General features: G+C 36.6%; 6 protein-coding genes and 1 non-coding gene across 30 annotated transcripts; 2 read left to right on the forward strand and 5 right to left on the reverse strand.

Annotated features, from left to right (window-relative positions):
- Nucleotides 1-18,957: 18,957 nt before the first annotated feature.
- Nucleotides 18,958-20,529, forward strand: LOC128012164 (gamma-glutamylaminecyclotransferase C-like). The gene is made up of 2 exons (XM_052595266.1): nucleotides 18,958-19,249; nucleotides 19,829-20,529. Exons 1-2 carry the CDS (start codon nucleotides 19,125-19,127, stop codon nucleotides 20,316-20,318), a joined length of 615 nt encoding a protein of 204 aa, XP_052451226.1. The 5' UTR covers nucleotides 18,958-19,124; the 3' UTR covers nucleotides 20,319-20,529.
- A 138-nt stretch (nucleotides 20,530-20,667) lies between these two features.
- On the reverse strand, nucleotides 20,668-114,004 carry LOC128010551 (FERM, ARHGEF and pleckstrin domain-containing protein 1-like). 3 transcript variants are annotated; one of them, XM_052593041.1, is made up of 27 exons: nucleotides 113,775-114,004; nucleotides 100,549-100,737; nucleotides 62,001-62,105; nucleotides 61,373-61,415; nucleotides 61,212-61,290; nucleotides 55,316-55,413; nucleotides 53,635-53,749; nucleotides 52,989-53,136; nucleotides 52,773-52,868; nucleotides 52,418-52,584; nucleotides 52,255-52,323; nucleotides 49,163-49,238; nucleotides 48,624-48,822; nucleotides 43,927-44,114; nucleotides 43,168-43,257; nucleotides 35,298-35,431; nucleotides 33,618-33,699; nucleotides 33,031-33,268; nucleotides 32,819-32,949; nucleotides 32,646-32,714; nucleotides 31,854-31,943; nucleotides 31,248-31,330; nucleotides 29,685-29,797; nucleotides 28,047-28,210; nucleotides 24,852-24,959; nucleotides 24,541-24,692; nucleotides 20,668-23,913 (listed from the first exon to the last, which is right to left on the reverse strand). In XM_052593041.1, the coding sequence occupies exons 2-27, from the start codon at nucleotides 100,720-100,722 to the stop codon at nucleotides 23,832-23,834; spliced, it is 3,093 nt and encodes a 1,030-aa protein (XP_052449001.1). In that variant the 5' UTR covers nucleotides 100,723-100,737; nucleotides 113,775-114,004; the 3' UTR covers nucleotides 20,668-23,831. The 3 variants fall into 3 exon arrangements, with proteins under 3 accessions (XP_052449001.1, XP_052448994.1, XP_052448988.1); XM_052593034.1 differs by having other exon boundaries at nucleotides 43,939-44,114; nucleotides 48,600-48,822; nucleotides 113,775-113,979; XM_052593028.1 differs by having other exon boundaries at nucleotides 48,600-48,822; nucleotides 113,775-113,979.
- A 1,537-nt stretch (nucleotides 114,005-115,541) lies between these two features.
- Nucleotides 115,542-136,336, reverse strand: LOC128010394 (importin-5). The gene is made up of 26 exons (XM_052593017.1): nucleotides 136,172-136,336; nucleotides 133,364-133,444; nucleotides 129,969-130,161; nucleotides 129,780-129,882; nucleotides 129,566-129,662; nucleotides 128,651-128,755; nucleotides 128,333-128,455; nucleotides 127,746-127,866; nucleotides 127,388-127,475; nucleotides 126,357-126,463; nucleotides 126,142-126,266; nucleotides 125,961-126,050; nucleotides 124,658-124,831; nucleotides 124,057-124,275; nucleotides 122,468-122,551; nucleotides 122,242-122,374; nucleotides 121,223-121,344; nucleotides 120,958-121,054; nucleotides 120,353-120,525; nucleotides 120,114-120,225; nucleotides 119,468-119,523; nucleotides 119,263-119,385; nucleotides 118,964-119,183; nucleotides 117,381-117,609; nucleotides 117,158-117,299; nucleotides 115,542-116,511 (listed from the first exon to the last, which is right to left on the reverse strand). Exons 1-26 carry the CDS (start codon nucleotides 136,247-136,249, stop codon nucleotides 116,425-116,427), a joined length of 3,282 nt encoding a protein of 1,093 aa, XP_052448977.1. The 5' UTR covers nucleotides 136,250-136,336; the 3' UTR covers nucleotides 115,542-116,424.
- Nucleotides 128,021-128,158, reverse strand: LOC128021312 (small nucleolar RNA SNORA84). Its single transcript, XR_008185524.1, has one exon. It is a non-coding gene; the product is annotated as a small nucleolar RNA SNORA84 (small nucleolar RNA).
- Nucleotides 136,337-144,366: 8,030 nt separating the features above from the next.
- Nucleotides 144,367-158,306, reverse strand: LOC128012269 (ras-related protein Rap-2a). The gene is made up of 2 exons (XM_052595304.1): nucleotides 157,525-158,306; nucleotides 144,367-147,724 (listed from the first exon to the last, which is right to left on the reverse strand). Exons 1-2 carry the CDS (start codon nucleotides 157,836-157,838, stop codon nucleotides 147,487-147,489), a joined length of 552 nt encoding a protein of 183 aa, XP_052451264.1. The 5' UTR covers nucleotides 157,839-158,306; the 3' UTR covers nucleotides 144,367-147,486.
- Nucleotides 158,307-159,840: 1,534 nt separating this feature from the next.
- LOC128011112 (muscleblind-like protein 2a) lies at nucleotides 159,841-242,419 on the reverse strand. Of its 22 annotated transcripts, none has more exons than XM_052593698.1 (10): nucleotides 242,154-242,401; nucleotides 219,701-220,380; nucleotides 181,428-181,592; nucleotides 180,699-180,899; nucleotides 179,901-180,155; nucleotides 174,697-174,750; nucleotides 174,189-174,345; nucleotides 172,754-172,789; nucleotides 171,320-171,414; nucleotides 159,841-164,075 (listed from the first exon to the last, which is right to left on the reverse strand). In XM_052593698.1, exons 2-10 carry the CDS (start codon nucleotides 219,872-219,874, stop codon nucleotides 164,061-164,063), a joined length of 1,152 nt encoding a protein of 383 aa, XP_052449658.1. In that variant the 5' UTR covers nucleotides 219,875-220,380; nucleotides 242,154-242,401; the 3' UTR covers nucleotides 159,841-164,060. The 22 variants fall into 22 exon arrangements, with proteins under 22 accessions (XP_052449658.1, XP_052449891.1, XP_052449428.1 ...); XM_052593931.1 differs by having other exon boundaries at nucleotides 171,320-171,372; nucleotides 180,699-180,923; XM_052593468.1 differs by having other exon boundaries at nucleotides 180,699-180,923.
- Nucleotides 242,420-283,714: 41,295 nt separating this feature from the next.
- LOC128012103 (2-oxoglutarate receptor 1-like) lies at nucleotides 283,715-284,905 on the forward strand. The gene has a single exon (XM_052595135.1). The coding sequence runs from the start codon at nucleotides 283,715-283,717 to the stop codon at nucleotides 284,735-284,737; it is 1,023 nt and encodes a 340-aa protein (XP_052451095.1). The 3' UTR covers nucleotides 284,738-284,905.
- The last annotated feature ends 2,443 nt before the right edge of the window (nucleotides 284,906-287,348 follow it).

Here is a 287,348-nt window from a genome sequence, read left to right on the forward strand (position 1 = left end):
AAAAGTGTGTGTTAATGTAAGATAAAAAAGCATATATTACTGCAACGGCCACGGGAGCGAACCAACCCTGTGACGTCACACGCAGTGGTATTGCAAGATGGCAGCGCCCTTGCTCCTAAAGCTATAACAAAACATCTCTTTTACTTTAAAATGGTTACATGAATCATTTTTTGATTTTATATATTTTTTTATTGAAATTAAAGTTGATTTCCTAAATAGTGCAAACTTGAATGACTGTTTCATTTCTGTCATTAATTACTCATGTCGTTCTAAACCCATAAGACCTACGTTCATCTACTTGTTCTTTTTATGAAATCCGAGAGCTTTCTGACCTTGCATAGACAGCAACGCAACTGACAGGTTCAAGGCCCAGAAATGTAGTAAAGACATCATTAAAATAGTCCACGTGACATCAGTGGTTAAACCATAATGATATGAAGCTACAAAAATACTTTCTATCTTTTGCTGTACTGTGTCAGTAGAAAATACCAGTTTACCTTTCCAGACATTCTATTTGCCATTAATTCCTTAATGCCATGTAACAATCCATGTAGTGAGATTTTGCACGCTTAAGGAGTCTGACTTATATACATCATAGTTAAAAACATAAATTGGTGTAGTTTTATGGTTAATACCACATAAACCATCAAATTATATTGTTTAATTAGGTACCAAATAAAAATTAATATTAGTACTCTTAGTACTCATGCCGTTCAAATAGCTCTGGATCCTGCATAGCAGCGCTGCACAGGATTGAATCGTACACGCCTCTCAGGCTTCTCATCGTCCCACTCCATACATGCTTCATGTTCTTCTGCTTTCGTTTCCAGTTCAGTTTGCCACCGAAGCATATATTCATCTCCTGGAGATGAGTTTCAAATCCACCTGCCTCCTCCTATGTACAGGCCTTTCTGATACACACTTTGCTGTTGGCAAAACATCTTTATTCAATAACATGGAGCTGTGTACATGAATGAATGTGTACATGTATGTCTGTGTTTGCTTTGCTACAAAACCTCCTTTCAATCTCCTTCACAGGCTTTTTGTTACATCATAATTCTTAGAAAGTGGAGAGATGGCAGGAATATAAGAAACATAATTAGGGTGAAATATTGAGTATTTACATGTTATATGTGCTTTTTTAATTCTTATTAGTCTTTATATATATATATATATATATATATATATATATATATATATATATATATATATAAAAGCTTCCTGTGCTTGTGAATCTTTAGCTCCGCCCACGACACGCCTCCAGGAGCTTGAGTTTTCAGAAAGAAACGTAATGCTGTCTCTGCCTTTTATAAATCTGATCAAATTAAAGACTTTTCGAAGATATGAAGGATGCAATACTACTCTATAGTTCTTCAAGATTAACATGAGATTAGCAGAATATGTGTGTTATGTCCACTTTAAATGTAAAATGATGCTCTCAGTCTAAACAGGTAAAAATAACAAAAACAGATGAAACACACAGTGCCTGCTGTTACGCTAATTTCGTCTCACTCTCACGGGGAATCGTTAATTAAGTTAGGAAGCAGTCAGTCTTTGCTTAAGGATAAGAACAAACACACAACAGCCTGTTTCTATTGACATTACATAATATTCTAATATTCACAGGCAAAGGTGATTTGTTTGACAGTATATTTTTTGAAGAAAATGTGTGTGCTACGTGTGAATGGTTGCCAGACTGTTGCTACATGGTTGCCAAGGTGGTTTCTAGCACATAGGTATGTGTTGCTAGATTTCTAGCTTTAAATATTCAAACATCCAACTCAAACCAACAAGACCAAGAAAATGCCAGTTCTGCTCTAATCCGCTCACTTCTGGCATTAGACTCTGATAATATGTTATCTGCAGTGTTTAAAAAAATGAAAATAAATTTAATTTAACTGTCTAAAATTAACATTCCCAAAGCTGACAATGTTCAGCAGCTAAAAAAGGAATAACAGTGGTGGTAAGTAACGAAGTAAAAATACATTACTTAAGTATTTTTTCGGGGATCTGTACTTTACTTGAGTATGTTTTATTTGCATCTACTTTCACTTTTACTCCACTACTTTATTAAAGACAAAGTTTACTTTTTACTCCGATACATTTCCCCATGCCCGCTTCAAGTATTTATTACACTGATTTTACAAACCAATGAAAAATTTTTTCTTTTGAAAAAAAGAACGCGCGACTTCGCGAGTTCTTTGCCAACATACGCTCACGCAGCAGTAAGTTCGAGGTGGAAGATGACCGCTAAAATAGGTGATAGTGCAGCTCTTGCTGCCCGCAATGATCCCGAGATTCCCGACAGGGATCACCCATGGCCATATCTCAAGGATATGTTTGAATTCACTGAAGTCAAGGGAGATTCTTAGTGGCTGAGATGTCTTCTTTGCCTGCCACGGGTGAATGAAATTTCAGTAGGGCTGTGTCGAATGCGATTTTCATGCTCATCTCATCAGTAATGCTCCTGTAATTAGTAGTATATATTTCCAGCACATGCGTTCAGATCAGGGTTGCCAGGTTTTCACAACAAATCCTGACCAGTTGCTTCTCAAAACTAGTCCAAAATTAGCCAAAAACGCGTTTCCAGGAGGTTCCCCGATAAAAATTGCTTCCCGGGGTTAAAATATATGTTTATTGGAAGGGTTGCCTTGGTAAAAGTCACATTTTAGGCGCTAAATATCAAGATATTGGGATTGGGGTTTCTTCGACTGGCGGACATGAAAAACAACCATGGACTTGGCAACACTGGTTCAGGTGGAGCGGCAGTTACTACACAGAGCCGTAGTCCACTGACAACTAACACAAAATCACTTTCAAAATCGAGAAAAAAAATCTATTTTGTGTAGATTGTTAGTGAATTACGGCTCTGTGTAGTATATGCCAACCAGTGTTGCCAAGTCTGTGGTTGTTTTTCATGTCCGCAGGTCCAAGCGACAATACCAATAACGTGATATTTACCCCCTAAAATGCGAATGACAGAATTTTCATTTTTGGGAGAACTAACTCTTTAAAGAGGTGGTTTTCCTCATTGATATTCTGAAACAGTCTTACCTTGTATCTTGCACATCTTCTGTTTGATGCAGCTATGATGTTATGGAACATTTCTATTTGAAAGTTAAATCCCTATACTGCGATAAGGTTCTTCATTGTCTCTTTTGATTGAAAAGCTAACAAATTCTTAAGTATCTAATCTCATCATATGTTCAATTAAAACACTGCATATCACTCACAACTGATCTGCTTAATTATTGATATTTACAGTTAATTTGAATATTTACTTTTTACTTCCGGTATTTAAGTATGTTTTAAATCGGATACTTTTGTACTTTTACTCAAGTATTATTTGAATGGAGGACTTTCTACTTTTACTGGAGTCATTTTTTTATTTAGATACATCTACTTTTACTTGAGTATAACTTTTGAGTACTTTTACCACCCCTGCGAATAAATAATACTACAATAACACTAGACAGGATGAGACAATTTGATTGACAAGTAAAGCGACCAATCACAGTTTTGTTGCCCTGACAAATCAGCAGACTGAGACACATAACACATTTATGAATTAATACAGCTGCTGTAAAGATAATAGTGTGGTCGTAAGGTTTTAAGCGCTACACACGCTAATAGTTATAGCACAGGAGGAGGGCTGGGGATTATGTACAACATGGGTTCAAAAATTATGAAAATCTGCATTGGCTTTGATGCAGTAGGAATAACGTGCTCTAATTGATTTGGATATTCTAATTACATTTCTGTAGTCTCATGTCTCATTAGCAAACGTAAAAATAGAGGGCGAGTAAGCTGACATTAATTCAAGCAACCTGCCCAAGGGATTGACGAATAAAACACACACACATAATGGAAGAGCTCATTACATGCACGCTATCACGCACGCACTGCGTTTTTACAGGCTGACTCAGCTTTATTCTGTTTACATCAGTTGTGTTCGTATACTCTCCTCTCTCCTCCAGTCACCCCGGGGGACTCTGGGTCTACAGTGGCACGGCCCATCTGTCAGTGACCGCGACCTGCGCAAAAACTGATTTTAATTGGAATTGTTCAACCAAAAATAATGTGAAGCACCGAAGGAGAATTTTAGGGAGTCCTGGACACTCTTTTCCACCGTGAATGAGGACTGGGAATGTCAAGCTCAAAAATGACAAATGACAATATAACATGACTCATTTGTTATATTTTGCTGAGTAATGAGTAAGCTTTGTATGAGGATCAAGTCAAAATTTGGCCAGACCATTGATTCTTGCCCCCAGTTTTTGAAAAACTCCGCCCCACATATATCTACACGGTGAGCGTGATTTCACCAAGTACAGCACGATCTACACAACCCTGATCAGGCGGAATCTGCTATGACCGCCGGCCCCAGGATATTCAAGCAAAAGCCAACACAGAATAGTTCTGTGAAAAACCAAATTCAATGTAACTCACCTCTCAAGAAGAAATAAAGCAACCTAGGCATCCGATTCCAGGCCTTCCCGCTCCTTGAGTTCTTGAGTTCAAAGACAATAAATGAATTAAAATGAAAATGATAAAAATTATACTTTTTATAAGTTTTAATTTGTCATTAAAATCATTTATTTTAAAATATGAAATGTAAATTTGACAAATGTACGTAATGTAACTAAAATTACAATTTTGTCACCTTTTAATTATTTATAAATATCTTATAAAATAATCATATATTATCATATATAATGCACTTAATATATATTTTTATTTATCATAAAAATTATAATACATTATAAAAAAATGATTTTAATTTACAATTGTGCATTTTGGGTGAACAATTCTTATAATTATATATAAATCTACTTTTTCTACTTTTTTTTATAAAAAAAATAAAAATAAAAAAAAATAAAAATAAAAAGATTATCAGCGAACACTGAATGCATTAAATTCCAATTTTTTATTTTTATTTTGCCTGTGCAAAAGTCATCAGCAAGGAGATCATGAGAGGTTGGCAGGGCATTGCTCAACAGTCACAGGTGATTGCTTAGCAACTGGCCCAAGTCTCGGTGGTCTTCTGCTCTCTAGATACGGCTCAGGAGTTTTTCACCTGTTTTCCAGTTCAACAGGTGAAAATGGTGCATTGGATGCCTTTGTAAAGCAGAAGCACACTCTCCTCAAGACAGATGAAGAGCTGGAGGCTTTAATATAGACCTGAACGGATGTGCAGCTCTGTTAATGTCAGCTTTTTTCCAGCAGCTTTGAATGTGGCTCATCCAATCCGACTGTACAGCCTTTAAATATCTGTATTATAATAGACTTAAATCTATCATGTGGTCATTTAGTGCTTGTGTTAGCAGCTCAGCTGAAATGAGAAGTGGCCTCAGATAAAAAGCACACAGTGATCAAGGGCCGGCCCTTTATAAGCACCCTTTGCTCAATTGCTATTGATTTCTGCAGCTTTTATATTAATCATGACCTATCCTGCAGCCTGGCCCTATTCACGCAATCTAATAATTTCATGCTGCTGAAATGCTCTTGCTCTCATGCCCAATCTAAATTCAATTTGTGCAATTGTACAAATATCTTTGTTGTTGATAATGATGCTATCAGCATAGTTCCAGAAGCTCCCAAACCTTGTTACAAATGCAGAGGCTGGATTTTTTTTTTTTTTTTTTTTTTTTTTCAGTCTTAGGGGAGGGTTTTGGATTTAATTAATAATTTGGTCAGATTTTGAGTAAGCAGAAACCTCTCTTGCTCGCCATCATTTTTCGACAACGACTTCTCAACAAGGATTTCTAGCGCCATCTAGTGCTTGAATCGATAAGAGCAGCCTCGCGTTAATATATGCAATGTTTGTGCCTGATGCTGTTTAGATATTCATAGAAATTCACATCAAGGCGGAGCAACAACTCGAAGCATAAGAAAACAAATTGCATTTACACTGCCTGTGATGTGAGCTTTCTACCGCTCTCACATACAGTGTCTCATAAAGCAAATTCATTTCGTTTTTGGGGTGTAATTAATGTCTGCTTTTAAACATTAATAGTTTATAGTTTATACATTTTCTGTGCTTAGTATAAATATTTTCAGTATGAATATTGAATACTAGCATGATCGAATTCATCTGTCAGAATGTGTAGTAAGGTGCAACTGTACGTGGAATACTGTATCCCACAATGCAATGCACTTGACTTTTTTTATAATTGAAAACTTTTTTTTACCATAAATGTGCAAAATAAAATCATTTTAATCATTTCATATTGCATGCTGTTTCATACTTCAAAAAGTATTCACTATACAGGATGTACTGTGTAGTATCCCTTACGAAAGGAAAATATATTTACCAATATATTCCTTAAAATATATTGTAATATATTGTAATATATTATTTTCCCTCTTTATTTTCTAATATTTTATATATTTGAATACATTTAATAATATATTGATGATACATATATTATATAATATATTGCAAAATATACAAATGATTGCTGCTTTCAATATATTGCAATATATTGGAAAAAAATAAATATATATAAGAATATATGCCTAATATATTACATGATATTTTCCAATATACTGCAATATATTTTTGTTTCATAAGGGATTCACTAAAATTATATGCATTATTTCACTGATCAGATGCTGATATATATTTTCTAGAGTATCTGACTTAAATTTTACAAGCATAAATGTTTGCATTTACTTAATATTAATGTTCAGCTACTTCTTTTTACTTGGGTTTAGCAATCTGTCATCACGAAAATACCAATTCTGCTCAAAGATCATCTTGTGCATCTTGTCAAATAACAAAACTAAAAAATAAGACATATACAGTATATATATATATATATATATATATATATATATATATATATATATATATATATATATATATATATATATATATATATATATATATATATATATAGTTAGATTAAAATATTAATAATAAAAGTATATAAATAATATAAACAGTATGGTATAGAATAGTAAAATAACCTGCCAGGCCATCGTTGTAAGTAAGAAAAGAAAGACATTTGCTGTTGAGTTTGTTGTGGTGTCTGTACATGCAGATAAATGAGTGCTCTGCTGTTTATATCTGACAGCCTACTGATGTGACCACTGACCTCATCTAATCTCTGCTCTGTAAAGCTCAAGTGCAGATGATAATTATCAGTGTGTTTGTCTTGTGGAGTGTGGCGCACTTCATTAATAAAATCAATTAGCGTGCTCTCATAACTGCATATTGATTTACATCAGGCCATTCATCACTCAAGTCTTCATTCGGTCTCTATGGAAACGGCACGTCCCAATTTGACTTACTGTCAGCTGTTATGACGACAACTATTCTGAATTAGTTCGGTTTTGATTGTATGTTTGATTGTGTTGATTGCATTTACACTTGAACACAATTCTGGATCATCCCATTTCTCCATTTTTCACAGTCCAGATGCAATGCATTTTCCTCCAAATCAGAAGTTTGTGTGTTCAAATGCCATAGCTTTTATATGGAAGCCTGTTTCTGCCAGAGGATTCAAAAATAAAAATAAATAAAAAAAGGTAATTGCCTTTTCGTTTCTTTTTTGCCCTTTTTTTAACTAAAATGTTGGCCTTTTTTGCCAGAATTTGTGTTTATATCTTGAAATTCTGACTGAATAACACACAAGTGCGAGTTACAAAGTCAGAATTGTGTGCTGTAAACTTGGATTAGACCAATTTGGAGTAGACATCCCAGTTACATCACCTGCAATCACTTGCAGCACTATTGTGGTGGCAGAAAAACACTGGTAACAAGTGAAGGGAATAAGATAATTTTTATAGAATACTGTCATCAAAGAAGCCATTTGAAGCAAAAAGCAGACGTTTAAACTGACAGACTATGGATGAAACCTGCTATGATTACCAAACTTTTAAAGTATAAATCTGATTTAAACAATATTCATATATTCAGTTCATAAGGGACATATTCTATTAGACCTACAGTTACATCATGAAATACTATTTACCTATAAACATGACCTAGTCTATCTCACATTTCAGACTTTTTTCTCAGAAATTCAAGTTTATATTTCCTAGTTCGACTTTAAAACTCATTTTAGATCAACAATTGTGAGTTTTTCCATTCTGAAGGGGACATATAAACTCATGATTCTGAGCTGAGGGGGAAAAAATATTATTATTATTTTTGTATTTATTTATTTTACAGAATTGTGAGCTGCAATTTTTCTGCCACCAGATAGACTCAAAGAATTTCATCACTGTTTGCAAACACAGATATTGATCTATTGTAAGAAAATGTCAGAATTGTGGGCTGACTTTTCCCTTCAGAAAAGAAGTCAGAATCATTGGATATAAACTCGCAGTTGCAAGTAAAAAAAAAAAAAAGAAGAAGAATTTTGAGATAAAAATAAATACCTTTGTTATTTTTTGGCCCATGAAAAAAAGGGGGGGCTTCCATAGTTTTTCTCTTTATGCACGAACAATAAAAGAGGCAAACAAAGCTCTTGCTCTTTCACACGTTCCCTTGTGGTCTGAATTCTAGCAAAGAAATACTAATTGCTTTTATAGACAAACCGCCCTGTAAATGAGCCCTAATTTCCCATCGTTTTAAACCGGGCAGGAAAATGAGCTCCTGCTCTCACTGAATCAATTATTCCGTCTCTCCTCAGAGGATTGACTGAAATCATGTGCAATCCAACATGCATTAAACATCTTTAAGGCTTGATTGAAGCTTTTTGTGTGTTTGGAGGAGGAGCGGATGAAAACAGAATGAATCAAACTAGCGAGATTCAAGTAATGTGGTTCATTAGACATGCAAATACATTATCATAACTTTAAAACCTTATGAGTTCATTAGTGAAATCAGGCAGCATAAGCGTACAATAAATGCCCTGACAGTTCAGTCAAAACAAGATCAAGAAAAGATGAGTAGATGCTGTGCAAAACTCCTTTCACGTCACCTTAGCAACCATATAGCAGACCCTAGCAACCAGGGTGTTGAGGGTGGATGCTAGGAGTTTTCTATATGGTCGCTAAGGTGTTCTGAATGGTTTAAAGGTAATGATACACAGGCAACTTTTGCTGCAATGTTGCTGGTCAGTGTTGCCGACAACAAACAACCAGGTGAGTCACAGAGCCCACGGCCAATCTAAAGTATGCGGATAGAAATTTGTTGCCCATTCTCAATGGGAAAGTGCACCAGCAACATGGCTTGGCAACATTGCCACGTTTATCATCACTCAATGTGTAGCTGTGAGGTTGCCAGGATGTTGTGGGTGGTTGCTAGGTGGTCTCAAGTCAAAATATCCCAGAACACCCTAGCAACCATACAGCAACACACTCATAACACCTTCGCATTGTAGAAGTGAGTTTTGCACGGTCAAACCCTAGTTTGTTTTTTTCAGTAAATATAAAAATAGTTTGAAGGCTATCGCTGCAGGATAGAGGTCATGAATAAATGATTATGTGATGGTCAGTGTACCTGATGGTACAGCCATGTCCTTGTTGCTTTGACTTTTAAACATCTGCTTGTGTGTTTGTAATAATGAGTTTAACATCACGGCAAAGCGACCGTCTCACCTTTCACAGCCCTGAGCGACACATCAGCAGATGTTTCAATACGAGCTGGTATTTTTATTATTATTTTACTCTGTTTTGTGATGGTATAACATCTGATTTCATGTTGGAGATCATGAGCACCTATAATCATCAAGCACACATCAACAAGTAATTGGTTTTTACTTTCTTCATGCTTTATTGGTGGTTTGATATGCGGCAGGTGTTTTCTTCTTTTCTGGGTCTCATTACAGATTTCCTGGTGCAATTTCTTTGCATGAAGTTAGTAATGTAGTAGTAATGTTACACAATTTCTACTTATAAATTAAAAAGTAAAATAAACTGCTGTGATATGTAGTTTGACCTAGTGTTGTTTTAGATGGATTCATTTTATATGCTAGTATTTATTAATGTTTAACATTAGTTTTTATATTTTTTTTTTCATTTTAATTTTAGTTATTAAATGTGTCTATTAAATGTTTTTATTTCAGTTCTAGTTTAAGTATTTTCAGTATTAATGATTTAGTAAAATACATTTTTATTGTTATACTGTTATGCCATAGCATTTTAAGTGTTCTTTGGGAATACGGTAGGGGTTTTGGTGAGAAACAAACTCAAATTGAACACATTATTTAACGAATATCCTAACATGGCCATTGGTCTCTGTGTACGACTGCGTGTTCATGAGACTCTATTAGCGCTACACTTCACCCCAACTCGCCCAGGAAAAGCATACGACTTGTGAAAAATCAAGATTAATAAAATGTGACATGAAAAAAAAGTGATTCCGCCCATGAGTATTTCTTACCCAATAGTATTTCGACAGCCATGGTTTCCATTTAGTGGAAAACAGAGCATTGCATCCATGGAAGCCAGCGAATCAACTGGATCAGAGATTCTACCCGACCTAATTAGTGTCAGCATCCATCAAAAATGTTATATGACCAGAGAAATATTAAAACATGGATAAATCAACTCTACAACTTACACTGTGTAAGGCTTGTTGTATTCCATTGTCAATTGTGCTGGTTCCTCTTGCGTGCCCTCAAGCTGGCAACCCGTGTGAACGCCGAGTCTGAGAAGGAGGGAATGGGAGAAACAATATTTTGTATTTGGACTCCAGTATCTATTTCAACCTCTAGCTGTCAATATTACACACTGCACCTTTAATCTCTCACTACTACAATCCACAGTTCCCACCTGGGCTGCAGTGGTTCAGTGGTTCATGTAGGTTGTCTACAAATTGGAAGGTTGGTGGTTCCATCTGACCAAGTGTTTTTTATTTTTTTATTTTTTATTTTTGCTAAGCCCCAACGAGCTGGATGGCACCTTGCATGGCTGACATGTGATGCAACTTGTAAAGCGCTTTGGATGGCCATGGGTCTGTTGAAAGCGCTATATAAATGCAGTCCATTTAACATTTAATTGCCTCAAGTCAACTGGAAGTATCCCAGTTCCAAAGAAAATGGCTTGCCTTAACCCCCGTCATCACTAAATACATTTAATACAGTCACCCCCCATAGACTGCTTCAAAAACTGTACAACCTGGGTTCAGGCTGCTCACTGTGCACATGGATACTAGATTTTCTGAGCAATATACCACAGCTCATACATCATCCACTCTCATCCTGAACCCTGGCACACCGCAGGGAAATGTTCTCATTCATTCTCCCCATTCATCCTAGCAATACCATCATCAAACCTGCCGTTGGTACCACCATCGTAGTTCTGATTACAGACCACACTGAGACAGCATACGCGGATGAGGTTCAGCATTTCAAAGAATGGTGCTATTACAATAATCTGGACCTAAACATCACTAAACCCAAGGAAATGAGTGTGGACTTTAGGAAATTTAAGTGCACTGAGCACTCTGCTCTCTGCATACACCAGAAGGAGGCAGAGAGCTTTAAAGTTCTTGGTCTGCACATCTTGGCTGACCTCACCTGGTCCAAAAACATCTCCCACCAGGTGGAGAAGGCCCAACAGAGACGTATACTTTCTTAGGAAATTGAAACATGCCCACCAACCTCAAAACCTGCTGACCAACTTCTATCAGTCAGCGATAAAGAGCTTTCTAACCTATTGCTGCACAGTGTGGTTCAAAAGCTGCACAGAAGAGCACAGCAGCGGGTATACAGTGAGGGCAGCTGAGCCTGTCGTTGGTTTGTCACTTTCCCATACTGAGTGACATCTAACTAGCAATCTTCAGAAGAAGGCCAACTACATCTTAAAAGAACCCACTCACCCTGGACATCATCTGTTAACCCCCGTACCCTCCAGGAGAAGATACAGATTAATAAAATCCAAAACAATCAGACTGAAGAATAGCTTCTTCCCCCAGGCAGTTAAATGCTTAGATGCATAAGACCTCCTAAATTCTGTGAATTCTGAAGGTTATCCACCACTTTTCAGGTCATATTTTGTATCCCATTTCCCTGTAGAGGAAGTAAATTGTCGTAGTTGATGATAATTCTTTGTTAAATGAGTCGTGTGGCTGATGTACTCTGATGTTGAACAGAAGCGTCAGTGTCTCTGGAATAGTGGGACATGTTCATCGCTCTGGGACAATAATGCATCTGTCTGTTCTGATTAGGCATTAAAGCTCCACATCTGCTCTTATTGCTTCTCCGATGCACCCTACCATCCTCATAAAAATATAATATTCCCACACCGCATCATCACTGCTCGTGTCCAACAAACCACAAACTCATAATGTCCCCAATCGCACTCAGAGCACAGATAGAGAATCACACACTGAAGGGTTCAATCTGTTTCTTCATTTAATTTTTATTTTTTTCTTGAGGTCCATTTTCAAGGTTATATATATATATATATATATATATATATATATATATATATATATATATATATATATATATATATATATATATATATATATATATATATATATATATATATATATATATATATTCACTATGAAGTGGGATATGTGGGTGATCACCATTGTGTAAATAAAATAATACTATTATTGCAATACTATTCTGTTCTCTCATCTGCGCTGCTGGGGTGTGAGGTGTGAACGTGTGTTTTCGGGTCACAGTGATGTACGTCACAACAGCGTCTCTGTCTGGCAGACAGCTGAATGTGCTCAAAAATTCCTGTTTCTGCAGTGTGACTGACACATCTGTGTTCCAGCTGTCTACAACCACAACTAACACTATATCAGTTTAAAAAGAAGTCTCTTCTGCTCACCAGGGCTGCATCTATTTGATCAAAAATACAGTAAAATCTGTTTTATACACACACACATATATATATTGTTTCAAAATAATCAAAATCCTAAAACATTATTTACAGGTTTTAAAAAAAATCTCAATAAATTAGAATGTTGTGGAAAAGTAAATAACCTCAAATTGTGAAATGGAGGGAATTTGGATGGATGAATTTAGTAAGATTTTTTTTTTTTACTCCCAAATTAACAGCACTTCATACTAATTCATAGCTAATCACTATCATATTTTCTGGGCATGCCCAAAAATAAAATAATTTTGGCAAGGAGTAGTGGCAGAGATTGGGAAAATATTGGGAGTAGATTTTTCGTTCACTACTATATATTTAGGTGAAATACCAGGAAATATTGTAGACAAGGATAAATATTTATTAAAAAATATTGCTAGCAAGCGGTAGGAAAGCAATAACCCATAAATGGTTGCAGATTGACCCTCCAATGAAGGATCAATGGCTAGGGATCGTAAAAGAAATATACAGTATGGAGAGTCTTACATTTATATTAAGGCTCAGATTCGACAAATGTAACACGTTTTAGGAAAAATGGATTATATATGTAAACCATTGAGGAAACTGTGATATTGTATATCAAAATGTTGGAATTATTTTGTGATACTGTCTGATATTGTAGCATCCGTGATAACCTTGTGTTCTTTGTTCCAATAATTTTTTTTTTTTTTTTTAAATCAGTGCACACAGACTGAAGTAGTTTAAGTCTTTGGTTCTTTTAATTGTAATGATTTTGGCTCACATTTAACAAAATTCTCAACAAATTATATGATGACATGCCAGTCAGCTAATCAACTCAAAACACCTGCAAAGGTTTCCTGAGCCTCCAAAATAGTCTCAGTTTGTTTCAACACAATCATGGGGAAGACTGCTGATCTGACAGTTGTCCAGAAGACAATCACTGACACCCTTCACAAGGAGGGGAAGCCACAAACATTCATTACCAAAGAAACTGGCTGTTCACAGAGTGCTGTATCAAAGCATGTTAACAGAACGTTTAATGGAAGGAAAAAATGTGGAAGAAAAAGATGCACAACCAACCGAGAGAATCGCAGCCTTATGAGGATTGTCAAGTAAAACTGGATTCAAGAATTTGAGTGAACTTCATGAGGAATGGACTGAGGCTGGGGTCAATGCATCAAGAGCCACCACACACAGACGTGTCAAGAAATTTGGAAAGAACCAAATACTTAAACTACTTCAGTCTGTGTGCATTGAATTTATTTAATACACGAGTTTCACAATTTGAGTTGAGTTACTGAAATAAATGAACTTTTCCTCGACATTCTAATTTATTGAGATGCACCTGTACATGCATTATGATAAAAAATATGTAAGTATCATGTATGTATGTCAAAATCCTGAAACTTTCTTTATGAGGTGACTCAGATTGTGATTGTGTTCATCAGTGAGATGATGCTTTTGAGAGACACACACGTTTCACAAGCAAAATCATAGTGGGGCATTTACATTCATAAATCCCTGGATGGATGATGTGCAGATATACAGTAAATGGCTCATTGAACTCCTGTGATGTTTTGCACTGTCAGCCATTTCATCATGTAATATGCTCCATCCATCTTTTTCAAGCCCTAAGATTTTTATTCAAATAAGCAAATCTAAATTTTATTTCCTGCTGCGTTTCTCCCATACGACATCCCAGAAGCTTAAATGTTCTGCAGACGGTGGCATAATTAGAGTTTTCTATTATTTATTCGTTCGGCCCAATTTTCCAAACCCTTCGTTCAGTTTTCCAAACAAGACACATTGATCAAAACATTTAACACACTGACCTGTTTTCACACACGTTCCAATTTGCTTAGTGTTTTCTGCAAAAGTCTACACAAAACATGCTCTCATTTTGCACAGGTTTATAGATTTTCTTATTGAGAAATCACAAACACACTATATAATTATCGCAAGAATCACAAAATATTCATATAAATAATATTTTACTCCTATTTATATTACTCAAATAGCACATTTATCCACGTGCAAATATTAAGTAGAAAAACTGATGACACAGCAGTCAGAAAATTAATCTTTGTAAAAGGAATCCAAAGCGGAAGAGGGGATGATGATATATCTGATGATATACAGAACACTATTATAGATCATATTCTTGTGCATGAGGACAGCTAGCTACAGGCTCATCTATAGGGTTTCAATGCACTTACACATACAGTATGATTACAGTACACAGTAGTACTACTTTACTTTTCTATGTACAGTAAGTACTATAGCACAAGTTGTACATCCTCAAACTCTTAATTGTTGAATTGATTTGTAGCCAGCACTTCTTACATGTACTGTATTTTTGCAGAACTGAGAGATGAATTAGTGGAGGTAGAGAAAGTCTGACAAATAATACATATTGCTGTACATCAACTGATAGTATGTTCTATTGTGTGTCCATATTCAATTATTTGCTATTTCTTTTCTTTTCTAGTGCTTTACTGTAAGATCTATTTACAGCAGTGTAATGAATTTCAACTTTTCTTAAAACTTCTTGCTGAATTGTTTTTGTGTTTGCACCCCTCTGTACTGCATACTGTAACAGACTTGCCAAATGATTCTCAAAAGCCAAAGATCTGACTGAAATATTTGATTTTAATCTTAAAGTCTGAAGTTTGTACAAGTTGGTGTGTAGTTTTGAAATTGTGTCTGTAGTTGTGAGAAAATGGTTATTGTTTCATGAATTGTGTTTTAGCAATCAAGAAAAAAAAAACTGTAATAAGGAAAAAAAATTCACATTTCAACATCTCAAAACATTTCACAGAAAAACTACAGCTGGGAAGTTATTTAAAATGCTTTCTATATCTGCTTGGAGTGGAGATGTTTTTATCATTATCAAAAGTGTTTGTACACGTATAACTTAAAGTTTCTTTTATCATTTAAAAAAATAGATGCATTATGAATAATTCAAAACAAAACAAGAACTAAATTTAATAGTTTTATTATTATTTAAGCCATTAGAAAATGTGTAATACACACACACACACACACATATATATATAATATAAAGCTTTATTTGTCAACTATAGTCACAATAACAGTAAATCAACTTCAATCTCAAAGGCCTTTTACTCAGATACACAGACTAACCACTAGATGGTGCCATTTCACCACTATAACAGTTACAGTTTTTTTTTCAACTGCTTACACACAAAATTATTACTTGTCACACAATTTCTAAAACCTGACACTCAAACACCAGAACCACACAATAAATCTGCAAAACCATACACAAATTTTTGCCCTTTAACTCAGTTTTCAATTTCGTTAAACACTTTTTGTAAAACACAACACACAATTTTCTATGCAACACACAAAAATCTGACAGGAAGTTTCTTGATTTCCTTTTATAAACACAACCAATCAAAATGCCACACTAATTCATCAGTGTCTCACACTAACTCCTCACATGTGCAAACACTTGTTGCTTTACTTAACAACAACCAATCATAACTTTAGTAGTGGCCTATAAATAGGCCAAAGGTCAAGTAATAGGTTTTGGACAATGGATGCAAACAATGCAGACAGAGTAAGAGGAGTTGGAGGGAGAGCCAGAGGACGAGTTCGACTAAGAGGAGTTGGAAGGGGAGCAAGGACGAGTCAGAAATGGAGGAGGACAAGGAACAAAAAGAGTGGTCTCAAATGAGATTAGGGCTACAGTAGTCGATCATGTGATAAACCATGGTTTAACAATAAGAGAGGTTGGACTGAGAGTCCAGCCTAATTTGAGTAGATTTACTGTGGAAGGTATAATTCGAACCTTTAGAAATGAGAACCGGTATGTAACAATCTAATGTAATGTACACATGTTCTAATGTTCACACAATGGCTTTTTTACCATAACCAACAATATGCCTATACTATAATACATATATTTTACTGTAGTACCCTTGCATTCATTTACTACAGTGCATTGCATTGGTCACAGTTTGGTAAGGTATCAAGAGAGAATATAGCATGTGACGTGGGTGTCGTATGTTGGCCGGACCCAGCCCGGAGGAGAGATGGAGCCTAGATACACCCAACCATCTCCACACACATTATGTTTGGTTTTACACTACATGCTACAACACTACATATTTTTGATGTTTTTTTTTTTCTTTTCAAACTGTGTACTAATACTACATTTACAACCACAAAGAGCAAAAAAAATAAATAAAGTTTGGTTTCAATTTTGCTTTTGTTTTTACTTTATATATTCAACAGCTCTCTCCCAATTACATTCAATCATGTACATGTGAACTTTTAAAAGAAACGCTGTAGGTTTTGAATAACAGTGTGTATATGACATAATCAAAAATATAACATTATGGTAAAGGTGTTTACAACGTAAGACAAATGTTTGCGATATTTTGACTGTGGTGTTTCATTTTGAAAGAGATGTGAGGCATTTTGCATCTTGTGTGTGCAATTCTTGAATTTGTGTGTTAAGTTTTGAAAAAAAGAGGAAAACTTTGGAAAATGTGTGTAAGGAGTTGAAAAAAACTGTAACAGCACAGCTTCTGGAACTGATCTTCGTGTATCGTGTAAATGTCGGGAGACTTTTAAATAGTCTACTAACATTTTTAAGATTAGTGCCATTTAAAGTTTTTTGTATTTATTGCTTAAACACATTAATTGAAACCGTCGCTCATTTTCTCAAAAAAAATAAAAATAATAATAATATAATAATTCCAAATATTCAAATTAAATTCACAGAACCCCCTGATTCTTCTGAAAAAAATCTAACTATCACTTCAAAACCTTTTCACCTGTACTTAAAATCAAAACGAATCTTTCAAATCACACACACACACATTAGTCAGTAATATACAAGCTAAAGATTATTCATGAGACATTACATCAAAAAATGGAGAACCCACTGTCCACAGTGTCCAGTGCAGTTACAAAAACAAACAAATTTTTTTTTTGTAAATACTTTGCAGTAAACACACACAAAAAAAACACAGAGTCCTATGCACTATCCTTGTTGGGACTTCTCATAAGCATAATGGTTTTTATACTGTACAAACTGTATTTTCTATCGCCTTACACCAACCCTACACCTAAACCTATCCCTCACAAAACACTTTATGCATTTTTACAATCTCAAAAAAAAATAATAAAAAAAAAAAAATAATAATAATAATTTTAGGTCCCCAAAGTGATGCAAGTTCCCATTAGTTAGTGTGAATTCAGGTTTAAGTCCCCACCAGAAAAACCTAAAGACACACAAAAACAAAAGAAATCACACCTAAGATTGGTTAATATACACACATACATGCATATATGTAAAAAATAATCAGGACTTCATCTACGTTGCAGGCAGAAAAACAATGAAAAATACCCTCTGGTGTGATACATGTAGTCTTGACAAGACAGCACACTGATGTTACCACAGGCCAGTTTTTCGACCTTTCAGTAACGTGGTAGTCTTGAAATTCTTCACAGGACTCTTCCACTCTCCCTTATCTGTTCTTTTGAACTTTCCAACTCATTATGGTGGCCACAGAGAATTAGTTTAGCTCAAATTGGGTTGAACTCTTTGTCCTGCCTCTGTCAGTCCACACACAGAACATGGTCGATCACGGTTGCTCTGCTTTCATCTGAAATGTTCTTGCTCTTCCTCGTCCTCTTCTTCCTCCACTCTTCTGTAGCCTACCTCTCAAACTGATGGATGCACCCACACCATCTGTGCACATTAAACTGGCTTATATTTTGTACAATCACATATTTAGACACACAAGTGTGAACAGTATTGATATATTGTGTACGATGACAACCGTGCTGCAGTTGTGCTTTCTTGTGTTTAGGGTTTTGCATCACAAGTTTATCACAGCGCAAACTGTGTTTTAGTGAGTGAGAATGTGTTTAGAGTTTTTAATAAGTGTATGAGATCTGCAAACAGTGTCTAAACTTCCCGAACTTGTTTAAGGTTTTGCAGAAAGAGTGATTTATTTGACAAATGGGTTTAGGCTATTGAGAATTTGGTTCAGAGAATGGGGTGTAGAGTCTTAGCAAATGTGAAAAAATCTGTAATTAGTGTGTGTAGTTTGACAAGCCTTAAAACTGTACATTACTTTATCTTGTTTCCTGTCTGTATGCATTAACAGAATTAGAATTTACAATTTTTTAAACATTCTTTTAAACTTGCCGAGAAGGTCAACTAAAATTCTCAGTTCCACGCGCATGTCCGGTGAACTCATGAATATTCATGTTTGCTCCGCCCACTAAAGCCGAAAATCTCGTAGCAACGGCAAACATTCAGAAGGCGGGACCAGCGATGAAACGGTAACTTTAATTGGTTAAACTCCAGGTGAGTGACAACTCAACTATATCCAATGAACAATGAAATGAGGCTGCCTGTCTTGACCATAGACGGTCTTGACTGGTGGACTTGGACCATAGACAGTAAAATAAAGACTAGTGTACAGTGGATGTTGTTGGGGATTCATTATATTATTTGGTAAGATAAGTCGTTTTTTTCTCGTTTAGATGTTTGGAGAACTGATCTAATATAAGCGAGTTTCATGCTTTTATTATGTGATAAACAACTAATTGCCAGATGTAAGTTAATTAGCACGTCATTAAATGTTAATTATATTAAATGATTATACATAAATATGCATGTGAATAATATGTAAAATACATTAACATTCTGTAATTTTACTTTTAGATAAATATTGTTTAGGTCAACATTTGACGCTTTTGTCAAAATGTTATATTTTATTTTTATTTGAAGTGCTAAGGTTTCGTATTTCTGCTGTGTGCAACAAATCATGTATTTGGTTATATATATTATGTCGAAAGGTGTGTAAAATCATACAAATGTTTATAGACTTTTTCGTCTAATATTTAAAAACACATGGGCCATCTAAAAACGCCTTTGAGATTTTAGATCAGAACATTTGCTTTAATTACTAACTTTACATAATGCTTAACGGGTCACACGTTTAAATTCTTTAAATGCATTTAATAAATTAAACTAAATTGATAAAGTGTCAGTGAGTTGATTTTGAATGATAATGATGTGTCTCTCTATTAGTGCCGTCTTTCCTGTGGTTCTCATGTCTCGTGTCTTCGTCTACGGGACGCTGAAGAAAGGCCAGCCCAACTTCATGATGCTGGATGCGGCTAACGGCCGCGCAGAGTTCCTCGCTCGTGCCCGAACTGTAGAGCGATACCCGCTCGTGATCGCCACTAAATACAATATCCCCTTCCTGCTGAACGTGCCCGGGAAGGGTCAGCGTGTCCACGGTGAAATCTACAGCGTGGACCAGCAGATGCTGCACTTCCTGGACAGGTTTGAGGGCTGTCCGGAGATGTACCAGCGCACTACAGTCCAGCTGGAGGTGCAGGACGGGGACGGTGAAGGGGAGAACACACTGAAGCCTGGAAGCCTCGTGGAGACATTTGTGTACAGCACGACTACATACCAACCCGAGTGGCTCCAGAAACCAACATATGAGAATTATGATTCGAAAGGTGATCATGGACTGGAATATGTTTCTGGTGAGGGCAGAAGCCCCCAGTAAATACTGTAATGGTATCAGTTCACAGGGTCTAGAATTTCACATTTTACCACACCTGCCAGTGTCATGTCACTTTCCATTCAGGTGTTTTACAAAAAAAGAAAAAGAAAAAAGAAACCCCATATTTTGCAGCATTATGTTTTATTAGATATATATTTCTGTTTTTATTACAATGATATTTAGCTAATTATTCCCTTGCATATAAGTGACTAATGTATGGAATTTTTATTTTTTATTAAAGACAGGAAAAAAATATTATTAAATGCACTGGTTTTTATTTTAACTACTGTTTTGATTTATTTTATTTTATTTTTGTTCAATATATTTTTCTTTTCTTTTGCAGAGCAGAAATAAAGTATAAATATAATAATAAATATTATTATTATTTATTTATTTTTGAAGAGGGGAGACAACATTCATGACAATATACTGGTCTTTGATTGGCTTCGGTCGTCATGTTTCTCAATGAAACCTACCACAACAACACTGAGCTTTTTTAGTTTTGGCAAATAAATAGGAGTAATATTTCATATCACAGGAGGAAAAAAGACTTCCTCGATCAACTTCTGATGGTATATTATCTAATGTTGTTAGATGTCAGATGTTTTCTTTAGACATTGTATGTCAGTTCATTCATGTGTGATTTACATTTACACTTCAGTATCTGATCATTTTGTTTTATTCAAAACTGAATCCCCCCCCCCCCCCCCTTTTTTTTAAATTGTCACTCTGCAAGACTCCAATATGACATATTCATTTCAGCATGTGGTATAAATATGTGATACCTTAATGCTCGTTTTCACTCAATATCCTGTTAATCTTGAGTACCTATAGGGTAGTACTGCATCCTTCATAACTCCAAAAAGTCTTTAGTTTTATTATATTCATAAGAGAAAGATAGTCTGTACCGATTTTTCCCGGAAAAACACGACCGGCTGGAGGCGTGACGTGTGGGCGGAGCTAAAGAATCACGAGCGCCAGTAGGCTTTGTGTTGAGAGCGTTTGGAAGCTGTGACATTACCGTGAGGGAAAAACCATCATCCAAAACTAACCATGGCTTACAGTCAGATTTAGCCGTTTATGATCCAGAATCAGATCCAGAGGCTGAAACTGAACGAGAGCAGCAGCAGCAACGACTCGCTCCGAGCGGGGCTCGAACCCGGGTCTCCGATGGGAGGCGGACGCACTAACAAGGAGGCAGAGATATTTTAAGCAGTTTTACTCACCGCCTGCGGTTCCAACACACGATCGTGACCCTTTTTCGTTTGGATTGCATCATCCTTAAGAAATAAACGATATGCAAATCCGTTGTCAAACTGGGCCATGTTTGTAAAACAAGCATCTTCGAAATACAGGGAACAAACACAAACACTTGCACAACTCTTTCTTTGGTAATCTGTGCAGGGTTGTCTTGCCCTGGCAACCAAAAACACACTCCTTTTGTGACATTTTGCGAAGCTCAAGCTCTGATCAGTGAATGTCTCTGCTCTGCTATACGGGAGCGTGTGCTCTTCCGGCAGAAGTGCCCTCAGGACCCATATAAGGAAATTCCGCTCCATCTAACATCACACAGACCCATACTCGAAAAAAACTTTCCGAAACTTGTGACAAACTGGAAGGAGTATTTTGGGAACAAAAATACTCCTTCAAACGTACAACTTAATTTTTGAAACTTTGTTAAAGAGTTGGATTCCCATGCTAAACATGGACAGTGTAAAAAACTCAGTATGCATGAAATAGCATTTCACCCCCCCTTTAAAAAGTGCCAGGATCCAAGGAAATTCATTCAAGGGATGTCAATAGAGTCAACTGTCAAAGGATCCGGGTACAATTTATTATTATATGTAATATGGACACAATCTTGAATAAATGTAGTGCTGTAACAAAACACATTAGTACTGTATATCTGGAGATCAGGTGTATTTATTCATCTGCCTTAGAAGTGTTTATATGAGTTTTCTAAATTGCACTTTACAATAAAACTTTTTTTTGTTGTTATTTTTCCAAATGTAAATGACAAACGCAGCACATTTCTATATATATATGGATTTGTTTATTCTGAACACGTTCACACAGTGTCAAACATACATCTCTGCCAACATATCCATATTGTTGTTATTGTTTATATATACAGTGTGAAAAAAAAGGTTAAAGAGAATAAATTTGGCACTCAAGCAGTTCGACAAAAGGCAGCTGGATTCCTTTTTTTTTTTTTTTTTTGTACCAAGACAGAATAATGTGAAATTATGAGGGATTATAGCAAATCCCTCACAAAACTAGTGTGGAGTGGTTCACAGTTAGTATCAAAACTTGTATAAAAATGACATCCTACAAAAGAAAGGTTTGAGTGCGGTAAAAACGCTTGAAGGCAGCATATGCCGTAAAACCCAGCTAAAACATTACAAATCCAGCGTGTGCATAGATGCGTCTACAGGTGTGAGCTGAGGCGCACAGGTTGTTTTTCTAATATAATAGTGTTTTAATGAAAAATTAATTAAATAAAAGAATTTATTTTCATTTTGCACAAAAAGTAAAACCATTATGTAAACTAACAATTGTACTACATATATGTTGGCATTACAATAATATAAAATTCAGGGAAAATTTGTCATAAAAGAAAAGAAAAACTAAACAATTGTGAAAAGGCAATCTTTTATGTAAAAACAAAAGATTTAATTACTAAAAATGATATATATTTTTTTCTCCAAGCAATTTTGGAGTGAAATATGACCTGCACATTGTTTTTTTTTTTTTTTTTTTTTTTTCACGGAGATGTAGACAGAAAGCGTCAGCCATTTAAAAAATCAGAACATAAGTCAGTAATAAAAAGAGTATTGTTTCTAAATGTAAAAACAGTCCAGAGATGTTTCCCTGACAACTTTTCCAGGCATTAGACCTCATTCATGAAACACCAACAGAAGAAGCTCATGTGTAAATTGTTCGTAAAACCCTCAGATTAAACGTCACATTCAATTCAACATATCCAGTCTCACATACACTAAAGCCTTCAATAAACCATTTATAGAACACTCTCATATACAACCAATAAAACATTCAAAAGCATAAATCATCTCATTCAACATTCAACCACTGCATTCACTTAAAAAAAAATCATTCCTGAAAGCATTCTTACAAATTTTACAAATGATTTACACAAATCAGTTCTTGCATTTCATGAATGAGGACTGTTGTTTACTAACAAGGATTTTGTGTCTTATAAATTTAAAATGAACTGCAAAACTGGTAGTGTTTCCCTTTGACCTGATGTTATGATAATATGTGTATTTCCTGGCACTGAATCCATATTTTCATGTACTTACGAAACTTCATGTACTTACGAAACATCTAAAACCATTCAAAGCCTTCTGAATTTTTCGATAAAGTGAAACAACGATATATCACACAAAAATCTTCCATAAGAAACATGTTAAAGTGTGTTGAGAGGACCTGATAGAGAACCTGACGTGTGTGTGTGTGTGTGTGTGTGTGATCAGGCAGACTGTGGAGGGTCTTTGGTCAGTAGACTTGCGGCTCTTTGCGGTTCAGTGAGCAGATGTAACTGGAGGAGCAGGTGGCGCTGCGGATCACCTCCATCCACCTACAACACAACATATCAACAAACATGGAGTCAGTAATGCTTCCCACAATGCAGTGCAACTTGTGCAACCAGTGTTCTGAATAGACAATAAGAAATATCAAGTTTTAACTAGGGCTGGTAATTTAACTAGTTAATTAACTAATTTAATTAGATTAATTATGGAGACACATAATTACAGACCGATCGGTGTATGACATTAAAGTACCAGGAGAGTGATCCAAAAGCACAAAAAGTCGTCTGCTCTCTAAGCTCTTGAGGTTCTTTGATGTCACACACAGATCGGTCTGATGATGATGATCTGCTTCAAGTAGAACAAGCCTAATGATTCAATTAACCATTCATAAAAAACCATTTACTTCACTCCAGAATGAATCAGCCATTTGAACGAATCAAATGAATAAATGACTCGATGACTTAATCATTAAGACATTACCACCCCCTACTGGCAGTTTTAGTTTATTATTTATTATTATTTTTAATCATTACTCTCTACAAACAATGAAGCTGTGAGTTTAGTTACCTCCTTGTTGCTGAGAAATATAGCGATTCAGTATTAAAGCTATTTTATTGATAAAAGTCACAGGGCAGTGTTGACAATAAGCCTCTTTGCTCAAACTGTGCTCGTACCTCTCAAACGTGTACTCGCTCTCAGATCTGAAATAGTAGACGTGTGATTTGAAATGGAGCTTGAAGACGTAGTCTTTATGGATGTTCTCAGACTCCGAGGGAATGGTGATGGAGTATCCCAGAAGAGGAAGGCTGGCCAGAGGATATTCATCCTGCAAAAAGACCCTCAGATTAAATACAGCCAAAGACTCCTGAAAACATTACTCGCATTCTGCTCAGAGAATCAATTCAAATGTGTGTAAAACATGAATAATAGTCAATATTAAGAAATCATTTAGTGTTAATAGTAATATTTTATGAACTTTTCTGACCTGGTGTGTTTTGTAGAAGAACAGACTGAAGTTGGTGAAGACCACCCATAACTTTTGCCAACCGTTGCTGTTTTTGAACTTTCTCAGCAGGTTCCCGGACAACTGATTCTGAACAATAAAGAAAAAAAATAAAAAATAAAAAATAAAAACAGAAAATCCTTCAGATACAACCAGGGTCCAAAATCAACAACATTTATATTATTGTTAACTAATAATACATTAAATTTTTAGGTATATATCGGCTATATATATTATATGTGTGTGTGTGTGTGTGTGTGCGCGCGCATGTGTCTATTTGTAACTTGTTGCCTAAACTAAAACTAATAAATTAATAATTATTAAAAATCATGCATTCAATGCAAATCACAATACAATCAATATAATCACAATTTTAAAATTGCAGTTTGCAGTTTCCAAAAGGGTTGGAGGTCATTAGGCCAGTTATTTGGTTTTTATTTAGCCAAGGCAATTTTTTACTCAGTTTTTTTTTGTTAGTTTTTTTGTGTACAGCTGTGTATTTTGGACCCTGGGCACAACAAAGGTATGAGACTGGCAGTATAAAGTGTCAGCATTTTAATTTTTTTCATCTTGATAAACTGCACATCTGAACAGAAATAGGGTCATTCATACAGGATGTGTTCTTGTGGACTTGTCTGCACTCCTTTTAATTGTTAGTTCATGTTCACGTGTCAGACAGACATCTCCGGCCATGTAATTACATCTCAGTTTATTCAGGATTTCAGGGTATGATCGCTGCATTTATTGTTGCAGTGTCTAGTTAAAAGAGTTCCACTCCATTCTAACTGTTTTAAATGCAGAAACGCATCCTATATGAACGTCCCTCAAGTCCTCTTCAAGACGCAGGTTAAAACACTGATACGTAGTGTCACATCTGTGCTGTTAGTGAACAACTGAAGAACATTCAAAGACATTCAACAACAATCAAAGAAAGAAAGGCACTGAAACCCCATCACAACCCAAAGTACAGTCAGTGTTCAGAGGACACGGCGAACCAATTGGCATTTGATAAATGCATCCATACTAGTTATTATATGTGCACAGATGTTGAAAGTCCAGCTCAGTTACGAGCAGCTTGTTCAATAAAGGGCAGTAATATAAACCTCTAACAATCTTTCACCTGAACAAATCATTGACTGTGTGACGTTTCTGCTGATAAACTGCAGGGACATCATATCCACTGTAGCCATATGAAGCAGTGTTATTTTAACATTCATATACAGTATTCTTGTAGTATATATGAATCAATTGAAATAGGTTTTAGTTTTATATGAGTAATTTAGTTATGTGCATTATTATTAGTATTATTAGAAGTACTACTATTGTTATTATTATTTTCAACAAATAAATACAACTGCAAAATTAAAGTAAAATAAAATAACATGTCATATTATTATTATGATTAAAATTGTAATGAAATACCGCTGCTACTTTAATATCTTATCTTTTAATATATGCATTTAATTTTAATTCCTTCTTATTTAAGTTCTAGTTTTAGTAATTCAAGTACTTCAGCTTTTTTTTTTTTTTTTAGCTGTCCAGGCAAGTATTTTTTTTTAAAATAAATTATTTGTAATTGAAAGAAATATATATATATTATAAACAATTTAAATAAAACAGATTTTTTTTGTTTGTTGTTTTATTCAGTTAGCTTTGCTTGTACATTAACATCTGCTAAACAAACAAATCATTGGAAGTGAAATGGTATATTATACAGCGTCCATGTTTTACCTCTCTATTCCTGCAGGTTTCACTAAAGCAGAGGCTTTGGACACGATACCAACACACCAGAGAGAGAGACACGGGCCCCTGGGCCCTGAGAGGGGCCGCAATGGGAGCCTCTGACAGACTGACTGGACTAGGGTCCTCTAACACAGCGCAGGACAGAGAAACACAAACACAGAGAGAGACATGAGAGACACACTGGGACACGGACAGAATCCGAACGAGGAGGAAGAAACGATACGGCCTGGAGATCTGAAGAGGAAACAACACGAGGAAGAGGAAACAACACGAGGAAGAGGACAGCAGGAACCTGAATGTTCAAGACTCATCTAATAAAGACTGCAAAAACACTTCTTCATGAGTTTAGAATTAGTCTTTCCATTAAAAACATCTAAAAATCCTCAAAACAAGATAGATACATGTAAATGTCTTTACTTTCACTTGATCAATTTAATGCATCCTTGCTGAATAAAAAAAAAATTATATATATATATATATATATATCTATATATATATATCTATATATATATATATATATATATATATATATATATATATATATATATATATATATATATAATTTTTTTTTTATTCAGCAAGGATGCATTAAATTGATCAAGTGAAAGTAAAGACATTTAGGTTACAAAAGCTTGTTATTTTAAATAAATGCTGTTCTTCTGAACTTTTTCATCAAACAATCCTAAAATAATCCTAAAATAAAATTTCTTTTTATTTTTATATAAAAATATGAAGCAGCACAACTGATTATAACATTGATAATAATCATGAATGTATGTTTGACCAGCAAATCGGCATATTAAAGTGATTTCTGAAGGATCATGGGACACTGAAGACTGTATTGATGCTGAAAACTCAGCTTTGCATAACATAAATAACTTACATTTATTATTACAATGAAAAAAACAGTTATTTAACATTTTAATAACTGTATATAAATACAGTACTAGTAAAATATCAAATACAAAATTATAAAATAAAATAAATGAATATTTGTTTTAAAATCTAAATTTAACTTATGCAGTGCTGCTTCTCAAAGAAAAAAAATGATCCTGTATCAAGGATTTGTAGATATTTGAACTGGATAATTAGACAGAAACACTCATCAAGAACGGGATTTAGTGCAGTGAATGTAAATTCTGTAATTATTTATTCAGCTTCATGTGTTTGCACACTTGTACGTGATTATTTTCACATTCAAGGTGAGTGAATCTGATAATTCTTTCAGCTACCAATGAAACTATCTGCTTTATTTAGCAAGCAATTTCGGATTTATAATCTTGAAAATGTCGAATGGTGCACAAATTCCATGTGGGACCAATTACGAGTGACACCTTGAACACAGTCGCAGTTCCCAGAGGAAGAGAAAGAGAGGAAGGTTAAACACAAACACAGAGACTGGAGCTCTGGAACAGGACGGCTGTGCTCCGGTACCTCTAACGCTACGCTAAAATCCACCATGGACACGCTGGTGTTGCGATGCCAGCACACGTGAACCGTGGTGTTACCACGGTGAGGCGTCTGCCGCTCAAGAGACGTCCGTGAGGCACTCAGGTCATCTTCTGATTCCTGGTCAGCGCTAGATTCCTCAGGGGATTCTGGGAAATATGGGAAGAGCAGCCATTTAACAAGAAAAGAATGAAAGGTTGTGTTATCGATAGCTTATATGTTCGTACACCATGGTAAATGCAGAGTACCGTATTTTCCGGACTATAAGTTGCACTTTTTTTCATAGCTTGGCTGGTCCTGCGACTTATAGTCAGGTGCGACTTATTTATCAAAATTAATTTGACATGAACCAAGAGAAATGAACCAAGATAAACAGCCTACAGCCACCAGAGGGCGCTGACGACATAGAGCGCCCTCTCGCTGCTGTAGACGGTAATGTTTTCTCTTGGTTCTTGGTTCTAAATAAATGCGACTTATAGTCCAGTGCGACTTATATGTTTTTTTTCCTCATCATGACGTATTTTTGGACTGATGCAACTTATAGTCCGAAAAATACGGTACTATGGCAATATCAGAGGTACATGAATATGGTAATCAATGCATACATCAAAGTACTGTAGTATTACTGTGTGATTTCAGCGCTCTATTTTTTGATGTACTATGGAACAGTGATGGTAATACCACGGTACTAAAAATGGATTCACATGGTACTCCTAACTATAATGAATACCAAAGTACTAAGTTACCATGTTTGATTAAGATACCATGATGTTATTTACTATTATTATTATTTGTATAGCATGTTTTTTGTTGTCGTTTTTGTTGTCTGGAAGTACCAACTATTACCAGTGTTGTATTACAATTTTACCATTGTATTACCAAATTACTATTATGCATTTCTGTAAGGTTATTTACTGTTTTTATTAAAATAACAATAATAAAGAAATGTACAACTTTATATACATGTATTCTAAAAGAATTTAAACTAATAATGATAATAACAATTTTATGTCAAATTTAAGTAAATAATGTATGCCACATAATGTAATAGCAAACAAACAAACATATTTCACAGAAAATGACAACATTCAATATAAAGCAGGTACATGTTGTCCTCTGAAGTCAGAAAGGTTTTCATAAGGTCAAATATGAGACACGATGATAATAAAATCGAATAAATACACTGAAATCAGGTGTGAGTTCATGCATCAGGTCACGAGAGAGAACAACGAGCAAACGGTCTCTTCACAATGACATCAACCTCCATGTCTAGACGACAGGATGTGATGAAAAAAAGCAGAAAAGATTTAGTTGACGTGAATAAGCAGAAGAAAGCAGCAGGTGTGTGTTTCAGACTGACATGAAGAAGAGCTGCTGAAGGTTTGCAGGACTGGAAACCTGTGAAACATGATGCTGAGATCCAGTGCATACACCGTACACTACTGCTCTTTTGACACGCTCAAAAACATATGCATGTCATTGCATTAGAAAACAAAACATCAGAGCACTACTCAACTGAATCAGATATTTCTATGTCATGAAGCTCTTCGTAAGCATTGGCCGGTGTCAGATCAGAGTAGTTAACATGAAGATAATGAAATGGGAAAACGGTCAGTGACTTACTGCTGTCAGTGAAACTGCTGGACAGGATCTCAGCCGAGGGACCATTGCATTTGTCCGCCAGTTCAATGGCCATCTTGATGTCCTCCACCCAGTTCTCCATCTCAGACGCTGAACTGTGGCGGGAATGTGGATGTAAGTACTGCAGCTAGTCAATTAAAGTGCTAAAACAGTGATACTATTACGAAAACTGCAGGGCAGTACATAGTTGTTTCTTTTCATCTTGGATCAGTAAAATGCATTTAAAGTACTGCTAATAGCGCAGCGCTGCTTTATTTACAGCAGTAACCAAGTCAAATCTGCTGTTCTCTAAGCGCCTCCTGCTGTCAGAGAGTAAAACTGCATCTCATTCAGCCTGTCTGCTGTTTCGGTTTCATAAAGGTATTTTATGTAGCACAATTTCACAAAGCTCAAAACTTAGACCATTCTGTTTTTGCTTTAAATTTTGAAATTATACAGCGCGTGTTTTTTTTTTTTAACGATTCATGATTAAATTGAAGTGGTTACCAGATCTTTCAAATTGCTATGAAAAATCAAGGTGCAACACAGTGAAGAATATGCAATGTTATTTTACATGTGATTATTAAATTTCTGTACCTGGACACCTACAAAAATAAAATCCTAAATCATTTCATTTGTATCTTTTTTTTCCTCTATGTTCAGTTGTGCTATTGTTTGTTATTTGTTCATTTGTCACTTATTTACTCTTTATTTATTTACTTATTTTTTGTAGCAGGGCCAGTGAAAATGTTGGCAGGGCAAGTAATAATATTAACCACTGGTCCCGACTGAGTTGAGTCCTGTTGTTATTATTATTATTATTATTATTATTATTATATAGTAATATTAATATTATTATTCATATAATTAAATGTGCTACTACTACTACTACTAATTATTATTATTAAAAACTAAAAGTCTTATTATTATCTGATTAATATTATTAGTACAATTATTATCATCATTTATACATTATAAGAAATAACTTTTTTTTACTATTACTACTATTAGTGGTAACAGTAATATAAATAATAATAATATATAATTATTAAGATTATTAATAATTCTACAACTATTACTGCTGCTTTTTTAAGAATAATTAAAAAAAGGTTTGTAGTTACTTTTTGGCCTGAACTTTTTTTTTCTTTTTCCTGTTGTATTCATTCAGTATATATTTTCTCCAATCTCATTTCAGTAAATGTATTTGAAACAGCTTTTATGTAATGTTGCAACACATCTGCACTAGATCACAGAACAATAACATTGCATAACTCTACAATCTGCTGATACTGAATGTGATTTTCTTGGAACTCCATTTCACAATTTATATAATCATGATGTTCCCCCATGAATTTCTTGAGTATGACACACATTTAAAAGGAAAGTAGACCAACTTATTTTATCTTTCATTTGCACATTGAACCTGCCATTTGATCTTTAAACCATTTTCCTCAGACAGACAAGGACATAAGAGAGCATGGACACAGATAAGCATAAAGCCAGCCGCCCATGTAATAATCAACCAGTTAAACTCTGAACATGTTAGCTAGTGAAAATGTTAATTACCTGGCAGCCACGACCACGGACTGTCTCTGTCCAAACAGAGTGAAGGAATGTGGGACGCCCCACTCGTCCTCACTTTCACGGATCTACACAAACAGACCAACATAACACATTAACCCATCAGTAAGAAACATGCTGACCAAGTGGATGCATTTTAAACAGAAAGGTACACACTTATTTCTCCTCAAAGTCAAAAGAAGAAAACTAAAATTAATTTCTGCATAAATTAATCTAATCATTAATGTTCCGAGGTCTGAATAGAAGCATTCATTATTTTTCAATTAAAACCTCATCAAGACAGCAATTTTAACATCTGAATGCCGTGCGTTTCTGGATAATTACATTTATGTGCGATATGCAATTTTGAGGGAGAAGCGCTGGAGCTGTGGCCTGCAGAACAATGGAGCGTCTGTTTGTGTGAATGTGCAATTAGTAACTAGAGATGGAGGCAGCGGGAACGTGGCCAAACAGTCAGTGTGCACTAAAATACAGGGAATGTTGTTGTATATTGAAAAGCAGTCAGTGAAAAGAGTTATATAATATACGCATAGACCTGAAGGAAGCATAAGTGTTTATGTCAAAGTCATAAACGGATCAAATATTACCCACCGTCATGCCATACAGGGGAAGCTGGCCATGCACTTTGAACTGATTGGAGGCTGTCATCCCTCGACTAGTGTACATCAGAACATCATTGAACTGAAAACAAAATCAAGGCATATTAATACATTAGCGTTCATTACTTTACCTCTCCTAAAAACATCAAGAAAGATGACTCCCTTAGATTGGCATTACAAGGCACTTTAAACAACATCATAGTATTTCCAGAGTAATTCCAAAAAACATACTGTAATAACATGGTAGGTTTTTATTTTAATGAAATCAATACTTTGCTTAAGTAATAAAATAAAATAAAACAAATATACAAAAAAATAAAATAAAACAAAATATAACAAAAACAAATAAAAAATTAATATATATATATACATAAAAAATAAACAATAATAAAAATGAAAAAAAAATACATATCATAAGAACAAAAATAAAACAATACAATTTTACAAAAAAAATATAAATCATACAAAAATAAAATAAACAAAATAAAAATATGATCAAATAAAACATTAATGAATAAAAAAAACTTAAAAATGATGAATTAATAGAAAACAAATATAAAAAACAATACAATAAAACAAAAAAACTGCTAATATACAAATTAAGCAGAAAATAATAAACTAATAAAACAACAAACTAAAAAAACAACAACAAATAATATTATAAAATATAAATTCAAAGGATAATAAATTCTGAAATAAATCATAACTCTAGCAAACCATCTAGCTGTAAGAAGTCTAGTACTGTGTAACTAGTATATGCGTGTATAAGCGGAGCAGCTCTCACCAAGAAGAACATTCTCTGCTGTAGACCCTTTCCAGAGAGTTTGCTGAGACAACCAAGTCTGATAAACTCCTGACAAAACAGACACAACAGGTCATCGAGAGAGATCAGAGCATTCATAACTCGCTCATATTCAGGAACATGATCGAGTCTTTTTTGAACTATTATGAACTAACCCGTCCAGGAAGTGCAAGACTGTCGATGCCAGTGAGGTCTTTCTTGAGCTCTAGAAGCTTCTGGAAGTTCTCCATCTTCATGAGGGTGCCGTGAAGCTGCACAACCATCTCAGAAACATCAGCAAGCGCAGCTGGAACAGACGAAAAGCATCTTTAGGACATTAAAGAACTCAGATTGGAGGCTAAAGCAGCTGTCCGGTGTAGTACTGTACCTCGCGAGTCTCTGAAGTCGTCGTGTGTCGGTGGATAGTGTTTGCAGAGTCGCTCAAGGATCTGTTTGTAGTGTATGAGGCGGTGCAGCGGCCGCAGGAAGAAGATGTTGAGCGGCAGGTAACAGACCTTCTGGAGCTCAAAGTCTCGACACAGACCCTCCAGCTTCCGGGACGAGCGACACATCCTCTCCAGCTCCAGCAACGACTCCGAATGCTTCTGAAAATTAGCCGTCAGCAGCTGAGAAGCCAAAGAGTTCATTGAGTTAATTCATCTGTGGTGGTGGCATCAGATAATAATAATACTATGGTACTTCAAAGAATGCAATAGTGTTACCATCATTCAAAATTATCTTGATGCGTCATGATACTGGATGATGATACTCAAAGAATGCAATGGTAATAATTATACAAAATTATTATTATTATGTTTTCAAACATTTGGATGACTTTTTTTATTTCCCATTTAATTTCCAATTTTATATTCCCATGTTATATCTCACAGCCAAGGTCTAGAGAACGACACAATGTCCAAAACGTATATCTCACTGATATCAAAGAGGATCACAGACAGATCTAGATGTTCTGACCTTCAAACCCTGGATATTCTTCAGCATGACATCTCCAACACGCTGGTAGTCTCCTTTGATGTGTGCATTAGATCTGCCTTCCCTGGGAAGAATTAATAGAATTAATTTCATATATATATATATATATATATATATATATATATATATATATATATATATATATATATATATATATATATATATATATACGCACACACACACACACACACACACACATATATACAGGTGCTGGTCATATAATTAGAATATCATCAAAAAGTTGATTTATTTCACTAATTTCAGTCAAAAAGTGAAACTTGTATATTAGATTCATTCATTACACATAGACTGATAAATTTCAAATGTTTATTTATTTTTAATTTTGATGATTATAACTGACAACTAAGGAAAATCCCAAATTCAGTATCTCAGAAAATTAGAATATAACTTAAGACCAATACAAAGAAAGGATTTTTAGAAATATTGGCCAACTAAAAACTATGAAAATGAAAAGTTCTTATTTCATCCAGTAGATGTCTCAGTTGCACATCGACCCACGCAGACTTGCTGAGTCTTTGAACATCAGTAAACTCAGTGTCATCTATCAAGCTGTTGAGCCATTCCCTTCTCCTCACTGAGAGCCAGCACACCATCCACCACACACAAAAACCTCCATTTATCATCCTGTCCTTTAACATGAGTCCTATCCAGCTCCCCACAGAGCAGTATTAAACATTACAGCCACGCTGGAGAACATTTAAGTTGGCAGCGCTGCAACAGATACAGTCAGACCACGTTATGTGTGTAGTCTGATACTACAGGTTTGTTCTGTGTGCCATGACTTAATGCTTTTACAACATTTCTAGTGACTTATGTTTGAAAAGACATGAGACGGCAAGTGTGACTGATGGTACAATGTTAATTTGGATAATATGGAAATATATATATATACACACACACACACACACACACTACTCGATTTACAGACTCACACTTTAATAAAAAAAAAAATTTATATATATATATATATATATATATATATATATATAGTATATAAAAATTATATAGTGGTGTATTTTTTTAGTTAATATAAGTACACTGAATATTTATAAATATGTATTCTAAAATAATTAAAATAAAATGATAATACAATAGTAATTTGGCAAATTTTTATATTATATAAATAATTATTTTAAAGTACTATCAATAAATATTCATATTTATTACTTTTACAAATAATATTGATCCTGGTTAAGGTTGATAAATGCTGGTCTATTTAGTGACTAGAAAAATTTAATTTCTTAATTTGTGAAGCGTGGTGATTTAAAAAAGTCTTGCCAGTTAAACCAGTTATGCAATATTCTGAACATGAAGGGTTTTGCTAGGACCGAAATGTTGCAGGAAATGTTTAAACTGTTGAAATATGAAAAATGTGTTGGAAAATAAAATTACATTTATTTTCACATTTTCTGTATGTAAAATATAAATATTTTTTTTCTTTAATATTTTGCTGGGTAATATGGCCTAAGAATTTCAACTAGATCTGATTTGGCATAATTATTGTTTGACTAGCAGATGAAAAGGCATCAAACAATGTATTAAAATACTGAATGACACGTTGAGGAGTATCTGTTATGGTTAGAGCAGTTTGTAGACATTCCTGACACCAACATAACAAACACATTTAACTGAAATACACACCACTGAGCCAGTCGCTGCTCCACGTCTTTCAGAAAGCTCTCGTGAAACTTGTACACCGGTTCAAAATTGGCAAATATGAGATTCCTCAAGGAATCCGGCAAGGCTTCATCCTTCCCTACGGACTTCTGAAAGGACTGAAAACATACAGGAAGGGAAGAGAAACATAAGAATAGAATATTTTCATAACATTCATGTTCTGCATGAGTTGTAGAAGAATGTAGCTCATCAAACTCTTATTCAATTATCCATGATTTGAGCCTTTAAACCATCTACAGTAAATGGAGGAACACATCAACCCCCTGATGCTTTTGTAGATGTTTTCTATCATCACTTCAAACACTATAAAACCATTTGACTTCTTTATATAGATCCAAACATGAGATCAGCAGACACAGTGCGATGACTATCTCAAACAGACTGTGTGACGTGATGGCCGAAGAATCCATAAATAAAGACTCTTTGTCTCTTTATTTTCATGTTCTGGACACTACAAAACATCAACTGTGACTTCAGTCCTTGCTAAAAAAATGATAAACCAAGAAACACCCTAGAAACCACCCAAGAATCCTTAATACACTATCAACCAACCAAAAAATCAAAAGCATCGGTCAAAAAAAATCTGGAACCACATGCTGGTGATTATCCAGAACTCACTAACAACTGGAAAACCTTAGCAACCAATAGGGCTGTCGAATATTCATCAAATTGAAAATAAAAATCCACATTCCAACGCAAAAACGCTGCATTCAAATTTTAAGTGTGCATTAAGGAGGCACTTATCAGTGGCGCACGAGATGCGATGATCATGTACTTTGTCATTGCATTTGAATGTTTTTATCAGCCAACACCGTTGAAACCACTAGAAAAGAGAACATCAATGCGGAGAAGATCTTGTCCACGTCAAAACCGAAACCAAGCCGTTCACACAGAACGCAAATTTCGCACATTTTCTAGAAGGACATCATATCACCATTGCACTCGTGTCTCGCAAAAGAAAGCTACATGTTTAGAAAGCCATGTAAAATTAAAGTTCAATAAAAAAATTAAATAAAAAAAATCTGGAGATTTATTGCCGCTTTTTAAACTCCAGTTTTTAAATGAAAATTGTACTCTCTGTGATTGGCTTTCTACCCTTTTAATTAAACTATGAATTCATACATGATGCTGATTATTTTGAACATTATGCACTTTTTTCACAGATAGTCATATTATCTTATACACGATGCGCCCTCTTTTGCCCTCAGGAGAAAAGCCAAAAGTTTTTCTTTACCCTAACTGAAATTACGCATTTTAAATTTGAATATAATGCGAATTTTAATAATATTTAAAGAGCCACACAGATGGGAAATCAAAAATTACCTATATTACAGTGTATGATGTAGCTGTCTATCAGTGTAAACAATGTGCAAAGTAATTAAACCAAAAAGTACACGATTTATAAAGTTATTGGCTTCTAAAGTAACGAGTCGACTCTGAATTGCTGAAACGAGTCATTATAGATTTCAAATCTTTTGCCCATCTCTATGTACGTCACTAGAACACTTTGCATAATAATCTCCGCCTACCGTCTTGAGAGAAACGAAACTCTGACCTGCCCCAGCCCACACACAGACACTCTGGTTGGTGTGATAGCATCATGTCGAGGAGACGGTGTGTTTTTAATTGTAAAGGCAAGTTTGTTTTATTTTCACTGCCAACGATTGAAGATTAGAAGAACCAATGGCTAAAATTCATTTTTACCACAATACCAGAGCAGTACAACAAATCCCTTTTGTTGTATTCACAACATTTCACTGATGACTGCTTTTCTAATCTCGCTGAGTACAAGGCGGAATTTTCAAAGCATTTGGCCATAAAGAGGGTTCATTACCAACTTTATTTAGACCAACGAGCATCTCCGAATCACAACGCGAAGTACGATTATGAAGTTATGTGTTTGTTTTCTCCCGAGCGTTTTATCACTATGTGTGCTGTCTGCAGCCTTTGTCTGCGCTGATCTTCATTTACAAACACGTCATTAAAATGAAGTGTAACTACGTGAATACTCAACGAAGAGACATGAGAGAGATATCTATAGAAAGCTTGACATGTCTACTTTAAAACTAAACAAGTGCTGCCGAAAATATTCTTTGATAAAGTAATCCATATGAAAACAACGCAATGTCCGTTTTTCACGTCTCCCTTCGTTATATCTAATGTGACCACGCCCCCGCGCTGAACGCGCTATTCAGATTCAAACTGAAGCGCGCGGCTTGAGTACACCCACACAGAAGAAAAAGCAGAGAGACTGTTCAAGTTTTTTATTTTACTGTTTGCTTCGCGATGAGGGGAATAAGACACAATTCACCCCAAAAAGATGCTAACACATTGTTTACCGTGAAGTTGTGTGCGGAACAACCAATCAAAACTGACTATGTTAGTTGACCAATCAGAACACAGTATGTTACCGAAAGGTGGGGTTTAAGGAAACTGAATCTTTTAAACAGCTTTGCGCGAACCGTTTGGGGATCTCTGAGAATTGAGGTCATTTTAAAATGATATTTTGACAAAATGACAATGTTTTTTTAACCCTGGATGGATTTAAACCCGTTGTACAGGACTTATAAACAGTGATAGGAAGCTTAGAATTTTCATCTTACTGGGTCTTTAAGAACAAAATTTGAATTTAGTTTTTCAGCCATTTTGACAGCCCTAGCAACCACCTAGCAACATTCTGGTAATTATCCACAACACCATAATGCTTAAGTACACAGTATAAACCAACTTAAAAAGAAAAACCCTGCAACCATGCTAACAATTATTCAAAACACCCTAGAATAACTGTTTATTATAACCCTACCAACACCCTAAAACATAGAGAATTATTCAGTACACTCAAACAGCTGCTTATTAATCAGAGCTTTGTTATTAACACCCTAACAACCAATCAAGAAAAAAATAAAATAAAAAAATAATAATAATTTAGCAACATTAGCAATTATTCAGAAAACCCTAGCAACTGCTTTAACACCTGAGCAGCAACTTTAGCAGGCACCTAGCAACATTCTTCAGACTACGCTAGCAGATGCTTATTAACACTCTAACTAGCAAACAAAAAAGTAGCATTTCTTTAATAGCATATTAGTGATAATTCAGAAAACCCTAGCAAATGCTTATTAACAACATAATAGCAACAACTTTAGCAACCACCTAGAAACGTGCTGGGGATTATACATAACACCCTAGAAACTTCTTATTAACACTAGCAACAGGTTGGAGATTATCCAGAATACCCTAAAACCCCACCAACCAACCAGTAACCACCTAGATCTCCCTAGCAAGCATTTAAAAAAGCATCCCCCTAAAACCCCACACCCAACACCTAGACCAAAACAAGCACTGTGTCCTGGAACACTGTAGTGTTGTGGCGCTCAGCTCACTAGCAGTACAGATGGCTGTGTGGAGATCTAGAAGCAGTTTAAACTGTTAAACAGATGCAGCTGTAATAATGCGAGCAGGCGAATGGGTGGGTTTGGTGGTCTGGGATCAAAACAGCAGTCTCAGATCCAGAAGCCAAATGGAAATATTTATGGGATGAGTAAATTTGTCACCCTGCTGCTTCGCTCCGCTACCTTGTAAGACATCAAAGAGATGCGTTACAAAGCAGACATACAGAGAGGAGGCGGCAAACAGAACAACAACCACTACATACCTTATCTTAAAGCCTCAAGCTAACCTTTCATTTGTAAATGGATCAATTTACAATGTACGCTAAAACATTTGTCATGATTTATTACATGCAATTGCCTAGCAACAATCCAGAACAGCCTTATTCGAAACTTTTTCAAAACCTAGCAAACAACTAAAAGAAGAAAAAAATAAAATAAAAACACGCAAAGCACCCTAGCAATTCCCTACGCAACACCCCAAACATCGCTGCAACAGTCTAACAGCGTCCTGACAACCACCAGAAAACATTAGCGACTGCCTAGCAATGTCCAAACTCTTTCCTACAAAACCTTAGCTACTGCCCAGCAACTATTAACAACACTATGGCAGCTACAACTAACAACTACCTAAAACACCCTAGTAAACGCTTATTAATGACTTGCAACTGATCAGGAAACCTTATCAGCACTCAAAACACCTTACTTTTCTAGTAACCACCTCACCTACAGTACCCTAGCAATCTTCTAGGAAAGCTACAGCAACCCCCAGATAATACTAGCAACAACGAACATCTCATGCCTCGAACATCTTTGCAACAGTCTTAAAATGCCCTAACAACTACCAAAAAATAAAAGCAACTGCCTAGCAACAGATCATTGTAGTAATGTTCATAAATGTTCCTATAAATCATTACAAAAAATTCTCTATTGACCATTAAGAACCACTTAGCAACTGCCTAGCAATGCTCCAACAACTACAGATGACGCTTAGCAACCATCTAGCAATGCTACTCAACACCCAAACATCTTTGTTACAGTCTAACAATGCCTTAACAAGTGCAAAAAAAAAAAAAACCCAAAAGATTTGCAACCACCCAGCAACAATTGGGAATTCCTTAGCAACTGACTAGCAATGCTCTAACTAGGGTTGGGTATCGGGTTTGATTAGGGCTGCTCCGATTACGATCGGCCGATCGTTATGCGCATCTCGTCAGTAAAGCAAGTTCTCTAATCAGCGTTAAATTCCATCAGGTGTGTGATTTCACATAGAGCCGCTGTTACTACACAGAGCCGTTGTTAAAGGGGGGGTGAAATGCTATTTCATGCATACTAAGTTTTTTACACTGTTAAAGAGTTGGATTCCCATGCTAAACATGGACAAAGTTTAAAAAATTAAGTTGTACGTTTGAAGGAGTATTTCTGTTCCAAAAATACTCCTTCCGGTTTGTCACAAGTTTCGGAAAGTTTTTTTTGAGTATGGCTCTGTGTGATGTTAGATGGAGCGGAATTTCCTTATATGGGTCCTGACGCACTTCTGCCAGAAGAGCGCGCGCTCCCGTATAGCAGAGCACTGAGAGAGGCTGTGCAAAGACAATCACTGATCAGAGCGAGAGCGTCGCGAAATGTCAAAAAAGGAGTGTGTTTTTGGTTGCCAGGGCAAGACAACCCTGCAGATTACCAAAGAAAAAACAGCATTAAGGGACCAGTGGATGGAGTTTATTTTTACAGAACATCAACAGAGTTGTGCAAGTGTTTGTGTTTGTTCTCTGCATTTCTAAAATGCTTGTTTTACAAACAAAGCCCATAGGGGTGTCCATGGTTAACCGGTTAACCGATTAACCGTTAAAAATTGCGTAACCGAGTGAAACATATTGCTCGGTTAAGTGACGTCAATGGCGTGCATTGAATTTAGTTGTAATACATTTTTGCACCACCAGAGACCGCCAGAGCGCTCCCAGACATTTGTAATGTCCACAAGAAGAAGTCATTTTTCTAATATGAAGCGGGCAAAAAAAAGTACAGCGTTGGAGCACTTTAAAATTGAGAGTGACGGGGCAAAATGCAAGTATTGCAATACAGTGCTTAGATATACTTCAAGTACAACCTCGTTGTTGTAATCTCAACAGCCAACACCCGGGCATCATTAGGCCGGTCAGGACTCACTGGATGCGTGGCGGTGAGCGAAAGCATCTCAGCTGCGTGCCGTGTCTGTTTTTAATTCGGCTCCCATGTTAACAGGTTAGAGCTTGCCGACTGCCTGCGTGAGACGCACGGCTCAGGCGCGGCTCGACGCGTGCATGCTAGAAATAGAACTGACGCCTTGTTGGAAGCGTTTCCAGGCAAAATATAATAGGAAAATATGTTTATATGTCATTTTGTACACAAATACATATTAATTCATGACATTTTGATATTTGAAAGTCTATAGGTTGACATAAATTCAGATATAAATGTAATTTAAAAAAATAATTATCGATTTTCAAATATTGTACCTGTCAAACATATCATAGTCATAGCCTTAGCGAGGCGGCCTCGGAGCCTGCTTGTTACCTTCGCCGAAACACGGAAAGTTACATAACCATTACTAGAGCCTGTTCCTTTATAACATAGCCAAAGGTCGGTGTATATTTGCTTTATACGTTTTAGGCTTATTCTCAAATACAGATTGTGTTAGTGGGCGGGATTATTAGGTAGTTTTAATAGGACAGTTTGACCGGTGAGATTAAATTTTGTCGGACATTTTTTTTTTTTTTTTTGGCCAATGTCTGGAAATTACCGGACAACGGAAACCCTGGCGCACACTATGGTTAACCGATTATTAACCGCTAAGGGCCTCGGTTAACGGTTAATGAAAAACTTGAAAACGTGCAGCCCTAAAAGCCCAGTTTGACGGATTTGTATATCGTTTATTTCTTAAGGATGATGCAATCCCAACGAAAAAGGGTCACAATTGTGTGCTGGAACCACAGGCGGTGAGTAAAACTGCTTAAAATATCTCTGCCTCCTTGTTAGTGCGTCCGCCTCCCATCGGAGACCCGGGTTCGAGCCCCGCTCGGAGCGTGTCCTTGCTGCTGCTGCTCTCGTTCAGTTTCAGCCTTCACAGCTGTCACAGCTTCCAAACGCTCTCAACGCAACTGGCGCTCGTGATTCTTTAGCTCCGCCCACTTGTCACGCCTCCAGGCGCTCGTGTTTTTCCGGGAAAAATCGGTACAGACTATCTTTCTCTTATGAATATAATAAAACTAAATACTTTTTGGAGTTATGAAGGATGCAGTACTACTCTATAGGTACTCAAGATTAACATGATATTGAGTGAAAACGAGCATTTCACCCCCCCTTTAACTGAGAAGCTACGTTCATTTTCAGCATTTATTTGCGCATCTTCTCAGTTAACAATCTTCTCAGTTAACAACCGAGCCCATACGACGAGGGCGAATGCCTCTTCATGGGCCTGGTGTAAAGACACATTTATTTGAGATGCTTTGCAGATGGCTGGTCCTCACAGAATACTTTTGTTAGGTTTTACAAGTTGGATGTGCTGTCTTTGGCATCTCAAGTGCTCAAGTCACTAACCTCCCTATCTGCAATTGGGGTACAGTTTGTTACTGCATATAGCTGTTAACACTGTGCCAGACTATGTACAGTTTAATATGTGCATTTTTGTTACGTAAAATCCATGGCGCTTCCTTGCTCCTGTTGTTGTGTCTGTCCTGTATTAGTGCAGCTTGTTTATTCTGGCCAGGTATGCTTCTTTAGTACACTTGAGTTAAGATGCTAATTGGTCTAGCTCAAACTATCAGCTATGGGCTTCCCTTGCAGCATCACTATTGATTGGAAATTAATATAAAATTTCAATAACAGCTTAAGTCACAGCTGGAATGTCCCAGATAATCAATTAGACTTAGATTGAGGTGTTTATTGTTACCTCTTTTCCATCAAGGCAGTCTGAGTGCTGGGTCAGAGCCAGAGCCTAGTTTCAAATCAGTTCTTTGTCTTATCGACAGCCAAAGCACCAACTACGAACTAGGAAAAGTGGTTCATAATTAGCACCAAAACATTGCTGGTCTAGAAGACGGTGTGCTGTGGGAGTGATTGGAAATCGAGCATAAATTCACATTATGCTTCTGCATCACTTTCGTTGTGATTTGGTGTCGTTCGCTGATTAGTCTGCAGAACCTGTTGTGTTTGGCGCTGCCATGCTAGCATTACTGGGAAAGACGAGAGTAAGTCCTGGCTCTGTGGTGGCTCTCTAGCCATGGAAAGGAAAACCGGTTCTTAGAAGGCTTGCCAGTTGAACCAACTGCAAATCGGCAACAGCACTGGCTCTGAACTAGCACCCGGTTCATGCTGGCGGAAAAAGGGTAATGTGAAGCTAATGCCGACACAAAACATCCTGAAAACACAATGGCTATATGAGATTGCTCGAGTATTTACAGTCTTACCACAGTTATGACCTCCAGATCCTTCAGATACGTCCTCTCTGTGGTCAGGAGCTCTTTGGCGATAAAGTACGCTTTATCAGTCGGAAACCTCTGTGACCAGAAGAAAGAAATAATTTAATTACATTGAATAAAATTTCATTAAACTTAATTAAATTATTGAAAAATGACAAGGGCATACATTAAATTAAATTAAACATTCACAAAATAATGCCAGGAAATATTTATATGAAATCAAAACAGGATTTTTGAAGATTTAAATAGATTTCCGCAAATATATATATATATATATATATTTCTACATAATTATTTATCAGAAAAGAAAAATGCATATATTTGCGGAAATATATATATATATCAATGGACATTTTAGTCCAATAAAATGCTGTTAAATCACATGCCAACAACTGATGGCAAGTAGCAAATCACAAGACAACACCTACGACAAACCAAACTTGACCCTGCCTCGCACACACACATACACAACGACATCTTAGTAAACTCTCACTGTTTATTGAGCCGCTCACTCCACTGCTAAATAATTTGCCCTAAATAGAATGGAATTTGGGTTGAGTTTATCTAGGTCTCCTATTCTGAGACGTCCACAGAGACACTAGACCACAATGCAGTGGCACTTCAGAAGACAAAATGCTTTTAAAACAGCCTTTCCACTTTTCATTGTAACCTTTATTTGTCTGTTTTTTTAAACTAATGTTGTGCTATTCTCGAACACTGTTCCCTCCCCCTCCTCAAAAGACAAACCTTCCTCCGAACCTCGTCCTCGTCGTCTGTGCGGACGAAGCCAGTGTCGGTCAGTAAAGGGGTGGTGAGAGGAGAAGGCTGCCGTCCGTCTGGACTTTGGCCTAGCTTAAGACTCTGTTTCTGGCCGTTCATCATCACTTGGCTTGCAGACGAAGACTCGCTGTGCTGTGGGCTCCGAGAAACTGGACCTACAGGAGAACAGGAAGGTCATGCTGAAGCATTGACATAATGTGAATTGGGTTATCAAATGTCAATGGACTAGTTAGACCTAATACATATAGTAAATGGAATCAAGAATTCAACAAAGTTCAAGGGTTCAACATGCACATTTTGTAAAACTACCCTGTTGAAAAAAAAGCAGCTAACTAGTTACCAATAAGCATTTTAGATGCTAGTATCACCACTAGAAATCTTCACTAGCAAGACTTCTTGGTCATCAGTTTTAACAAAAATCTCAATTTTACTGGTATACTGCATGGTTTACCAGTAAGACCAGCACCAACCAGCTTGAACTATCTTGCAACTTCATGTCAATCTCAGTCTTTTCTGCAGGGTAGTTTTGACATTTTATTTCGAGAAATCATCGCTAAGGGGTAAAGTTGCACGACACACTTTGTGTTTGGAAATGAACTAAGGCTGACAGCAGCACATCGGGATCCAGACATGAGTGAGTCACACTATCCAAATCTGGGATTTCTGCCTGAGGACACTGCCGGGATATAGAACACATTCCTTGGATGATGGGGAAATCTTCAGACCACTACATTCACTACACAAGTACATTCACATACTTGCCCGAAAACATTTCGTGTCCTATGGCTTGGCGTGAATGGGATGCGACATGCAAATTCATTTCAATGCACCGAGTGTCCACAGTGCAGCCATTATTGAGGAAGTTGGAACAGCCGCATATCTGGTGACAAAGGCCTTGTGAAGTCACGCACACATGAAAACATGCAAGACAAACAACTAAACGACTACAGCTACTCTACCACGAAACAGGACACATGAGGGGGGGCGCTAACATCTACGGGCTTCGAGTAAACGTCAAGAGCCCCACTTCACAAGTACCAAGTTTTATTGCTAATAATACACATTCATTTACAATGTTAAAGTGTTCCAGAACGAATAAAACCAAAGGTTTAAAAACAACAACAACAACAGACATCAATCGTACAGAACCTGTGAACAGGCATCGAGAAAGTTAACAAGCCTTGAGACTTCAGAAAATCCATTTATAAGTGCTACAGGGCTGCAACAGAGAGGAAGAGTTAAAAAAGGTGTACTAAGGCTCATGGGCGTGACCCTTCCATTGCTAACCTGGTTATTTAGTCTAGTGCAGTCTACGTTAGGCAGTTTGTAAACACATTACAATTATGGTTAATCATTTTGCATATGTGCCACAGTGATTACACTGTTAATTATGAGTATTTTTAAAAAAATCACAGTTACAGTATATTACACAAATATATCTGGACCTTTTCAGGTACATCAGCAAAATACATCTTATGAAATAATCAAGAGATCACAGCTTGAAAGGAGTGAATCATTCAATATTGCTGCAGTATTCTCGTAATAATAAAACCTACAAAGTTAAATCACATTTTAGTGTAATTTACAAAAACCTATGAAGGCTACCTTGGTCACTGATAGATTACAGATCATTGGGAACACTGGGTGGGTAGAATTATTTACAATCAATAAACAGTGGCATAAACTGACACTTTCCAATACATATTGTACAATTTTATTTAACAGACCCAAAAACTGCAGTGGTCTTGCGAACGGCTATTGAGAACACTTTCCAAATCCTTTCACTGACATAGGATCGCCATGCAAAAGTTTAGAATATTTCTCAAAAGGAAAGTTGACTTTGGGAAATTAAAACAAATTACATCAAAAATGCGTTTCCTAGTGAGTCAGAATGCAATAACACATATGCAAAAAAAAAAAAAACGAGAGCATGGAACTGCAAAAACGTCTGGATAAAAGATTGATCATAAGTTTAAAGAAATATTTAGGGCAGCCCTTTGAAACCATCGTTATCTATTTAGACTTCACATGCTAATCCTCAAAACAAGTTTATTACTCACATTCTGTCCAAATCTCACCTTCATCCAGCTCTACTTCAAAAGACTACTGCATTTTAAGGGTCCCATGTCAATGCAAAGTCTTTTACACATTTGAAAAGGACAGGGCAGCAAAATGCTGAGACAAAGACAGGTTGACATGCTTCCAAGAGAGAGGGGAAAAAGACAAGTTGAGGCATTCCAGAAATACATGCTGCTAGAACAGTGATGACACTGGGTAAAAGTAATCTTAAAAAAGGTCTTAAAAGTAATGCAACCTGAGCACAGGTTAATATACTTACAAACCAAGTGTACATCAAGCATTGCAAACGCGCCACAAACAGATGACATTGATGAGGCGTGCCAGAGATACAGTGGTTTGTAAAAGAAAGAAGAAATTAAGCAGCAAAGCAAAACAAAACAAAATGAGATTTTTTTTTTAAAGGAGTGATGCATGCTGGGAAATGTGCAAGAAAATTTGACAATGCCACCAGACTGGCACCCCATGTAGAAACACCAAAGATAAAGAACTTGGAACTTCAACCAGTTTGAAAAATAACAAAGCTAGCATGAAGCCATCATGGTTGGATGAAAATCTTTAACATGCAAGATAAAATGCTAAACCATTTACTGTTGCTTATCTCATGTTATGCCAACACAATCTCTTAATTTATCTGATATATCATCCAACACATCCTACCAGTATAATCTGTTTTTATGACAACACAAGCTTATTGTTGAACTATAGACACATTTATCCATCAGAATTTAGAAGAACTTGAAATTAGCTAGCCTAGCTCTGACAAAATGTCAATGCCACACAGCAGAGACACGCTCAAAACTTTCATATCTTGAACATCTTTTGTCATATCACCTCTATTTTGGCAATAGCATATTGCTATTGCATAAAGAAATTAACTCTTGACATTAGATTCTGTAAGATGCGGTTATGGCTAACAGAAAGGTATTTATAGGTTGAGTAAAGGCATGGCATCTTTCAGTATATTTTTGTAATTCTTTGTTTCTACAAGAAAGATAAAGAAATCTTTCACAATGTTTGGCAATGCTCAATGACTAGTCAATTAGTAAGCAGTACTATGGGTAACCATAATTAGATTTCATTCTCTACATTTACAGACACCGCACTTCGCAGTAGGGCCTTCAACTCCTCAATCTAAAGTTAATCTTTGTAAGAGTAATAGTTATGAATTGTGCATATTTGAAAAAGTATTTCATCAGGCAGAACTCATTCTTCTTTCTCCAGATATTGCAAAAATACCATCATCGCTAACCTTGTTAATCTTGTAATGTTTAATCTTTCCACTAGTGCCACCAAATGTAATTCTCAAACACTGCCCCATCTGCCAAAACAGATAGTCATGCCCCAAATTGCGACTGGTTAATGCTATGTCAGGTCATGCCATGTCCATTTGGTGCCACCGATGGCACAAAAACTACACAACACACTGTCCCTTGACTGGGCCTTCAAGCAGCAAAATTGATGTACAGTCAACCAGTAACCATGCTCACTTCATCTTCTCTAGCAGTTGAAGAATTGTGCCACATCTTCATCATTGATGGGATAACTGTAGCCATCTTCTCCCCCCTGACCCTCATCCTCCAGTTGGAGACTGCCAAATGAGACCTTGCTTCAGGGCATAGGGGAGGAATTGACCGCCCCAGGGTTTCCAAAGACTAGGGGCTGACTGAAAGAGTTGCTGCCTGCATCGGATTCGGTATCACTAGACTCCGTTCCACTACTAGTGGAACCATCAATCATATGGACTGGGCTATTGTGGTCATTAGCACTGAGTCGGCTTCCATACAGTCTCTGGACATTGCTGGATCTAGCTTGGCTAGATGCTCCAAGCCCATTAGCAGCCACACGGCGTTCAAGGGCAGCCATGCGTTCAGCTCTTGAGAGCACTGATCGGGGTTCATTAGCTGGGGTTGAACCTAACTGACTCAAAATCATGGGATCTGTGTCGGAGCGGTTACGCATGCCATTTTGGAGTTTCTGCAAGTGTGGGGATCGACTGACAATTGGGGAGTAGCTCCCATAATGTTGAGGCTCACTCCCAGATCGGCCATTGGTAAGGTAATGGTTACCGTCATCCCATCGTCGACGACTGCTATAGCCAATCTGCTCTGGATGATTCAGGGAGTTGGTTTTGTGAAAACTGCTCATCACCGGACTACAGTTTGCACTCCGGGAACCAAATAATGGACCGGAAGGTGACACCAGACCACGTCTATCCATTCCTTTAAACAATTCATCCACCAAAGTACTACTCAGGGGTAAAGCACGTGGTGATCCATTACCAGAAAATGGCCCATTAGACAATTGACTACCGTTAAAGGTATCTGAACTTTGACCCAACCAATGGCCGGTCAAAGAAGACTCCCTAAATCTAGACTTGCTTGCCCCTCGTCCATTGTGCCGACTATTTCCATAACCATTACTCTTGCCTGCTGTATGGCTGGTTGGCCCAACCTCATCATTGTCATGTGTGTGGGAGTGAGACCTAGTGACACGGCCTTTCACCACATCATATTCGCTATCTATGTCACTGCAGTCGATGTAAGGTATTGAGGAGCAGCTACCCTTGGCAGCATGCGATGCTAGACCTGTGCTCAGATGCTCGGCCTGCTGCTTGGTAGGAGATGGCTTTAATCGATTATCCGGCTCATCGGTGGTCCCATTTCGGCATCCATTGGTATGTGAGGTTAGACTCCCAGTGTAACGCTGGAGAGCTGGGTTTTCAACAGTCACTTGGGCGTGCCCAATAGGTGAGTCCATCTGATGTCCTGAAGCACTGGCATTCCTCTGCAAGATGTAGAATGCAAAAGATTAGGGAAACAAAGACGATGAGAGGCATATACTGACCACTCCCAACACAGGCAATTTAAAGTCAACAAGAAATCACATTTGCAAGCCATTTTACACTGATGTTCTGTCTTAGAACCGAAGTGGACCAAGTTACCAGAGATAAAGTTATTACATTTTTGTTACATTTTTGAATCATTAGAAACACTGATGATTCATTCATTATAGGAACAGGAATGTGGATTAAGAAAGTAATTGGGGTTGATTTTGATGTTGAATTGCATAATATTGGATTATTTCAATGCACTCCTACTGTGTTTGTACACTAAGATACACTCACCTCTCCTTGACCCTCGGCACATAGCCTGGGTGGGAATGGAGAAAGACTGCTGTTGGACTGGATTTTACTGTGTTTTCTAAGGATGGAAGATTGGAAATTATTAGTTTTAAGGAGTTGTATTATTCTTTTTTTTTCATAGGGGATCTTCACACTTATTTCCACTCAGCTGCTTTATGGATCTTACATGATTGGAGTACTGTACGATAAGGAAAAGCCATTGACTGCTGCTTATTGACTAGAATGATACTGCTAGACAACAACTAGATTTTTACACACAGTGCTTAAAAACCTTGATGCTACTGTATGTGATGTGAGTGTAATGTGGGTGGTTGCTAGGTGTTTTTAAAGTCACTGCTAGGTTGTTTCTTGGGTGGTTTCTATGATGTTTTGAGTGATTTTTACAGCATATCTATGTCAATTCTAGTGTATTTTGATTCATTTCTAGGCCTTTGCTTGTTGGTTTCTAGGGTGCTTTGGGTGATTTTTAGGAGGCATTGCTAGGTGGTTTCTAGTAGTGGTCAACTGATGTAGCGATATTTGGCATTTTTCAAATATCAGCATCAGCAGATAAGTTTGTCTGTTTGGCCAATGTATTCGACTTTATTTTGATGGTGTGCCAGTGGCAGCGCTGAGAATGGCAGAGCCTGGGCACATAGCACTCACATTTTTCTTCATCATTTGCTGTCACTATTAACAATTCTGTCTAATACATATTGAAGTCCGTCTAATAATCAAATGGAACTATTAAACAAAGCAATTAAGTGGTATATTAATAATTACATTAGAATACTTTCCCCATTTCCAATGAACATTCAGTTCATTTCAGTTCAACCGTTTGGCTGGTCCTACAACTTATAGTCAGACGCAACTTATCAAAAAGAGAAATGAACCAAGAGAAAACATTACCGTCTACAACCGTGAGAGGGCGCTCTATGCTGCTGAGTGCTGCGCACTGAAAACATAGTTCGCCCTCTCGCTGCTGTAGACGGTAATGTTTTCTTTTGGTTCTTGGTTCTAAATAAATGCGACATAGTCCAGTGCGACTTATATATGTTTTTTTTCCTCATCATGACGTATTTTTGGACTGATGCGACTTATACTTAGGTGCGACTTATAGTCTGAAAAATACGGTAATTTAAACAAATCTTGTCTAATGAACATTTAATTTTGCAAACCTTGCAGACATAGTCTAATTCAGCTGTCAGATCTTGTAAAGTGTGCATTTGTACCCTGCATGATCACATTCTGTACGAAAGTCGGTCAGAGCAAATTTATTTCAAACTATGGTGTACATTATCCTTCTGCCCACTGTCATATTCATGCAATTTTCACTGTGTTCTGTATGTAAAATGAGTGTTATGTTGGCTTGATAAAAAAAAAAAAAAAAAAAAAAAAAGGTTACGAAGCAGTTGCGTAGCAACGGGTGTGCCAGGGTGTGCCTGTGCCACCCACAGTGGCAGCTGGCACACCTAAAAATAGGCACACCTAAAAATAGATGCAGAATTATTTTTTATAGTCTCAATATTTTTTACTAAACTTGTGCTATTGTTGTTTACTTAGAAAATATATATATTTTTAAATCAACCCTTTCACGCGCAAGTTTTTAACTGACCCCTTGTTTCCATGGTGACGCGTCATGATTGTCACGTGACACACCACAGCCACAATAACTAACAGATGTATCGCTATTCGTTTTATTTAGTCTTTAATTTCTTTAATAAAATATATGCACAAACTTGCTTACCATGTCAACTATCTTATATTCCGATTCTTCGTTTAAAAACCTTTATAAATTATCTTGATCTATAACGAGATGAGCGCTGCAGTTCAGAGACCTGGAACTGGACGAAGAATAGAGGAAACTTTATTATTCTGCTATGTGTGTCTGATATATGAATAAAACACAGTCGGCAAATTACATTTGATTAGATAGTTTTTGCTGCTTCCATATAGACATCAGTGTGTATTTTACAAACTACCAATGTATTGTTTTACTAGTGATTATGTATATTTAAATGTTTGAAACCTAAAATAAACATAATGTGGTTGAAAACACTTCATATTAATTGTGATATATGACAAGCGCTGAGCGCGTCCGTCTCTGGCTCAGTGCCAGCCATATGGACTGTATGGTGCCAGCCAGTGCGCGAAAGCTGTTTGAATCTGGCAGTTCTGTGACGCCACTGAACATTCTAAAATCTAAATCATACTCTCATTGAATAAATATGAGCACTGCACATTTCAAAATCAGGTTCTGCTCAGCTTTGTGTACTGGGGAAACTGCTGTATTCTGCTGCTCTAAAAGTGACACAAGCTGGCAGAAAACGTTCATTTTCAATAAGCCCATCTGCCATCTGTTTTTGTTCAGGCCATTGCAAAAATAGACCCATTAATTTAATTTAACCAAACATGCAGTTGTAAATATGAACCGGTGAATCTAAAATATATATATGGTATTTGATTAATATAATAATTGATTGACAATAATGGTTTAAATTAAGACAATAATACATTGTTTAATGGGTCAAATGTTAAGTTTATCTTTTTTTTTTTTACTTTTTTTTTTCTTTGGAAACCTGTATCTGATCTGTAATCATGCTTCATGTCATTTTAGTTGAATATGTTATCATAGACATTGCCCTACCATGCTCATATGGTAGTAATTTTATTTGTACAGGTCTTAAAAAAGATCTTACATTTGTTTTATAAAATCCTGCAGATTTTATAAATCCATTTTCAAATTATTTCACATTTTTAAATAAATAGTTTCTAAGGACTGCTTGGTAGTTTCCAGGGCATAAGTGGCTTTTAGGATATGGCAGATGATATATTTCACCATACTTCAGCTCCATAGTGAAAATGCTCAATGAAATGCACTGTGGATAAATCATGTCTGGATGTCACTCAGATTAAATAGTCATGAAGTGGTGTGTAAACGGGGTGTGATGTTTAAGAATGCAAAATTTGATTGATCTCAATAAAGGTTATTGGGAAATAAATTACTGTGCTCATACGTCAAAATGTCTTGGACGGAAATGAAATGCAAAAGAAAGGTAGTGACATTTAGACAAAGGTCAACAAAGAAAACTCACCTTTCAAATGGAACCTTCTTGAATTCAGAGTCCTTTACATAATCAATCACCTGCCTTTGTGTGCGGCCACTGATGAGATAAAACATGGTACATTTTATTTCTGGTGATGTAGAAGATGCCATTTAAGTTCTTTTAAGACAACTGTTTCTGCACAATTTGTTACCTGAACCTGAAGGAGGAACCCCTGGTAAACAGAACTGGTTTGGGCTTGGGTTTGGGTTCTTCAAACAGGCGAAAAAAGGCATGGTACTCCACACAAATCTTCCAAAACACCTTGCAGCAGTCCCTGCTTCCCATCATAAACTCCAGAGTATCCTGACAGTTACTCTGCTATGAGAGAAGAAACAGATGAATTTATCTTGTACATGTTCCCAATCGAAGCACCAAAACATGGAAAATGGACAGAAAACTTTTAAGCGAGCACCGAAAGTTATTCGTGAATCCAGCCCTCGGGTAAAGACATAGCGTTAAGTAGAGACATTCGGATATTGTTATTAAACAATCAAGGGAGCACTTACGTTTAAGTCAGGTCGTAGTTTTATGAGAAAGCGCTTCCTTTTGAAGCTCAACTTGCGGACTTTAGACCAGTTGAAAGCATTTATTTTGGTGTGTCCCTTTAGAAGACAATTTAAGGCACAACATAAAAAACACAACATATTCCATATAAGAACAAGAACGCTTTGCTCTAGGATAAATCTCATATAGCCACAATGGATAAAACTCTTGAAACTTACCTGAAAGACCAGCACACCAGAATGGGCCACGGCGAGGCTGAGCTTCGTTCCCTCGCGATCTTTCGCGGGGTGAAGGCGCACTCCGTACATCTCAAGTCTCCGTGCAATCTCCAAAAGCTGGTAGTCGGATTCAGCTGGTGTTTGCCCACTGTGGAAGGATCAAAATATACTAAATTAAGCCTTTTTGTACAAAACATCAGTTTGTGTCAAGACACTCTACAAGTTTGTAAGACTGATAAGTGATGAGCTTAAGAATCACAACCTCAAAAAGAACATATCAGAATCAACATGAAAGAACAGAACTTTTATAATTGTTTGTAATTGCTGATGAAATCTGAACACTGATAAATATCGCACAGTTTGCTGTAACCTTTTAAATAAAAAAAATTGGTCTGAACTTTAAATGTCAAAGCGATCTACAAATTGTACACGGCGACCAACTCCCTGAACAGTGCGTTTAATTAGCAAAGCTCGAAATAGCTCTCTATTTTACTAAATATTTTACAAAATAAACAGCCCACTGATCATTTATTGCTGAGGAACGGATATAAGCTTTCAGCTGGACCCTATTGCACATTAAATATTAGTATCCTTTAAACCAAAATAACTGGTTTAATATTACTTTGAGTTATGACGATACACTCACACATGTTTCCGATGGTATTCAATGATCTTTTCCATCAGTGTGTCCTGCTCAGGAATGTACTTGTTGTTGAGTAGATGTTGTTTGCACTGCACTTCATCAAAGTCTCCAATCTCAGCTGTAACCATAGAAAAAGAGATGATCTATTATATGCATCCAGTATATTAATATAATACTATGCAAGAGAAAAGTACATTTACAGTATATTTGATTTTGCAAGCTATGTTATGTCATGTTATATTCTGGTTTGCATCCACTGAGTTCCAAAATAGTGAAAGAACCCTTAATTTGTAAAGTAATTAATTCCAGTGCTTAGAAGGTTACTTTGGAAATATAATAGGTTACAGATGACAAGTTACCCTATAGAAAAAGTAACAAGTAGTGTAACTATTTCAATTACTTTTTAAAGTAATGTTTCTGATTACATTTGATTACTTTTCTAAATTTCTAATGAATGTTTCCAGCTGTTTCAAAATCTTCCAAAATCCTTCATTGCGTGAATTAAGATTATAATACTTTAATTTTAGAGCACAGCTACCACAAAATCAGACTTTAGTGCTCCTTTTTATTTGTAGTTACTCTCCAACACTGAATTCACTGGATTATTCCATATATATATATATATATATATATATATATATATATATATATATATATATATATATATATATATATATATATATATATATATATATATATATATATATGTAACTGTATTTAAATATTAACTGTGCTATATATATATATATATATATATATATATATATATATATATATATATGTAACTGTATTTAAATATTAACTGTGCTATATATATATATATATATATATATATATATATATATATATATATATATATATATATATATATATATATATACATACACACACATACATACATACATACATATACATACACACCATATATATATATATATATATATATGTGTATGTATATAGCACAGTTAATGTTTAAATACAGTTACAAAGCAAAACTAAATAATAAGATATTCAGAAATTCAATAAAGTACTTTTAAATATGAACTCTTTATATAAATAACTTTAGCTTGTACCACTGGTCAGTCTCTTGATTCGATTACTGATGCTACACTAGCCCTCAACATCCTCAGCAGAGGTTTCCATAGCAACTAACCAGTCTGTGATGTAGTGATGTGGAAGCAAAGCTTGTTTTACATGATCTGAACATGGTTTTACATGAGAGACATCATGGAGTATAATCCAATCCAATCCATCCACTCGATGACAGCGACAAACAGTCCTACAGGATTTCTGCTGAAGCATCAGCTTGACAAGATTAATATACTTACAAAATATACTTTGTGATGGAGACAGCTCATAATTCTGTGTTCAATGCTTTTATTGTCACAAAATCCAATGAAAGTGCAAGATGACCATACTGAGCTAACAATGAAACTCTTTCAATTCATCTACTATAGGATTTAATCACTATAGTGCAATGCATTCTGCATTATGTCTTATCCAATATACAACTCCTATTTTCAGATAAAAATCGGCCAAATCCAGTTCTCTAATTTACTTCAAAGGCAGATGCACAAATTGAACCGTGCATCCTATTTTATAAAGAATCGTAATCAAATCGAATCCATGTCAGAAGGAATATTTATATTCCTGGTGCTAGTAAAATATGTCTTGAATGTCTTACATTGCACTATGTGAGAAACCAGAAGAGCGGCACTGCTTTCATTACAGGTCAAACGTCCACAGGCCAGGTCGTGCTTGATCTGCAAGGCGAAAAGATACCTGTCGACAGAGAGCGGGACATTATTAGACCAATTTAGAAGAGAGACTTAATCAGAATGCTTATTGACAGAATTACAGGAAATGTAAGGTGTGCAACAATTAAAGGGGGGGTGAAATGCTCGTTTTCACTCAATATCCTGTTAATCTTGAGTACCTATAGAGTAGTACTGCATCCTTCATAACTCCAAAAAGTCTTTAGTTTTATTATATTCATAAGAGAAAGATAGTCTGTACCAATTTTCCCCAGAAAAACACGACCGGCTGGAGGCGTGACGTGTGGGCAGAGCTAAAGAATCACAAGCGCCAGTAGGCTTTTGCGTTGAGATGGTTTGGAAGCTGTCACACCGTGAGGACAAAACCAACCAAAACAAACAATGGCTAACAGTCAGATTCAGAGTATATTTATGATCCAGAATCAGATCCCGAGGCTGAAACTGAACGAGAGCAGCAGCAGCAACGACTCGCTTCGAGCGGGGCTCGAACACGGGTCTCCGATGGGAGGCGGACGCACTAACAAGGAGGCAGAGATATTTGAAGCAGTTTTACTCACCGCCTGCGGTTCCAACACACGATCGTGACCTTTCTTTGTTGGGATTGCATCATCCTTAAGAAATAAACGATACGCAAATCCTTCGTCAAACTGGGCCATGTTTGTAAAACAAGAATCTTCGAAATGCAGGGAACAAACACAAACACTTGCACAACTCCACTGATGCTCTGTAAAAATAAACTCCATCCACTGGTCCCTTAATGCTGTTTTTTCTTTGGTAATCTGTGCAGGGTTGTCTTGCCCTGGCAACCAAAAACACGCATCTTTTGTGACATTTCGCGACGCTCTCGCTCTGATCAGTGAAGTCTGTTGTGCTCTCAGTGCTCTGCTATACGGGAGCGCGCGCTCTTCCGTGAGAAGTGCCCTTAGGACCCATATAAGGAAATTCCGCTCCATCTAACGTCACACAGAGCCATAATCGAAAAAAAACTTTCCGAAACTTGTGACAAACCGGAAGGAGTATTTTTGGAACAGAAATACTCCTTCAAACGTACAACTTAATTTTTGAAACTTTGTCCATGTTTAGCATGGGAATCCAACTCTTTAACAGTGTAAAAAACTCAGTATGCATGAAATAGCATTTCAACCCCCCTTTAAAAAAAAAAAAAGTGATTTCAATAGTCTGACGTTAACATTTAGATAAGCTAAAACATTATAAAACATTATTTTATTTATTAGGTTAGTTAATTGGATAAGTGCCAATTTTTAATTGAATTTAACCATTTTGAATCAATATTTCTGTAAACACACAGATGTGTAGGATGTATTGGAATATTTTCATGAAAAGGGCTTGTGAAGGTTAGCCTGCTTTAATAGCATCATGCAGTCGTGAACTATAAAGAGACTTTCAAATTGAGTTTGGCAGCGTTTCTCTCGCAGTACGTCCATCTGTTATTGTGATGTTGCCAAACACACTAAAATAATTATTCAGTTGATTATATGATCAAAAAGGACTCACAGCTTCACAATTGGGCCATCAGTTTCACTGTTTAAGTCTTCTGAATTTCACTCAAGTTACATAAAGCCAGACATTTGTTAATCTGATCATTTGTTCTATACAAAAATAAAATCGAATGAGATGAAGTATTTGATTCAGTGGATTATCAAATAATAGGCATTTCCACATGGTTATGCAAGCTATTTTTTTACTGAATTTCCAGCCAAATTAACTGATGATTTATACCGTGACTGATATGTGAATAAAATGTAAATATTAGACTTAAAATATAAACATCAGACTTAAAAACAAGTTAAATTTGAAGGATTAAAAATACTAACTAGAATGAAAATAAAGCTAAATAAAACTATTTAAAAATCTAATAAAAATGTCAAAACACAAAGAAAATGACAAAACCTGTCAAATTAAAATACATTCAAACATGGTGAGAATATAAAAATAAAAACCAATTAAAAATATTTCTGAACACTATAATAGCACATAAATAATACCAAGGTTATTTTAGTATCACCGAGATTCTATTAAAGATAGTAAAGTTTCCTTTTCATAAATGTTTAAGTTAAATATTCATTCGCTTTGAATGTGTGTTTGTATAGTTTTTATTCTTTTTTTTTTATTTCAGTTTTGGTTCCAGTTATTTTATCACATCAAGTTAAAATAAGAAATGTATATATAAAAGTTTTTTCTATATATATTTTATTTCATTTAATGTTTGTTTTAGTTTAAATAAAGAATTTTAGAAAAGAACTTTAGTTTTAACTTTAACTACAATAACCCTGGATAATCCTAAAATATCACTTCATTACACTGTGAAAATATTAAAATTTAAAATAAAATAAAATCTTTGGTTGTTCCTTCCCTTTTTTAACCAATTTCCAAAATGTTCAAGTAAGATATCAGCTATGTTTACATAATCCATCAAAAAGATTTTTTACAGCTTGAAGTGTTTTGCAAAGGCAAAATGTCCTTGGATGAACATTTTAGGTTTGGCAGTAATATAATACGCAGCCATCACAGGAAAATCTAAAACTCTTTCTCTAGTGCCAACAGCTACTGACAGTCCGGCCAGAACAGTGTGTCACTCTGAGAAAATACAGAGAGACTCCAGGAAACCTGGGAGACCCAAACACGGTCTCAGATTTTCTCTCACTAAACCTCTTGTTCTCTTGAATGATGCCCGACTTTCTAAAGCCGACAGGGAAATGTGCCACAAGTCATTCTGCTGGTGAACGTGTTGTAAAATTCATTACGCCTGTCAGGCCATGGCGTGTCGACATAATCAGCTGCAGAACATTAGCATTAGCATGCAGTTCGGCCATAAATAAGTCATTTGTTAGGGACATTACAGCGGCTGAAGGCTGTTTCATGATTTACAGGTCACTTCATTCACTTTCCTACATGAGTGGCATTATATTTATATTGAGTGATTGAGGCCACATTACAACCAACTGAATAAATGTCTCCAACATTCATGTACTTAACCTTTATTTATTGAAATGCAAACTGTAATATTTATTAATAACCTATATGACATCTTTTTTTTTTCTTTTCTTTTCTTTTTTGTAAGAGGACATGGACAATAGCAAAATAAAATACTATGAAGTCTGACAAAATATTACAGTTTGAGTAATTTTATGGTAGCTGTATATTTTTGTTCAGATAAATTTGGTGAAAATTCAATGGGGAAAAAGCTCTTTTGACTATAATAAATAAATGATAACTCATGCTTTATATCACAATGTGATTTGAATTATATTCTTAAAAGTATATTAATTTGAACATATACACACACATACTTGAATATATCACTAAATTTTACTTGAAGTACTTAATACTATAAACAAATAATAATATATACAATTATTAAAACTAAAATACAAACTAAAAATACTAAAATAAATGCTAATTCAAAATATTATTATTATAGTAGTAGTATATAAATAATGGAAATATTACAATATAAATAAAGGAAATATTACAATATAAATAATATAAATATTACTATATAAATAATGCTCATTCAGTCAGGAACAATCTGTCAATTAAGACTATTTTAAAGGTCCTAAACATTATTTTGGCGGCAGGTTTTTTTTTAGCTCTGAAGGGTTCAGATTTTTTATGTGCAACAGATACAAAATTTCATGCAGATGTTATACAGGTCTGTGAATGAGACTGGACAAGATTAAGCAAAGATTAGCTGATAGATGATTTTCGTGGACAAGACTAAGTGATCATATGCCTGTACAAGGAGGAGCTGGGGATGGAGGAGGGCAAGTGCACATCTGTGCAACAGACTGAGGCAGCTGTGAGTACGGATGAACTTGTATATCTTTTTAACCCTCTGGAGTCTAAGGGTATTTTTGGGGCCTTGAGAAGTTTTGTCATGCCCTGACATTTGTGCTTTTTTCAGTTTCTTATAAATATCTAAATGGGTAAAGTCTAATATCACTGTAATCAGCACAAACTGGGCTATAATAATATGTGAAATGCATGCATGTACATGATTGTATTTTTGAGAAAAAAAATGTTATGCATGGTTAGTGAAAAACTAAAAATGTTAAATCACTTGAATAAGGCAATAAAACACATACATAAAATTGGTTGCCGAAAAAGTTGAGAACTGGAGCTTGTAGCCTAGAATTTTTCTTTCTGAATGATGTGAAAATCATCTTGTTTACTCACTCACAGAAAACAATATATTGATTTAAATTTTCTAAAACACTTTTTGTTGGTAAAAGTCATATGCGAGTAGGCGTCAACTATCATGAATATCATTGTGATTTACACCTGAGAAGACAAAGGCCTGCATAATGAGCTGCATAATGAGCCTCTCATTCAACTGTGCCACTGTGAGGGAGGACTTACAAGAAAGAATGTGAGAACAAAATAAAAGTATATAATTTTATGTTTGTAGTTTATTAAGAATATATTTAATTATCCCACAACATAATTTAATATCCACTTGGGGGAGCAGTTAAACAGTTTATTAGGCACAATCAAAGCTGACTTTCAAATTTTTTGGCATCCTTTCTCTAGTCACACAATCCTTCAGAAATCCTTTTAACAATCTTATTTTCTACCAAATAAACCCCATTTATCATCATCATCATCATTATTATTATTATTATTAATGTTGAAAAGAGCTGATAATATTTTTCAGGTTTTTTTAGGGGGAATAAATCGAAAGAACTGCATTGTTTTTACATTTGTTAGAGTTATCTCTATTTGTCACATTTATATTATTTACATCAAGCTTTTGAACGGTATAGTATTGTATATTGTTATTGAAACTTCATAATGTTTCACTTGATTATACATTTAGTCAGGAATTATAGTTTGGAAAAAGTATTTGGAAAAAGTCTAACTAGTAAAATGTTTACACTTTATGTGAAAACTAGTATAAATAAATAAAAAGAGACTTACTCATGTTTATGATCTCTGCTGAATAAAGTGCTTCATTCTTTTTTCTGAGGAAATCCATTTCTCAAATCCTCAACCACATCACACCTTTTTGGGGTGAATTATGTCTTAGTCCTCTCATCGCGAAGCAAACAGTAAAATAAAATAAAAACTTGAAGAATAGTCTGGCTGCTTTTTCTTCTGTGTGGGCGTATTCAAGCCGCGCGCTTCAGTTTGAATCTGAATAGCGTGTTCAGCGCGGGGGCGTGGTCACATTAAATATAATGAGCGGAGATATGAAAAATAGACATCGCGTTGTTTTCATATGGATTACTTTATCTCAGAATATTTGTTTTCGGCAGCACTTGTTTAGTTTAAAAGTATACATTCCAGGCTTTCTATAGATATCTCTCTCATGTCTCTTCGTTGAGTATTCACGGAGTTACAGTTCATTTTAATGAAATGTTTGTACATGACGATCAGCGGAGACAAAGACTGTAGACAGCGCACCTTGTTTGTTATCTTTATTTTTTAAGTGCACAAAGGTTTTTTGTTATTATGTCTGTATCCAAAAAAAACTAGACCCTTTACAGATTCGATTGATGTATTGCTCTTATCTGTACGATTAAAACTGAGAGTGTAATTTAAGTTCTTTTCGGGGTTATCAGGTGAAAATGACTCAAAACGCATATATGCGTTAATCGACTCGAAAGGGTTAACTGTAGTGGGAGGAGTTACAATCAGCTGAGCTGTCACACCGGGGTCCGCCTGAATGTCATTCGTCACTCAAACTAGATTATTAAAATAATTTGAATATTCTTTAATGGTCTAACCATGAATTTGCAAGTGTTAGTTATGTAAAAGGCTTTAAATGAATAACACAAATAGCACCTGGTCAGCTCTTCTAACAGCTGCGTGTGATCAGGAGGGAAGAACTTCACCACGAACCGCAGGATGGTGTTCTTGGGTCCTGCAGGCAGAGAAACACAGCGCTGTCAGATCGTCATGTTCACCAGATCAAATTCAAATAACAGTAACACCAGGATACGTACGTCTGATTTGTTTTAGAGTCGGCTTCAGCAGATCCAACCACACCTGAGAACGAAACAAAGCAACAAAAACATTTGAAATCATATTTCTTTAATGCAGCAGTGCTACTGCACATATTAGAACACAGTTTTATTAGTTACATTTACAACTGACATTTCTCTTAAAATGTTTACTGAGCTTTTTGCAATGCATTCTGTGATTGCCTTATCCATGACACATAAATGCCTGTTTGGAACATCCTACACATCTGTGTGTTTACAGGCTAATAACTTAATTTGTTTGCTTAGATTATTTGAAGCTTCACAAAACAGCCATTCCTGAATTATCATTATTATTATTATTACTGACAACAGCAATAATAATAATTATAATTATAATAAAGCTTAAAATACTAAATCTCTGCAACTTATCTCACTTAGCCATGAATGGCTACGCAAAAAGTTCAATTGCTTACACAAACAACTTATACTATTATTATTATTATTATAGTGAGATGCTTATAATTGAGTAGATCAGTAGGGTTTAAAACAGAGCCACAGTGTCTAAATGTCTAATGGGAACAAATAACGTTAGCACCTGAATACTGTCTCTAAAATTAGCAATCAGAATTTAAAAAGAAGTGTTGCTCACGGTCATTTTACGGTGGTCCTGATACTCCAGACCAAAGTAATCACCCTCGATGAGGTTCAGGTGGGCACAAATCAGGTCAAACAGCACCTTCCCTGAAGCACGTTGCTGTAGAAACAGAAAATCACCCATGAAGCTTGTTAGACATGAAACATGTACAGTAACTCATCTGATGGTACAGGCACCTGCATAAACAGGCATAAGGCATTTCTTTCATGTTGAGGAATCATCCGGATCAGTCCCAACAGATATCTTGTTTCACTTGTAAAACAGGTTGTGAACGTCATTTCATTCGGACTTCAACATCAAGCTTCTCAGTTTCTATGTTCGCTGCAGCAGGATCAAAGACTTCAGTGAACTGTATACTGTAACCCATTTCGGCAAACACCAAAGACCACAGCATCCAGAGAGTCTGTCATTCAGACAAATCCACTGGCACAAAGTCTCTTAATTGGCCAACAATTTTAACAAGATGCTTGCTGCCGTGACCCATGACCTCACTGTTAAAACAAACAAACACTGCCATGTGCAGCAAGCTGATTTTACAGTCCTCTCAGACATGAAAACACACGATACACTCCTCACATCCAGTCAAAAAGAATAAAGAAATGTGCTTTTCTGCATTGCATTTACAAAACATAATAATAATAATAATAATCATTTCCAAAAGGATCCTAATGGTATTTTCTTTAATATAGAATTCACAGAGGGTAAACTAGGGATGTGCTCATAAATATAATTAAATTTAAATATATTTGTTTTATTTTATTTGAGTGTTAATTGTTAAATAATTGTTAGCAATTATGTGTTTATTAAATAACTGTTTTATTTTCCGTTTTTAGCAGTGAAAACTAATTTTGGTTGCTAAGTTTCAGTAAAAAGTCAATTTCAATGCATCACTATACAATTATTTTTATGCAGTACAAATATTTGAAAACAATTGCACAGTCTAGATGTTTCCTATATTTAGCAGAACATAATTTCAGATGTGCAAAACTGCTTTAGATTAGATTTTCCAACAATGAGCACAAAGCAGGAAGCGGTAAACCTCAGCGAACCTGAGCAAACACACCGCAGCTCTTTATTACTTATATAAATTTCATCATCTCATGCTCCTGCCAACCAAAACAGTTCAGATCTGCCAGCTCACGTCAAGTAAAACACACTTTATATATACATGGAGGGCGAGCTGAGGTTAATACATAGTTGATTTTGGAAGGCAGACGTTCATTTAATATATGGAAAAGTTCCATTAAAGAAGGTAAATGAACCAATATATCTGCGTTCTTCAAGCAGACGGTGCGTGCTTACAGCAACGCCAGGCTTACCACTCCCCGTGAATAATAGTCTCTCAGGACAAAATTAAGGGTGTTTAGGTGTGATATTTAGTGCATGGTTATGCTGCAGTTTGCATGTGTAATAACAGATGATCACAATGGTCAAAAAATAGAACAAATCATATCAGATGATCCTATTAAAAGACAGGCACACATGAAAACCACTACAGATATCAGTTAAAGAACTAAATGGTAGAAGCCAATTAGTATTGCTCATAAGTTTTACACATAATATGTATTATTACTTACTATGTATACTTACTTACTATATATAGGGATGGGTATCGTTAAGGTTTTAATGGTATTACTACTCTTACCGATACTGCTTAACGGTCCGGTACTTTAACGGTATTCTTATCGGTACTTTATGTTGTTACTTTGTGCTGTGTTACTTTGTGTTGTGTTAGGCAGTCGAATTTAGCATTTTTCTGTCTGCACATAATGCACTTTTGAAAGATGCTTTGACAGATTGCTTGTGTTTCTGCCCTTACATGCAAAAATTTGTTGCACTTATGACAACCAGCATTGTCTGCATCAACTAGTGAAGTATAACCACACTTTGGAGCATTTTACTGTCTCCACCATCGTCACTCTTTGTATTAAGCGGGAGTTTTCGTACTGTAAGGGGCCGTTCACATATCGCGTCTAAAAACGCGTGGAAAACGCTAGGCACGCCGCTTTCTGATTTTTTCCCCCGAAGCCTTCGGGCACTTGCGCGCCTGAGGCATCTGCCGTTGCTAAGCATCCATGACCTGCTCTCTCCATGAAGACGCGGAAATTTCAGCAATGGATAAATGGATTTGCAGCACTAAAAACTACTTGCAGTAGCACTGCTACTAAATTAATTTAAAAATCCACATACAGCTATCAGCTGTTCCTTTTCATCTTAGCTGAGCTTTCAACATTGTTACGGAAAAGGTGAGGAAGTTACATGACCTGCGGTGTGCTTGTGGCATTCTGAAAAGTTGAGATGTTTTTAACTCGATGCGGTGTGGACGCGCATACCGCGCGCCTACATTTGAAATAACGAACTTAAGCGCGCAAAAGACGCGATATGTGAACAGCCCCTTATGCGTGTGTGTGCGCCGTGCTCGTTCTTGTTGTGTGTGTGTGTCTGACAGACAGCCTCCGCAGCGCACATGAGAGATCTCGCAGATTTCACAGAAAAACGTCTTATTAATATAGCGCAAATTAGAAATGTTTGGTAAGATAAAATGTGCACGATAACATTATTAAGCAAATCTCTTCGCCATCATTACTCTTTATTATTAAGCGGGAGTTTTCATACTGTTATGTCTGTGCGTGCGCCGCGCTCGTTGTGGTATGTGTGTGTTTGTGTGACTGACAGACAGCCTCCGCAGCGCGCATGAGAGATCTTGCAGATCTCACAGACAAACGTCTTAATATGATCGCACATTAGAAATGTTTGGTGAGTTAAATGTGCACAATAACATTATTAAGCAAAAATACATATTACATAAATTTTTTCCCCTTCAGTACCGGAAGCAGAACCGATACCGTCAGATCTTACTGATACTACGGTCTTTCATAATTAAGCCCCGGGGCCATTTTAATACCAGGTTTCGGTACCCATCCCTTACTATATATATATATATATATATATATATATATATATATATATATATATATATACAGTCAAAAGTACATTTGCATTGGAAGCCCTTAAATTTGGATATAATTTAATACATTTAAGATGGGCATCTGCTATTTAATTCTGTTGCACATTCGTATAGACCAGCAAAATGTATTTTGAATTACAAATAAAGAACATATTACAGACAAAGTTACAGACAAGACAACCAGTCTTGTTATTGTTAACTAAAATTAATACAAATATTTTTCATTGTATATGAAAATATAAATATAAATATTAGATGAAAAACATCAACTTAAGAAAATGAACATTAGAAATGTTGCCTTTGCAAAGCTGAATAGATATATTAAAGAAAAAAGCAAATGACAAAGGAATTGAAACAAACATTAAGCATTAATAATGAAATTGAGGTTAGGAAGGGTCATGAAAACTGAATAATAAAATTAAAAATTTATACTGAAACTGAAATTAAATTAAAGCTAAATTGAGATATGTTTGAAAATTAATGAAAATAACAAAACAAAAATCATTGAAATAGATTAACATTAAGTGATAATTAATAGTTGTATTATTTATGATCTATGATTAATATTATCATTATTTAAAGTTATAATGAAAAAGTGGTTAGGCGCCTAATTTTTAATCTAAATGGATAAAATAAGCTGCATCTGTTACCAGATTGACAGTCAAACTGATGGTCAGAACCTTTGGTCAAGCAAGATTACACTAGGGCTAAAAAAAAAAAAAAAACAGTATGAAGTACAAAAGTTTCCAATGGATCCACTATAATTTAAGAATGTCATTCCACATATAGACATCATAATCAAACACAAGTACAAATTCCCAAAAAGGACACGAAGGCACCATTAAAACAATCTGCCATGAACGTTTGATGTCCAGGAACGTTTTGACAGCTGAACTGAATCCTTCAGTTTCAGAGCATAATCCCATAAAAGGCTAAACGGCAGTTTAAGTGGCACATGAAATAAAAATAGGATTCAATTAATGCAAGAGCAGTTCGTTGAGGGTTTTGCTCTTTCTGCAGGAGTGGAGATCTACAAACCCACCAGCTACCAGCTGTTTCACAAAGTCCAAGCAGAAGGGCCCCGGAGCCTCCGGGGGACCGGGAGAACCGACAAATCCAACACCCTCCACCTGCTGCCAACACAGAGCGCTGACACAGACACCACAAGCTCACGCTCACCGAACCACTTCTGCAGCTGGAAACCGACGCGGGACGGGAACGGGTCACACAGGGGTCGATGGGTATCTGACCGCTAGCATAAACAGCTGATGTCACACGAGCGAGAGATCTCAGCTCGGCATGATGTTTGCTTTGAAACACAAACTCAGATAAGGACCGCCTCTGGGATAAAGACCAGAGCAGAAATACATCCACTTTAAACACAAACTTTTGTGCCTAAAGCCGAAAAATCTTTCAGTGATATAACCTAAAGAAAACCAATGAACGCTAACGTTGCAGAGGACGAATCCTAATAAAGACTCAGACAGCTGTGCAGTCAGGATGCGTCCCAATTCCTTTCTATTGTAAAATGTGGGAAAGAGCAGCCAGCTGTAAATAAATCCAGACATTCCTGCGACGTGAGACAATTGCCTGTGGTTAGCAGAAGTATGCTACAAGACGGTGAAGTTAACAAGAGAATGATATCAAGGATCTAAAGGGGAGTGAAAACCTTTGTGCAAATCAATAACACAAAGATTGAGTGATACTAAAAAGAGACGCGCTCCTCGGCAAACACCACTACAGAAGTGCAGTACTGGCAGCAGTCCAGCGTTTATCAGTGCAAGCAGAGGACAAAGAGGAAAACCAAGGAATTATGGGAAACAAGAAAAAACTGTATCATCTTCGACTCAACAGGCCCCAGCGGTGGATGCGGTACAGTAGCTGTGTCCCTCCCTTTCTGGGCTTCCACGTGTTGCTTTCATTGGTTCCAGATGTTTCTATCCCACAGTTCAGTGCTGCATTAAAGACTTGCTGTTCTTCTGCTGCAATGCAATTAAATTTAAAATTGTTATCAGAATAAATAATTCTTCCTCTGTTTCAACAGCTTATTACAGGTGACCATCATCCAAAACACATCTGGCTCTAGAAAATACACTATTTATAGCTGCTGGACGCGTTTAGCTGTAGTATTGCTTATATGATGCATTTAATTATGATGATGCATGAATCATATCTACTTCTGCATCACACTGAATGTTGGAAACCAGAGTTTGAATCCAATATACTTTTATTATTCTATATTTACACCAAGTTAATCCTTATTTACTACATAAAGCAATTTCAATTCATTTTGTAGTGAACAATTCTTATATTATATTTATATATAATATTATATAATATTATTATATTTCCTATAATGCCCATATACCCATACTAATACACTCTGCCTTATAAAGAAATGCAAACACTATTGACCAATGTCAGTGTTTGCAAACAGTGATGATGTTTTTTTGTTTTTTTTAATGGGCAGAGCCGACCTGGTGGCAGAAATTGTAATTTGTTTAATGTAAATGTTTTAAAGAAGCAGTCTCACAATTCTGAAAATAAAAATCAACTCGTCATTCTCTCTTTTCCACTCTCTTCAGAATCATGAGTTTATAATTCCACACATCTAAAGTATCCATCTATAATTTGTATCATTTGTTATTTATTAGTTTAGTTTATTTCATTCATTTTAGTATTTTGAGTTAAACTAAACATGAAGAAAATTAGAAGAGATTTTTGTTAATATTCTGAATTAGATTTATTTTTTTAATATATTTTTGTTTTCACTTTAATTTCACTAATTATTATTTTATTTTTATTTTTTTTTAAATATGTCTATAAAGTTTTTATTCATTTTTATTTATCAGTTTCAGTTTGGAAACTGGCTGAAATTATATTTTAAGTTTTTGCTTTATATTTTAGGTTATAGTTAAGTTTTTTTTTTTTTCCAGTTAACATTTATTTCAAGTAACTTTTTTATGGTTTTAGTTTTGGTTTTAATTAACTACAATTACTCTGATACGGTCTAGGAATCAAAACAACAAAAAGGCCACAAAAAAGGTGTGCCATCTAACAAAGAAAAAAGCATACTGGAAACAGGTAAATTACGTCTTCCTCAAGAAACTAAATAAGGCTTCAAATGAATATAAAATGTAATCCAGCCATTAATCTTGGCAGCACAGAATTCCAGTCAGCGGGAGTCAAACGCACTCTCATTGAAATTCCAGTCAGCTTGAGCAGGAAAGATCCGACTACAGCAACGGCCAGACAATGGATCCAGATTCATTATGAGAACTTGTAGAAAAAGAAAAAAAAAATGCAGATCCACACAGATTCACTCACAGAAATATTCACCCTAAGAACGTGAATTGAGCAATGTAAAAATAAGAATAAATCTGAAATTAACATGCACAATTAAATATCTAATATTAATTGGATGAAACTGAACCCAATTACTCGATTTAAACTCAAATTTTAGATATATATGGGGTGGTATTGGCGCAGTGGATAAGACATATGCCTTTGGTGTGAGAGACCCGGGTTCGAATCCACTGTGAGACACCAATGTGTCCCTGAGCAAGATGCTTAACCCCTAGTTGCTCCAGAGGCGTGCGACCTCTGACATATATTCTTACATATATAATTGTAAGTCGCTTTGGATAAAAGCATCAGCTAAATGAATAAATGTAAAAAAAAAAATAATAATAATAATAAAAAAAAGTATATGTATATATACATACATACATCACAATGGGCTAACTCAGAACACCTCAGCAGCCACATAGCAACACATTGGCAACCACTCAGAACATCTTAGCAGCTGCATAGCAACACCTGACAATCATTCAACAATCTAGCAACCACAAACTGGCCTGAGCACCATAGCAACAACATAGCAATGGGCTAACAAACTGCCCAGAACACATAAGCAGCTGCACAGCAACACCCTGGCAATGGCAACCACTCAGGACATCATTTGAATGTAATGCAAAGTTAATCTGATTCTAAAAAGAGGAAGTGAGCATGCACAATTAAATATGCGATATTAGTTGGATGAAATTGAAATCCATCATTCTATACTATTCCGCAAAAAACTATCTTTCATGTAAAATTGCATTAAAATATTCAAATTAAAACTCATGCAAAGACTTGAAAACTATACATGTGCTGCTCTGCATTGGGTTGCATTGAACATTGATGAGCTGCTGATGTCTTATAATGACAGAGCTGCATTCATCAGCTCTTCGAGTGCACCGTCACACAAACACCAGGCCTTTCTAAAGCTCTGGGGCTCTGGCAGCATACAGCCGAGAAGCCACAACAGTCAGCCATTCATCCTCCGCTCAAAGAGCTCTTCTCCTGCAGCGCTCTTTTATTTCACTGACACTCGTATCTAACAGCATGCTGGAGGAAAACGCTCAAGCTTGTGATTGCTGCAGCCAAAACTGAGCAAACGTCACTGAAAGAGGGAGCTTTCAACATAAGAATGTGTGATCATAATACCATAAGACCATTTTTTGGTCATGATATGATATGATGTGATGCTCTGAGTGGTTGCTATGCAGTTTATAAGATGTTCTGGATGGTTGCTTAAGTGTCCAGAGCAGTTTTTAATTAGCTATGTGCTTGTTAGTGTCATGGGCCACGTTGATAATCTGTTTCTATGTGGTCACTAGGGGGTTGTTTCATTGCTAGGATGTTGCTATGTCTGAATAGTTGTTAGTCCATTGTCAATGTGGTTGCTATGTGTTTTGAGTGGTTGCAAGAACACTGAAATGCAGTTGGCAAGTAGTTGCAAAGATGTTGCTACTGTATGTGGCCGCTAAAGTATTCTGATTGACCGTTAGCCAAGCTGCTATGAGGTTCTGGGTGGTTGCTAGGGTGTTGCTATGCAGCTGCTAAGATATTATGAATGAATGTTAGCCAGGATGATATGAAATTGCTAAGATGCTCTGAATGGTTGCTAGGATGGGTGAGTAGTTGCAAGAGTGTTGAAATGTAGTTGCCAAGGTGTCCTGAATAGTTGTTAGCAAGGTTGCTAAGGTATTTATATGTGGCAGCTGAGGTTTTCTGGAATGGTTGTTAGTCTGTCACTATCACTATGTATTCTAAGTGGTTGCTAGGGTGTGTGTAGGGAGTTGCATATTGAAATGCAGTTGCCGAATAGCTGTCAGCCAGGTTGCTATGAGGTTCTGAGTGGTGGCTAAGGTGTTCTGAGGTGTTCAGAATGGTTGTTGGTCTGTTGCCATGTGTTGTGAGTGGTTGCTAGCAAGGTTGTTAGGGTGTGTGTAGGGGACTGCATATTGAAATGCAGTTGCCAAGGTGTTCTGAATAGTTGTTGCTATATCAAGAAGCCCGATTAAAATGTCAATTAAAAAAATAACTAGGGAAGCACGGAAACATATTGGCCACCCAAAAATTTGCACAAGAATAATTGTGAATTTATTGCCCAATATGTCGGATTAACCATATGGGTAATTGGGCAAGTGCCCAGGGGCAACATGAAAATACATTTTCTCTGGTGAGACAAACGATGAACTCTCAAACGTCTATCTAGCCATGGCTTAGACCTACCATCAGAACATGCTAAGTTCCCCAAATGTTCTGTTGAAGGTTTTTTTTATTTTCCCCTGCGTGAATCAGTGGATGCACATGCATTTTTCTGTTTTAACGTATTATGCAAACAGATTCTAGAAGAATGCTGTGCGGTGTCACACAACTTGCACCTCTTCAACTTAAATGAAACAGCCTCGCTCATGGATGTGGGAATCCACTAAAGTGCAGCTGTTGGCAATCAAGAAATTTGCAGAGCATAAACAAGTATGTAAATTTAAATTTCAGTTCCTCACAAAACTATGTAGCTACATACAATGCTTAACAAATTTATTAGACCACCTGTCAAAAGTTGTTTTATTGTCATTTATTAGGCAAATAACTGAGTGAAACAAACAAAAAAACGGTTATCTAACTGTTAGTTAACTAGTTAACATGAACTAAACAATAATAATGCTTCTACAGCATTTATTAATCTTAGTTAATGTTAATTTCAACATTTATTAATGCATTATTGAAATCAAAAGTTGTGCTTGTTACCATTAGTTATTAAACTAATGTTTACTGATGAAATCGTTGACTTTTTCACTTTGTAAACTGTGAATTAGCGTGAACTAACAATGAATAACTTCATTTTCATTAACATTAACAAAAATGAATAAATACAATAATAAATGTATTGTTCATTTTGGGGTTCTTTTCATGTTAATTAATTCATTAACGAATGGAACCTTATTCTAAAGTGATACCAAAAAAATAAAAAAATATAAAAAATAAAAACATTTTATTTTTATTTTGTATGGCCTTCTTTGGCCTTGATAACAGCTTGCTATTTTTGCTGCCATTGTACTTTCCCAGTCTCTATTGTTACTGACTTCAAAATAGTTTGTAGTTGTTCCCAAAGACTTGCTTTTGATTAAACTTTTGTTCGATCTACCTTTGAATACATTAAATCAACAATAATTATATTTTAGCATTAGAAACACTGATGTGACTAAATAGATTACACATAATGGTGTAGATTGTTAACAGTGTTAATTGTTAATAGTATTAGTGTAGCTCAAGTGGTAGAGCATTGCATTAACAAGCACAAGTTTGGGGGTTCGAATCCCAGGGAACATATGATAGGAGAAAATTGTTAGCCTGAATGCAATGTAAGTCGCTTTGGATAAAAGCGTCTGCTAAATAAGCATCTGCATAAATGTAACTCTACAGTTTCTAATTATTCTAAGAGGATAAATTGAAACAGTGTAAAAATTTGATGTGAAAGACTACAAATTAAACAAGATAAAAATACCATTTATAAACACATTGGGAAATGGCATCTGGCTTGTCATTTACAGCAACTCATTTCTACCTCTTTGCAGTCACAGAGCACTTTATTTTGTGAGTTAAGTGAGATCATCTGTAACTTAATCCATGTTCGGGGGATTGCAATGTTTAATAATTTCTGCATTGAAAAAAAAAGTATAGATACAGTATGCTGTCAATTATAGTTCTTAGAAAGAAAATTGGAATTTTCAAAAATCTGTTTCAGGAGGTCACACTTATAAATAAATTTAAAAAAATCAGAAATCGGAATCGGCCTAGACAACTGTAACTGGTGCATCTTTACTGAAAATATCAAGATGTATTTTCTCAGCTCAAGCAGAGGCTCACAAACAGTCTGACTGTGAAGCACAGTTTTGGTATCAATCATGAGGAATCCCCTTGATATGATTTGACAAACCATTCAGTCTGTGGCTGTGTGTAAAGGGACGGGAGTATATGTATATGGATGAGTGGCGCTTTATTAGATTTCAAGCCTAGGCGTTATTAAAAGCCACAGTCAGACCATTAAAATGCAGCGCACATCATTGAGTCTCGGAGGTTATGTTAATCACGTTGGTCACAAATGAAAACTAATGAAAAACACAGCAAGTCACGCTCTCAACTAAAGTAGAGATAGTGGATTAGACATGGAAAAGCCCCATGGGTAATGGCACATTATGGTCTCATCATTATCAAATAAGGAGGTATGAGGAACCAGCGAAGAAGAGCAGCTTGTCTCTCAAAATAGGTCTTTCAATAGCAATTTCATTCATATTTCAGTGTTATTCTAGTCTTGTTTCAGTTAAAGGGATAGTTTGCCCCCAAAATCACATCCATCAAACCTGTATGACTTTCTTCTATGAAGCACAAAAAAAAAGATATTTTAGTAAATGTGGTGCAAAAAAAAGTTGGACCCCATTTATTATCATTGTATGCATTATTATCATTAATTGCATTTTTCATTAATATGTACACACCAACATCATTTTTTTTTTCTATTGATTAAATATGAAAATGAATTTTACTTGCAGCACAAATAGTATTTCTCTGCTTAACTGTCCATTTATCGATTTATATTATATTGATAAAAATCTATATTTATATCGATTTATATTTTTGGATTTGTTGTTTATAAATAGCATAAGCAAATTGTGTATTAGTTTTAGCCATTAAGCAACTTTTGGGGTTTAGATACCGCCCCATTGCTGTCAACTTTTTGCATCAATTTATACAATTCACACCACATTGTGTGTAGAATGAATCCAGACTACTGCTCCAGTGGTGTTAACTTTGCAACAAGACGAGCAAAGTTTTTGTTTTATTCAGCCGTATTTACTCAGAGCAACTTATAACATCCAAGTGAAGAATATAGCAACAACATGTCAGAAAAAAATAAATAAATAAATAAAAACAGATTCATTGAGTTAAAAAAAAAGGCTTTATCAATGCCTAGAAGGACAGTGAAGTCTATTATTAAGATGTGGGAGGTATTTGGAACAGCACAGACCCTCCCTGGATCAGGAGGTTGCTCCAAACTGGATGAAAGAGCCACAAGGAAATTGTTTAGAGAGGCGACCAAGAGGCGTACAGTAACTCTGAAGCATTTGCAGGAATTTATGACAGAGTGGTCATTGTGTGCATATGACAACAATATCACAAACTCTCCACCTATGTAGCTTGTTTGGGAAGGTTGCAAGAAAAAAAGTCACACATGAGACTAAAATTGAATTATCTGGCCTCAACACTAAACAATAAATCCAACATAGATCACCATCTTTATAACAGTATTCCTTCAGTAAAGCATGGATGTGGTGTTTTATTCTGGAGCAGGGTCTGAAGCATTTGACAGGATAGAAGAAAAAATAGATGGGGCAAAACACCTTCACATTCTTGAAGAAAATCTGCTGCCCTCCAGTGTTAATTTTGACACGAAATTTTAATTTAGTTTTAGTCTTAGTCTTTTGACTATAATTCTTTTTAGTTTTAGTCAAGTTTTAGTCATCTGATTTGTTTTAATTTTAGTCTTATTTTAGTCGACTAAAATTGCTTGGTATTTTAGTCGACTAAAATAAGACTAAAATCAATAACAGATTTACTAGACAATTTTTTACAGCTGGTATAGGAAACAAACTTAACCAAAATATATAAAACACAAATTCAACTTTATTTCAACACAACTGTGTCTTTATTTCGATTCAAAAGCTTTTATGCAGCAACAAACACTGTCATGATAATGTAAACAATAACTAGCTGCCAACTGACCATCAATAAAAGAAAAATAACGTTAGGTCCAGGACCTTAAAGCTTACAGCTGAGCTGAACAATAAGTGCATACATTTAAAGTAAATATTTAATAAGTTGGGTGGATAAAAAAAGTAACAAGATTTTATAAGGTATTCATTTGTCTAGCAATATTGTATGTTTTAAATACTACAATATTGCTAGATTAGTATGTATAATGATAGGATGTGAACATTCACGTTTCACATGACTAATCTAGAAATATTTGTGATATTGTCAACAAGTAGAACATTATAAAATATACTAAACATTAGTATTAATCAAATGTATGTATCATAATATTACGTATTAGTATTGTGCTCTCATCTAACTTGAAGAAGGGGCTATTTTACAGTACTTTTCAGTTCGTAATATTTAATGCTACAACATCTATGCACTGCAGTCTTCCAATTTTGCCTAGCTCAATAAACAAAAGAACATCGTTGTGAAATTACATTTGAGAAAATGTCCAGGTGGCTCGTCTGTAAATGTCTTTTCAAATTGGTTGTGTTCTTGCCACGTATGAGCGCTCCGCGTGCTTTACGCTTCGTTTTGTTTTGTTCGTCATCAAACGTGAAGTTAGCTGTGGACATTTTGTCGCTCTTTTAGACATCACCTCGAATGCCGACTTCCCGGGAGCTCATTTAAAAACTGAAACCCTTCGCTTCACGTCTCAATAAGTCAGGCTCGGATTGGTTCTCTTCTCTCATGCAGTCTCGCCTGTTCCGTTTTGCCGGTGCTCTGTTTTGCCGGTTCTTTTGTTGATTCCTCGCATCTCTCCCGTCTGCTGATTTGATTTTCGTCACAGTCTATTTTCGTCTTGTCCTTTATTCGTTGACGATAATGTCAATCAATTTAGTCATAGTTTTAGTCTCCATCAGTGCCTCCTTTTTTAGTTTTCGTTTCGTTTTCGTCCGCAAAAATATATTCGTGACGAAAATAATGACGAAAATATTTAGTCAACGAAATTAACACTGCTGCCCTCTGCCAGAAAGTTGTCAATGGGAAGAGGGTTTACCTTCCAACATGACAATGACCCAAAGCACACAGCAAAACTGACCACGACCCAAAGCAAACAGCAAAACTGACCAGACAGAGCCCAAACTTAAACCCCACTGAAAATCTGTGGAATGACTTGAGCCCCTTTCACACTGCCATTCCGGCAAATACAGGGGTAAAGTGTTCCTGGAATTGTTCCCTGGTCGCTAGATTTGGCACTTTCACACTGCCAGTGATGACCTGGTATATGTGCGTGCTTTCACACACAACCCTTGAAGATCCCGTAACGACACGTGACATCAGCGCGTGACGTGTAATGTACGAGTCGACAACGCTTGGCACGTTATACTTTAACTGAAGCAAGCAAACGATCTCTGCGCCTTTTGCAGCCAGCCTCAAGCGGCCAGTCGATGAATTCCAGTTTAAGTCACTTCCTTATTGGCCTCACGAGAGAGAGCGGGAGGTTGCCGCTCGATACTGACGCACCTGCACACACACATCTGTTCTTTGGGGTAAATTGCAGGTCATTACCGAGTGCATTTCTAAACACGTGAAGGTTTAATGAAAAGAAACAAATCAAAGGACAGTTTTGGTATGTTGTAGATGCTTGAGATTACTTTCAACTGACAGCAAATCACCTCGAAAGCAAAGATCGGTGGGGATTAAGTTTTAACCAACATTTTGTACATCTTTCTTCTCCTTCCACACTAATAAGTGTACTTGGTGACGAGAGCTCTCCAGTGAATGCGATCAAGGGCCAAATCTTTGGCTTCATCCCACATGATGTTAGGGAAATGTGGTCATTGATAAAGGTTCGGTACAGTTGTAGTCGACCCTTGCATCTCCGTTCTCCAGTTGGGACCCACTGAAGCACCTTCTTTGGGACATGGCTGCTTTCCATCTGCATTATGTGTCCGGCCAGCCACAGGCGGTGGTGTGCTTGGCATTTTACTTCATCGCATGACTTCCTCATTAGTAATGTGGTTGTAGTATCGATTGCACAGTATTCTTCTCAGGCAGTGCTGATGGAAGACGTCTACCTTGTGAGAAATACTAGCTAATGCCTTCCACGTTTCTACAGCATAAGTTGCCATTGGAAAGATGATACAAGCAAAGATTGATATTAAGTGAGATCAAATGTAGATTACCAGATTTTGCACATCTTTAAATACAATTTAAATACAGAATAATCTTTGTTAAAGCTGTGGTGTTATTCGATTGGCACAAAGCAGCAAGTATTTATTGGCTGCTGTCCCTTTAAGACCAAATGCACAGGCCTAATACTGACATGTATCCGGTTTCTTTCTCAGTGGTTTACTGTGTTTAGAATACTTGCCAAAACGGGTATTTTAACAACTTTGTGTCTATGTGAAAGATAACACGTGTGTGTGTGTGTGTGTGTGTGTATATATATATATATGTATATGTATATATATATATATATATATATATATATATATATATATATATATATATATATATATAAGTTAAAATTAGAAGCTGTAAATAGAAGCTGCTTATTTGTTAAAAACAAAAGTTTAGCTATTTTTTCTTTTTTGTGGCATGAACAAGTTTTGCACAATTTGCAAACTACAACAACGTAAAGGAGATGTAATATTTTTGTACAGTGCCCTACAATGCAAACAAATATTTAAAAAAGGCTATTTTGGTGATGAGCAAATATGAAGACTTTGACTTTTTTTTATGACTTTCACGAATAAAATAAAACAAAATGTAAATAATCTTACACATTGTTAAAATAGACATAACTGCTGTAAGATGCATGTAAACGTGCTTGATGTCTTTGTTTGGAATGTTATCTGATTTTCTGAGGAAGACCGTGACTCTTTAATCTGAGGTCACGAGCTGTCGTGACATGCCATGATCTATCGGCAGCAGCTGTAGTCGAGGTCATCACATCACTAAATACTACAGATTAAGGCTGACCACAAGGCCTCTTTCTAGTTTCCTCAATCCCTGTGTGTAAATCAATTGGAGGCGGTAGCGTAAACTCGTTTCCGACCTACAACTTAAAGGGATAGTTCACCCAAAAATGAAAATTCTGTTTTTGTTTACTCACCATCATGTTGTTCCAAACACTTAAAAAACACTATTCATTGTCGGAACTTGAATTAAGATATTTTTTAAGGAAGTCAGAGAGCTTTCTGACCCTGCATAGACACCAAGGGAACCACCATGTTCAAGGCACAGAAAGTTAGTGAAGACATCGTTAAAATGGTCCATGTGACATCAGTGGTTAAACTGTAATTTTAGGAAAGCTACAAGAACACTTTTTGTTCGCAAAGAACAAAGTAGCTTCATGAAATGAAGGCTCTTCATTTAAAAAAAAAAAAAAATGTAGGCACCTCTGATATAGAATATACATAAATGGTATATTCTTTTCTGTTTGTTTTTTTGTCTATGCAAAAAAAAAAAACACTAGTATATATATATATATATATATATATATATATATATATATATATATATATATATATATATATATATATATATATATATACACACATTTTGGTCCTGGTATTTAATTAATACTATTGAATATTTATTTTGTTGCAACACATAAAATAAACTTTTTGTTTGTTATTTAATAAATAACTATAAATTTATTCATTTAAATCTCAAATGCAAATTAAATCTAGCTAAAAAAAAAAAAGTAGTATTTTTGCCATTGAGTTTAATAAAAACACGGTTTAAACAATAAAAGCACGATTAACAAAGCCTAACAGTAATCCGGTAATTATCTGGATGACTCTGAAGGCTGTTTGAGGGTCTTTGAGCTTAGCACATAATAATTACAGCCCTCGACTGACATGCATCAGCAAAACACAGCTAAAACATGACTGCTGCCTCCTGAAAGACCATGTTCACACCACCAAAACTTCTTTGTAACAAAAATCTTTGCATTGTTGTCATTCCCATTTATCTGAGCTCTATCAACACAGGAATGTAAAAATACAGGATCTTGGTAGTGATCATGTGGTTCGTCCACTGCCAAAATAAAGCCCTGATTTAGAGACAAACTACACGGAAGACACATGCCTCTTATCCCGGGTTGGCATTGATAATCCTGTATATTTCAGTGCATTTGGATTGAAATGTTTTGGGTAAGTCAAAAGCAGACCTCCAGAAGACAATAACGGAGGATCAGGCAGTAAGAAATGATCCGTTCAAAAATGATGATGGTGTTAAATGTGATTCACAGCACTGACAAAAACAAAAGCCTGTCAGAAACAGGAGGAACTCCACTTAGTGAAGGTCATACATGATATCAGCGGCCAGAGATATCAACTTCCTTCTCAAACAACAGCAGGAAACTCAGGAAGCTCAGAGTTAAACGCCAGCCAACAGGGATTCACAAGATTCACAAGAAAAAAAGCATAAGCTCAGATGATGTCTTTTAATGAAGAAATTAGCAGTTCAGCCCAAGTATTTTATGGATGTATGGATGTGTGTGTGTGTGTGTATATATATATATATATATATATATATACAGTATTGTTCAAAATAATAGCAGTACATTGTGATTAACCAGAATAATCAAGGTTTTTAGTATATTTTTTATTGCTACGTGGCAAACAAGTTACCAGTAGGTTCAGTAGATTGTCAGAAAACAAACAAGACCCAGCATTCATGATATGCACGCTCTTAAGGCTGTGCAATTGGGCAATTAGTTGAAAGGGGTGTGTTCAAAAAAATAGCAGTGTCTACCTTTGACTGTACAAACTCAAAACTATTTTGTACAAACATTTTTTTTTTCTGGGATTTAGCAATCCTGTGAATCACTAAACTAATATTTAGTTGTATGGCCCCAGTTTTTTAAAACTGCTTGACATCTGTGTGGCATGGAGTCAACCAACTTGTGGCACCTCTCAGCTGTTATTCCACTCCATGATTCTTTAACAACATTCCACAATTCATTCACATTTCTTGGTTTTGCTTCAGAAACAGCATTTTTGATATCACCCCACAAGTTCTCAATTGTATTAAGGTCTGGAGATTGGGCTGGCCACTCCATAACATTAATTTTGTTGGTTTGGAACCAAGACTTTGCCCGTTTACTAGTGTGTTTTGGGTCATTGTCTTGTTGAAACAACCATTTCAAGGGCATGTCCTCTTCAGCATAGGGCAACATGACCTCTTCAAGTATTTTAATATATGCAAACTGATCCATGATCCCTGGTATGCGATAAATAGGCCCAACACCATAGTAGGAGAAACATGCCCATATCATGATGCTTGCACCTCCATGCTTCACTGTCTTCACTGTGTACTGTGGCTTGAATTCAGAGTTTGGGGGTCGTCTCACAAACTGCCTGTGGCCCTTGGACCCAAAAAGAACAATTTTACTCTCATCAGTCCACAAAATGTTCCTCCATTTCTCTTTAGGCCAGTTGATGTGTTCTTTGGCAAATTGTAACCTCTTCTGCACATGCCTTTTTTTTAACAGAGGGACTTTGCGGGGGATTCTTGAAAATAGATTAGCTTCACACAGACGTCTTCTAACTGTCACAGTACTTACAGGTAACTCCAGACTGTCTTTGATCATCCTGGAGGTGATCATTGGCTGAGCCTTTGCCATTCTGGTTATTCTTCTATCCATTTTGATGGTTGTCTTCCGTTTTCTTCCACGTCTCTCTGGTTTTGCTCTCCATTTTAAGGCATTGGAGATCATTTTAGCTGAACAGCCTATCATTTTTTGCACCTCTTTATAGGTTTTCCCCTCTCTAATCAACTTTTTAATCAAAGTACGCTGTTCTTCTGAACAATGTCTTGAACGACCCATTTTCCTCGGCTTTCAAATGCATGTTCAACAAGTGTTGGCTTCATCCTTAAATAGGGGCCACCTGATTCACACCTGTTTCTTCACAAAATTGATGACCTCAGTGATTGAATGCCACACTGCTATTTTTTTGAACACACCCCTTTCAACTAATTCAACTAATTGCCCAATTGCACAGCCTTAAGAGCGTGCATATCATGAATGCTGGGTCTCATTTGTTTTCTGAGAATCTACTGAACCTACTGGTAACTTGTTTGCCACGTAGCAATAAAAAAATATACGAAAAACCTTGATTATTCTGGTTAGTCACATTGTACTGCTATTATTTTGAACAATACTGTATATATATATATATATATATATATATATATATATATATATATATATATATATATATATATATATATATATATATATATATATATATATATTCTTTTTTGTTATATATAATGGTTATAAGTATAAAATAATGTATACAAAACGTATAAAACTAGGCTATATTTAGTATTATTTACATACAATTTGAGTTTTTTATATTTTAAAGTAGCTTTTATTTTTAAATGTTCAGTTTTCATTTAAATTTGTAGTCATCTTATGTACTTGTCACTTTTATTCATTTCTATTTTTTTCTAAATTGTTTTAAAATATTTCTAATTCAGTTTTAACTGAAGATTTCAGATAGTAATTTTAGTACTTTAACTTATATACACACGCGCGCGTGCAAACGTGTCATAAATAAAGGGGTCATACATTTTCCTTGATCTTTCGGCATGTATGAGATCATTGTTCTATAAAAAAAACAACTCAATTTCCTTGATAGTCCAAAAACAGCTTTTATTGAAACCGAGCTCAAATAAAACGTTTCGGATTTTGTCACATTATGACATCATAGTTTCGACAAAGGTCCGCCTCTGCAGAAGAGGATGAACGTGTCTTTGGCTCCGCCCACTGAAGTGTTAGTAAGATGAGGAGGAGAGAAGAGCAATACAGGACACCTAGACTAAAAAAAAAAACATTACCTTCCAAAGGATCCTAATGCTAGGAAAGGGATTATTTCTTTTCGAATATGTGGATTTTTAATTCGTTTGTTCAGACGATTTCACTGTGGATTCTTTGGTAAATCAGTCACAGTTTACTGCTTTTATTTTATATTCTGTTAACCTTAGAAGTGCACCTCAGGAAACACTGTGAAATTTTACAAAATGCAGTTCAAGAGCTTTTTAAGACGTACAGAAATGTAAACACACATGCACTTTCTTCATACATCTTTTGATAAGGGCCAGCCTTGAGGTGAATTTCTGTCTTGAGAGGCTCTCACTCGGGTTCACATGCCAGCTGAGCGGTCTGTTAAGCATCTGTGCCGGTCGGCGTGTGAAGGGGCTGTCACTCGAAACACCCGGCCAAATACTTCCCAAACTAAACACTGGAGCGTGAAAGACGAGCTGAGAGCTGCACAAATGGTCTATTCACAAACAGGATCTGCTGGCCAAACGTCTCACGCCTCAGCATATCTCACACGGGATGCAGTGCTATTCTAAGGGATCGATCAATTATTAAAGCAAAATATTGAAAATAATTGCAAGGGTAGGCCTATGTAAATATCTACTACTGTTTGTTTATTTGTTTAATTAATTATTGCTATTTTGTTTAAATACTACTTCATTGTGCAGTAATAAACAATCTGTGTACTATACCGCTGTCATAATACTATACTTATAATTTAGTATATTGCATCCAATTTTCTGCAACATATCTGTAAATGCCATGTAAAAATGTCTTGAGCGTGATAATGGGATGTTAATACATGCCGCTACCACTTCTGCTTCATTTGGCACAGAGGAACTGGAAGGTCAAGTTGAGTGCAGGGCATTGTGGGACACATTATTCCACCCAGAATGTACATGTTTAATATATTTTGGCAAATGTAGCAGATCATCTGGGTATTTTAACGCATACAGAAAATGTGCATATGGCACACATTATTCTGAACATATTCTGAACCAGAAAACGCTGGAGCACTGTATCCCAGAATGCAGTGCATTCAATATTTCCATTATGACAAATAAAGTAATAAGTAAAGAGGTAAATATCAAAAGTAATATCAGTCGCTATCTGATTAAGGATCAAATTTACAATTTTTTTTATATGATAACAGATGAAAACCTTATTTTAAATACTGCATATTCTTTATAAAATAGTCTGCAGTGTACAGTTCTGCACCGAAATGCACTTTAAATATTCTCTGAATATAAACACAGAACATGCAGTACTAAATATTATATATACTATTTAATACGTATTTTGAATTCTGAATTGATTAGATTTTCAGTTTTCATTTTTTTTGATTATTATTATTTTAATTTTAATTTTTTTGTTTTGTCCTTTGGTAATTATAATTTTTTTATTGACAAAATAATATCAAAATAAAGCAAAAATAATAATAAAATAAACAAAATAAAATATATAGAATTAAATATCCATATAAAGCAGTATTGTATAATATAAATGAGTAATTGTGTGAACCTGTGAAGCCAGTGAAATGGCACAATCTCACCCAGCGCTCCTGCCAAATCCTTCACATTTTTCTCAATGAATAGCCATGTGATGGAAACTTTCGTGAGGGGTGAAGGATATGTCTTCCTGTCCCCTACATGGAATTAGAGCTGCAGGTCTCCGTGATTATGTAAAAGCTTCATTAACAGCTGCTGTGCTCCTTAAAACTGAATTTCATCCTCAACACTCAATCTCACATATCAACTCTCATTTTTAGGAATAAATGTTAACAGGTTAAACAACTTCTCCTAATGCGATGCAGACACATGTGACGGAGATGCTGTGAACTGGAGAGTGTCAGCCTGCAGAAGCTCCAGTAGATGAAATGTCCTCTATTCCAGAGTCATCAATGACCTCAGATAGACATTCATTAATCATGGAGGTTCAAGATATTAATGCAACGATTATGTTCAAAGATATATTGATAGTTTTGATTCTGTTTGGTGTTCACGAAACCTATGTAATACTGGAAATAATAATAACAACAACAAATATATATATATATATATATAAAGACAGAAGATTTAGAAGAAAATGTGAAGATTAAAACAAATAATAAAATAAAAAAATAACAAAATAATGTGAAAATTTAAAAATACTAAAATACAAATAAAAATTATAACATAATAGAAATAAAAATTATAAATAATAAAACACATTAACAATAAATTACATACATGCACACACACACACAAACTTCCACTAATATATACATGCAAAAGAGCAAGCATTAAAATGCTTAATTACATAAATATATTTATAGTTATTCATATTTTTAATTAGCTTTTAGTTTTAATCATTTCATATTAGTTTTATATATGAATTTTATATTCTGAGTTCTCAATTTAATTTTATTTGTTGTATTTTATTAACACAAAAAAATATTACAAATTAAATTTAAAAAATATATATAAAATAAAATAAAAAAATACATGCCATAACAGAAGACAGTGGCTTATTCATTACAGGTAGCAAAAACTGATTCCTGGTTTAAAAGTCAAAACAGGCTGTGAAAACGGCAGTACGCCAGCACACTGCTTAACACCAAGCAGCTTTCCAATTCCCCTCACCGTCTGACATATGGCAATGATTTCTGCTCATTAGCCTACCTGACTTCAAAGCCATGAACAGGTCCACCTGAGAGGACGAGAGCCCTCTGGGAACCCAAACCTTGCTAAAACCACCCAGACAGCGTCTCACAGACATGTGCCTGACACGTGAATATTAATAAACCTCCCTGCTGGGCTGAACGCACACAGATAGTCTAACATCCCACATAAATCTTGAGATTTCCCCAATAGCAGCAACTGTTGGACACTCACTCACTCATCACATGACAGAAAAATCTCTTCAGTTTCCATAGGAACAGTTAGGATGGGCGTCTGCAACACTGACTGCGCTGATACAGTAAGACCCACAAATATATTATATATATATATATATATATATATATATATATATATATATATATATATACTGTTATTATATTGTTTTACTGTTAATTTCATCATTTATAATACATTAACTATATTCATGAATTATAATATTATATTAATACATATTTCACATTAATATGATAACAAATAAAAGGTAATTGCAAATAAAATGTTAACAAATTGTATATAATATGTATATAATAATGCTATGGTGTACACACACACAGGTATATATAAATACAGAATCTAAATTATAATGTGTTGATTTAAGCCTACATTTCAAAATTTGTGTCATAAAATTATATCGCGTATAAAGCTCAACTAACTCGATCTTTATAAAAGGTGTTTAAACAACAAGACACTTCCACTTGCATGTAACTGACAACCGGAATATCATATATTTCATGCCATAGGTAACACATTTGGGCCTAATCTAGGCCATCCAGGGTTGTTGTTTTTTTTTTTTTTATTGCATCTGAAAATGACTGGTCAGTTCATTCACATGTGCGCTCTGGCGCAGATCTGCCTCCCGCGATGCTCTGCTGTGGACGATTTAAAAATTGGTGCATTCGACCTGAAGCACAACCTCAGACGGTGGTATGATTTGCTCTTTTGTTGTTCTGTTTTCTTTCAGGATCAAAAATGCAACAAATGAAAGCGTTTATCTGTATTTCCGACTGATGAGGACTATGCATCTACATTCATAAATCAGTCAATTTTGTATTTTATTATGAGATATTTTATTCTAATGTGATCAGTGACTCGAGCACTGATGGACCAAAGAGCACACATTTCGACATTTGCAGTAAAAATTTGAAATATAAATTCTCCGAAAATGCATTTAATACCAATATATTGAAACGTCTGTTTATATACTCCATTAATAAAGGAGTCCAGACATTGGAAAAATATCAGTCCACATGCGTTTTATATTTAATATGATGGAAATAGACATGCATGCATGCGTGACACAAAAAAATCTTTAACTTTTAGGTAGCAAAATATGTTTTAGTAATGTAAATGTTTAGTTCCTGTCAATTATACTAAGGTTATTACATTATCTGCTATATATTTGCTGATCAAAATTAAGATACAATTTATACACATTGAATATCTTTTAAAAAGAGTTTTCTATAAAACAAAACTTAATGAAGTCGTCAAAATCATGTTTTACCAAAAACAGCCGTTGCTAGGAGGGCGCCAGCGCCTCTGCCTCGCGAGTGGATGATAGCACTGAAGATGCCTAGCAATGATATACCTTTAGTGGTAGTATAACTTTAGTTAAGGTTTACCTTAAGAGTCTTCATAGCACGCTAAGGCCTGGTTCACACGGGACGATTTTAAAATTGTCGGCCGAATTTCCAAACCTGAGAGACCCCACACACGGCGATAAAAAAAATCATGGGTCTAACAGTTTTGGTCGTTCAGTGTGTGGTGTGCAGCCACACGGCAATATCAACACATCACACACGAACCGATTTGACTCCCGAGCATTCCCAGGTCAGACGGGAAATCTCGCAAAATCCCTCGAGATCAAAAGTGACTTCAGAGTAAACAATCATGGCGGACGAAGAGGATGCAGTGGCCATAGTTTGTGCTTTGTTTTTAACGGGAAAAAAAACATAAGAAAAACAAGAAAAGGCGATGGTCAAAGAGGAGGAGACAACGCTAGCATGGACTATACTTGCTACATCATGATATGGAGGAAAGTTGTTTTATCTCATAGAAATGTTGTTACGTACTACACAGATAAATAACCGTTGAAATAAACATTCAACGTTATATTCGTTTCCATGTACTCTGGTGGACTGCAGTTGTGGATGTAGTTATGCCCATCGACTTTATTTGTATTTGTTATATTTGTTATGTTATACACCGGCTGTTTTGATTTTGTTTCCCGGTACTTCCTCACCGCCTCATCACCTCGCTTTCTGATTGGCTACACGCCACAGTCCACAGGCTGCGTGATTGTTTGTCCTCGGGGGACACCACACACGAGAAGAAATCGGGCCAAATAAATCCAACATGTTGGATATCCCCGATTTGAGATCTGAGCGGTCCCGATGTTCTTCCGAGCAGAGGAGAGCAGTCTTAACACACCACACACGGCAGGAATATTTGATCAGATTATTTTACAATAATCGGAGCATCCTAAGATTGTCGGAAGGGGTGAATCGGGGCTAAAATCTGCCTAATTATCCTGCCGTGTGAACCAGCCTTAAAAGACAATGTTCTCGGGAAATGCAGCCCAGGTATGATGCGTTTCATGCGTAATGGAGATTCCAAGGCGCTCCTCTTAGGTCAGAACAATGGAGAGCGATCGCGGATAGATCTGTACTATGCACCAAAATTTTTAACAATGCAACAAAATATTTAAAGAGCATCAAGCTATCAAAATCTATATGATGTTTATAACAGCAGGCTGTATTATTCAATATTTTTTATTAGGTTATTCGTTTTTTTTTAATGTTTTTTTTTTAAGTTTTTAATTTAAGGCACACCCACAATTGGTCCGGCCATTCCAAAACTGTAATCCTGGCGCCGTGCCTGGGCCACACTGAGCTGTGCGTAATGCCCACAGACGTGAAATGAACGAGACAGAGGCAGTCCTGTACTGTCTGAAATGGTTAACTGTGGTGATGCATGTGCAAAACAGATTTAACTAATCATGAAGTAAATCAGGATACATAAAACAGCCTACTATAGGCCTACATTAATATCTTGAAAAAGTTTTAGATTCATTAAATGTAAAGTAAAACATTTAAAAAGTTTGTTTTAAATTTTACAAAAAGTTCACAACATATGAATGTCTAACATTCAGTATCTCAAAATATTTTTTTTTGCAAAATATAAAATTTCAAATTATGTAATGTTAGGTTTAAAAGTATGTTCATTCATGCACTCAATACTTGGTCGGGGGTCCTTTAGCACAAACTCCAGCATCAGTGATGTGTGGCATGGTAGCAATCAGCCTGTGGCACTGCTGAGGCGCTTTTAAGCCTTCAGGTCATCTGTATTGTTGGACTGACTGTTTCTTATCTTTCTCTTGAAAATATCCCATAGATTCCATATGGGGTTCAGGTCAGGAATGTTGGCTGGCCAATCAAGCACAGTGTTCTGTCAGAAGTGTCTTGGAAGCACTTTTCCTGAAGACTTTGGAGCTGGTGACTTTTTGATGCACTGACTCCAGCTTAAGTCCACTCCTTGTTCTCCCAAGCTCTCCCAAGTGTTTGAATTAGCTTTGCTTGACAGTATTCTCAAGTTTGCAGTCATCCCTGTTGCCTGTGCACCTTTTCCCACCCAATTTCTTCTTTCTAGTCAACTTTGCATTTAATATGCTTCGATACAGCACTCTGTGACCAGGCAGACCTTTCAGTAATGACCTTCTGTGACTTACGCTCTTTGTGGAGGGTGTCAGTGATTGTCTTTTCGACTATTAACAAGTTAGCAGTCTTCCCCATCATTGTGGTTTCAAAGAACAAGAGATACTCTGAATTTATACTGTAGGGATGGTCATATAATGAAACACAAATGTAAATATTCTAATATTTTGAGACACTGGGTTTTTGACTTTCATGAGCTGCAAACTCTAATCATCAAAATAAAAAAATAAAAACAAAAACACTTTTGAAATGTTTTACTTTACATGTAATGAATCTAGAATATATATAAAATTTTCACTTTTTGAAATTAGTTACAAGAAAAAAAAAAACTTTTTCACAATATTACATTTTTTAGACGCACCTATATATATATATTCACTGATGCTCCAGAAGGAAACAAGATGCATTAAGAGCTGGGGGGTGAAAACTTTTGGAATTTGAAGATCAAGGTAAATTGTACTTTATTTGTGTACCGGGAAACATACAAGTATCTTCTGTTGCTTACGAAGGGCAGAACTAAATAGAAAAAAAAATTATATTTCAACAAAATAAGACAAATTTGGCCATTTTCATCGTGTTCAAAAGTTTTCAAAAGTGCATCTCAAAATCATAAAGTCACTGCTGGAAAGGGTTCAAATATGCAAAGATGCTGGAAAACTGAAGAATCTGCAGGACCTTAAAGATTTTTCTGAAGAACGCTGCTCAGTTTAACTGTTCAGAACAAACAAGGGACTCATGCACAACCATCACAAAACAGAAAGACAGTCGAGGATCATCAGGTAACAGAACACAGTATTAAGAACCAAGGGTTCCCAAACTTTTGAGTGGGGTTATTTTAATAAATTTCAGCAACTTTTTCGTCTTGTGGACTAAATGTTAATATCTTTTATGATATTTATATCTTACTCAGGACAGTACTAAATAAAATATAAAATTCATTTAGTATGATCTCTCTTATTTTTTGAAAATTACTCGCATTTTCACAGATTCTGCAAAGGGTGCCCAAACTTTCGAGCCCCACTGTATATATATATATATATATATATATATATATATATATATAAAACGTCTATCCAAAAGCTTCAAATATCTTTCTAGGAGGAAATAATGATAATGATATAAAGTTAAAGCACCACCCAGACACATTCATGTGCAGATAACAACAGTCCAGAGGGGAAGCAATTTCCTGCTCATAAATAAGAGCCAGTGAATGGACCCAATGTATTCAGAGACATGAGATGACCAACCCTGACCACTTAAAGACACATTTCATTGGGTGGGAGCAAAGTTTTGTGGTTGGAATTTTCTTTGAGGTCACATTTTCCAAAATGAAATGTTCTCCTAAATGGAGGGCCGTTTCAGGCCTGCATCTTGAGAAGTTTTAAGGATATTCACCCAAAATGAAAATTTGCTGTTAATTTACTAATATTCAGACCATCCAAGAAGACTTTTTTTTTTTCAGTAGAACAGTATAGAAGATTTTTAACTCAAATGCAAGAAACTGAACATTATTTACAATAGCCTCAGGCAAATGGTTTGGAATGATGTCTGGTTCACAAATGAATCATTCTTTTGAAGTGGTTCTTTTTAGTCAGCCGAATGAACCAGTTCATCAAATTGGACAAAACAATCTGAAAAAGGTTTAGTCAAGCAGCACAGATCTCATTGACTGATACTGAGAAATTTGTGTCATCTGTGTTTGGTTTGAGTCCCAGACTGACAGTAGCCATTGACTTGCATTTTATGAATAAAGATCCACAGTTTCAATCTCTTTAAAAGCAAAATAAATTAATAAATTAATTAATTAATTAATTATCCCACAGTTTTGCATCGAGAGATTTGAGACCAGAAGACTTTACACCCTATAAAGCTACTATCGAGCACATGTTCAGAAATAAAGGGCAAGAGGATCTGGGCATGTCCGGTAGCAGCATTTAATAGGTTGGTTGATGTTTCCTGTGGCGCTAAATCAAAGATGAAAGAAGTGAGGATGAGTGGGAGCAAGAGTGAGTCACTGCGGTCAATCTGTGATGATTACTGCAGGAAAACACCAATTATCAGCATGTCGGAATCACCACAGGACCACAAATCAACTGCACTGCATTTACTATAAAAGAATGAAACGATGAGTGAAGCTGCATAATGACAGCTAATATTAAATATAAACGAAAGGAAATTCTTAGTAAAAGGTCACATAAATGCTGGCTTCAAATCCATGCATTGTTCTTCTCTAAAACTAATATTTGCACATAAAAAAACATTTTGCTTCCGCAAATTATAATTTCTTTTTTAAACAAGTATACTTATTATATGCATTATCTATAAAATTCAAAATGAAAATAATTTCCTAAAAGGTAACCATTATCCAAAATATCATAGTTCCTAACTGAAAAACGCTAAGCAATAATATAGTTATACAGAATATAGTATCACTCATCTTAAGACTGGGTTATTATAGTCAGGGGGGGGGGGGCAGTCTGGGGCACTGACTCAAAAGAGGGTGGCCAGTTGCCAGCCGAGGGCGTGGGGTTGTTTTGTGGCACGATGCATGTTACTAAACAAAGAGTGACAGCTTTTTAGAGTTTATGAGCACTCTTTGCAAGCTTTCTAGTCTATAAATTATTTTAAAATGTATAACTTTGTTTTTCGACTACACATGTTGCTAAGTTTCAGGAATGATGTCTGCATATTTATGCGAGATTCACTCTCTAAGTAGTATTGAGTTACATAGTGATAACCATAGCAATAGATGGGACAAAATATGTGGAAACGTGCATTAAGACTAGAGCACCCTTACTAATTTCAGAAGCACCCTGAGTGATTATTTCTGGAACCTGGTTGATACGCTTTTGTTGCAAAACTATATACAAAAACAAACAAAAATACAAATGCACTAAATTAAATAATTGAATAAACACATATTTAAAATTTCCATTTAGTGAGATAATTACTCATTGATGTACTAAAATAACAAACTAAAACTGAAAACTTCATAAAAACTTTATATAGAGAGCTGTGCGATAATATGGTTTACATTTTGTGACAATATAAAAACAAATGCAGATGGGATTTCGTTTTATGCTAGTAACAATCTGTGAAAGACTGCACCATTTGGAAAGCATAATCATTTATGTAAAAATATATGTTCATCCATTACATCATCTGTTGCTACGCAATCCTGATTTTATGCCCAAATTAAAACAATTCATAACAGAACACAAGCACTTTTTATTCAAGTCACTAAAACAACCCAGACCCTTCATGAGGATTCATAAATACATGAGTGCGATTTAAGCACAGCACATTCCATCCAATATCAAAACTGGCCCGTTCTGCCGTGATCCCGTTAGCTGGAATAGCAGGGGGTCGGAGGCGCAGGAAACAGATGGGATTGTGGGATGTTGAGAGGATTAGCCGGCGGCAGCTGAGGCCTTGGGCTTCCCTTCGCTTCCAGAGATGATTAGAGCATTCATGACAGCGCTCTGCTGCATTATTCATCAAAGATCCACCCAAAAAACAGCTTTTCCATCATTAGCCACATGCATTATGCTAGCTTTAGCATAATGAGGTTGCAGGGTTTGGAATCGCTCAGCTTTTGTCAGTGGAAAAGGGAAGACATTCCAGTTAAGCTGGGAATGTGGGCCAAAATAGCGTTACCTAGTTATTACGATGATCCACGAGAGGCAAAATCTACTTTAGGGCAAGCATTTCATAGTTTCTAAACAAACATATGTGGCTTAGCGGTTAGCTCAAACACACCAGCACTCATCCAATTCATTACTCATCTCTCTTCTGGATAAACGCGACAAATGACAAGTCAATAAAGCCAACATTTCTTTACTATATACATAATATAAACATCTTCTATATTTATTAAAAACACAATACTACATTAGGCAGATTTTGCTGTATACAATCAGAACTGCTTTTGATACTATATCATACGCTGTCCTTCTTGAAAGACTGTCTGTATATCTAGGGGTCTTTGGTACTGCTCTTAAATGGTTTATATCTTATCTTACAAATCGTCCCAGTTTGTGTCCTTGGGGGGGAAACAAATCTTTACCAACTCTAGTCCAGCAAGGTGTCCCACAGGGATCTGTGCTTGGTCCCATCTTATTTAGTATCTATATGTTGCCTCTGGGTGACATTATTCATAAGTTTGGTTTAGGTTTTCATTGTTATGCTGATGATACGCAGATCTATATCAGCATGCACCCTGATCCTAATCTTGCGGTTACAGACCTTAGCACCTGCTTTGATGCGATAAAAGCCTGGATGCATGAGAATTTTCTTAAGATTAACAAAGAAAAAACAGAACTTCTTTTTGTTGGTACATCAACATCTTTACTCAAACTTAATATTTCAGCGTTACTACTGTCAAGCACTTGGTGTCTCAGTCTCTTTAAGTGTGTAATCTTGGCATTATTATATTTCATAGAAAGTTTATATTTAAATGGTCAGTAGTATATTAAGAAACTAATATTATTATTTTACTAATTACGATTAACAATAATATTTTATTCACCTAGGACTAATTAAATTGATCAAAAATGAAAGTAACATTTACAATGTTACACAATTTCTAATAAATCCTCTGTTCTGAGCTCTCTATTCAGAGACATAAATGCAGAGTATCCACAAAAAAAATATGAAGCAGCACAATTGTTTTCAACACCGACAATATTCAGAAATGTTTCTTAAGCAACAAATCTACATAACAGATTTCTGAAGGATCATGTGACACATCATCTTTTTTACTTTTTTCCACAAGAGGTTGAACTTCTATGATGAGTTTCTAACTTTTAATGAGAGATTCAACTATACAGCACTCGTTCTGGTAGATATATCATTCAAAATGCTGGCTAAGGGTAGGAATGAAGGATGAACCTGTGAAAAACAGATCAGAGGTTATCCATCTGCCCTGTCACAGCTAGCGGCTTAACCGACACTAGCGGCCCTACACTCGAGGAGCTATTTCCAGAGATCTTCAGAAGAGGATTTAAGAGGAGGTGGTGGCCATGTCACACACGGCATTTGGTCATGTCCCTCATCCATTTCCCTGCAGGCTCGACACAGGCGACACCAAACATGGTCTGCTCCCTCCTGAGGGAGTCACAGCGGGGGGCTAAGCAGGCTAATTCATGGCTAGCGAATAGTCATCCCACTCAAGTCCATTGACAGAGGCAAGAAGGAACGTGACGCGCTGCTTATCCATCTACAAAATAAGCAGGCTCAGTCATGGTTTTAGACAATGCATTGCAAGTCATAAATAAACTTATAGGAGAACATTTTAGAAGAAAATACTATTCCAGTTTTTCTAGTTCAAAATGTAATGTTTAATTTAATGTGCTACTTACGGTTTCTTTGTAATTACGAATTGAACTACTAAGATTCTGAGTGAAAATTGTATATTGACCAAAATATAAAATATAATTTATTTATTTGTTTTTGGTATAGTTGGAGTGTAGCTAGTCAATAATATAAAATAACAATTGTAGCCCACTACATACACTGGGATGCAAAACTACAATGCACATTTATATGCTAAAGTATTTAATTAAATTCAGATTTAAAAAAAAAAAATCAACAAAACCAATATGGAATAAAAATGTATTTCAAAAAATCCCATTACGCCAATTTTCTCAGGCCAATATCCTGTTTCACTTGAAACGATGGTAAAATTGTTTGTTTGTTGTTGATTTTATAGTGAACAGATAAGTTTTTTTTTTTTTTCTTTTATTCATCAAGGATGAATTTATACATTTTTGAACTGATACCATTAGCCAGCAACATTATTACTTAATGCAGATCTCAAATTGGCCCAAAAAAGTTTTTCTTAATTAGCTGTACGTGGTTAATCTTAGAGATGTTCCGATACCCTTTTTCTCTTCCCGATACCGATTCCGATACCTGGGCTCAGGGTATCGGCCGATACCGAGTACTGATCCGATACCTGGGTGTATATCTGTATATACAGCTGTATATACTACTAGCCCTGTGTAAATTGCTAGAATTTTTTTATGGTGTGCTTCAGACAGATCCCTCAATAAAACATGAACAAATACATGGTGAACTACTGTATTTATTACAGTATTTTTATTATCTAACATGAATTTGACAGTATTATTTATTTTCTTATGCAAAAAAGAACTTCAAATGCAGCCAAAAATCTAACACCGCAAACTAAAAAAGGTATTTAAGTTTTACAATATAACTGTATAAAAAAACTGCAACAAATAAGTCTAGGAATATAAAAAAAGATCTATTAATCAGATAATCTCTAACAAGTAAAAAACAAGTAAAAAACAAGCAACCATCTAGGCATAATTATTATTATTATAGAGATGTATTATTATTACTGTAGGCTACAACAGTAGCTTTATATATTGTCAATTTACTCATGTAAACCAAACATTTATTTTAATGGGCTGCCATGAAGATCTTTGAGTGTCTGTGTTTATGATATGACAGTATTCTCAAATGAAACGGTAAATTCTCATGAAGTGACGGTTTATGCGTTCGTGTCCTCATGACACACAGCAGAGACTACAAAACAGCGAGCTCTCGCGCATCTGTGCCAGTCACCCACAGAGATGTAGATTTTGCGGGAGTAATATTTAAATAGTATTTTGCAGTTTAATATTCACAGACACTAGTATATATTCGGCTACTGTCTGGAGCCCTGCGTTTTGACTTACACGGAACCGACTGAACGCAGTTGCCGGTACTGAATATACTCGAGAGTCTGTAACTACCGGTACTACAGAGACATACTGCTAACCACTGATCTATAATATAGTAGCGGCTTCACTGTCTTTTGGCAGTTTAGAATGTGATGAGTGATCCAGTCATATATAGATAAGGGCTGCTAACGCGTTTTCATTTCTTCTTCGCTGCTCTAAACAGGGGTTGCTTGTGGCAACACAGCACAACTTCCTGTGTTTTCAATGCATTTTGAGCAGCGAAGAAGAACCGTGCAGCGGTTAGGCAAAGCTTGCGGTCATAACTAGGTCTTTTTTAAGAAAATGGTATCGGATCGGTATATGGGTTCATGTACTCGCCGATGCCGATGCCAGAATTTGTTGTGGTATCGGAGATATTTCCGATACTAGTATCGGAATCGGAACAACTCTAGTTAATCTATTTCATTTCATGGTATAACTCCTGCTTAATTGTCTTATATAATTTGTTTAATTATTAGTTTATTCATTATTGCATTAGCACACATGGAGCTGCCAAAATATCTGTCTGATCTGTGCATATTCATCTAAAAAAAATACATAATTTAGTGTTTACTCACATTAGATTACTAAAATGCCCCATCAAATGTTAAAATACATTTATTGTGTGAATACAGGGTGAAGGTGATGCTTGATTTCTAGCTGTCCATTTGGAAACTCCCTCAGCGGCTCAATGGCATCTGTCAGCAGTGCTACCCAATCATCTGTGTGTGTGGTAGGGTGATGTTGACATGAGTCCACTGACACAGAATACCACTGTAGTAGCATCTCACGTCTGAATTATTCACACGGGCAAAGTACACCTGATGTTACACGGTCACGGTGACCGTCACATCCTGCTGGACAGGAACACATCCTGGCTATACTGAATCAAACAGGCTTTGAGTGTCAGTACACACACACAAATATCCATGTGTCCATCTTTTAATATTAAATAAAGTCTCAGATTTCAAAGTATGTCCATTGTATTGCAGTATTCAAACAATAAATGCCTTTTCTGCACTGGTCAATATGGACTGAAAGATGGATGTAGTGCGAGGCGCACGTTAACTAATCATCTCATCCACATTAATACCAGTTTTAGCACAAAAGATACATGAGTCATGACTAAACATCTGAAGGTAAGTTTAAAGAAAGAGTACAATTTTACAATCCGTATACTGTCTCTTGTAATCGCTCAATCAGTGTTTCAGCAGCGCAAAGAAATATATTCGATATATAAAATGTCTTACTGACGCCAAGATTTGTCATCATCATAGTGCCCTGCTCCAGCATTCAGGATATCCTGTCTGATGGGATCTCAATAAGGAAATCCCAATAGTCTTGGCTCAGTTTCTGTTTCCAAGTTCACATACAGATCAAAGAATTCACGCGGTCAACATTTTTCACTCATACAACATTACATTATAATTGTATTTTTATCTCTTTCACAATCCTTTAAAATTTTATAGAATTTTGTAAGACTTATAAATATAGTCTTTTTATTGAGCATCACTGAACAAGATATATAAAATGCCAAAAACAGCAGAGATTAAAGCACAAAAAAGTGCCTTGATCATGCATGCTATCAGCTATTTTCATAGATAATTATTTATAAGTATTCAGCATTTATTATATTTTAAGCCATCCGGTTGTGGAATAGCTCTCATTTAATTCTCTATTTTTGTGTTTGTCGGCAATAACACGTCTACAGTACAGCAGCTGCTTGTTGCTTAAACTGGCTTAATGAGGATGTGCAACGAAACTGCAGCTTTTACAGCAAGTTGATTCAGATACGAACACATTCAGTCTCCTTGGACGGCTAGTTTTGAGTTAGTTTAAAGTTAACCTGCTCTGTTTTGGTTGTTCATTAGTTGCACATGGGTTATGTGTAGTTTCATTGAGTATCGCTAACATTCCAAGCAGCGATCCAATAGTAAAGGAGTTTGCTTCTCCTATATAAGCATCAGTTTTGCATGAAGATTCCCAGTGTAGACTTATTGTGAGGATCCAACATGATGAGCCGTTAGAGGAAATGCAGCCGCCATAATCTAAGAGACTTTATTTGTTTTAAAGGTTTTTTTTTTTTTTTTTTCAGGCTCCTATGTTTAGGTTCAGTAATTTCCCTTTAATGGCAAATAAACTGTTAAGTTAATAAATGCCTTAAATGCACTTAGAGGTTATACAGATCACAAAGACTGATCCAGACCAGTTAGCACTAGCATATCTACTGAAGATAAGAATACAATCACACAGCAGAAGCTCTGGGTCCCCACAGGAAAGTTATTCCAGATAAAACAAATGCTTGCTTTTGTATACTTTCATCAAAATGGCATCACCCACAGTATAATTAAAGTTAATTAAGAGTCAGAGTCATTTACAATCAAAAAAATCAAACATGGCATAGTTTCAATATTTGCAATCATTTGATTTTAAATAATCATATTTTCGAAATCAATGTAATAAAAGCAAAAATTGTGCCACGTAATTTTGAAAATGAACATTGTTAAAATTTGACTAGCTGTGAAGCAAGTAAGATTCAATTAGTTGAATGAGATTGAAACAAACTGGATTTATTGATCATAAATGCATAAACCAGTTCACTGTGCATTTAAAACAAATAGATTTTGTTAATACCATTACATAAATCTCATTTTATTTGACTAGTTTCATTTATGTATGACTAACAAAGAGTTATAATTGTTAACTCAATTAAAAATAAAATATAAAAAAGGGCATATGGAAAATCTGATCAGTAAATTACAAAAACTATAAACGTAACTGATACATAAAATAACAAAAAGATTGCTGGAATAACCAACTTCTGGAACAATCAGTTGTAGACAAAAATCCATTCTGTACAGTAATTTACATGGGTCCGAACTGTTATTATTATTTAATCTTTTTTGTTCTTTGTAACACTATTATATTTAGAGGTTTATGTTTGTTTCATTCAGTATCCATTTTAAAAACCATTTGAATAATTAGTTAGTTATCGCCAGGTGCGGTCCAACCTAGTTATTATTTATTAGACAACTGCTATAAAAAACAACTGTTGAATTCATATTTTAATAAAAATAAATCAACCTCAATGTTCTTGAAAAAAGAAACCCATCACCAATTCCACAAAGCCACAAGCTTATGATGCATATTTATGATTCTATACCTCTGGCCTTTGGGGGACAGCTAGTGTTTTATCCAATTTTTATCCACTTTATTATGAATTCTTCCCCAAAGAGGATCTGCGCTGCAGCAGGTGAAGCTGTCAGATTCACTTTAGAGATCTGGAGGAGAGCTCAGTGGCTTTTCAATGGCTCAGTAGGAAAGCAGCTGGTCCAGGAGAGACGCATTCTTCCCTCGGACTGGCTATGAACACAGACCACCCTAATAGGCTTTTCAACGGCTGACGGTTTAGATATCTGTATCTATTGAGCAGGAACATTCACATTATATTCACATTTCATTGAACTATAATTCTGCAATTTATGAAGAAAAACTTTTGTGAGTGGTTGCTATGTAGTTGCTAGGGCATTAATGATGTCTTAGAGGATCAGTGAGGTCTTTAGCATGTTACTGGTTGCTAAGGTGTTCTGGATGATTACTAGGACGTAAAACCCATCCTAGGTCCTTAGGAATGGCTCGGCTACCACCTTCGTGTGCATGTGATTTTTTGGCACACCACATGAAAAACGGAATTCCATTCACTATTCACAGAGCTATAACAAGGGCCTTTCGCACCGCACAAACCTTTTCACAGTACCAGAACCAATTGTGGAACTACCCACTTTTGGGCATTTTCGCATCGCATGATCTGGGTGCGATTTTAGTACTGGACTGTCTTTTTCAAGAACCAAATTAGCTCCTACTCCGGAGCAGGGTCTAACCAGCACAACTGGTACTAACCGTGACGAAAGTAGAAACTGACTGGCCAAACGTGTTCAAAAACGCGATTACTGTAAACATTGTGTCAACTTATTCTGCAAGTATGATGAACAGCGATAAATATACGGACGCTGAAGTTCAGGCAAGTGTAGCAAATGTAGCACTGCCAGTTGTCATTGATTCGTAACCCTCCTTTCCGTTCTTTCAATCGCTTTACGTATACATCGACATTCCATGTCCATTATTGTGAAACCCACGAGACACAACAAAAACAAAGCTCCGATCACAGCGTCCTCCATCCTCCTGTTTTTAACATTGTTCTTCTGTTAACGTTGTTGAACACAGCGCACAAATGACATCGCTGTCGAGTGTCGACTGGCTTACGTCACGTCCTAGTATATAATGTTATAATGTTAATAAAAAAAAAAAAAAAAAAAAAAACGATATTATGATATATCACGGTATATTTAAAGGCGATTATCGATAAGATATTTTTAACATATTGCCCAGCCCTACAGCGGAGCCAAAGCTTCCCCAAAAGTCTGAGGTGAAAAATGAAGGATTGACAATTTAAATGTTAATAAAATTCACAATTCATGTCTATGTGTTTTATTCGTTAAATTATATAATTTTGCTGTATGTGTGTCGTTTTCTTTGTGAATGCAACCCTTTAAATTATACTGGGAAATAGTTCACGCAAAATTGTCCCAGTACTTTAGTACTGTACATTTAGTTCTGGAAATAAAACGGTGTGAAAGGCCCTAATGTTTATCAAGAGGTTTACTCACCAGTGGCGGCTCGTCTGGGAGGCAGAGGAGTAGGGTTGGGCGATATGATTATCATATATCGACGATGTCTCACAAGTATCGCGATGTCGATGTTATCAATCAGTTAACACTGGACTGAGCTCTCTTTCTCACATTCTTACATATTTGACTGGACAAATACACATCCCATAAACATAATCTATTAAGTGAACGTAAAGGTTGAGAAAGAAAACAAGGGTGTACTGGATCCACGCATTGACGGCAGCTGCCTACCAGTCATTATAATGTTAATAAAAAAATAAATTAAAAAAACGATATTATGATATATCACGGTATATTTAAAGGCGATTATCGATAAGATATTTTTAACATATTGCCCAGCCCTACAGCGGAGCCAAAGCTTCCCCAAAAGTCTGAGGTGAAAAATGAAGGATTGACAATTTAAATGTTAATAAAATTCACAATTCATGTCTATGTGTTTTATTCGTTAAATTATATAATTTTGCTGTATGTGTGTCGTTTTCTTTAAGTTGTCTGACTAAAAGCAACCAAAAAGCCATTTTAAAGTGGTTAAGCAAATAATAATAGTCGGCAGGGATGCCAAGATCAATACAATTAATGTGCCTCCTCTATTTTAAAACCCATGAGCCGTCACTGTTAATGACTGATGCAGATCTTAAAATGATCATTATATTAGTCTATCACGATTTAATTTTCTTAATATAATATAAAAAAAATGCTGACTGAATTACAGGCTACAATCTGCAATCCTTAAAAATGACTTAAGCAATCGACTGATTTGAACAACCAGCTGAAAACATTAAGCCAAGTAAACCAAACAAATCCAGAAGAACTGTAAAAGCACTGCCCACTGAAAACAAATGAAATGAAACCATGGGTGATCCGTTTCTCCACAACTCATGTGTCACGTCTTGATAGACTGATTGTGGATCGCCTCAGGAGACCAAAAATCAATTTAAGCGAGACTGACAGTGTTTACAGGCCCACCTCGAGGTGTTTCTCAAAGCCAACATCCACAGAACAAGAGCTCAGCACTTTTATAGGCCTTATCTTGATATTAAATCACCGACAGGAGTCTGACTGTCAACAAACGGCCCTCAGGGCACCATGGAGAGCAGGGTGTGCCTCCAACCGCCCATATACATTTCACAAACCAAAGAAACAAAGAGTCAGGTAACAGAATGAGATCTCGTCCATTTGCCGCTGCTTTTCCTACAGCTCGGGTTATATTTACCTGGTAGATGCAAACAGGCAGGGATTCTGAGAAATTTCTTCTTTTTCACTTACCCAACATGTCTGAGGAGCTTATGGCTCCCTTAGTGGCGATCAATGAGGGCATTTTCTCATTAGTGAAAAAGACCGAGCTTTTCAATATCTTTAGCATTCCCCAGCGAGCTTAAGTGACGAAACAGGAGGGCAAGTGAACACAAAAGAGACTAAACTTGAGGTGGAAAGCAGCAGACGCACTTGCTGGCCTGCTGAGCTACACAGCAAGATCAAAACACTTATGAAACGCAGGGTTTTACCACATAATTAAACCTGAGCTATGTTCGAAATGTAAAATTAGTAAAAAAAGATGTTTGCAAAAAATAATATAAATTAGTATGCATTATGCAATTTGCAAATTCAAACAATAGTATACAACACTGTTGCTACATGACCTTAATTACAGTGTCCACTGCTAATGCAAATAAAATTAAATTAATAATGCAGATGAAATGGAATCAAATCCAATAAAACTAAATACAATGCAATGTAATGAAATGCAATACATTTAAAAAATGCAATGCAATTAAATGCATCAAAATGCAATGAAATGAAAAGCTATTCAATGCAATAAAATTAAATTAAATAAACATTAGAAAGCAAACAGTGACTTACCGAGACCTCAAAGACTTCCTGAGTGCCATCCAACATATGGACCCGGACGGCGACCTGTCGGCCGGGGGGCATGGTGGGAGGCCGCTGGCCGGGCTCCAGCGTGCTGATGCCCATGCTTTCGGGGGCCCCCAGCCTCTGTCCTGCCACCGAGGGCCGCTCCTCTGGCTCCACCATACTGCTCAAACACACCTAACAACAAAAAACATTTAAATGTTTATATGAGGGCCAAATATTTTGCAAACACTTGAAATGGAATAATTCACCCCTAAACACATTGTGGCTGACTCCATACCATGGTATAACTACAGTACTTTTCTTTTAAGCTGGTCTAGTGATCGCACTAAATCGCAAACATAGTTTTCCTTTTTTGCAGCTGGAATTTCAACGTCACACGCTGCCCTGGAAAATGCCAAGGAGCACACAGTGATTTATGATTCCTGCAGTCAACAACTTGTGCAGCTATAGCAGTTTCTCACACACGTCTTGATTTTAACTCGTGTTCCACCTGACTGCTAAATATCCCAATAAACACAGCTGTTAGTTATGACACTTAAAAAAAAAAAAAAAAACAACAATGGGGGAAAAAAAGTGCACCATACAAATGAGCCTGGCAGCAACAGTTCAGGTAAATGTGTTTCACAGACATACTTTTAATTTTAATCTCATCTGAATCAGTTTTCCTCGTTCAACCTAGCTAAAAAAAGAAAAGCTCTGAGAAATCAAACTCTGTCCAAATGCAATGTAATAATAACATAAAAAACATGAAATTCAAAGCAATGCAACAAAATGTAGCTCAGTGTAAAGAAATAAAATGTAATGCAATTCAATTGGATGTAATTCAATGTCACAAAGTGCATGCAATTCAATTTAATGCAGTGCAATTGTATAATGTTGTTTGAATATGTTTGCATTTCTACAATTTCACAACATATTTGAACTGCTTCTTACGTTTATATTTTCACTAAATATGAAGGATGCACTAACCCTTTAGAATGCAATTGTAGCCATAAATCATTAGGAAGGGTTTACAGGCATTAAATCCAGGGATTTCTAACCCTAAAGAACCAGATCGCACACTGTACCTCGAAAATGATGACTGGATTATAAGCTTGCGTGGTTGAAGAAAAAAAACAACAACCTTTTTAACCTTTAACTTTTGAAGCACATTATGAAACTGACACATTCATTAAAGATGTCAAAATTCCTTCAACTAACATACTAAAAAACACCTTTTACTACTGGAGCTGTGCACATACTAACCCATCTTTCTAAGGAAGTGAGACTTAATGAAATGCTGATTTGCCCACTTACATCTAAACAGTCTTACAGACATCCTCCAAAATATTCAGAGCCTTTTAAGATGCAGTCAGGGAAGGAAAAATGCATCATGTCTTGAATGTTTGAAGGATCTAAATTATACAGAACGCTTCGGAATTATAGTCGTCTGTAAAGTAAACAGCACAAAATAAGTCCCACTTCTATTTGGAGCAAGCAGAGCTCATACACATACACACTTCACAAGAACTCACAGCTGGATTCGAATAAGTTTGCAAGGATTGAGAAATTAAATGTTCTTTAGTCATTCAAAGATTTGTTTAAATTATATAAATGCTTATTTGCTTCATTCTGATGGCAAACGAGAAAGTTTTATCATGTTTGCCTTTCTATTACTAACATTAAAAAAAGCAATCATCATAATACTTTTTATATACATTAATTGCTTTGTTTATATCATTCTATTTGATTATTAGACAGAACTGTTAATGACGACAGCAAGCAAGAGGGAGAATGGGAGCACTGTGTGTTCAGGCACTGCTGCCGTTCTCAGCGCAGTCAAAAATAAAAGTCCTCGAACACATCGGCCAAGCAGAAAAACCTATCGGCCTATGCCGATATTTGAAAAATGCTAAATATCGGCAGATATATCGGCCTTGGCGATTTTATCAGTCGACCACTAATATATATATATACATATATATTTATTAAAAAAAAGTTTTTTATATAAAATTATACAGTTGATAAATAACTGAAAATGTTTTATTTTTTCATTTATTTATTTTTTTTAAATACGAATTGATTAACTGAACAAACAAACAACAGATTAATCAGCAATTAAAATAGTGGTTCATGTTCATGCCCAGAGTCTAGATCACTCCGCCTGTCCGTTTTCACTCCTTTTAACTTGTTTTTATTGGCAAAATCACAAAGCAAGCAAGCAGCTGGCTATATTGTGTCTAAAATGTCAGTTACTTGATATAACCATCTTGTTTATTGAACTACTGTGTACAAAAACAATACTGCTGTTTATTCAGTGTGACAAGCCTTACGCTTGGGTGATAAATATCATGTATTTACCAGCCTGGTCTCTAGATATCGAACAATGAAAAAAACCCTCAAACAAAAGATTAAAACACATGTAGCTGCATGGAATGAAGTTACTATGGGAATCACAGATGGAAAATGGGCCAAACTTCACCACTGAACCTGTTGATATTGGAGGAAACACACATACACACACACACACACACACAATTCACTAGATAATCAAATGTAAAATAGGGTGCATTTATGTAAAAGAGAGATCAATTATCTGCTTGTAGCACTGAAAACCTTCTATGACGGTTTAAAGTGGTTTCCATGGAGAGAAAATGTTCAATTCTTCAATAGGAACCTAAATCATTACAAATATGTACAGAGGTGTTTCGCGGTATTTACTCAACACAAACACTGTCACAAGGATGTACATACAGGAAACAAACATGATGTGAAAACAACACTGCAGCACAAAGTAACGGACTGTGATTTCATTCTGCACACAGAACCTACAAATGAAATACCAGACACATAGAAAAACAATGATATAGCATTTACTTGCAAGAACATTTCACAAATAATTACAAAGAGTCCGCACGTTATATTGAAATTAAATTGAAATATTGAAGTAGATAGACTACAGTAATCTTTGTAGCAAAGCAAAATGCAATGCAATGCAATAAAGTAAAATAAAATAATGCAAAGCAGTAAAATGAAATGCAATGCAATAAAATAAATAAAAAAACAAGTCTGTTACAAAACAAACACACTAAAATAGTTGTATTTATTCAAAATATTAATTACAAATAAACCATACAAAACATAGAATTAAGTAGAAAAACTGAAACCAAATCAAATATGCTCCAATAATCATTTTCATATTTACATTATTATTTTATTTGTTTATTTATTTATTTATTTTTGCAGTGTAACTAAGCCCCTATAAAAAAAAATGACAAAGACTGCCTGAACTTACTAACACTCAGTGATTCAATTACTTGAAGAACACTAAACAGGAGCAATGATAAACAAACACATTCCAGCACTGATTGAGTCTTAGATTACATTCAAAGATCCTCTCAAATTATCCTCTTAGATCCAGACGCTGAGCTCTCATCTGATTCCCAAAGAATCACATTCCTCACCCGGCCAGATGTGTGATAGAGAGACGAGTCTCAGCAGGTTAAAAAGCATGAGGGGTTTTCTGCATCTACACCGTTGGAAAACCCCTCCAACTCAACCTTCACTAACCACCCCATCCCAAAGACCACCCATTACTGATCCTGTTGAGTTTGGGGAGTCTATCCTGTGGCATTATGATAACAGCAGATCCAGTGGATGAGATGTTAATGGAGTTAGAGCTAATCAATAGAGCTTAGCAGACGTTTACAAAGCTTTGTTCAAGGGAACGCAAGATGTTCACTGTACACACCGATTATCATCCCTGTTTTGATGTCAGCAAATCGGTTTGAGCGAATGCAGACAACGTGATGAATATTCATGAATCCAGCAACCCTTAGTATGTTTTAGTAGAAAGCGTAGTATTATACATATACATATATATATATATATATATATATATATATATATATATATATATATATATATATATATGTAACAACAATGAGTTTTACATAGTAATTAACTCAAATGATATATAGGGAATTTGAATAATTAATCAAGAATTTGATTAATATATATCTCAGATGACAGTTACATTTAATTTTATTGATTATGAAAAATAGCTCAATTGCCAATACCAATACTAATCACAGGGCACTGTAATTTACTCATTAATATGTCAATATTACATTCTTCATATCAATTATTGTGATCTCTTACTGTAAATTACTGCAGATCAAACCGTGGTGTGTCCAGCACACCACTGTAGACCTATCAATTTTCAATAAAGTTATCACGCCTTATAATTCAAGGAAAAGTATTCTCTGGCCATGAAAATATTATCCTATCCTTATGATAAATTTAGTTTCTAAATTTAGAGCTTGTAGCTAAAGATCAGAACATTTCAGTGACTCGTAATGTGAGTGGGGTGGAGTCCAGGCCAATCATTTTATATATGGGTTTTTAATAATTCAACTAGTAATACATCAAACTACAAATCACACAGAGTAAATATGCGTACGAAAATACAGACAATAAACATTTACAAGACATAACGGAATCCAAATAAAAGAGAGAGAGAGAGAGAGAGAGAGAGAGAGAGAGCGAGAGAGAGAGAGAGAGAGAGAAGTGTAGAAAGCGAGAGAGATCACAGAATGAGCTCAGGTATGAAAATCAGTCAGTAAACCTTAGTGGAACCAACAACGAATCAAATAATAGCAACACTTTAAAGCAGCATTTAAATCTCCATAGAAAACGATACTTGCATGGCCCAGTGGGTGAGCGTGGTACCGGCGACGCACGTGTGATGTCACGTGGTCCTTTGAAAACTGCGCACGTGGGCCGGAGGCCGTGTGACGCGCGTGCAAGCTGCGCTGGATCTTGGCGTGAGCGTGGAGTCACGTGTTCCTTTGTTGCAAAGAGGTGTTCGTTCATCTTCGCGCGGTATTTGAAAGGTTCAACAAACAATGTTCCAGAATTCGTCTTCATTGTGTGGAGAGGCGAATAGTTGAATAAACTTAGTAAAGAAAAGAAGACAAAACAACGAAAATGAAAGTTTCCAAATGAGCCATGAAAATGGCTTTCCTCTCCTCAGTCCGTGTGCTGAGGGGGGAGGAGAACCAAGCGCGGCCTGAGGCCGCGCGGAGCGACGTGTCCGAGAACGGAGAACGGGAAGAAGAGCAGAAGAGCGCAAGAAGAGAGGGTGGACCTTGTTTGGTCAATTCTTATAGCTTGAAATAGTTCACGCCCATTTTCGAGGGAGCATCCAATGAATGTCCGCGATCTGAAGCGGAGGGAAAGTTCCTTTGTCTCGGTTGAGACAACCCCCTGATGATTTAGGGCCTGTCCGATTTCATCAGGAATATTAAAGCAAGTTCATTATTCCAGATTAAATACATTTTTCATTACTTTGCTCTAGATAAATGGGTCTGTCAAAGCATGACGATTAGAACAAGACTAGACATAATATATATATGACCAAAGATCTAATTTTTAGATCGAATTACACATTTAAAGATTTGTTTAACACATGATAACACTGCAGATGTTGGGAAACATCTAAATGTACCAAAAGGGAATACGTAATACATTTATAAAACATGAAAACAGAAAGTTAATGAATACATTCCATAGAATGCATTGTTCAAAAGAAGCCAGTGACTTGGCTTCTCTCCTGTCCTGTGTGGTCGTAAAATTTTACGAGCTACCAAGGAGTGTGGGGGTTGCAGAACATTTCCTTTTGAGAAAGTTAAAGTGAGGAGAGACATTTCCTAAAGTATGAGCTTGCAACTTATACTCTTCACATAACAAGGATTAACCATTTTATGCAATCCAAAAACATAATTAAAATACATATTAATAATAAAATGAAAGTAAGGAACTTATACAAAAAGGTTTCCTTTGTCTCCAGTGTGTTGGAGAAATTTGGGGGGGGTTTCAGGTATCCTTTGAGGCTCGCATGGGTATCGTAAAGTAATTTAAGTCCAGCCAGGCTGGCATTTAGTACCAACAGTCTGAATTTATAAAACAGAATTTAACCCATGAATCGCTGACCTGCATATCTGTTACAATATATATATACATATATATATATATATATATATATTTATACACACACACACACAATACATATAAATATATATATATATATATATATATATATATATATACACACACACACACACAATACATATAAATATATACATACATATATATAAAATCCAATGACAAGTTTTTCAGATTTTTTTTTTTTTAGTTACACCAATTCTGTTAAGCAGTCAAGAGGTCATAGTTATTGGTCAATTAAAACGGTCAGATTTTAGCAGATTTAATTGCCTTTCCAAAACTATAGATTGTTTACTAACAGTTTTGTTAATCTGTAATGCAGTAGTGTTACATCTCAAAACAAATATCGCTTGATTTGGCTAAATAAACATATCAGAAATTCAACCAAACAGGGATAGTTAGCAGCTGTCAAATAATTATCTTCAAAAAAAGCGGCAAATTTAGAGTGAGAGTGAGTGAAGTGACATTCAGCCAAGTATGGTGACCCATACTCAGAATTTGTGCTCTGCATTTAACCCATCCGAAATGCACACACACAGAGCAGTGAACACACACACACACACACACACACACACTGTGAGCACACACCCGGAGCAGTGGGCAGCCATTTATGCTGCGGCGCCCGGGGAGCAGTTGGGGGTTGGATGCCTTGCTCAAGGGCACCTAAGTCGTGGTATTGAAGGTGGAGAGAGAACTGTACATGCACTACCCCCACCCACAATTCCGTCCTGCCCGAGACTAGAACCCACAACCCTTCGATTGGGAGTTCAACCCTCTAACCATTAGGCCACAACTTCCCCCAAAAGGGGAAGGCATTCGTCGGCATTCGCAAATATATCGTTTTCTGTAAAACTTCTAACCAGGTATTGGTAATAATGACTGACAAATGCAAAAGAGGCTTAAAAAGAAAGAAACAGAACAAGATTAATAGACAAAAAAAAAAAAAAAAAAAACACTGAGAAGAGAGTGAACGGGACAGAAAGTCCAACAGGCTCCCATGAAGTCTTCAGGGGCCGGTTCACAAGCACAAACACTGCAATAAAGAGGCCAATTCTTTCCTGTCCTGGGCTGAAGTTACTGGCTACACACATTTAAACTGAATGAGTAATTGAGAAGCAGCTCCTCTGGGACCTTTAATTCTTTTCGGCTGGCAGTTTCATTACCCACCCAAAACCCACTTGTTCAGGACAGAGTCTTCAGAGTCTAATTTATGCATTGACCAATGAACGTCTGCAGCTCTATTATCAAACTCTCACTGTATTTGTTAATTACACAAAGGCCAGTTAACAAGAACAATGCAAATACAAACGGCAGACTTCTAAAGAACTGGATTTCCATTCAAACAAGAGCCAGTAAAACCCACTTACAGAAACATGATGACAAATCCACATTAATCATCTTTAATCTTCCTAAAGCTCTCTTTAGTTCAGCAGTTTTTAACAGGCCATATGCAGAAATCAAAGGAAAAAGCAAAGAAACCTCACTGTTGTCGGGTAAAGCTGACATTTTAACCCTGCACTGATCTGGTTCATGGTTTGAAACGTGCATTTCAAAAGCTCCAATGGTTACTGGTTCAACAGGTTGACCAACCTTCTTTTGCAGGAAGATTAAACAAGACTTTCTCACACTCCAGCTTCTGCTAATATAATCTCAGAGGAGCTTCATTTGTGTTTACTTAGAACTCAGAAATCTTCCCCAAAGGAGATCTGACAAACATAAAGTCAAAGGATCACATTCCCATAACTGCACATAGATCAGATCAGCATCTAATCTCATTTCAGATGCACAGAGCTGTGCAATCAGTGAAACAACACATGACCCTGGACGGGAATTGTCAGCTGAAAGCTGAATAAATATGCTTTCCATTGATGTATGGTTTATTAGGATCGGACAATATTTGGCCGAGATACAACTATTTGAAAATCTGGAATCTGAGGGTGCAAAAAAAAAAAAAACATCTAAATATTGCGAAAATCACCTTTAAATGAATTCCAAATTAATTCTTAGCAATGCATATTACTAATTACGTTTTGATATATTTAAGGTAGGAAATTTCCGAAATATCATCATGAAACGTTAATGATTTTTTGGCAGAAAAGGAAAAATCGATCATTTGTTTTTTCTATCAAATCTATCAATTTGTTTTGGCTATTGCTTAAAGGGGGGGTGAAATGCTCATTTTCACTCAATATCCTGTTAATCTTGAGTACCTATAGAGTAGTACTGCATCCTTCATATCTCCAAAAAGTCTTTAGTTTTATTATATTTATAAGAGAAAGATAGTCTGCCGATTTTTTTCGGAAAAACACGAGCGCCTGGAGGCGTGACGTGTGGGCGGAGCTAAAGAATCACGAGCGAGCGTAAGCTTTTGCGTTGAGAGCGTTTGGAAGCTGTGACATTACCGTGAAGAAAAAAACATCATCCAAAACAAACCATGGCTAACAGTCGGATTCAGAGTCATATTTATGATCCAGAATCAGATCCAGAGGCTGAAATTGAACAAGAGCAGCAGCAGCAACGACTACAGCAGGACGTCTCTATGTGGTATGTACTGAAACTGTATTTGCTTAGCGGTTTTGGAAAATGACTAAGTTCCACTTTATGTCTTCTTTTTTCTTTTTTTCTTTAAAGGTGTACATGTGGAAAGTCCAGTTTGATGACAACATCGCATGTTGTTTACTTGATGTGCTTACGCGCCGATAGCTAAGTTAACAACACAGAGATATTTGAAGCAGTTTTACTCACCGCCTGCGGTTCCAACACACGATCGTGACCCTTTTTCGTTGGGACTGCATTATCCTTAAGAAATAAACGATGTGCAAATCCGGCGTCAAACTGGGCCTTGTTTGTAAAACAAGCATCTTCGAAATGCAGGGAACAAACAAAAACACTTGCACAACTCCGTTGATGCTCTGTAAAAATAAAATCCATCCACTGGTAACTTAATGCTGTTTTTTTTTGGTAATCTGTGAAGGGTTGTCTCGCCCTGGCAACCAAAAACACACTCCTTTTGTGACATTTCGGTCTCTCGCTCTGATCAGTGAATGTCTGTTGTGCTCTCAGTGCTCTGCTATACGGGAGAGCGCGCTCTTCCGGGAGAAGTGCCCTCAGGACCCATATAAGGAAATTCCGCTCCATCTAACGTCACACAGACCCATACTCAAAAAAAAACTTTCCGAAACTTGTGACAAACCAGGAGTATTTTTGGAACAAAAATACTCCTTCAAACGTACAACTTAATTTTTGAAACTCTGTCCATGTTTAGCATGGGAATCCAACTCTTTAACAGTGTAAAAAACTCAGTATGCATGAAAGAGCATTTTCAGAATGTTCTTTTGCATCGACGAAGATGTGAAGCAGACAGAGCAATGGAAAACATGCTAGGTTATAAGACACAAGTTAAACTTCTTTAATATGTTGCTATGTGGATGTTAAATCATTCTGAGTGTCCTGGTATGTTAATATGTGGTTCCTAAGATATTCAGAGTGGGTTTTAAGCTGTTGCCGTGTAGTTGAATAAGGTATTCTGAGATATTGTTGCTAAGGTGTTGATATGTGGATTAGTGTTGATACATGCTCTATTCATATCGCCCTATCATCGTCAGCCGGTGAGATCGCCGATACATGAAATTATTGTGCTAATTTATTTAATTATTTACTACGTTTTATAGCCAGAGTGTGAACCAACTCCAGGACAAGGCAAAAAACAGCCTGTTAGTGTAATCTATCAACTAGCCTACACATTACATTATATATTTTTAGTAAAGTAGCATATGGATGTCATGTCATAAAATATATTATTTATATGACTGAATATGTATTTATTAACATGGGGCTGCTCGGTTATGGCAAAAATCGTACTCCCGATTATTTTGGTCAATATTGTAATCACGATTATGATAGGGCCATATGACCAAAACTTTATATGAGTGATTTATTTAAAGATCAAAGATCGCATATGTATTTCCTGTAAATAAGGTTGCAATGACATGTAGAGACCAAGCAGAATTACAAACCAACAAACAAAAAGTCCTCAGAATTATTGAAAATAATTAAACTGTCCGTAATAAAAAGGCAAAATGACAAATACAGTAGAATAAAAAGATACAAATGAAACAAACAGTGTTTTAATGTTTATTTTATGCAAGTCTCAAGCAGTTTACAGCCTACTTCAGAAATTAATAATCAAATGTAAAATAAAACAGCATAGTCTTCACAGTAAGAATTACAGTGTTAAGGTGTTCTGATTGACATGGTCCCTACAAAGTGTTCATTGCTCCCTACTCCCTGAGCAGCGGAAATCTGTTGTAGTTTACTAGGGCTGGGTAAAAAAAAAAAGTTTTTTCAATAAATCGTTTTTTAAAACGTGGTCGATTCAAAATCGATTCTCAAAGGCCATGAATCGATTTTTTTCCATATTTAATTCCGCAGACATTGAACGTAAGATTAGCGTTAATCCAATTACAAATCTTCTCCACTAGATGTCACCCTCTTATGTGCCTTGTGCGATGTTACCGACTTTGTACAATGTGCACCAGAGGTTTTATTTTCAGGATATTGTTTTTGCTGCTAAATTATACAGTCAGCTAGTTTAATTTCATTTCTATTCAAATGTAGTTTTTCTCTGTAATGAGGAAGTATTTAGTGAATTGCGTTTAACAAAGGGTAAAAAAAAAAAAAAAAAAAAAAGAGTGACCACTAGTTCCACAAACACAGTATTGATATTCTGTAGTGGTGTAGAAAAATAGCGTAAAAATAGCGCAGGTGTTGGATCAGTATTGGCCGATTCTTCAAATTTGGAATACTCTATAATCTTACACTGCAAAATAATAACTCAAAAAAGATTCAATGATAAAATTATAATTATTTACTGAACCATTAAATTAATCACAATTATATAATGAAAGCCATTAAAAATAGACAATTAATCGTGATAATTGGCATAATCTTCAATCGCCAAAGCCCTAAAACAGACAATAACATAATAACCGTGACTATTTTAACTATTTTTTCAAATTTCTTAAACGTGATAGCCCTAACATCTACACAACAAAAATCCAGTGAAACAGCAATGACTCTGAACCCTGATGATCTGAAACCTCTGACGTGCGATTAGTTCTAACACTGTAAAAATGCGGGGAAATAAATATCAAGGAACAAATAAGCCCTAATATTAATTAGTTTCATGCAAAGCCCTCACAGTGAATGCTGACAAACAAGTAAAAGGGAAACCTCTGCAAACAGGCCACAAACTGGAACGTTTCACAAAGTAGGAAGCCTGGGAACAATGAAGGAAGGTCACGCAAGGATAAACAACTCATCTGAGTGAAGAAACAGGAAGTACTTCTGGAGCAAAATCACTAGTCAATGAGAAGCCAAGAGAGGCTCATTTCTAAGGACATGAATGGTAAAACGGGGCAGTTTTATGCCTTCCCAAAGTGTTACTTTATTTAAACACTCATGCGAACATCTTTCTTTTTCCATCTTATTCAAACACCCCCCCCCCCCCCCCTCCATTTCAACTTGTTTGCCTGAAAGTTCCCAGAGTTCCTTGAGGCGCACGCACGGCATGAAACCGGTTTCCTCTGTGATCCCAGAGCGAGGCAGACTCAAAGTACACACCTGAACGCATGGATCAACATCCCAGGCCCAGAGGTTGATGGGAAGGAAACGCAACAAAGCGTACTTGCAGGACATGACTTGCTTTGTAAACATTAAACCCAACAATTACAACACTCATCATAATATCTAAATTCTAGTGTTTGCAAGAACAATCAATACTGTAAATTAGTGCTGTGATCAGCACGCTAAATAGAAGTATTAAACACTAAGTATAGACTTCAGAGTTATTCCTCAAATGCGAATAAAACGTATTAAAATGTTTGACTAACCAAATCACCCACAATACTCTGGGAAACATACTAAAAACCAATCAAAACCCCGGAAGTACCATCACGTTTAAGTCATTGGGTTTAGTTATCAAGTTCACTGATGGAGATTCTGCCAAAATATTAACCAATATATTTAGAAAATATTTATATATTTACTAGCTACATTTATTGTTTCTACTGGTACAAGCCACCACTGAACTATTGAATAATATAGTAAATATATTAAATACTATTATTATCATAAAAATAGAATAACATATACACACACACACACACACACATACATATATATATATATATATATATAAATTAATCAAAATAATTTAACATGTCAAATATTCTGAAGGCTTTTTACTAATTTTGGAGGAGACGGTAATTTTTATAAATAACAATGTCTTTAATTTAATGACGGCATTAAACACGGTTTACAAATCTGAAGATGGAAAATATGAAGCAAAAACAGGATATTTTGTCAGGATATTTTAGCAGAAATGGTGATTACCGTGGTCAGTCTGCTAAAAGAGTGGAAATCTGTGCTTACAGTGGGCCAGCGGATGTAGGTTAGTCGAGTAATCCCTGAGGTTCAGATGTTAGTAGGTTAAGCTGCATTGACTGTGTTGTGTGTGTGTGTGTTAGCTGAATCAAGAATTCATGTGACAGGGAAAGTCCATAATGTCCTGCACACCCACTGTAAATACAGCATCACGTGAAAATTAATGCAATTAAGAAAAAAGGTCAATGTTGGTGCTTCATCTAGTTCTGGCACCTGATAAATACATCAATATGCTGCATTGCATTAGTTAAAAGCAGGCTGAAGGAAAAGCAATGTGACCCTTACACAACTGTCCTGTGGTAACACCATAGTAAAATACCATGGTAGTGTAAGGTATTTTCAAGAAAATAAGCATTAAAAACCACTATATTACTAAGGTGCCACAATTACAACAAGGTTTACTATGTTTTTGGACATAAGCCAAAGCATTCTTCGAAGTACCTTGGGGTGCCATTTAAATAAACCCCCATCACTGTAACATGCTGCTCTCGCGCCACTTCTGCAGGATCCAACAAAACGTGCTATTACCACAGTATTTGTGTTAAATGTAAAAGTACAGAAGAGTTGTGCAGAAAAGCGTTAATGTACGTTTGGATGTTTAGATGTGAGGGGTGGAAACATGGGAAATGACGCGTGGCAGCAGCGTCGGCTCGAGAGATTCAATCACGTAACCATGGAAACCCCTACAATTGATCAGCGTGTCTAGCGATCGCGCGATTAATAGTAACTCTCATTCGCTGCCGGTTTATTGCGCGAGCCAATAAAACAACCCAGATTCTTACCTTTACTGCTGAATTAAAACTCCTTGTGACTGGGTAGCTCCGCAACTGTGTTGTTAAATGATATCTCGCGAAAACAAAGCGCGATGCAGCGGTTAAAGTCGCGATGAGTCGGTTTGTCGGTGGTTATTCGCGGGGAGCGCTTCAATCCACCGTCTTCCCGGACGCCATGACTGAACGACGCCGACGGACGAATCCCAAACTGATTTCATACAATAAAACACCGCCTCCAGCCTCCAGCACCCGCACTACAGCCTCAGAAAAGCTGTGATGAGAGCAGCGACATCTGGTGGTGGATTCAAACTTCACCGGCTCAACAAATCCTGAAGCAGCCTCCTGGAATCTCTTCCACCAAAGTACAAAAATATACCATGTTTCAGGGCATCATGTGTTCTTGGAAGAGCTTTGGAGTGTGCCACATTATTACCATCTGACACCATTATGTTCCTTTGTACTGCCGTACGTTTTGCAAGGCTTGGCCAATATTTGCAAATGAGGCCACTGGATAAAATAACGTATAAAGGATCGATTTACCATGATAAAACCAATACATTTATACATCCCAATGACTGTAGGACATCACATTCAAATAAAATCTTCCAGGGTCCTCTTTCAGTGTATTTATCCAATCTTATAAAGACATGTGATGAGCAACAGCGCCACCAAGCTGCGATTAATAGCTTACGGTCGAATCTTTTTATTACTAAGTGAATGCAAAAATAAATGATTAATTTGACATTAAGCAAATTATTAGTGCTAGTTTGGTTGGCATAGATTAAAGCTTGATCTAGCTCAGGACTGATTTAATTACTATAACATAAGGTGTTTTAAGAGAGCTAATAGATCATTTAGAACTTTATTGCAGGTTCCTTTCGAACAGAACACATTTAAACACTGTCACCAAGTAAAAATGTAATTTATGTCTCATTGATATTCAGGGTTTCTGAAGGTGAATTTAAAACTTTTCAAGACAAAGTAAAGACAATTTCAAGGAATAAACTGAATGGAACACAATATGGTCTCTAAACGTACATGTGTTAGCAAAGCTTCAAAGTCTGAAAATACAACTTCCAGCAGATCACCATTATATATATATATATATATATATATATATATATATATATATATATATATATATATATATATATAAAAATAACTGTACCTTCTAAATATGCTGCAAAAATTGATGATCTTCCTCTATTTTTGTCGTTTTCCAATGCAAATATTCTTAAACCAAGATATATTTACTTGAGTAGCAAAACGACCTGTCTTTTTTTATACTGCAATACAAAACAAAAATACAGAAGATTTCCATGTGTGTGTGTGGTGATATAACTGCCATGATTTGGATTTAAGATTTAATACTTAAAACTAAAGCTTTAACTTGATAAAACTTGAAATAAGATCTGCGGAAACCATGTTTATATGCACTTTCGTTTTGACAAGTACATTTCAGAGATACAGCAAGTCTTTTACTATAACCTTCTAATCACTTTATCTTGTTACAGCTGTAAATCCACAATAAAATACCACATGAAAAGCTGCCGTAATGGTAGTTTCCACCTTATAAGCATTGTATCTTGTTAACGAGTTAAAAAGCATTCAAGTAAGAAAACCTACGGTAAACTAAAGGGGGGGGGGGGGGGGGGGGGGTTAGTTAATAAGATCAAAATAATGTAACCTATGCTTTTATTTGTATTGAATTTAAGTTAACTGGATTCGAGTTTCACATATTGAGAGAATGTAGATCGCAATAAAACTGACACAAAGTTCAGCATCTCTTACAGCTTTAATACTGAAAATGTTGTAAAATGATTAACCAGGATAGATTGCATATACAAATGTTCCATGGACATGTGACAACCCATAAGCCAACTGGCTTCACATTTGTGCATTTCCTTCATAATATCAGAAGCCCTGAACCCAGAGTCCTGGTTTTCCTATGTTGTTTATTTCATTAAATGGATTAAATGAGCCAATGACAGACAATATTAGCCATAACACACATATCAGCGAAGATGGAGCAAACCGTTGCCCGTTTTTCCCAAACATCGCCGCCAGCGATCTGGACCAGCATTGAAGAGAAAACAAAAACCTAAGAAAACCCAAACAAAAAGTCAACACTATGACTGCTGCATCATCGCTCTTTCAATCAAGCTCAACCAAGTCCGAGTCCGTTCAGTCCAATCCATCGGTGAAAAGAGAGTCGGACCGACCCCTAAATCAGCTTCAGCAAGGATCCACAGACACACAAGTTGACAAAACAACTAGAACTGATCTTATAAGGGAGAAAAGCACAATTTCTACTGCAGAAATTCTTAAAGATCTATGATGGATGACGGTTAGTTTCATTTCATACCCCTAGCCCACCCCCCACGTCCACTCAAGATGAGGGTTTCTGAAGCCATTGGCCCGTTCTGAGGGGAGACACACAAACACGCATGTAGTCGCTGGACGCTTGGCCCTGCTGTTGTTGAAGACTTCGAGAGATCAGGTCCAGACGGCTCAGAGGCCCAACACAAACTCAAGTCACATGGTGGTTCTTTACTCAAAATGGAAAGGGCCGAAAATCTAGATGTGGAATTCCAGGTGTAAAGTTTATTAATCCTCAATAGATGGGCTTTTTCATAGGGTTAAGGCTTCGCTCGTTCACTCAAGCCGTGTTCAGGAGGTCCTGGATGGCCTTCTGCTGAGTCTCGTTGAGCGCTGAAACACACTGCGTCCAGAGTCCTCCAGAAACCTGAAAAAAACGGGGCACAGTCACACATTTGACATGAAAATACCATGCAAATACTACTTGGGTCAACCTAGAAGCGAAAAAGGGCTACTTTTCACACAGATGAACCAGAAATCTATGAACCATCATTAGATATACTGAAAATACATTTTATAGTCGAGAAATACATTTTGCAATAACATCTCAATTTACAAATTTGAATATTTTAAGACAGTCAATATATATATATATATATATATATATATATATATATATATATATATATATATATATATAAAATAGTATTTTGATATCTTTAAACAATTTGATATTAATAGGCATTAAATATATGTATCTACATGTAAAAACTTTTTAAATGCTAAGGCTACGTAACATGGATAAATTAGCCCTTTTATATTTAATTTATACTGAAACACAAATAAAAAAACATTTAAAATAATGCATACAATAGTAAAAAAAAAAAAAAAAAAAAAGGCCAATTTTTAACGATCTATAAGTGGCAACATAAGATAAACACTGATATTCACCTGGATAAAAAACAAAACAAAAACAAAGCTTTTCTAGGTATAAAGCATTATTTTTTTTACTGGTGTTAGTTTGCCAGCATGTAATGAAGAAGTTTGTTCATATTAAATGACATGAAACCTACTTGTACTTGACGAATAACGTTGGCCATTCGTTTGCTGCAGCCATCTTCACCTTTAATCGATTCATTCGCAACACCGTCAGCGATTATAATGAAAATCTTGGGAAGATTCGTATTGTCAGGTCCAAGAACAATGGGATTGTTACTGCGAAAAGAAATGGACAAAGTCAAATCACAAAGCTGCATTCAAAACTCCCAGAGTTCACATCAGCTAACAGACATTCACCTCTCAATGAGGTCACAGAGATAGTTGAACGTGTGGACCGCTTCCTCTTTATCCTCATTGAGTGGCAGCCAGGACAGCCAATGAGGGAGGATCTCATTGACGTTGACGCACTCTGGGCGGTACTTCATGACTTTGGCCACAGCAGAGATGCAGTTCTCCGTGGCATTGACATTTTCTTTAGCTCTGGCATCTGGAGACTGGATCACTCCAACAAGCAGAGGGACAGCCTCTGGAAAACAAAATCACAACATGCATGTAATGTATACTGCAGAATAACATGTGCACAAATTTGGGATGAACAAAAAGTTAAAGTCTGCAACTGAAATATGAAGTCTGCATGTTTTACATAAAGAATTTTTAAAAGTTCATTTGATTATTTGAAGATGAAAAACTGTTCATGTTCCATGCCTTTTATTACCATAACTTGCTAATTTGTATTAAACCATAAAATTATAAAGTAACAAAATTATAAAAACTTAAATTGATGTTAAATACATTTCATAAACCGCTTTCATGATTTCACTTAGACATGCTTTTCGCTTACTAAAATGTAAATTCAACCATAAACCAAACCCATAACCGAAAAAAAGTAATAAAAAGGGCTCTAAAATTGATTTTACAAGTATGATGAATAAATTCAAAATGTTTTTGATTACTAAAAATAGTGATGCTCGATATTATCAGAATCAGCCAATAAAGGCTTAATGTTAATATTGGCCTGATATGAGAAATTATGTGGATCTAATTTACAGATTATATAAATAACCTGCATGTCCTCAAGTTGCGCTGGCATTATGATCATGTCAGTAGCTTGGTCAGTTGTGTTTGCCTGAAGCGATGTGGTGTTTGACCAAGTACAGCAAGAGCTTAATTCAGTTATTTGATGTCATACACCGATCGGTCTGTGCAGCGTCGCTTCAAGTCGGACAAACCTATTCTTGAAGCAAACTTTTGCCTGAATGGTGATTAGATTCACCAACAGCAACAGCCTCCCTGTAAAGCTTTTTATTAACTTAAGGGGTGCTGTAGGACATCCACAGATAACATTAAGACACTTGTGTTTCTGAATAAAGCAGTAATGGCATAAAATCACTTTAAAAAAGGACAGAAGCTATAATTTACATTAATAAAAAAAACATGACATTTAGATACTGATATCTAAAATATTGTTGCCATGGCAACATTAAACTATTCTTTTCTGGTGATTGAGGCAGAAAGCATGCTTAGAATTTATTGAAACTCAACACACATCAGTATTAATGATAGAAAGACACTGGCAAAAGCTCATAAAAGGGCACAGAAGAGGAAATCTATAGCGCCACCTTTTGACAAAACTTAGGGGGTTAGTTTTAGTTACAGTCACCAAACTTTGTACATATATTGTACTCATCAAGCTGGAAAACTTTCTAATTTACAGTCTTTAGCTACTGTATGACCAACAGAAAGTCAGCTATTTTGATTTGAATATGGATTTTCGAAAAAATATAGCTGTTAATTAATGAAATTATATTTATATATATTATATTAATCATATTGGGATTATGTCCAATAACAAAGGTTGCAAGTATTAAAGGATGTCCAACCTGTGAAAGCAGGCCTGTAGTTTTCTCCTCCAAACTGAGCCATGACCCCAATGCCATAAGCAGCCGCCTGACGCACCTCCGGGCTGGTGTCACACAGCGACTGCATCATGGGCCGCAGGAAGTACTCCGCGTATTTGAAGGAAGACGGGCTGCAGTGTTCGATCACATCATCAAATATGCACAAACCCCATTGTCTGTCCGCCCAAGGTCTGTGAGGACACTAAAAAAGGAACAATACGTGGATAAAGAGTCTATAACAAGTTTCAAAACTTAGTTTAACTGCAGATCAAAGTACTTACGATCAAATTGACGAATAGCTGCAGCAGCTGCTCGAACCACGGAAGAACCTTCTCTCTGTAACTGCTGAAGATCGAGTGCAGGATGTCGGACACCTTGGTCAGGATGTAAACATCGTTGTCATCCTGAACAGATCACAAGGAGCTTCACGATTAGTGATCCAAATCAGAAAAATCACTTAGAAGAAACGTGAGATGAGCTGCTCACCTCGTCTTGTAATGTCTCCTCAACCTGCTCGTCATAGTCTTCATCTTGTCGTTTGGCTGCAGGAAACAAAAACAATGTCAAAAAAAAAGACGACACCTAATTACATTACATTTACGCATTTAGCAGACGCTTTTATCCAAAGCGACTTACAGTGCATTCAGGCTAATATCATTCAGGGCATCGAACCCTCAAACTTGCGCTTGATTACGCAATGCTCTACCAATTGAGCTACAGGAACACTTGCAACCTTTGTTAATTAGCCAATTAACAGTGCTCAAACCTACATTCAAGGAAACTTTTTTTTCAGAAAATGTGACTTCGATGAATGAGCACAATTACTATAGATTAACTTATAGTACCATGATTTAAATTAATTAGATATGCATTTTAATTACTTAAAAATAAACCGTTTTCAACACTAACCAAATCAGTATATTAGAGTGCTTTTTGAAGGATCATGTGACACTGAAGACTGGAGTAATGATGCTGAAAATTCAGCTTGATCACAAATAAAATCTCATTCAAATTGATTCACATAGAAAACAGTTGTTTTAGATTACAATTTCACATTATTTCTGTTTTTACTATATCTTCCATCATGAAAATGCAGCCTCCGAGCATAAAAAAAAAATCCTGTGCAACTCACCTTGTCTGACCTCCTGGTTTTTAAAGTGCTCCTCTAGTTTTGCTTTCAAAATGCCGCCCAGTTCCTCAAAGTGCTCGTTGTTCAGGCATCCATCTCCCATCAGCTCGATGCACTAAGAGAGATCACACTGAATCATAATGCACACAAACACTGGAGACCAGACAGCATTCTCGGCTCTAACAGTACAAACCCCCAGTGAACTGCAGAATAAACACTGACCTAGTTTACATGTGAACTACCTTTGCAAACGAGTGCATGATTTCTGACAGCACGTCCGAGTCGGGTTCGGTGCCGATGGATTTGATGAGGGCGTCACACATGAAGTGCCACATCTGTGTGAGATATTCTGGGCCTCTGACACGAGCACATTCCAGGAGGAGAGGCATCGACTCAGCCGCCGCCACACGCACACGTGAAAAACATGTTAAGGATCCTAGCAAAGTCTCAGGTGCGCGAAAAACCTTTTCTGATTAAGACTTTAAAAACTGAAACGGTTACAGTCTGAAAGCATGTCATGCATCTAGGTCATTTTTACTGATCTACTATTTTTTATATTTTTAACTAGTTCTTATTTTACTTTTTCCTTTATATAGATTAAGTATTACAAACATTTTAAAGCATTTAAATTACTTTGTGTTTGTCACTTTAATTAGTTTTAATATAGTTCCTAGTACCTATGTAGTTCTTACATTTTATTTCAGTACGTCAAGGTACACTAGAAGAAAAGAGAACCCTGTCCTGCACTCTGGTACCAGCATTAGTTATAGAACTAACACTTTGTCCATTACACAGCAAGATCATACGGAACAGAAGTGATAAGTGATTATGGTCTCATGAAGGATATCATCATGGAAGTAGAACTTCAGCAGAGGAACCATGAGCTTGACCACTTGCTCCGTGTACTCAACAAAACCTTCCTTCAGCTCTTTAGCATAGCACACCTGAGGAACCGCAACAAACAAAACATTTCATCATCATACATTTCTGATTAATTTATTTTAAATGCATTGTTTTCCCATCTAAATTTAATAAGGAAATGTGATGGTTCTGGAATTTTCCAAGCTCTTTGGGGGAAAAAAAGGGCTCTTTGGGGTGGACTGCCATCTCACCAGCATCTGGCACGCTGTGGCTTTCTCCTCCAGTCCTGCGGTCTTGATGCCAAAACTCTGTTGGTCTCCAAGATTCACAAACTCCCAACCATCATCTTCGGACATGTTCTCCATGTCCTGAGCTGTAGGAGTCAGACCAAAAAGTGTTACACAAACTCACTCAAATGAGTGCAGAAGAGCCAAATGCTACCAAGCGAACACTATTACAATAACATTAAGTGCAAATCTAGAAAAAACTAACAAAAGTTACAAAATATAGAAATAGCCCACTGATTTAATTACTACAACTACATTTTTATTGTCTATTATAATAATTATAACAGGCTATTATAGTCTAACATATGACTTCTAAAATTGTCTTTTAAGTGTAAAGTCCCCCTGTAGCAAATCCATGAGTTTTTGTAAGAAAAATATCCAGATTTCAAACGTAATACACTCTCACTTCTGCTGACTGTTGGGTAGCGGAAGATGAAGACGTATGCATCATGCGCATGTCTCTGGGAAATGTAGGAGCAAAGGAAATCGAAAATGCTCAGACATTTTTCTTTACAAATCCTCGTTTTGTGCTTCTAATTCGTGACCAGCAGTTCTGTTCTCTCTCCGCACTCGTCACAAACCATACAGCGCTGAAGCTGGTTCCCAACAGTCAGCAGAAGTGAGAAAATAAATAAACTAAAATCATATAATGTTTGAAATATGGATATTTATCTTACAAAAATTTATGGATTCTCTAAAGGGGCCCTTTATTCACTCCCCGGAGCAGTGTGAGGGAAGTTTTATTACAGATAACTTTATTTCACATCTTCTGAACGATTAACAAACACCCACTTACCCCCATTGAAAGTCTTAGAACTAACCCCTTTAAAGTAGTTGTAAATTTAAACCAATATTTCTATTTAAACAACAAAAACCATGGAAGACAGAATAAAACACAATATTTCTCTTATGTACAAATACATGCATTTAATGCACCGGAAGACTGCTGCCTAAAACGCAGCTTGTGTAGAAAGATCTCTCACTATCAAGAAGGGCCACTTCAGGTTTAATGGAGGCAGTCTTCATCAGAGGGCCCATCACCACAGGCAGGTACTGCTGAAACTCCTTCCCCAGGATCTTACACATGCGCGCCCAGGCAGAGATCATGTAGGAGATCTGAAGGCACAAGACAGTGGCTCAAACACACAATAAGAGAAAGGCAACTTTTGAACTCGGGCGCTATGATATGCTCAGCTGGTGTTTGCTGACCTGTGGATCATCGTCCTCCAGGTCATTGAAATCAGTCTGTGTCTTCAGAAGAAGCTGCATCACAGCTGAAGCATCCGGCATGAACTACAAGAGAAATCATGTAAAAGGGTTAGATGGAAACAAATCAGGTTTTTACTAGTGCAGTCAATTGAGTCCCCTTCCTGCTGGCTGCTCCAGAAGTTTTGGAAACCACTGCATTTCAGAGACATGTTCTTAAAGGTAACTCATTTAACAAATACTTGCATGCATTCACATTTTTAAAGCAGCTTTAAATCACCTTTTTGATAACTTCATGACTTAACTGACGACAGAACTAGTTTCTTTCGCTCTTTGATATGAAATGATACAGGCTACAGCACGTGTCGCCGCATCTGAAGAGCATGTACTACGAGCACAGTTCAACAGCTGACAAGTTCACTATTGTTCTGCAGAAGCGCCCTCGTGTACCATTTCTGTACTCATTTGACTCACGCCTGACTCTGAGGGGAAGTTGAGGTGCGTGTCGGAGAAGTTCCACATTTATTGTGATCATAAAAGACGTTCTGCATCTAAAACAATTCTTGTAAAAAATAAAATAAAAAAAAACAGCAGCTGTGTGTCCAGGGTGGCCAACACTAGCTCCACCCCTGCGTCAAGGGTTATATTTGTAATGTGCATTAAAAAAATAAAAAAAAGATTTGCCTGTGTTAGCATGCCAATTTTGGCAGAACTAGTTTCTACAAAAACAAACTTCTTGTTCAAAAGCGACCACACTGGTGACTTTCCATTCAAAAGAATGTAGTTAGCATAAGCACAGGACTAAATGGGAAGCATTCACTTACCCTTACTAGTGTAATTATACATTTAAATACGGAGTAATATTAATTAACGTACTTACTAGAGGATTGGAATTTGGTTTAGGGTTAGTTGCATGTAATTATGCAGCATTTTCTATTATTACCAAGTTCACTGTAAAATAAATAAATTTTACTCAATTTATCCTTTTAAATAAAAATAAGTGGTTAAGCAGAACAATTTTATTTGGTAGAATAGTAAAATTAATTTCTTTACAGTCCTCTAGATGGCGGTGTTGAGTACTTTTTCTGGTGAGTTTTTTTTTTTTTTTTCAAATAATCGAGTTTGCCAGGTGCATACAATGTTTTTGACAGGCTTTCACAAATGTTGGTCAGTTTGTCTGCTTGACAATCTTATTTTGCACTGCAGTAATAAAACTGAAGGGAGAACAAATGGAGAAATCTTTCCAAGTTAAAACAGATGTTGCCAGTTGGAAAAAAGTTGCCCTTTGGGGATAATTTGGAGTTGGAAAAAGGTAATAACTTGCAATACGTCACAGAATATTGCAATATTTAAAATTACAATAATATTGTTTTGTGACTAGTATCTTGATAATGTGATACTGTATCGTGTGGTCTCTGGTGATTCCCACCCCTAATAAATAATCGCTAAATCCAATTATTGGTCAATTTCTAAAAACAAATATATACATAGTCACACATACTTTTTTTTACTTAAAAAACTCCTTAATTTACAAGAAAATTAAATTAAAGAACATTAAAAACTGACTAAAATAAAAAATTGAAAAAGCGCACCTTGTCTTTGCCCACAGCCAGGCCGATCAGGCTGATGCACTCAATGGTCTTTCCTCGCAGCAGGCGAAGCTCCTTCTGAACAGCGTTCTCTACAATGTGTTTGAGGGAGGGCATGAACAGATCGTAATAGGGCACAAACTTCTCCTCTGCAGTGTCAGCCACCGAGGCGATGGACGTCACGACCTGCTCGAGCACCAGTTTGGTGCCTTTCTGGATCAGCTGAAGAATAAAACCCAACATTAAACTATTAACTCGCCACCATAAACCACACCCAGAACAAACCAAGTGTCAAACACTGCATGCAGAGAAGTCTTCACACTTTCAGATCAACCACACAATTCCACAACACCTCCTAACATCTGAATTAAGGGTCAGTTAAATTTCAATTCAGCAATCTTAAATGAAACTGCATTCATTCCTGAATTGAAGTTGAACGGACTCGAATACAGATCAAACTAAAATCTCACCGCGTTAGTTTTGTGCACCTAACAGAAGAGAAAACACATGAAGAAACTGCGGTTCCCACAAAACAAACACTTTGCAAACACTCCCTTTAACCAATCCAACAAATCAAATGAAAGCGACAGGAGGGAGCACACACCTCCTGGAGTTTGGCGACCATGATGACATGCAGGTGCTGGACAAGACTGTCCAAATAGGGGATGAGCAGGGTTTTGGGACAGTCCTCAGTGAAGTTAATGAGGGCGGCTGCTGCGTGGGCCTGGACGCGAGGGTTTGTCTGATCCTCCATGGTCTGCAAGAGCGCAGAGATCACCTACAGAAGAAAAAAAACGAATGACTGGCGAGATACAAAAAGAAAAATCCAAAAGCTTTAAAAGGATAGTTTCCACAAACACTTAAAAATGATCAGGCTCTTTAAACTTCAAGATAGACTGGCTTCCTTGTCTATGACTGGCTCATTCAGATATTTGAAGACCTTTCCATGCCACACACTCAATCCGACCCTGTTATTCTCTTTCAGTTCCTCGATTATTATTATTATTATTAGCAGTATAGTCATAAGTAAATAGATATAGCCAGCGGTGTACATAAGTGGTCCGCAGGCGTGCCCAAAATAAGAAAAATGCGTTATATAAATGTTCTGACAGCGCATTTGCGTAACGAAATGGTTGACAGCTTAATACACAATCACCATTTTAGATCACAAACTGTACTTATAAGTTTTATTTTCAACCTGAAAGCATAAATTTAGGCTATGCATTAAAAAGAAGGGTTTGTTTTCAAAGCACAATGCAAAACTGTGACATTCATCCACTGACGCTCTTTAATCAGCAGCGGAGATAAATCCAGAAGCGTGTATACTTACTTTCCGGCAACCTGCCAAAATAAAAGCCTGCTGATTTTAAGTTTGAATACGATGAAAACGCTTTTATTTATTTTTTTAGACTCTTTTATCCAAAGCGACTTAAAATTGGGGAATACATAAAGCGATTCTTCTTAAAGAGGCAAACAAAGATAATAGTAAATTAGCATTATATTTTTTTTTAAGTTTACTATAAAATAAATGTATTTGTATTTAATACTAGGACTAGTTATATTTAAAGGGTCACGCTATATGCAGTGTGAGGACCAAACCAAATCTCCAGGTTCTCTTATGAGAGCCAGGCTGAAAAAATTATGTGCACCTCTAAATATAGCACTGAAACGGTCACATTTGACCCATAACGCAATACACAAGATATTAGATTTACACTTATTCATTCATTTAGCAGACGCTTTTATCCAAAGTGACTTACAGATGATAGACTTGTGAAAAACTCTTCCTTTCTTCTGTTAAAATGATCCAACTACTTTAGAAGACTTCTGAAGTGCACTGCTATGGATTTTATGAACAATGGTAAATAACTGCATTTGTAGAAAGATAAAGGAATACCAAGTAATACCTTGTCGTGGAATTTTTTCTGGAAGGTAGGGGCGAAGTCTGTGGCCATCTGTCCAATAGCATTACAGGCGGCGTAACGAACCCGGGGGTGCTGAAGGGGTTTAGCATGAGGCTCAGTTTAGAGTCTATACTATAATCAAAACACATAAAGTTGAAGTGCTGTTATTTATGGGCTCTCTTACCGGATCCTGACAGAAGAGCAAAACGAAGCTGACGATCTCATTCAGAATGGCCTCCATCTGTTGATGACAGCCCTCGCCAATAGCAGAGAGCGCCATCAGACCAGCGTGCCTATACTTCCAATCAGCTGCGAAGAAAAGAGAAATACATTTAAACAATTTTTTTTTTTTATAAAACGAAAAAAATCACGAAAACAAATCCTGCTGCATCTACTCACGGTTCTGCAACATCTGCATGATGTGCTGCTTGATCATGGGAAGGACAATCTTTCCTCCGAGACCACATGCAATCCTATCCAGAGCGCTTTCACCAGCAACAGCATTACTGAACAGAAGCAGAGGCCAGAACGAGTCGGATCACACTTTTAAATGATCGATTATCAGAAACCGTGAAGCATTACTGACAGGCATTTCAAAGCAATAATGCCACACTCCATTACAGCAGGTTTTTATAATCTAAACAAGTCTACACAAGTTGAATTGTATGAAAATACAACTTCCATCACGTTTTATTTTAAGATACATTTGGATACTATTATAGTTTATAAGTAGGGCTGTGTGATATTGAAGAAAAATGCGATACCTTGTTAAATAATGCAATATTCGGGTTCACGAGAACAAGACTTAGACTTTTATTAAAAGAAATCCTCAATGATGTAATGTATAGGGAGAATGTGTAATTGAACTGAAAAACAAAATGCTAAAAATATAGGTGCATTTTGAAATAAACTTGTACTATAAACATTTTAATTTTATGCATTAATAAACATGTAAACGCTGCACAAATTATAAATGTTGTAAACAAAAATAAAACACAAATATCCCTTTGAAGAGGAAGTAAATCAGTCAGTTTTAAGGTTTTACTTTTCCATTAAAAAAAAAAAAAACGAAAACAAGACTTCATATCTTATTTTGAACCTCACGTACATCTTTATAGGAAGTTTAGATAATTGTATTAGAAACCAAGACAAAAATAAAATGCGGGATATTCATTTTTGCAGTTCATGCAACATTTAACATCATGACTTTCAAAATCTAAGACTTAGCTCAGATTTAATTTGAGGAAGAGCAAATTAAGACTTAAAGACCCTCGGAACATTTTTTACTTTTAGAGATGGGAAATTACCAGCATGTCAGTTAACCAGCCCTGAAGAAAAAAAACTGAATGGTCAATTTTGTATGAGCACACATTGACTGCTCCTCCCCTGAAAATGACTGATTATACCTCTTATGCAAATATTAAACTCACCTATCAAAATCATCATCTTCTAGTTCATCAGCCATGGCCCACTCCTCATCCTCCTCCAGATCCACCATCATGCTCAACATCTGAGGTACTGAACACATTTACATGCCAAATTATTAAACCTCACAGCAGCTGGCCATTTGGCATTCAATGGTTAAGCACTACACAACTGCAAGTAATTAGCATCGCTATCAACCCGACTTCATTTTCATTGCTGTTGAAAGTCATTTTTTACTTGACGAAACACTGAAGCAAAACAAAAATGCATCAAGTTGTAAAGTTCAACATGCTTTAAGAAAGACACATTTCACTTTCATTAGCTTTGCCTCTGGTAATTAGCTTTGTAACATATGAAGCGTACCACTCTGAGCAACAATGTTGGTGTGTTTTCTCAGCATGGCAGCAGCAGTTTCAGACAGTGTGACGATGACTTCCAGAGCCAGCTGCCGTTGCATGTTCGTAAGATTGGTGTCTGCGCACAACTGAAGAGGAAAAAAACAATGTAAATGGAGCATAATGATCATGATTCTGCATTTGACAATTGATGAAATATCACATGGTTTAAATGAGTCTGTGTATCATTTACACTAAAGCAGGACATGGTTTTAGTCTTAAGATCATTATGACATGCCCATAACATGTTTCTGCGACCGGGCTGTGGAAGGTGCACAGGAATGGCAACTTCCAAGCATTGAATTGCAGAAATCAATTTGTGCCTGTCAGATAAAACCTCAAGAATCAGCACAGACAAGCTGCCTCAAGGAACCACCAGGCACATAATTGCACTTTTTTTTCTTCATATCTATTTTTTTCATATATTGGAAAAAATTATATGAAATTAAACAAACCCAGCCGAAGCATGCACATTGAATGCCCCTCTTTCTTCACATAATAAAATATTCCCCACTACTGCTCGAGAAAGCGTAACCGTTTTATATGTTGGCTCACCTTCAGGCTCAGTTGGAGAGTGGCTTCCAGGTTTGGTCTCAAGTATTTGGGGGCCGTGTCTGCAATCTCCACCAATGACTTCAGCACCGAGTCATCACCACGGTAACAGGACTCATTTACCGCCTGATTGGAGACAGAGTTAATATGCATGCCATCCTCTGCCCCTATGGTTCTTCAGTGTGAACTTGGTGAAAAGGCACATTTCAAAGCACCACCACAGAGGGGGGACTAGTGAGCACACTTTAATCATAAAACATCAAGTGACTGAATGGCAGATGTGCAGGTTACGGAGTAAAGGTGTGGTTGGGCGTTCTTCACCTGTAGGATGCCAGGAAGAAGATCTGAGAAGTGTTTCAGCAAGGCTGTGTTGCCCTCATTGGACAGGATAAAGGATGAAGCTGCACGTGCAGCCAGGGTTCGAATCTGGGAAAAAAAAAAAAAAGCAATTTAGTTACAAAAAATTGATAGGTGCAATATTTAACTGCAAGTTTAAATGTACACTAAGCAATACTTGAAAAATGCTTTTGATCACTGTGTCGGGCCGAGTCCCAAAACACACGCTGACAATCAGCATTAAGGGCTGTGTCTAGTAATGAAAGAGAGGAGGAGAGTGCACAGGACCGATATTAGCAGATCGACTATAGATAGTGAGAGATTAATAAAAATATACAAATTGAAAGAGGAAATTGTTGGAGGAACAAAACATTAAAAAGAAGGTTTATGATCAGGCAAGAGGAAAGACCCGCGTAAATAACAGTACAGCTTTCCAGCGGTGGAGAGAAATAAGTGTACGTGTGGGGCGGAGTTATCAAAATATAGGCGTACACCTGCTGGGGTGTGGGCGTGTCTGTTTTGGTGATTTTAAATGTCAACATCATTTGACAATTCACTTAGTGCACCTTTTACATACTCAAGACATGTTTTAGTCAACATATACATATGTATTGAGATAGATATCAAAAACTCAAAGCAGCTTGTTGTAATCCCTACCAGATGTTTTTGAAGTCCTTACACAACCACCCCCTTAAGACCTCAGTTTTTTCTTCTGATGGTCAAAATAAATAAGGAATGTTGGTAGCCAAACTGCAGCCATTAACTTCCTTGTTACACCCCCCCCCCCATACTATGGAAGTCAATGGCTACTGTCAACTGTTTGGTTACAAACATTCTTCAAAATCTCTCCTCACTGGAGGGTGATTATTTTTGGGTGTACTACACCTTTAAGACACTGACCTGTGGGTTTTCCTGATCCTGCATACACTGAACCAGCATACGCTTGATCACTTCCAGATAATGCTGCTGCTGATTGCCAAAGATACCTGGGAAGTTCCTGTGATGAAACAGGTCAGAAACAGAATTCAGAATGTACTTTTACAACAAACTTGTCCTGAATCAGTTTTTAGGAAGCAACTGAAATTGCAGTTGCTTAAATGTAAAGTTCACGGACCAGAAAATGTGCAGTGCCGATTCTCGGAGGTTGACGTCCTGAGAGTTGACCGAATCAAACAGGAACTTGAGGATCTCTGGCCACTGATTATTTCCGTCATCATCTTGGAACAAAAACACAAGGCATTAGTTCACATCGACTCTGAACACAGTGTCTGAACCGAAATGTGTTAACCAAGAGTTGACTGACCGATAAGATTGCGAGTGAGCTCTGCAGCAATATCGCAGACCTTCTTGCGGATGTTGGCGGAGCCTTCAGACTGGATTCCAGCGAGCAGCTCTGTCTTGATGGCCGTCTGCAAGTCGATGGTCAGGCTGGGATAGACCTCCTCAAAAGATGAGGAGAGCAGGCGCCGCAACAGCACAGCTGCCATCTGCTTAACCTGTGGAGAAACATTTAAGAGTTGGACACCATTTTTCCAAATATGTGCTTTGTATATAAAGCCAATTTGAAATGTGGGACTTAAAGTTTAAGGAAAACAAGTAGATGAACCGCTAAAGGGAAGTTTACAACTACAGGGCTGACTAATGACTGCAGTTCCTGTCCAGGTGGAGACTGTCAACAATAAGCCTCTAGAGAGCATCTTGGGAGATATTTTACAACAACAACAACAAAAATTCCATTATGCCATCCTATAAATTATGATCTAGTAATTTATCACATTTCACAACGGGAGGTTCATTGGGGGTTTCCCGCTTTTACTCACTTCATTTTTAAATAGCTTGTAAGATACACAAAGTTTAAATGCGTAAAACAAAAATTTGCATACACGGTGGAACTAAAGAAATATATATTTAAAAAAAAAAAAACTTACGATCATCTTTGATACAGCAAAACACTTCTAAAAATCCAAAATTTTCTCAAACAGGCCAGTTGCATTTCAAAACTAAATTTTACCAGCATCAAGACAAGTGGATTATATTGCCATTCCAACCAGATTTCAGCATAGCGGAAAACATGAACAGAATCGCATAATCCAGTCATAAAAACAGAACTGACAGTTTAACGCGAAATGTCACGGAATAACATTTGAGTAAAGGTAGATCATAACACTTAAATCAAATCACGATATGGACTAGTATCTGTAAATATTAAGCCGCAAAAATTTAAATGAATCCGGCATGTTCTGTAGGTCTCGGTTAATGAATGGCGCAGATGCGTGGTTTCATTTACTACACACTGAAGGATTTCATCGTCTGTCGTCTCACTAAATGAGGACTTAAGAACTGCTCGGAGAGTCACTTCATGAGCATTTAACCATTTGATTCGAGTAAAATCAGCATATCACATACACAGAACTGTAAATGTATTAAAGGCAACCCGTCAAAAGTCTGGTTTGATTTGAAGACATCGTGCCCATTTCAGTAGAATGTACACAGCCTACTACTGAAATGAAACAAACATTAGGCCTATTTCTACAGAAAAATCACAAAATTTTCTCCATGTTTTAATTTTAATAGGAAATCCCCTTTGATTGCCAAAAAATTAAGTTTGCTCAATTAAAACAAATGAAATTAAGGGGGTCCTATTAGGCTCTTTTACAAAGTCTTGATTTTGTTTTGGGGGTGTGCTAGAACATGCTCTCATACTAGATTGTTAAAACATTTTTCACATTACAACACCTCGCTCTCCCCAGTCTGGCATGAACTGCTGGAATAGATCCTGCATCAAATGAGGGCCCGCTTTCTGAAATATGAAGTGTGCTGTGATTGGTTAGCTGGGCCAGTGTGTGTTGTGATTGGCAGCACTCAACACCTGGTCGAAAATGTCATGTCCTTTGCTATAGCTGCCTGCAAGTTTCAGTGTAAATTACATCAAAATAAAATTTTTGTGTAATTAAAATTTGTAACCAAGTTAGTCTGCCTTGGGAAACTTGTGACTAGAGTGTCTCAGAGAAAGCAACGAGTGTTATCGCAGTGTCTAATGCAACTTAACCAGATCTCGTCCCACTTATCAAGTTTGAGAAATCACAAATCCTGGAAAACGTGCAAAATGGTCCAAACAAGTTGTTTGTTGTAGTTTTTTGAAAAGGTGATTATTGTTAAATAAAATATCTCCTTTTGAATTGGACTTTGAGCTCTGTAACTTTGCAGATCTTATGCTCAAACATTACAAACTAACTAAAGTACGAAAATGTATACTTTATGATTTTAATTAATTAGATATGCTTGATGAATAACACAAACTTAAAAATTAGTTGAGAAATTCAAATGGAAAAAAAACAGAACCCAGAAAAAATGTAAACAGAAAAAAAAAAAAAACTGAATTTTGACAAAACTGATTTCATAGGGCCCTTCATATCCATGGTCTTGTCAGTCTCACCTCACTCTTCTGGTCCATCAGCTCGATTCACTCTCCTCGTGATAAAAGAAATCTGACTCCTGCTGCTGAACTGTGATGCGACTGATTTTAGGCACGCTGCATTAAGCATCCGCATTCAGTTTTAAAGTTTTTAATTCTAGTGTCTGTTCTCTAACCAAACTAATTACAAAAAAAAAAGTAAAAAGATGGTGGGGGCAGTGGGCAAGCATTGTAACCACAGTCAACATCCTATAAAATATTTACATGTTTAGAATACAAATACTAAAAATGTAGATTCATTTTGATTTAAAAAAAACAAATGCTAAACAAACATTTAACAAGACTTTTAGCAGATTCTTTTATCTAAAGCAAATAACAAATGAGAACAATGGAAGCTAAATCAATAAGAGCAATATGCAAGTGCTATAACATGTCTGTTAGCTTAATGCAGTACACATAGCAAGGTTTTTTTATCATAAGGAAAACGGATAATAGGAAAAGAAAAGAGCAAGCTAGTGTTAGAGGCCTGTTTTTTTTGCTTTTATTAATTTTATAATACAGAAAAACAGATACAAAAATATTAGAGAACCTACTGTTAGTTTATGTTTTTAAAGAAAATTAGCAGTAAGTAAATAGAGGGCAAGTTTATATATATTCATTTTAATTGCACTTAAAAAAAGAAATTTTACAGAACAGATGTACAAATAATATTGTGGCTGATCTAATTTCTTTAGTGGCACACTTCACTCAGAAACACGCTGTGAATATTTGATTAAATCCAAGCCTGTAATTTGTTTCAATGATTGAACGTGCAGCCCAACCACAAATCAACTACAAATTCTGGAACAATAGCTAACACAGCTATCTAAAAGAGGTTTACCGATGGTTAAGTGTGTTCTTGTAAGCCCAAAACTTCAACTATAACAAGCTTTGGACCAGTGCAGGGTAGTCTGAAAAAGTTGCTGGTCTCATCGAGCGATCGGTTGTTCCAGAAACCAAATTGAACCCTAACATAAACATATGTCCAGTCTGAACAACGCCAGTTTCCATTTAACCTTGCCCACTCTCGGTCAGCACAACATTGCTACTTAACTACTAATAACATCTTGAACACCACAAGACAAATGGCACACCATCAGACCCTGAGAGAGCAGAAATGAGGCATAATGGAGTGTGTAAACAAAGCCCTTTCTGCCATTCATACCGTTTTAAGACTATGCATCTCTAAATGGATGCCTGGAATAAATATTACAGTGCCGATGACAGTAAACAGACTCTCATACCTCCTCGGCAGCGGATGCATCGCGGATGGCCTGTAGTAAAAAGGTGATCTTCGTCTGACCTGGGATGGTGTCATACGCTTCCTACAAGGGCAAAAGATGAAGTTAATGAGTGGCATCACAGTTTATACATATACATGGTTGTAAGACCTTTTAAGACCAAGTAAAGAATAATACAAAATAAACTAAAAGGAACAAGATATCAGTGTTTACTCCCAATTTTTATTGACATTTACTCATTTCCAAACCTGTATGAGTGTCTGTCTTCTGTTGAAAACAAAAGGAGATATTTTGAAGAATGCTGGTAACTAAATAGTTGCCAGTAGCCATTGATTTCAATAGCATTTTTTTTTTCATACTGCTCTTGACTGAATTCCATATGACTTTCATAGTAAGTGATTTTCTTTGTCTTTTGTTCCTTGATTAACATGACAGACAGCAGCATGAATACTGGGCAGCAGTTTCTTTAGGAGTTTCCATGGAGCCAATATACTGTTACACAACACACGTTCTCTCTCAACTATTTAAGGCACTGTCCCAAATGGCACCCTTAACCCTCACAGTCTTCCTCTGAGTCCACACTTTTGTGACGCAATGCCACTTTGACTGTCGGGTAGAAGTCTGCTGTGGTGCTCGCCCCCAGAAGTGCTGATCGAGGACACATAACGGCCGCACTGGGTGCTCAAGAGCACCCTTTTGAATGCCAAAATGGCGAATGGGACACCCTATGGTCTCATGAACACGTGCACGTCCATTTAGGAACCTTTCCAACAATATATAGTGTCGTGATTAGATTAGGATTTAATTGTAATATAGTGAAGTAAACATAGGCGTCCCACTGAGGGGACATGTCATTGTTAAGAGGTTAAGGTCTTAATTTGTTGAGTTGAAACCTGCAGAAACCCTGTACAATACAGAAATGTTTTAATCAGAAATTATTGCAGCTTGAAAAGCAATAAAATAAATTCACTCTGTTCACACAGGAGGTGGAACGAGACCAACTTAGCCTCTTTAGGATGTTCATTTTGCATGAGTCAACAGAATATTGGAGTCAGTTTACAAGTGACAAATGTAGCTTTTCTGGGATGAATGGTGCAATGGGAATGTGTAATCAAAACAAGGACATCACACACACCTTTACTCGGGTGTTCACATCAAAGCTTTTGGAAACTTAATTGCAATAATGTAATAGGACTGTCAGACATAAGAGTGACATCACAGCTGATTTCTGGGGGCCATTTGGCCCTGATCACGCGTGAGGGTCTGAGTCAGTTTCCGCTGAGCATTAGCGGCAGGCTGGTCATGTATTGTCTTTGCTAAAGGAAAGTGCTGACCGACGGCAGAGATGAGCGATAAGACCCAATGACCCGTCCTGATCCACATGAGCTCAGGTCTGATCTCCCCACAGATAACAAAAGACTAGTCTGAACACGTGCCAAAGAGATCCCAGTTTGGGGTGGAGGGGTGGGGGGTTGAATTTCCCGCGAAATCTGGGGCCCTGGCGATCATCCACGCGAAAATGAGTTTATAAGTGCGTAGAGAAACATTTTGAAAGCATATCCCTGACCCAAATCCAAAGTGTTTCCATGACATGACAGTATGAATGGGCATCGTTTGTGATCAGCTCATCTCATCGCGTGAAGAAGGGTGTAAAGTTACGGTTTAAGGAGTGAAATACAAGACTCTTCACAATAGCGACGATTAGGAGTTTTCAAATATTCATTATTCTAAGAAATGTAGTTTGATTATCGCGTTGCTTGTCGAGGGGAGTTCAAATCAAGTACAAACCATACGACGTACAAATAGACTGTAATTTTGTTTGTGCGGTCAGCGTTCGTCACTTTGACTAGCATCTCTCGAAAAATAAGACGCAAATGTGACTCGTTGACATACAAAACCCTTTGGAGAAGTGAAAGGTCGATTTAACGACCCGTTTAAGTAGCTCAAGCCGATCTGAGCAACACCGGCGCCCGGTTAACAGCGTCACCGCAACCGCGGCTCGAATCATGACGCAAAAACAGTAACGTAGAGCAGACATTCAAGATTAAGCTAAAAAGAAAATGGATAAGGTGTTTATATATCCGAGATGAAACACAAAACCGTATATAACGCCATGTTTGTAATGTTAGGCCACGTTGATACGCAACACGACAGTATCCGACTCACAAATGAATCGTTCGTTTGAGTCGATTCGTTAAAGTGATTCGGTCGAACTGAGGGTTTGGCTGACTTCTAAATTCAAATGTTTTTGTGTTTGTTACATCTGCAAAATCTGCATATGACAAATTAAGATTAGATATGACTGTACGCTTTTCCGAATTCAGTCCTTGTTAATCACTTTCGTGTAGAGTGAAGTGTGGGGAGACTTCTAAACATCGTAATATTAGTAAACCGGTAACAATTTGGTTAATATTTGTAACTCCCTAGTTACAATCTCAATTAAATCTTATTCAAATCGAACCAATATATCGGAATCAAATGAGAATCATTTTATCCAACTGTAAAACAATTTAATCACAAGTAAATAAAGCAAACAAAAAAGTAGTAATATATTTATCATATACATTTCATAAAATTAAAGATCCAAACGAACAACTCGGCATGCGGACTCAAAGAATAGAATAATTAGTTTCCGGAATCGACTCTTTGAAAAGATTCGAAGCTGCATAACAGCAGCGCGCGCTTCACACATGTGCTGGGCCAGAGCGAGGCTGAGCGGCCCGCGCTAAAACTGCGAGCCAAGCAAGAGACAAGTAGGTTAGATTCCCCGTCATACATCAACACAAAGCGGTCCAGAGTCGACTTTCATACCTCAGATTGCTTCCTGACGGTGTTGTCAGGGCTCATCAGGTTGCTCAGTAAGAGGTAGAACTGCTGCTGCTCCGCCATCGCTGCTGGACTCAGAAAGAGAGACGAGCGAATGAAAGCCGGCAGAGGAAGCGACCTCTGACACCGGGCGGAATGAACGGAGAACCGTGATTGGTTCGTGACGCTGTGTCTCTGCACCGCTGAGTGGCTAGGGCTTCTGACTGAGATTTAATGATTGGTGCATCTGGTGCGTTGGGCTGTCAATCACCATGACGCACATATACTTCAGCTCCCAAGTTGTAGAACGCGGGTAAAATTTTAGTGGGCGGGGTCAAGACGAATGTAATAACGTCATTGCAAAATAAGTCCGACTTTAAACGCGGGAAATTATCGGTCATTTTTCAAATGTATTGTAGTTAAAAATTATGGTATATTAGAGCACAATCATTTGGGTTGGACTTCATGAGTTTTTAACGTTGAATTATGCTGATGTATACAATCCGTTGGAAAACCACAGAAGCCGACCACGCTGCACTTTCCTCTTCACATACACTCTGGAAAATTGAAGTAAATACCAAATTGAAAAGATGAATTACTCAAAGACACTCGTATAGTACATATTAAAAGCCTTTAATTAACTGGACTTAGTCATTCAATTATTAAAAGTGTGGACACACTTACATTTTTCAAACTAATCTTATAAAATTAGTAAGTAATCATCGAAGACAGCTGGTTGATCAGAGAGAGTGGTTAAGACTCCTCTTTGTACCAAACATTACTGATCAATTGAATTTAAAAAAAAAAAAAAAAAAATGAATTCAATCTATAGAGAGATTTAATGTTTTTTTTTCTTCTAATAATTTACATTTTCATTTGTAATCAAAATAAGCACCTTGCTAATCATATTAAATTATGACCAGAACATGACATATAGGCTAGATTAGACGTTCAATGTATAGTAAGTACATTTTATTTACATAGCACATTTAACCAGCGAAGCTATCTGACATTTGGTTGATGTATCAATACTCAATACATTTCTAATGTTTTAAAGTTTTCTCTTGAGGTTTTGGGTTCATGTGCATGTGTTAAAATATGATATTTTATCATATTTATTAGACATGTTCAATGTATCAATATTCAATACATTTCTAATGTTTTAAAGTTTTCTCTTGAGGTTTTGGGTTCATGTGCATGTGTTAAAATATGATATTTTATCATATTTATTAGACATGTTCAATGTATCAATATTCAATACATTTCTAATGTTTTAAAGTTTTGTATTGAGGTTTTGGGTGCACGTGCTAAAACAAGATATTTTATATTTATGCATCCCTGTGCAATGTGATTGCATTGTTTTCTAAAGTTTGCCACGCTGAGAAGGACACTGTTAAAGAAAAAAAGGGCCAAATTTTTTTTAAATAAATAAAATTACATTTAATTGGCCACAAGAGGGCGCGAGAGGAACTCGATGACAATCTCCAGAGACACAAGCCGTAACTTCAACAACTATTTGTTCTCTTCAAAATGTCACAGTCTCATCTGTTTGCAAATGCTTCAGGATCTTTTCATTTCACTAACTTCACTTTTCTTCACCGTGTTTGAAATCTTAGACAAAATATAGTCTGTCTTCATTTTCAACACATCTAGTATTTCAAGCTTCTTTTTGTGAAATGTTGTGCTTAAAAAAAGTAAGGCCACACAGTTTGATATTTCAACATATTCATGGATCATCAAACAAAATTGACTCAAACAGAAATTGGTGAAGTGCCACAACATTTGCTTACTCTTCAGCACATGTAATTTAGTCCTACATCATAAGTGTTTATATTTATTCATATTTTTACGCCTTTATTATTGCGTCAAATGCTTTTATTTTCAAGCTAATAGCCTGTGAAGAAATGCATTCGACTTATTTCTGGAAAGTGTCCAGTGCCTGCATGCTTCCATGCGGTCACTTTAAGCCATTGCACACACTAGAAAAACAAACTAACTAGATTTCATTTTCTGAAGAGAATATGAGTGGTGTTTGCTGATGCAAATTCCTAGTATGTTCTACACAGTTTCTAACATGTTCTGATAGGTTGTTTCAAATGATTGCTTGTGCATATGCAGTTGTTAGTGTATCTAGGTTATATATATATATTTTTTTTTAAATGAGTGTTTGCTGTAGTGCATCCTGTATTTATTCTCATTAAACAGATTTTAATCAGTTTCACAGATCGTTTGCTATAGATCTGTGTGTGATTGATAGAAAATAGATACACCCTAGACTCTGGAGGTAGGAGCTGTAATGGCGAGTGAAATGTTTCTGAGCCAGGCCACGTCAACTGACAGACGGGGAAAGCGGGGTCTCCCACAACCCTTTGCGGTGTGGAATGGAGATGTGGAAATAGCACTCTGCATTTTGGCAGCAGTCGAGTCCCTCTGGGGTAGTTTGGAGAGCGACCAAAGTAGAGTAGAAATAGAAGTTGGAAAGGAAAGAGTCATGCGTTCTGAAGAGGAAAACCACCTGTCATGCCTCTGCAGCTGAATATAGGTTAGTGAAAAAAAATCACTGTATGTACAGTTGACTGAAAAAAACGCACAAAAAATTATATTTAATTCTACAGACCTTATACAACACCTTAGCAATTTCACAAAACACCCAGTAGCCATTAAAATACTCAAGCCACACTTTAAACATGCTAAAAACACTTTATGAAGAACATAGGATCATGCAAGCGATCACACTTCTTGGCAAACACCCAAAACACCTTAGTAGCTGCATTGCAACACCCTGGCTGGCAACAAGATACCTAAAGGTTATGATATATGGGACAACTTTTCTGAGCAATGTTGCTTGGGCACTTTCCCATTGATAATGGGCAACACATATTTATCTGGATACTCATGGGCCCTGTTTCTCAGCTGGTTGCCAGTTGCAACATTGCTCAAAAAGTTGTCCTGTGTATAATCACCTTAAAAACTTAACAGCCACATAGCGGCATGCTTTAACAGATAAAACCCCCATCCTAGCATCTAGCATGAACCATTCAGAAAAGAATAATTTAGCAACACCTTAGCAAGTATTGCATGAACACCACTAACATTTTCTTCCTAAAAACAAAAGTCTAAATCAAGTTAAGTATTTGCTATCTGTGTTGTGGTCTGATTTCTAATGGTACGTGTGTCCTTCAGAGACATCTTCAGCCCTCGTCCTCCACAGCTGCCCAGAACACAGGGGCTCGTGGGTATTATGTAAAGTGTGTGTAATGTACGTGGGTGTGTTTGGGAGAACAGGACTATCTGGAAGGAAAGTATTTATGGATGCATGCGGCAGATAGAATAAAAATATTTATTTGCATCATGTTCTCTAAATCTAAAGTGTGTTACATATATATATATATATATATATATATATATATATATATATATATATATATATATATATATATATATATATATATATATATATATATATATATATATATATTGTTATGATCTCATCCTGATCATTTCAGATCTTTTCATACTAGTACCGGTAATCATTATAGTTCATTAAACTACTTTCAGTGCACATTTCAGCAGATAAAGAAGACTGTTCATTCTATATATGCATACAAAAAATAAAAAATAAAAAATCTGTACTTTGTATAATATACATACAACAGTATATACTGCAGAAATTGCATTAGCAGTAGTATATTAGTATGATATTTCAAACATAAGCAATAATAAATCATTTAAAGCTACTGGCTCCTTTATAAAATAGCACAACTGCATCAGTCTGATATGCATGAGAAATCAGAGGTTTGAGAAAACACAAGCTCGGCAGAATCTCATGTAGACTGTATCTCCAGATGGCACACACCTCTTCTAGATGTACAGATCAAAGTGTGTGTGTGTGTGTGTGTGTGTGTGTGGGTGTGTGTGTGTGTGTGTGTGGAAAACAGAGGATCCAGAGGAGAATGAGGTGTGTAAACATCACAAGGCCTGATGCAGAGTTCACCGAGGGTGGCAGTGGCTTTTTGTTTCCACTTATAATGTTAGTCAAGGTTTCTGTTACCAAAAATGGTCATAACTTTTATTATAGTTTATTACTATAATTTCCACCCTCTTTACAAGCCTTAAACATGCTGTTGATACATCCTTATCCTTGATACGTGTGGGTGGTCATATGTAAATGAGCTCATATCTGGGACTTAATGCCAACCAATAATCCTGCAGGTGTTTGGCTGTTAAAGAAGAACAAAAGAAAGAAGGGCCTTTTGAGCCAGTTATCTGAGTGTGGCATTACTGCAAAAGAAAAATATCCAAATAGAAATATGAGAGAATGTATGAATGTATTTAATGCATCTTAATAACCTGTGTCAATGTGCTAGGAACCATGCACAAGACCTTAGCAACCTGGAATACTCAAGCAACCTCATAACAATGTGCTAACAACACTCAGGACACCTTTAGCAAGCACATAGCAACACTTCAGCAACCACTAAAAAGAACACAGGACTTCAAAGTACCTTAGCAACACCTAGACAACTGTATAGCAACACCCTGTCAACCATACAAACAAATCCTAGTAACAGCACAGAAATACAACATGCATGCATCCCCCTAGTGACCAAACATAACACCCTGGCAACCAACCAAAATACCCTAGTAACAGTAAACAGCAACACCCTGGCAACAACACCCTAGCAAACACATAGCAACACACCAAAACAGCTTAGTGCTAACAACAACCCAAAACATCTTAGCAACAACAGCTAAACATAACAACACCTTGTCAACCATCCGGAACATATTAGTAACTGCATATCAACACCCTGGCAACCACATAGCAATATGCTTACAATAACTGACAACATCTAAGCACTCAAATAACAAAACTAACCATCCAAAATACAGTAGCTGCCTAGCAACACCCTGGCAACTAAAGCAGAATGGATGCTGTAGTTGCAATATCTATCAGCAGGTGACTAATTTGAATCCACAGATCTTTTTCAGACTTTTCAAAACCAGAAGTTGGAAACTCCTAATCTCCAGTTCTTATCAGATACAGCTGAACCAATTCACCAATGTCTTTGAGTTCTCTTCCAAATCAAAGACAGGAGTGTTTGAAACAGAACTGGAGATAAACTCTGCAGATGATGGATCTCCAGGAGCCGGATTGAAAGCTCTCATCCAAGAGCCTCCCGACAGAGCGACTCTCAGCATGGAGAGCCTTTGAAAGCCTTGATTTCACAGCTTTCTTCATCCCCACCCACCGCCAGCTTCAGATTGCATTGCCTAAATTTCGGTCCTAGATCAGCACTTCTACAACGTTAAACCTCAAAAATCTGCACTTCATATGGATTTCATATTGAGGTTGTTCTTTCACAGCTTTGAAGACATCATTGAGCTATCAGTTTGAAATGTTGAACGTTGTCTCATAAAATTCCTCAAAATTAACAAAACAATAATTAATGAGCGGTTTTACACAGGAGAAACATCTGAGAAGCAGGAAACCTCAACAAAATTTTCCATTTTATGTCATTTTATTTCTAGAAGAAACAACTGATCTATAGAAAACATGCCATTTCTGAAGTTGTTTTTTTTTTTTTTTTTTTTTTTTATGGCTCTGAACTCCATGATAGTGGGTTTTTCATGACATAAACATACAGTAAACTTAAAATCTGGGTATTTCTTTATTTGCACGTAAAAAATCACATCATATTTGTGATGTAAGCATGAGCGATGTTCTTTTCATAGCAGTTGCAGGGCCTTAAACACGTCGATGGAAACTTTAAACTGTGTGTTTTGGAGGTAATGGTCACAATTAGCTTGACAACGTCCCAATAACACCCAGCTTCTAATGAAGCATTAGAAAGTGATGGATGTCTCACCACACCAGCAGAATCAGTGGGATATTTTGGCCCTCATTAGTGCAAATAATGTCTTTTACAGAGCACTGAGGAGAATTCACTGGCGCTTGAATGATGAATCATGGGAAGGTGTTTCCAGATGTTTCCAGCTGCTTGTTGTTTCTAAAAAAATGGCACAATTCTAAAGCCGTCGTGGCACAAAGTTCTGAAGAGCTTTTTAGCCTCTCAAATTACCATTTAATGCTGTGTTAGTCACAAGTCTAGTTTAACCCTTCTGCTGTGTTGAAAAACCTTTACCAAAATGACAATCATTATAAAAAATTGCTTGAAAATGTCTCATTATCTTGGATTCAATCTTTTTGTCAACTTGTTTTCTTCAAGTTCGTTTTGGAGCTGACCAATCATGGACCTCCATGACCTGATGCCTACATAAGTACATACATAAGTAAGATTCATAAATAAGTACAGAATAGCTAAAACCAAATTCACACGAAGGCATTTTACGTTTAAAAACCTGAGATGCAGGGTAGAAAAAACAACAACAACAACAAGGTTTAGAGAAGCATCTAGCTTTGTTTTTTTTATTATTGGACTAAATTCAAGTACACCTTTTGGTAGGCTATATTTCAACAATCAAACACGGTGTTGGACTGGAACATTTCTTTACAACCACTAAAGAAATAGGCTATTATTTTCAGCATATTGATGGACAAGAACATTAAGGCTTCACACACACACACACACACACACACACACACACACACACACACACACACACACACACACACATCAGTCATACATCAAGTCTTTACTGAATAGGACATTTATCCTCTGAATGTGTTATTAGAGAACTTAGTTTATGTCAGTTTGTTTTTTTCTTTGAGGAAGATGGATCTTCTCATAAGGTCTTGTACTTTGTGTGAATCTTTCATTTTCTGCCGTTATTGAATAAACTGCTGTTCTGTTTCCATCAGACACATACAAACACACACAACCATCTCCGGTGTCCTTGCCTCCATCCTGCTATATATATACATATACACACACACACACACACACACACACACACACACACACACATATATATATATATATATATATATATATATGTTGTTTCTGGTTTTACTGTGTGCAAATCATCAGATCTAAAGAAAAACAAATGTTTGTCTTTACAGTCTAGCAACTCAGGTGGTGTAAATTTGATTCGAAATGTTTGAGACTGAATCTGAGCAGTTTGAGACGCTGTTGAGGAGGAGACACCATTGAATCTCTTTGCTGTGTGGGAGAAACGACTGAGACATTAAAGAGTGTTTGAAAGAATGCACACACACCATAGCTTCTTCTTCTTCTATACAAACCCCCAATTTATCATAATCAAAGATAACATCATGTTATGTTATCATCCTGTAGCCATGACAACCAGCGATGTGGCCTCCGGCGAATCTTGTCCTCCACAGACCTGCTCTTCACACGCTGATCCATCACTGCAGGATCTCAGAGGAGGATGAAAGCCTGCTGTAGTGGGTGGTGTGAAATCTCCTGTCAAACATCTCACTCACTCCAAACACCACTAATACAACATTAAAGTGAAGATTCATGTTCAGCTCTGGAGAAACTCAACATCTTAACTCTATTATGAGCAAAGATTGTTATTAACTGAAACTAGTAAAATAATTTTGGTTCATTACACACACACACACACACTCACTATATATACTGTATGTATATATATATATATATATATATATATATATATATATATATATATATATATACACACACACACACATACATACACACATATCTATCCATCCATCCATCCATCCATCCATCTGTATATAAAATGAAAATTAGAAACAAAAAAACTGAAGTATTACGATTACTAAAAAAAAAAAAAAAAAAAAAAAAAAAAAAAAAAAAAAACCCACAAATAATTAACTAAAAATCTAAAATACAATTTTATACCACACAGTATTGCTTCTTTCTTTTCCCATCTAAAACTATTAAAGTTGTTTTGGTTATATTACAATATAAAATAATATACAATAATAAAATTGAAATATATATACAGGTACACACACACACACACACAGACAGAGAGAGTTACATACACACTGAGTTACACAAGGTTTACTGACCACATTCATTTTCATACTTGAATGGAAAAATACTAAAATCTCAGAAACTGTATACAAATACCATAATCAATTCAGAATGAATCTAGCAACACAAGACCTATTTAGCTCAAATCACACAAAAACTGTTTTCCATCTAATGCAGATATGTATTTCCTCTGGAAAAAAAAGACAGTTAGCTCTGTTAACCAGACAAACACAAACTTGCATCTACAGCTGTGAACAAGATGTCTTTATTGTCGTGTTGAATGAAACAATATTCACAATCCATTTACCATGTGGAAGAGGGTAAATGGTTACTTAAAAAAATATAAGATCAATGATGAAAGTTAAAAAGGCAAACCCTTAGTTCGCATGGCAAGGCAGATTGACCCATAAATGATCGTCTGGAGGATCGTTGCGTGATTGTGTATTTTTGTGTGTGTCTATTCCGCTTGTTCAGTCTCATCTGCTGTAATATTCACAAACAATGATATTTTAGCCATGCATATGACTGCTAAATCAACATACTGAAAGTCTGACATCTTTTATAAGCTACACACAACCTTCTTGAATTTTTTCTATAGGCCTACATTTTTTTTTTTTTTTTTTACATATTTGTAGACTTCTGGATTTGTGAACCACGTGATGGTATTGATCACAGATGTGATGATTTAAAAATTGCTTTATAATACCAAATGACCGCAATACCAAAACAACAATATAAATAAAGAAATGTTAACATCTTATATACTAGTGATTAAATAAACAAATAAAATGACAAAACAAAATATCCTAACAGATTTGGTAGCCTGTAACTCTCCTGAGAAAGGTATGATAAAATGATTTTGCTTATTATTCTTCTCGCCACATTTGCTCAAAGCAGATGAACTGAGGGGCGCTTCAACTGTTAATAAAGTGCCCCTGTACAAACTATATTTTTTCCCCCATGTGTTTCTATTCAACATTCATGTGGTTGACTGCATTCTGCTCATCTCCGTTCCAAAATATAATTAAATTAATAATTACATCTAATACAGGCTTCAAGATTAATAGGCACTTTCCACAAATAGGGTACAAAATAGGGTTTGAAATGCTGAAAGATCTTGCTCGTCCAGCTCAGGAGGTCAAAGTAAACATTAGATGTTACTGCTTTATTTAAAATTTATTTTAGTTATTTAAATAAATGTAAAATAAATGTAAATAAACATAATTGTAAATATTATAAATACAACCCAATCTTGCTTATTCGTACGAATTCGTACGACCACACTTGTACAAATTCAAACGATTTTTGCCAAATCGTACTTATTTTACAAGTTCCACAATTCGTATGAATTTGTACAAATGATCTACACCTGACCAAGCTCCCTAAACCTAACCGTCACTTGGGTTTAGACAAATCATATAAAATCGTACGAGTGAGGTCGTACAAACTCGTACGAATAAGCCACCTCGTAAAATACCTACAGATTGATCGTGAGATAGTGTTGTATAAATAAAATGTTTTTTCTATATTTAAATGAATATCAATTCAACAGATGTTGTATGATTTTCACTAGACCTAGAGGCACAACAGGCCTAAATCACTATTTTTGAAGGGTCGCTACAAACATTATGTGAGTTTAAAACTATAGCTACTTTGAATCCGGGCCTAAAATTCATTTTGGAGATGCCATTAAACACACCTTCCTGTAGCTTTCTAGTGAACTTGAAGACATTGATTAGCTTGTTCAGGTGTGTTTGATTAGGGTTGGAGCTAAACTTCGCAGGACAGTGGCCCTGCAGGACCCAAGTTTCCTTGCCCTAGGCAATTGCACGCTCTGCCTATAGGTGGCGCCATCTCTGCTTTGTTAGAATTAAATAATTATTATTTCATAATTACAATTAAATAATTACAATTAATTTTTACATGCATGAAAAATTTTTAATAATTTCCGCATTTAACGGAATTTCAATTCAGCAGATGTTTTGTGGGTTTTAACTGCCGAAATATAGTCACGATCTCTGAGGTGTGGACGGCCTGAATCACTGTTCGAATTTGACGTGTTTAAAACTAGCTACTTTGAATGCTAGGTTAATTTAACAATTTCTCTAAATAGTTCTTTATGAATGTATTGCTGCAAATTAAAGTATCAGGACATTTGGACTCTTTTTGTGGAAAGTGTCGATAGCGTTTCATGACGAATACTGTTCCCAACAAATCCAAAGCTATTCTAAAGCAAATCCCATGATTGTTTAACTACATTATTACAAAATACATAAGTCAGTATTTGCAACATTCTATATCAAGGTGCTAATTAAAAACCACAACATTATCAGCTGATTATTCCCAGCAGTATCGCAAATCAAAACAGACACAACATTACAAAAGAAAAGTGCTTCTCAGCATCCTGTTTGGCTTTCTCAAAGAAAATGTCCCTCAAACTCTCAAAGTAAAGCCCCTCGTTGCTGCAACGGCACACTCACACACATAGATCCCCTCATGAACATTTCAAACCTCGACGTCCGATAGTCCCTCAGAGGAAATGCCACACTTTGCTGACATCGGGCCGTTTGGAAGAACAAAACTAGCTCATTCTGGCTCTTTATTAAAGTAATGGCAGTTTTAAGACATCAGGTTCTATATGTGCAAACTAATTGGCGAAACCGACACGATCAAGTCTCTCGCGAACAGCGCCAAACTTAGAATGAAGGTGTTTAAAACATGCGGGGAAAAGAAAGACCCAAGTATGGTGCATTTTTTAACCCCTTTTTTTACAGTTTCTTTTTTTTATTTATTTATCATAATCGTGTTGAATTAAGGCGTTCACACACTAGACAAAGCTTTGGGGGAAACATCTGATCATAAGTGGGAAAACAGCGAAGTGGATTTCGCCTCACCTGAAATTTCTAGAGCTCAATGGATAGTAAAATCCTAATTTTGTTTGCATATCGCAACATCGCTTTCACAAACCCTTACGCTCTTTTATCTACGATGTGTTCAGAGAACAGTCACAAGTTAAAGTTTTGCAAAATTATTACAAAAAAATGGAAAGTTCTCTTAATGCTTTCTATAACATTCTTTTAACCAAGAAATAAATGGGCTGCTAACAAAATTATCTTCTAAGAACGTTATAAATACATCTTATGTTCTATGCTAATGCTTTGAGAGCGTTATTCATTTCCATTCTGAGAATGTTCCCTTTTAGCTGGGTATGTCTTTGCGATGCATCTTTCCAATTGAAATCAATGACTTTGTAGGATTGTCTAGTGTGTAGACACCATTCACGTGTGCATGACATGTATGGACACCACTTTAGTGAAGAGCTCTATGTTGTACCCCTTTGAAAACCTTATGTGGCTCCTGATTGTGGGGTTATTGTATATTGCAGGAAGAGCAGCACGGGTCTTCCTTATCCGGCTGAGAGGCATAGTCCATCTGCCTGACTATCTCCGAGAACAGTTCGTCCACCATGGTTTTGCTCTTGGCCGATGTCTCCATGAACGGGCAGCCCCATTCTTCAGCTAGAGCTTGACCCTCGCTTGATGAAACCTCGCGCTCATTGTCCAGGTCCACCTTGTTTCCCACAAGTATCACGGGCACGCGCTCATACCTGCGAACATACATGACTCGAGAATGAGTGAAATGTGGTATTTCAGCACTATATACAATAAATAACAGTTGTTTCCGAACAGGTTTTCCTAAGAGTTCTACTGCATCTTCTGCCCTTGTTTACCATTGGTCAGGCAAACAGATAGTCTCACCCCCAGACTCATGTAATTGGTTGAGTCAGAAGTTGACAAAACATAATGTTGTAAAAAAGTTAAAACTAACGATGAGTGTGTTTACATGCACCCTCATAATTGCGAATAGACTTTACCTCATGTAAATACTTTGAGTCAAATAACATGATAGCATAATTATATTAAAATGTGTGGTGTATGCCAATTTAAATCTAAATAAACAAGCATGTAAATGTATTTATCGCATGATTACAACTCTGACAAAAATGTGCATATGATTGGCGAACGATTTGGCAAACGCTCCAACTCGTATTCGTGTTTTGGCACAGGAGAGCTTCAAAGATATCTATTTACAACACGTTTTTGGAGCATTGAACAATGTTGCCAATCTTGAATGCAATGGCCAATCAGAGGTGTTTAAGTTCAAGCATCCCCTCACCGCTCAAAACTTGTAAAATTAAATTTAATAGCGAATAGATTTGCACGTGTCGCGTAAACATCTTACTGAGATGAATTCCTTATTCTGATTATTGGATATAATCACATCATTGGTACACGTGTAAACAAAGTCAATGACTCACTTACAGCGAATATGAACATTAAATTGGAACACAAAAAAATGTATTTCACAGACTCTGAGTCAGAGCTATTGATCTGTCAGACGCTCAAGAAAAAGCTCATGTCCTACGCTCATCAGACCAGATGAGTCATGAAAACCGAATACAGAGAGCAGAGGAGTACCGGTTTGATATCAGCTCTAATTAAAGGAGGAAGATCTTCAGTGACTGTAGAGAGTGATGAGATACACCAGACTGAACATCTCAATGACTGTGAGAGGAAAACATGACTGCTCTTTTAGCTTGTTTAGCTAACTATAAAGCAATATAGTTCATCCAAAAAATAAACATCCTGCCATCATTTACTTGCATTCCTCCAGTCTTCAGTGTCACATGATCCTTCAGAAATCATTCTAAAATGTGGTTTGGTGCTCAAGAAAAATATATTATTACTATCAATGTTTATAACAGTTTTTGTGGAAACAGTGATGCATTTTATTTTGCAGGATTCTTTGATGAGTAGAAAGTTCAAAACAACAGCATTTTTTGAAAATAATATTTTGTAACATGAATGTCTTTATTGTCTCTTTTGATGAATTGAATGCATCCTTACATCTATTAGTATAACATAATTATATTAGTTTAACATGAGCAGAGAGCAAAGCAACAGACAATCACTAGCATCATTCACATCATGTTATTGCATCTTACATTTCAAGGCCTCGGCTAATATTCGTCGTCACACTAGTGGGACGTTAGCGAGGTGTGAATGGTGAGTGGGTGTAAAGCGGCACACAGATGAAATGTCATCTATTGGTGGCGAACAGGAGAAGCGCTATTTATATCCAGACTTACACAAGGGAAATCTAAAGCTCTGCAAGGAACGCCTGTTTGAGCAGGTCTGGGATCCACTGTGTCACACTCATGACCATATGCTTTCATATTCGTCACTATTTATTAGATAGCTCAACACGGTGCTGCCTTAAGCAGTGGGAAACCCAGGCAATCTGAATCAAAAGTTATGGTAACAACTAATTGTTGTTTTGAATGCTTACAAAACACACTTGTACATTGTGTTTGTACACATTTTATGTGCCGCTAATGAAGAAGAGCAATAAAGCCGACTGGGAAAAATCCTACCCATTCATCCAGTTTATGAAGCGAGCAACAAAACTACTTTCCCCAAAGCTCTTTTTCTTTTATAAGTACTCAAAAAGAGAATTTATAAAAAAAAATTGATTCAAACAATTCTCTTTTTATATTTTGTTATTATATGTACAGTATTGTTCAAAATAATAGCAGTACAATGTGACTAACCAGAATAATCAAGGTTTTTAGTATATTTTTTATTGCTACGTGGCAAACAAGTTACCAGTAGGTTCAGTAGATTCTCAGAAAACAAATGAGACCCAGCATTCATGATATGCACGCTCTTAAGGCTGTGCAATTGGGCAATTAGTTGAAAGGGGTGTGTTCAAAAAAATAGCAGTGTCTACCTTTGACTGTACAAACTCAAAACTATTTTGTACAAACATTTTTTTTTTCTGGGATTTAGCAATCCTGTGAATCACTAAACTAATATTTAGTTGTATGACCACAGTTTTTTAAAACTGCTTGACATCTGTGTGGCATGGAGTCAACCAACTTGTGGCACCTCTCAGCTGTTATTCCACTCCATGATTCTTTAACAACATTCCACAATTCATTCACATTTCTTGGTTTTGCTTCAGAAACAGCATTTTTGATATCACCCCACAAGTTCTCAATTGGATTAAGGTCTGGAGATTGGGCTGGCCACTCCATAACATTAATTTTGTTGGTTTGGAACCAAGACTTTGCCCGTTTACTAGTGTGTTTTGGGTCATTGTCTTGTTGAAACAACCATTTCAAGGGCATGTCCTCTTCAGCATAGGGCAACATGACCTCTTCAAGTATTTTAACATATGCAAACTGATCCATGATCCCTGGTATGCGATAAATAGGCCCAACACCATAGTAGGAGAAACATGCCCATATCATGATGCTTGCACCTCCATGCTTCACTGTCTTCACTGTGTACTGTGGCTTGAATTCAGAGTTTGGGGGTCGTCTCACAAACTGCCTGTGGCCCTTGGACCCAAAAAGAACAATTTTACTCTCATCAGTCCACAAAATGTTCCTCCATTTCTCTTTAGGCCAGTTGATGTGTTATTTGGCAAATTGTAACCTCTTCTGCACATGCCTTTTTTTTAACAGAGGGACTTTGCGGGGGATTCTTGAAAATAGATTAGCTTCACACAGACGTCTTCTAACTGTCACGGTACTTACAGGTAACTCCAGACTGTCTTTGATCATCCTGGAGGTGATCATTGGCTGAGCCTTTGCCATTCTGGTTATTCTTCTATCCATTTTGATGGTTGTCTTCCGTTTTCTTCCACGTCTCTCTGGTTTTGCTCTCCATTTTAAGGCATTGGAGATCATTTTAGCTGAACAGCCTATCATTTTTTGCACCTCTTTATAGGTTTTCCCCTCTCTAATCAACTTTTTAATCAAAGTACGCTGTTCTTCTGAACAATGTCTTGAACGACCCATTTTCCTCAGCTTTCAAATGGATGTTCAACAAGTGTTGGCTTCATCCTTAAATAGGGGCCACCTGATTCACACCGGTTTCTTCACAAAATTGATGACCTCAGTGATTGAATGCCACACTGCTATTTTTTTGAACACACCCCTTTCAACTAATTCAACTAATTGCCCAATTGCACAGCCTTAAGAGCGTGCATATCATGAATGCTGGGTCTCATTTGTTTTCTGAGAATCTACTGAACCTACTGGTAACTTGTTTGCCACGTAGCAATAAAAAAATATACGAAAAACCTTGATTATTCTGGTTAGTCACATTGTACTGCTATTATTTTGAACAATACTGTATAAATATTTAAATTGTCATATAATTTAAATAAAATCATATACTTTAATTACAATTAGAGTATTTAATAAAACATATATATATATATATATATAATATTATATAAACAACCATGATAATATATTTTTATTTTTATTATTTAATTAAATATTTATATTATTGCATATTATAATGAAAAATAGGTAGCTAGCTATAAAATGTATTTTAATTACTTTAATTAAATGCACATTTTAAGTAATATTTATATATTATATATATATATATATATATATATATATATATATATTATATATATATATTATTTTTATTGTTTTTGATTTAATAATTAATAATATTGATATAACATGTATATTACAACAAACAATATAAGACAGACACAAGCTAACTATATTGTTGTTGTTGTGATTTACAGACAGACTTGTTTTTATTCACTTCATATATTGTTGCTTGGTGACACTTTCCAAAATGTCATGCCATGCATTATCATCTTAATTTCTTATGGATTACAATAATTTAATATGGCGACAAGATAAACACAGCAGCACTAATTAAGTGAATGTAATTACCCTGGAGTCTAACGAAGTGCAAGCCATCATGACCCCACAACATCTGTTAGAGGACCACTGAAGCATGAGCGTCTGCTCTTATAGTGCTGAGCACGTGTCACACAGCGATTATGAAGCAACCATGAAATGAACATGCAGATGACAAGGTGCTTTTGACAGCTGCTCAATTGCTAATTATTCTTTTATGCTACTATTGCTTATTGCCTGAAACCACACGTCGTGGCACACACTTTACTGATTCAAAGTAAACAACACAGGGTGTAATTTTGCAATCAACCAAATTGAATGCAGAGCATCAAATATATCTGATTACAAATTTATCCTAAGATTAATAAAGCACTCTGCAAGAGTTAAAAATGTTGAATTTGAATTAATTTGAAATAATAATTTCCAAATAATATATTTGATCGGTAACACTGATGGAAAGTGTAGGAGTAAAATAATTTAAAACTTGATTAAATGTAATTGTCACAACATGAGTGTGGTAAATATAAATGCTTGATGAAGAAGAGGATGAATAACAGTATTTAAGATGACATTGCACCCCAAATCATCACAAACTGTGGAAACTTGGACTTCACTGGACACTGGACTTCAAGGAACTTGGGCTATGAGCTTCTCCACCCTTCCTCCAGACTCTAGGACCTTGGTTTCCAAATGAAATACAAAACTTGCTCTCATCTGAAAAGAGAACATTGGACCACTGGGCAACAGTCGACTACTTCTACTTCTTAGCCCAGGTAAGACACCTCTGATGTTGTCTGTGGTTCAGCAAATTTCTTGACACGTCTTTGTGTGGTGGTTCTTGATGCCTTAACCCCAACCTCAGTCCATTCCTCGTGAAGTTCACTCAAATTCTTGAATCAGTTTTACTTGACAATCCTTATAAGGCTGCGATTCTCTAGGTTGGTAGTGCGTCTTTTTCTTCCACACTTTTTCCTTCCACTCAACTTTCTGTTAACATGCTTTGATACAGCACTCTGTGAACAATTCGCATTTTAGGGGCAAAATATTGTGTAATTGGCGATACTTCAACCCCCGGACATGAAAAGCAACTCGTGGCAACAGTGTTTAAATAGCCCAATTCCACGGGAAACCGCAGACCTGGCAAAACTGATCAATATAACTGTGATGCAGCACTGAGAGATCTAAAACTTTCAGTTTTTTACTGTCTGTCTGTCAGAAACTGATGGCTGCATTGCTCCGTCCAGCACATTGAAGGCCTCGCCGGAGCAGTTGCCCAGTAACGCTTCGACCCCTGGCACTTATGAACACAAAAACAGATGTGAAGTCTCCAGAGACCCTGCTGGAAGCTATGCATGCTGGGATGTTTTTGGTCGTAAATGCTGGTAGGACCACATGCTGGTTCAGAAACAAACAACCTAGTTGTTAATAAAAACAGAGAGGGGAATGCTTTTTCCAAAGCCTTCCAAAATAAAAAGCTCTCTCAGAAATTAAAAACAGAATTGGCTGAATAAAGTACAAAAATATGAACTAAACACATTGTTCACAAAGTAAACTACTAGAAGAGAAAATCATTGTGAGCTACATACCTTATAGAAATAATAATTATGATATTTATATTTATTTAATAATTGAATTGAATTGTATATTAATTAAAAATAGATTTTTTTTTACTAAATGGACAAAATGGAGACTAAAATGTGCCACAGAAATAATAATAATAATATTTAATATTTAAAAATGTTATATTTTTACTGTTGAGAAATATATAATAAATGGACAAACACATAAAACAATATAAACACTTAAAAACAATATAAAATATAAAGTCCTTGAAGTGACATGAAAATACTAGAGCTAGAACAAGACGAAAGTAGAAAACTATCAAGCCGAACCAATTTTAAAGTCATACAACATCTATAATCAGCCTCGGTGAAAAGAAAGAAAGGAAATCTTCTGTTGAGAGTGAAACACAAATGAAGACAGATGACTTGATGTTAATACGCTGCAGCTTCGCTTGCGGTCACAAGCAGTGCAGCAAAGCGAACAGCCAATTGGACCAGGTTAAAAAGCAATCATCAACTTCAGCGGCTCTCCTAACACACACACACACACACACACTCCATGTGTTTCAGAGCTATGAGAATGTTTTGACACTAATCTAAGATCCATTTCTTCAGTCCCGACTGTATCAGCAAACAACGGAATTGAGATGAGTGTGAATTGTCAATATCTAGCAGCACGAACAGCAGGTTTCTCTTGGTAAACCCTCAGGAACACAATCTCATTTTCCATGAAAGAAGGACTCACGGGACGAAGTCGCTGCAGTCTGCATGAAGACAATATCTCTTTCACAAAACTGTCATTAGACACCATATGTGTTAAATTCAATTAGTTAGATAAATAAATTGTAATGTTTTCCTGAATTTGTAACCTGTTTTTTAATTGTACAAGCCAGAATGCATGAACTAGCATTAGACCTCCCTTTTAATCTAACTTTCAACAACAGTTTTGTAAGATGCAGCCAACAAATGCAGTGAGCAGCGCTTCCCTCGAAATCAGAGGTCAAAGTTAGTGCGACAAAGATATCGCTTTCCTCAGTGGACATTCAAACTTATGTTTTATGCTGAAAATGAGATCAAGTTAAAGAATGATTGCAGTATCAGATGCAGGGTTATCATCTCTTTCTCATAATACAGTAAGATTTTAATACAGAAAGCTTTCAATGAAGCAAGTTTTTTTTTGTTACTAGTTCTAAAGTAAAATTTTCAAATTCGTAATGGAGGCTTGGGCTCAGCAGCTATTAACTGACAACTTGAGATTTACTTTTTTTTTGTTGTAATCACTTTCATCATTTGTGATAAAAATTATGCAGACAAATTTTTTTATACAGTGACATTCATCAATATTAAAATGAATTACAACAACAACAACAAAGATTTGTACACAAATCTCGATATGCTTCAGTGATTAACTACTATCGTTATTTGTATTGCTTTAGAGACATTCTGTTAGGTCTAAATGGAGTCTGAACACCTGCCATTCATGCTATTAATGCTTTTAGATAACCATTAGCATAATTTTAACACATTTTACAATACGTAAATGCTTTTCACAGCATTCCATACTCAGAGGTGACAGTGCAGATTGAGTGTGGGATGCGCTGTACGTTTTTTTTTAAACACCTACTGTAGCTAAACTGAATATGATAATGTGTGATTTGCTCTAAAATTATTAAAGTATGTTTAGCCTTCGATTTAAAGCAGATGACGGACCGATCCGCCCACATTTCCTCTTCTCAGGCTCTCACTGCCAGAAGTCAAGTGTGGCTTTGGGTTAGTGTGCGCTAATGCAGTCATGATGTTTCTTTTGGCTTCCACCAGCACACAATCTCATTTATATTTTGGTGAGTGTGCAAATCTCACCAGTGTTACTGTAGTTACCATCCGCCGTCTCAGCATGTATCTGCCTCCTCCTGCAGATTAACGACCTGTGCCAGAGGTTTAGAGGGTTTTTGCAGGTTCTGGCATGACATGGCGCCAATTCAATTCACAGAAAGAGAGATAAAGCTGCAAAAACATAATGTGTCCATCCTGAGTGTATTTAGTGGCTGGGATCTCCGCAGGAATTTCATCACGCCTTCGATTTATGTTTTAATTTTATACACCTTATGTGATTTCCTACAGAACTGTGTAAGTCTCATTTCGTTCAGCACATTTTCTTCACATAAATTAAATAATTTAAAGTCCATTCAATATTTGATCATTTAATAATGCATTCATTTGATTCTGAGGTGTAAGGTCAGTACTGTGAGATATAAACTCAGAATTAAAAGATAAAAAAAAAGAGTTTCTCTGAGTCTTGAAAGAACTGTGAGACAAAAAGTCACAAACTTTTTTTATTCTTTATTATGTGGCATGAGATTTAAACTTGAAATTCAGAAAATAATAAAAAATTCAAAATTGTACTTTCAACTATGCATGCAAATATTGCAAAAAAAAAAAAAAAAAAAACCTTTTCAGGCAACCTACAGCTTTGATGTGTCATGACTTAATGTTTTGTCTATGTGTGCTTTACCTAACAGTATGTTTTTAATTGTTCTGTATGTCTCGTTTATGAAAGCAATGTGTTCAAACCCCTTTTAAGAGCTGATCTGGAAAAACACAAACAATACCGCATCTGTTTCTAGGCCTTAGGTTAAATTATGGAAAGATTTGAATAGACGCGGCCTCCCATTGGACTTATTATTAACGGCACACTAAAGATACACCACTATATTATTCAACACGCTCAAGTTTTTCCATCTGCTTAAAACCTCAGAAAGTTCAGCTCATGTAGAGGAAACTAACTGCCTGCTTTCTTCAGATTGAGTCTACTGTGGCAGTACCATGGTAAAATTACAGTAATGCAATGCTTCTTTAATATAGTATATACCACAATACTGAATGACTACCATAATCATATAACACTACAAACAAAGTACTGCGGTGGTACCATGGAAAATGATGCTATTACATGCTAATACCATTGCATGTGTCCAAAAACATGCTATTACTATGTTTTCCCAAGTGGATGATTTTCACCTCAAATTTAAACTACAGTGGCAGTCCCTTGGAAAACAGATGTTTATACCATGGTACTTTAAAATGTCCAAAAACATGGTAATACCATCATTTTCCGCAGGTTTGTTGTTTTTACCTTGATTTTACAAAAAAGTACTGTGGCAGAACTTCTGTAAATGATGATACAGCGTTACCTCAATATTTACCATAGTATATGACCAAAACATAGTAATATTGTTTTCTGTATGTTTATTGTTTTACACCTTGAACTTACAAAAAAAAAAAAAAAAAAAAAAAAAAAGCCTGTGGCAGTACCATGGTGAAAAGATGGTATCAGATGCTAATTTCATGGTTCTTTAGTATTTTTCCAAAAACTTAAATACCCTCATTTTTGTTAAGTTTATTGTTTTTCATCTTGAATCTACAAAAGGTACTGTGGCAGTACCATGGTAAAATTATGGTAAAATCCTCAATAATAGTGTTCGGCTGCATTAAAATTATGGTAATGCCATGGAACTTTAATACAATATGTATTATGGTACTGAAGGATTATCATATTCATTTAAGACTTTGTAAAAAGTAATTATAAAATCATTTTACAGTGATAGTAGCACAAGCTAATATCATTACATTTAAATTTAATCATTTAATATACGCTTTTATCCAAAGCGACTTACAAATGAGGACAATGGAAGCAATCAAAAACAACAAAAGAGCAATGATAAGTGATATAACACGTCTCAGTTAGATTAAACACAGTACACATAGCAAGGGCTTTTAAATAACATAATAAATAAAAAGAAAACAGATAGAATAGAAAAATAATAGAGCAAACTAGTGTTAGAGGTTTTCATGACACCTGTCATATCATGACACTTTAATATTAACTATGATACAAAACCATTGCTGCCTTGCATGTCCTTAAGTTAAAAAAAAATAAAATAAACAAAACTGTGATAGTAGCATGGTAAATTCTAGCACCATAATGCCATGGTACAACAATATGCTTCAAAGAATACTATGCATGTGCTAATATTACAGTAGCAGATGGTATTACCGTCATGCGGACCTTTAAGAATACAGTGGTACTATTAGCCGTAGTATTTGTCTTACCTCTTCACCCTGATGATCTGATCTCTCATGGGCTTTATATCTTGGAAGCTCTGCTGGTTGACCATGCTGTAGACCAGGATGAAGCCCTGGCCGTTCTTGATGTAGAGATCCCGCATGGACGCGAACTGCTCCGTACCGGCCGTGTCCAGGATCTCCAGCACCGACGGCGACGAGTCCACCTCGATCTCCTTGCGGTAGAAGTCTTCGATAGTCGGGTCGTACTTCTCGATGAAGGTCCCGGTCACGAACTGGACAGTGAGAGCGGATTTCCCGACCCCTCCGCTGCCGAGCACCACCACCTTATATTCGCGCATTGCGCACGGATCCGAACCCGACGTGACGCGCGTAATGCAACCAGCTAACAGTGTCCAAGCCGATCAGATGCGACGGGAAACTTGCCTTGAATATTGCAGAAGTCGAGCAGACGCGGAGCCATGGCTGAATTGCAACACTCACCATAGAGAGAGACGCACAAAGAGCCAATGCGCGGGCTTCATGGCATCTCTAACCACCTACAAAAGCCGGAACCCAACAGCTGCTTGAAGAAATAATATTTTAAAAGCCTGCCAGAAGTATTTGCGTACATATTAGGTTATAAAAAACGCCTCGCGTCCCTTCAAAGACGAGCATATAAGGCATCACGCGTCCCCTCCGAGCGTCATTTGGAGATCCATAGGACGACGCTGCATTCCGGAATAGCTATTCTGCATCTTCCAGGATCCTCATCCGCCATACTCTCGGGTGGAGACCATCTGAAGCCAGACCACACCGACTCAGCCCAAGGATAGGAGTTTTATAGCGGGATTGATGCGCTGAGCGCTCAATGGGCGCGAGGGAGAACTGTAAGCCACGCCTGCTTGCCTTAATAAGGTAATGATCAACGTGGTGAGCGGGACTTCCGCTTTTAACTGCGACGCGAATGGCTACGGCTCCGTTCGAACGACCAATGAGAGGCGGCGGCAGGGAGAGTGTCAATAAATGATGCTGGGATGCTGTTCCTATGGCAACAGCGCGTCGCCTGCATCAGCACCTGAAATAGAAAGCAACAGGGATGCGGCCATTTGTGTGCACCGATGGAGGCTCTAAGTCTGCTGTGGTCCAGTATTACGATACATAAATATATGATTATATTCATACATACATGTTTTTAAGCATGTCTTTATGTGATCTGCTGTCACATACAGAGGAATATGGGTTGTGCAGTTCTTACCTCTTAATAAATGATCTGTCTTCACATGTCAGGGCCTACAGCTTTCATTTGAAAGCACCTGAAGACATCAACCTGGCTTGAGTTACAACAGTGGTGAATCATATCTATTATGCATCAGCAGTTCACTGGGAACAAAGAACAATTAATTGTCCAAATAAATCAAAAAGAAATTAAACAACGTTTCAGCAAAATTATTAGTCTTGACTAGTTAAGCCTAAAATGAGCCATCGTGTCTTTTCTGTGAAACCGAAATCAGATTTAGCGGTTCATTGTTTTTTATGCAATTACAATAAATGTACTGAGCTTTTCAAGCTTCAAAACTACCTATAAAAGCCTCGAAAATGTATGTAATCATAATAATATTAATTGTTGCATTGATTATTCATTTATAACGTCAGAACTAATAACTTATACAGTCTGTCTAAATGTATTGTACAGTGCACTTGCACAACTAATACAAGATCAGTTTTAAATTATTCAAAAAATACCATGGTGCTCACAGTGAGGTTCTACCAGGGTAAGATGATGGTATCAGATGATAATGCTATTATATTGAAAGATAACCATATTCATATACCATTTTGTCAGTAAAAGCTAATTGGAAACAGTCTGGAGACTTCACTTTCTTTTTTAAAAATGCATTTCACTTTGTCCATAATAGGATTTTTATAGTTAACTAAAACCAGAAAAAAAAATGTTATCTAAATACAATTTAAATATATGTTAACCTTTCTTTTTGTTTCAGCTTTTTACCAAGGTGACATTTCTTATTTTGATTTAGTTACTCTAAGTATTAAAATAAATAAAACATGAAATTAACATGAATAAAAACATAAAAAAATACACAAAATTACTAAAACTTTAACAAAAATGAAGACAGTAAATATTATAATAATTATTATATAATTTAAATTATAAACAAATATATTAATAAAAAGAAAAAACTATAATGTCATTAGTTAATAACAGCAGTGCAAAAATGGATGGAAACTTGGCTTGGCTAAAATACCATGGCAGAAACCCAAAACCAACATATTATCATGGTAATTGTATTTTCACACACAATCACACGAATGAAACACAATCAAGCATTGAAAAACACATCGTCCTTTTTTTCTTTCTTTATTAATTTTGTCTCAATAGATTTTACACTATTTTTCTGAAACCAAAAACATTTGACTATATGACATAAAATAGCACATAATATATATATGCACAAATAAAACATTTAAAATGGTTACATGAAAACTAATATTATCCAAAGAGGGCTTGGTTTATAATTTTCTCCTCATATGATCTCTGAACATGTGTGTAAGTGTCGATGGGCTACTGCATTACTGATGGAAGTCAAGCAGCACAGCGTAAAATACCCACAATCCCTTGAGAACAGCATCTAGTCACAAACAGGAAAGGTTGTTGAAAAGCATCAACAATGTCAAACCTTTTGGTCTCTCAGTGACAATAGTAATAAACTCTAACATGTCTTAGTTATAGGTATAGTATATTCATATATAAATGGAGGTGAGAACCTGTTGACACCCTATTAATAGCTCTGAAACACAAAAGCTTAAAAACAATGGACTTAAGGTAAGGCAAAGTGTTTGGATACGCTGTGTCTGCTCAGTATATCAACTGATTCAAAAGTGCTTAGTCCACCATCAGTCAACTTTTTTTTGTCCCACAACTTTTCACTTGGGGTGTAAGGAATCCCAAATTAAGGACAACTGTTGCATTCATCACATGTGCAGGTTTTTTTCTTTCTATAGTGTAGATAAAAACATTCAATATACTTCTTTTTTTTTCAGATTAAATTGAAAATAACTTCTTAATTTGACATAAAATACCATGCAAGATGCTTACCGAGTATTTAATTCTCTTGTTTAACTAAAGCAATAAGAAAAATGTCATTATTTGTGTTGCCATACCATTTTAATTGTGCATCGGTTTTAGAAATGAACATCCTACAGTTACAAGAAATCAAAGTGCAATCGTTAACTCATTCAAGCTGTTGAACAAACCAGGACAGCTTTCATAAATAATATAGAAAACGATCTTCACAAGTACTTGAGATCCTTTGTCAATCTAAAATGGGGAAGGTGAAGGGGCGCGGGTTAACCCAACACTAGAAGTTTCTTAAGTTACATCACACTATTGTAACTGGTGAGTATTTACTACTATCTTAAATGTTACACCAATAAAGAGGCCATTAAATGCTACCAAAAAATCTCCTGGTAATATAATCTTGACATAAAATAGGAAATGTTTCAATATCAGCTTTACAATCTAATGTTTTACAGTGCCCTAGGAAAAACAAAAACAAAAGAACAAAAAAAAAAAATCAACTTAACCGCATCATTTACAAAAATACCAAAATTTAGTATTCGCAACTTTTAGGATGCCACGGCAACAACTTAATATTATTATTATGAAATAACTATCATACTACTGAGTTTTTGTATTTTATTATTATTGTTACATTTTCATTTTATTTAAATGGTTTTTTCTATTTTTAGTTTTTTTTTTTTTTTTTGGTAAAACATTACCTATACAATAAACATTTTTACATAACACAAGCAGTTCTATAGCCTCGCTTACGCTACGGCGTGACGTCCCGAACGAGAGATCTAGAACCGGCTTCTGATTTGCCGAGGACAACCGCGCGGAGCAAAGCTCAGCTTAATAAATTACATTCATTTTTAAAATAGGTTACACCATTGTTCTGTGTTCTAGTATTTAACAAAACAACAACAACAAAAAAGAATGAACAGAATGGCAATAAAATGTAAAAATCACTTTCCATATCAAAAATTACATTAAAACTGTAACTTTTGCGATCAAAAAAAAAAAAAAAAAGTAAATAAAAATTCTAAGACCAGTGCCATATTCCTGCAAACCCAAACGTCTCTTTGTGGATTGTCTGTGTTAATCTAGCACCATGAAAATACATGATGGTTCTGGCTGGATCAATAACACACTCCAACATGCATTCAGGCATGCGCATACACACGCTTCACCCATCTCAAATCAGGGAGGAAAAGAAAGCTGTGTGCACTATTCCAGGTAAAACACTACCTAAATAAAACTAAATGATGCTGTTAAATGTTTTGTTATAGTACGAGAATGACAAACACATTGTTAAAGTAGTAGTTCACCCCAAAAAATGAAAATTAACTGAAAATATACTCACAGATTTGGAGAAATTTAGCACTGCATCACTTGCTCACTAATGAATCCTCTGCAGTGAATGGGTGCCGTCAGAATGAGAGTCCAAACAGCTGATTAAAAACATCACAACAGTAATTCAAATGACTCCAGCCCAAAAATTAATGTCTAGTGAAGCCAAAATATGCTTGTTTTTAAGAAACAAACCCAGAAAAGCCTTCTCCAGTGAAAAAGTCCAAAAAGTCCATCCCCTCATACATCAAAATCCACTCACATTTTTGTTTAGAGCTGTTTTGGCTGGCAACGGTTCTTGATCTGTGCATATTTCTCTCCCGTTTCAGACCAGATGACTTTTTCACTGGAGAAAGTGTTATTATGGATAGAGGACTAACATTTTAGCCAGAAGCAACAGTTTTAAAGTTTAAAACCCATTAATAATGGATCTGTATCCTACAAACACACAGCTTTTGGCTTCACAAGATGTTAATAGATGGACTGGAGTCATGTGGATTACTGTTGTGATGTTTTTATCAGCTGTTTGGACTCTCATTCTGACGGCACCCATTCACTGCAGAGGATCCATTGGTGAGCAAGTGATGAAATGCTACATTTCTCCAAATCTGTCCCAATGAGGAAACTCATCTACATTTTGGATGGTCTGAGGGTGTACATTATCAGCATATATTTTTGTTTTTGAGAGAACTATTTCTTTAACAGAAGACAGTCCTCAGACTCAACATTACTAGTTAAGAACACACCGCAATGACAATCTTTACCAAACTCAAACGTCATGCGTGTTACAGACATTTAGCTCGAAGTTACCTACATTTTTCCAATGTCAACTACTCCAAGAAAGCATAAAAGCTAATATCGTACAACAAAACAAACCTTCTGCCTATGCCATCTCGCTCCAATTTCTATCAACAATGATACTGTGTAATGAAACAGACCATGATGTGCATGAAATGCATTCAACTACATGTTTTTTTTTTTTTTTTTTTGTCTCTTTCTTTCCGAAATCTTTCGGGAGCTTTGCTTTGAATGGTTTTATAACCCCCAACCCCACATAAAATCATCTTCTTAAGATGCTTGCTGTGTAAAATATTTTTTTTTAGGCACTTCTACTGTTTATCAAATAAAACAGGATTATCGGCGAGAGCACAGCACCCTCCGTTCACAACGTGTCAAAGATCGTCTACTGCAACATTTCCCCCTCGTCATCGTCATTTCTGTGTGAGTGGGACTACAAACAGGCCCCAGACAATCTGGAGAAGTCCATCTCGTGTACGAGTGTGTTTACAGCAGCTCTCCAGTTTAATGTAAGCCCTTGGCACGGGATAGAAGCCAGAGTCGACTCCCTGATGACCGGTGTTTCCACAGGCACATCAAAATCATTCAGTGTCCATTTAAAAACAAAAAAAGAAAGGAGTAAAACACAGTCCTTTAGCAGAGACGCAGACAGAAAAGTGATTGCATGGCACCGGGTTTGCCACATTCGCACTTCCGACGCTTTTCAACCGTTATGCGCTTTGTGTCGTCGTAAACCTTTCTTTGGCCGCTGGGGATGAAGGGTTGGGAATAATATCTTCTCTAATCGTTTCCGAAGATAGCTCCAGTCCAACAAGAGGAGCGCATTCTGACCAGTAGACAATCTTCTTTGTGTCCGCCGTGTGACATTCAGTGTTTTTCTGTATTAAAATAAGAAATAAAACCCCTCTTTCCCCTTTCTAGAGGGTGCATGGGGATGTTTAAGACATACTCTGCAGGAGATCAAGCACTTATTAAGCACGATTTCCGACAGTGCAACTGTTTGAGTTTGTGTTTTCTAGCTCGTCGCCCACTCATTGTGCATTTGTATTTAAAACAATCATATGAGAAAAATACACATTATCTGACGGGTGACCGATCATTGGGATGAATCTCACTTATGCCTCTATGAAACGTGCTGTACATTATATATATACTGTATGTGTGTGTGTGTGTGTGTGTTAGAAACCGGTTGAGTCACATTTCCAAGCATAACAGATATATGATGTGTGATTTGTGTTCACGCTTTAGCATGCAGGCTGCTGTAGTTCTAAAGGGGAGGGCAGGTCGTATTTACACGGGGATTGCTGTGGGTTTATTAAAGCAGCTTCTTGACACCCCGTTCCTCTTCTGTGGTTTACTTCAAGATGATCTGCACAAACAGAGGGGGGAAAAACACAAAACAGCATCCAAATATTAGTAAAGGTGCATTAAAAATCAAAGCGATCTCAAGTACTCTGACTGATGTGCTGTGTGACGTCTGCATTGTGTAACAGTGTTGTGTCTGTGTCGATGCATGAGCAAGGGATGTGCATGCTAACTACTGAGCTTATGCATGTTAATGAGGTGGTTATGAGCTCATCCCTTGTACAGTAATGACTTAAAAAAACTTGACTGAAAGGTGTTCTTGGTGTTTAGTTTTTTCAGGTGCAAAAAGCAGCAAATGCTGGGTGGGATAAAAAAAAAAACAGGCAACTTGTTCACATGCTTCTATTGAGGGACATGTGGAAAAATACTTGTTACATAATAAAAAAATATTATACACAATCGTTCAAAAGTTGGGGTCATTAAAATTATTTTAATGTTAAAAAAAAAAAAAAAATCTCTTGTTCAACAAAGCTGCTCTAATTTGATCAAAATACACAAAAAACAGCAATATTATGAAGTCTTACTTCTATTTCAAATAAATGTTTTCTTATTTGAATGAATTTTAAAATTTAATTTGTTCCTATAATGCAAAGCTGAATTTTCAGCATCATTAAGCCAGATCCTTCAGAAATCATTCTGATTTGCTGCTCAGGAAAACATGAATCATTATACATTTTGAAAAGATTTTCATATTTTTGTGGAAACTGTGATACATTCTTTAATGAATATAAAGTTTAAAAACATCATTTATTTGAATTAGATATCTTTTGATCGATTTAATGCATCCTTGCAAAAAAAAAAAAAAACTCACTGAACCAACATTTGCATCCTTCATTTATATATGATTTTAATTGATTAATTTTAATATGATTCATTTATATATGCATTCAGAAACTTTGCATGCTGTGCACATTTTCCATTATCTCTATTCCTAACTGTATATACGTTCAAAACTCATCATTTCTGATTAGTTTTGTCTGGTTACATAACGCCATTTATTAAAGGTGAGAACTTGGTCACAGTACAATATTTTGTAATAACTTTTTGTGTGTCGACGGGTTATTATTTACACCGACGGACATCCATCTGTATTCAGTTTCAGGTTTTAATTCAATGTTGTAAATACCAGAGTAATTAAGTAATAATCAAATACCATCAAAAAGGATCATAAACATATTTCATTATACACACACACACACACACACACACACACGTGTGTATGTATATGTATATATATATATATATATATATATATATATATATATATATTAGTACTATTTAAAGCTGCAGTAGGTAACTTTTGTAAATATATATATTTTACATATTTGTTAAACCTGTCATTATGTCCTGACAGTAGAATATGAGACAGATAATCTGTGAAAAAAAATCAAGCTCCTCTGGCTCCTCCCAGTGCTCCTATTGCCATTTGCAGAAAGTCATGCGCTCCCGGTAAGAAATCAACCAATCAGAGCTGCGGTCCATAACTTTGTTTGTATTCAAAATGTAGAAAAATTTATATAATAAGTGAGTACACCATGAATCCATTTTCCAAACCGTGTTTTTAGCTTGTCCTGAATCACTAGGGTACACCTATAATAAGTGTTTATATTCGGACTATTTTAGATTGCTTCGGGGATACCGCGGCGGAGTAACCCAGTACCTTTGTGATTCTTCATAGACATAAACAGAGAGAAGTAGTTCCGGCTACGATGTTCTTCCGCAAGACGCAAGCAGTTCTGTTTATTAACCTCTAGAGCGTCAAAAGTTACCGACTGCAGCTTTAATGACAGGTTAATTTCCCAGCTGGCACTCGTTTAACTAATATTTTGCCTGGATCCAAAAAAATCTTGAAATGTATGACTGAAGTAGCCCAAGCCAAACTGTAAGAGCACATGATCAGGGAGCAGTGTGGCACCCAAGCTGCAAAATGTGGAAAGTTTCTATGAAACACCGTCAGCATTGTGAGCAGAGCACTGAGGCAAAGCGACAATGTGGAAGCCTGATACCCGGCTGCACCACGGCATGATGGGAAAGCAAGGCCAGAGAGGGTTCACATGCAGGTTAGACAGAGACTGATGAGACGATGGCAGTGTAAAGAACAGTGTGATGTTGTGTGTGATCTAATTCAGCTTCAGCTACTACAATTAAATGTTGAGAATAATTTATTTCAGACTGCTGCATTTAAAGACCCCATGAACTATTTGACAAGCAGTTTTCTTTTCTGGTTTGACATGTTCCCTGTTGAATCAGGAATCTGGGGAAGTGTATATCGACAGCCAAGAAAAACTCATTATGCAGTTTCTTTTATAAACTATTGGTGGATGGAAAAGAAATGAAATCAACAAGAAATAAATGAAGTACCAATGTCAGAAATACTGACAAACCATTGATTGGTCTTCCTTTTGAGAATAAGATTGAGCTGTAATTATTTGTGTGTGTGTGTATGCACATACAAACATAGTTAGCCTGTTAAAATACTTAACTGTCATTATATTAGAATTAAGATATATAACTTATAATAGTTTATATGAGTAAATATTTATTTTATATATGACTATGTAATTATTAGAATTTTTTAAAACTAGTTTATATAATTTATTTGTCAATAGAAAATGTCATCAAATGTAGATAATAGAACTATGATATAAATAATCTGAATATAATAATATACATATAATTAATAATGCTTAATAAAAAAAGATTTTATAAAGCGTTACATTTTAAATGTGCCTATCTTTTACATATATTTTTTATTACATATTTTTAAAATATCATTATAATAATGTAAACATATATTACAAATAAATAAAAAAAAATAATTCATTGTATAACGTAAAGATTTACAATTATCTAAAGCTCTGTAGAATAAACAAGATTTTTAAAAACGTTTTTTTTCACAACATTAAAAGAGATGTTTTTACTATCAAGTTATAGAAAATAAATAAAACCAAAAAAATCATGGGGTATTTAAAAGGTTTGATATTTTGCAGCTACGTGGTTATTTTAAATCATAACATTATTTTAAATATCAAGTAAACACAGAAAGACTACATTAAGTAAAAAAGGCTTCTTATGATATGACAGCAGTTGTAAATAAGTAGACGCAGTACATCAGTGTAAGTCCTCAGTGTTTGTGTCCAGCAGAGGGCGCTGCTGCTCTAGATACGACACGAGCGTCTCAACCATAGACTGTATAAAAACAACTCTTCACACCCGGCGGGGAGGTACACAGGCCAGGGACGTCGCGTCGGTTCAGAAACCAAAAGCCTTCGAGTGCCACTGAACACTTACGAGTGTCAGTTCAGTATATGATAACGTGACCTGCGTTCATCCGCTTCAAGCTAAAGTCGTCACCTCAAATCTGCAGCAGTCAAGCAAGCGTTCAGTTGGGCCCATCTCTCTCTCTCTCTCTCTCTCTCTCGCATAATTAAACTCGTGTGTGAGATTAGCGCCTGCAGCGATGACTCAGCGGACGCTGGTGCTTGTCTGTCTGGGTCTGAGACCAGTGGCGTAGCCAGGGGAGGGGCCATGGGGGCACTGGCCCCTCCTGAAAACTGATTGGCCCCCCAGTGTGCCCCCACCCTTCTACTTGTCTGTCACTCACAAATTCAAATCATAATCTTTTAGCCTAGTAAATAAATCATGATTGCGTCGCGATGCTTCTCAACGAGGACCAAGAATAGCGAGCTGCTGTTTTCCAATGAAAAATAAGCACACGTTAAGTTGATATATTTTATATAGCTTATTTTTTTGATTAGCGAGTTGTTGCAGTGCAACAAGTGTTTGGTACTAACGTTAACGTATTTCGGTGTTAGACAGACCAGGTTCGATGACGATGTTATCTCCTAGAGCAGACCAAATGCTAATCATTATATTTACTATGCTCCTCTGATGCTGAATGTAAAAGGGGTTTACTGCGTTATGATTTACTTATTTTTCAGCCGAACGCGCAACAACGCAATTTAAAGCAATGGTTTAAAAAAGTATAATTGCAATTCTAATAAAGTCATTATTGAATCATGCAGTCGATTGGCGACTTTTTTCACTTAAGTGAGGTGATGAAACAAAATGTATGATGTTTATCTAACGCTCCACACTTGAGACTTTTTCTTACAGTCTATATGGGTGAGACACATGCAAAAACATCGTTTTTTTACTGGTCAATTTTGAGATTTGGGGCTGTTTGTCTTCAATAATATGTCTTCTTTCAGACTTGTGGTGAAAAAAAGTCCAAAATATAGGTCTTTATTTTACTACACCTTTAGTCTTTTTGCGTCTGTAGATTTCTCATAAATTCAGTTGGCGTTCTAAATCACCATAGTGTTCCGCGATTGCTGTCTGCTCCCTGGAAAGCTCTCTCTCTAGCTCTCTCTCCCGTACAATGTTCTCAGATCCAAATATGTTTTCACAGAGGTTATTGACAAAACGTAATTTGATGACACCCAGAAACATTCTCAAATAAAAAAAAAATCATACATAAATATTTAATGCATGATTAAATAGCAAAATAAATAACTAATACTAAAATAACACTGGACTAATTAAGCTATTCTAAACAGTTTCTATAGGATCCACATATTTTACATGTTAAACTAAAGCTACCTTTTTGAACGAGTAGCTATCTAACAAAGTATTGAATATGATATTTTAAAATCAATATGCTCAAGATTAATTAGCCTTGACATAAGTAAATTTTGTTTATTCATCAATGCAAATTTACTGCAACTGCTGCTATGCAAATTGAATGGGATGTGGATAATAAACAAAAAAATGTATTATATTAAATTTATATAAGTTATATTAATTCATTAATTGTGTATTTATTTCTATGAATTATTAATGTTATTCTGCATTTATATAAATAAGGCTATAATATATTTTATATAAGGCTATTATAAATAAATTATATTATTATTATTATTATTTGTGAGTTGTACAGTATTCATACATTGGATTATTTTATTTATTACAGTTTTTCTTTAGCTTTTGTAAAGTGAAAAGTTAATACAAATTGTATTTGATTGTTTTGATTTAGAGCATTGACTAATTGCTATTAAAATATAATAGGGTACCACTGTTTATTACTCATTTTAAAGGTTACTGAACTCTTGAAATGATTTGGATATACAGTTCAAACAACACAAGATTGGCCTCTCTGTATTAATCGTGGCCCCTCTTGTGCCCCCCAGTTGAAAAAATCCTAGAATCGCCCCTGTCTGAGACTGACGCAAACACCAGAGAAAAGGCCTCTGTATTCTGTCTTCAGCTCACAAAACATGCATTTGAATTATATTACGTCTAAGAACAAACATCAAGAGTCTCAAGTCATTTTGAATAAATCATTGGTTAAAAGTATTACAGAAATATTAATTAACATATTTTGAAATGCATTAGGTCTGCACGTTACATTTAACATTAAATTTAAATATTTATTTTCTTAAATTGTTTCTGGGATGACAAATAAATGAATAACATGAAATAATAAATAAAAAATAATAAAGTATAACATAAGAAAATAAATTGCAATCTTGCATCAAAATGAAATGATTTAATTTTTGGCTGAAATTACCTAAGCTGTCCGAGCAACCTGTTAATACCCAGATGCTTTTCATTATCGTTTTTCTTTTGTGTGTGTTCCTAAAAATCCTGTTTGACTTAAAATAAATAAAACACATAATATGTAACAGAATGATATATAATAAATGAATAATATATGCAAATATTATCTATATGTACGTACATTATATATATATATAAGTGTTAATTATTATTATTAATAAAAATAATACTAAAAATATTTTTAATAATTTTTTGATTATTAAATGATATAAAAAATGTCATGACATTATTTATTATTATTGTTAATAATAATGCATTTTAAAATAATGTTATAAAATAAAATATTATCTTAAACCATTTTATTAACAAAATCTTAACTTATTATCATAACCTTTTTCCACATAATGTTTGTGGGGGTCTGAAATGTACTGTTTTTGAATTTATTATTATTAATAATACTATTTTTATAATAATTTTAATGAATTTAATCATTTAATTAAGCATTAAACTTTTTATGTCAATTACAATAAATGCAACTAATTTAAAAGACTATTACTATTCAAATATGAAACATTATTTACATATATTATTATTATCATCATAAATAATGCATTTTAAAATACTGTAAATTTCAAAGCCACATTAAAATAATTGCGAAAATGTAATAAAAACAGAGGACTCTTACCAAGTTAGGTTTTACGTATTAAATAAAAACGGGCTGCAAACACAGATTCATGTTCAACATCAAGGTTTGTGGCTCTCTTTTTAATAATTTTTGTTTTTTTATTTCTATGCAGAAAACTAACTGATTAATAAAGATACTCTAAAATAAAAAAATAAAAAAAACATTAACTAGTATTTTATGCTCAATTAACACCGTGCTGTACTTCATACTCCTGCCAGGTAGTGCTAAAGAGTCTCAAACTGTCTGGCAAGAGCCCTTGACAAGACTACAAATAACCCTCAACGTCCCAGTTCCTAAACGCAGAGAAAATTCAGGCCTGTGAAACAACTGGAAAAGCCACGACTGACAGGAAGGCTCCATTTAAGAAGGACGGAAGTGGGAAAGCCTTTAAAGTCTCCTTATGTGACCCTCCAGCGAACAATACAAAAGAATGGGAGTGGCCTGAGCGTGCATGATGGGAACTGATAAAAGACTTTTAAAACTATTTTGAGTGCATTTTGACCTCTGAATTGGTCTAAAAACACATGAAATGGTGTTCATTTGTGCACAACGGAGTTAATAAGCAAGTCTGTGGCTACTGTCAGTCTGACATTGTAATTGCTGGTGCAGATTTCCTCCTACAGCGCCATTTTTAGTGCAACTCACCTTCTCCCTGATTCCCCGAAGCCCGTGACGCAGACAAAGAGTGGCAGAATAATGGAAATCAGACTAGAATGGAGTGGTGTGTGTGTGTGTGTCTATTTTTAGCTTGTGTGTAGATGAGGAAGGATATCTTGACATCAAAATAAAAGCAAGGACATGCAGAACCAAACGAGAAAATAATGCAACACAAACACAACTACTATTTGCCAATGTGCAAGCTCTGAATAAGCACCGTCGTGAGCGTAAATGCAATTTTGCCGGGAGATTTGGCGATCGCCATGGTGACCGCGGAATGAATTTGTAGCAAAGTGCTTATTCAGAGCTCGGGGATTTATGAAAGAAAGCTTTTAAAAGGAGCAAACCTGATTGGCTGGTGCTGTTGTTGCGTAGGGGACACTTGTGGCAGGAGTTGTTGCTGCAGAGACAGTAGCAGGCGTAGCACTGTACATCATGGGTACTTTTTCAGGAAGGGAACCACGGAAGCAATGAACAGGTAGGTGGAGCATTATGGAAACCATGGCAACAGGTGTTTGATTGGTTGGTAGGGTTTTTGTAGATAGTTTTTTGGTTTTGTTGTTTAGCGATGGTGTATATTACAGAGCAGCGAGCCATCATAAGGATAAACCAGCAGATGGCATGCAATCACGATGCAAAGTGAGAGAAGCATGGGAAACAAAACAAAAGAAGAAAAAAAAGAAGAGGAAAAAGGCTGATTATAATCACCTCAAGGAAATTCATCACCATAATCAGTTGTACCCAGAGAAGACATGAGTGGTTAGTGCGGGTGATAGATTTACACATGCTGTTAGCCCACCACGCTCGGATCGGAAGAGACTGATCCTATGATCTACGGCAAACTGCACAGAATGGCCATTTGTGTGGTCATTTATGATCGAGTGATTAAATTGACCAATCAATATTACACAAAACAAGACAATGCCTGATATTAAAAACCCGTTTGCTAGGATCAAAAACAACTGTTTAAATGGTAGTTTAAAATGATGAAGATGGTCATTTAAAATACTACTATTAATAATAACACTAACCACTGTAAAAAAAAAAAAAAAAAAAAGGTGTAAAATTATTATTATATGTGAATTCATATTTTATATATAAACAAAAATAACCTTTAAAAGGCCAATGTAAAAATTTTTAAATGAATAATATTAATAAACATACAATTTTATATTAATTATAATAACAATAATAAAATACACTGTTAAGGATTCATAATTATTTATTTATATATAATTATATGTAAAATACATTTAAATATAAAGAAAAAGAAACTAAAAATAGAATGTGAAATCATTTAAAATAAATCTAAATATATAAAACATATAATTCCTATGACAATAATAATAGCCACTGTTAAAACCAAATCAAAAACTGAAATAATTTAAAATAGATTGGATATGAATTCCAATAAAATAATAATAAATGAAAAATACAAATATATAGAAGAATATGTATATATAAAATATACAGGATTACTATAAAATAATTATAATATTAAATACCACTGAAAATAATAATGATTTAAAAATACTGTAAATTGCGGAACCTTAGAAAGAGAAATGTGAATATTTCAAACAAGTGCTCTTGCAGATGAATAGAAGCATAATAAAGCAGAAAACAGATGCATGTTACGGATCAGATTCCATCAACAGGTGCTAATTCGACCTGGTCGTTTGTGTGACATGAAAGTCATAGTCTATTGAGCTTCAAATCACCTGTAAGAGTGACTACATCTCTACATGAGGTGAGGAAAACAGACAGGAAGAGAAGGAACCTACCAATGCTGCTAGCAGGAGCCATGCACAGAACTGACCCTGTGACCATGCAGTGAAGAGTGGAGAGAGGTTAATAGGGAAGAAAAACATATTAGACACAGAGCCAGAGATTCAGAATTCAGCATGCCATACAAATCCAATTAAGCTTGTCATTATAGATCGCTCGCTCCACCGTGTCGTCATTCTGGTTAGCAATTCAGCATATTCCAGGAAGATAAACTGGATCAATATTCGCAAGGTTGTGAAATGAGAGAGCAGGGAAACAGTGTAGGAGAAGAGGACAACAGGGCAGAGGAGGCTAAAAACCACACACCACACAGAGAGAGACATGCAGTGAGCCAACGGCCACTCCTACGGTTAAAATAGACATAGTGCTGTTACAAAAGAGCCAGAGCTGAAGAAGAGGGAGGAGTGGGGCACAAGAGGACAGCTAAAAGGAAATACAACCACCATGTGGGTGTGTGATGACAAATACACCTACAAGGGATTAGACAGCTGGAAACCTACGTATAGAGAGAGCTTTTTTCCATGTTTGTTATAAAAATACTGCAGTAGGTATGCCTACAGGTACAGAGTGATAGTAGGTGGAATATATATGGATATTGTTTACTGCAATGCACTGTGATTGATGCACATGTTGGCTATTAAGTCAATGAATCGAATAATATTTTCATATTTTGATTACACATAATATTATAATAACAATAACAATAGGCATACCTGTAGGCATACCTACTGCAGTATTTTTATAGTAATTAACACATAAAAAGCTCGCTCTCTCTCTCTGTATAAACACACACACACACATATACACACACACACACGCACGCACGAATGCACAGTACTGTGCAAAAGTCTTAGGGCATTAGTATTTTTACAAAACAATTTTTTTTTTAAAGTAATTTATTTCTATCTTTTGCTGTAGTGTGTAAATAGGAAATATCATCTGTCATAAATTGTCATAAATCTGCCACCAGCTTTAAGAATTTGTTCTCGGTTAATTTCTTTTTTTTTTTTTTTTTGCTTTACTTTTAGTTTTAGTACACTACAATTGTAATAAAACATTTTTATATGTATATATAAGCATTTTGTTTCGTGGGAGTCAGATAATTATGACAGTGAACAGATCAAAACCACTGAAGCACTGAATTTTCTAATTTAATCTTTGGTCTGATATCACTTTAAGATCAAAATATCCTGGAGAAATTCAAATCAGCAGTGCTCCTGAAATAACGTGTCTGTATTTTACCTATTAAAAATATAATGCATTAGTATTCTGTGTGCAAGCAATGCATGCAAAAGGGACTCATTTATGATGTTAAGCTGAGGTTTGGAGAAGAGAAAGAGGGTGTCAAATTTAGAGGGTGACCCAGAGATTAATACAAAGCAGTGTGGGCGATGTGTGTGCATGGGTTTGTACGCGTGTGTTAGCTCTCACCTGTGGGAAAGAACGCAGCAGAGTGCTGCTGAAGCTGTGCGTTGGCTAAAGCCTGTTGGTAGTGCAAGACACTGGGGTTGAAGAACGTACTTGCCCCGTTACTCTTTTCTAGTGCTGGTCTCTTTGGTAGGGGCTGCAGGACTCCATGGGGAAACGCCTGAGCGTGGAAAAAACATGCATGGGTTAAATAAATGAGGTTCTCAAACATAGACGACTTATAATATCAATGCACATGTTGACTCGAAGCTGCTTCGCTCCGTTTTACACAAGGATGACGACAACCGTCACTAGATACTTTAGCAAGACACTAGGCTTCAATTAAGCTACTTTACTTTGAAAGACGACACACAACATTCATTCTTCAAAATTGACTGATGGTTATTTCTACAATGTATTTGGTGACTTTAACTCTTTCTATCAAAACAAAGAAGCCAAATTAAAAATTCTGTGAGTCGCTACAGTACATTAAAAAGCTACATGCAAAGCAAAAGGTGAAAGGTCATAGTACCAGATCTACAGATGCCTCGAGGGGTCGCTTCATTGCTTTGGCAGTCGACTGAGTCTTTTAATAGCAGGCAGCGAGCACATGATGGCAGTGGGCCAATGGGATTCAAGCGTATTAACATACAGGTAACAGCAAGCAGAGGTGCATCATGGGGACAGCATTGCATTGTGGAATAGGTGAGAAGGAAAAAAAACAAAAACAAAAATAATCTGAATGCAGTATACCCACATACAAAACAATATGCATGCACATAAACAAAAAAACTTGTTTCAAAGAAACATTTCGCTATGTTCTGAATTAGTACGAAAGCAAAAAGCATCTACAATACCGGTGTTAAAGCATCAGAAATCAAGATTCTCACCATTTACCAATCAAGTGTCAAACACGCTAATGGGATTGCAGATATTAGTGTTATGAAAGCTCCCGAAAACGACTAAAACACACGGACCCGATATCCAATATCAGAGGGTTTCAAGTGTGAGAGGCGAACTGAATCTAATGATGGCAGAATGTCAGGTAGGCATTTCTTTGCTGTCAACAACGCCTGGCTTCTTTAACAGCTTCGTTCGGTCGATACTGATGCTACATTAAGTTTGCCTGACAGCACGACATCTATTGAACACTAATTAACACTGGAATTGGGTACAAACTGCACGGGCCAAGTGGGCTAATTTCACCAGCCCGTGCATTGTGTTTCTGTCAATGCAAATCACAATATTTTATGCTCATTGAGTGATTTTAACATGCACAGTGAAACTGCTATGACATTTACCACCACTTAGCAAAAAGGACACTGGAATGCTTTCCCGGACTTTCATTTCTGTCACAATATGTTGTCATTTTTAACCAAATTTCAGATTAAAATGTCTCTCTACATGTAAATCGTAAAGGTCACGGAACCAAAAGAAAACTACTGATGAGAGTGATCACAGAATGTGGAGCTCTGTTTATTCCTATATTTGAGAACGTCCAGTATATGTTCTTTTGCATTACTGGTGTTGGACTTTTTTTTTAAAGCATCAAGTTATTTTTATATGCCAATTTAATTTATTTTGATATTTAAATATTATTAAGCAACTAACACTGCACACTGCAATATTCCTCACTATTAATATGTCATGCAAACTGGTAGTAAGTAAAGATCGCAATGGAATGAGATGATGCAGAGGGCCATGCAGAAATGACTTAAATCAGAATAGCCACACACAAAGAAAAGAACTTAAATTTGTTTTGTTTTTTAAAGTCACAGATTACAGCAAAAGGGTTGTACGAGGGAAAGATAATACATCATTTAAAGAAAGTGGAACACTTCATTGACAGGAAAACATTTACTTCTAGACTCTCTTGAAGCTCTGTTCCAAAACCCATTGAGCTGCACTGCTGTCTCCATAGGGTACTACTTTCTAAAGCATAAGTGACTGATTTGGAAAACTTCATATGGGCAATCACAACTATTAATTGCAATATAGTCTGACTTTTCATGTACAGTAAATATGTACAAATATACAGTACCACACAAATAATGGGTAAATTTGTAGTATTTTATTTTAGTGATACTTTCTGCATTAAAATGTTATTCCTATTACTGTCATCTCAATTTTTTTATGGAGTTTGTTGCATACATTATTGGATTAAATTCTCCCTGCAGGATACTTGCTGCATGAATTTGACTCAAAACAAGATATCTTGGAAAGCATCATAATAATGCACAAATCTTTTGAAAACGGCCTTTGCATCATGTTTATGACAGACAAGAGTCTAGTGCTGTCTAGGAAGAAAGATCCGTAGGTTTAGGAACAGAGCTTGTGAGTAATTTAATAAATAAATCAGAATAAGATGCACATTAATTGTGCATGTTGAAGGTATTCCTGTAACCAAGAGTTAAATAATTTGCTCCCCTCCGCCAACGTAGAGATCCATTAAAATAAATATGCCACCCACAGGGATTTATCATACAGAATTACATAATCGTCCACTGAAGGAAAAAATCAAAACAAAAAAACAAAGAGTAATTAAAAGAGAAGAAAATGAAGAAGCCATAAATGTATCTTTCAGGCTTTTAAACCCTTTCTCTGGGGTCGAGGGCAGGGATCGGTTGCTTCAGCATCCCTACAGTAAGTGGCTCGGTTTGAACCCTAGAAAAAAATCTGCTTTTATGTACATTACATCATAATCAGGGAAAGGACTGATGGTTTATCTCAGGTCGCTGTATGCTCGGGAAACCTGGGACTTTATTTTCACTCTTGTTTTATTGTTATATCTGGTGAGAGGATACTGTCCTCACGTCACCCTGTGACCCAGACGCCACAGTGGGAAAAAGACAAAAGGTTCAGAGCAAAAGCAAAAATGGAGTAAACAGCAAAACGAATGAGGCCAAGCATGTGAGTGCCATGACAGCAAACGCAGCAAATTAAAACCACACCAGCGTGAGATGTGGAAGCGGGAAAGTGACTACTGTGTCAACGCAAGCAAGTGACGCGACCAAACTATATCCATACCATTATAATCAATGAAATGAGCACTGCAGTGCAAGAAAACAAGATCGTTCCTATTTAAACTGTTGTGTATGTGTTGCGTTGAAATGTAAGTTTGCAGGACCAAACTATGTTCTAACAAAGGAAATTATATTGTTCCCATTATAAATGGCAAATTTACACTTTTCGCATTTGTGTCACATGGTGAAATTGCAAAGTATTTAATTGATAATAACAGGAGCAATCAAGTTTTTCTGCATTTTTTGCAATGTTAAAAAAAGTATTCTCTTTCATTATAATCAAAGCTGTCTACAGTGCTTGGACACAATATTGAGCTTTGTCACATGCAGTGTGTTGCTTGCATTGCAGACAGCTTCAGCAAGAGCAAAACATTGTCTTATGCTGTTTTGCTCGTAGCAGTGCAAATAAATCTAAATTGCTCATTAAAATCAATTACTGTGTACACCACAATCGAAGGATGCAATGCAATCAGGTATAACACGTATATCATCACCAGCTTGCAGCTTTATTAATTTTAATAGGAGAAATCAAGTTTTCTTGCAAGCACATTGCTTGTGTGCAATGCAGAAAAACCTATATTACTTTCATTATAATCCAAAAAGCTGCACTACAATGCAACCATGCTAACAATGCACTGCAACAAAACTGGATTACTTTTATTATAATTAACAAAGCTATCTATACCACTAGCTTGCAGGTTTTTCTTGCATCTCATCACTCTCTTCTGTTTATTATAATTGAAGTAATCTAGTGTTGTTGCACCACATTCCTTGTAAGCAGTGTAAGCAAAACAAGTACAGTCCCGTTATATAAAACAAAACTATCTGCGAGCATGCAATATCAAGTTTTTTTGCATCACACCACTTGCAATGTGGACAGTTTTGCTGATTAACACAGAGGCAGTCTAGTTTTGTTGCGATGCATGGCTAGTGTAGACCTTGCTCATAAACTGTAAGCCACAAGTTGCTCCTATTGCAACCAACAAAGTTACATTGCAAACTCATTTGCTGCAATTATTTTTTTTTTACATTGCCTGCATGCAGTATAGAAAAAATCTAGATTGCTCCCATCATAAATCAGAACTGTGTAGGCTGCAAGCAAGTGATGGAACAAAACTACATGCATGCAGAGATTGTGATGCAACAATATACAATATACTTTGTGAGTGCAAAATGACACAAAATTCTTTATTTCGTTTGTGTATAATGGTGCGTCAATCTCTTAGCATCATTTGCAGAGTAGACAAAAAGCTACATTGCAAGTAAACTTTGTTTTATCCTCTTTACTACAAACTGATTACTTAATTAAGCAAAGTTTTCTTTTTTTCAGAATCACAGCCTTCTTGGTGATTCTGGTTTCTGTATAAGCTCAATACCAAAAAGAATGTTGTTTTCTGGTTTTACAGCTGCAAAAAAGACTATAATACAGAACTGGTTTACACCGCACATGTGTGGGAAAACGTATTGGATCCATAGTCTTCTTGGGGTAGTGGGCTGTGAATGTACAACGGCATGCATTAATAAGGCCAAACCTAGTACTATTGATGTGTGGCAGTGTTTTTTTTGTTTTTTTTTACTGGATTACATAAAATATAAAAAAAAATTTCTCTTATTTGAATATGTAAATTGATTATATGTCTCTTGACGTTGTTTTTGCATTTTATCCAGAATGGATTTTATGTTATTTGTTATATGTAAAAAAATAAATAAAAAGTTGAAAAAAGAAACCTACATTGCGGTCTAGGCTGCAAGTGAATAATGCAACAAAATTGCAAGCAGAGATTGCACATGGCACAATACTTAATCAAACCCATACAAATTGCAAGATGCAACAAAACTTGACATACCTTGCTTATTGCATATCACAAACTCAGTTTTGTTTTTCTATTGCATTGCATCGTTTGCTTGCAACGTAGACACAAGTTAGAACTGACGAACAAGAGCAGCCGGCCCAACATACAGTTTCACTTAGATAATAGATGAACCTGTGCATTCATGTCAGTTTGGCATAAATATGCCCTTCATCTCCTTAATTTAATCTTGACTGATCAGAAGAGAGTAGGCGTCCCATTGGGCAGAGAAATGGGTAAATAAGCCACCCTGTGAACTTGTGCAGTCAAGGGTGTGAGCAAAAAACTTTTAAGCCATCGCGCTTATTACATTAATATCCTATTCCTAATAATGATGGCATCAGTATAAAACTAGATGGATAAGAAGGGGGAGTGATTTTTATCACACTGCTGTCTTTTCAAGCAGCTCGTCTCTTTGTCTCTCTCTCTTTACTCACCCTGCTTAATAGGACTAAAATCCCCCGGGGACGAGATAAGGGAGTCGACACAGATTTGGCATGCAGCCCCGCCCAGATTCTAGAGATGGGTCATGGCTATATAATAATAAAGCAGTGCTCCACATTTAATGTGCTTAACATCATCAGATATCTCAATTGCAACCTCCGCGGGCACGTTTCAACGTGTTGTCAATTGATTTTTTATCTCGCACAGAACTGAAAACGATTTCACAATTCTAAGCACTGCCTTAGTTACGATTCAATATGTTGTGACAATGCGGTAAATTAAATTAAACGCAGCTGGTGAAGCATGGTGTTGTAATTTAAAAAGTTTAACACTCTTTAATGTTTTGTACAACATGACTCTTTAGAAACGTAGAACTGTGTGCATGTATTTTCAAAATCAATTGTGCATGATTAGCTCACCATGGCTGCAGCGGCGGCCTGCGCTGCGACAGCAGTCTGGTTGGCCTGATGCTGGGCTGCTTTGATCTTGGCCTGCAGGTGCGCCGGAGGGTGGAAATACTTGCACTTCTCGCGTGAGCAGCGGCTCTTGATGTAGTCCATGCACACGGTGACCGTGTTGTCGCTCGTGTCAATCATGGGGCTGTCGCTGGGATGGGCGAAGCGGCAGTCCGTCTCCCCACGTGCACAGTTGCCCCTCTGAAACTCACGACACACCTGGTCGCGGGCGTTCGCAGGTGCACACGAACACGCAGACAAAACAAACAGGGAACACAACAGAAATGTGCAAACAGAGACGTGAGTCATTCAAGTTTCAAAGCTTTCATGTTTGAGCACAGGTACGTAAATAAACTGAATATTAACAAAGGCAGCGACAGCTTCCCAGTGTGAGACGGACACAGAGGAACAAAGCCGCTTATTATCAAAGACATCAGTCAGTTGCTAAGTGATCGCACATTTAGTGACACAAACTCGCACACAAACAACCTTCAACCGTTATTGTGATGATAATTTTCTTGCAAGGTAGCGCTACATTGCGCTACACACTGCTAGACATTGCGTCTATCCTTTCCAATTAATACAGCTCTGTCTTTAACGTCTTCAGTTTCCATACATTTTAAATATACTTCAATAAATCTATATGTGACCTTGCCTTTGTACAAGTTTTCTACGTTGAGAATCTAACCGACTGAAAATGATGTGGTTTGTCTCAAGACGATTGAAAAGATGGCCTCACAATGTTTCTGTGTGACGCATTACCTCAAGCTTGTCTGTGCGCAGTAGTTTCTGTGTGGAGGACGAGCTCTGCACACTGACTGGCGGGCTGCCGGGGACGATTACAGGGGTGCTGGGAAGCATCTCTGTGGGGACCAAACCCATGCCATGGCTCATGGGAGTCAGATACGGTGCGTAACTTAGTCCAGGGTTTGAGCCCAGACCTTGGCTGACAGGAAATGTAGGCTGTGAAGAAGACGACATAAGAAACTATTCCAATAAAAGGAATAGTTCACCTAAAAATTAAGATTTGCTGCAAATGTACTCACTCCCAGGCCATCCAAGATGTAGATGTATTTGTTTCTTCATCAAATTGTTTTGGATTATGGACTTTTATTTAATTAGCCGGAAGTAACAGTTTGACGTTAAAAACATCTTAATAGTAGATTTGTTTCTTACAAACTTGCAGCTTTTGGCTTCACAAGATGTTAATTAATGGACTGGATTCGTGTGAATTACTTGTGGATTATTGTGATGTTTTATCATCTGTTTGGACTCTCATTCTGACGGCACCCATTCACTGCAGAGACTCCATTGGTGAGCGACTGATGTAATGCTACATTTCTCCAAATCAGTTCTGATGAAGAAACAAACTTATCTATCGCTTGGATCACCTGAGAGTACATTTTCAGCACATTTTCGTTTTCTTGGTGAACTATTTAATTCAAGTTAATATGCAGTTAGACAGAGTGACGACGAGTAGACGGTTCTTACCACTGGTTGCATGGTGGTGCCAGGGATCATGAACTGCATCTGCTGCGCCAGCATCGCTGCTGCAGTCTTCTGCTGGATGAGATTGTTGCGTCCATTGATTTCCAGCTGCGTCTTCAGATGCGCTGGTGGGTGAAGGTACTTACAGTTCTCTCTCGTACACCGACCCTATGGCAAGAGAGATCACAAATGACATCATGTAAGTATCTCAATTGTTTCTCTTGGACAAAAATGAACTATTCTGGTAAAGTCTCCTGCAAAAAAAGACCTCAGTAAATCTCACATTTATCTCAGAAGTGTCACAACTCAAAGATCTCATTATGAAATCAAACATTTCCCCCAAAACTTCTAAACTGCTATTCACATGAATTTCCTAGCTTTTATTCTTTTTTATTCTTTACTATTTCACAACTGTTGACTAATTATTTAGGCTACAGTAAACACATGTTGATTACCTGCAAACAAAACCCAACAACAACATCGAAATGACACAAAAACATACATGAAAATCAAACCGCATAAATACAGTAATCAAGTATGCTTCATACTGCAATATTTATTAACAAGGCCAAAGTTAGAAGAATATTCTGCACAAGGTCAAATGTGTGTTTGCATTAAACATCCACTGCAGGATATCCAGTGACACGGGAGGCCGAACTGATACAGAGATGTGAGAATTAGTGGAGGAGGGGTTAGAAACGCAGCGGTAGCACATACTGCGGACACGCAGAGACACAGAAAGAGAATCTCACTGCCTCTGCAGATGCTGCGTCGCCCTGCATGCACTCTACAGCATTAACTGAGGTGTGAGATCTCCACAGTAACCTTGAGCACTAATATCTCATGCTCATGCTACTTATAAAACAAGGTAAATGAAGAAAACTAATTAAAGATGTTATTAATTAAAATAAGAATACATAACATTCATGAAACTTGTATATAAATATTTTTAGATTTTAGAATAGACATCTTTTTTAGAATTCTATATATTTTAAATACACATTTTTATTTTTATTTCTATTTCTATATATAAATATTTCTGTTGTATTTTATTGCTGTTTTAATATCTCTGCTAAATAAATAAAAAAATATTAATATAAATATTTTAAATTATCATATTTAATATAATAAACTATCTATCTATCTATCTATCTATATATACACACACACACACACACACACATACATATCTGCTAAATTAAAAAAACTTTGCTTTGCGTAAAAGAAATACAAATTTAAATCTAATTGCATGAAATTCTTTTTATAGTACTACCATCTAATGTTTCTCATTAGTAGTGTTCATAAAGTCAAGTATCACTTTTAATACTGCTTTATGGTTTAATGTTTTTTTTTTCAGTCTTTGTTTATCATTCGATTCATCTGAGATAATGAACGCGATATTGCGTAGCTTGTCAGTGATCTATGGCTCTGTCTGTTAAATGCCGCTCCAATTATAAGCAGGTGTTGGCGATTTAGCGGTAATAACAGAACCAGATTTACTGACTAGATGCTCATGATCATATCGTTAGATATATCACCCAGCCCTATTTGCAAACAGTTTAAAAAACTGTAAAAGACTGCAGTTAACAAGATCATTACTAACCAGATATAATTCCTTATAAACGCAAAAAATGAAAAGCAGGACAAAAGTCTCTGAATAACCTACATGCATTCAGAATGTTTTTGTGCATATTTCTACAATCAAATTACACTATTTTGCATTTATTCACAGTATTTGTCCTGATCAAGGGTATGAAAGTGATTAAAACCGAGATGTGACCTATTATAAGCTTTTGTGTGCTCTCTGCGTTGTTGCAGTGAGGTCACAAATCCCTTGAAAATATCTTTGAAGCATTGGCAGGTATGTGCACGGTCAGCTTATCGGAGTCCTTGCTTGCTTGTGGTGGTTTATGACAACAGGGATAAAGCGCAAGATGTCCAAGTATCCTTCCTTACTCGGATTACAATGGAGATAGTGTGCTATAAATAACATGAAACTAGATCTAAATTGAGCAATGTGCAAACATCTAAACAACACTGCACTGCAGCCCACCGCACGATCTCCACACGGCACAAACTGAAATATCAGACTTTTGTTAATGCAGTCAAAGACCGCAGGTGATTGATCAGACCAAAAATAAGATGCATTAGCAATCAATAAAAAGCTTTGCACTGCTGACTGAAAATCAAAGCTTTGCGGTTTCATTCACCAGACCAATTATTCGCTAATCCATCAACGTCTAGATGGAAGCAAGTTACTGGTCTAATAACATGGTCGAATTATAAATGATGCTAAAATCATTCATTATCAACACATAATCAATTATAGGCCAAGCTGCAGACCAGTCTATACACATTTAGTACCCTCAAATTCCCAAATATGCAGCGCTGTAATCCATAGAATCAGGGTGCCGGTGCAAAGGGGCTATCAATATCCCTGCTGGAATAACTGTTGCTCAGCTGCCCGGCCATAAACTGAGAGGTGTCAAAGCCAATTAGTACGAGCCAAGACAGATTCTCGTGTCCACTGACGTAGTGACGGATGGCGAGGAGAAGTGAAAGACATCCGATAGAGGACTTCTGGGGATTGGTATGGGGATTTTCAGGCACTTTGCATAGGATCGTATTGGAATATGTACGAGATGGGTTGAGGCCGGGTTGAGAGGAGACTGCTGATTCAATAATGAAGGTCTATTTTCGCCAGCGAACTCGGCAGGAATGGTGCTGATGGAGGACGACAAGAAGCTTTGCTATGTGCTACACAAAACTGCATTGCTGCTATTGATGGAGGAACTGGATTGAAAAATTTGAGATGCAATAAAAGACATACAGGAGAAAAAAGTAAGAGCAATGGTGAACCACACACGCACAAAAAAGTACATGGTTCATGGCTAATGTTCAAAGCATGCATGTATGCATCAATATGCCATACATACAGTCTTGGTTGGTGTTTAATTTACTGCCTTATGTTCTGAAATAAAATAATGGTTTACCAACACCACATGAATCTATTAAATTCTAAAATGTAATCCAATCTTACACAATAAAGTTATGGTCACACTGACACTGATTTTATATATACAACTTATAGAGACCACTCCACTTCTTTTCTTAAATCAGCATTTCTACATTTTATTCCAGTGTCTGTTGAATTCCGTCACGGGCAAACCTTATTCTGTTTAATGAAGCAGACCATTGCTAATAGTAACTCAATGGTAAGTGGAATCAAATAAATATTGACCATTGCCAGAAGATGTAAAAAATGTTCGGAATGAGGAAAAGTAGTCTGGCTTTACTAGCAGAAGGATACATTAAGCATCAGGTTGCTTCCATCCTTTCAAAGACAGTGGCTCATGGGAACAGGGTCAAGCGGCAGACATTGGGGACAACAAAGTTACAGAGGGTGAGAACGACTCTCCACTGACCAGAAATAGACTCCTAGAGGCAGGGCAAAACTAGAAGAAAAAAATAAAAAGCCCTTCATCAATGAGAAGCACAGATGAGTCGGCCTGAGGTCTGCGAGGAAGTTTTTTCTGACAAGTCCGATTTTCAAAATGTGTTAGAATGATGTTAGAATGCAGTGGGTACTATTAATTTAAATGCTTAATGTAAATTCACAATAGTTCACAATGTGAAAAGAATAAAATGCAGCACCCACTGTAGACACGAAAAAAGATTAGAAAACCACCAGAGCAGCTGTTTCACTGCCCTTCTTGTGTAAACATTCTTTATTGTTATGAAAATACCCCAAATCTAATCAAAATCACGTTCCAGTTACATACTATCGTAATTGTGAGGGTACGGCAGAGTGAGAGAGCAAGATCAAACAGGCTTAATGGGATGAGCTCCTGGGAATGCTGACAAAGACAGTCGCCTGACATGAGTGTCCTTGTCAACATGTTGGGACTTTGAGACTGTCCATCTCTCATACCTGTATGAGCCAGAACGGAATTAAGAATGCCTTTCAGATCAAATTCGATTCCAGAATTTAAATTGAGGTAGCAACAAGATGCAGAATTGACAGCAAGACAGACAGAACGTTGGACAGAATAACAGACCGTGAGACAAAACGATAGACAGAGCGATAAACTGATTGACAGACAGACAGAATGATCAATAGATTAAATGACAGATAGACAAAATGAGACAATAAAAGATAGAGCAACAGAAAGATATTACGATAGACAGATAGACAAAGTGATACACAGAATGATTAACAGCTGGATAGAATGATACAGACAAAACAACAGATAGATAGACTGAAAGACAGAAAGAATGATATTCCAAATGATTGATAGAATGATATATAGCCAGACGGACAGAAAGTCAAAACAATCAATAGAAAGAAAAATATATAGACAAAGACGTAACAATGAATGGATAAAATGCCAGATGGATAGATACAGTATATAGACTTACTGTACATACAAAATGATCAGTGTTGGGTAAGTTACTAAAAAAAAAAAAAACTACTACAAATGACTAATTACTACTTTAAAATTGCAATTTGATTACATTACTAATTACTGCATTTAAAAATTAATCAGATTACTAATTAATCTACTTTCAAGTAACTTTTCAAGTATATATTACTTTTCAAGTTATCAAACCAAAAAATACACAAGTGGAACTCAGTTTTTTTTTTTTTATAATTTAATATTGGATGAAAAATTACTGAAGTATGAAAACAGCAACTTATATGATAACTATTTTTTATTTTATAACATACGCTGTTTGGGTTTAGTGGAAACTCTCTAAAATGGCTCTAAGGTGATGCGGACGAGACGAATTGCTGAATAAAGTCTCTTTTTTTTTGCGCACAAAAAATATTCTCGTAGTTTCGTAAAATTAGGGTTGAACTCCTAATTTCACATGGATTATTTTACCTATCTCCTTGCTACAGTAGGTCTCTGGAAAGCTGTCATAATGCATCAAAAATATCTTAATTTGTGTCCTGAAGATGAACGGAGGTCTTATGAGTTTCTAACGACATGAGGGTGTGTAATTAATGTCAGACTTTTCATTTTTGAGTGAACATACCCTTTAAAGGGCATACTGACGTGCAAAACATGATTTTAAAATGCATTTTACTTAATATTTTTCTCAACACCGCATTTACACCATAAGTTACGTAATTTTATTAACATTAGTAACTGTAATGAATTAACAAATGTAAAATGTAATGCATTACCTTACTGCGTTATCAGGAAAAGTAATTTAAATACAGTAACACATAATACCCAACTCTGAAAATGATATATAGAAAATTATTGATAGACAAACCATTATACAAAATTATAGATAGATAGATAGATAGATAGATAGATAGATAGATATATAGATAGATAGATAGTAGAGGTGGGAATCTTAAGGCACTTAACGATTCGATCCGATTCCGATTCTGGGAGGAACGATCCGATTCCCAAAACGATTCTTAATTAATTATCCTGCTGTGCAAAAAATACTCTAAACTTTTTATTTTAACCAAAATTGGAGTTACTATGCTTTTTGTATATAGTTAGAATATCTGTTTGACAGTATTGCCAAATTAAAATGATTATTAATATTTATTTTTCAATACTTTTAATTTATTAACAAAGTTATTTTCAGGATTAACAAACTCTGAATGAATGGTAAGCCATACAATTGCAATGAACAATCATTAAGAATAAACAGTTCTCAATTTGTATGACAGGGAAAATTAGGGATTCTAAGATGTGATCTTTACACTCACTGTAGAGTGCGGGGACAGCCGTCTCACTAAAATAACGACGTGAGGGCAAAGTGTATCGTGGCTAACATGAAGAAACATATTACGCGGTTCCACTTCCACTCTTCCAATCACGAACATATCAATCACCTGTAACATCGTGCGAAATCCTTGGTTTCCACAACCGAGTACGGGCGCAGATCTTTGGCAATAAAACCCGCCACTGATCGGGTAATTCGTTTTGCCTTTTCAGAATTCGGTGGAAGCTTTGCTACTTGATCCAGGGTCCTTTGAATGTAACCGGGAGTGTTCGTGATTGGAAGAGTGGAAGTGGAACCGCGTAATATGTTTCTTCATGTTAGTCGTGTTGCCAATATATTTGAATATGGCGCTACAGACTTTGCACACAGTATGGCTTTTATTAACGACACCTTCGGTGTCTTCAGAAAATCCAAAATGTTGCCACACATCCGATTTTAAATGAGATGGTGCACGTCGTAGTTTGTCCATTTTATCTTAAATTCACCAGCATATGAACGGTCGTCCATCACCGTCTTTTTTGTTTGGTCACGTGAGTCTTGACAGCGCTCGCATTTGAATTGAACACAGAATCGATTCTGAATTTTTGAGAATCGATTCTGGATCGTTAGATAACGAATCGCGATGCATCGATGCATCGAGCTTTTCTCCCACCACTAATAGATAGATAGATAGATAGATAGATAGATAGATAGATAGATAGATAGATAGATAGATAGATATGAACCTGTGTCACCCACATGAGCACCACACACACGTGCCACGTCACACCACAGCTGTTTCAGTGCATTAGTGAAAGTCTTTCAATCAGTTGTGAGACACCAGGAAGGGTATCAGGTAACCAGAAAGCTTTTAGACAAATTAACTCCACTTACTGTGAATGACTTCTTTGAACCTCTAATAGCTCTCGTCCCTTTCAAAGCACAGAAATGGCCGCACCTAAAACATCGGGAATGCAGCACGAATACCATAAATTAACAGTAAACGTACAATACAGTCCCCTCACATCAATTCTGTAGAGCACTGGGAACGCTGTTACTCATTTCATGTGGAGATTAGGATTAAAACCATTTAGCCCATTTAATATCCGTGCCACAGACTCAAGCCAAGCAATTCCCATTACTCGCCCAAGTAAACGAAATGCATTTTTGAGAAAATTAGTGTTTAGGTGAACCTGCTAATTAGAGTATAACTGAGGTCAAAAGGAATTGGGCTGGCAGAATTAATGTCTCCAATAATAGATTTACACAGCAGAACAAAATCCCAGAATCTCCGTCCAAATGGAATACATTCCCAGAACGTTTTTACTGTCATCCGTCCAAACCCTTGCTGGTTAAATGACCTTTGTCATGTTCTATTATCGGACTGATCAGCTGCAAATTAGAGCTTCCATGAGTTGTGGAGTATATGCTGTACTAGACTGGGTTTTCTTGATGTTCTGGCTTGCGATCAAAAGTAATCCGACTGCACTGGTGGGTGGGGGACAAACACAGGGGCCATTTTCAGGGTAGAGGGAGAATTGAGTCTCGGTTGTGCCCTCTAACACCCAAACACCCATTTGCATTTCACTCTCAATGGGCCTTTATTCCAGCAGCGGCGGCGGCAGTCAGCGAGCTGCATTATTTCTGATGAGGGCGGCACTTGAAACGCCGGCTTGATGGCTCAGCAAGTATTTACAGCTAAATAAAAGTTTCTCTCACTCAACACACACAAATATTCCTTGAGGACATTAAGAAGATATTGTGAATATCAGCTGACTGTTGTTGAACACTTTCATCCAAAATGATTTGCACTACACTTATTGCTTATTTATATATATTTAATTAATGCTTTTCCAGCTGCAAACTAAAGTTGGTGACCAGGATGAGAAGGTTGAAGTTCACCCTACAGATCATCTTTACAAATCCCAATCATAGGAGAAAGCATCAATGAATGAATGAATGAAAATTAATAACAATAATGTTATGACATTTTTCAACTTGATATCTGATTCAAATTGTAATGTGCACAAATAAATATATAGACCTAAGTAATTAAATAAATAAATACATACAATTCTAATATTTTCCCAAGGACAATTTAAAGGAAAATATAGAGGAAAAATGTAATAATATATAATAATTTAATTATTAGCTTTTCATCAACTCGTATACCCCTTGCAGTTCAGACGCTGAGCAAATAATTATTGACGTATGATGAAAAAGACAAAGGCTTTCCTTAATAACACACTAATTAATCTTTTATCAAAACCAGGAACAAATATTAATAAATCAAGCACACTGGGGCGGGACCTTTTTGGTCTCTACATATTAGAACTTAATAGGTACAGAAGTATACCTTTTTGAAAACAGCTTTTGTACCTTTATTTCTGAAAGTACATGGTAGATTTTATTTCCTTCATCAATACGTTTATTGTCCTTTTCTTATTTTATAAACACACAGCTAGACATATGTGAACAAAATAGCCACACCAGAACAACACCGTATGCAACACAAGCATACACCCCTTCACATGTTCAATTAACATTTTTACAAAAAAAATAAAATAAATAAATAATATTAATAAAAAAATCCATATAATAATAATAATAATAACAAAATAGAATAATAATAATAATAAAATAGTTAATATTTCTAAGAGTAAAAAAAAAAAAAAGATTTTTTACTGAGATCATTTCACAATGTCCACATTTCCATTTTACATGATATTTATGTATGACTCCCACAGCTGATCAAAGTCTTTCCGTCTGCCCTTTGCAATGTAAGTTAGCCTTTCCAGTCCTATTAAGTTTGAGAACTCATTTGTCCACATTTTCGTAGATGGAGCATCCATACTCTTCCAGCCTAATGCAATAACTCTCCTGGCTTGAAGGAGACTAAAGTCTACAAGTTTAATCTGTCTTGATGTTTGTAGAACGTCCATGGGATATATATTCCAAGAATACAAAGTTTTACATTCACAGGAAATGTGTGCCGGGTAGATTTAGATTTTATGTTGCCTGTGAAGTGTCTGTGAATATTAGGCTCCAAAAATATTATATAAATATGAATCGTGCATGTTCTGCGTGTCTCTATGTGAATGAGTGGTGGTTTCATTTACTACACACACAATGTTTTGTTTTTGTACTAAAATCAATTAATCATAGATGCTTTTGATTATTAAAATTTAATGAAACCTTTAAAATGGAATCCAGAAATGTAATGGGAAACCTAATTTTGATAAAGAAAAAAACTGAATGAGAAAAGTTTCATAGAGATTTACTATTTTGTTTTTGTTTTTACGTTTAATAAACTGCTGCTAAATTGTGTAAGTTTCATGATTTCAATTAATTAGATATGCTTTTTGGACTCTTTTATTTTTATTTGTTTAACCATTAAAATTGAGTCTAGAAAAATTCAATGAAAAAAAACAAAACAATTATAAATACTGAAAAAGCAGAATATGGAGAAAATAAAAAATAAAACCAAATTTGTGTAATAATACAAACATTCAATAGGGCCCTACATAGTGAACCATCACAAGAATCAAAAATGTAGTCAAGCCCTAGTAAAATTGCATTCGGCAGCAATGAATGGAGTCTAGATTCTCTCTCATGCCTTTATGCACACAGAGAGCTGAAAGTGGCTCTGGAAAACACCTCAAAATTATACAGACACAGGTGTACGATGGAGCAGTGAACCCAAGGTGGTGTCTTGTGTCCATGACTCCATGTCACTTCTTGGGTGGCTAGATGTCCACAGACCACCAATGATTTTGCTCTAGTGCTAGAACCTTTCCGGTTCCTCTTACGGAGTTCTGATTCATTTCCCAACTCATCATATGGAATATGACCTACAAAACCACAAGTACCCTTCATCAACATCACTTCCTGCTTTTACATCAAGTGCTCTGTGGGAAACGAATAGAGTGAAACCGAATCTAACAGAGGAATTGAAACATTTCACGATATCTTCAGTCTCACACAGACTACTGGTCCTTAAGTTAGTAACATTTAATAATAATAATAATAATAATAATAATAAATAATTTCTACATAAAGCATCTTCAGGTCATATTTCAGCCCATAATTAGAAGCATAAAATAATTATTAAATTATATTTTGCATAAACTACATTTCTATCCTCATATTACTAATTTGTTGGAAATTTTATTAAAAAAATACATAAATAAAAATAATGTTTAAAAATAACGAAAAAGCAACTACTACCATGATGCATAAATAGTTTTCAATTTATATATTAATAAAAAATGAATAAAACAACATTAATAGTTTACATTGAAATATATTTAAATATGTATAATATGTATATAATAAAATAATATGTATTTATTTATTTAATTCATACTGTATTAAATTAAATACAATTACTTATATAAATTAATAATTATTTTTTAATCAGTACTATTAAAATATATTGAAATATATACTATATTTCTAATTTATTTTACTAAAATTATTTGTATTAAAATCACTTTTTTTTACTAAAATTAATATTACTCAAAATTGATATTTTTTTATAATAATAAAAAAAAAAAATAACATCATAAAAAGTTATTTAAAAGAATTATAATTTCTTATTTATCTTATTTTGTGGTGAATCATGATCCAGACATGTTTTGAAAGATTCGTCTAAAATCAGGACCTAGAATTAACGTGTAAAAAGCATCAATAATGATTACAAATAAATAAATGACATAAAAATGTGGGATCCACAATGGCAGGACGTACGTCTGTGTAGGATTAAGATGGGATCTTTCCTCTGCTGAGATCTTTGTATTACGATAGTTATTTGCAGATGTGTGAAGTGAGAGTTTATTAGACTGAGTGCAGGGATCAGTTGCTTCCAGATCACTGCTTCCCCAAAGTGAGGCTCACTGTAGCGGAAAAGGCAATTACAAATAATGAGGTGAGAGAGACTTGTGGGGAAATACTGCCTGATGCTGGTTTAGTTAATATTACTAAGGCACGCCTAAGTAAATCTTATGTAATAAATTTGTCTGCAGTGCTGTTTACAATACAAAGTGGTTTAATTTTACACATTCAATGTATGAATAACAGCTCTAAATAAAGAAATCAATAAGTGTAGATACATTCTAAAGTCACATTTAACATAATTAAATAAAATTTAATTATGAAATATAATAGTTTATTAAAAAAAAAAAAGTTGCCAAGTGCATTTCTAGCATTAATATCATGCTACAATAGCAACAATTTAGGACAGTCACAAAGAATGCAGCTCTATAGAATAAGCTAAAGTTATGAAAATAATAATTATTTCATGTTTAATAGAGGGCTAGATGATCGTAGTTAGTTGATTGTTTCACTGTTACTATTTGTTCTGTATCTGTTCAAACTTGTCATAAAATCTGTTAAATGGTTCTCAATGAATATGTGTTACGTCATTGTTCACAATAAGCGTGTGTTTCACATTAAAGCAGACACAAATAAATATTTCTGGTGGATGGTATCACTTTTTGTATTTGTGGTGAAGCTGCTGCCCAAGACATATTTATATCTGGTGATCTAAAAAGTGTTTATTTCCTGGATGTCAGAATATGTAGGCCTATGCGACTTTGTTTTATGAACTAATATTATTAACTTAAAAAATAAATCTGATATTTGTAATTTTTAATATTTATAAAAAATGTAAATTAACAAATTTGTTGTTTCATATTCAGCTATCAAATATACTACACACTATTTAAATTTTATATATGTTATACAGTATTTTAAATAGTGATATTTATGAATTATATTAATATTTTATGAATTATTATTATATTATTATTAAAACATAAAACATTTGCAAACTGCTGTGACATTTGTTTTTGCATGCACCTGCAGCTTTGAAAAATAAATAAATAAATAAATGAGTATGAATAAACAAAACAATATAATATGCAGGCTATGACATCATGTGAACATGCATTCAAAGAGTTGCTCATTAAAACACACATTCTCACATAACCTAAACCTATCACCTGCAGGGACAACCCACTTGCACACACACCTCTCTATCAGTGCCTGTGTGAAAACAAAGAGCACGTCATCTGTGAACACGGCACACACTCACGGCTCGGCATGCAGGGAATCTGCATGCGCTGAATTCCAACCGAAAGCTCCTCAGATTTTACATTTACCCATGATTCAACATGGATGTCCTCTGGTCAGTGTAGGAGGTGCAGTGAAAACTGGAGGCTGCTAAATAAAAGAATTACAGGAGCTTCATTTGCTACTCGTTGAGTGCATCTTGACTTGCTCACTTTTATGTTGTGCTGATGCATCAGAGTGCAAGCTGAAGTCTCAAGGTCTGGAAAAACACACATACCTGAGTAATGACTTGTGTTGAGCCAGAGTGAGCGAATGTGAGAAGACAAAATTAGCACTGATTAAAGCGATGGAAAATTAGAATAGAAATCTCATATCTTTCTTTGAACATCTTGCTTACTCGTTGCATTATAACGAATGTCAATGAACTCCAAAACAACGTTTTGCAACCACAATATTAGTTATTAAAGCAGCTTTATGTTTATTTTTGTGTGCAAAATATGACGTTAGTTTCTATCCAGCTAATGAAATAAAATGAATGAATACATTGATTAATAAAAGTATGAGCAAATATTTAAAAAAAAAGAAATCAAAAGAATGGATTTTAAAGAATGATTAAATTATTGAAAAAATAAAGCATTAAAAAATGTCTACGCATGAACACACAAATGCATTCATTCACAAATGAACTGAAATGGACAAATGTATAATATATAAATATAAATTAATGAACCAATAAATTAACAAACCAACAAAAGCATTGAATGCACAACTAAAAAAAAATGAAATAAATTCAAAAGTAAAAAAAAACTGACCCCCCCCAATATATACAGTAATAAATTAATGCATATATACATTTATAAACAAATAAATAACTAAAAAAACGAATGCAAGACCAAACCACGATTATATTAATAAAAAAAATTAAAGCATGAAAAAATAATTGAATGCATTAATACATAAAATATGATTGCATTAAGAATTAATAAATTTATCTATGTATAAATTAATGAACAAATGATGTATTAATAACCGAAATAAATGAACTAAAAAGATTCAATTAAATGATTCAAAAATTAAAAAAGCATAACAAATGCATAACGCTTGAAAAATAAATGAACTGAAATTAACTAATGAATACATGAATAGCCTGTAACTTAATGAAAAATTGAATGAATGAGTGAATGAATGAATGGTCAGAGCGTGTTAGTGATATCCAGGTGTCACTAGGGCACAAAAGAACCCATCTGCTACAGCGTGTCTGATCCAGGACAGTAAATCTGTTCATCTGTGAAGAACTGAGATGTGACGCCCACCCAGGAGACCCACAGTAATCCAGCACTCATTCTCACTTCAACACACAAATAAATTCACTCTAACACACATACACACAAATAAACACAAAACCAGCCACCCAGTCATTCAGTAGTGATGCACACACATATAAATGATCTGTTTCCAACTTCATACTAATCAAACTGATGAAGAAAATGCTAATAGTGGCCAATACAGAAACTCAGCGTGAATGATGACAAACCTGGGTGAGAAAATCTGTGAGGCACACGATGCATTTTGAACATGGGTGGGTGTCAGAGCTGCGAATCTTTCGCAAATGAACAGCAGGCCTTTCCAAAGGCAGCCTCGACAACACTTAACAACATGATGCTTTAATAATGGAAACAGCAGTTTGTGGATGTAAATGAGTCATGTGTGTCCAGGTGTCAAGTGTCCCACTTCACTTTGATTCGCTGGAATTAAAGAAGGCATAAACTAACAATGTTTGGCAAATTGGCAAAGGGTTAGAGGTTTGCTGATGACTGATACAGTGTAAAAAACAGCCACAAATGGAAGAATTCACCATCACCTGTTTTCAGATTGAGAGGCTTTCTCTACACAGAGCTGTAGTTCACTGACAAGCTAGGCAATATTGCCTTCAAACTCTAATCCGATTCATCTGCGATTATGAGGGTGATTTTGCCTAATTATCAGTGAACTTAGGCTCTGGGTAATGTAAGCCAATTTAATTTTGGCTGCTGAATATACGGTGTATCCCTAGTAAATACATCATCGCTTTGCTATATCATTGATATCGCGAAACTATTTTATTATGTAAAAATCTATACCGGTATTATCATGAATGGTATGATATGGCACACCCCTATATTGCAGTCCAAATTCAAAATATTGGAGAGGGTTTTTTTTTTTTTTTTTTTTACCTGGCCTCTCCTCCTCAGACTTATTTGGCCCACACAGGTTGCCAGATTGACGGCACAAACAGGAACGAGCGCACTGGACAATGAATGTAATGAAATATGCTGTATTTTCCAGGTGCCAAAATACAATTGTGTAAACTGGCAGTGGGTGGGTTTCACAAACCAAACAAAGACAGACTTTCCGGCCTGGAACACACATCTTCAAAGGAGACTAACTGACTGTAGCATTGTTTTTTTTTTCAGATAAACAACTATGTTAACTTAGCACGTTTCTTAAACATCTGCAAACACATTATGATATTTTTATGCTTTAGTAGAGTCAAAATCATACATACAGCATCTTTAAGAAAATCAGAAAACTGATATGCTAGATTTAATTTCATGCTTTCATCGTTTATCATCTTCATATTATTATTAGTAGTAGTAGTAGTATTTACTATCATAAAAATAAAATTAAGTAAATAAAATAATTGTAATTTCTATTACTACTAACAATAATAATATTACTAATTATTATTTTTACAAATTGCAAAATTATAATTATTAGTATTCATAATCGAATAGAGATTATCATTAATAAAATAATAATAATAGTTTATTGACCATAATTGTATTTCTATATATTTTTACCAAATAGTAAACTTATTAAAAAAAAAAAATATATATATATATATATATAAAACGATAATATTTTCAGTTACTATAACCAAACATGGAAAAGAGCAGCATCAACATTCTGTTTGGTATCTCCTTTCGTGTTTTAAAAGAAGAAAATGATTTGGGTTTGGATAGACAGAAAGATAAGTAAATCGAGACAATGATACAGTAAATTATGATAAAATTGGGTGAACTACGCCTTTAATGCATTCATGAAATGTCCATCCCACACATTTCTAATCACATTTCTGCTTTTAACCCTGACAAACAGTGTGACTAGAACAACAGTATATCACAGCAAACACGTCAGCAGCATGAATACAAAACGTCTACTGACATTTTATGGCCTTCATCGCCATAATCTCCTGTGTTTTCGCTGATGAGTACCAACGTCACGCAGACAGAGCGAGGCCGATGGCAGTCTCTTAACACGACTGAAGTGCCTGCAAATGACAGGAAGCGCACAACAGGCCATGTGCATCAGTATGACTCATCTATTTCAAGAGCTCCACTGTCACATCAACGGCTCTCACAGACGTCAATACCTGACCACATCTGATTATATGAAAATAAATGACAAACAGAGATAAGACTAGTACAACAGTATATACTGTGCAACTGGTAGAGATTTCCGTGCCGCTATCAAGACCGTTTTACAAACAGACATGGAAAAATGGCAAAACTCAGAGAGGAATGCATCAAAATGAGAAAATGTTTAATGACGAATATTAGAAAAGAATATAATTAATGCATGTTAATAAGTAGCTTTAAAAGCGGCTCATCCAATCAGATATTAGAGTATTAACTCATGAATAATAATAGTTTTAAGATTGGTTTGCATCCAACAAGCTTAAAATTCAGAAGGCAAATAAAAATATTATTTAATTTAAATAAATCAGTAACAATAAACCACTTGTAAAGTTTACAATGAATCACACAAAAATGTTCAAAGTGTCATAAATGCAGATAAAACTGATTCTATATTAAGCAAATATGCATTTATATAATTTAAACAAATCTTTGAATGACTAATGAACATTTAATTTCACAAACCTTACAAACTTAGTCGAATCCAGTTGTTAGATCTTGAAGTGTGTACGTGTATCCAGCATGATCGTGTTGTTCTCCGTGTGAATTGAATGCTTTAAACTTTAAACTCATGACTTCAAATTATGCATTTGCCCACTCTTAATATTTATGCCATTTTCACTATGTGCTGTATGTAAAATGAGGGTTACCCTGAGTTTATTTGAAAACTATGATTCCCAATGCACACAAACTTCCCAGAATACTGAGTGCCCTGTTGGTTGCATCGTTTACTTTCTTTTTAATAATATTTGTATTAAACATTTATTTGTGAAAAATACTGTAATCTAAGGTATAAGCTTTTACACATTTACTTTTTAATCCATTGTCAAATGATTTCAAATTTCTTAAATGTTGGTAATAAAATAATAATAATAATAATAATAATAATAATAATAATAATAATAATAATAATAATAATAATAATAATAATAATCATCATCATCATCATCATATCGGCCCCCCAGCTTTACAAGATATCAGTTTTAGCTGTCAAAAAACACATATTGGTCAACCACAACAGATCTTCTTTATTCACAATATAGACGATTTATAGACCTACCTAGCGGTCCATAGCGGACTCACGGATGCAGTAAGTATAACACAGGCTTAACACTCCAAAGAGAAAGGAAACATTTTAAAATTATGACCCCTTTAATAACTTGAAACCCTGAAAAAAAAAAAAGAAATTTGCTAGTATTTTCTGAGCTGTTTCCACACCATTTAAATTTTTTTTTTTCAGTGTAACTTGTAACATACTGCCAATTAGCATCCCTCACCTGTCGTGCCGGTTCAGCGGTGCGGCATCTGCTGGGTGTGAAAATGGCCACAGCCGATCCGGCTTTCATCAATGAGCCTTGCCAAACCCCTGCTGTACCCTGACCTCATGGGGCCGTGACCTCCAGTGTCAGCGCCACGCCAGACAGACGACGCTCTGCTACACACACCCATTCTCAGTGGACGCAGTCACATCCTGTTTCACCCTGATTTTGTGAACGTGATACACTACTTATGGACTATAGAAGCGGATAAGAACTGGTTTTAATGCATGCAGCATGTAATTTAAAATAACATCAGCTTTAATGTATTTTTAAAGCATAGCATCTATTTATCTTCTATGAACATGCTGTCTACATTGGCAGCTTCTTTCTGAGGAAGCATTCTAACTGATATGGCGCTTTGTAAGTGATTATTTAAAATGCTTTACATTTATATTTATACAGTCCCATTCAAAAGTTTAGGGACGGTCTCTTCTGCTCATCAAGGCTGGATTTATTTGATAAAAAATACAGTAAAAACTGAAATATTGTGAAATAAGTGTATAGATTGTAAAACATAGCTTATTCCTGTGATCAAAGCTGAATTTTCAGCATCATTACTCCAGTCTTCAGTGTCACACGATCCTTCAGAAATCATTTTAATATACTGATTTGTTTAGGTTATAAACAACTGAGATGACGTTATGAAGGTAAGATCGCTGCCAGAAAGCGCTTTGTGCTATTTTTGAAATGTATCTGTCTGCATTACTAATAATTCCTCAGTGGCCATGACTTCAGTATAATGAATGAAATGAACGGCCATTAGACAACATGATATGTTTATTATGCTTTAAATCAAAGGCTCAAGATATTTTATGCCAAATAATCCTGCAGTATAATTTGCGCATTTGCTTAATTTTCCCAGAATGCTAGTTTAAATTAAAGCACATTTGTCCTTCTGCAAGATGAAAATGATTTAAATGAGACATTTCAAGAGACTGAAGAAGACAGCCCAAGCTGACAGCCCGTAATATTGTTTGAAATAAACAATTTATGGATGTCTGGACCGATAGCTGGATGTTTCAACAATGAACCTCTGTCTGAAAGACTTCGAGGCACCTCTCACCTCAGGTGTTCAGGTGACAGGGTCATTTCCCAAGTCTACCTTTGCTTTCCTAGAGACTGAGACATATCTCAGCCACGTCAAGCACGAAACATTGTATCCGACAGATATCTGCCGCTGACAAACTATCCAATCATGAAGCCTTCAGGTATGACATCATAAAACAAATGGCATACGAGCGTAAAGCATATTAAACCATCAATCCTGAAATCAAAGAATGAAGTGTGAAGCCACACTCACTGCTGATACATGTTTAGAAGTGCTGCATTACACTAATAACCAGATTTTTACATTTTCAGAGGAAAGTATGAGTGATGTTTGCATTTTCAAAAATGGTATAAGTGTTATGAGTGGCTGCCAGCGCATTGCTATGTGGTTGCTAAGGTATTAGTAAAAACAACAGGATCAATAAGTTAATGTAAACAAATATTTTTCATTACTTTAACTTTTTTTTTTTTTAGATTCAGCTCTATTCTTTAGGTCAGTTTAATATGAGGGCTGGGTATCGTAAAAAAAAAAAAAAAAAAAAAAAAAAAATCAATATTTATACCAATGCCTAGACTTTGATATCGGTTCCTGAACAATACTTTTTCCAATAACAATTTTATGAAATCCATTTAAGCCACTGCACAAAGGAACAAAATGTAACCAGCATAATAAATCGGTGCAAATAGTTTTAATAAAGTTCAAATAGTTTAGGCTACTTTTAGGCTACATTTACACTAGCCCATTTTTGTTTTAAAATTCGTAGCTCAGACAGAATAATCATTTTTATTCATTTTCCACTGATTTACTGATGAGCATTGGCTGCTGCTAGCGCTGTCTGTGTTTTCTCTTCCGCGTTCGCGGTTCAGACTTGATACCTCAACCACAGCCAATCACCAGCACTTGATTTAGGCAATTCAAGCATTCTACATGCTTATTGGCTCAATGACGTTGACAAAATTAACCTCTTAGGTATTAAAATTTGGTACCAAACAACAAAACATTTTTCGATACTCAATGGTATCAAGTCAATTCATTCTGGGCCTAAAATGTTCCAAATTCAATACCCAGCTCTATTTAATATCACTTACACTTAAAGTAAAAAATTACCCCTATAGCCAATATCATTATATTACATTTCTGAACTTTTCAATTTCTGACATTTTTACAGTGTAGAAATTGTCAGACACTTGTTATGTTATGACTGCTGCATATACAGAATGTTTTATATTTAAAAAAAAATATTTGTTAATGTTATTTGCTGTAACTGACATAAATTATCGTTATTCTAGAACAAATATATAAAATAAAACATTATAAAACATTTATTAAAATGAAGAAATTTAATTCACAAAATGTTTAATTTAATAGAACCTAAAACAAAGATGAAAATAGATCTGTAAGATAGTGAACAACTTTGTATAATATACTGAATTGAAGAATCAAATGCTTTATTTAGTCATATTTATGCAAAGTTCTTTTTTTTAAGGTTGTTCAGTTCATTTTTATATATTTTGTTACTTCAATGGGTGCTGTTAAAATAATTAGCATTCAGCATAAATTTGAGTAAACATCAATGCAACATGGATGGATCTTCTTGAGCTTGTGGATACACATCATCATCCTGTGCCATATAAGCTAGAATAGTGCCACTCGTGACAGCTAAATTTTCAGAAAAACTGTCCTGCAATTTGGAGTCCAACTGTAACTTAAAGGTTACAGGCTAATTAGACAAGGCTTCTGATTTCAAAGCATCTCAGCTCATTAAAGCACCCTGGCATCCCAACACCAGCTGTGGCCTCGCAGTATATCGCTCCCGTTCTCTGGTGGTGAAGCATCATCAAGAGAACCACGCAATAGGACCGGATCCATCACTGGAACATTTGGATATACAATATGGCTTGTTTTGTTGATCTACCCCACATTACACTTCTTAAATATACAGCGGAAAATCAACAGTGACTGCGGATTTAACTGAATAGGATACTTTTTGCTCTAGAATATTCTGGAAATTCATGCAGTTTGGATCTGCTATGAAAAAAGTTTTGAGGTCACAAAAGTAATAATTAAAGCTGGTTGAAACCATAAGACTCTTCAGGAGAATGTTGCTCATACGTTTTTAGTCATCCTGTCATCATACACACACACACACACACACACGCAGACACATAAATATATAGTGTTCCTGTAGCTCAATTGGTAGAGCATTCCCCAGGAACACATGATAGGTAAAAATTGATAGCCTGAATGCACTGTAAGTCGCTTTGGATAAAATTTAATTTAAATGTAATTATATATATATATATATATATATATATATATATATATATATATATATATATATATATATATATATATATATATATATATATATATATTAAATTCAGAATCAAATGTGTTTATCCAATTTTAGTTATCTATTTAAATATCTTGTATTGCATTATTGGCAAATAATTATTTGACCCTGAACAACAAAATAATTGCTTTACATGTTAAATAACTGTAAAATGAATGTTTTAACTGGTAAATAAATATAAAAACTGACTGCCATTGAATCCGAACCATAACAAGAGCCTTCAGGAATATTTTGTTCTTCGTCATCTTGAATTGAGATTTATTTTAAATGTAAACAACAAACAGAAGCAATACAAAAGTCAATTGTGTTTTACATTTTGAAGCCCTTATGCTTTGCACATCTCTTGATTCATTTTTACTGTCTCTCCAATTACGCTTTTTGCCCATTTAAATTCTCAAAGAAATATCTTGCTCAGAAATACTGGCAGACCGATAACTTGTGATATAATTACACCGATATGATGAATTAACTGGTAAACAAATGGTGTAACAGGTAAATAACCAGTAAATGATGTGTTCGGTTGCATAACATAAAAGGACATTGGATCAAAACCATATAATGAGAGCCTTCAGGACATCTTTGCACATCTCATTAGTTTGTCTCTCCAATTACATTCTTTATCCAATTTATCTGTTTAAAGAAATATCTTGTTTTAATGGCAGATAACTTTTGACCCCAAACTGCACTTTTGTCTAAAATAGTCCGGCAATTGTCTTGTTTGTTGGATTCTAACAATGAAAAGGTCTCTTCTTGAAAAAAAAAAAAAAAAAAAAAATCCCCAGAGATCAATGGATGAAAAGAATGTTTTCCTGGAAAAACTTAGTCGGTAATTCCTTTACAGCCTTGGAATGTCTTGAATACAACAGCATTTGTAGCATAAAGTTCATTATCACAGAAAATAACTTACTTGATCCTCAGTGAAAAAGAGTGTAACAGACCTACACAAGGTCAGTGCTCCATAGTAATGTGCTTCATTTATGTGGGTGCAAGTTATGTTTGATCATTTTTAAAGCATGGGTATGTGTAGGGAACGTGGGTAATCTGGACAAAGGTATCCTGCTATTGCTGTAGCTAAACTGAATAAAAAGCAGAAATATTATGACAGATAAATCGTCAAGACAATAAAGTCACAATTGTGACAATCTATGGTTTATGTGTGTTTATCAAGTCATCTCCGGGTAATAATAATGTATATGAACAATGCAGTGCAAATTGACAAATCATTTATTAAATATATTTTCTGACTTATTCTGTGATAACAAATTATAAGTTATTGTCCAGCAGTGTTTTTGATTTAGCCAATGAAAAGAAAGAGATCAGAAAAAAAATTATAAAACCTTTGTCATAAATAAATAATTTTGTCCCCCTCACTTCTGAAATGATGGCTACACCCCTGCAACAAATTTAAAGGCTGGATGTAACTTTATGACAATCAATAAGAAACTATACAGGTTTTCAATGCAAATCTTATGCCTAAAGGTTTTCGACTATTACCTTTCATGAAGTGTGTCATGTAGCTGTTTGTGAACATAAATTATCTGCAAAGTTGTGAAGGTGACAGTGCACGATAGATAAAGGTATGGTCTGTTGACTCGCAATCACCAAAATGAGTCGTCAGGAATTTGTCGTAAGAATTCACATTAATGTTCACTTAAATATTTACACCTAATAATTTCTGTGGTAAAACATTCACAAATGATAAAACAACAAATGCATTTGTCTTATCTTCTTTGAAATTTAGTTAAAAAAATCTAATTTGTTGTCTGAAATCTCATGTAAAGCATGTTTGACAAACAAAAAAATACATTAAAAAAAAAAAAAACAATAATAAGGGCATGCACCAAGTGAACAAAGTAGTGTGTTATTATAAACAGCCCATAACCACTTGAAAGAATGCTGACACAGTAGTCAAGAGCCGCTCCCAGGTCTGTTTCTAATATCCTAATATTCCATAACAGATCCCTGGCTCCACACAGATTGGTATGTGAAAGACATACATCAGAGAACAGCCAGTGAAAGCGTGCACATGCAGGTGCACTGCAGCATTAACCAGTAGCAGCTGACAGTGAGAGCAACAAGCAGCACTAACCAGCTGCAGCTGACGTGCGCGGCTACTGCAGGAGCACCCAAGCAACTCTCAGACCACTTCCTGTTTAGGAGTCATGAGTCCGAGCAGAAACTGCATTGATGTGAAAGCCTCCCCCAACCCCATGGCAGGGTAAAGTGAAGTCACATGGACCAAATGCAGACCGACGCGTCGGAGGCCCCGGTCAGGAATGAGAGGCTGCAGAACTCATCAAAGCCATCCCCAGCAGCGGCCCGGCGTTAAGCCCAAGTCAGCATTTCATTGTTTTGGGAATGACTGGGGGGTGGGGGTCGACACCCTGCCGTGCCGGACACATTCCCTTACATGTTTGTTCTGGTGAGGGTGCGGCTCACTTTTTTAGTTTGCACTGGGAAAATACAAGTCCTCGCAGTTGATGTGAGACAACTTATGAAGAATTACTGTGAAATCAATCCATTGCAAAATGTAGTTGAAATGCATTGAACTATTTGAATAAGTAGTTAGAAGCACTACAAATCATCAAAAAAAAAGAAAAAGGTGTTTTATGGTAACAAAAATAATTTTATTATTCAGTATTATACTTATTACTTTAATAAACTTTAATTTACAATTATTTATTTAAAAACATAAGTTTTTAAATATGAAAATATAAATGAAGGAATCTTTATATAATACAATACACATATATTAAAAAAATATTAAAAAAAATGACTACCTGTATTGTTGCATCCCTATTACATACATAAATAAAAATCCATATAGATCATATTTTGTTTAATATACAGTTGTGGCTTGTCAGGACATCAGATTGCTCGGATTGAAACTCAGATTAAGATCGCTTTATTACATCATGCCAGCAATATAATATAATATATACTATACAAAATATATACTGTTGTCTGAGGTCTACTTATGACGTTTGTGTGTTTTTTTTACATTCAAAAACATCAAAGTCAATATGTAATAGCTTATTTTCTATTCTGGTTTGGAGACCGGGATTTTATGGGTGTGCTGCATTGAAGACTTGGAGGTATACCCCCATTCTGACTAGATAATACGTTTGCAGAGTAAACTAACTTTATGTGTCTGTTTGACAAGCTACGTCCTTCATAGGTGGAGCCTTCTGTGACTTAATATGGTAAGATATGTATAATCCGGACATATCAAGCGATCAGCTAACAAAGCAATAGTGAGACATAGCACAAATATGAGACGATTAAAGATGATTTAATGTTCCCATTATTATACTTGATCTGTAAATAAGAGATCAATGGCTTTGCATAAAAGTACTTTATCTTGCTGGAGTTTAGTGCCATTTCCAATGCATCTTACTTTCTACCGGGTGTCTGTTAGATCACAACACTGGAGTAGAGAGCACTATGAATCATTCTTCATGCATACAGTTACTGAAATGTACCATTGTTAAAAGAAAATTCTCTATCACACAGATATAATACATTACGCATAAATCTCTCTTAACTGATTAATCGGTCAAAATTCTTACAGTCTGTTAACCGTTAACTGGGTTAAAATTAACATCCCTAGTTTGATTAATCAGTGGCAAATTCTTTAAATATAAAAACATACTTACAGGCTGTGAGTCAGAAGCACCAGAATATCTTTGCAAAGTTGAAATTACTCCACTTTAAAAAGAAGCTTTGAAGGCTAATCTCCCAACAAATAGTCCTCCATAAAATGTGCTGCACACACACAAATATTTGCATTGCACAGCTCTGGAACAGTCTTGTAAATACAACTTAACCACTGATTTCTAGTTGTGTTCTTTTTTGGGAGTCCAAACAAAGTAGTTTAGCTTTCACAACGAAACACAGCTCTCCACGAAATGGCATCGGTGGCAAAAACACTACAGAGAGAATCAAAGTAATGCCTTCTTTCTTTACGTGAACATTTGGGTGGTGTTCCACAAATCTTACCACAAAGTTATGTAGACGTGGGTAGGAGGGGGGGGGGGTGTTTAAACGAAGCATTTTAGGAAGGGGTGGACAAGTTTTTTATAAAGAATATCTGTTTGGGTTTCAGAGTTTAGTCTTTGCAACTTTAGGGATCTTATCTATGTATTAACAGCTTGTAACACTCCAAAGAGAAAGGTAAACTTGAAATCACATAATACGACCCCTTATAAATAGTTCACTGATATTAACTAAAATAACCTTATTTTAAAGTGTTACCAATTAATTGTTATTCTAGAAATAACAAACTTGTGTGTATTGATCATGCAACAGACATTTACCAATGCTGCAAATCTGTCAGGGACAAAAACAGACAAAACAGTTGACACTGGCTTGGCAGATCACCAGGTTTTGAGACCCGTCGGCCACTTTGTGTTTGTGTTTGTGCTGACATGTGAGCTGTTATTAGGACATTTGTGCCTGGACTATCTCGCTGACGGCTGCAACCGATGCAAGTTACTTGTCAAGTGCCGACATCACTCGAGAGTGAGAAACAACACCAACGGCCAATTCATTGTCAGGACACCATCACATGACTCTGGCATTTGTTCATTATCTAGGAAAACAGGAGCATCCCTCTATCCCCCACAACTCATGCCGCTTCCTGCCTCTGTCAATAGTGTTAACCAGATGCAGCTCAGCCAGCTTCTCAGTAACTAGGTTTAGAGAGGACAAATGCAAGGAGTCGGGTGCAAAGCCGGTAAATTAATCTTTATTGAGATACTTAAAGTTAGCTTCCCTTAAAAAAGAAAAAAGAAAAAGAAAATTAACAAAGCTCATGAAGTTAAGTACTTATTATAAAAATGTGAACTAATGTTAAAACTAGGGCTCGGACAATAAATGCATCGATTCTGAGATTTTTGGAATGTATCGTGAGTCTCTCTTGAAACAATTTTGAGCTTAGTTTTTAACAGCAAATGGCGCTCTAGGCTAGTTTTTAACTGCACACTCAACTGCTCACGAAGAAGAGAGCTTGTGCGTTCGGCTGAGTAATGTAAGTGTTTAAAGGGTTAGTTCACCCCAAAATAAAAATTATTTGAATTTGAATTTATTAAAAATTACTCATCCTCATGTTGTTCCACACCCATAAGACCTTCTTTCATCTTCGGAGCACTAGTTAAGATATGTTTGATTAAATCGGAGAGCTATCTGACCGTCCATAGACAGCAAAGCAACTGAAATGTTCCCAGTTTCAGAAACGCATTAAGGACATTGATAAAATGTTCCATGTGACATCAGTGGCTCGACAAGTTTTGTGCCGCTACAAAAATACTTTTTTTTTTTTTTTTTCGCAAAGGAAAGCAAAAATAACAATTTACTCAAACATTCTTCTTCACCCAGCTACGTCTTCCATCATTTTAGAGAGTACTACAATGAATGCGCATAAGTTCTTGGGTACTCTCCAAAATGGCGGAAGACATAAATCGGAGTTGGGCCACTGATGTCAAATGCACTGTTTTAACGATGTCCTTACTACATTTCTGTACCTGGTTACAGTACATAACGCATCTTATGTTTTTCCCTTAAGTTTGAACCTAAAGGCGTGATTTCCCCTTACCAAAGGGAATGACTTAAGGGTGTTGCATATAATCCCTTAAAAACTCCCCTATTAGGTTCAAGTGGTCCGTGTGTAAGGAACTGGAAGCAAGCAAAATATGGATATTTCTATCCACTGGTCTCGGTACCTGAATTTCAGTGCCGGTACACAACGGTAACTTTTTTCAGTACTTTACACTCTGTGCAAATATAAAAAAACCCTTATATTTTTAAACCCTTTTATTTTTTGGCAAACAAACTGAGGTCTACTGTTGAAATTAATACATGGAATAAAAAAAATTATGAATATTCTTTAAAACATTTTTAAGAAGCTATTAATTGAATTATTATTTTTTCTACTATTAAGTTAACCTGGTTATAATATTCATTTGTAACATTTAATTGTTATATTTAAATTTGATAGAAAATTTTATGTTTAAAGATGTACATTATACTGTACAAAAGTAATAAAGAGTAATGTATTTCTGTTACATGTTAAACCGTAATTTTATTTTGACAGGTTGCCATGAGGTTTCTGTGTGTATACTAGGGCTGGGACAACGTGTCGAGGTCATTGATGACATCGACGCAAAATATGCGCATTGATTCGTCCCCCTTTTTTTATTTCTCTAAAAAACGTTTGCAAAACGTTTACCTTATGTGCGCTGAATATACGCAATGGCCGGATCAACATTCTGTCCAACGTTATATAACCAATCCAGGGGTTTTTCTGCATTGATCTTTTTTTTTGGTGGCTGTCAAAGCATTATTTGATCGGTGAATGATGTAGAATGACAGGGCGCGTATGAGAGATAGCCCCAGTTGTGCGCGCGCACTCACAGTCTTCAAACAACACGAGCACTTCTTGCTCTCTCTCTCTCCCTTGTTGTGCATATTAATCAAAATCATTAAACACGATAGAAAAAGGGCGAAACACCAAAGTTTCACGCGCGCTCGCGCACTCACAGTTTTAAAACTACACGAGCGCTGCCCCCCCCCCCCACCCCCCCTTGGTTATTAACCAAAATCATTAGACACGATAGAAAAAGGGCGGAACACCAAAGTTTCACGTTGAGCATTCTGAGATTTTCTTTTTCTCCATGAAAGGCTGCTGGCTCCAACTGTTAATTTTTTTTTTTTTTTTGGAAAAGCACTCTCTGTATTAGCTTAAAGCCCTCAAGTTTACATTGGTTACTGTATTCTTTCAATTGCTCTAAACAAGTATTTTGGGTGTCCTTTTTTTATTGAATACTAGACATCAAGTTTTTGTTATTTTCATCTGAAAGAAGAACTTTTTTTCAATAAGCTAAGCCCTATGTGTTCAGTAAGGTTTTATTGAATGCTATCTCTATACAAGTGCAAAGTAATGCATTCTTAGTCAGTCTTTTATTTTGTAATTTTAAGAGCAATAAACATATATTGCAATGTTAAGGAATTCATGTTTTTTTTCATTCAGATATGTAAATCAACATGTATAAATTGTTAGTAGTCAATTACTGAGGAGATAATCGGAATCGAATCGGTCTGAAAAAATTAATCGTTAGATTAATCGATGCATCGAAAATATAATCGCTAGATTAATCATTTAAAAAATAATAGTTTATCCCAGCCCTAGTGTATACAGTATAATGATGCTAGTTTTCTCAAATAACTGTAAAATTCAGTGACTCTCCCAGCAGCTCAAGAGATTAGGTTTTTGTGTTCATGACATTACATAGTGAGACGCAGAGGTCAAAAATCACAGCGAGCATCACATGTGCTTCAGTATTTGTGTAGTAAATAAAACTGTCTTTCCACCATTCATACATATAGAGGTAAGTGGAACATGCAGGATTCATATTTAAACTGTCTTTTTGCATTTTAATATCCACAGACACTAGTTTATATCGCTATTCAAATTAATTGGCAGACCTACTTTTGATTTATTCGTCCAAGGATTGACGAAATCCGTGGCATTCTGTGCTATAGAGAAGATTGCGTTTTAATAAATGGACTCCCACCCGGGTTTTTGCAAAACCATATTGCCCTACAAATGTAACCACACTTCAGAAGATTTTGGCTTGCCCTGTGTGTTGTTTGAATGAGTTGCACACTCAAGGTCACCCAAATTGCGCACACATAAAGCCACCTCTGAAACAGTGTGCAAAAATATAATTGAGTAATGCTTTGCACGCAAACAGCCAACTACATACAAAATTATGTCGAAATGCCTGTCTTGGCGAGTATTTATGTAAACAGTCGGTTAATATTAAACATAGTATATAGGGTATTAAGTGAACGTAAACAATTGAGAAGCAGAATGCATGTGTAAAAGTATATATTACATCTGTGCATGAGGTCATAAAGAGACAGCGGCCTAAATAAAGCTGCTGCTGTTTGTGTCATTACTGTTTATTTATACGGTGAAGACTATCAAGTGTTAGTTTACAGTTGAAATCAGTGTAGTTAAATTCTGAGTCTGTTATTAGCAAATAGGCAAATTATAGGCCTATTTCAAATCTTCCATTTATGTCTAAAATTTTAAAGTTGTGTCTGCTCAATTGAGCACTTTCCTGCACAAAAATGATCTGTATGAAGAATTTCAGTCAGATTTCAGGCCCCACCATAGCACAGAACCTGCACTTGTTAAAATTACAAATGACCTGCTTCTTGCATCAGATCAAGGCTGTAAAATATGGAGTGTCACAAGGATCCATCCTAGGTCCCCTTCTATTTTCAATATACATGTTGCCCCTTGGTAATATTATTAGAAAATACGGAATTAGCTTCCACTGTTATGCTGATGATACTCAGCTATATATCTCAACGAGACCAGATGAAACTTCTCAATTATCTAAGCTAACAGAATGTGTTTAAAAATGTAAAAGATTGCATGACCAATCATTTTCTCCAATTAAATTAGGATAAGACAGAGATATTAATTATTGGACCAAAAAACACTACAGAGAATCTTGTAGATTGCAATCTGCAACTAGACGGATGTACTGTTACTTCCTCTACAGTCAAAAATCTGGCCGTTATATTAGACAGCAACTTGTCTTTTGAAAATCATATTTCCCATGTTACAAAAACAGCATTCTTCCATCTTGTTGTCAAATTTATTGTGAAGAGGAAAACCACTTGAGATGTAACATCTCGTTTTCGAGGGGACCTCAACTTAGAAACATTGCCAAGCTATGAAACATTTTATCTGTTTCTGATGCAGAAAAGCTAGTTCATGCATTCATGACCTCTAGACTGGACTATTGTAATGCACTTCTAGGTGGTTGTCCTGCTTCTTCAATAAACAAGCTACAGGTAGTCCAAAATGCATGGAAAATGCTAAGGTCACAAAATGCTGGATTTTGGTAGATCCTAGGATAGCAAAGTCCACTAAAGGAGGTAGAGCTTTTTCACATTTGGCTCCCAAACTCTGGAATAGCCTTCCTGATAATGTTCGGGGTTCAGACACACTCTCTCTGTTTAAATCTAGATTAAAAACGCATCTCTTTCGCCAAGCATACGAATAATGGATCTCTTAAATTGTGAGTGTAATTGCATCTGATCAAGTTCACATTTTTATTTTTTAGCTTGGGTTAAACTAATTAATTTTACTTTGTTGGATCAGCAGCTATGCTAATGATGTCTCTTTTGTTTCTATGTTTTGCCATAGGATTTACATCCTGTGATAACTAGGATTTACACAAGCTCCAGTCTGTATCCAGAACACCTGAGAAGAGATGATGCTAACCCTCAGAGGACCTCAGATGATGCTAACCCTGAATCAACAAACAGAACTAACAAATATTGCTACAAGTGTGACTGCATCATATAATAATTATTAATAATATTAATAATTTTCATTGACTGGCTGACTACGTCTTGTATTAATTTTTCAAAAAAACCTGTCATACGTGCACAAACTGACAGTCACCACTTATAAGCTATTACTAAATATTGTAGAAACAATTTTCTGTAAAGTTGCTTTGTAACGATTTGTATTGCAAAAAGCGCTATACAAATAAACTTGAATTGAATTGAATTGAATTGTGTGGTCCAAGAGTAACAAGTGCTGCCACCACAGCTGGAAAAAAGTCTTAGAGGAAACACTGTATGAAGGTATTTACAGATGCAATATCCCCTCAATTATCATATTGTATGACAATTTACTATATGTTACTACAATTTTTTAATTGTTGATGAAATATTGGAACATATAGTTTCATAACTATTGCAATTTAAGTTAAAAGGTACACAAAATGTTCAAGACATGTTGTTAAGTATGTGCACTGAGTGGCAGTTGCATCATGTGACGTTTTGTCAAACAAGTCACCAAAACATGAGAAGTTTATTTTTAATGTAGTGATTGTGATCGTTACAGAATAGTCTACTCTACTTATTTTTAGAATACTGTAGGATACTGGACGCGGAACTTTTGAATCAGGAGCTCAGAGATAGCCAAATTCATGTTAGCAAATGCCCAATCCAATCAAAGTGCAAACATATGGAAAAGACCGCCACATCTTCAGAACGGTTCTTTCAAAATAATAAAATACCTCCTTTTAACTTGACACAGCCTATCTGAACGCAACTATGAGTGCTAAACTGCAGTCAAGCCAGTTGAGAAGAAAATAGTATGTGTGCTTTTTATGATAATTACGGTAATCTGCAGGCAGAAGATAACAGGCATTCTGAGATCGCCAGCCAGTTCTAGGAGACCCCATCACCCCCACCTCCTCAGTCAGAGCATATACAACACTGAAGCCTATTTAAATATAAGTATTAGTTTTAAAATACCAGAAGTTTCCATTTCCATTACATAAGACCAAAAACACTGTTCTGTGCATTTGGTTTTGTTTGTTCAGTGTTCACTGACTTTTTTTATTATTATTATTTTAGAATACCAGTTGATGACAGTGGAAATGTAAGTTAAGAGCATGATTGTGTTTGTTTCAAGTGCCATGTTTGTGACAAAACTGCCATTACTTACATTTGTTTTAACATTGCAGAGGGGATCTACTTAGATTTATTCAAGATGGACATAGAAAATTAGACTTAAAGCTAAGATCTCAATATAGTTTTGTAGTGCTTGTTTTACCCCCCCCCCCCCCATCCAAAAATACGCGCCATCTGACTTGCATTTTATTAATCACCAAGGGCCACAGTTTCAGCTAAAAATATTCTTTGCTGTTCTGCTATAGAAAAATAGTCACCAACATCTTGGAAGATTTTTTTTTTGGGGGGGGGGGGGGGGGGGGGCTATTCCTTTAACTAAGCCATATGATGAGTCAGATTTTTCCTCCATTTGCATAATCATTTGATGAGTAACAAGAAAGTTCAGTGTCCTTTCAAAGACTTTTAATTGAATGCAAATGTGTATTTAATGCCCTTGAGTACTTTTCAGTGAATTTTTTTTTTAATGCAAGTTTTTATGGATTGTCTTTGAATGTTAATAGCCACTCCATGTTTGTTCTTCGATCTTTGCAGAATTAATTTGCATATCTCGGATCTGAGTTCTGCACAGCATTGGACACAGACGCTGCACTTCTGAAATGTTCAAATTGATTAAAAGGTATTCATCTATCAGTAGAAATATCATTAGCTGTTGTCTCTAAATCATGATTTGCTTATGTTTGTTATCCTCAGCCTGTCTTTTCTTTTTCATAGTCATCTGACGTTTGTACTGCAGTACTTTAGGGTCTTCCAGTCATCCTGGAGGAAGACCCAGAGGAATTTTACAAGATGTACATCGTAAGTATTACTGAATTTTCTGCTCTCATCATTTTGTTTTATTCAGTGGGACTATAAGGTTGTGGGAATACTTTTTGAAATTTTGCAGAAGATGCTATATTTGTCTTTTGTGAAACAATGGGCTAGGTGCACAAGATGGCGCCGGTGAGCTTCAGCGACGCGAGTGTGTGCTTACATATTTCCGGTCCTGCGACGCTCGCATTGACTGTAAGGGAAACTCACATACGAAACTTGGCTAGATGTATATAATTAATCATTTTAAAATTTAACAGCTGATAGTGGTATATCAAAGACACGAGGAAACATCCTCCCTACATTTTGCGTACCTCTGTGTGGAAATTCATCAAAATACAACGCGGAGATTGCTTTATTCTTCTGTTGATTATGCGGATCAGCGTCAGGTCAGGTCCACAGGGATTTCTTCTTTCAAAAACAAACCACTCAAATATGCAATACTTTTCATTTTCGAAGAGCTGGTTTTGTTCTGACTGTTGTGTAAGATTAATGTTTCTGACTGTCAAACAAGACGCACAGAGATTTCTGATAAAGCATGTTTTATTAACTTTATTTGATAACATATTTATAACTAACTGTACAATTAAACGTAATATAATTATGGTAGGTTTGCATTAAATAAAAGATCGCTGTTTGCATTCATGTGTGTTTTTATCTTTGTTTATTTGTTTTGTGAAAGATCTGCAGCATAAATCATTATCTGTCTATGAGCAGCCATGTATATTGTTATTCTTTTGCATTAATTATCAGATTAAACAGATATTAAAATTAGTCATGTATTTTTTACTGTGTAAAAAAATATGTTGTGAAAATAACGATGAAACCGACTGATGTATGTGTACAATTGAGAAATGGATACTTCTGAAGATAAATCGCAGCGTACGTCTCACGAGGTAAATATTTAATATAAAAAATAATAATAATAATGCAAACATTTTCGAGAAATAAGTAATTTGTACATTTTTGTACACAAAAAGATAAAAATACATTATGTAGCTGTGTATACACACACCATGAGTTCAACTTTCATCTCGTGAACAGAAGGGAACATTAGTGTATTTAATTAATTCACCAGACCCAAACATATACACGTTTCAAATCCACTGGCTCAGTTAACATTTATAGTATAGTGATAATAGCAGTGTATATCTTATTTGCATTTTAAGTGATATTATAAATCCTGTAAACATATAGAAGGTAATATTTGGACTTCTCCGGTTCTCTGCACTGACTTTAAGCACAACCAGGAAATATCTACGCACACACTCGCAAGACCGGAAATCCAAGATGGCGGATATATGCAACTAGCCCATTGATTGCTGAAATTAGTGAAATTAATGTAAATGCTTAAATTGATGAATTTGAGTTGAGTGATCGCAAACAAACTTGTCAGTATTATACACTTTGAATTAAAGGTTTAGTCTAGTTAACCCAAAAATTTAAATTAGCCCATGATTTACTCACCTTTAAGGCATCCTAGGTGTATATGACTTTCTCTTTCAGACGAATCCAGTCAGAGTAATATTAAATATTTTTCAAGCTTTATAATGGCAGTTGAAGGGTGTTTCTGTTCAACAGTAAAAAAAAAAGAGCAATAAAGCTCATTCATCCATAATAAAATGTGCCTCACACGGCTCCAGGGGGTGGTGAATAAAGCGCTCCTGTAGAGAATCAATGCGCTTTTGTAAAAAAACAAAAATATCCATATTTAAAGAAAAAAAATGAATCCATACATGTGAGCCATTCTGTGCAGATGACATACTTTTTTTTTTGTAAAATTCTGTAATTTTTCTTCCAAACTTTTTTATTTTTATTTTTTAAGTAAACTGAACTAGGTAAGGTTTAGAGTATATATGTTTTATTTATTTTAAAAACTATAACAGTAGTATTTATCTGAAAATAGATGTCAATTAAAGTGACAGTAATTTATCAGTACCAAATATATATATATATATATATATACAAAACTGAATAGGTTTGCTTAGTTTAGCAGGTTTTAACAAGGTACTTCCCAGAAGTGATTCACTGGACTTTTAGATTCAAAAGTCATGGCTGTGAACATGACGTTATTCTGCGGTCAGGCAGGAAATTTGCTGTGCTGTACCTTCTATAAAAATGGAAAACGTTGTTCATACTAGCAGACTCTCGGCTGGATCTCTTTGTGCCGGTCTGGACAGGATGCGAAGCACAATGCAGCACACACCTGCATTTTAACAGGACAAACAGCAGAATCTCACAGCTGCTGTGCAAATGCTGAGGGCAGCAGGACGGCGTCACAATGAAACAGTGAATGGTATAAATGAGCTCACTGACCAGATACATTATCAGTTAATGCAGAGCACATGGCTGATTGGAAAACAACTTGGGCTTTTGTGCATCTTCACAAGGTCAACACGGACAGAGGAGCTCACGAGTCTCAGCAGCACCTCCGGCTGCAAGTGAATGAGAAAATCTGATGACTGTTGACTCCCAAGGGCCAAAGAAACCAGCTCAAAGGGCCCTTGTGTTTGAGATTTAATTAATACAACAAAACGCCATCTCCAAGATGCATATACTCAGTTCTAGAGGTCAGATGACTGAACCAAACAGAACAGGACCCAACCCAACTAATGATCAAATTTTGTACAGTGTTTCTCGTATAGTATAGCTAGGGCTATGCAAAAAATCGAATGCGATTTTCATGCACATCTCATCAGTAAAGACGCTCCTGTAATTAGAAAGTAAATCCCCAGCACGTGCGTTCAGACCAGGGTTGCCAGGTTTTCACAACAAATCCTGCCCAGTTGCTTCTCAAAACTAGTCCAAAACTAGCCCAATCGTGCTTCTAGAAGGTTCCCCGATAAAAAAAATTGCTTCCCGGGGTTAAAATATACTTTTTTTAGCATGGTAGCCTTGGTAATATTCGCATTTTGGGGAATAAATATCACGTTATTTGTATTGGGGTCGCTTTGACCCGCGGACATGAAAAACAACCACAGACTTGGCAAAAAACAACATATTGTAAATAAAGATTATAAATTATTATAATTTAAAAATTATGGTTTATATTTTATTTACATTTTTAAACTGTTTTTAGACATATCTATATGTCTGGGTGTAATTGCTTAGAGAAAACCAAGAAAGCGTGTTAGCTTGAGGCTCAGTTTTGGTTCAGTCTTGTCAAACTGTGACAGGAATCACACGAAGGCCATAAAAAGAAACCACCCAGAAACCCCCCAAACGGTTTGGTCAATCGTAAAAAGAAGACAGACTAATAAATGGATCCTAACTAAAGGCGGTTGTTATTGCATTAGGCAGCCATCATCTCTGACAGACTTGAACTGCTGTAATAGACCGTAAAATGGCAAATTACAGTAATTCAAAAGATCTCTGACTCACCTCTGAAAAACAGAGATGAGATAACACAAAAAACTGTTTTACAAGCTGATGTTGCCAAAAAATAAATGTGACTTTTGCCTTGCAAACAAACTTTTAGCATGAGCGACCACGGGTTAATGTGATTTCCGAAGCATTGGCTTATTTCAAACAAAACAAGTTAAAGTATTTCAGTAAATCCTTTTAAACTGTCACATATTAGCTTTAGGCCTGCAATAAACTAAAGTGCATAATGCAGAGCATCCTTCAAATATCCAGCTTTATGCAAAATCTACAGGAAGAAAACAAGCTCACGGGTTGACTCTATTGATATCACCTTCATTCCTCAAGTAACACTGTCCTCTAGAACTGACCTTCATAGTGACCTTGCCTAATTTGCGAGATAAACGGCAGAGCATATGTTGATGAGTTTATTTATTTATTTTGGAGAACTGCAGCACACAAGGTAAGTATAATCTAAGACTATTATACCAGTGAGAGATCGGTCCTGCTCCAGTTTTATTGTGCATTTGTCAATGTCACTGGCGCAGTATTTCCCTGCATTAAAACATGCGAGCTGCTGTATCGCTCGCCCCATGACCATCTGTGTCTGGAAACATGTAGTCCAGATTAAACCTAAAGATCACTTTGTGATCACTATAAAGCACAGTCTCATGGTTTACTAGAAGAATATGATGAAAGCCACTAATGTTAATAATCACCATTGCATTATGTATTATAAAAAAATAACAAAAAAAGTTGGTGTTTGCCCATGCAAAACATTGCCGCCACAAAGCTTAAGTGTTGCTAGGAACTTTATGGCAAGGTTTTTAAAACGAAAATGAAAACTAAAACCACAAAAAAAGAATTTCTGTTACTTGAAATAAAATAAAATAAAAATGTGTTACTTGAAATAAAATATTATATAATAAATGTGCTACCATGATTTTGTTTTACCTTAACAAAATAACATTAATTAACCATTTACTTATTAGCCTAACTGCAGATGATATTGCAGATTTTTTGTTTGGCAGATTATTATAGAATTCAACTGATGTGCATGCGCACTAATATATTTTATAAAAATAGTTTGAACCAGTTCATGGATGTACTGAAACTCGAATGCCATTGTGTGGTATACTTAAATTAGAGATGCCTTTTAAATTATCTCATAACAGAGACATAACCAAAAAAACACTGTTGACATCTGATATTGGTCACTGTGTTTATGTTATTGTTTGTTTTAGACTTGGTCAACGTTCTAAAAACAGCACTGACTCTCATGGAAATCCACCGGCAGGCCTTATAAATGATGGACGTGGCATGGTAACGTTAGATGGAAAGATATAAAACTGCCTGAAAAGAGAACAGCGCTGACCTTTCACTCTCTATAGGTCAACTTTATTTGAAGTGTGCAGTATGCAGTGTCATAGAGCTGACACATGCACTCTAATTTCAGAGTGCTGCACTAAAACAAGCCAGCAAAATTTGCCAGCAACACAAAAAGTATCCTCAATTTTTTTTTTGTTGACGTTCACTGCCAATTATTGGGTGCAGCATGTCCCCATGCTTAATTTACATAATAATAACTGCCTAAAAATCTATCAACAGCCAAAAATGCTGCTTATGCATACCAATCAATGTAAAATGACATAATAAAACAAACAGATAAGGCTCTAAAGTTTATTTATATACACGCCTGTGAATGCACACTGATTCAATAGTATATGAATGTGATAACTAGCTAAATGGCTACATAAATAGCTTACAGTTATATTTATGAAACAGAGGGCAACAGACGGGTTTCTGTAAATACAAAATAATTTTCTCCATTGGGGAATTCATTTTTAATGGTAACTTCTAAAGAGTTAAAGACAGACTACTTTTGAGCTACAAAGCTGTTAACCAATATAGTATGTAAGCCATTAGCCCACACTACTAAAACTTATTTCTAAAAGAATCGTATTTAACAGTGGAATTCATGTTGAAAAACTACATTACCCATGATTCTGAAAAATCTCCACCAATCAGAGAATCATGACCAAAAAATTTGCACCAAAAGAATCGTATGAACCGCTGTGAATGATGTCCCTGAACTCACCAAGTAATTAAATGTGTATACAGATGTTTAGTTTAAACATAATATGTGACCCTGGACCACAAAACCAGTCTTAAGTGTACATTTTTCTAAATTGAGATGTAAGAAAGTTGAATAAATAAGCTTACCATTGATGTATGGTTTATTAGGATCAGACAACATTTGGCCATGATACAACTATTTGAAATTCTGGAATCTGAGGGTGCAAAAAAATCTAAATACTGAGAAAATCACCAATTTGTCCAAATGAATTCTTAGCAAAGCATGTTACTAATCAAATATTAAGTTTTGAGATATTTACCGCAGGAAATTTACTAAATTTCTTCATGGCATATGATCTTTACTTAATAACCTAATGATTTTTGGCATAAAAGAAACATTTCAAATTTTGACTAATACAATGTTTTTTGGTTTTTTGCCTATTGCTAAAAAAATACCCCAGCGACTTAAGACTGGTTTTGTGGTCCAGGGTCACACATGTGTGTATTTATATATATTTTTGGAATGGGTTGTCTCTATTCTCTTAATGAGTAATGAGTGTAACGTTCAATAAACCAACCAGAGTGTCATCTCCCATTCCCTTTAAGAGGGAATTTATCATTCATTTATCATTATAAGTAGTAATAGGCTGAACTGCAAAGAGGTAGCCTAATTCTAATACACGCAATGACTATCCATCATTACATTTTTATATTTATGTAGCCTACACAATAATATTATTTTACACTGTAATCCTTTTGTTTTTAATATTTGGCATGTTTGTGTGATGCACATCCCTGTGTGTAATAAGAAAAGTCAACGCGCACTGTGGATTTTCTATCAACGCGCTCTTTAAATAACAAAAAAATATTGCGCCATTGACTTTAGACTAGGTTTGAGTGGGTCTATGGCGCATTCTATTTTCAGCTCCTTAAAATAGCATTGCGCCAGCAACAAAATTAAACGATGTGGCGCTGGATGGGAAAATGCGAATGGCGCCGGACTGAAACTAGCAAACACACTTGCGCTGTGCCTTGCGTCGCAATGCGCCGGGTGTATGATAGGGCCCATAAAATGTTATTTGGTGGAAGAATCACAATAACTGTATTGTCTGGGATATAAAGTCAATATGATAAAGTCACTTCTAATTTCGAAATTCTGATAGGATGAACTGTGTTTGAACCCATAAAATGTATGCGACTGTAATTCTATAGTAATGAGCCAAGTAGTTATGTTGGAATTATTATTAATAAACCTAATTTATAAAAAATGTTTTGTCTTTTATCATACTGCTGTTGCCGGAGTTTAATAAAAACCAAAAAAAAAAGCCATGAAATAGCAATTTTACTATAGTTAAAGGCATTCCACCAAACTCAGTTCCTTAAAACATCCCATAACCAAGCTAAATGCTCTTTTAATTTAAATATGAAACTCAAAACATTACTCAAAATAGTTTTTTTTATTAATTTTTAATTAACAAAAATGCAGCATGATCCATGTCTTCACATTGCTCCTAACAAAAAAGATGCACCAAGTAAGAGCCAAGTCTTACCTTCAGCGAGTCGAAGCAGGCGATCACCCGTCCGTTCTCCACCTGGCAGCTCTTGGGCGGATGGGCGAATTTGCATTCCTCATCGCTGCGCGAGCACGTCCCTCTCTGAAACTGCCGGCACACCTCGAGCGTCAGCCATTTTGTGTCCCGCATCGACGCAATGTTTAAAGCCATAGTGTTGGAGAACCTCTACGGTGTCAGTAGCAGGACTGTTGATTTCAGTTCAAAAGACTGCGAACGTATTTCTGTGTTGTTTTGGGTCTAGTTTTGTGGTTTGTTGGAAAGGCCCTTTAAAAAGAGATGTCACATACAGACCCCCGGTGGCTGTCGCACGGGAGATGGCCGCTATTAGTGAAGCTGTCAATCTCTGCCAAGTTGTTCATCAGTCATTTATTCCCAGGTGCACAGCTCTGGCACGACAATAAGAACATGCTCCAGGTCTTCAAATGGTCTTGAGCCGATGGTTGTGGACAGCAATATCTGAAGGCTATGGCTCTCCTTGGAACAATATCGAATAATGTCCGTGAATAGAAAGAGTGTGTCAGTTCCTTGTGCTTTGGCAAGTCTGAGGAATTGAGATCTTTTTGGAGGCCAAGCCAGTGTTGTTTACAGTGTGGGATGGGTGTGGTGAGCAGCTTCAAGTAGGAACATCAGAGAAGGCACTTTCTTCTGTTCGGGATCTGGAAAAGAAGGCCCAGATTTGATTTGGGTAAGAAACATGGACAACAGAAGCTTTCCACATGGATTTGACCATTTCAAGTGGCACAAAATTTAATTTCCTATATTTAAGTACTCATGGAGCTGCTAGGGTCCGAATATTTATAAAAAGCTTATTATGAGAACAGAAATATTTTAAATAAAGGATAGCATTTTACCATATATCCATATAGACATCAGCTTGAGATCATCACCGCTGATAAGTTATATAATGTAGAAACTTTCATTTTCTGTAAAGATGCTTTGAAACTATTTTTATCGTAAAAACCACTATACAAATAAACTTCAATTGAATTAAAAGAAATAATAGATGGATGTTTTCCTGGAAATCTGAAGCACTGGTGTTAACTAATCAGAGGCTATTGTATATACATTTAGTATTTTAGCCGACGCTTTAATCCAAAGAGACTTACAAATGAGGAACATCACAAGCATGAACTCAAACTAGGAGCAAATCAGCTTAATATCAAATGTCACATTAAAGCATGTAGGCAAAAAAACAGTGATATGGATTAAGTGCAGAGGAAAACACCTCCCCTTCATAAACCATTTAAAGGGTAGGTACAATGCTGTTTCATGCATTCAGAGTTGTTAACATTGTTACATTGAATTCTCATGCTAAGTATGGACAAAGTTCCAGAAAACTATTTGGATGTGTGACAGAGTATTTTCTGTCCCCAAATCTTACATCTGGTGTTAGTACAAGTTTCTGAGATTTGTTTTGATTGTGGCTTTTCATGACATAGACGAGGGTGGAACTCCTTATATGGGCATTTCTCCCGGAAAACCGCACCTGTGCACGCATCGACCAGAGTGAGATTGTGCCCATCAATGAGCTTCATCCGGTGGCAGTGCTACACGGGACTTGCTCAGGAAGAATGTCTCCAAAGAAGTGTGTTTTTGGTTGTAAGGGAAAGATAACTTTGTTCAGCTTCCTAAAGAACCCAGTGTTATGTTAACAGTACAGTCTGTTTTTCCGGGACAGTAATGGAGTTTCACAAGTGAGTTTGTTGACGAATGTTTTATTAAAAACAAGGCCCAGAAACTGTGTGTGTTATGCCCCCTTTAAGACTTCCTAACCTGTTGATTAATGCCAGAGAATTTATCCAATCAGCTGTCAGAAAAAGTCTGAAACAGATGCGATCCCGTCAGTGATGGGTGCCACAACTCCTCAACCAGCTCGCATTAAACACGGTGTAAGAAAGGCTAGACACAGACAGACGACAGATACTGAGAGATAGAAGCAGACAGAGATAGACAGAGACAGACAGAGAAGGACAAATAGAGATAGACACAGAGATAGACAGAGTTAGAAATACATAGAGATAGATAGACAAAACACAAATGGCAATATTGGAAAATCCGCAAGTGATAGATTTTAACCTAGGAAGCGTGCAAAGATCTCTCTCCATATAAACACTAAAATGAAGTAACTCATCTTAGTTCATCGCAATCTCACAAATCTCCCCCATTTAATCTGCATTTAAAACATTAGAAATTAAATGTCTGTTTAATTTTTATTTTTGTATTTGGTTGTTAAAATAAAAACTATTTGTTGTTTGTCTCAATAAATTGTTAATTAAAAAAACACAGCCCTACTCCAAATACACCTTGCAGAAGAAACCCAGGAAATGCCTATAGCGGATGCTGAATAAACAGATTTAACTGCTTTTATTGATTCAACATGACTAATCAACACATGACTACGACAATATTTGGTTTATCTGAGTTGGTCTTATTGTAATTTTTATTATAATAATGTATATAATAATGCAATGTTAATTGACTAAGGCCCAATCCCATTTCTACCCCTTAGCCCTTCCCCTATCCCTGTTTGGCAAATTCACTGCTCACGCTCTCTTGGGTATGGGCACTGACGCGGAGGATGTCCGTTACTTCAGCAGGTATGCCTCAGCTACTCCTAACTGTCGGCCGGTCTCAGCTGTTCTTTTTGATGTTGCTCCGCGACCTGATGCTTGAGGGGGCAGCTGCGCTGGATGCTTACCATGAAAAATGCTTAACATGGCTTAATGTACTAAGACAGTGATATTAACAGACCAAACTCACTAAAAATCATACTAATAAATTATACTATCTATAAAAAAATCAGATGAGCCCTGAATATGAATGCAACTCGTTTAATAACACGTTAAGCCTTTTCCTCAAATAGAAAACCGTTATAAGAAAACGCTTTATGTGGCTTAATGTACTAGGTTTTAAAAACCAAACTCACTAAACATTATACTAATAAAGTATACGATGTAAAAAAAAAAACAGATGAGTCCTGAAAATGAATGAAAGGTTTAATAACACGTTAAGCCTTATGATGGTTTTCTATGGGAGGAAAAGGCTTAACGTGTTATTAAACGCGTTGAATTCATATTCAGGGATCATCTGATTTTTTGTAGATAATATACTTTATATGATGTTTAGTGAGTTTGGTCTGTTAATATCACTATATTAGTACATTAAACCACGTTAAGCGTTTTTCACGTTAAGCATTTTAGAATCTCCCGATGACCTCAAATTAGATGTATTGCAGCGTCACAGGAACCTTTTTGCAGCAAATTTTGCATATCGGCTCATCTACATTCGCTGGCTTTCCCTTTTCATTGGGTTGAAAGCCAATATGTTCCCAAACTGCCGACGTGACATTAGGTTTTGGGATGAGATCGAGCGCCTCCCATCGATTCAGCCGGCCTATTCAAAACAAATGAAGCACCATAAAGCTACATCGGCTCGCGAGAAAATTACAGTCGTAACCATATTGTATCATTAATTTATTTTAAATTGAATGAACAGTGACAAATTTAAAAAACAAGAAGGCCACAACCTCATAAAAAAAAAGGAAAAAAATTTAACACTGCGGTTGCCGCGGTTTCTGTGGTTGCTATCTTTCCTCTGCGGTTTGCTTTTCAATAGCGCGGTATAACAATATTGCGATTATCGCGACAGCCCTAAATAGTATGAAATATTTTTCATAGGCTACCTTATTCTGTCTAAGAAGCCACATCATCTCACAGAAGGATTTATTTCAAACACTTGACTGACATTATGAAGTGAGTTTAGAGTAAAAACATGTTTTATTAAATGTGGTATTTTCACATGCTTTCAGATGGAACACCTTTTACTACACAGCCATAGTTCACTGACAAGCTACAGAAACAGCATAATCGCAGAACGATTTCATAATCGCACAATTAAATCATCTGTGATTAAGAGCGCATCTGTGACTACACAGCTCTGTGTAGTAAATGCGGCTCTATCTGAAAGCACATGCTGGAGATTTACTACTAACCACAGAACCAGCTTAACTGACAAGATATGCATGACAATCGCATTCAATTAATCGTGCAGCCCTATTTGATAGGTGTAAACCAAAGTTCTGTTGATCTGTATGCTGCTCTTAGCATATTAAAATAAACCTGTGACCGACAGAGATAGAAAGATAGTACTGAAAGAGTGCTTCTTTCAATACGCAGCCTCTGGCAAGACTCGTGAACCTCACATGGACCTTGCAGCTGAAATATAGATCTTTTACTGGAACATCTGGAAATATTTTATTATTCAAACTGAAGGAGAGGAGGGGAGGTATTGGGTGGGGGTGGTGCAGCAGACGAAACAAGGCCGTAAAAATCTGCAGCTTGCATTTGAGATTATCTTTGCTGTGTAATGATGGCCATGTCCCGTCCACTTAGATCAAAGCCAACAGACAAGTGCCAAACAATAACTACTGTGTGTATGGACCCGAACACTATACTCCTTTGAACCTTTTTTGGGTGACTATGCATTAAATAAACAAGCTTGAACGTGCTCTGAGGTGCACTATAGAAGAGTCGTGCCTGGGCTTGTCCAAAAAGGCATAATACCATACTATCCATACTATTTTTAGTATGCAATACTTTATTCTCAAACATTCATAGAATAAATCCAAATTCAAATTTAAAAACATTGCATCCAAATTTTAAGTTTGCGTAAGCCGTCAGGCAGCCTTCAAACCAAGCCATTCACACAGAATGCATATTAATCATATTTTTAGAGTGACATCTATAAGCGTTGCACTCGCGTCTCACAAAAGAGAGCGGCATGCCTAGAAAGCCAAGTAAAATTAATGTATGATCGACATTTTTTTTAAAGATATTTTTTTAATTTATTACGCTTTGAACAAACATGCATAATATTTTGTGCGATGCTCCCTCGAGTGGCATCAGGAGAGAATCCAAAAGCTATTTTACCCCTAACTGAAATTATGCCTTTTAAATTCAAATATAATTCAAATTTTGAAAATATTTAAGTAGAAAACTCTAATTTAGTTTTTTAGTCATTTTGACAGCCCTAGCATGCAGTAGGCAAAACATTAGCATTCCATTCAGACCACAGCCACCTTGACTGGTTTAGGTTTATTCTTTTTATTAGGACTTATGGTGATCTGATTCTGGACCCTCCTTTTGTCTTTCACCAATAACACACTGTGAGCATTAGCATAATCTAATGAGTTTGAGTGTTTCTTTCATTTTCCACTCTTGTTGTTAAGGGTCTGTTTCTTCTTTTTATTTCCCACAATGCCTAGCAACCACTAGAGTGCATATACAAAAAAAAAAATGTAATTAAGGTGTAATGAGAAAAATCTGTCCCTTTAAGAAGAATGCAAAAGGTGTAGTGCAACAGAAACACGTCTGCATAATGCAGATAGTTCAGTCACAAAATAAAACACGGCAATGACAAAACAAATACAGTATTTAAAAGAAGCATGTACATTTACCAAGTGATCAATAAAAAAAATAATAGCCACTAGGAAACATCTCTTCTTGTATAGACGGTTTCATCGGGCGCACGCGCCTGGACCTAAGTTAACTTCCGGTCTGTGTTGTGTATATCGGTCTGGCTGCGGTGCCATCTACAAACGCAGTTAAAGCCAAGGTGATGAGGAGACTGAAGTTGGGCTCAGGTGGCTGTGCTGCGGGATGTGTTTCCCATACATTTATTTATTTTTGGAGACTCGCCACAATTTTAAAACTGATCGATTTTCAAAAAGGCTTTGTTAAATAAACATGAGTAACGTAACGTTACGTAACGTACTGCACGTTTAATAATAATAATTCCTTACATTTATGTTTAAATATCAAAACGAGGCATGGGTGTTTTTATATCGCTGTATTTCTGAAAGACGACTTGCATGTTATATGCCTGATAAAGCAGCGTGTGAGCGTAGCTCTGCTTTGTTTACAGCTGTTACTGGGGAAACCTCTATTTCTCGCGCTTTATGTCTATGCTTTAAAACATCTCCTGCTGGCAAATAATGAATTAGCATTTTCATTAAGTCCGCCTGATCCACACAGAAAACACATTTTGTTTGTTATCAAAAAATATCTACTCTAGAGGGACTTGGCTGTTGTTATTGATTCTATTTGGAGTCTACCGGAAGTTAAGTTAGGCCCACAAAAGCGCTCACGCGCATTAACGTTTGTTTATGTTGATGCCGTTGAAACCGTCTATTACTTTTCAAGCTACCATTGCCTCTACTCAGTTTGAGTTTTAAAGTGATTGATAAAATGACATATTAACAGTAAAATTAAACTATCATAACACTATCTGCAATGCTTTTTCTGAAGAACCCAAAACCGATCTTAACATTTTTCAGACAACCTATCAACCTATTAATCTCTAGTTGAAATATGAATTGAAGCCCTGAGTCAAGGCATTTAATGTGCCATACAGCTTCACGATGAGCCAAGAGGACAAGGAACGGAAGTCAAATAACTGGTCCAAAGGTCCAACCTGTCAAGCAGTCCTTTCAAAAAGTGTTGGGGTACAGCTGTATTTGGCGATTCTTCGGCACGGCACTATTTGAGCCCTTGAAAAACACATTAGCAAAGCTTCCTTTTTGGCAGTACTTTGAAGAGGACCTATGAGAGGCTGGAAAGGCAAAAACCCTGGTGTTAGATGTTGATTCAGAAAGAGTCATTCAGACTACTCAATCTACGCTCCACCATCGTACAACCCCAGAGCCCACTGCGCCTTTCCATTTTACGATTATCAAATTAAATGGTCTGCCATACTCGTAGCACACGTAGTCTCTACGGCACAATTTAATTTCATAGCTTTACCCCCTGAGAGTCAAACCATAAAAAATGGGATAGAAACCATGTCAGATGTGACCTCATGCAATTAATCCTCTTGTATTTTTAGAACTCAAAAACCCGATGGTCTAATTTATGAGGTGAATGACAGTTAAAGGGTGCTTCAGAAATACAATCTGTCAGCTAGTAGAAGTGCTTTAAGCTTGTAAACCAACTTAATGGGCCACCAAAGTCTTTGGATATGCCTGTTCGAATTTCAGGTGAAATCATGCATGTCGTGAAGCACAGCAAACACAGGGTAATTGTTTATTGAACAGTGCACGTGTTAAGACAAAAAAGGCAGAAATGCGCAAAAACAAGCTGCAAAACAATGTTTGCCTACTCTCTTAAAGCAACTGCAATTCCAGTCAAATGTCTCCCTGTTAACCTTTTCGCTCAAATGAAGCCAACACAGAGCAAAAACACTGCAGGTTTCAACAAATGACAAGATAATATTTGAGAAGGCATTTAAAGGCGAAGTATGTAATATTTCTTCGATCATTGCTTAGTTTAATATTCAGAGTCAACTATTTGTAGGCTACTTTCTCTGAAAAGTGCAAACAGTGCCATTCTGTGATGCTTGAGCATCTCAACCGGCCCAACACAAAAACACTTGCTCAACTAATTCTATTTAGTGGTGCATAAATTACAAAATAAAGGCTCAAGACTATACAAAAAATGGCAAGATATTGCCAAGGTCCTAAACTGACTTTCAGGTAGATAGTTCAGAGCTATCAAAGTCAACGTGGAGCGAAAACAGGGTTAGTTATTGAAAAAGACTGGCCAGTAAACTGCTAGATACTGCCAAGTCACCATGTCCCCTGCAGTTACTTTGGGTTTCAGAGAAGAGAGCTTTGACAGATAGTTGTAACCGAGTAGCAATGGCGGCAAGTCAAAGGCTGATGAGGGCAGACAGATGGTGTACAGGTAGGAAGGTGGCTGCGGTCTCCTTGTTGTGACCTGCAGAGATTAGCGCTGTCTGTACGCCCCCACCCTTCCCCACAATGATTAGTGGTTCCGGAGGAGGACGCCTGGCTGAACAGCAAAGCCAAGCATTCCACATATGCAATTATCATTATATATATATATATATATATATATATATATATATATATATATATATATATATATATATAAAGAACAACACTTATGTTACTGTAGGGAAGAGACTCTCAGCAATTAAAACTGACCAATCTAAGTCAACAGGGAGTCAACATTTACTAACTGTACATAAAAGTTTGCTTCTAAAATAACTTTCCTTTTCAGATGATGTCATCAGGCCCTCAATTATTCAGCCCCTCCCCTCTAAACACCACGTAGATCATACTTTTCACAATCCAATCCATTTCATATAAAACTAATTGGATAAAACTAATTTCTGGCCCATTTATCGCACACAGAAGTAAATTTGAATACAGGTGTGGAACTACGTATCTTGGATGCTAATTAATTAGTGATAAAGTAGGTAAACTGGTAATACAAAGACTGTAGTTTCAATCCCAACACGTTAGGACATATCGAACAAGTTTGAGACCACTTGAGAAAGAAACGTGACGCTTTGATTAAAGATTTGCACTAATTAACAATTAGGCAAACCAATGCAAATTCCAGGTCTATGATGAAATTTAGGAAAAACCCCATTTACAACTTTGATTGAGCAATTCACAATTACAGTAGGCCTACAACCAAAGAACTGGCATTGGGGTCACAAGAGTAGACTTTTCTAAACTGTTTCTGCCCATTCAAACAGCCTCTTTTGTTACAATAATAATGGTTCCAAACCCAGAGGATGAATGTCGCGTAATCCTCCATGGCATCAGATCAGGATTTGGGTTGGCTAAGCCAGCTGCCATTACATAATATTGGTCATCTCTTAATTTGCACAGAAGGTACATGTTGGTTTGTTTGTCATTTTCATAATTGTTGGTCATGCATAAAATTAATGGTTTTCATTGACGTGATTTTATTTCCCAGCCCAGTTAAGCGCAAACACATTGATAGCACTGGTAGCACATAATAGATATTTTTGGTTGGGCTGTCACTAATGATTATTTTGGTAAATGAGTAATCTTTCGAATATTCTGACCATTAATTGAGTAATCAGATAATTGATAATTAATTTTATTGTAGTAATAAAAATATACCTATAAGCGAACAACAGCCTTTAAAATAACTTAAAATACATATTGCAATTAAGCAATAATAATTAGTTAAAATAAAGTATAAAATGCAAGTAGTCATGCTTTTATTGAACAAAACTGTTGAAACGCATAATGTATTATAAACAATAGAGCTAATGTACATATATTACATATATCAAATGTATATCAAATGGCTGCAGAGGCGCCAACAGCCTGACCATTGTTTTAACACTTTAACGTGCTAATCCTTGTTTATTAATTACTAAACATTCTATTCAAATGTCCACTTAATCTTTAATATTTGGCCATTTCTTTGCTACAGAAATGCTACAGCTACTGTAATTTCTTGAATATGTGGACATCAAAATGTGTAACTCAGAGTGAGGGTTTGGGAATTTATTTGAAACCATGATGAACAGTTAGCATATTGAGGAATATTTTTATGTGTTTGTGTAGGTTTATAAATTATTTACCTTATAAATGTGATGAAATGGTACACGTAGCATTCTCAGATTAACGTTATAATAAACCCAAACTCACAATAATAAATAGAGATGGCGTTTGAGATGCTCCACACATAAAATATAACAGTTTGTGTGGAGCAGCATTTACTGCGAACAGAGCCGCTTTGAGACGTATGCACTTAACTATTTGTTGGCCGATATTTGGCATTTTTCAAATATCGCATTGAACGATAAGTTTTTCTGCTTGGCCGATGTGTTCGAGGCGGGACTTTTGTTTTGACGGCTATGACAGGGGCATTGCCTGAGTGCACACAGTGCTCACACTCTCTCTCGTGTTCGTTATTGTCGTTAACAGTTCTGTCTTATATGGATAGAAGTCTGTTTAATAATCAGATAGAACGGTTAAACAAAGGAATTAATGTATACAGAAAGTATTATAATGGTTGCTTTTATATTAGACCTATTAGTAATAGAAAGGCAAACATTACAGGTGTTGGTCATATAATTAGAATATCATCAGAAAGTTGATTCATTTCATTCATTCACTAATTCCATTCAAAACGTGAAACTTGTATATTATATTCATTCATTACACACAGACTGATATATTTCAAATTCTTTAATTTGATGACTATAACTGACAGCTAAGGAAAATCACAAATTCAGTATCTCAGAAAAATAGAATATTACTTAAGACCAATACAAAGAAAGGATATTTAGAAATCTTGGCCAACTAAAAAGTATGAAAATTAAAAGTTTGAGCATGTACAGCACTCAATACTTAGTTGGGGCTCCTTTTGTCTGAATTACTGCAGCAATGCGGCATGGCATGGAGTCGATCAGTCTGTGGCACTGCTCAGGTGTAATGAGAGCCCAGGTTGCTCTGATAGTGGCCTTCAGCTCTTCTGCATTGCTGGGTCTGACATATCGCATCTTCCTCTTCACAATACCCCATAGATTTTCTATGGGGTTAAGGTCAGGCAAGTTTGCTGGCCATTTAAGAACAGGGATACCATGGTCCTTAAACCAGGTACTGGTAGCTTTGTTGACCTTGGACCCCAGAAAACACAGTAGACCAACACCAGCAGAAGACTTGGCACCCCAAACCATCATTGACTGTGGAAACTTTACACTGGACGTCAAGCAACTTGGACTATGTGCCTCTCCTCTCTTCCTCCAGACTCTGGGACCCTGATATTCAAAGGAAATGAAAATTTACTTTCATTAGAGAACATAACTTTGGACCACTCAGCAGAAGTCCAGTCCTTTTTAAAGCGACACGCTTCTGATGCTGTCTGTTGTTCAAGAGTGGCTTGACACAAGGAATGCGACAGCTGAAACCCATGTCTTGCATACGGCTGTGCGTAGTGGTTCTTGAAGCACTGACTCCAGCTGCAGTCCACTCTTTGTGAATCTCCCCCACATTTTTGATGGGTTTTGTTTCACAATCCTCTCCAGGTAATCTCTATTGCTTGTACACTTTTTTTCTACCACATCTTTTTCTTCTCTTTATTAATGTGCTTTGACACAGAACTCTTTGAACAGCCAGCCTCTTTTGCAATGACCTTTTGTGTCTTGTGCAAGGTGACAGTGGTCGTCTTTTGGACAATTGTCAAGTCAGCAGTCTTCCCCATGATTTTGTAGCCTACAGAACTAGGCTGCATCCGAAAACTTAGGCAGGTGACTTGCTGCCTTGCTGTCTAATCAGGCAATGACTGGCTTCTGAGGCGGAGTAATGGTTTAATGATCTACAACAAAATATAGAGAGCTTTGGTGATAACTAAGTAGATATTTAATTACTGCAATATTAATTTCTCGCTAGAAATTACATAAAAAGTGGAATACATTGTTCAGAAATATACATTTACACACAAACTGACCAACGACCGCAACTTTCAGATGCCGTTTTTATTTTTTGGCTTAACTGTCACAGAATGGAACGCACAGGATTGTGGGATATCAAAGGTAGCGAAGGATACATCTATGCTGCCTTCAAAAACTGGCCAGATGAAGGCATCTCAGGAGACAGGAAATGAAGCTGACATTGATTTCGGACATGCCTTGATGCCTTACTACTTTGGATTGCGACCTCCGAAGGCAGCCTTTTTCAGTTTTCGGATGCAGCCCTAGACTGAGAGACCATTTAAACGCCTTGCAGGTGTTTTTAGTCAATTAGCTGATTAGAGTGTGGCACCAGGTGTCTTCAATATTGAACCTTTTCACAATATTCTAATTTTCTGGGATTTTCCTTAGTTGTGTTATAAACATCAAAATTAAAAGAAATAAACATTTGAAATATATCAGTCTGTGTGTAATGAATGAATATAATATACAAGTTTCAATTTGAAAGGAATTAGTGAAATCAACTTTTTGATGATATTCTAATTATATGACCAGCACCTGTATAATACTTTCTCATTTGCCATCAGCATTAAACAAATACACATTTATACAGTTAAAAAAAAATCTTTGAAAGACTAATGAATATTTCACAAACCTTGCAAACTTAGTCGAATCCAGCTGTGAGATCTTTCTAAGTGTTCATTTTTATCCAGCATGATCATTTGTGTGACAGTCGGTCCATGTGAATTGAATGCTTTAAACTTTAAACTCGTGCAGCACTTTATGCAGTTGCCCACTGTCACGTTAAAGTCATTTTCACTGTCTGCTGTACATAAAATGACGGTTACCCAGGCTTTATTTGAAAAATATGATTCCCACTGCACAAAAACTTCCCAGAATACTGAGTACCCTCTAGGTTACTGCGTTTATTTATTTTTTTATTAAATATTTATCACCTAAATTATAGGCATGTTTCTTTTAAACATTTATTTTTTAATCCATTGTCAAATTATTTCAAATTTCTTAAATATTAATAAAAATAAAATCATATCGGCTATCACCCCCCCTGCTTTCCAAGATATCGGCATCGGCTGTCAAAAAACACATAACGGTTGACCACTTCACGTAACCTACATAAATTCAAGTGCACATATTAAACAGACATTTCATAAATTTAATTGAATCATACCATGTTAATTCACAATAGCATTATGCTTTATTATGATTCTTTTATTAAGTTGAATATATCACGCAGCCTTGTATGACAGTCTAATAATGATTTTCATGGATTCTTGTCAGTGGAATGTGCCTCTTCCAGCATTTTGCCGATTACTTAACACGGGCAAAATATATATATTTTTTTATGGAGTACTCAGATTTAATCGTGGAATTGAGAAAGCCATAATTGTAGGTACAGACTGGATCCATCCATTTCTCTAAACTCTGAAGTGAATCCAAGAAGTCAAAAAAACTTTTCTTGACAATGAAATTGGCTGAACGGTAACATCTACACTTAACTGGTTAGAAAAAACATGCTTTTAATTGCTGATTATTTTGTACAATTCCATGATCATATCATAGAAGCCAAGGACAAAGTCAAAGCAATAGCGGTTTTAGAAGTAACTGCTTCATTCTGTTTGTAGCACAAGAACAAATCTAGGAAAACATTCTCTACAGCTGGACCTGAACAAATATTTTAGATAACTGCAACCAGCTATTTTTAATCATGCAACTTAAAAGAGCTTAATATCTTCATATTCAAGAGCTGAATGATTGTAAGCATCCAGTAAAGTCATACGTTTCAGTAATTAGTTCATGCACTGCCATCATTCCATTCAGCTAAAATATAAAGCGATTATGGAAACAATGTAATTAAAAACAAAAATTCATATTTAAAACAATCCACAACTGTGCAAGGCTTGATACAGTATCAACTCGTACAAAGGAATCAGACAGTATAGCTACACATGCAGTTTGGAAAGGGCTGCATCCCCAATTCAATATAGTCAGCAAAACAGGTGTGTCATATGATAATAGCCTTAATGTAAAACTGAATCTCTGTGACCCAAGTTATTATCTTCATAACACCAAGGCTGCATTTATCCCCCCAGATCATCGTCTCTAGTTATTTATAGTGTCATGGATGGCAGCCATGCCTGGCTGCTACCACATTCATATCCTCAGGCTGTGCGAAACTGATGTGTAAATTTAATTAAGAAGATCATTTAGGCATAGATCTGATCTACTTAGTGACTGACAGACATTTGCACAGTGTTTTCAGAAACTATCTTGCCTAAGGAAAAAGGGAATTACAACACACTAACTTACCTTTGAAGGCTGGTAATGGAGGATAAAATCTTACCAGAGTTACGAAAACACAACATGAGCTTGAGTTTAAAAACTCACTCGCTGCTAAAACAAACTTTCACCTTGACATGAAGATGTTGGCACAAAGTCTCGGTTTTCTTTACAAGTGCGCAATACGCCACCCCTACTAAAATAGTAAGATAGTAATAAATTTGTTCATGAAACACCCCTGGCAGTTGTGAAGCCTTAAAATGATCAAGCTTATTACTTTTCCAAGTCTGTCTTAACGGGTTTCGGATCGATTCAAAGAGGCGCTGTTGCTCTCAAGGCCTTGGCTAATAAAGAGTCAGTGGACTGTTTTCATGCTTTTTTTAACAGGAAGGGCAGAGTCAGTCTCTCTCTTTATAAAAACACGCTCTTCCTCCAAAAACATTTGCCAAATGTTCGACACAAATGCAGCCTTTTCCTGCCATGGCGCAAGTCCTGCTCTTTTAAAGTCTGGACTGTATGTCTGATCAGGCCAACATAAAAGATTCTGGCATTCATTAAATTTGCATAAAGCCCTTGATAATCGGGCTGAACCATTACATTCGGACAGGCTTATAATAATTTCCTTGTAATCATTTAAATTGCAGAAAACAAAAAAATATTTGTAAATGCATAAATATGGCTTTGGCTTGAGAACAAATTCACACAAATCAGACATTCTAACTACATAAATATAAGTATTAGGCCTATATATTAAAACTGAAACTACTATACAGATGTTCCAAAGGAAAGAAACCAGAAAGACTTGGGATTCGGGATACACATGGGTTAAAGACGGAGTAACTTACTGACACAACTCCACACCTCCTCTCAGATTTCCCTCCCTCTCTTTCCACACCCCTGCCCGCATGCAGCATATTGCAGCAAAATTTCTCATGTTGGGAAAAACAGATTGAACTTTAAAAGATAAAATGTCCCTTAAACCTCCCACCTTGCTGAAATAACGAAGCCTCCTTCCTCTTCACGTCTCACTCACTCTCCTGCTCACCTGGTGTGGCAATCGGGCTCCTTCACTTCACGCTCTCCCGGTATATTACAACCACATGAACCGTTGTCATTCCCTGTGTGAAGCCGTGAGCTGATGGCCCATGCCGAGACAGGGATTTTTTTTTCTCAGCAACAGCAACAGCAGCAGCAGCGAAAGCACCAGTGTGTCTGCTTGCTGCTCAACTATCCGGCTGAAACATTTCCAGCTCTTCCCAGACCCCTCCCCTCCTCTCCTGCAACCAACCCCTTCCTGCCAGACTGCCTCCGGCAAGAGGCCGCCCATCCGCAATCTAGCCAATAGCATCCTGCATTCTCTCTCTGAGGCTCTGTTGTTAGCAAAGTTTCCCCAAACTGCCAAGCTGACCTCAGAGATTCCGGTGACAGGCACCTGAATGCTGAACTTAATGGTATTCCCCAAATTTTAACAGCAATGTGCACAAATGTGCTACTTTGCTCCAACCCTGTGATGTTTTTCTTTTTCTGTAGAATGAAAAATAAGACGTTAATCTTAATGCACACAGTCAAGCTCAAAAAAGGACAGAAACACAATGAAAGAATCATAAAATCAACGTGTTGCCAGAAAAATATAAAAACTGACAGACCATGGCTAACTAAAAGTTAACCTAAGATTAAAACCATTAAAAAAAATAATTACTCTAAATGTTTACTAACATGAAATACAAATATATTTTTTATATCAGTTAGTTGCCAACTTAATGTAGCTTAAAAGGTTAGTTCACACAAAAATTATAATTAGCCTGTGTTTTCATCTGAAATAAGAAAGTCACACACCTATATGCTTTGAGGGTGAGAAAAACACAGGTTAATCTTCATTTTTGGGTGAACTAACTCTTTTACTTAATATATTAAAACAGAAATAATAGTTATTTAATAGTTATTTATGTAAAAATTTATAAAAAATTATATAGACATCCTTTTTAAAAAATACAATTATCAACGTTTTAACTACATTTAAATGATTTTTTTTCTGTATGGAAAAGAACTGCAACTTTTTGCCTACTGTCTTCTTTTGTGTTTCACAGAAGAATGCAAATGACAACAAATTTTAGGATGCTAGAGGGCTCAGTAAATGATAACAAAATCTTCATTTATGAGTGAACTATTCTTTAAAGATGGTTTCAAAGCATATCTGCCCTCAAGGCAGTGTTTGTGTAGTGACATAGTATAAAGACTTTAAATTCTCTCACGTCTAACAGCTCCGTCAAACACAGTAGCTCTGCCTGCCTCCAAGGTCTCTGCATCCCCTGGCAACCCATCGCTATGACAATGAGCATCGTCACCATAGGGCGATGAGGACACATCCTCCCCTCCCCTACCTTCATGTCAGGGAGACTCTTGGCATCACGTGAGGGATGATGCAGTGGGGTAGAAGTGATGAGTCAGATTCCGCTTCACAATGTTTCCATCCCAATCAATAGAACAGCTGTAGTCTCCTCCTGCATTTAGGGGCTCACGTTCCCAAAGGCACACTGCAATTATGTGACAGCCAAAGTACTTTTACAAAAGCAGCGACAAACAATGTTAAAACAAAACACTGCTTGAACATCAATGAGGCGAGACACACACTCGTACTCAATGCAGCTGCCAACTAACCCTGATAACCCTGAAAGTCAACTCTAGGTGACATATAGAATCGAGGTTGAATGCCATTTGATTTGGCCAAATAATAAATCCACATGCACCTCGCTGCTATGGCCCCACAATAACACAGAAATTGTTAAAATGACAAATGACTTGCTTATTGCATCAGATCAAGGCTGCATCTCATTGCTAGTTTTACTTGATCTTAGTGCTGGGTTCGACACCATAGATCATGACATACTCATAGATAGATTAGAAACCTATACAGGTATTCAAGGGCAGGCTCTAAGATGGTGTAGATCCTACCTGTCCGATCGCTACCACTTTGTTTATTTAAATGGGGAGTCATCTCATTTATCACCAGTAAAATATGGAGTGCCACAAGGATCTGTCCTAGGTCCTCTGCTATTTTCAATATACATGTTTCCCCTTGGTAATATTATTAGAAAATATGGGATTAGTGTACACTGTTATGCTGATGATACTCAACTATATATCTCAACGAGACCAGATGAAACTTCAAGATTATCTAAGCTAACAGAGTGTGTTAAAAATGTAAACGGTTGAATGACCAATAATTTTCTCCTAGTAAATACGGATAAGACAGGGATATTACTTATTGGACCAAAAAACAGTACACAGAATCTCGTAGATTACAGTTTGCAACTAGGGTGCAACTACGGTGAGGAAATTTTCCCACCGGTTAATCAATGTGTGACAACACCGGCAGGTTATCACTGCGGGGGCGGGGCGTTCCCTCTTTTCCTCGCTTTCCTTTGCTTTTAAATAGCTTGTAAAAGCAGCATGCACATTTTGTTTTCACTTTCAAATAGTACCATTTCGGAGTAAAGCAATTGTTCGATTTTAGTTTGTTTGAATTTTCCCTCTTTTCCTCGTTTTTAAATAGCTTAAAAGTGCCATGAGCAGTTCCGCGTCAATTGCTTGAATACAATAACAAAATAAAATGTCAAAATCACTTCAGCCTATTTATAAAACATTTATTAACAAAACAAATATATAAAAATAAAAATACACCATGCTATAGGGCAGGCTATGCCTAATATAAAATAACAAATAACTTAATGTATACAAAACTGGAAATAGGCTAAATATACATGTATAGTATATAACCAAATAAATAACATAGACATAGAAACATAGAACATTTATAAAAACAATGAGTAAGAAAGCTTGGAGGCATGGCATACACCTTAAAATAAATAAAAAAACATGTTTAAATAAAGTAAAAATCAGCAAACAATATGGAAACAATTAAATAAGAAACAAATATCCAAAAATCCAAACTCATCTTAGATAAATGGCAAAAGTCAACAGGCTTTTCCAAACAGGACCTTTTGAATTTAGTTTCAAAACTAAATCATCCGGCATCATCTCGTCTGTCTTACCTCACTTGTCTTGTCAGTCAGCTCTCTTCACTCTCCTCACTGGAGAAATGAAATCTGATCTGTGATGCAACTATCGCTCGGCACACTGCATTGAGCAGCCACGTTAAGTTTTTAATTGTAGTCTCTGTTCTTTTACTGAACGAAATGATTTTTATTACTATAAAAAAATAAAAAAAACGCGGTGGGGGTCAGTGGCGCGGTGGGCAAGTGACTTGCCCAGTGTTGCGGCTTAACACCGGTATCACCGTCAACACTATCTATCGCGGCAAGCCCTTTTTGCAACTAGATGGATGTACTGTTACTTCCTTTACAGCCAAACATCTGGGTGTTATATTAGACAACAACTTGTCTTTTGAAAACGATATTTCCATATTACAAAAAAACATTCTTCCATCTTAGAAACATTGCCAATCTACGAAACATGTTATCTGTTTCTGATTCAGAAAAGCTAGTTCATGCATTCATGACCTCTGGACTGGACTATTGTAATGCACTTCTAGGTGGTTGTCCTGCTTCTTCAATAAACAAGCTACAGGTAGTCCAAAATGCAGAGGCTAGACTCCTTACCAGGACAAGAAAATATGATCATATTACCCCAATTCTACAGTCTCTACACTGGCTACCTATTAAGTTCCATATCAGTTACAAAATATTATTACTTGCCTTTAATGGCCCTTAATGGTTTAGATCCTGCATACCTAAATAGTCTTCTACCACGCTAAAATCCATCATGCTAACCTAGGTCATAAAATGCTGGACAAATGTGCATTGTTATTCTTTAGCTTGGGTTAAACGAATTAATTTTACTTGGTTGGAACAGCAGCTATGCTAATTATTTTTCTATTTGTTTCTCTGGAACTAGGATTACACAAGCTTCAGTCAGGATCCACAACACCTGAGAAGAGATGATGCTGATCCTCAGAGGACCCCAGATGATGCTAACCCTGAAACAACATACAGAACTACCAAATTTTGCTACAGGTGTGATTGTATTATGATAATTGCTGTTAATAGTGTTCATCATCTGTTCGACTGTCTTTAATTTAAAAAAAATCAGAAAATTTCTGATTATGACATATGCAGATAATCAGACAGTCACCACTTTATAAGTTAATACTAAATACTATAGAAACTGAATTTTCTGTAAAGTTGCTTTACAATGCTTTGTATCATAAAAAGCACTATACAAATAAACTTGAGTTTAACTTAAAGGGGGGGTGAAATGCTCGTTTTCACTCAATATCCTGTTAATCTTGAGTACCTATAGAGTAGTACTGCATCCTTCATAACTCCAAAAAGTCTTTAGTTTTATTATATTCATAAGAGAAAGATAGTCTGTACCGATTTTTCCCGGAAAAACACGACCGGCTGGAGGCGTGACGTGTGGGCGGAGCTAAAGAATCACGAGCGCCAGTAGGCTTTTGCGTTGAGAGCCCTTGGAAGCTGTGACATTACCGTGAGGACAAAACCAACCAAAACAAACCATGGCTAACAGTCAGATTCAGCGTATATTTATGATCCAGAATCAGATCCAGAGGCTGAAATTTAACAAGAGCAGCATCAGCAACAACGTCTCTATGTGGTATGTACTGAAACTGTATATATTTGCTTAGCGGTTTTGGAAAATGACTAAGTTCCACCAGTTTTTTTTTTAAGCTGTACATGTGGAAAGTCCAGTTTGATGACAACATCGCATGTTGTTCTCTTGATGTGCTTATGCACCGATAGCTAAGTTAATAACACAGAGATATTTGAAGCAGTTTTACTCACCGCCTGCGGTTCCAACATACGATCGTGACCCTTTTTCGTTGGGACTGCATTATCCTTAAGAAATAAGCGGCAAACTGGACCTTGTTTGTAAAACAAGCATCTTCGAAATGCAGGGGAACAAACACAAACACTTGCACAACTCCGTTGATGCTCTGTAAAAATAAACTCCATCCACTGGTCCCTTAATGCTGTTTCTCTTTTGGTAATCTGTGCAGGGTTGTCTTGCCCTGGCAACCAAAAACACACTTCTTTTGTGACATTTCACGACACTCTCGCTCTGATCAGTGAAGTCTGTTGTGCTCTCAGTGCTTTGCTATACTGGAGCGTGCGCTCTTCCGGCAGACGTGCCCTCAGGACCCATATAAGGAAATTCTGCTCCATCTAACGTCACACAGAGCCATACTCGAAAAAAACTTTCCGAAACTTGTGACAAACCGGAAGGAGTATTTTTGGAACAGAAATACTCCTTCAAATGTACAACTTAATTTTTGAAACTTTGTCCATGTTTAGCATGGGAATCCAACTCTTTAACAGTGTAAAAAACTCAGTATGCATGAAATAGCATTTCACCCCCCCTTTTATTTAAACAACTGAAGAAATATGTATTGTACCTCACCTAAAGCATTATAATTATTTCACCCACGCCAGACAGAGAGTGGGACGTTGCAGCTGCATGTCAAGCCAAACCTCTCACGGCAGGCGCATCACCAGCTTGAGATCGCTTTTATGACATCAGCCTCTTTAGAGACCGCCGATCAATCATGCCAAAGCAATTATCAGCCGATTTTGATCGGTATCAATCGGAGCACCAATACCTAGCAGCATACCGATCTGTCAAGATAATGATAGGCTATTTGAAAGGTTTTAGAGAGATGAACCAACATCCACTTAAATGAATTAATGAAGCCTGATGCTAACATATCTGCATTTAACCTCCACTACATTTAGGCTACTTACAAAATTCTAGATTGGAATCTTCTGAGTGTTTCAGTTTAACCCTGGCCTATAACAGCATGCATATAGTACCAAATAAACAAACATACAGTAGTTTCAGGACATACTTTTTAATAGCATTGCTTGCAATATAAATATCATTCAATTTTAGCCATAACCATTAGGCCTAATAAACTTGTTGTAATGTGAGAGAGACACTGAATAATTTTGCATAACTTAGCTACTTAAAATACCACTTAAAATGCCATACTTAGTTCACTTATAATTAATATTTTCATTTTTACACAACATCTTGATGTCTACAGTAAACTATTCATTAAACTATGATGCAAAACTAAATAATGCTGCCTTCCAAAACCCAAAGGTAACTAATTACCCCCATTAGACATCCTCACTAAACAAGAATCATTATCCTACACTGAACTACAAGGATGTGCAGACTTGCAGACAGAGGCTTAATTTACTAAAACAACCAGAAAGGTGCAGTACCTGCTGTGAGGGCAAATAAAAATGAGATCATGGAATTAGATTACTATTTGGGTCATACTTGCATTATGCTTATTGAGATTTAGAAAAGCATCTTAGCATATATCCTCTTCTATATTATGTCGCTCAGCACTTTCTCAGGCAACTCACCTTTCATCTGCATATCTCAGCTAACTAAAACTATTTGTTTGGACATGGTAGCATGATAATACAATGTTATTTCAACGTATACCATGGCCATATGTTTTTAACACTAGGATAATATGATGCTATACTATCTGGAGCTACATGTTAAGTGATCAAATGACCATGATACATATTAAACAGGCATGGTATTCATATCCAGTACTATTACTGTACCATGACCTATAAGCAATTAGCGCTATAGCATAGACAGCTGCGTATATAATGGAGACGTTCTGGTAGTTCCGTGTTAGTAATGATGATGATGGTGACAATCCACTAGTTGTTGGGCTCTCACGTGCTCAGTGCGCGCGCGGGGTGTGGCGAGGGATTTGGGAGCGGTTTCATGACGGGACTAGTCTTCAACGGGTGAACAGTAGGCTGTGTCGGTCTGTACATTTAAAAGACACTAGTCGTACTGTTTTTTTAGACAGAAATGATCCAGTGATAAACTGACGTGATTTGTTCAATATAATTATTTTGTCATTCGCAACAATGACGTGAGGGGAAAAGTCCATATCAACTTGGGCACGTGAAGTCTTTAGTAACGAATATCTTAAAGTGCTAAACTCAAATCATTTTATATTATTATCATCATCCATACTCTCTCTTCTATGTCTGTGTGCGATAAAGCACGGGGGAAACCCTCTTAATAATGACTTAAAAGTCATTATTTTGAAATAAATATCGAACCAATTATTTCTGATCTCACGGAATTTGACGCGATAAATTCGAAAAAAATATCCAATGAACTATGACGCGATATTAATTTAAACAACTAACGTTAAACAAGCATGGACTATGGGCGGTCAACGTAGATTTTTTTCTTTTTAGCAATTTTAACGAATGCAGTGTCTAAGCCATCGTTTATATTCGGTTTTACATTAAGGAACCACTTTTAACTAACGTACTTCAAGTCATTATATTCGGAACAATTCCATTTAAACGTTACTAATCGTGTTAGAATTCGGCGGACGATATTCGAATGAATTCCCATCACGAAGTAACGGAGCAAAGACACAGGGGGAAAGGTAACTGCTGTGAACTAAAGTAATCCTGAAGAATGAGCAGTCAGCGCGTATTTTTCATTGATTTTGACAAATTCAATGTCACGGTGATTTTCCGACGGTCCAGCACGCGAGCGTTCCCGTTTTAGCTCGTGGGTATTTCACGCAAACTTCTTGCGCTCGATCGTAGTTTTATTTTTAAGAAAGATTTATTATTTCTCGCCTGGAAACACTTCCTAAAGCCGTGTCGACATCACTGAGCGACAAACCCAACGCTGGCTAAACACGCTCTCTCTGCAATGACAAATATTATTTTGACATTTCACACCCTGTCGATAATAAACAACCCGCGCTTTACAAATATCGCTCCCACTACACTGTCAACACCTTAAAAACGCTTGAATTGAACCTGCTGCTTACCTGGTTACAATGACCTGCCGTTACTGTGCTTTTTCTTGACCACAAATCACGCAGACGGCAAAAGAGCTCGATGGAAACTGCGGTAAATGACTCGTTAGATCAGGGGCAATAAGACTTATTTTTTAACTGAAGCGAGCATTCTCCTCTGTCCACGCGAATGCGGTTTGTCAGGCAACTGGTTTGGATTTTAACGCCGAACTCAAGTTAGTTTACCAAGAAGCTGGTCGTGCAACAAGCTGCTGCTCTGACAGCTCGTGGGAGAAGGGACCAAGTCATGTGACTTGGATACGGGGGTAGGTTACTACTTTAAAGCGAAAATATACCTTAAATGTATCCTATATGCCTACTTTTGCATTTATAGATCTCAAGGAATCTAAAACGCATCTGTTAATTTGTAGTCTATGGAATCTAGTCTTAAGACTTGTCATGTCAGTTGTGTTAATTCCCCCCTATTTACAGTCTGAAGTGGTTTAGTCCAAATGAATGTCAGGAGCCCTGGGAAGGGCAAGGGTCTGCTTGTTGCCGTGGAAACAACAGTGAATCTCCCGAGGGTACAATGGATGTGGGCTACAGTGCTGTTAAATCAACAAGCTGAAGGCCTGTTGTTCATCTTAGATGGTGACGATTAGATTCAGATGGCTGACTCCGCAACAGTTTACATGTCAAAATAGTGTGTGAGAGCCCCATGCCCAGGGGCCCCATAATATTATGAAAGTTATTACTTTTAAGATGAATACTGTAAGTGCATAATTGAAAAGTAATGGCAGCAGTTGAAATAGTCGGTAATAATAAATTATAGTCTTTAGGGGTGGGATTCTGACAGATTATATAACAACAACGTAAAAAGTAAAACATGTAAATGATGGTTCATCGGTACAGAAAAAAGGGGGGAAATGTGTAGTTTTTACTTTTAGTATCTTTTACTTGCTTTTAAGTGCCTCAAACAAAACTATGATTTTTTTTTTTCTTTTTTTTTAAGATTTGATGTCACCAATCCAGTTCTGTGATGTTTAGCACTTAGCTTTAGATTATTGTCTGTATGTTTCTAAAAGTTTAACTGTAAACCGAAAATGAAACAAAAATATTGATTCAGAATATTATTTGAATAAAATTAGTTGTTAACACTTTGTAAATTGAGGCGTAAGCAATAAAAGGTAATCTTTTATAAGCATAATAAAGAAAACAAAATATCTTAAAATTATTATGGTGACTGCAGACAAGCTGCCTTGTTTCGTTTGCCATTCCCTGTTGGAAAGTGAGGGTCTGTATAGGCTATAAAGATGTATTTGTTTTTAAGCTCATCTCTTTGCTCTTAAAATACAGCTTTTGTGCTTTTTAAATTGGAATAAGTCCTGACTCCAAGAAGAATACAAGGTAGACAGAAAGCCTTAAATCACTTTTTGCATTTGATAAAGGAGTATTTGCATACGTTCCCATACTGGGAACTGAGAAAGTCATCTACTTTAGTAGATAAAGGTAAAGGAAAAATCCAGAATGATGAATGTGTCATTCATTAAGACACCTGAATAAGACATGTGATGTATTAGCACTTAATCAAGACTTTCTGCATTGATGTTCCAACATTTATATCCTAGAAGAAACTCATTAAGTTGGCAGATCATCAGTTAACATTGATTTAAAGTGATACTCCACCTCAAAATGAAAATTTTGTCATTAATACCCCCATGTCATTCCAAACCCGTAAAAGCTTCGTTCGTCTTTGGGAACACAATTTAAGATATTTCAGATGAGAACTGGGAGGCTTGTGACTGTCCTCTGCATCATAGTGCCATTTTGGAGAATATGAGCTGAACGCAGGCACCGTATGCTCTTCTGTGTCAGCCGTGACACAAGGACATGTTATCTGCATGTATTTATGCTTTGATTTGAAAGAAAACACAGCGTGGCTGACACAGAAGAGTGTACGCTGCCTGTGTTCGGCTCATATTCTCCAAAATGGCGCTATGATTCGGAGAGAAACAGAGGAGACAAACTGTTGAATAAAGTCGTTATTTTTGTTTTCTCTCGCATACAAAAAGTATTCTCAACGCTTCTTAACATTACAGTTAAACCACTGATGGCAGTTGGTCTATTCTAACAATGCTTTTCATACTTTTCTGGATCCAAAATATCTTAAATTGTGTTCCGAAGACGAACAAAGCTTTAACAGGTTTGGAATGATATGGGGGCAAAGTGATTAATGACAAAATTTTCATTTTGGGGTGGATTATACCTTTAAAGGTGATTTAATGGCAATTTTAAGAAAAAAATTATTCCATAGATGTACTGTAGATGGATGGTTGTTTATCATATAGACCATTATATGTCTAAACACTAAATAATGGACTGAACGATATTGATTTGATGACGATTCACTCTTTTTATTAAAGCTGGTTAGAGCATGTCTTCCTCTATATGGAGACCTGAATTTTCTTGTAAACAGAGATGTTGTGCATAAGTTTGGTGGGGAGTGTGTCAGAAACATTCCTAGAATGATCTGGAACTCACTGCTATTTTCTCCAGTGCACATGCCATGAGCAAATTAAATCATTAGAAGTCAGAACCCAGTCACCTCATCACTGTCTGGTGTGCTGTGGAAAAAATACTGTAAACACTCTCAAAAATAAAGTTTTTTTTTTCCTTTTTCTTCAGCAAAGCTATAGAAAAACCATCCTCAAATAACTTTTCAGTCAACAGTTTTTAAAAGAACCACTTCTTCTTCAAAAATCTCCATGGATGCTAAAGGTTATTCATGGAACCATTAATGCCAATAAAGAACATACATTTTTTAGAGTTCTTATTTTTATATACACCCTTAAAAATAGTGGTTAATTATTGGCATCTATGATTCCATAAAGGAAATTTTAACACTTGTGGAAACTTTTCAATGCACAAAAGTTTCTTTATATTTGTAAAAACTTTTTTAGATTATAAAATGTTCTTAACTCTAAGAAAAGAAAATTATTCTTTTAAGAACTGGTCACTTTGTTTATTTTTTTTATTTTTTGTGGAACCAAAAATGGTTCTTATTTGGCATCGCTGCAAAATAACCATTTTGGAACCTTTATTTTTAAAAGTATAATGCAGAAATTCAGCACTTGTGAAATAACAAGCAGCATGATCTCCACTTGGAACGTTCTTCAATTTTTGTCAGTTTTTGTGCTTCCAATATTTCACGTTTCACGTCCAATAAGCACATAGTGCCACTGTGTTTGGACTTAAATATGTCACCACTTATTTTAAACTGAAGCAACAACAGCATTGCAATTGTGCAAAAGCTTTCAATCTGCATTCCTCAAACCCACAACTGCTGAGCGCAACTTCCTCCCAAACCCTTCCCAGCGTTCATCAGACATCCGCAAACATAAACATCATCACCGCAATCTCCTCTGGGATTAGCCAAGTTACACAAGCGAACAGTTTGCAAATCACCAAAAGTTGAAAACAATTCTTGGCAAAACATTCCTTCCGTTCGGCCCAGCATTGGTAGGGAGCTGTTGAATGTGGCCATAATGACCTAAGTGTGCTCTCTCTCACCGTCATGTGAAATAGCATTATTCAAGGAGGTGCGGAGAGACAAACTGCATCTTATTATAGTGAGTAAGAGTCTAAATAGACCACTTGAGTGCTAATTCCAGACTTGTGCATCATCTCCATTTTGGCAAAGTGCATCAAAGTGTGCCACCTTGAATGATCAACAGGAACTGGAATAACATTATGTTGCTAAATTTAAAGCCCATTCAATTTCAACACAGCACACTAAATGCCGAAAACTGTCATCTGAAAATAAATAGTCGTTAGTAAGAGAGTCTGAATGCAATTCAAATAGCCATTTCGGGAGCTGTATTTATGTGAGTCAAAGCTTTGCTGGTGGTGAAATGTAGAGAAGTTTCACTGGTTAAGCTTCTCCATTGAAAGGTCACTCGTCTGTTGCTTTGAGCTTTTAACGGTCACCAAACCCCACCACATGGATTCATAGAAATCCTACTACTTTACACGGTGTGTGTGAATTTAATTTCAAACATAGAGTGACCTTTTAAATCTTTTAGAGGGACATTTGATGCCCATTTTCCACTTGTTGGTATGATTCTTTAAGGTCTTCATAAAATGTCTGCAACATACTTTGGTTAAAACAACACCCTTTTAACCTTGTCAGAAACAGCCCTGTTCACAGAGACCCATTTTGGTGCATTTCTCATTAAATGATAATGAGCTCTGATCACCCCACCCCCACTTCCATTTTTATGTGTATTCAGTTTTGCATTACTATCAAAAACAAAACTAATCCACTGTGTCCTCAGTGGCTCTGATGTCAGGAGAAAATGAAAACTCTTACAGTATGTTCACTTTTACATCCAACTACAAAATACTTGCACTGCTCACAAGACATGTTGCTATACAGTTGCTTGAGCGTGGATAAAATGTTGGACAGCATACAACTGGCTGAGGGCTGAATATGCTAAAACAGGACAGTCCATCACCGGTCGTGACATCATACTGCTCAGAAAAGCTTTATATTTGAGACTCTTTAGTTTTTTGGGGATTAAAAAAGGAGTAAATGGATTTTTATCACTGTAGGGTGGTTGTGACCACACACTGCTAAGACTCATTTATATGAAAACCATGTAAAAATGTTTTATTAAGAACCTTTTTGCATCCAATGTGACAGTAAAAATGTTTTTATTATTATTATTATTATTAGACCAAAACGTATTCTTGAAAAAAATTTTTTTTTAATGTGTACAAACTTACACTCAAGTTCAATTTTGTGCATTATGTTTCAAAATGTAAATATAGCAACATTGTCAGCATTGCAACAAGAGATAGGGCTGCTTAATCAACCAAGAATTAATGCATGCAAGTGTAAAGAATGTTTCTGGTCTACAATAAGCAGTGGACAGTTGTCAAATATAGATTTAAATCTGCTTACAACTATAAAATCATAGTTCTGATGTCCTTGTTTCATGCCAAATACACTGCACACATGGATTTAACTTAAAGCAAATTCATAGCACCTTTTACATAATAATATTATAGTGATAATAGCTTAATCTAAAAATACGGATATATTAATATATATATAACTCAGGCTCACTTTGGAAATAAAATGTCCAGTGAGTGAGTGGCAATAAAAGGTTGATATCAAACTAACAACCTACGCAAACAAGATAAAAACACATCTGATGAAGCAACTGTTACATTTTTCTTGTTTCTACTATATGTCTTTAAGCTCTTTTACAGTGACTAGTGTTTCTCGAGTCCAAACTGTACCAGGTGAGCTTACAAGGATGTTTACTACCAAATGTCAGCAAAACCATACTGTATCTGTTTATGTGATACAAGCTGTCAAAATATATTCATTTACAAATCATGTACTTTGATGAAAGTGTTTTATATTAATAAATAATCTGTCCCGTAATTATAATTGGTGTGAAAAGGAGTAAACTTTATTGCCGTTTTTACTACCTGTAGTGTTTATTTCAGCTGGAAATGGCAGTGAAATATAAGCATACGTTTTTGCAGTTTTGATGAATGCAGAGCCATGTTTTTCCAATGAGCCTGTGTTGCAACATTTTTGTCTGTAAATCCAATGTGAGAAAATCTATGGCAACTGTGGCAAAAGTTATTGTTTCTGGCTTCTCCCACTAATAACTTTAAATAATGAAGTCACTATCCTGTAAAATGTTTCTCATCAGAGTTGTATAAATAATATAATAAGACCAAGAAAGAGGCGGTACGCAATCTACCCTCCACAACCTCTCAGGCCACGAGACCCCAAGCGCCTCCAAGAGAAAAATCTCACCATTTCACAATTGACCCCTTTAAAGGAATATTTCACCTCGTCATCACTTACTCACACGTGTGTCATTCCAAACCTATTTACTGGAGAAATCTAGGAATCTTCCTGCACTTGTTTTCCTACAATGACAGTTAATGGTGACCACCATATTTTTTCTGTTACACAAATGAAAGTGAATAAACAAGTGAAAGAATTTCCCTTGGGATGAACTATTCATTGGAATGTTCTATTTCCAACCAAAGTAGTGTGTTATGAAGATACTCGCTCTCCAGTGTATTACTTTCCTATCTAGAACCCTGCAGTACTATGTTGATTGGGGTTTGTGGACTGTATCCATGTTAATGATGGCTGCATCTGAATCTTATATATAGTTTTTTTACGTCTGATTGGGAAAACAGCTTGACCTTTGTGATCTAGCTAGCAGCGTTTGAGACAAAACCTCTTCTACACTCCTAAACTGAAAGCTCAAGCTAACCCACGCACATTGATAGCAAATATGCATCCTTAGGGTCATCTTATTCTTTTTATCCAAAGAAAGTCTAATTTTAATGAGCTACATAATTTGCAAATGAACGTGTCTTTCCTCTATGCCTCATCCTCTTGGTTGTAGATGTGGACTGGGTCGCTTGGGTAAAGATGTTTCCATATATCTGAATAATTTTTATTTTTTTTACGGATGGGGTGATTTGAGATTGACCATCTTTATAGCTGGTTTACGCTCTTACTGAACTCAATTATACTAAATGTTTGTATTGTTGCATGTACACAAAAGATTAATGTCAACACACCCTGAAGTACATGCAAGTAGGTCTACTATGCACAACAACAACGCAGATGCATCTTTCCTCACAAGTTTGATTTCATGAATTGTTGCATTCTGAAATGTGTAAAGCAGTATTCATATCTCAATGCAAGTTTAATTTTCAAAGTTGCCACATAAGGCATCTTCCCAACTAAGCTTTCCCTATTAAGTTATGAAAATGTCACTCTAGGCCTCCGGCCTCCGCTCACTCAAGGCTGTTTCGTTGAGAAAACAAAACTACTTTGTTTGACCTTCCAAAAGAGGGCACGACTAGAAATCATGTTTATGTCTCGTCGGGCCGGCCAGACAGGGCATCACAATAGGTTAAGGGGTTTAACATTTCCATCACACGCTTGAGGTATTCGGCCAATCACAACACACTGGATAGTTGGCCAATCAGACAACACCTCTCTTTTCAGACCAATGAGCCTTATAAAAATCAACTGTTTCAGAAGGCGGGGCATAGAGGAGAAACAATAATGTACAGTATGTGGAAAATAATGTGTTTTTTTTTAACCTTAAAATGCTTAAACACATTTCATTACACCAAGGACACCAACTAATGTTCTTTTTGGCAGCATCATATGACCCTTTAAATTAATTTATTTTGGGGTTGTCGTTTATAGCCTAAATACTGTTAACTTTAGAATATTTGTTGTGGAGGGAAAGAAAACTAAATATATTCTAGCCTATTTAATGTCTTTAAAGCATTTACAGTTGTTAATGGGATGTTTTTCTAAAAAAAAAATGTCATGTTTGAGGCTCCTTACATACTTTAAGCATAACATTAAATTAAAATTATAATGTATGCATTTAGCAGATGCTTTTATCCAAAGCGACCTACAGTCCATTCAGGCTATTTTACCTATCATGTTTTCCCAGGGAATCGAACTCCCAACCATGCACTTGTTAACACAATGCTCTACCACTTGAGCTACAGGAACACTTTTATTTTTGTGGGGGTGTCCCGTAAACCACTGTGTGGCTGTCAGATCGGCTCTGGCCAGAGCAGATATAAGCCAAATGCTATTGGCTATTTTAAAAGCGGGGTGGGGCTGCTCTATATCTCCCACCCAGAAAGGTGGGGCATAGAGGAGAAACAATAATGTACATTATGTGGAAAATAATGTGTTTTTTAAACTTAAACCACATAAACACATTGCATTACACCAAACACACAAAATAATATTATTTTTAGCAACGTCATATGACCACTTTAATATCAAATACAGCTCAACATATCTATGACCGCCTTGAGTATGTTTTTTTTTGTTTTGTTTTTTGGCCACTAAATTAATGCAATCACACAGATAAAGTTTCCCAAGTGTTAGCATCTGTATTTGCACTTTTTATGTAAAGTAGTTTTACCTTTACTATTAGTATTTTTACACTTAGTATTTACCCTAAAATGGAAAAAAAGGAGCTATTAGTAAAGCTGGGGTGGAGGGGAAAAAAAGAAACAAACAACAGGGCAGGTAGCATCATTCTCTGCACTGTCAAGTAGATCAGTCGATTATATTGATTGAGATGCTCCACCTGTGCATTTAACCCCTCTGCGTCTCCTCCCTGGAGCATTACACCCATCCATTTGCTGATAGATGGAAGGATTTCCCATCACTGTTGATGACCTGTCTGACCTGGATTAAGACTTAACAGACAATGCAATATTACAAAATTGTTGAGCACCAGAGGTGGGAATCATTAGGCCCAGTGGAGACTGGTTAAAGCTTCACATCAGTGCTTCTAAGCTGGTAGGTAACAGGTCTGTTCTGTATACATATATATATATATATATATATATATATATATATATATATATATATATATATATATATATATATATATATATATATATTCATAATCATTTATGATATCCATGCTTTTCAACATTAAAAAATAAGGAAAACTTCTGCATTTATAAACGTTAATATACAATGATGCTTAAATATAAACCCCAAATTTACACATCAAGAGATTCATATTTAAATATTGCATGAATCCTTAACACAAATAACGTTTTATAAAGAAATATATCCAAATACACACACAAATTCAGATATGTCAAAACGTTTTAATTCCTGAACTTGTAGGCATGTTTAAAAAAAATTTTGGTGTATGCATGCACTACCAGATGAAATGTTATTCCTGACATGAGAAAGAGTGTCTTTAATGTCTGGACAGTGCAGCTCACTTCAGTGTCTTAAGGCTCCATCAGTGTGAAATATTAATGCAGCTTCTGCAGCCCTCATGAAGACCATCAGATGAGAAGATCAGGACCACTGCAGGAGAGATTCATACCGTATCTGCATATGCTACAACTTAACACATGTATGGAAAACATCAACTTGGGATCAAAGTGATTCATGACATCAAATTATCAAACTGATCTTTTATGCAACCCTTTTAAAATTTGGTTATTTATAATGCAGACAGACACACAGACAGATAGATAGATAGATAGATAGATAGATAGATAGATAGTTTTTTTAATGTGTGAAATAATTCGCAGTTCAAGCTGCATATGAATCAATTATATTTTCCTCTTTAATATTTGCAGCATGAAGTAAACATGAATATTTTAATGCATGTTGACAAAAATGTGAACAATTTATTACAAACAAATGTCTCATAAATCGATCAATCAGAGTTTTTAAAAAAGTCAAAAGAATGACAGATGCCTCAGACTTTTTTAGCCTTTAAGTGGGATTTTCACATTAACTGCACGCAATATAACATGATTTTACTATCGTAATTTTTGCTTTATTCTTAAAATATCATGACGTTAATAATCTTATTTTTTTGTGTGTTATTTTTCGTGGAACTGAAGCAAATAAAATTTTTGGCACAGCGGCCCAAAAAGCAAACAGACAAACAAAAAAGTCAAATGTTGCAAAAATTATTTTGACAAACCTGACTTGCCATCTCCTCATTGAACGTGCCTTTAGAGAAAAATGCATTTCACGTTTTTTACGTTTATTAATTTGTGTTGGTTTAAGAAAGCTAAATTGATCAGACATAATGTCACTGTCTGCTGCTGCAGCTTGGTCATTCCTTTAAAAAGCTAAAATCTTGAATTTTACAAACATGAAATGTTCCTAACATATTTCTAAATTAACTTAATAAAGAAACAAAAAGAAATATGACCACTTTGCCATTAAAAACGGGGAATAGTGAGAAATGCAGGGCTCTATTCGTTTCCTCCTTTCAATTAAAAGTTCCTCCCAGCTCGGCGGGCCCCCAAACTGCCCAGGCCTATATGCACCTGCATGCCCTGACGCTACGCCACTGACATGCACACATAAACAGAGTGAAGTATGTGTACAGGACATTTACTTGAGCTTAACCCCAGAGCTGGACAGAAATATTCATTTTGTGTTTGTTACTGTAAGGATTGAGACCTGGAAAGGATGCATTTTTCAGTCCCACACCCACCCGCTACTGTAGAATTATAGCCCTGTTATTTTGTCCCACTCCCGTATGCAACATTCACGTTTGTCTGATTCCCTCCCACAAAAGCCTGCATATAAGTTGCCTATATAGATTTTTTTTCAGTGCATCCATGAAATTTACATTAAATATTAAGTTCCTTGTCACCTAGCCTCAGTTTTGGGGGAAATGCATTACAAGTAACGTGAGGAATGTATTCAGATTACTTTTTTCAAGTAACTAGTAAAGTAATGCATAACATCTTAATTTACAAGGAAATTTATCATATAAGTAATGCCAGTTACTTTGTTTCCCCATGTATTGACTGAGAGCTTTCCTGTAGAAAAACGTTTTGATGGTATATATTCTAAAAAAAAGAAAACTTGTTTGATCCTTTTTGTTGGTTGCAGTGGGTGAATTTTAACATATGCGTAAATGTCTTTGTGAGTATGTTGATGTATGTGTACTTGCTGGTTGTTTTGATGAATATATGATTGTGTGCATTATAGCATCAATGTATCAGTGTGTGTGAAGGGATATCTTCAATGAAAGATTTATTTACAGGCTATATTCACTTTGAAGACATAAATGAAATCATATGAATAATGTTTCATGCAGAAAAAATATTTATTCGTATTATGATTTATTATTTTCAAAGACACTTGAAACTGCACAGAATACAAAGCAGTCACGTGGTTGTGTGAGAAAACTACGCTTCAGACATCACAGTTCACATGGTTTTGGCAAAATGAATTTAGCTCCGGTATAGTGCTTCACTGTGAGATGTTTCTTTTTTTGATACAAGCTTCGAAGCCTCTGTGTCGAATGTCACATCACTACTTGGATCTGCTATTTAGTTTTCCTAAATAATTCCGTGACAGAATAGGGCAGCCATTTCAAGATCCAGCAGTTTTTTATTACTTGGACAATTGATAACCGCATTTCTCCTCTTGCCACAAAGAAAGAATAAATGGCTCAACTTCAGGCTTTAATGGCTTTGCGTGAGCAAAGGAGACTGAAAAGAAATTTTGGACAAGGGTGGAGAAACTGAATGGTCAAGGTGAGGACATTAAAGACATTTTCAACCTCTCTTTGGATAAACCTTTATTACAATAGGAGATGGATCAAGTAAAGTCGTTGGAGTTCTGGAACCTCTCCCAGTATTTGAGGCTTCATCAAGAGGGGAAAGTGAGACACCACAAGCAGAGTTCACCTGCAGGGACTAATCCATCCCCTCCTCCATTGTCAAGTTCAGGACCTTCCGTAGATTTTCATGCTGAAACGAAGGTCGAGAAAGAGGGCAGCAAGGACTGCTCTGGTGGTCCTGGATAACCCGACTCCAGTGGTCTCAAGTCTGGTGGTCCTAGAGGACCCGACTATGGTGGTCTCAGATGTCGCCACAAAGCCATGATCAAGAAGGTCATCTTTGCCTTTGATCTCAGAGCTGTACTGCATGCATGGTCCACCTCAGAGTTCACTTCAGAACCTGCTCCAGTCTGGGAGCTCTCAGAGTCCACTCCAGAGCCCTCTCCAGTCTGGGAGCTTTCAGAATCCACTCCAGAGCCCGTTCCAGTACGGGAGCTCTCAGAATCCATTCCAGAGCTCGCTCCAGTCCGGGAGCTCTCAGAGTCCACTCCACAGTTCGCTCCAGTACGGGAGCTCTCAGAATCCACTCCAGAGCCTTCTCCAGTCCGGAAGCTCTCAGAGTCCACTTCACAGTTTGCTTCAGTCTGGGAGCTCTCGGAATCCACTCCAGAGCCCGCTCCAGTCCGGGAGCTCTCAGAGTCCACTCCACAGTTCGCTCCAGTACGGGAGCTCTCGGAATCCACTCCAGAGCCTGCTCCAGTCTGGAAACCCTAAGAGTCCACTCAAGAGCCTACTCAAGTACATGAACCCTCAAAGTCCACTCAAGAACCCTCTCCATTCCAAGATTCTTCAGAGTCCACTCCAGATCCTGCTCCAGTCTGGGAGCTCTCGGAATCCACTCCAGAGCCTGCTCCAGTCCGGAAGCTTTCAGAGTCCACTCCACAGTTTTCTCCAGTACGGGAGCTCTCGGAATCCACTCCAGAGCCTGCTCCAGTCCGGGAGCTCTCAGAGTCCACTCCACAGTTCGCTCCAGTACGGGAGCTCTCAGAATCCATTCCAAAGCCTGCTCCAGTACGGAAACCCTAAGAGTCCACTTAAGAGCCTACTCAAGTCCATGAACCCTCAAAGTCCACTCAAGAACCCTCTCGATTCCAAGATTCTTCAGAGTCCACTCCAGATCCTGCTCCAGTCTGGGAGCTCTCAGAATCCACTCCAGAGCCTTCTCCAGTCCGGAAGCTCTCAGAGTCCACTCCACAGTTTGCTTCAGTCTGGGAGCTCTCGGAATCCACTCCAGAGCCCGCTCCAGTCCGGGAGCTCTCAGAGTCCACTCCACAGTTTTCTCCAGTACGGGAGCTCTCGGAAACCACTCCAGAGCCCGCTCCAGTCCGGGAGCTCTCAGAGTCCACTCCACAGTTCGCTCCAGTACGGGAGCTCTCGGAATCCACTCCAGAGCCTGCTCCAGTCTGGAAACCCTAAGAGTCCACTCAAGAGCCTACTCAAGTACATGAACCCTCAAAGTCCACTCAAGAACCCTCTCCATTCCAAGATTCTTCAGAGTCCACTCCAGATCCTGCTCCAGTCTGGGAGCTCTCGGAATCCACTCCAGAGCCTGCTCCAGTCCGGAAGCTCTCAGAGTCCACTCCACAGTTCGCTCCAGAACGGGAGCTCTCGGAATCCACTCCAGAGCCCGCTCCAGTCCGGGAGCTCTCAGAGTCCACTCCACAGTTCGCTCCAGTACGGGAGCTCTCAGAATCCACTCCAAAGCCTGCTCCAGTACGGAAACCCTAAGAGTCCACTCAAGAGCCTACTCAAGTCCATGAACCCTCAAAGTCCACTCAAGAACCCTCTCGATTCCAAGATTCTTCAGAGTCCACTCCAGATCCTGCTCCAGTCTGGGAGCTCTCAGAGTCCACTCCAGAGCCCTCTCCAGTCAAGGAGTCTTCAGAGTCTACTCCAAAGCCCACTCCAGTCCAGGAGCCCTCAGAGTCCACTTTACAGCCCACTGCTGGCCCTGAGGCCATCCCAGTGCCACCCAAGCTCCTTGGCCTGCTGGCTTTGTTTGCATTATCCTTGCTGTCAGCTTCGCCCTGGAGGGCTTATGACCCACCCTGGCCTCCTGCCCTGTCGACGCTGCTTTGACACCCTTGTCTACCACTGTCTCCAGGCCCTCTTCTGCTAGACAGGCCTGGCCAGCCATCCCTCCCCCTAGATCTGCCTCCTTTCCACCTCATTCTTGATCTTTTGTTTTCTTGTGGAGCATCTGTTATCTGCTCCTTAGAGGAGGGGTAATGTCACAGTGTCTAGTTGCTGTGCCCTGGACTTGCCACTTGATGGCACTCGCCCCTTTCACTGCTACTTGTCATGAACTCAGCTCTGTACAAGAATTCCAGCATTTTGAGAGGTGAGTCGATTCTTAACTTAAACAGCTCTGATTGGACATTGCGTTTCAATCAACAGACATGTCTGTGATTGGCTTACATTGCTTAATGATTAAACGTGTTATAACTCTGCTTATGCTTGAGCCTGTTAATCATTTTATATTATTTATTCTTGAACGATATTTGTTTTTAGATATTTTGTGTTCCAGGGAGTCCTGGAAATCACTTGATTCTCCCACACACATACACGTGTCTCCCCACCCACACCTGCACTCTCAAGTGTTTTTCTGTGCCGCAAGACTCATGGGAGTTCAGGTCTCTATGCAGGAATTCACCCTGTAACACACAGCAAACATGGGTGCGTAAGAGTGTGTGACCCCACATCGAATGTATAACTTCCTTGTGCATAAAGCATGCTGCATGGCTGATCTGGTTGAGACATGGCAAAAGCGGAATAGCCTATAGACAGTGAAGACAACGAGGTGCTCATAATACTCAGCTCTAGGTAGGTATTGATGGTTAGAACAACAGCAGAAGAGATTTTTCTCTTGTTGGCAACAGTGAGGGCGTCAGGATGAATAAAGAGAGGAGAATTACTGAAATGGGGAGGAAAGCCAATGACAAGCCAACCCACGCAACACCTACATCCCCCATCAGGCAACATGCACATACATACAGCATGAATTCTGACAGATATCCAAAGAGTGCATTTACATTCTCCTACATTACCTGCAAATACGTGAACGCGAAGGCTTGGCGAGTACAATTGTCCCATTGTAGACACTTTATGGGTGCACTTTATGTTACTGTATAAAAAAACAACAAAAAAAACAACAACAACAATTCAAGATGGAAGTGCTGTGACATACAGCCAAGTACGGTGACCCGTACTCAGAATTCATGCTATGCATTTACCCCATCCAAAATGCACACACAGCAGTGAACACACACACACCCCCAGAGCAGTGGGAAGCATTTATGCTGTGGTGCCCGGGGAGCAGTTGGGGTTCGTGCCTTGCTCAAAGACACCTCCATTGTGGTGTTGCCAGCCCAAGACTTGAACCTACAACCTTAGGGTTAGAAATCAAACTCTCTAACCACTAGGCCACGACTTCCCCACTGACAATAGAGTTTCAGATGTCTATGCCATTAATCAGGTGTGTCTGTCACAATTTCTGCCCATTCAAAGTAAAGATGTACAGTGTAAGCATTGTTTAGTCAAAACCGTTCTAAATAAATATGTGGGTATATTTTGATGTGAGAGGACAACAGTGGATTGACTTTTTGGACAGTAGTCAATCAAAGAGAAAACTGACTCTCTAGTAACATTTTTAAAACTAAACCATATCGGAAATGGTGCTTGCAATGCTGAAAGCATTTGCTTTGGCATAGAATAAATGACTTCTAAATGTCTTTCACCAAAACAAGTGTGTTATCATTCACAGTTAATACAGACAGTTAAACTCGCTTGACCATAAATTAACAGCTTAAGGCTGGTTCACACGGCAGGATAATTAGGCCGATTTTAGCCCCGATTCACCCCTTCCGACAATCTTAGGATGCTCCGATTATCGTAAAATAATCTGATCAAATATTCCTGCCGTGTGTGGTGTGTTAAGACTGCTCTCCTCTGCTCGGAAGAATGTCGGGACCGCTCCGATCTCAAATCGGGGATATCCAACATGTTGGATTTATTTGGCCCGATTTCGTCTCGTGTGTGGTGTCCCCCGAGGACAAACAATCACGCAGCCTGTGGACTGTGGCGTGTAGCCAATCAGAAAGTGAGGTGACGAGGCAGTGATAGTACCGGGAAACAAAATCAAAACAGCCGGCGTATATAATATAACAAATACAAATAAAGTCGATGAGCATAACTACATCCACAACTGCAGTCCACCAGAGTACATGGAAACGAATATATGAACGTTTATTTCAACGGTTATTAATCTGTGTAGTACGTAACAACATTTCTATGAGAGAAAACAACAACTTATCTCCATATTATGATATAGCAAGTATAGTCCATGCTCGCGTTGTCTCCACCTCTTTGACCATCGCCTTTTCTTGTTTTTCTTATGTTTTTTTTTTCGTTAAAAAACAAAGCACAAACTATGGCCACTGCATCCTCTTCGTCTGCCATGATTGTTTACTCTGAAGTCACGTTTGATCTCGAGGGATTTTGCGAGATTTCCCGTCTGACCTGGGAATGCTCGGGAGTCAAATCGGTTCGTGTGTGATGAGTTGATATTGTTGTGTGGCTGCACACCACACACGGAACGACCAAAACTGTTAAACCCGTGATTTTTTATCGCTGTGTGTGGGGTCTCTCATATTTGGAAAATCGGCCGACAATTTTAAAATCGTCCCGTGTGAACCAGGCCTTACACTATAGCCCACTATAGCAACAAATTACATGTTTGCATTGCATTAAGAGTTGAATTCTGACAAGTTTTGTAACACAAAGTGTGAAATCTCGCTTTTAGCATTCACACACACAAACTTACATAGATTATGTTTCTGGCCTGCCTGATAAACACCAGCTGATTTATTTGTTCAACCTGTAACAAACATATTTTTGTCGATGCTACTAAGCATCTAAATGCATACCAAGGCCAGAGCTTCCAAAGCAGTTGATAATTTTATGGTTGTTTGTGTGATGCAGGACACTAAAAGGCCAGTTTGACAGCAGGTAGCCACACACTATTTGTGGGCGTAATGGCACAGCAAGATGATGATATGCTGCCGTGCCAAGATAAGTGCTGTTTACTGCAAGCTTTGTCACTTATGGTGTCCCCACCTTCTGTCCAAGTGTGAAAATCTAAAAATCAAAGCAGGCAGCCTGCTGCGCTCCGACGGGTCCTTCATGAGTAGACTACATCACCGATCTGAGAGTTCATTCTGAGAGCTCTGAGATCATGAAAATCAGAGGCTGGGTCCCCATATAGATCCAGTGCCTTCTAATGCAGAAACCCGACCTGCCCTTCAGTCTGGCCTGCTTTTCAGTGTGCTCTCATTTTCTAGTCACCTAAAATAGGCCATTGGATCCTATTTTAGTCAAACCACATTCTATCATGCTCGGAGGATTTCACTTGGGCAAATTACCACAATGATTACTTGATGTTTCAGTGTGACACGGTCAGTTATTTTGTTTAAGAAGCATAATAAGTTCAATCTTATGTTAGTTCTCCAGTGTTGTGGCAAGTGGGAAACTGAATCCAAGATTAAAACTGTGTTATTTTTGTAGCATTGAGATTGTACTATATTTGTTCTTATTATTTTCAATTCGATTTTATGTTTTCATTTATGTTTTCATTTAGACTAAGTTTTAGCATTGTTTGTTCTGTTGTAACATGCAATAATAATAATAAGAAAAAATCTATATTTTTATTATTTTTTTATTTTATTTTATTGCACCAAGTAAGACTACATGAAAATGAGGGTGAAATTAAAAGTAAAATAAAAATATATTTATTTTACACAAATATTAAAGTGTACATTGACTTTTTTATAATCTATCTATCTATCTATCTATCTATCTATCTATCTATCTATCTATCTATCTATCTATCTATCTATCTATCTATCTATCTATCTATCTATCATGTATGCAGTTCTTCATTTCACAAGTGTGAGTATTGCTCCCTCTGGTGGTTAAAGGAAGAGCACATTGAAGGATGACTCTTTTTGTATTTAAGAACAGAGTAAAGGTATACATTTACCCCAAAATGTAACACTTAAATAGATTAAAATATCTAAATGTCACTGCATTAAATAACAAAATATTTAAAAAGTAAGTTTCAAAACAGAAGTTGGTTTAGTTTGAAACACAAAAAACACCATGCCTAGTGTTGGAAACGAAGACGGTATGTAACCTGTGACTTTGTGTTGGTTAGAGCTAATGTGTATCATTTGAATGAGTAAATGTAGCATATGTCCTGCAGTTCCATTATCAACCACTAGAGGTTGTCTAAAGCTTCTGTACAGTAACAGTCTTGATCCGTCGTTCATTCAAATCTATGAGGCGCCGTGTAGGATTTAAATAAAACTTCGCTTATCAATACATACATAAAACACGTGCATATACACCTATAAATTACTCGCATATACATGCATACTACTGAATGTTAAAAAATACATATATAAAAAACACGTGAACACTAATATGAAATCGATACCAATACATATAATGTTAGCAATGTATGCATACACACTTGTGAATAACTTGCGTATACATATAAACTTGACACGTGCATACACCTACAGACACTCACATATATTAACTTGATCCATGCTCTGGTGCTGGGCCAGCTATATTTTGAACAGTAAGATCGATCCAATAGAAAGATCTAAAGGTCAGCATTTTTCTGAAATAAAAAGCTTTCGTAAAATTACATACCAACATATATGTTACATAACATACAAATGCTTGTGGTCAGTATAATTATTATTATTATTTTCTTTTTTATGGGGGTGATAGAAAATTAATACTTTTATTTAGCAAGCATGCTTTAAATTGATGAAAAAGTGACGATAAAGACATTTATAATGTTACAAAAAATATATATATTTCAGATAAATGCCATTCTTCTTAAAGGTCCCCTTCTTCGTGAATTCCATGTTTTAAACTTTAGTTAGTGTGTAATGTTGTTGTTAGAGTATAAATAATATCTGTAAAATGCTAAAGCTCAAAGTTCAATGCCAAGCGAGATATTTGATTTAATAGAATTCACCTACAAAAAACGACCCGTCTGGACTATAGTCCTCTAGTTCCTGCAGGAATGACGTCAATAAAACAGTTTTTTTGACTAACCTGGCGTGGCCTTGTTGCGCTCCGACGGAGAAGAAGGAAGAGCTGTTTGTTTTTGTCGCCATGTTGTTGAAACGCTGTTATTTTCATCTCTGAGTCCAATCACCTTTGTTTGGGCTTCCAGGGAACGCTGTACTAAGAGATTAATGGTTACAATTTATGTTTAACTCGGTTCCCGAAAATTATAATGCACATGTAAAACTATGTGCAGCAAATTTTGCTGAGGACAGCTTGCTGAGGACAACTTTCTCAATCTCAATCACTTTAATGCCGGATTTGCACAAAGATTATTTTTGAAAGATGGAGCAGTTCCCTCTTTGTCTGGAGAAGGCGTTGTTTATGGACCACAACTGGTAAGTGCATTTTATTATTTAAGTTGGTGCATTTAACAGTTTCTGTAACTTATTACACAAAGGGCAATGCTGTTTAGCTTTGTTAACTAGATGTTAGGGCTGTGCAAAAAAACAAATGCGGTTTTCATGCGCATCTCCTCAGTAAAAACGCTCCTGTGACTATAAATACATCTCCAGCACGTGCATTCTAGCCCAATCGCGTTACCAGGAGGGCAGCCTGCTCTCAGCTGCTGTCGAATCAAAACACAGGAACCGCTGGCCCAATCAGAACTCCTTTAACTTCCTATTCATCGAAGAAGAAACCGGAAGAAAAAAAAATCTACTCAGGTTTCATGTAACCATGGTTCCCTGAGAAGGGAATGAGACACTGTGTCCTCTAAGGGTCACTATGGAGGAACGCCTTGACCTGACCCATGTCTGAAGCATACATTCAAAAACACCTACCATATGTACTAGGGGTGTAACGTTACGCAAAAATCACGGTTCGGTACGTACCTCGGTTTTAAAGTCACAGTTCGGTTCTTTTTTGGTACAGTAAGGGAAAGAAATGCAAACATTAAACTGCAGGTTATTACTATACACTTTTAAAAAAATATATTTTTAATAATATATATATTTATATATATTTAAAAAAAAGAATAAGAAATAAAATACTGCTGCAAAGTTCTCCACTAAATAAAATACAGTCTCAAACCAATATCACATAATAAAATATAATTAAAAATATAAATAAATAACTATGATTGCAGATATGATTGGCTGACGCGGCGCTGGCGTGCTGCTGCTGACATAGTGGGAGACCGCCGACAGACCAGGCTCTTGTCTTGATGACAACATCTATACTTCATATTGAGCATAAATATAAAGCCTACTGATAAAGGACACCATCAACAGTATTGACTGTAAAACAGACTATGTTTGACAGGTGCAATATTTGAAAATCTAATTTTTTTAATTACATGTATATCTGAATTTGTCAACCTATAGAATTTCAAACATCAAAGTGTCATGAATTAATATGTATTTGTGTAAAAAATGACATAAACATCTTTTCCTATTCTATTTTGCCTGGAAACGCTTCCAACACGCTTGCGTATCACGTGAAAAATAGGCGTCGGTTCTATTTCTAGCATGCACGTGTCTCACACAGGCAGTCTGCAAGCTCTAACCTGTTAACATGGGAGCCGAATTAAAAACGGACACGCCACGCAGCTGAGACGCTTGCGCCACATATCCAGTGTGTCGCTGGTCTTATTAGAATCATCTGCAGGGTGGGATTTGCGCTGAACATGGAGACTTCCGCCACTTAATATCTTTTTTTGGAAACACGAAAATATACTTATGTTCCGCCCACAAAATATTGCATTCCTTCATTCGGTACACACATGCACTGTACCGAAAGCCCTGTACCGAAACGGTCCGGTATGAATACACGTACCGTTACACCCCTAATATGTACAGTTCATAACGTCCCTACCGGTGCAACTATAGTATAAATAGATGCTGAGAGAATACGTCATCTTCTTCTCCATCTGAAGCTTTGGTCCAAAGCATGGCAGAAAGCTAGAGGACAGAGTTTTTTCGTTCCCTACTCAGGGAACCATAGTTACATACATAACCTGAGTTGTTCCCTTTCAAGGGAACTTTGAACTACATCCTCTAGGGGTCGCTATGGGGAACGGTATACCCATGCCACCATGCTGAGGGGAGTGCATGCCAAACCACGGGTGAGCACTAAGTAGCAACTCTACCAAAGCTTTGCAGGAGTTGCCCCTGGAACGTTTGACGGCTGTCTGTGACATTATTCCCTACGACCAAAGGCCTAAGCTACATACCCCAAAAAACAAACCTGTTAGGGCCAGAACTCCTGGGCCCAGGGTAGAGCTCAGGGCTTGAAATCAAGAATAGATTCCATTAAGGGATACAACCAAGTGCCTCTCATAGAACATCTTACTGCGTCTTGGCCTGTCACCTAGAGGGCTACCACTTGCTCTGTATGAGCTTGCTAAAGGAACTGTCTCAACAGATTCCTAGTAGCAACACCCTGTTAAAAAAAGTATCCTGAGGATACACAGGTGGAATGGTGGAATTACCTGCACCCTATTTATTGCCCTGTCTTTCGTCTTGTGTTTGTCAGGTCGTTGTTTGAAGTTCCCCTGTGTACATGCCTGGTTCCTGTCCTTGTTTCTGCCTGTTTTCCCTACCACGCTGGATCACTTCACCTTTGGAACCCCATCCACTCACCTCTCCACTGGATCGCCCATCTCAGTTCCTGCATCATGCTCTCCTGCTGTCTCATCTCACCGCATCTTCCTGGCCACCTGTGACTTTATATCTATCCATCCTGTTGTTCCTGCTTGTTTACTACTGTTCATTTGTGTATCTTCTCATTAAATCATGATTCCCTTGCAATTCCTTCCTCACCCTTCCTTCTGTTACAATCATGCACCTGCAGTGCTTCTGTGAAAGGAGAAAAACAGAAATTAAGTCTATAAATTATATTAACAAAAGGAAAAAAAAAACACTGCAACAAGTATAGACTACGCACGTTTTTGTGACACTTTTTTTTAAATATATATCTTTATTTGATTAAATGCATCTGATCACACAAGTGCCTCACACCACACAAACATTAATTCTAGTGTTGCTTTACATTTCAGCCATTATACAATAATTGTAAAATTAGTTAAGTTCTTTACAAAATATTCTGGCATGTTAGTACACAAATAAACCACAACATAACATTTAACAGACATAAGTGTTTGAAAGATGGTGAGTATGTGTATAAATGACAGTTGTGGTGGCCCGAAGGTAACACAGTCACACAAGGCAGCTGTCACCTGCAGCACCATGGAGAGCATCATCAGATGACACAAGAGCTGGGCTAAACCATGGTGTTAAGGACCAGGGACAGCTATAAAACAGGTGTGCACCATTCCCCTCTGACAAGGAGCCTCTGCAGGCTGTTGGGCCCAATTAGCACTCAATAAAGAGAACCAAGAAGCCACAGAAGATAGAGAAGAAGGAGAAGAGAGCAGAGAGAGTTTGAGGTGTATGCAGGCTTAGTCTAGGCAGTGGAGTAGTCATCACCCGACAACCATTTTGAAGATAGATGCCTGATTAATGACATGAGTAAAAGAAATCACCTTAACTAATCCTACACCTCTTTTGCCTCTTCCAGAAGTAAGCCTAATGTCCAGAGAAATAAGAGTTATGTAAGTTACAGTTTTCCTGCTTTTTTCCTGCCTTATGACAAATAAAGAAACTTAGTTTTGTTCCATTGAAAATTCTGCCCAGTGAATTATTTACTTTAACCTCCAGAGTTAAACTCTCCCAGTCATTTTGTTTTTAGAAATTATACACTTACAAACTTTGTTTCATAGCCAGTGAATGCAGATCATGCCTCAGTCAGTTTTCATGATCGCTTTAGCATAATTGATGTAGTCATGAAGAAGCCCCTCAGCACAGAATGTGACATCTTTTACATCACCCAGGGCAGCATCTTCCTTTAAAACCACTATAAATTTAGGGCTAGACAATATTGAATGATCATGCACATCTTGTCAGTAAAGGTGGTTCCATGTTTAGCAGTAAGTCCCAATCACCTGCTTTCAAATGGAGCGGCAGTTAATACACCGAACACTGACAAGCTACACTATATAGAGTTCATTATGGAAGAAAGGAAGACCAAGTATGATGACTTCAAATCAAACAACTGCAAAGCTGGTTTGAGTTCTACAAGGAAAAACACAAACATCAATGGTTTTCATGAAATGAGCACATAATCACACTGTTGCATCAAAACGTGAAGTACAGTAAACAGACAGGAGACAACAGAAACGTTTATTTTCTAAAAATAACTTAAATCTTAAGAGAATGATGCTTTCCTATGTCTCTGGCTTTCAACATCTACAAAAAAACTCTTTTACTCTTAGTTGAAATAAATGGAATTATGAAGTTTACTTGTTAACTGTCTTTCCCTCTCTTCCAAAGAGAACTGCCTCCTAACACAAGCAGACTTCTGTGTCCTTAACTCCAAAGATTCTGCAATGAAAAACACATAAATCAATGGTTTTCATTGAATATGAACATGTAAATATACTATTGTTGCATCAAAATATGAATTAAACCGGCAGGACGCAACAAACCTTTCAAAATTTTCTAAAAATAACTCCCATCAGTCTCAAAATAATGAAAATCCCCTCCTCCTCAAAAATCAGGCATTCAATACAGTGGCTAAATTAACGAAAAATAAAGCATCAACAAGTGCTGACATTTCCCAACATCACAGCAGTAATAACTTTATTAACTACTTTACTTCTAAAATCGATACTACTAGAGATAAAATTGCAACCATTCAGCCGTCAGCTACAGTATCGCATCAGACAGTTTACTATAGACCCCCCCAGTAACAGTTCCACTCATTCTCTACTATAGGAGAGGAAGAATTTTATAAGCTTTTTAATTCATCTAAACCAACAATATGTATGTTAGACCCTATACCATCTAAGCTACTAAAAGAGGTGCTTCCAGAAGTCATAGATCCTCTTCTGACTATTATTAATTCTTCATTGTCATTAGGATAAGTCCCCAAAACCTTCAAACTGGCTGTTTTTAAGCCTCTCATCAAAAAAAACACAACTTGACCCCAAAGAACTAGTTAATCATAGACTGATCTCCAATCTCCCTTTTCTGTCCAAGATACTAGAAAAGGTAGTATACTCACAATTATATTCCTTCTTAGAGAAAAATGGTATCTATGAGTATTTCCAAGATTTAGACCGTATCATAGTACTAAGATTGCTCTCCTTAGAATTACAAATGACCTGCTCTTATCATCTGATCGTGGCTGTATCTCTCTATTAGTTCTATTGGATGGTAGTGCTGCATTTGACACTATTGATCACAACATTTGCATAGACTTGAACACTCTGTTGGCATTAATGGAAGTGCATTAGCATGGTTTAAATCATACTTATATGACTGCCATCAATTCGTAGCAGTGAATGAAGATGTATCATATATATCACAAATTCAGTATGGAGTACCTCAAATCTTAGTACTAGGGCCGCTGGTCTTCACGCCTTATATGTTACCCATGGGAGATATAATTAGGAAACATGGTGTTAGCTTCCACTGTTATGCTGATGATACTCAGCTCTATAATTCTTCGCAGCCCGGTGAAACACACCAATTTGAAAAACTAATGGAATTCATTATCGATATAAAAAAATGGATGACAATTAATGTCTTACTGCTAAAATCTGAAGAAAAACAAACAAACAGAGGAGTTCATTATAGGACCTAACAACTCTGCATGCAGGGCTTGACATTAACTTTTTTGCACATTGGCTAGTGGTTTTCCAAAGTTACTTGCCACACAGCAGTTTTACTAGCCACATTTTTGTTCTTGTGAAATTACCTGATAAAAAATGACTATGGCGTGCTAATATTTACTTGAACTAGATTTACAACCCTTTTAAATATAAAACTGCTGCATAACACCCAAATCAAGACTACATAAATGTATAACATTACAGGTCATTATCATTAGCTCTGATAAGTTTGTGTGTAAAGCTCCTTTTTTAAATAAAACCATGTATTAAGATAAAGATTTTAACAAGTAGCTTCTAATTGCATAATAAAAGTGGTTCATGGATGTAGATGAAAAAAATAAAATAAAAAATACCATTAAAAAAAAACCTTTAGCATCAGAAACAGTGTCTGTTTAAATATCGGAATATGACTCAGAATTACTTTATTGAACCACACTGGGAAATTATTTGTTACAAGTTGCAGTGGAAAGTAGGCTAGTCTCGAAACCTCATGAAAATTGCATGCCTGGTTCAGACAAAGTTGCTTTTATTTTCCTCTCATCATAAAGAACACATTTCAGTTTGCATCGTTTTTGTGCTCCGGCCCTAATAATGACTACTGGTTATGGTTGCAACCCTCTACGGACACCTTGGCAATTGAATTGCCATTGGATAGTAAATATTTTAGTTTACTTGCCAGACTGATATATAATATATATATATATATATATATATATATATATATATATGGTTGTTTTTTTCTGTCATTCAATGTTTCTGACAAAAAAAAAAAAAAAGGATAATAATGATACGAATTCTAATAATAAGAGCTATAAAACACACTAAGGATTACTAAGGGTTAATGAGCTGCTGGATTCGTGAATATTAATCGGGTTTTGTGTGTTCCTTTGCACTGATTTGCTGAAATGAAAACAGGGGCGATTGGTGAGGGCCAGCCAATGGGATTGCCGTTTGCACATTACTTTAACTCCACCCACTACCGGAAAACCAAGCTGTTCTTAAGGGGGGGGGGGGGGGGGGGGGGGGGGGGGGGGGTTGGGGGTGAAATGCTATTTCATGCATACTGAGTTTTTTACCATGTTAAAGAGTTGAATTCCTATGCTAAACATGGACAAAGTTAAAAAAATGAAGTTGTACGTTTGAAGGAGTATTTCTGTTCCAAAAGTACTCCTTCCGGTTTGCCACAAGTTTCGGAAAGTTTTTTTCGAGTATGGCTCTGTGTGACGTTAGATGGAGCAGAATTTCCTTATATGGGTCCTAAGGACACTTCTGCCGGAAGAGCGCACGCTCCCGTATAGCAGCGCACTGAGAGGCTGAGCACAGATTCACTGATCAGAGCGAGAGCGTCGCGAAATGTCACAGAAGTGCGTTTTTGGTTGCCAGGGCAAGTCAACCCTGCACAGATTACCAAAAAAAAAAAAAAAACAGCATTAAGGGACCAGTGGATGGAGTTTATTTTTACAGAATATCAACGGAGTTGTGCAAGTGTTTTTGTTTGTTCCCTGCATTTCGAAGATGCTTGTTTTACAAACAAGGCCCAGTTTGACGACGGATTTGCACATTGTTTATTTCTTAAGGATAATGCAGTCCCAACAAAAAAGGGTCATGATCGTGTGTTGGAACCGCATGCGGAGAGTAAAACTGCTTCAAATATCTCTGTGTTGTTAACTTAGCTATCGGCGCGTAAGCACATCAAGTAAACAACACGCGATGTTGTCATCAAACTGCACTTTCCACATGTACAGCTTAAAAAAAAAAAAAAAAAAAGACGACATAAAGTGGAACTTAGTAATTTTCCAAAACCGCTAAGCAAATATATACAGTTTTAGTACATATCACATAGAGAAGCCTTTGCTGATGCTGCTCTTGTTAAATTTCAGCCTCTGGATCTGTGTCACAGCTTCCAAACGCTCTCAACACAAAAGCCTACTGGCGCTCGTGATTCTTTAGCTCCGCCCACACGTCACGCCTCCAGACGCTCGTGTTTTTCCGGGAAAAATCGGTACAGACTATCTTTCTCTTATGAATATAATAAAACTAAAGACTTTTTGGAGTTATGAAGGATGCAGTACTACTCTATAGGTACTCAAGATTAACAGGATATTGAGTGAAAACGAGCATTTCACCCCCCCTTTAAAAGTTGAAGACTTCCATAGGAACACCTTTATTTTGACAGGAAAATACAACAAAGAATATTGTTTAAATGTAGCGAGTCAATTCACTCACTCTCTCGGTCTTTGCGTGTGTGTGAGAGAAAGCGACAGCGATTTTTGCGCCTTCACACTAGGGTTTACAGTACGCTGTGTATCCATTGAGATGAACTGAGAAATATCACAGATCGCTTGATGGAGAGTGAAACTCTGAAGAGCTTAGTCAGAGTCAGTGTGTTTGAGAGTGAAAATATATTTGTGCTAAACTTATATTTAGCCTCCAACTCACACACTGGTGAGTCAAATCTGAGAATTTATTAGCCATTTGCTAATATTAGACATCATTTAGTTGACAGAATGAAGATTTAGTCACATATGCGAGTGATTTACTCGCAATGTAGAGGGTTGGGATGACAAGAAATGGATAGCTGTCTCTTCGTTTCTGTCACTAGCGCAAGGCAACACTGTGTGCATGTAATACTCATGGGAGTTGTAGTGTCGCAGTGTCACACTGCAATATGCCTAATTTCAGATGACTTCGGATGACACTACAATTATTCAACCCGCCAAAGTGGCCAGTTGGAGTCACTGTTTTACCCGCTATGAGCAAAATCCACCCGCATTTGGCAGGTGTTAATGTCTGTGACGGTGGGGTGAAGGAAAGGCTGGAAACAAATGCGAGTTACAGTTTTTAATGAAAATGGATAAACAAATAAACACAAGGGAACAATAAGGCTGAGAAGTCGACACTCCAAGATGGTGGTGAGGAGGTGAGGAATCCGGATGATGGCAGTGAGAAGGTGAGGAATCCGGATGATGGTGGTGAGTAGGCAGCAGGAGAGGATGGCACAGGAACTGCGGGGAATAGAGCCGAAGGTAATTGTTTGTAGCTGAGTAGAAGTGCGTAGAGTGGATGAGGTTCTTGGGAAACACAGACATCAAACGCAGACAACACTGAAGCTAACAAACAGGGTACACCACATTCAACAATGATCTCACAAACACAAGACGTGAGACAAGCCAATATATAGGGGATGAGTAATGAGTGACAGCTGTAGCTGATGACAATTAGCTGAGACGCCTACAAACTAATCAGTGCAGACGCAAAACACACAGACTTCACCACAAAGTGCAAACACCCCGAGATCGCGGTTTACCAACCGTGACAGTACCCCCCCCCCCCTCTAAGAACTCCTCTTGGAGTTCCCAGAAGGGCCTACTGGCTGATTGTAGTCATCAATAAGGGAGTGATCCAATATGTCTCTAGCAGGTACCCAACTCCTCTCCTCCGTAACCGTAACCTTCCCAGTCCACCAGGTACTGGAATCCTCGTCCCCTCCGTCTCGAGTCCAGAATACGATTGACCGAATAAGTCGGTTCCCCATCTACGAGACGCGGCGGCGGGGGAACCGGAGTAGGCGGATTAATACGTGCATAAAACACGGGTTTAATTTTGGACACATGAAAGGCTACCTCCTGCGTACACATGTACGCAGGAGGTAGTTTGAGGCGGACTGTCACCGGACTAATGATCTTGGTGATAGTAAACGGGCCGATAAATTTGGGAGCTAATTTATTAGAAACGGAACGCAGAGGAATGTTACTAGTAGAAAGCCACACCTTTTGACCCACAATGTAAACAGGAGGCTTTGACCGGTGGCGATCAGCCTTGGCCTTAGTGTGCTCCCTCATCCGGAGCAGAGTCTCCCGGGCTCTGGTCCAGGTGCAGTGGCACCTCTGGACAAACGCGTGAGCAGAGGGGACCGCGACTTCAGATTCCAAACTGGGAAAGACTGGTGGCTGGTACCCTACACTACACTGAAACGGAGAAAGGTCCGTAGCTGACACTGGCAATGAATTGTGGGCGTTCTCCACCATAGAGAGTTGTTGACTCTAGGAAGAAGGATTCTTGGAGACCAAACATCACAACGTCTTCTCTAAATATTGGTTGGCTTGCTCAGATTGTCCGTTACTTTGGGGATGATAACCTGAAAACAAGCTTTCTGACGCTCCTAACAATTTGCAAAATTCTTTCCAAAATTTGGATATGAACTTAGATCCCCTGTCAGAAACCACGTCTACCGGGAGGCCATGAAGCCGAAAGATGTGATCTAGGACAGTGACCGCTGTCCCCTTGGCTGTAGGTAATTTGGGCAAGGGAATGAAATGTACCGCCTTCGAGAACCGGTCCACTACGGTCAAAATGACCTTCATGCCATTAGAGGGCAGGAGGGCGGTAATAAAATCTAAAGCGATGTGGGACCAGGGTCTCGAAGGGACAGACAGTGGTTGAAGAAACCCATCAGGAGGTCGGTTAGATGACTTACCACTGGCGCAAACTGAGCAAGCCAAAACAAAATCGCGGACGTCACGAGCCATACGTGGCCACAAGAATCATTGTCTAACCAACCCAGTAGTTCTACTTATCCCTGGGTGAGAAGCTACATAAGAACAATGACCCCACTGGAAAACCTCGGACCTTAACTCCTCCGGCACAAATAAATGGTTCGGAGGACAAACGGATGGAGGCATTACCCCTTGTAAGGCCGTCTTGACCTTTCTTTTCGACCTCCCATAAGAGTGCTGAGACTACTAACTTCTCATGTAAAATACACTCGGGAGTCAGCGGACAGGCGGAGGGATCAAAAAGGCGTGATAAAGAGTCGGGTTTGACATTTTTGGAACCCGGGCGGTACGATTAAGTAAACTCAAAACGACCGAAAAAAAGCTTTAGCTGCGGCCGACCACCTCAACCGAGTACTGGGGGAGGTCAAGGCTGTCAGGGGAGAGGCTAGTTGGCTGAAATTGCAAGTAACCTCTGGAGCACTCGTCTGATGTGTTGAACGTGTTCCTGGAGAGATGAAGAAAAAATCAGTATGTCATCCAGGTAAACATATATAAACTGATCTAGCATATTTCTCAACACGTCATTAACGAGTGCTTGGAAAACCCCGGGCGAGTTGGAGAGCCCGAACGGCATCACCAAGTATTCAAAGTGCCCTCTAGGGGTATTAAAGGTGGTTTTTCCATTCATCCCCCTTTCTGATGTGGACCAAATTATAAGCATTATGTAAATCCAGAGACTTACCTGACACTAAATCTATGGCACAGTCGTAGGGACGATGCGGAGGAAGAGAAGCAGCACGGGACTTACTGAACACTTCCTTCAGGTCCAGATACTCTACGGGCACGTTTGGCAACACCATGTTCTCCTTCTGAAAGACAGACACAGGGACAACAGGACAAGCAGAAACCAGACAAGACTCATGACAACTTTCACTCCACAATGTGACAGTGTTTGAACCCCATTCCACTCGTGGATTATGTTTGGTTAACCAGGGGTGACCTAACACAATGGGAGGAACAGGGGAGTCCATGAGAAAAAAGGATATGGTTTCGCGATGGTTTCCAGACGTGAGCAGTGTGATGGGTTCAGTATGGTGAGTGACGTGAGGCAGTTCCTGGCCATTGAGTGTGGTGACATGGATGGGGAGAGACACGGGAAGGACATGAATGTTCAAGTGATGTGCCAGTGAAGAATCAATGAAATTACCTTCGGCTCCGGAGTCCAGAAGGGCATGACATTCACGAGATTGATTCCTCCACCGCAGTTTCACCGGAAGAAGGGTCGATGATGTAGTTGAGGACTTCCCAGCGGAGATCCCACCCGATAGGAGTACTCGATGGAGTAGTCAGTCACTGGCGATGAGCCTTGACGGAGTTCAGAGAGTTGTTGAGCGGCTTCCCTGCTGGCCGCGGCATGGTCGAATACTCTCCTCACGTCCTCTGAGAGGGCGTGGAACGATGCACAACAAGGATGTTGGTTCTCCCAACCGCCGTCCCCCATAGGGCAGGGTAGAGTGGATGAGGTTCTGGGGAAACACAGACATCCAACGCAGACAACACTGAAGCTAACAAACAGGGTACACGACATTCAACAACGATCTCATCAACACAAGACATGAGACAAGCCAATATATAGGGGATGAGTAATGAGTGACAGCTGTAGCTGATGACAATTAGCGGAGACGCCCACAAACTAATCAGTGCAAACGCGGAACACACAGACTTCATCACAAAGTGCAAACACCCCGAGATCACGGTTTACCAACCGTGATAATGTGAAGCCCTGTCTGCATGTATTTACATAGAACTGGCTGCTCTGTCAGTTCTTCATCATCGGGTAAGAACCTAGGTGTGCTATTTGACAGCAATCTTTCCCTTAGAAAGCCATGTTTCTAGCATTTGTAAAACAGCATTTTTCCATCTTAACAATATATATAAATTACAGCCTATGCTCTCAATGTCAAATGCAGAAGTGTTAATCCATGCATTTATGACCTCAAGGTTAGATTATTGTAATGCTTTATTGGGTGGTTGTTTTGCACGCTTAGTAAACAAACTACAGCTAGTCCACAATGCAGCAGCAAGAGTTCTTACTAGAACCAGGAAGTATGACCATATTAACCTGGTCCTGTCAACACTGCACTGGCTTCCTATTAAACATCGTATAGATTTTTTAAATATTGCTTATTACTTATAAAGCCCTGAATGGTTTAGCACCTCAGTATTAGAATGAGCTCCTGTTACATTATAATCCTCCACGTCTGCTGTGTTCTCAAAACTCAGGCAATTTGATAATACCTAGAATGTCAAAATCAACTGCGGGCGGCAGATCCTTTTCATATTTGGCACCTAAACTCTGGAATAACATACCTAACATTGTTCGGGAGGCAGACACTCTTGCAGTTTAAATCAATACAGCTCCTGATAGTCAGTACAAAACCAATAAGTTCCATCAGGCTTATTTACAAGCAAGCAGGGGGAGGCCCAGCTAGAAGAAGATGGTCATGCATTGTCATTTTCCAGAATATACTTAACTTCAGCCCTAAGATGCAGGAGTTTATTTGGGGACACCCGATAAAAATGTTGGCGAATGGGCTCAGCATCCCCAACGTCAATATCATGCTCCAGCCAGTGCATACGTGAAGGTATATCACCAAATATAGAGACAGGTCTGTTAATAAGAGCAATCAAGTCAGCACATTTACTCTCTGGCAAATGGGACAATATTTTATGCAAATTTTTAAGAGTCTCTGAATTTGTAAGACGTCCCAACAGTGCCGTATCCTCTGGAAAAGAAACTCCATCAATTTCCTCCTCCAAGGGAACAGGTGAAGTACTATTGTGGTGTATTTTGCCAGTTCTCCAAAGAATCAAACTCAGTCAGGGATTTTTCTCTCAGAAGAAGACTTGATTTCAAGCAAAACAAAGCCGAGAGCTCCTTGCAAGGAGATCTCCCGAATGCTATGTAGCATCTCATTATATACCCTATACAGGGCGTTTCCAAATAGTCAGTCTTTTCCTTATGCTTGCAATTTTGATACCTCCCTAGGGAGGAGAGGCCCCTACTTGTTTTGGTGTAAAGAAAGGCCCTTTCTGTATGTCTGACCACATGTTTCTAATCAGTTCTGTACATTCCAGCACGTAAGCATATTCCTTTCTATCCTTTACCTATAGGATTATAATGGAAAAACAACTAGCAACAAAAATGGCTAGATTCACATTGATTATTCTTGATTTTATTAAAATCTTATTAATAAAAATCTTCCACACTATCAAAGATCAATACAGGTTTCACCTCCATCCTGGTGTCTAAAGCTTTCTGAGAACGGCAATAATAAAGTTTCAACAAATTAATATGACACAACTGTGTTGACTTCCTTCTATCTGGGGTGGCAATCAGATAGTTTAAATCAGCTACTTGTTTAACCACCATAAAAGGACCTGTATACGGAGTTTGAAACGGTGAGCCCTCCATAGGTAACAAAGGAAAACACTTGATCACCAGGTAATTGTCGTTTCTCAGTTTGCCGATCATAAAGGGACTTCATACACCTCTGCGAAGAACACAATCGTTCTTTTGCCATCTTCCCTGTTTCATACAATCTATGCTTAAAATCATTCATGTAACTTATCAAATTTTTCAAGACCTGAGAAAACAAGTGAGAAGTAAAATTAGAACACTGATCACTCTGCACAATCTTCGGAATACCAAAAACAGAAATGAACTGAGTCAAAGCTTTCACCACTGATTTTGCAGTGATCGCACAGAGGTGATAGGCCGCAGGGTACAGAGTCGATGCACACATAACTGTGAGCAAATAAATACTAACCCATTTTGATCTAGGTAACGGGCCTACACAATCAATATCCAGATGCTGAAATGGTGGACTGACAGCCAGAATATGAAACAATGGGGGAGGTTTGACTGTCTGATTTGGCTTTCCTGTTAGTTGATAAGTATGACATATCTTGTTGTACTTTGAGACATCTTTCTTTAATTTGGGCCAAAAAAATTACGAAGTATTCTGTCATAGGTCTTTTTAAACCCCTAAGTGACCTGCAAGTTCATCATGAGAAATATTCAGTACAACTGAATGATACTTCTCTTGGACTAACACTTGTATAATAGAATCCCCTGCAAAGTCACTACCATGGGGTATCCATTTCCTCACCAACATTCCATCCTGTAAGAAGTAACCATGAGCAACATGTCTAATTTCATCAGATGACATCAAATTCTCAAAAATTTTGGAGAGAGAGGAATCAAGTTGATGTTCCTGTATCAATTCTGAAATGGAAACAGAAAAATCCCAAGGCAAAGAAAATGTTGATCTTACTACAGCAGAATCAGAGGGCAACTTTGATGGTGCAAAGGCCATGGATCGAGTCACAGCACATGCTGTGAATACCTCTAGGAAAATTCTTTCTACTCTCAGCAGGACCTGGAAGAGGAAAAGATGAGACCACCGGAGGTGAAAAGGTATCAGGCCAAACCCTGTCTCCAGCCAAATTATTTCCCATTATTATGTCCACACTCCCCACTGGCAAAGAAGGACACACACCAACCACCACCTCTCCACTCACAAATTGAGATGATAACATTACTTTGTGTAAAGGAATAGACAAAACATTTAACCCAATTCCCTTAAAAGCACATTAGTACCAGTGTCGCTCAAAGATGAAACTGGCAACAGACTCTACAAAATAAAGGACTCCGACGCTCCTGTGTCCCTCTATATCGTAACTGGAACTTTTGTCTCTTTACCAACAATCGACACATGCCCATAACTAATGAAAAGGGCATGATCACCATCTTGCACATCTTTTCACAAAAGTGATAAATACTTTACCAGAGGAGTTCACAGGGTTAAACTCTGGTGCCACAAGAACAGCTGGCTTAACATAAGGAACCTTTCCCCCTTTAGTCTTAGCTTTCAGTAAGGGGCACTCATTCTTCAAATGGCCTTTACCACGGCAGTAATTACAAATCAGAGATACATTTCTAGGTGTACGATCAACTTTAACCTCAAACACTTCATTCCTTTTCCAAAGTTTAAAACTACTGTGTCAAAACAATCATCAGCTAACTCCACAGCTTTACCAGCTGTGTCAGCTTTCTGCTCATTTATATACAGTATGTTGCAATACGAGCAGGAACAGAGTTCTTAAACTGTTCAAGCTAGGGCTGGGATAAACTATTATTTTTTAAACGATTAATCTAGCGATTATTTTTTCGATGCATCGATTAATCTAACGATTAATTTTTTCAGACCGATTCGATTTTGATTATCTCCCCATTAATTGACTACTAACAATTTATACATGTTGATTTACATATCTGAATGAAAAAAACATGAATTCCTTAACATTGCAATATATGTTTATTGCTCTTAAAATTACAAAATAAAAGACTGACTAAGAATGCATTACTTTGCACTTGTATAGAGATAGCATTCAATAAAACCTTGAAGCCTTGAAAACACATAGCTTACTGAAACAAGCTTACTGAACACATAGGGCCTAGCTTACTGAAAAAAAGTTCTTTCAGAAGAAAATAACAACAACTTGATGCATTCAATAAAAAAGGTCACCCAAAATACTTGTTTAGAGCAATTGAAATAATACAGTAACCAATGTAAACTTGAGGGCTTTAAGCTAATACAGAGAGTGCTTTTCCAAAAAAATAAAAATAAAAAAAAAATAACTGTGGGAGACAGCAGCCTGTCATGGAGAAAAAAAATCTCAGAATGCTCCACGTGAAATTTAGGTTTTCCGCCCTTTTTCTATCGTGTCTAATGATTTTGGTTAATATGCACGAGGGAGAGAAAGAGAGAGAGAGAGAGAGAGAGAGAGAGAGCAAAACAGCGCTCATGTAGTTTGAAGACTGTGAGTGCGCGAGCGCGCGTGAAACTTTGGTGTTTCGCCCTTTTTCTATCGTGTTTAATAATTTTGATTAATATGCACAAGGGAGAGAGAGAGAGCAAGAAGTCGGTATGCTTCCGGTACTAATTTCCAAACGCTTTTAAGATTGCAAATTTAACAAGATTATAATCTTAACAATCTGAAGGTGAAAGTGCCGAATAAGCTTCTTGAGCTCTGCCAGTAAGCATGCATTGTGAAAGCATTATATGTTCTTTACTAGGCAAAATTCTTGCCTCAGCTATTCGTTCATACAGTATAAAAAAGTTTCCAGACCTTGCTCATTAAATTTCGTAATTAAACGCAAATCACTAGCAGTGTCAAATGTTTGACAAGCACCCCAACCAGCATCACCCGAGTTTAGTCCACCTTCTCTTATTATGTCTAAACTATATTTTTGCAGCTCAATATTAGTCTGTTCATTTCCAGTTTTTTCACGCTGTACTTCCAATTTCACATGCTCCTGCTCAATTTGTAACAACAATAACCATTCCTGTTTCTCAAAAGTTAAAGAGCTAACCTGAGGTTTAACCTGACCTGCAGTAGCTGGCATTTCAAACAGTATACACTGTTCTATCAGTTTATCTATCATTTTAAGTGTTTCTCTTATGGTGCTATCCTTGACTCTTCAATCTCCAGTATCAACTCCATAATATTCCGCAATTTTTAATAATTTTTACATTTTAAACATGAATCAAGCAGCGATTCACAAGGAGAACTAATAAAATCGTCGACCGGATTTGTCATTTTTCCATGTTAAATATAGGCTACAAATCGACGTGTGTTTTACAAACCCCAGCAGGAGGAATAACAAGTTCCATCTCCCTATCTGTAAAAAAACCCTAACTAACTCATCCCTAATTTTCGTGTGGTTACTGGTGAGGAGTATTTAAGCACAAACTCCCACTGGTACAAAGAAAAGCAAGAAGAATTTTCTTACAAAAAAAACTGAATGCAAACAAATACAAAGCGCCTTCAAACCATTTTGAAAACAACAGAACTTTAAAAAAAATTAAAGAACGAGCTCCTATTTGCCACGGCCAGCTCTCAAGCCGCGACAAAGAAGGAGACACCACGTTGGTTCATGATAAGAAAAAAGGAATAACATTTATTAAATTAAGATTAAATTAGAAAAAAACGGGACAAAGGCAACACGAAGAAAGAAAGCGAGCCCCGTGCAACTGAAGGGAACTGCTTAAATTTACCGGCATCAGTTCCAACACAGGTGTAAATCCTCAGCCATCATGATGTCAGTCACCCTAACTCCATCCTGCAAAACAAAGGAAAGGAATACAAGCAACCGACAAATATGACCCAAACTGGGATAGAGACTTGTGTGTGCGGGATGCGGAGAATAATTATGGTTTACTCACACTAGGCAATCTTAACCCCAAAAGCCTGGTTCATCTGACTAGTGTGATCGTTCCATTTAGCAGTCCCTGGCTCAGTTGGAAGAGATGGGCCAGAGTGCCGTTCAGTTATATATAGATCAGTGAGTGTGAACACTAACCCCGTCAGAGTGCAGCTCTTCTGATAGGTGCTGCATGATTGCGTGAATATTCTGAGTGGCAAAAGCGATAGATGTAAAGCAATATATTGTGAGAGGGCCGTGTGTTACTGCAATCCAATGTGACTCAAAATAATAAACCACAACGTTAACAAAGTAGTCCACTGTCCTGAGTGAGAGTGCTTCTCTGTTATCTTCACATGCTATCAGAATCTTCCTATTTCCCATTTATGAAGTCGTGATTACAGGCTCGTTGCATTCTTTTCTGTTAAAAATAACAGCGGACAGTCGTTTGTGAATACTGATGCTTACCCTAAATTATTTGATCGGGAGTGTCCCCTTCTGTGACCCATGATTCTGATGTTCTGATCTGAATACCATTAAAATTTAAATTATTGTTGTAGAGTGAGGGGAAACTAAAAAGGTTGTTTATATTTACCAGTATTTTAATATACATATAAATTAAATAAATTAATGTAGCCTAATTGTTTGCAGTTACAAGGTTAAAGGGTGTTTTTGGAGTAAGATCAATTTCTTTTTTTACAAGATTACTCCTCTCTTTGGCCAGGTTTAGTTTCTATGTTGCAAACTCTAGGGGCAAGGCTTCTAAACTAGGGTGTTTTTAGGTGCGTGATATTTAAATGACGATTTTTAGAAAGCACCATGCTCATAAATAACCTTCTAAAATGAGGGAGCGATGCTTCAAGAATGTATCAACAGAGACACATTAGTGAATGAATGGAGCCCAAGGCAAGTACCAGGGACTAAGCCAACTCAGAGACAGGAAAGGGGCTGACATTACATAACCCATATCATACAGGATTGTAGAAAGTGTGCAGAGTGCTTAGCGTGCACACTTAACACTATGTGGATTTTTAGAAAGTGCGCAGAGTGCTCATCATGCATACTTACCATAGCATGGATTTTATAGAGATTTCTAAGCATCTGCTCACAGTAGGGCTATCAACGAATATTCTAAATTCGAATATGTATTCAAATAGTTTTTAAAAAACGAATTTAGAAGGTGAAAATTAATATTTGAATAAAAAAAAATGTGGAAAAAAACGCCCGCGGTAGTAGAGGCGTGGTTGTCTGCTTTGCGAGTGGGCACACTAGCGCGCCTGAGGGTTCAGGGACAGGTCACAGCCTCACAGGAGTCACACTGTCTGGCACAGCATCACTGCTGAAAGTTGATGCGTCTTCATGGAAGATGCCAGCAAGTGCAGAGCCCAACTCGACCACAGCAGAGAAAATGAGGTAAAATTGTTGACCCGCGAGATAAAGTTGTATGCAAGCTACATAAGATCCAGTTAGCGCAACATGAGGTCACATCTCAAAAATGTGCACCCAAATGAGCATGGCATAATGTGTTGAACTCTAGCCAAACAGTCACCTCTTGATACTTAACGTTACTTTGCATCGCCTGCCGCAAGCTCTTTGTCTGCAACACGACAAGAGGCCATAATGGATAAAATAATTTTGTTCATTTGAAAGGACATGAGACCAATCAGTATCGTGGATGGGGCACGCTTCGGGGAGTTTTGTCAAGCAATGGATCCGAGGTTTGATTATTTATCGTTACATGTCAAGGAAAAGTTCCATGTTTACCACAGCACAGCTCGCTCGGAGCATTCAATGTCAGTTCTATATGCTGTAAAACTTCATTTAATATTACTAATATTTGTTTCAATCACTGAATGAAGCCTGTTATATTTGGGACAACAGTCGTGACCTTAAATTGCCTGTACAAAATTTTTTTGTTCATTTAAACCATCATGCGCAGAGAACGTGAGGGTAAGAGAACGTGAGGTCTGCAGTCTTGACCATTAGTTGATTTCCTTGTTTTTGTGTAGGTAATACGTTGTCATATATGTGTAAACTTAAATAGACTATCTATACAAGTAGTTATGTCTCTTTGTATTATTTTGGCCTGTTATTGATGTAATGCGCATCATTGACAACATGCGCAACCAGATGTTAGAATAGTTTGAATATTCGTGTATTTTTTAGAGGGAATATTCGAACATCATTTTTGGGCAATTTTGACAGCCCTAGCTCACAGATGCCCAGAAGTACCAAGCCAAATGAGAATCGCAAGCTCAAAGACAACCCTCAGAGGGAGCACTGCCTGGCGATAGCACTTCACAAGAAGGGTTTCTTGCAAAAACACCACTCTTGATATGGCGTCCCAATCAGGGCTACCTGAAAAGCATAAGCACAGACGTCCAGGAGACTTGCGGTGCTGTGCCGAAGACCTGATGACGAAGAAGGCTCCCTCAGAAGCCTGTGATCTGGCCACATGATCCAGGAAGCATGAAGCCGGAAAGAGGCTATCATACAGTCTGGATCCAGCATTGATGAGTGAGGTCATCATTGCATAAGTCAAGAACCCGGTTCTGAGCCCAGCAGAGGAGGTGCTCACAGAGGAACTATCCTAGAAAAGGACAGAAACACAAAGGTCCCAGAAACACTGCAACCAACAGCACATTTTGTATATTCAAAATGGATCATACTCACCCACCATGGTTTCCCACGGAGGAGCCCCGTTCAAGAATCGAAGCCCAAAGAAGTTGGGCTTCCACTAGACTGGACCATCAGTAAGGTGGTTACTATGTAAGACACAGAGCCAACCAAAAACATCATAGGTCCAGCATAAAAGACTGCAATGCAGGCGCAGGAGGTTCCTACCTAACATCGGCCTGATCTGGATCACCTCCCTCAGGTCTTGCCTACTTCCCTTTGACCCGCAATTTCTCCTTGCCCTATCCGTAGGTCGGGGAGTGCAAGCCATGACACTAGCTTTATTTGCATGTCTCTGATCCTTGGACAGAGATGGGCCAAGACCCCTGGGTTGTAAGGGCTCAGACCTGGACCTTCGCCGCTGAGCACACCTTCGCCTCCCTAAACTTCTCATGCACCATCTGAACGGATGTACCAAAAATTTGGAAGGCAAAACCAGAGCATCGATAAGAAAGCCCCTCTCTTAACTTAATGGGAATATTAAAACATTTTTAAAAAGTTCAGAGAACTTTCAGAAATAACATTTTTATAACTTGACGGGAATGCTAGCAAACTGTCTCAGCATTTTTCTTAGCTGGGTAAAAGCCACAAAACTTAATTTCAATAAGCCAAAAGGGGATGCTCACATACTTGATGAGAACATTAGGAAAACATTCTTAGAAAATATTTTTGTTAGTTCAGATTCTGTTAAGGATTGATAATGTGCCAGTAAAACGGTTCAACCAGATGCAAAATAAGCTTGTCAATAATTACACCACTGTCTACACGTGATTATTTGTCAAAGCTGGCATGCAAATCCAGATATCACATGGCAAAATAATCATTGCCATGTTGGATGTCTTCAAATAGGTCATGATAATAATACAGCAATGATAGCTAAGGTAAAATCAATAGTAAAATATGAGAGACCCCCCCCCCCCTCCCATATGCCCATGTGTTTACGGATACTGCCTGTGTGTTGGCGAATGCTTCACTGCTGGTATTTAGAAATTACATATGAGAATGCAAATGAAGAGATCTGAAATTGAGATTTACTAGGAACTCTTTTGTAAAAGAGGGAGGATCAGCTCAGGTGTTTCAACTGTTAACTAGATCACAGCAGTCTATTTCGCTGAGGAACCAGTGGTATAGCTTCAGAACCATAGCTTCAGTGCCCATTGTAAGTACTCATCACTTCTAAAATCGACTGTTAATTTAAAGAAATTAAGCTTTTCTAGTATTTTTAAATTGTTGGCATTTTGAAATATTCTCAGAGAATATATTTTGAATAATTGGTGTAAAAGTTGATTGTTGCAATTAGTTAAATTTGGTATTATAGCCTAATACAACTTCACATTCAAGTTGAGTGAACGCAATGTTTAGCACAACCACTTCAAATTAAGTACATTAAATGATCTATACAAATGTGTGCATGTGTGTGTGTATGATTAGATTTTTTAAGAAATAATCTGACCAAAAATATAAATACAATACTGATATATTACTGACAAAAATACTGTTGAAGAAAATTATATATATAAAAATATATTTTAATTAGAGGGCATAGATAATTTTTTTTAAATCTAGATTAATCTCACTGTGATCTTGAAATTAATCTAGATTAATCTAGATTAAAATGGCTCATTCAAATTCTGCCGACGGCATTCAGAATATGTGTGTTACCCAAATAAAATTGACAAACAGTAAGTCTTTGAGAAGGGGTTTATCAAGCTAGATGGTGCATTAGAAATGTACATCTCCTGTTTCCAAAATGCATCACAAACTGCTTGAAAAAGTTGTAAACTAATTCCACATTGCACAAGCGGGGACCCGGTGAAGGTTGTACCAGTGGGCCCTGTTTGAAATTGTCTAATTTGTATGTCCGTTTATTTTTATTTATTTGTGCCATTTACACAATGTTTAAGATTTTTTCAAGTTTGTAGGTGTCAAGGTACAGAAACCAAATAATTAAATGTAAAAAAGCACTGGATAGTCTTCAGTGTAAAAATATATACAATGAAACCTACATTTATTCAGACACCTTCAACATTTCTCACATTATTACAGTTTTGCTATATATATCAAAAAATATATATGGTGTCTGAATAATTTTTGGTTTGACTGTTAAAACTACAAAGTAGTCAAGAGGAGTGAGTGATTTTCATTTTCATTTTCTTGGATTAACATTACAGCAGCCAGTAGCTAAATTAGGCGCGGTCACTTTAAGAGACGATGAACACATCCAATATAATACACATCCCATTTTTTTCCTCAACTGTTTACTTTCACTTAAGAAATAACTGACAGTTTTTTCGAGCGTAATTTCCAAGGTTGACATTTTGACATATATCGTATGTATTTGTAGGCACTAGAGCAAAAATAAGCAAATTCGATGTTCAAGTGTTTTGATCAACACACTTGAAAACGCTTATTTTTAGCGTCTCGAGACGCCTTTCTCTGCGTGAACCCTGAACACAAGAACACCTCGAGTGCTGAATCGGGCTCTTTCACATCTTGTTGTTTGTTTCAAACTGCTATTTGTATTTGTTCGTTCCGGTGCAGGAGGGACTTCGAGGAGAGCTTCGCAGAAGAGAGCTCGGTTCAGTGTCGCTGTCCGTGTCCGTTAGGCTGGACTCAGCCAGTCGGTTATATAAAATATCAAGCTGAAAGTCATCATAGCTTGCTTAGTATAGACCCAGCTCCCAAACCAACTTTGGGAATAGATTAACGGCGATGTTTTTTTATCGCCCAATAAGAGTCTCGCGTTAACGCAACACGTTAACGGTGATAATGGCCCACCACTCATTTTAATTATAAATATTTGTCTTTTTTCTATTAATATTATTATAAAAAATAAATATTAAACTGGAACAGAATTGACAGAACGGAATTTCACAAGTGTTGACATTTACTGAATAAACAGAGATTGCATGCAGACTGCAGTTTTTGAAGTGTGTCAGTGACTTAAATGGGGTTATTGTGTGAAATCAGGTATAGCAAACCAAACCAGGCCGTGCCTAAAATCCCAGGAATTCATGTCAGAGATTAAAGCAAAGCACAAAACAATACGAGTATCTAAACTTCCATCAGTTAGACATTTTTAGACTTTGCTTTCTAATACTTTTTTCTTCATTCCTGCTGCAGGAACAACCATGAGCAACCTTTACTATGGCTCGAGAAACACTTCACTTGACAACTGCACCGACGTGGACGATCTTGTGAAACGCTACTATCTCCCCACCATGTACAGCTTAATATTCATTGTAGGTGTTGTGGGTAACATCACTGCTCTGCTTGTCTACATGGTTAAAGTTCGTCCTTGGAAGAGCAGCACCATCATCATGGTGAACCTCATCATCACTGACCTCCTCTTCATGATCTCCTTGCCCTTCTTGACTTACTACTACGTGCTTGATGGCTCGTGGACGCTGGGAAACATCATGTGTCGCTTCACACGCTTAATCTTCCACTTCAACCTCTATGGCAGCATCCTCTTCCTCACCTGTATGGCTATTTTTCGGTACGTGGCGGTCGTGCACCCGTCACATGGACACAGCATCAAGCAGAAGCGCTGGGGCACGTTGGCTTGCGTGCTGTGTTGGGCTGTGGCACTTGCAGAAATAAGTCCGTTTTTTTACCATTTTGGCACGGAGGAGAACAACAACAAAACTTACTGCTTGGATTTCGCGAGTAATAATCCAAAATTCATATTGCCATATAGTTGGTTGTTGACAGTAGTTGGATATTTGGTTCCTCTAGTTGTGGTCTGTCTTTGCTATTGGCGCATCATAGAAGAACTAAAGGAGGGTCCTCATATGGGAAGCACCAAACGGGTTCGAGCAAGGCGACTCATTGTGATGATTTTGACATGCTTCATTGTGTGCTTTTTTCCTTATCATGTGCTACGAACTTTGAGGATTTACACGAATCAAACTCCAGAAAGCAACTGCATGCTGAACCGCTGGGTTCATGTTGCCTATATTATCTCAAGGCCGATCGCTGTACTCAACATCATTTTCAACCTTCTGCTCTACACGTTGTCGGGGGATTGTTTTAAGCAAGCCTTCATGGAAATGTTCAAATGTGATCTGCTCAATTCGAAGACTAAGGGGGTCATAAAAGTGGCTCTGATTAGCAAACCTGCAACCAACATCACATATGATCAAAGCAGCTGAGACTTCTGCTGGTGAAATATACACTAAACAAGTGTTCGAAATTGAGGGGGGTCTGGGGGGTCTGCTGGTGTTTGAAATACACTAAACAAATGAGCCAAAGCCACTGTAAAATAGTTGATATATAAAGGGACATTCTACCCTAAAATGACTTTCTGTCATCAGTTACTCACCAGAAGTTGTTCCAGACCTGTAAGACTGACTTTCTCTCGCTGAATGCAAAAGAAGATATTTTAGAAGAAAAACTCAAACTTATAAAAGTTAGATATAAGATATATATATATATATATATATATATATATATATATATATCTTAGTAATGCAGTAGCCAATTAAAGGCGTTCAGATTAGTCATTGCTGAAACCCCAGAGTTTTGTTGAGACTGAAACTCGCATACAGTGTAAGTTAGAGATTCATATCATACAGTGAATGCACAGCTTCATTGATTATTTGAGTGCTTCAAGACTAGTTAGACTGAATGCTCATTAAGAGTGTTTTCTTTCACTGTATGATTCAGTCTAATAAAATGCATTTGGAATGCTCCCAAATTTCAAGATATGGAGGCTATATGAGGCTATATAAGGATATATGTTTATATCCTTTCATATAGTTGATCAATATCACACAAAAAGTGAATTTTTTTTCCCACAAAAATCACAAATGTGATATAAACTTTATATAACAATAATCAATAAGTTAATTTAAAGAGACTTAAGTTTTAGACATACTGCCATTTTTCAATTTTTCATATTATTATTATTATTTTTTTTGCTACAGCATTTTTTTAATTATACATATATATACATTTTTTTTAATTTATTTATTTTTTATCTGGGGTGGGTGTGCGGGGGGTGTTAGGTAAATAAAGTATAAATATTAGAAGAAAAATTCAAACTTAAAAAAGTTAAAACATTAAAATTACAAAAACTGAAATAGATATTTTATTCAAATGTATTTATGTAATGAACGATAATTTAAAAAATCTAAATATCTTCTTTCATGTTAATTCATTATACACACACACACACACACACACACACTGTATATACTTACCATTTTATAGTCACAAAGCTGCCATTTTATAGAAGCAAAAAGACCAGAGACAAATGCTTCAATAACTTTTCCATTATTAAGGGTGTTCTTAAGCACCAGGCCTAGCCTAAAACCTGTTTAATTGTAATAAAATCACCTGAATGCACAGCCTCAAGTGGCTTAATACACTGTACAATATATATAAAAAAAATGTTTCACATTGTTGTTCAACAGAATGGTCCTATGAATTCATTAAATGTACATATTGAATGCAATTCAAGTCACTTTGAATAAAAATGTCTGCCAAATGTATAAACATAAATGTGCATGCAAACAAATTTCACTGCAAAACAAACAATCCTGGCACCAGGATGTAGGGCGCCACTATAGTCATAAATGGCCATGATGTAAACAAGTATGAATAGATATGTTCCATATAACATTTTAATTGCATTGCTCTTGTACACTTATGGTCTCTGTGTTTGTGGCAGCTGTATGTCTGTTTTGATACATTGTGTGCTTTTACTCATAAACCTTGACTTATGATGATGATGATGATGATATGTTATAATAAAAATAAAAACAATAAAAATGAAATTTGTTTGACTTTTGCTATGTACAGTTCATTCAAAATCATTGGTAACTGATAAAACATTGAAACTAGTTTGAATAATATGTGTATTGCACAACTGACTTTACAGAGTGCTATTTTAGTCAGAACATTATTGCCTTCAGTTGCTCAATTGATAGTCTTTGTTGAACATAATATGCTTTTATGTAGGTCTGAAACGAGTAACTGGTTATTCAGATTCATCGGAAAAAGGCATGTCTGGAATAACAGCACCAGCTTCCTGCTAATATTTGATTAGATGCATTGTTTTACAGTAAAGGAAGAGGAAATGTGAATCTCTGCCAAAACCCTATTGAGAAGAAAATGTGGGTGTGTTCATTATCAAGAGTTCACACCTCACAATTCACACCTTGTAAGGCAGATTTTTTTATTTATTAATTTTCTTTATTGTGGGGTCACATTGGTTCTCTTAGTGAGAGACTATCTCTCCACCAGAATACCTACGTATGGGGAATTATTACATCAGCCGTGGCATGTGATGTGGATTATCTGTAAAACATTAATTATGCCTGTGTGCCGATCATACTCACCTGTTTATAAGGGAAGATCATAGTGCATTACTTCCTCTAAATTAGTCAGTCTCTGAGCAACAGTGCGGTGGAGTGATAGTCTCTCAGGTTACAATGTAACCCCATGTTCTCTATCATATCGAGACCAGTTCCACCAGAATACACGCGTATGGGGACTGTAAGACTCGTCAGGAAGAGGAGGTGCATAACTTTATTAAATCAAGTTGTACACCAGCATATATTTGTGTGGAAAACAATCAAGAGTATTGAGCAGATCACTGAGAACATGCATACCCAAAATTTAAGTAAATCATCTACCAGAAGCTATCATAGCAGCTGTCTTCTCCTGCCATAAGCATCATTCCTTTGCTATTCCTAACACAGACTCAGAAAAGGGTGTTCTAGCTGCCACATTTACCCTGTAGTACCATGTAAAGGTGGA

This window comes from Carassius gibelio, chromosome A1 (assembly GCF_023724105.1).
Source record: "Carassius gibelio isolate Cgi1373 ecotype wild population from Czech Republic chromosome A1, carGib1.2-hapl.c, whole genome shotgun sequence".
Taxonomy (NCBI): domain Eukaryota; kingdom Metazoa; phylum Chordata; class Actinopteri; order Cypriniformes; family Cyprinidae; genus Carassius; species Carassius gibelio.

Bases quoted from the DNA above. Each gene is read 5' to 3' on its own strand.
- LOC128010551 (XM_052593028.1), bottom strand. From the start codon at position 100,722: ATGGTGGAGCCAGAGGAGCGGCCCTCGGTGGCAGGACAGAGGCTGGGG. The intron at 29,798-31,247 runs GTAATTAACATT...TTCCCGCCACAG, and splicing joins TCCGTGGTCGTGGCTGCCAG to TTCAGCGTCTGAGATGGAGA. The intron at 28,211-29,684 runs GTAAGTCACTGA...CATATTTCCCAG, and splicing joins CAGCAGTTTCACTGACAGCA to AATCCCCTGAGGAATCTAGC.
- LOC128012164 (XM_052595266.1), top strand. From the start codon at position 19,125: ATGAACAATGAAATGAGGCTGCCTGTCTTGACCATAGACGGTCTTGAC. The intron at 19,250-19,828 runs GTAAGATAAGTC...TCTCTCTATTAG, and splicing joins GGGATTCATTATATTATTTG to TGCCGTCTTTCCTGTGGTTC.
- LOC128010394 (XM_052593017.1), bottom strand. From the start codon at position 136,249: ATGGCGGAGCAGCAGCAGTTCTACCTCTTACTGAGCAACCTGATGAGC. The intron at 126,464-127,387 runs GTGAGTTTAATA...GCTTCTGTTCAG, and splicing joins GAAGATGATGATTTTGATAG to TAATGCTGTTGCTGGTGAAA. The intron at 120,226-120,352 runs GTAGTTCACATG...GATCTCTCTTAG, and splicing joins TCATGCACTCGTTTGCAAAG to TGCATCGAGCTGATGGGAGA.
- LOC128012103 (XM_052595135.1), top strand. From the start codon at position 283,715: ATGAGCAACCTTTACTATGGCTCGAGAAACACTTCACTTGACAACTGC.
- LOC128012269 (XM_052595304.1), bottom strand. From the start codon at position 157,838: ATGCGCGAATATAAGGTGGTGGTGCTCGGCAGCGGAGGGGTCGGGAAA. The intron at 147,725-157,524 runs GTAAGACAAATA...GTATGTTCGCAG, and splicing joins CAGATCATCAGGGTGAAGAG to GTATGAGCGCGTGCCCGTGA.
- LOC128011112 (XM_052593254.1), bottom strand. From the start codon at position 219,874: ATGGCTTTAAACATTGCGTCGATGCGGGACACAAAATGGCTGACGCTC. The intron at 180,924-181,427 runs GTAAGAACCGTC...TTATTGGAATAG, and splicing joins GCACCACCATGCAACCAGTG to TTTCTTATGTCGTCTTCTTC. The intron at 172,790-174,188 runs GTGAGAGCTAAC...GCATGGTCACAG, and splicing joins TGCTGCGTTCTTTCCCACAG to GGTCAGTTCTGTGCATGGCT.